At 42.4% G+C, this 288,358-nt stretch overlaps 8 protein-coding genes, 1 long non-coding RNA gene and 3 other non-coding genes across 21 annotated transcripts in view; 6 read left to right on the top strand and 6 right to left on the bottom strand.

The window, feature by feature from the left end:
* The window catches only part of PLPPR3 (phospholipid phosphatase related 3), an 18,307-nt gene extending 15,137 nt beyond the window's left edge, over positions 1-3,170 (bottom strand). The window contains exons 1-2 of one of the 2 annotated variants that reach the window (XM_087922810.1): positions 3,019-3,126; positions 2,068-2,209 (exon numbers count right to left, since the gene is read on the bottom strand). The gene's annotated coding sequence lies outside the window, so the exon portion shown is untranslated. Of the gene's footprint in view, positions 1-2,067; positions 2,210-3,018 lie in introns of both variants that reach the window. The other variant, XM_026698886.2, reaches the window with a different exon arrangement.
* An 11,284-nt stretch (positions 3,171-14,454) lies between these two features.
* On the top strand, positions 14,455-31,470 carry CFD (complement factor D). The gene is made up of 5 exons (XM_026698907.2): positions 14,455-14,585; positions 17,626-17,782; positions 20,104-20,248; positions 28,089-28,346; positions 31,003-31,470. The coding sequence occupies exons 1-5, from the start codon at positions 14,528-14,530 to the stop codon at positions 31,156-31,158; spliced, it is 774 nt and encodes a 257-aa protein (XP_026554692.1). The 5' UTR covers positions 14,455-14,527; the 3' UTR covers positions 31,159-31,470.
* Positions 31,471-38,142: 6,672 nt separating this feature from the next.
* On the bottom strand, positions 38,143-62,926 carry MED16 (mediator complex subunit 16). 4 transcript variants are annotated; one of them, XM_087922820.1, is made up of 15 exons: positions 62,654-62,926; positions 59,028-59,225; positions 57,116-57,223; positions 55,706-55,875; positions 54,935-55,366; positions 53,435-53,540; positions 51,862-52,017; positions 50,759-50,970; positions 48,994-49,200; positions 47,221-47,431; positions 45,140-45,273; positions 42,157-42,364; positions 40,313-40,529; positions 39,184-39,267; positions 38,143-38,355 (listed from the first exon to the last, which is right to left on the bottom strand). In XM_087922820.1, the coding sequence occupies exons 2-15, from the start codon at positions 59,161-59,163 to the stop codon at positions 38,229-38,231; spliced, it is 2,508 nt and encodes an 835-aa protein (XP_087778946.1). In that variant the 5' UTR covers positions 59,164-59,225; positions 62,654-62,926; the 3' UTR covers positions 38,143-38,228. The 4 variants fall into 4 exon arrangements, with proteins under 4 accessions (XP_087778946.1, XP_026554668.1, XP_087778948.1 ...); XM_026698883.2 differs by having other exon boundaries at positions 59,028-59,192; XM_087922822.1 differs by lacking the exon at positions 62,654-62,926 and adding an exon at positions 60,207-60,277.
* Positions 62,927-63,156: 230 nt separating this feature from the next.
* LOC113435356 (U6 spliceosomal RNA) lies at positions 63,157-63,263 on the top strand. The gene has a single exon (XR_003373905.1). It is a non-coding gene; the product is annotated as a U6 spliceosomal RNA (small nuclear RNA).
* A 2,692-nt stretch (positions 63,264-65,955) lies between these two features.
* On the bottom strand, positions 65,956-66,062 carry LOC113435365 (U6 spliceosomal RNA). The gene has a single exon (XR_003373914.1). It is a non-coding gene; the product is annotated as a U6 spliceosomal RNA (small nuclear RNA).
* A 1,648-nt stretch (positions 66,063-67,710) lies between these two features.
* On the top strand, positions 67,711-97,227 carry R3HDM4 (R3H domain containing 4). Of its 5 annotated transcripts, XR_015741331.1 has the most exons (9): positions 67,746-68,026; positions 71,784-71,938; positions 74,407-74,525; positions 80,423-80,546; positions 82,048-82,133; positions 82,482-82,567; positions 86,700-86,755; positions 90,527-92,575; positions 93,726-97,227. XR_015741331.1 is itself a non-coding variant. In XM_087922808.1 (8 exons), exons 2-8 carry the CDS (start codon positions 68,640-68,642, stop codon positions 88,676-88,678), a joined length of 747 nt encoding a protein of 248 aa, XP_087778934.1. In that variant the 5' UTR covers positions 67,711-68,026; positions 68,631-68,639; the 3' UTR covers positions 88,679-89,435. The 5 variants fall into 5 exon arrangements, 4 of the variants coding, with proteins under 4 accessions (XP_087778934.1, XP_087778933.1, XP_087778935.1 ...); XM_087922808.1 differs by lacking the exons at positions 74,407-74,525; positions 90,527-92,575; positions 93,726-97,227 and adding exons at positions 68,631-68,703; positions 88,503-89,435 and having other exon boundaries at positions 67,711-68,026; XM_087922807.1 differs by lacking the exons at positions 90,527-92,575; positions 93,726-97,227 and adding an exon at positions 88,503-89,435 and having other exon boundaries at positions 67,730-68,026.
* A 19,297-nt stretch (positions 97,228-116,524) lies between these two features.
* Positions 116,525-133,270, top strand: KISS1R (KISS1 receptor). Its single transcript, XM_026698444.2, has 5 exons — positions 116,525-116,829; positions 117,613-117,737; positions 125,791-125,926; positions 130,173-130,411; positions 132,122-133,270. Exons 1-5 carry the CDS (start codon positions 116,586-116,588, stop codon positions 132,476-132,478), a joined length of 1,101 nt encoding a protein of 366 aa, XP_026554229.1. The 5' UTR covers positions 116,525-116,585; the 3' UTR covers positions 132,479-133,270.
* Positions 133,271-146,215: 12,945 nt separating this feature from the next.
* Positions 146,216-213,339, top strand: ARID3A (AT-rich interaction domain 3A). Of its 2 annotated transcripts, none has more exons than XM_026698922.2 (9): positions 146,216-146,547; positions 153,861-154,847; positions 156,812-157,112; positions 192,356-192,428; positions 203,339-203,522; positions 207,165-207,412; positions 209,934-210,245; positions 210,929-211,018; positions 212,387-213,339. In XM_026698922.2, exons 2-9 carry the CDS (start codon positions 154,417-154,419, stop codon positions 212,572-212,574), a joined length of 1,827 nt encoding a protein of 608 aa, XP_026554707.2. In that variant the 5' UTR covers positions 146,216-146,547; positions 153,861-154,416; the 3' UTR covers positions 212,575-213,339. The 2 variants fall into 2 exon arrangements, with proteins under 2 accessions (XP_026554707.2, XP_026554708.2); XM_026698923.2 differs by having other exon boundaries at positions 146,280-146,547; positions 153,866-154,847.
* LOC148128408 (uncharacterized) lies at positions 211,292-227,234 on the bottom strand. The gene is made up of 3 exons (XR_015741330.1): positions 227,103-227,234; positions 213,335-213,490; positions 211,292-211,787 (listed from the first exon to the last, which is right to left on the bottom strand). It is a non-coding gene; the product is annotated as an uncharacterized LOC148128408 (long non-coding RNA).
* Positions 227,235-227,428: 194 nt separating this feature from the next.
* RNF126 (ring finger protein 126) lies at positions 227,429-253,646 on the top strand. Its single transcript, XM_026698924.2, has 9 exons — positions 227,429-227,546; positions 237,815-237,873; positions 241,605-241,668; positions 242,748-242,992; positions 243,924-243,992; positions 244,267-244,336; positions 246,044-246,137; positions 249,354-249,469; positions 252,462-253,646. Exons 1-9 carry the CDS (start codon positions 227,472-227,474, stop codon positions 252,621-252,623), a joined length of 954 nt encoding a protein of 317 aa, XP_026554709.1. The 5' UTR covers positions 227,429-227,471; the 3' UTR covers positions 252,624-253,646.
* Positions 253,647-259,280: 5,634 nt separating this feature from the next.
* Positions 259,281-259,354, bottom strand: TRNAN-GUU (transfer RNA asparagine (anticodon GUU)). Its single transcript has one exon. It is a non-coding gene; the product is annotated as a tRNA-Asn (tRNA).
* Positions 259,355-263,555: 4,201 nt separating this feature from the next.
* Positions 263,556-275,723, bottom strand: FGF22 (fibroblast growth factor 22). The gene is made up of 3 exons (XM_026698925.2): positions 274,625-275,723; positions 266,504-266,607; positions 263,556-265,382 (listed from the first exon to the last, which is right to left on the bottom strand). The coding sequence occupies exons 1-3, from the start codon at positions 274,890-274,892 to the stop codon at positions 265,188-265,190; spliced, it is 567 nt and encodes a 188-aa protein (XP_026554710.1). The 5' UTR covers positions 274,893-275,723; the 3' UTR covers positions 263,556-265,187.
* Between the last annotated feature and the right edge of the window lie 12,635 nt (positions 275,724-288,358).

Below are 288,358 nucleotides of genomic sequence, written 5' to 3'. Positions count from 1 at the left end.
ATTTACAAACATTCATTGAGCGAGCATCCAAAGTTATAACGGCCCTGGAAAAAAGTGATTTATGACCAGTTTTTACATATCACAGCATCTCCATTATCCTGTGATCAAAATTCAGCTACTTGTTCAACCAGCATTTATGCATGATATTGCAGCATCCCGGGGTTACATGATTGCCATTTGCAATTTTCCCAGCCCACCTTTGACAATCAAAGTCAATAGGGGAACCTGGATTCGCTTAACAACTGTGTGATTCGCTTAACAACCATGGCAGAAAAAGTCATAAACTCAGGTGCGTCATAAACTCACTCGACAACCCCCCTGCTTAGCAACAGAAATTCTCAACCCAAGTGTGGTCGTAATCAAGGCCTCCCTGGACATGCGGTGTCCCCTAGAAAAGCTGGACTACAGTTCTTATCACACACAGTGCCACTTGTCTGGAATGATGATGACAGTTTGACAGGTAGGAACTGGTGGGCGGAGACCACTCTATTCTATTTGGCCATAGCAATTCTAGCAATCCTCCAAGAGGGAATCTTTCTGATCCTCCAATCTGACATCTTGTTGAGCTGGAGGATCGCTTAGCATCTGGTGCATCTAAACCATGTGTTTTGAATCCCAAGCCGCGATCTCGCCAAAGCTTTAGGGAGAATTGAATTCCTCCTTTAAAAAAGTTAAGTTTGTATATGTATTCATATACATAGAATACGAATGATACAGGTGTTGGTGATGTCTGTTTCTCTACAGAAATGAATGCCCAATCAGCAGTGAAAGATTGAAGACTCTGAAAGTGACCAGAGATATATATTCTTGTTTGGGAAAAAAAAAATCAACCTCTTGCCCATCCCGAATCTCAGCTGAAACTTGGTGAGACAAGAAAGCAGCCCATCGATTCTTAATTTCCTTTTTAATTATTTATGTTAACCTGCCAGAGTTTCAACAGATGTTTAGTTATAGGGGACACAAGACGGTAGACATGATTCAACTCTCCATGCTCACCTCTGTAAAATATTACCAATTTTCCTCTAGGGTCCATGCAAAGACAAGTGAAGCAGCTCCCATGCTAAAAATAATAATAATAATCCATAACAATAGTTGCAGGAAGAGAACGATGTGGGGAGAATCTCCAATTTTAGTAATTTATCTCCAATATTGGCATCTCGTTTGCAATGGGAGCTGTTGGACAAAGAAAGGCTGAGCCATGTGCCCTCTTCCTACCACCTGTACTCACTGATATATTGCTTCTATACATGCAGGATCCATTTAACCATCACAGCTGAGGGATCACACTAGACTGCTCTGCGTTTGCTCTGTCCAGTGCCTTTTGGAAAACTTTAACCAAAAACAACAACAAAAAAAGCATGACTGCCATGTTCCGTAGAAATGAGTTCCAAGGCACAGGATTTCCAAATTTGTGTGTGTGTGTGGGTGGGTGGGTGGGTGGGTGGGTGGGCAGCTGCTTAAAAAAAAAAAAACAGCAAGTGGTCAAGAGAGAGCAAAGATGTTTTCCATATCGGTTAAATGCCCTGCCTTCTCTTCCACCCCTCCTCTGCCTTTGAGTGGCAACTGTTGAGAGGATCAATGAATGATTGATGGTCTTGACATTCCATCACGCTGAAATAAGAGGGTGGTTTTCAAATCATCCCCCCACCCCACCCTGCCCAACCCCCCGAAATTAACCCGAATGCTACATGGTGCCAGATAAACCAGGCATGGAAAAAATGGAAGCGTGCTCCGTTCTCTGGCTCCGTCTGCCTCCAGATGAATTCTCCGAGCCTCCAGAAACATGGCTGTTGCTATGGGTTAATGGAACGCCCCACAGCAGAGGCAATTGTGAAGGGGGTGGGGGGTGCGTGCCTTGTGGGTTTTTTGTTTTTTTTCCCTCTGGGGTGCTCCCAGCCACCAGAAGCCTCACCAAACCAAGTCCATCCCTTTGTCTGGAAGTGAGGCGCAGAACCCCAGGAGCACCCAGGGTGGGAAACATGCAATGGCAGTTGGATAAAGGGAAAGAGAGAGGAGGGGAAAGGGAGAATGAATGAATGAAAGAAGGCGTGAATGAATGAAACATACCTGCCCAACATCTGCGATGCACCCCAACTGGGAAACAGGAGGAGGGGGGGTGTTTCCCCAGCGTGGACCCCTTTCCCCAATCTTCTCACCTCTCTGGTTGCTGGAGGGGGCAGAGTAGCATTTTCCCCATGCCCTTCTGAGCCTGAATTATTGGGGAGGGGGCGTTTCATTAAAAGAGGAGCGGGCTGTTGTTTTTTTTTTCCCCCTTGCCTTAAAGGTTAGTTCGCCCACCACTTCTCTCTTTGGAGAAGAGCAAATCAAGCAGCTTTAACACACATACACACATACAAAAGCCAAGGGAGGGAGAAACGTGTGAAAGGGGGTAGGGTGGTGGAGATCTCTGCTTGGACTCCAAGAATGGCCACCTGCACCCCACCCACTCACCCACCCACCCTTCCCCAGAAGGAGCTTGGAAAGCTCTCGCTATCTCACCCGCCCTTTCCTCCGCCAAGCAAAATGGCTTGTGTGTGTCGGCGTGTGTGCGTATGTGCATGTCGGTCTTTCTTCCAGCTGCTGCAGGGTTCAGCACAAAGGGGCGAAGGGGAGGGGGCTCGGATTGATTTGTGGGGTGGGGTGGGGGGCGCAGAGGGGAAGGAGGTAGTAGTGATGGTGGAGAACTACGTCTCTGTTGTGTGTGCGCGTTGGTGTGTGTGCATTTTGTGCGCGCCTTACATGCCTTTTGCCCGCTTGACTTTGCTTGGTTTCCATAGAGAAGGAGCCTTGCGTAGGACGGCGAGCTACCGTAGAAAAATAACACAAATGCAGGATTACGAGCCCGTGGAGAGAGAGGGAAGAACAGAAGGGAAACCCCAGAACTAAAACAGGAAATAATAGTAATACCGACAGTAACAGCCACAAAGATGATCGATGATACAAATAATAATTTTGAGACGGGAATGGTATCGCCTATGATTGAGGGGGGGAAATGAGGAGGGTAGTATCTGAGCATACCCAAAGTGCCTCCTTCCAGACGGACCAATCCAGATGTTGTTTTGTAGTGGGCGCCATGTACCTGCTGCTCCCCTAATCCGGAGGGTGCGGGGGAGACTGAAAAGAGGGGAGGAGGAGTTGGGTTGCCGCCCCAACACCTGTACACCACAGGGAGCGGCTTGGATTTGGGGCGGGGCTCTTGTCGCGCCCCGCCCACTCCTGGCGCCAGCTGGAGAAGGTTGAGGATGCTCGTCCGGTTTCTCCAACTGAGCGCCCGCCGGAGTTGTTGGATTCCAACGCTTCCCTTCGCCAGGCGGCAATTCTTACCATCCCCAAGTAACACAACTGTAAAGGTAGTCTAGAGAGGCTCCCAAAGCGAGAAAAGCTATCCTCCTGAAACTCCATCACAGAATCCTTCGGCTGTTAGCAAAGCTAGAAGATGGGAATGGGAGGGAGCTTGCCTTTGATCTGGACTCTGAACCTGAGGCATTCAACAGGAGATACTTTCATTTCTGACATTGCAAAACAAAACAAAACCCAAAAACCATACCCATCAGTGCACGTGTATTGGCCAGCGTTTTGGTACATCTAGTTGTGGACCAGAAATACTTGGAAAACATTAGGGCAGGGGTCTCCAACCTTGGCAACTTTAAGACTTGTGGACTTCGACTTCGACTTCGACTTGCTGGCTGAGGAACTCTGGGAGTTGAAGTCCACAAGTCTTAAAGTTGCCAAGGTTGGAGACCCCTGCATTAGGGGACACCTGCAGCTCTCTGGGAAACCCGTTTGACCTAATGTTTTTCAAGTATTTTTATCAGAGGTCTCCAAACTTGGCAACTTTAAGATGTGTGGACGTCTAGAATAGAATAGAATAGAATAGAATAGAATAGAATAGAATAGAATAGAATAGAATAGAATAGAATAGAATAGAATAGGTATGGAACAACAACAAGAAAGTAATACACCATTATTGTATTTGATTCTTATGACATTTTAGTCCACGGGTGTCAAACTCATGACGTCACGTGATGTATTGTGACGTTTTTCCCCTTCGTGGAGCTGGGGTGGGTGTAGCCTGCATGTGACATATCTGTCCCGCGGGCTGACATTTTGATACCCCTGTATCTGGTCCAACCCCTTGCTCAAGAAGGAGACCCTATGTTATTCCAGACAAATGGCTGTCCAATTCCTTCTTAAAAACCTCCGTTGATGTAGCACCCACAGCTTCTGAAGGCAAGGCGTTCCACTGATTAATTGTTCTCACTATCAAGAAATTTCTCCTTAGTTCTAGGCTCTTTAATATTTTTCCATCCATTACTTCTTCTTCTGTTCTCAAGTGCTTTGGAAAATAGGTCACCCCTTTGTCTGTGACAGCCCCTCAAATATCGGAAGACAGCTATGTCACCCCTGGTCCTTCTCTTCATTAGATTAGTTCCCACAACCATTCGTCGTATGCCTTAGCCTCCACCTCCCTAATCATCTTTCTTGGTTCACGTCAAAGTATTTGGGTATGCGTGTTCATTTCTTCTCTTCAAAATGCCGTGCACATAGAGGACCATTTGTCTTGGAGATCCAAATGTCCCCCAAATGTCTTGGAGATCCTGCTGATAAGCTTGCTAATACAATTAATGAGGTGTGTGTGTGGGGGGGTTGATGCGAGGCTCCTCTGGAGCTCTTTAAGCCTTCAAACATTTCTTCTAATAACATTTTCACACCTCCCCTCTTGAAAAGGCTATTTTAATGTCATATGCAAGTGTGCAGTATATATATGTTTTTAAAAGTGTACTATTTTAACCAGCTGTTTTCTCATAATGTACCATGAATCAATATTTTTGATGATGTTTAAGCTGTCATTCAAAGGTCCTGGGGCAGCACCCAAGAGCCATAGGTTGTCACATTATCCCCTGTGATGGCAGGAAGAGGGCTCTGACCTTGGAAGGGGACATATGAGATTGTATTTCTCCTCTAACCTTCCTACCAAGCCCTGGCAGGCTTTTTCCATGTCAAAAAGCATCCAAAGAACCCATGAGTGTAACTAGGTAATTAAAGGAGGGACTCAGGATTTGAAGGATCAGTAAATTGCCATTTCTTTACTGTGCCACCCCGAATCATGTGAAAATGTAAAGCAGTTCACTAGACAATTAAATTTAAAAAGAAAAAAAAAACCCTTTAAAGATGGATGTGGTAAGATATTAGCTTTGGTGGCACATTCCACATTTTCTCTACAACCAGTATTACTATGCACATTGCCTTGCAGGAATGATATATCTGTGGACACTTAAATAATTAAATGATGCTCATTGAAGCAATTGAGAAATGTCAAAGAAAAAAAGATAAAATGCTTATCTCCGCTTCATCCTAACTCCAGTTGAATATTTGGAGTTCAAATGTGCAAAAAGGACGTGATACAGAAATGCTTGATGATAGTGTGAACATATGCTTCAGTTCTTGGGTAGATGCAATTTTCTTAAACTAATAATAATGTAAAAGCTTCTATTGTTTTTAGGCTCAGAAAATGGCAACCATTAGGATGACTCTGACCTTAGAAGTTTAAAGTAGGTTGGGTCTAGTTAGTACAGATAGTCCTCGACTTACAATAATTCATTTAGTGACTGTTTGAAGAGGATTACCTGTATCATCTGTTCCTGTGAATGCCAGGAATGTTTTCTTTGGGGAAAAGATTATATTTTGTACATGCTCAGAGATAATCTTGTTCTTCTTGCTATATTTCAACTTTTAAACAACTCTCCAAGATCAAATATCTGATGTTACATATCCCTCTCGGTTTCCCTGACAAGACAATTATTCCCTAAGACAATTATTTGCTGGGTGGGAATAGTCTGACTTGAAAAAAGAAGAAGAACGTAGGAAGGGAAGTCACCATTACATTCAAATAGCAATAGCACTTATAATCATTTGACTTATAGACTTATATACTGCTTATAGTGCTTTACAGCCCTCTCTAAGCGGTTTACAGAGTCAGCCCGTTGCTCCCAACAATTTGGGTCCCCATTTTACCCTGAGTCTCACCAATCTCACCAGGCTGAGTCAACCTTGAGCCTGATGAAATTCGATCTGCCGAATTGCAGGCAGCTGGCTGCAGCAAAAGTAGCTTGCAGTACTGCGCTCTAACCACTGCCTCACCAAGGCTCTTTTTAAATGCTGATCAATTTTCACAGAATCACAGGGTGGAAGGAAACTTGGAGGTCTAGTCCAAACCCCTGCCCATGGCAGGAGTTCTTTTTCTTTCCCTGACAAATGGTTCTCCAATCTTTTCTCGGAAACATCCAGCAATGGAGCACCCAGGGTTCCAGGAAGCAAGCGGTTCCATTGATTAATTGTTCTTACTGTCAGGAAATTCCTCTAACTATTTCCTCCCATGATTCAGTGCAAATATACAGAATCATCTTTCCCAAACAGTTGGTAGTTCAGGCAGCTTTTAATTAGGGAAAGCACACATCGCGAGCACATTTGAAAGAAATTAAAATCTGTTTTACTTTACATCACCGAGAATGAAAACAATAGAAATGAAGGCAAAATTATTCAGTCTACTATATTTGTTCTGAAAAAATATATATAAAACACACTGAGACGTAATGGAGACCTAGAAGATGAACAGACCTGTGCAACAGCTGTCCTGCCCTACATAAGAGGTACTACAGACAAAATCAGTAAGATACTACAGAAGCATCACATCAAGACTGCCTTCAAAACAGACAGAAAAATAGCAGCCATCTTTAGAAACCCCAAAGATAAAAGTGACCTGGAGAACCAAGGCATATATGAAGTCCCCTGTGCATCATGCCCTGCCACATACATTGGACAGACCAATAGAAGAATAAGTACCCGCCTGGATGAACACAAAAATGCAGTAAAAAAGCTGGAACACACTTCCTCACTAGTCCAACACATGAAAAAATCCAATGGCTCCCTCGGACACACCATCTACCAGAAGAAAACACATGCAAACCACTATCTACACACACTCTCACACCACCACCCAGCACAGATCAATTCCGTAGCCGAGATACTCATCTCCAGAGCAAAATGCTTAGCCGACGAACAACACCTAAAAACTGAACTACACACTCTCACTAATGTACTAACAGCCAATGGATTCCAAAGAAAGAAGATTACCCACCTAATCCAAAAAGAAACCCCAACCAAAATCCAAGAAAGAGAACAAGAGAACGGCAAAGCCCTCCTCCCATATATAAAAGGCACTACAGACAAAATCAGCAAGATCCTCCAAAAACACATCATTAAAACAGCATTCTGCACAAACAGAAAAATATCCACCATCCTAAGAAACCCTAAAGTCAAAATCGAGTTAGAAAACCAAGGAGTATATGAAATCCCTTGCACCGCCTGTCCCACCACATACATCGGACAAACTAACAGAAGAATAAGTGCACGCATTGAAGAACACAAGAACTCAATCAAAAAAAAAGAACTGACCTCTTCCCTGGTCCAACACCTCAAAGCCACAGGACATGAGATTGACTTTAAAAATACCAGAACTATTGCCAAAACTGAACACTTCAACAGCAGAATAATCAGAGAAGCCATGGAGATAGAAAAACGCCCACACAGCATGAATAAACGAGATGATACCTCCTGCCTACCAGCCATTTGGAAACCCGCCCTAACATGAAGAATGACACCAGACCCACACCCACGAGGGCCACACAAGATGCTACCGCCACACTTCCACGTAGAAAGCAGACTCATACCCACACAGAAGATGAGACATGACCACGGACCAGAAGCCGTACCACAGCTGCATCACTACCTGCTTCAAACCCCTCCGACCCATACATGAAGTGAACTGATGCCCACCATGAAGATGTGGCACGACCACGAATGCGAAGCCAAACAACAGGATCACAGCTCACCAGCTCAAATCCCCCAGCAACTAAGACTAACCTGAGCACAACCAAGCCTCTACCTGAACAGAACACCCACCCAGCCAATCAGAACACAGCCAACCCCCCAACCAATCAGAACACAGCCAAAACCCCAACCAATGAGAACACACCCCCACCCAATCAGAACACAGCCAAGCCCCCACCCAATCAAGTCACACCCCCACTAGCAGTTAACAGGAAGAAGCAGCTGCAAGCTCACATTACTCCGAGAAGCACAAAGCCGAAGACACAAGCCTGAAGATGATGAATGAGACTTCATCGAAACGTCACCTAGATACTTCCAATTTTATGTGGGAGAAAACCCGAATAACCAAAGATCCACATACAAATACTCGCAAAAACCTCAGAAAATATATATATATATATATAGGTCTAGGTGTGTTCGGGTCTTTTCCCGTGTAAGATTAAGAGTATCTTCGCAATGTTTCGGCGAGGTCCCACTCGCCATCCTCAGGCTGGTGCTTTTGGCTTCGTGCCAGTGCAAGCAGAATAATAAGTTATTCTGGATATATCTATCAGTGCCTGGTTTTGTGTGTCAAATCCTCTAAAGTTTATAATACTATGCAACAACTTATTTCATTTTAATTTATCTTTGTTCTATCTACAAGCATTGCCTTGGTTATTGTCAGGTTTCAACACCCAGGCAGGAATGAATCATTTGGACAAGCTCCCACAAAACCCAAGAATTTCAGATAAGTAAAATTTATGGAGAAGTCTGTTCTGTAGGCTGGAAAGGAGAAGGGTACATAAATTAAAAACCGCAGGTGTAGAAACGGACTACTCTACAAAACCTCTTACCTTCAGAATACTATACTACAGTATCCCAGTCAAATGGTTGTCATGTCTATTTTTGAAAATCTCCAGTGATGGAGTACCCACAACCTCAAGAGGCAAGCTATTCCACTTACTAATTGTCAGAAAATTTCTCCTTACTTCTAGTTTGGAAAAGACTTCCACCCATTACTTCTTGTTCTCCCCTCTGTGCTTTGGAGAATAAGTCCATCGACTCTTCTCTGGGACAGCGCCTCAAGTATTGGAAGACAGCTATAATGTCCCCTCAATCCTTCTCTTCATTAGGCCCCCTCAACCATACCTAGCTCCCTCAACCATTCATCATACGATTTAAACTTCAGGAAAAAAAACCATCTTTATTGCTCTTCTACAAATTCTTTCTAGAGTTTTAGTGTGTTTTTTGTGTTGTGTTGACCACAACAGCATGTAATATTACAAGTGTAGTGTCTTGCTTCATATAAGTTCCCCCTCCCAAGACTGGATTCCAAGGAGCCTGATTTTCAACATCCAGGGTTAATTTTGGATTCCACAAAAGACCCTCTAAGCAAATCCACGCTTTATTCTGGTGATCTTAATTCTTTCTGGATGGCCATGCAGCCTGACAGCTCAGCTACAAATCACCCTACATTTTTTGCAGCTCTAGGCTGGTTGTGTTGAGGATCAATCAATGGTACCGGCTGGCATTTTTATCGGTGATCAACCCTTTTTCTTCTCCCCAGAGGCATCTTCTCAACAATGTGCTTGATCAGTTGTCCTATGAAGCATTTGAGACCAAACTCAGGGGAAAAGGTTTATATTAAAACCAAGATCAACCCCAGTGGAAGAGAAAGGGGCGTGTCTTGTGTGGCAGGCGGGTTTCCCTGGAAGATGGCCAGCCTGGTTGCTTAGCAACAGCGGGATTGATTTAAAAGATGGAGCCAGCATTCTGGGACATTTCAAAAGAAGCCAGGGTGAATAGATGGTGGGGAGAGCCACTGTTTGCCTTGATTCATTTGTAAGGGGGAGAATGGGGTCATTTCTATGGGTGCAAATTCCAAACCCATTCCTTGCTCTATCAAAAATATCTGTGACTAAAGATCACCGGCTCTTGACATTCTTCTTTTCAAATTTAGATTTTTGGATTTGCAATCCTCTCCAAGACCCTGTTAGCTTGACCTGAGCTAGTTCAGTAAAATTATCAGTAGTCCTTATTTAGCAACTATCTAATTTAGTGACCATTCACAGTTACCACAGTGATGGGGGGGAAAAAAACTTGGCACCCAGTCCTGATGTTAACAACCTTCACAGGCTTATAAATCAAAGGAACGCAAAAGTAAGATGATAATTACAGCTGCAGTTTCACTTAGCGCCTGCTTTGCTTAATGACTGTGTTGCTGGTCCCAATTGTGGTTACTAAACAAGGACTGCTTGTAAAGGAGCCATTCACCCAAATTGATAGCAAAGGGACTGGATCGAACCCAGGACAATAAATCGATGCGTATTCAGCAAAGTTTTTCCTCTACTCTTGGTCCCTGGCACGTCTGACTCAGAGGTAGAATGCTTTTGTACATGGAAGTTCCATTTCCCTATAAAGACCAAAGGGGTCTGCCAGGCACCTAAAACTATAAATCAGTCTGAGAAATTATTCCACATATGAGATCTTCCCAGTAATTCAGTAACTCAGAAGCCAGGAGGTGATGCCACATGGAATCTTGTTTTCTTTACAATTTTCTTCAGAAATTTGTAGTCAGGTCTGGCAGACAAAGGATGAGCACCATCTAGTGACACAGAGTAGAATAAATCAGGAGGAGTCTATAGCACCTTTTTTTCAATTGACAAATGTTATTGAGAGGCAGAAACTTTTAACATAGAATAACAACCTATCAGCCTTAGTAAGGCCACACCTAGAGTACTGCATCCAGTTTTGGTCACCACATTATAAAAAAGATGTTGAGACTCTAGAAAAAGTAAGAGAAGAGCAACCAGAATGATTAGGGGACTGGAGGCTAAAACATACGAAGAACGGTTACAGGAACTGGGTATGGCTAGTCTAATAAAGAGAAGGACCAGGGGAGACAGGATAGCAGTGTTGCAATATCTGAGGGACTGCCACAGGGAGGAAGGGGTCAACCTATTTTCTAAAGCGCCTGTAGGCCAGACAAGGAATAATGGATGGAAACTGAACAAGGAGAGATTTTAACCTGAAAATAAGGAGAAACTTTCTGACAGTGAGAACAATCAACCAATGGAACAACTTGCCCTCGGAAGTTGTGGGAGCGCCATCACTTGAGACCTTCAAGAAGAGATTCGACTCCCATCTGTCAGAAATGGTGTAGGGTCTCCCACTTGGGCAAGGGGTTGGATTAGATTACCTATAAATTTTGATTATCTGTTATCTGTTAACCCCCCTGCTCAAGCTGGAGACCCTATACTATTCCAGACAAATGATTGTCCAATCTCTTCTTGAAACTCTCCAATGATGGAGCACACACAACTTCTGGAGACAAGCTGCTCCACTGATTGTTTTCACTGTCAGGAAATTTCTCCTTAATTCTAGGTTGGATGTCTCATTAATGATCTACCCCCTGATTTCATGACCCAACTCTCCGCCTATAATGTCTACTCAGTGTAGAAGTAGTAACTGATTGTATAAACTTGGGTCTCTTTTGCTTTACAAGTCAGCTATGGATTGGTAGCAAAGCTCAAAAGAGATTTTTTTATTTTGGTGAGATTTTTCTTAAATCCTTGTTTGAAGAAAATATATTTGAGTAAATTTCTGTCATGGAAAATGCAATGGAAAATGTAATCCTGATGAAGTCACAAAGGGTTTCTTCCTTTGCCAATGTCTTCCTACGTCAACTCAGAAAGCTCAGACTGCCCCAGGAACTGCTGATACTGTTCTACAGAAGAATTATCACATTTGTTATTTGTACTTCTATAACTGTCTGGTTTGGTACCGCAACCAAACAGGACTGGTACAGACTTCAACTGATAGTTAGGACTGCAGAAGAAACAATTGCAACCAGCCTGCCTTCCATTGAGGATCTATATCCTGCACGAGCCAAAAAAAGGGCTGAGAAAATATCTATAGACCCCTCACATCCTGGACATAAACTGTTTCAACTCCTCCCCTCTGGATACCACTATAGGGCATTGCAGGCCAAAACATCTAGACACAAAGACAGTTTTTGCCCAGATGCCATCACTCTGCTGAATATCTACCAGTATTCCTACAGCACTGTCTTATGCCTAAGATATTAACCCATGTAGTAGGGCTGTATTGCTATGATTCTTCTCCTCTTTCCTATTACTCATTCCTATTGGTAACATGATTATCACTTTGTTGGTTGCATCTTATGATTTATTATTGTATCTTGGGATTATGATTTACAATTTATCACTTTGTTGTTTGTATGCACACTGAGAATTTATGCACCGGAGACAAAATCCTTGTCTGTTCAATCACACTTGGCCAATAAAGACTTGGCCAATTTACTTCTTCACAACGTTTTATTTAGGATTAATATCCACCATAAGAATATAATGGAAGCATTCTGAGGAAGAAAGTTGTGAAACAACATTTCCATCTCTGTAGATCATGGTAAACGTCAAGAATCTTCTGTAAGCATCTCTGAGTCTTTTTAGCTCAGCAACTTTTGAGTCTCACAGTACTGTTCTTTAGGCAGTAATTCTAGGGTTGAGGTTTATTTCTTTAGAAATGGAAGTACAATAAATATTTGTTCTGACTTTAATCATCAATCTTGGGTGGTGTTCATCCTTGTCACAAACTTTGAATTGGAATTCTCATTCACCCATACACAAAAGGAAATGAAACTTGATCAGAAGAGCTTTTAGACATCAGAGTTGTGCAAACAAAAATATCCCCAAGAATTGGTTGCTGAATCAATTAAATTGGAGTAACTTCTCCCAACACTTTAGCTTTAGTTTTAACGCTTTAGTTTTCAGGAAGTATCATATCTCCTTTCAAACCATTCTTTATCAAGAACATTCCTAGATGCTTCCATTTGGTTTTTATTTATTTTTCATTTTATATTCTGTCTTTGTACTACTATAAAGAACTCAAGACAGCAAAATACCTAATACTTCCTTCTCTTCCTATTTCTTGACAACAACAACCCTGTGAGGTGGGAAAGAGTGCCTAGCTAGCATCACCCAGCTGGCTTTCATGCCAAAGGTGAGACTAGAACTTACAGTCTCCTGGTCTCAAGCCCTAGATCCTTAATCACTAGAGGAAATTACCTCTATGGTCTGGTTTACTTTCTAGACTCCTGATCAGGGATAACCATGGAGGATAGTAAAAAAATAATAATAATCAAGATAGCTCAGACTGTTTCTATGTCCATCAACCACATCATTTTTTATTTTATTTTTCTGACCAGATCCTGTGGACAGCTTTCTCCCAAGCGTCTTAATTGTCCTTCCCTGGTGCTATTTGTGTGTCCGAAGCCTTTTAAAATTATAATGTTCAGAACTGGACATCACCCCTGCCTTGAGGACTAATTACTGCAAAATAAAATGCAATGATTAGTTCCTGTGATGTGGAGGTTTTGGGGGGTTGAGACAGTCTAAGATTGCTTTTGTCATTATGCCAACCACATTTCACAATTGATTCACATTTAGTTGATAACCAAGAATGATTCCAAGATCGGTATCGCAAGCGATCTCTCCAAACCAGTTTCTCTTACCCAACATATTTTGTAAGTTTTGAAGAGCTGGATATCCTCCAGGCCTTGAGAATCAGCAGGTCTCTGTCTGTTCTTTAGAGGGAATTAATCTGTGTGGAGGAACCATTGTTACACTGCCATTCTTTCATTATTAATATTTAGTATTTCTCTAGTATTTAAGGCACCAGACTACAAACCAGGAGGCTAGGAGTTCTAGTCCGAACTGAGATATGAAAGGCGGTTGGGTGACTTTGGACCAGTCACTCACTCTCAGTCCAGCCCACCTCACAGGGTTGTTATTGTGGGGAAAATAGGAGGAGGAAAGATTTATATATATATTCACTGGCTTGAGTTATTTATAAAAAGAATGAAGGCAAGATATCAGTGCATACTCACATAGATTGTTTTTACATGTTAGCTGCCAGGAATTGTGTTTGCCAGACAAGCAGTCAGATAAATTGATTAAATAAATAGATAGCTTTCACATTTTTGTTTCTGTTTCCTCATGGAGGAACTTTGTACTTGATAAGGTTCATTCCATGTGCATGGATCAGTCTGATCCTAGGGCCAAGCAAGGCCTTTCTTTATAATACATTTTAGAAGAATCTGCACTGTCTCATCCGTGTCTCCATCTGAAGCAGGGGTGTCCAACCACGGCAGCTTTAAGACTTCTGGACTTCAACTCCCAGAATTCCCTAGCCAGGATTGTGGGAATTCTGGGAGAATTCTGGGAGTTGAAGTCTACAAGTCTTAAAGTTGTTGAGATTGGACACCCCTGATCTAAAAGGGATCATTGGAGGGAAAGAAAACTAATTCGAGTCCCTGTTCCCCCTCCCCTTCTGGTGATATCTCTGCAGGAATGTCTTCAAAGGGGGCGAGTTCAAATTAAAAGCAAACGATTTTCTCAAAGTTCACTTTCAAGGAGATTTCAAGTGTGGTTCCTTCCCAAAGGTTTCTGGGCCAAAACAAATAACAGGGAGTATCATTTATCTCTTTGTTTTGCTGCAAAATGCTGACGTCAAGGACATCACTGGGATTGATAAAAGAAAGGCCTTCCCGGAACTCTGATGTTTGTCCCGCTGAATTTATGGTAGGGCAAAAAAACAGCATTAGATCTGAAGAAAGGCCCAGAGCCCTGAGCTAAAGATGGCTAGATTTTCCTTTTGGCTCTTAATAATTTCCTTGAGCATCTTCTCCGTTTCTGGTGAGTTGATTAATACACTTTTATTCCTTCCTCTCTTCTCGCTGTAGCATTTTTTGCTGCAGTTCAAAAGTTGTGTTTAATCTTATTTTTTCTCCTTCCTAACATTTTTCCTGCAATACAGGGTCTACCCTTTTCGGATATTTATTTTATTTATTGATTTGATTTGATTTGTCAATCACTTACAAGATAATAGGTACGATGGTGTACTTATGCACACCCCTTACAGACCTCTTAGGAATGGGGTGAGGTCTTAGGAATGCGGTGTATCTTACTTATCTATGGTTTAACTCATGGTTAATTGAATTATGGTTTTTCCAATTCACCTACTTTTCTGAACCAACAACAAATTGTGGAGACTATTTTTGCAACCCTAAGCTAGTCTAAAATCTAGGTAGCTATTTCATGATTTAATTAGTTGAATAGCTGAAGTATTCTATTCCTTAACAATTATGAGCAAGAGTAGGCTTCTTGTTTCCCCAAATAATGGATTTTTAAGAGTGGCAGAGATTAGATTTACCAGACCATCTTTTGCATATTAGTGGATTTAAAAAAAACATAGATTTTAAGCAAGTAACGGTGCTAGGAGATGCAAAGGAAAGTTATGGCAGGTATGGGCTGATGCCACACCTTAAGATACGTGGCAGTTGTGTATATTCACTGGAGAGAAAAAATATTGAAACCACAAATGACACAGGAAGCTACAAGGAGCCTCCAGGGACATAATAATAACAGCCAGCTCAGTTTTTTAAAAAGAAATGGCAAGAGAGCTTTCCAAAATACAGGTAGTCCTTGACTTATGACCACAATTGAGACCAAAATTTATGTTGCTAAGTGAGACAGTTGTTAAGTGAATTTTGTCCCATTTTATAACCTTAATTGCCACAGTTGTTGACTTTGCTTGTCAGAAAATTGCAAAGGTGATCGCTGCAATAATCATAAGTGTGAAAAATGGTCATGTCACATTTTTTCAGTGCTGTCATAACTTTGAATGGTCACTAATTGAACTGTTACATGTCGAGGACTACCTGTAGTGTATCTTTGCTCATATGCTTCCTCCAGTTCTTTTATCCTATGGAGGTGTTGATATTGAGGCATAAAGGCTGGTCTCTAAAAACTTTAAATACCCTTCCTTACCCATCCTTTTTTTCTTTTTTTGCCTTTTGGTGCTGTCCATGGGACTCACTGGAAAAGAGCCTAATGCTGGGAAAGATTAGGGCAATAGAAGAAAGGGATGACAGAGAATGAGGTGGCTGGATGAAGTCTGTGATGACCCAGGGTGGGATACAAAACAAACACAGTCACAGAAAACAGGTGAAGCCCCTTTTATTCCTTCACTTTCTTCCAAGCTGAAAAATTCCCACACAAACAGTTACAAGAAGAAGGAAAAAAGCAACACAAACCAGGCAAGATAAGGGCTGGAGGACGTCCACCCATAACATACACTGGGAAGGACGCCAAACTCAGAGAGGAACCATAAACTAGAGATATTTCCACGCTTTGTTTCCAGCATTCGCCCGTACGCAGGTCCATACTCTCATTCAGTTGTCACAGCTGCAGCCCATGAAGAGGATCAAAGCCCTCTCCTCCCGAGTAGACCACGTCTCTCCCTTATCTTCTCCTCCCTGCGTGCCCTTGGATAGATAGGGGATGGGCCTGGGTCCTCATCTGACTTCTCAGCCGGCCTCTGCCTTTCCCCAGCCTCCTCCCCAACCTCCGGAGCCACACCTCCACTCCCTGCCGGCTGCTCCTCCTCCCCCTCAGAGTCAGTCTCCACCAGGGGCATGACAGAGTCACTGAAGCAGTAGGTGTGAGATTAAATGGACTCCAGAAGATCGTAGAGGACAGGAAGGCTTGGAGGAACGTTGTCCGTGGGGTTGTGATGGGTCAGACACAACTTCACAACTAACAACAACAACCCATCATTTGATTACACAACCTATGATATAGTTGTACAAAATTTTCCAAATTCATGGAGGAATTTCTCTAGCAATTTGTACTATCAGCCAAGAAATGGAACCTCCATGGATGGAGGTAGTCTATCTCTAAATAGAGGTGGTAGTATTTAGTGGGCAAAGAGCAGTACACACCCTTATACTTTCATCAACATATGGGGGTAGTGACTCTTTTATATATACATATTTATATCAGTGATGGGATTCAATTTTTTTTAAACTACCGGTTCTGTGGGCGTGGCTTGGTGGGCGTGGCAGGGGAGGGATACTGTAAAATCTCCAGTCAGAGGTGGTATTTGTCAGTTCTCCGAACTACTCAAAATTTCTGCCACCGGTTCTCCAGAACTGGTCAGAACCTGCTGAATACCACTTCTGATTTAGGGCAAAAAACAGCATTAGATGTGTATATGTGTATGTGTGTGTGTATGTATATGTATATGTATATATACACATTATGAAAGTGAAGGCCAGAATAAAGGGGACATACATTCTGCAAAATTGATGGGCCTTTTTCATGCAGCTAAAAACGTCATTTTTCCCTAGACGAATGGGCTTTTAAAAAACTACTTTTCAGCCCATTTTAGGGACTGCATCACTGTTTTCATGTGTTTATTTTTGTCAACAAGGCAGGAAAAAAAAACTGTTTTTCCAACACAGTGCTGGGAGAGTTCTCCAGGGCCTGCAAAAACAAGGCCATCTCCACATTAGGCAGATTGATGTGATTTTTTTAAAAAGCCAGGGTGAATTTAGTTCTAATTTGATGGCTTTTTTCTACTCCAAAAGAGAGATGATTATCTCCCCCCCCCCACTTTATTTCCAGGAAAAAAAAGCCAATTAATTGCAGGTCTAATTGGACCAGCATAAGGGGCAATAAAAAGGGGTGTTTGATCCAATCCTGCAGTATTTTCATGTCCTCCTTCACCACAGATTGGTAGCCACGGGGATTTTGAATTCCGTATTCCTTTCCCACCAGCCTGTTCAATTACATATTGAAATGCGGCCCTATGCATGTTCCTGTCTGGGTTTAGGGCAGAAGTAAAGTGGTTTTCCAGGATGCAGGTTAAAACACAGCATTTTCTCCCTCCCAGCAAATCGTCCCAGGGGCCGTATCCTGGGGGGATCAGAGAGTGCCCCACATCACAGGCCTTACATGGCATCTCTGCAGGAGGACGGGAAGCATCTCTGCGGCGGGTTCCTGATCACCGCTCAGTGGGTGCTCAGCGCAGCCCATTGCTTGGAGGAAACGTGAGTGTGAGGTTTCTCCTCTGGTGACTGAAGATGCAAAGCTCATTTTCCACTTTGGGTAACAGCAAGGAATCGGTCCACCAGTCAGGAATATTTATTTGTTGGTTTGTTTGTCAAACATGTACAAGGTAACAAGTGTATGAACAGGAACCAGAACAAAGGAGTAAATAGAGATAAATGGGGACCGTAAGACAGGGACAGTAGCCACGCTGGTGCGTTTACACACGCCCCCTTTAAGGACCTCTTAGGAATGGGGTGAGATCCACGGCAGACAGTTTGAGGTTGAAGCTGTGAGGGGTTGAGCCTGTAGGGCGTTCCAGGCATTGACCACTCTGTTGCTGAAGTCGTATTTTCTGCAAACAAGTTTGGAGCAGTTTACTTCCATATAACCGGCCCTGCCTCCTCTTGTGCTTTAGACCAGCTTGAATGTTCAGAAATTAGCAGGCAGACAGATGTAATCCACCACAGAAATTCACTCCTTTGCCTACAAAAAGGCAACCATTTGGTGGTATCTGCTGCCTTAATTATTGGCAGTTGTTCAGAGAGGAGGAAACTATAAAAAGAAAAAAAGAAGATGCATGTTGGAAGATACAAACATCTCCAAATTCATTATTAGGTAATATCTTGCTGGTTTTTAGACATGGACACAGTCCCTTTCCCTTATCCCTCCTTCCCCTTCCCCCTCCCTCCCTCCCTCCCTCCTCCTCTTCCTTCCTTCTCTTCCCTCCCTCCCTTCTGGGGTGATGTTTAAAGTTTGAACAGCTATATTCTTATAATAAGCAGGAGACCCTATACCATTCCAGACAAATGGCTGCCCAACTCTCTTCTTAAAAACCTTGTGATGGAGCACCCACAACTTCTATCTAGAGGCAAGTTGTTCCACTGATTAATTGTTCTCATTGTCAGGAAATTTCTCCTTAATTTTAGGTTGGATCTCTCTTTGATAAGTTTCCACCCATTATTTCTTGTCCAAACTTCAGGTGTTTTGGAGGTCAACACCCACTCCTCTGTGGGGCAGCCCCTCAAATATTGGAAGATACAGAGTGGCTGTGTTTGCATAACTATGTTTGCCCTCTGAATCAGTCAGTTGGAAGACTGTTATCAAGGGATGACTTGTTGTTTCAGAGGGCAAATACAGTTACACAAACACAGCCACTCTGTACGTAGTATATTCAGCAAAACTGTCTATTTAAACAAGCCCCACAGTGCAAACTTAGCCAACCTCATATGTAGTTGGTTGGTTGACTCATAAGTTTCCTTTGATTAACTTTTTATCTCATTAACAAGCTATATCCGTGATAGTGAACCTATGGCACACATGCCACAGGTGGCACACAGAGCCATTTGTGCTGGAACACAAGCTGCAGGCAGAATTACCTCACTGCGCATGCAAGCGCCTCACAGCTGATTTTTGGCTGGTTTGAGGCCATTTTTGCAGGCCAAATAGCCCATTTTGTCAATTCCTGTAATACCAGAAGTGACGAAACGGGCCTATTCGGCCTGCAGAGGCTTTTTTCAAGCCTCTGGGAGGTCAAAAAAGGCCTCAAACCAGCTGAAAATCAGCTGTGAGGGGCAGTGCAAGTAAGGGGGTGAGGGGCAAGGGGACCGTGCGCGCATGTGCAGGAGGCGTGGGGGGGCACACATTGCCTTTTGGGTGCTGGCATGTGAGCACGCACACAATTTTTGGCACAAGAGCCTAAAAAGGTTAGCCGCCACCGGGCTATAATCATACGCTGATATGAAAACCAATTCCAAGAAGTTGTCATACTTAGTTTTGACTCAGTCTTCTTAGATCTCTCGCTTTTTAAAATCCATTTATTTTTAATTTGACTTTCCTTCGTGATCAACTGTAATTCTAATAAAAGAGAATATTTATAGCTCTCTTTGTAGAGTTGAAATGAATGGTCCTTGGTTGAGTCATCACTAGCACCGAGGATGTTACCTAGTTAGTTTACGTAATGAAATGTCTGTAAGAAAACAACCAAGCTCAGAGAGTATTAAGTCCTTCAATTGAAATTTGATTACGTTTAGAATCACAAGCAAAACATGAACAGAGCTGAAAAGATTCCACTGAGGTTTTAACTCTTTATGTTTCCACATTTATTGAACAAGAAACAATGAAAATAATCAAGGAGAGAAACAACCTAGAACTAAGGAGAACTTTCCTGACAATTAGAACAATTAAAAAATTAGACCATGCATCAACCTAAAAATGATGGAAGACACCATTCTCCAAAGGGTTGTAGGAGAAGGAGGCATGCTAGAGACCTGTTGACATAGGGGGTCCTGATTATTCAGACTAACCACAATCTCTGGTGCAGGAAAAACGGGACGCTACAGATCCTCTTGGGAGCCCATTCGCTCTCAGAAACCGAACCGAACAAGCGTCTGTATGGAATCCGTCAACTCATTCCTCACCCAGGGAGCAGCGAAGACACCATTCTCCACGATCTCTTGCTGATCCAGGTGGGCATTCCATGGCTTAGATCGATTTTGCCTTTTAAGAAAATGTAATGGCATGTGGGAAGGAGCTGACGAAGAAGTTCTCCCTAGATAAAGAGGGAACGGGGTCCACAGCTTTATAGTGATCGGGCAAGCAGCTCCTGTGGGTTTCTCCCCCTAAGTTATCAAGCTGTAAAGGTGACAGCAGACCAATCATACTTTGTACCACATGTACAAGATTCTACAGATAGCCCTCCACCTGCGACCACAATGGAGCCCAAAACTTTTGTTGCTAAGCGAGAGAGTTGTTCAGTGAGTTTTGCCCTTGCTTACTACGGTCGTTAAGTGAATCGCCTGCAGTTACGTTACTAACGTGTTTGTTACGTGAATCTGGCTTCCCCGTTGACTTGGCTGGTCAAAAGATCACAGAAAGTAATCACATGACCCTACATGATACTGCATCTCTCATAAATATCAGCCAGTTGCCAAGTATCTGAATTTTGATTATGTGACCATGGGGTTGCTACAATGGTTGTGTGAAAAATGGTCATAGATCACTTTTTTTCAGTGCCGTTGTAACTTTGAACAAATGGTTGTAAGTCAAAGACTACCTGTGTTCTGTCTAATTTCCTATCTGGTTCACATGGGAAGCCTGACAGAAGATGCTCTTCTCTTGTCTCTCCCTATGTATCTTCTCTCTTGATCTGAAACGCTTACCAGCCTCTTTCTGTTATCATTGACAAAGCCTCTTGCATCCCAGATATCTCCAGGAGCGGGTTCTGTGTAGATAACAGTCTTCCGCAATTGGACAACTGACCTATGATTATCAAAGTGTACATTCAGTTGTCAAGCAAAGATTACCGTATTTTCCGGACTATAGAGCACATCGGAATGCAAGCCGCATCCACTAAATTTTAAAAGAAAAAAATATTTTTACATATATTAGCCGCACCAGACTATAAGCCGCAGATATATACGTTGTGAAATGAGATATTTACACAGAAAGAGAAGAATGCTCTTCGCATGCGGCCAGACGTCTCCAACATCTCACCATTGATTCATTAATGCCAAGCTTACGTGCAGCAGCTCTTATTTCCTTCCTGGATTGCAGATCGATTGCTTTCAACTTAAAAGCTGCATCATATGCTTTTCTTCGTGTCCTTTCCATGATGAGGGTGTGAAAAATATTTTGCGTTCGTGCATGTCGCGCTGCTTGCGTCGAGTGCGCCAAAAACTACCGGCAGCGTCTTCTTCTTTGCATTGACCTCTTACGTCTGTCACGTTTTTGCGCTCCTTGATGGCAGTTAGCGAAGAAAAATCTATAGATAAGCTGCATTGTTGTACAAGCCGCAGGGTTCAAAGCGTGGGGCAAAAGTAGCGGCTTATAGTCTGGTAAATACAGTACTTTTATCTGGTCTGACCTTAGTGTCTTCAACTTCTACTGATAATCTTGTTCTTTGGTGTCTTCCCATAACTTTCCCAACATCTGATTTTCAGCTGCAACAGAACAATCCGGCCAACCCATCGTTAGCTTCTGATCCCATGATACTGACTCTGTTTTAACTCCCAGCTATGCTTTAAATGACTATCTGTCTCTTTTACCTCCCGCAAAAACAATGTCTTTCCTTCTTAAGCCGCCACAGAGCCATCATGCGTCAATGTCATGGTGATCCCGCTTTCAGGCAAGTGACTTTATTCCTTCTCTCCCTCACCTAAGGAGAGGTTCCTGTATCTTAGGTAGGTTGTGCATCTTATTGGGAATTCACCATTAAGACCTTCAGTCAAGACACCTACCCACGAACATAGCAAACCGATTTGAGTCCCACTGGAGAAAAGCCGTCTGGTTTTTTTGTTCTTTGTCTTTTGCAGATTTAACATTAGCCCTTCTGATTCGGGAGAATCGTTTTCTTTCAGTTGTCCCAAAGGTGCTTTTTTTTTTTTTTCAAGAGGCAGCTGGGCTTTCTTGTTATTCTTTGAAGACATTTCACTTCTCGTCCAAGAAGCTTCTTCAGCTTCTTCAGAGAAGTAAAACATCTTCAAAGAATAACCAGAAAGTCCAGCTGCCTCTTAAAGAAGCACCTTTGGGACAACCATGACCTGGATGACTGGGAATCTTCATAGACCTTCTTCTTTCAGTTTCAACACAACCAGAGTTGTGAAGGAATCTTGAGATCTTCTGATTTGAGTGTACAAATAGCCTTTGACTTATGAACACGATAATTCCATTTTTGGCCCCACACTTCCATTGCTAAGCAAGACAGGAGTTCAGTGAATTTTGCCCCATTTTCTTGCCACGGTTGTTAAGTGAATCACTGCAGTTGTCAACACACGGTTCTTAAGCGAATTTGGCTTTCCCATTGACTTGGCTTGTCAGAAGGCCGCAAAAGAGGATCATCATGTGACCCTGGGACACTGCAACCATCATAAGCACAGGCCAGTTGCCAAGCAACTGAATTTTGTTCACATGACCATAATGGTCACCATAACGGTCATAAGTGTGAAAAGTGGTCATAAGGCCCTTTTTTCGGTGCTGTTGAAACTTTGGCCACTAAACGAATGGTTGTAAGTCGAGGACTACCTATATACTCTCCACAGGCCCATTAAAAAATTGCTGCTAAGTGGTGGCTTTTGATGGAATGGGAGTGAGAATGATCAATGCTCTGGGTGGCCATCCTATTAAAAATATTATTTGCAGCGCCAATTTAAGAGGAAACGAAATCCAATTTGGTTTTTCTGCTGACTCTATTACCTTTTGGGACTGTGTGCACCTTGGTCATTAAAAGGTCAAGGGAGATGTCTCCTTAACGCCAAAAGCAGGAGCTACTTGATTCTGAATTGGGACTGAGGCAGGGGTGGGATCTACTGGTTCGGACTGGTTCGAGTGAACCGGTAGTTCCAGTGAGTGTTTCCCCATTCTTTCCTGTGTTTTATTTCCTGGTTTTTTAGCACAGCTGATTTGCATGGCAGAGCGGTTTTGCCACGCCTCAGCTGTTTCAGACACCGGCACTGCAGCAGAAGGTAAGTAATTCCGTTGAAAATGGGCTTTTTTAAACGTAGATTGCGTGCACAAAACGCATGCTCACCGAACTGGTTGTTACACCAGTTGAATCGCACCACAGGACTGAGGCATTAAAATCCTCTCTTTTCTCGTTTTTGTCAAATCACATTTTGCACAGACCATTGCACACTCACATAGGGTTCTGGGGAGGATGGCATTAAAAAAGTCAAGATGGCATTCATAATTGCAGAACAGATAATTGTGAGTTGCCTAGAATCAAAATATCAGATAGGCAGCCCTGTAAATGAGCATATAACTAAACGCACTGAACCTCTTCCTTGTTTTTAGATGCATCCTGTATTTAAGTTTGTATGTCCTTTTAATTCTATATTTTCCACATACAGCATGCGTATGATTAAAAGCAATTGCAGAAAGTGCACTCATATTGATAATTCTCTTTTTTTCTGTTGTTTTCCTTTTGTTGTAATGTTGTACATCATCATGCATTGTGCTATTTCATTGCAATAAAATCTGTATAACATGATTTAAAACAATTAACATGCCATTATTTAAAAAGCTCAAAGTGTTGGAAATAAAAAGAGAAAAGTAAAAGTTCTTTTCAATATTAATTGCCATTTAGGATGTCATTGTTCCAAGCATAAGATTGTTTATTTTTTTATCCAAAACTAAGTGCAGTCTAAGGTTAAAAAAAGGATGTAATTCATATCAAAGTGTTAGTTATGTAATTATAATTTTAGTCTTAAACTAATTACTTAATACAGTATTAATATCTCTGTTGTTAGTATTTGTGCATGTTGATAAAAGGAAATAAACACTAGATGAAGCACATTCAACAAAAATTAAAATTCCCTTTTTATCTTTTTTGTATTGTTCCGTGCAAGGTTTTGCAGGAACATGTCCGAATCTTACTAAACCATCATACAAAGTGGGGTTTGGTGCAAACTTAGGTCCTGTTTTATTTTCCCACTTTCAGGATCAACTCCTTTTTTTACAACCCTTTAATCCCTGTTTGAGGCAGTGTGGATGGAGCTGAGCATTGACTGGACAGATTCCCTTCCTGACACCATGTGGAGTTCACAGCAAATATTTTTTCTCTGCCCAGCAGGAAAGAAACATTTGTCGCTACCTAGAATTGATCTCCCAACCTAATGCTTACCCGTTCTTCCTGTTTTATGGCAATAGAATATTGGCTATTGGGGATAAAACTGAAATTGATGATTTAAATCAGGGGTCTCCAACCTTGGCAACTTTTAAGACTTGTGGACTTCAACTCCCAGAATTCCTCAGCCAGCAAAGCTGGCTGAGGAATTCTGGGAGTTGAAGTCCACAAGTCTTAAAGTTGCCAAGGTTGGAGACCCCTGATTTAAATGAAAGAATTTACTGCCATCTGTCAGAAATGGTGTAGAGCAGTGGTTCCCAAAGGGGGCGGTACCACCCCCTGGGGGCCGGTGGGATGCCTTAGGGGGGCGCTAAGAGGTGGCAGGGGGCGCGTTCGAGGCCCTGCACGGTCACCCCATTGACTGTCGCACCGCTCCGGAGCCGGCGCCTCGAATGCGGCAGCTCCGATGCACCGCATTGTAATGGGCTCCAGGAGGAGGCGGCGGAGGAGGAGGGGAAGGAGTAAAGTGCACTAAATGTGAGTGTGCTGCACAGGTGCTGCAAGAGCAGCGGAACAGCCCTGGAGCCGGCTGTGGTGATGCGCCCGAGAGGAGAAGGAGAGGAGAGGAAGCCTCCGCCACGGCTTGCGCTCGTTCCTCAGCCCACCGGGATTTCCAAAAACTCGCCAAGAAGAAAGAAAAGAAGCTTTCTCACACTCTCGGAAAGTCCCGCGTGCTCCCCTTGGGGCTCTTTAGATCTTGTTTCCTTTTGGAAATCCGGGCTAGCTGAGGAACGAGCGGAAGCCGCAGTGGAGGCTTCCCTCCTCCTCCTCCTCTTGTTCTTCAGCCAGCCCAGATTTCCAAAAGGAAGAAAGAAAAGGGGACAGCGAAGAGCCCCAAGGAGAGCACGCAGGCCTTTCCGAGAGAGAGAGAGAGAGAGAGAGAGAGAGAAGAGACACAGACAGGGAGCGAGAGAGAGAGAGAGAGAGAGCGATACAAAGGGAGGGAGATTCGACTCAGTTCAGCTCTGTCTGCCCCCCCTCTCTCTGTCTTTGCCCACTTTTGCAAGGATTCAGCAGAGATCTAAGGCAGCAACCTCGTAGCGCTGTGAGGTAACAGCCCGACTGTCACTCCTTTTGAAATGCAAGGTTGATTTGTGTATCTTTCCAGAGACAGAAAGAACGTGGCCAAATTTCTTTACAGTTATTCCCTGGGTGTGGGAGTTGGGAAGGGGGGTGGGGAGTGGGGAAGAAGGAGGGAGGAAGAGGCAGAGAGAGAGAGAAAAAGAAAGAAAGATGAGAAGGAGGAAAGGAGGGAGAGAGAGCAACATGTTCCCCATAGAAAACACAGAAAACCACAAAACCTGGGGGGTGTCATGCGACTCAGTGGGAGTGACATTGAGTTGCCACGCCCACCCATGTCTTGGGGCTCCCGGTGTTTTGTTTTCTGTGGGAAACAGGTCCAAATGGCTCTGATTGTTTAAGGTTGCAGACCCCTGACCTAGGGGGAGGCAGTGGAAGGGGGGCTTTGATCACATGCCCAATCTCCAGGATCCTGCTCAGCCAAGCCCTCCCCTCTTTGTAGTTGCCGTGCCTGACAGCAAGTTCACAGGGTGCCCCTCCTGCCAGGGATCAGCCTCTCAAGCTGCACCCCCCTCTCGAGGCACTCATGTCATAGAGGGCAGTGCTGTTCCCTCCTTCCCAGAGCAGGGCAGGGTCGAGGAAGCCCAGGGCAGGCAGCTTTGCTCTACTTTTGCAATGTGCCGCCATAGTGTTCAATGCGCCGGCTCCACAGGCTCACCCCACTGAGCCCCTTGCACCTCTCCGGTGCAACAATCAATGGGGTGAGCCTGCAGTGCCGGCGCCTCGAATGCCCCCCTGCCGCCTCTTAGCGCCCCCAAGGGGGCTGGCAGAGGGGTGCTAAAAGGCGGCAGGGGGGCATTCAAGGCGCCGGCACTGCAGGCTCACCCCATTGACTGTTGCACCGCTCCGGAGCCGGCACCTTGAATGCGGTGACAGCGGCTTTGCTTTACTTTCCCAAAGTGCCATCGCTGTCGCATTCTGTCTGTCTGTCTATCCATCCATACATCCATCCAAAAGGTCTGCCTGCCTGCCTTCCTGCCTACCTGCCTGCCTGCCTGTTTTTCTGTCTACCTACCTACCCATCTATCTACCAATATCTAACTATCTACCTACCTACCTACCTATCCACCTGTCTCTCTCTGTCTCTCTATCCATCCATCCATGTTCGAAGCACCAGCCTCGCAGGCACATTGGGAAAGTACAGCAAAGCCAGTTTGGGAGGGAGGGAGGGAGGGAGGGGGAGAGAATGAGAGAGAGAGAGAGACCAGGCGCATCAGATTGAAATGAGGCCTAGTTTAGTCTGAGGCCCTTTTCCACACTGAAAAATCTTTGCCAGCACATTGAAACATCTTTGGCTTCTGTTAAAGGTTTTGTGGACGAAACATGGCCAAGACTATCAGGAAGCTCTCACATTTTGTTGAGGCTTTAAACAGGATCCATTGGACCAGATCTCCACCCTAAAAAATTACTTTTCCCCAATGTTTTAAAGTGCCAATTCTGAAGAAGGCAAAACCAAATTGTAGTGGTAAATTACAAGGAGAACACATACACACACACTCCCTTCTAACCCTGCTGGAGCAGGTGATTGGACCAGAATAGATATCTCATTATCTTTCTCCTCCCTCCCTCCTTTATTTCTTTTACTCTCTGTCCCTTCCTTCCATCCCCCCCTCTTTCTTCATCTGTCCCTTTTTCTTTCTTTCCCTTTTCTCTTTCTTTTCTTCCTTCTCTCTTTCTCTCTCTCTTTCTTTTCTCTCTCTCTCTTTCCCTCTCTCAGGCTCACCCCATTGACTTGGTGCACTGCTTCACTCAGACTTGCTTGGACAAGTCCCTCCGGTGCAGCGGGCTCAATGGGGTGGACCTGCGGGGCTGGCACCTAAAACGCGGCAGTGGTGGCACGTTTGAAAAGTCAAGCAAAGCCAGAGGTCGGTAATTTTTGCTGCAAAGAATCACAAAAGCTTCTGGGTTGTGCACAAGAAGGGACACACATGTCAATCCAATTCAGCAACATAAAATAAAGAAATAAAAATAAAATAAATCAACAAGAATCGGCAAAGCTTCTCTGATTAGATTTTATTCACTACTAGAATCTAATCAGAGATGCTTTGCCGATTCTAGTCCAATGACCTGCTCCAGCGGGATTAGAAGGGAGTGTGTGTGTGTGTGTATGTATGTGCATGGCTGTCAAAACTCCAAAAACAGGTCAAGTAGCTCTGGGGAGGCCAGTCATAAATTAGAACACTTGCTAAACAACCGGCCATTAAGTGAGGACCATTTGTATTTGGTTTACCAGTCACCTGGCCACGCCCACCCAGTTACATGACCACCAAACCACACCTATCCGGTCATGTGACCAGCAAGCCATGCCCAGCCAGCAAGCTACACCAGCCAGTCACGTGACCAGCAAGCCACACCCTCAAATTAGGCCACACCCACAGAAATATAAATCCCACCCCTGGGTGGGGGGCACCGAGGATGAGTTTGTAGCACAAAGGGGGCGGTGGACTGAAAAAGTTTGGGAACCACTGGTGTAGAGTCTCCTGCTTGGGCAGGGGGTTGGACTAAATGACCTTCAAGGTCCTTTCCAATTCTGTTAATCTGAAGGAATTGATATCCTGGACCTGGATACAGTTTGCTTCCTTCATCTCTGGTTCTCTCAAAATTAGCTTGCAGAGCCCGCGGTTCTTGGGTCACATGTGCGGATCCTGCCATATCAGACTGTAAACAATGATGTCCCTGAACATACTCGGTGTGAAGTGGCCGGCTGGGGCATTATTAGCAATACGGGAAAGAAACCAGACAAGCTGCAGTTCGTTCAGCTCAGCATCATCGATCGAAATCAATGCAATATGAGGCGATACCATGACGGCAGCGTGACAGAGAACATGATGTGCGCTGAATCCAGAAAGAAAGATTCCTGCAAGGTGATTATAGGGCTGGTGGGAGGAGTGGGGGGAAGAAGGAGGACTTCTTTGTCATGCTAGTCTGGGGTAAAGCAGAATCTAGGAAACTGTGAGAGTGAATTCTCAGCCAAAGTTTCAGTGAGTTAATTAAGGCTTCCCATTGGCCTAAACTCCGCAGCCTTTTCTCACACAAAGCTTGTTCTTCATCCCCTGCTTTCTTCCCATGGCTTCTCACACCTGGGTATTTGAATTGAAACTTGTTCAGGATAGACTGCCTTTGAACATGAATGCTCTATTGCAGGTAGTAGGCCTGCCAGATCTCACTCACCACCCACAGGCTGCACATAATATATTCAGCCATACTTTATGTTTCTGTGGCTATCCTGCTATTTTTTTCTATGTCCCTATTAATGTATATCTATCTATCATCTATCTACATCTATCATCTATCTATATCTATCATCTATCTACTGTATATCATCTATATCTATCTATCTATCTATCTATCTATCTATCTATCTATCTATCTATCTATCTATCTATCTATCTATTATCTATCTATCTATCTATCTATCTATCTATCTATCTATCTATCTATCTATCTATCTATCTATCTATCTATCCATCTATCCAGCCATCCATCTTCCATCATTTATCATATATCTATCTACAAGAAGAAATTTCCTGACACTGAGGACAATTAATCAGTGGAACAGCTTACCTCTGGAAGTTGTTGGTGCTCCAACACTGGAGATTTTCAAGAAGAGATTGGACAGCCATTTGTCCAGAATGCTATAGGGCAGTGGTGGCTAACCTTTTGGGCTCCTGTGTGAAAAATTGCACGTGCACTAGCATGCACACACTCATGTGCCAGCACCCAGAATGCAAAATGCATGTGCAATCCTCCCTCTCGCCACCCCCTTACCTGCACCGCACCTCACAGCTGGTTTTTCGGCTGGTTTGAGGCCTTTTTCGGCCTCCCAGAGGCTTGGAAAAAGCCTCTGCAAGGCTTTTCAGGACGAATTATAGGCCCATTTTGTCACTTCCGGTATTACAGGAAGTGACAAAATGGGCCTATAATTCATCCTGAAAAGCCTTGCAGAGGCTTTTTCCAAGCCTCTGGGAGGCCGAAAAAAGTCTCAAACCAACCGGAAATAAATCAGCTATGAGGCGCACGCTTGCACAGTGAGGTAAGTTTGCCTGCAGCTTGCGTGCCAGCACACGTGCCACAGGTTCACCATCACGGCTATAGGGTTTTCCTGAGCAGGGGGTTGGATTAGAAAACCTCCCAGGTCCCTTCCAGCCCTATTATTCTGTGTGATTCTATGTGTCTATCTGCATATCTCTCTCTCTCTCTCTCTCTTTCTCATCTCCTTCTCTTTTTTTCTCTGTCTCTCATCTATCTATCCACTTTATTTACTTATCCATTGTATGCTAACCCAATAACTAAAATAACTCTAAGCAGCTTCCCAGGACAGCAGAGGGTGAATAATCACGATCCCAAAATGGAGGGTGTTGTTGTAAGTAGGAGTTGCAGAATAATATGATGGAGATAAAAGTTATTTTTAATTCCTATTTACTTCCTCTCTTGCCTTTGAATACCTTCATCGTACATCTTAAGAAGATACTTGGTTGATACCTAGGATGCTGGCAGCAACTCGTATCAACCATTGGCCCCAGTCAATGATATTTGTGATACATCTTTAAAAGTTCAATTGACTGAGTTTCAAGTTTAATGAATAAAAGAGATAATAATTAATAAATAATAATAATAATAATATGTACAGAAGAAAAAAGAAAAAAAGGTTGGAAAGATGCTGATGGCCAAATCTGGCCCCAGGTTCTGCCTCGGGTTACTTTTTCCAATAAGCAACCAAGTTGGAAGGTTATTTAAAAGCAATTTATTAGAGTACTATGATTAAGTGCGGTTTCCGTATGAAAAGGGGGAATCCGGGGAAATGGATTACATTTACTTTTGTTTGCACAACCAAGAACTTCAAAGCAAAAGTTGGTTGGTTTAGAAATAGTCATCTGCCCAGTTACATCAAAAGAGTTACAGAATCCAATAATATGCATGCATAGCCATAGAAAAGAGCACTGTATTCTGAATAAAAGCAAAAGAAACATTTGCAAAGTAAAAACATCAAAATGGGTTTGGGTAAGATACATTCTCAGTCATTCCCAAGGTTGGCTTGACTATTTTCTTTGTTCATGGAAGCTTGAGAACAATTAAAAACAAAACTCTTATCTACAATCTACTGAATGCTCTCCTGCCAGTCCTGGTTTCTGAAAGAGGCTTTTTCTTGAAGGTTAAGACTTATGGAAAATTATCAGCAATACAGTGGAAAAAGCAAATTTAAAATACAAGAAGAAAAGGAAATGCTTTCTTGCTGCAAATTTTTAGCAATGTTAATAGTTAAAAAAAAGCATTCCAAAAATCAAATGGAGGGTTTTTCTTTTTTTTAAAAAAAGGACACAGCGAAACAAAATTGGACAACCAGGAATACACACTGCACATAGGTTCAAAATATTTGGCAAATATTTTCTCTACCTCATCTTTACAAAGTAGGTCAGTGATAGGAATAGATGGAAGATCTCATGGACAGTGAGATTTGAAGCAAGGTATTACTAATAATAGTAATATTAAAACTGGGACTGACTCTGATTTGCTTCTTAGGGAGATTCCGGTGGACCTATTGTTTGCAATGGCATTGCTGAAGGCATTGTGACCACTGGATCCACTGTTTGTGGCAATTGGCGGAAACCTGGGATTTACACCCGGACTGCTCCCTACGTCTCATGGATCAACAGCACCATAGAGTCCAACGTTTAAGTCCTTAGCGGGATTGCTTAGTAGCTCTCAATGCTGAGGCTTCAAGGTGCAAAAGGGAATGAGATTGGACAACCATGTGTTGTTGTAAGGTTTCCTACCTGAGCAGGTGGTTGGACTAGAAGATCTCTAAGGTCTCTTCCAACTCTGTTATTCTGTTCTCCCAAGAGGTTCAGGAAGGAACCTCTTTCTCTTATGGAGTGGGGGGGGCTTTGCTTTTTTTATTTTATTTTCATCAAGGGGCACCTGTACGCCAACCAGCAATGCTTACCAAGAATTATTGTCAGCATGCAATAAATAAATAAATAAATAAATAAATGGAACGCAGGTGGAGGCTGCTTTTGTCATTATTTAAGACTGAAAGAGACTGGAATCCCGCTCCTCATGATATATCCCTCTTCCCAATCTCTTATTTGAGTGGTTGGCTAATTTCAAAACACGGTTTTGTGTGATAGATTTACCAGCCTCTGAGTTCTGAATGTAATTCCTGACGGCTTCAAAGTGGACCAGGGCAGAAAACCCTGGAGAATTCCTGCCAATCGATGCAAATCATACGAAAGTAAATCACACTGGTTGGGCAATTCTGGGAGTTGAAGCCAGAGGTGGTATTCAGCAGGTTCTGACCAGCTCTGGAGAACCGGTAGCGGAAATTTTGAGTAGTTTGGAGAAGCGGCAAATACCACCTCTGACTGGCCCCGCCCCCATCGATTCTCTGCCTCCCGAGTCCCAGCTGATTGGCTAGGTCTTCTTTGGTTGCCCTGCACAGGAGAATGGAGCTGGAAAGCAGGTTAGTGGGGTGGGGAGGGAATGGGATTTTGCAGTATCCTTCCCCCAGGAGTAGGGAGGGAATGGGGATTTTACAGTATCCTTCTCCTTCCACACCCACCAAGCCATAGCCACAGAACCAGTAGTAAAAAAAATTGAGTCCACCACTGGTTGAAGCCCACATATCTTAAAGTTGCCATCTTAAAATCAGAATGATTCTAATTCATACCTTGTATTAGTGTTTCTCAATCTTAGCAACTTTTAAGATCTGTGGTCTTCAACTTCTACAATTCCCCAGCCAGCCATGCTGAGAAATATTGTTATAAGGGGTGGAAAAATTGGTCCAAAACTAGATGTGTTTTAGGAAACTGAATACCTGTTGCTTTAAATTTCAGGTGGTCCTTGACTTTCAACTGTTTAATGACTCTGGGACTTGAGGATGCTCCATTGCTCGAGGTTTTCAAAAATAGACAGGACAACTATTTGACTGGGATGGTATAAGGCAGGGGTACCTAAATTAGGCCTGCAGGGACGGCCTGAAAATAGCAAAGGACCAGCCCGCAGTCAAAACCGGGCACGAGGGTCACATGTGGCTCCCCCCAGTTTGTCAAGCAGGATTACCGTAAGTAGCAGTTTCCTAGAGGTAAGCAATTACTTCTATTTTCCACTAGAGGGTGCCCAAGCATTCTGGAATCCAAAACTCTTCTTCATATATACCTACTATCTCAAAAGAAAATTGCTTTATAATAAAAATGTAGAAGAGGTTTTTCTTTCCTCTAAAACCAGGACTTTTGCCAGAGTTCCAGCCCAGGTTGGTTGCTGGTCTGATTTACAACTGGAAATGGTAATGAAATTCATTTAGCTTACTTTTCAGATGTAAATTTACTTAAGGTTCCAATCAAATACCAAATTGGAAATTAGGTATTATTAAAATGCAGTGTTCTCCAAAACATTACAATAAGGAACATGAAAAAGGAATTTTTACATTTACATTTTATTTGATTTGTCAATCGCTTACAAGATACAGGTATAAGAATAAATATAGTTTTGAATACATGAGAAAGATACTTATAAGAAAAATAAAAAACAATAGGACAGGGACGGTAGGCACGACTGGTGCGCTTATGCACGCGCCCTACAGGGTTAGGAAAGAGTCTAAATGCACAATTTTAAGAAATACGTACTATGCAAAATTATCTCTTTAACCGTTCTGGTACTTCCCCGCTTTTTATGCTTGTCCTCTTGGAAGGAAGGGAGGGATGGAAGAGAAGATTGTGTTTGTCGGTGCGTATGTGTGTTAGAGATTGGTTTGTGTGAATGAAATAGAATGGTTGGTGGAATAAAATATCAGACGAGTTACTATTTTTACGAATTAGAATACTTTACAGGCCATTAATTCGATTTTTAATTAAGATGTGACCCTTTTTTAGTGTTATTTCTGGCAGGTTTTGTCTGTGTAGGTGTGAATTGATTGACTCCTAAGACCAATTCACAGGTGTGAATTGATTGACTCCTACAGATCACACTGACAGATTTTCTCCATAATGATCTGCTTCTAACCTAGTTTTTCAGGTTGTTCCTATCACCATTATAACTGAGTCTGTTCCCCTTCTTGGAGGCCATCCGCTTCTTTACTTCTACCCTTTCAGGCATTAGCGCCTTTTAAAAAGAAAAAAGAAAACCAGGTCTTTGTATGAGAGCTAGTTTGATGTAGTAATTACGATTTTAGGCTAGAAACTGACACCTTGCCAATCTGGGTGATCTTGGGCCAGTCACTCTCCCTCAGACCTAAGAAGCAGGCAATGTCAAACAACATATGAAAAACTGGTGGACCATCACTTAAATATGAGCCAGCAGTATATTGCAGCTGCCAAAAAAGCCAATACGGTCCTAGGCTCTATAAACAGAAGGACAGAATCAGTGGTGGGATTCATTTTTTTTTATACTATCGGTTCTGTGGGCGTATCTTGGTGGGTGTGGCAGGGGAAGGATACTGTAAAATCCCCAGTCAGAGGTGGTATTTGCCAGTTCTCCAAATGACTCAAAATTTCTGCTACCGGTTCTCCAGAACTGGTCAGAATCTGCTGAATACCACCTCTGGATAGAATCAAGATCACATGAAGTGTTAATACCACTTTATAATGCCTTGCTAAGGCCACACTTGGGATACAGCATCCAGTTGTGGTCGACATGATGTAAAAAATGATGTTGAGACTCTAGAAAGAGTGCAGAGAAGAGCAACAAAGATGATTAGAGGACCGGAGGATAAAAGATACGAAGAACGGTTGCTGGAATTGGGTATGTCTAATTTGATGAAAAGAAAGACTAGGAGTGACATAGAAGCAGTGTTCCAATATTTGAGGGGCTGCCACAAAGAAGAGGGAGTCAAGCTATTCTCCAAAGCACCTGAGGGCAGGACAAGAAGCAATGGGTGGAAACTAATCAAGGAGAGAAGCAACCTAGAACTAAGGAGACATTTCCTGACAGTGAGAACAATTAATCAGTGGAACAACTTGCCTCCAGAAGTTGTGAATGCTCCAACACTGGAAGTTTTTAAAAAGATGTTGGATAACCATTTGTTTGAACTGCAGGAACCAGGAATCAATGCTGAACACACACAGACACAAGCACACATACACCTTGATACAATGTGTTTGAAGCAGTGGTGGGATTCAAAATTTTTTTTACTGCCAGTTCTGTGGGTGTCGCTTGGTGGGCGTGACAGGGGAAAGGACAAAATCCCCATTCCCTCCCCACTCCTGGGGGAAGGTTACTGCAAAATCCCCATTCCCTCCCCACCCCACTAACCTGCTTTCCAGCTCCGATCTCCTGTGCAGAGCAACCAAAGAAGACCCAGTTGATCTACTGGGACTTGGGAGGCAGAGAATAGATGGGGGAAAGGCCAGTCAGAGGTGATATTTGCTGGTTCTCCAAGCTACTCAAAATTTCCACTATTGGTTCTCCAGAAATGGTCAGAACCTGCTGAATACCACCTCTGGTTTGAAGTATAGTGACTTCTCTCTCTAGTCAGACCTTTGAAGATCCATTTGTTCATTCCTTAGCTGTCTACTGTATTCCCAGGCGTCCTCTCCAACATCACAGTTCAAAAATGTCAATAATCTTCCTACCCTGCTTCTCCAAGGTCCAACTATCATGTTCATGAAGTGTCACAAGGAAAACTGTGGTTTGTACAATTTTGATCTTAAGACATAATAGAGACACATTACTGACGGTGTTAATATAAAATATATACACTTTGACTGAGGTTGAGGACTAGGAACTTGGATGAAGCGGCTGGGATTTGATTTAGATGCAAGAAAATGGGTGTCCTAGAGTTGGCATGAGTTCCAGGCATAAAAATAAAAGGTAAGAACTTTGCCTAATGCGAGATTCACATTTGAGATTTCCACTTCATGAATGTTTACAGATATTTTTACTTATGCCTATTCTGATTTTTTTGCTCAAAATAGCAATTATCAATAATTCGAAGAAGCAATGTTTCTTTCCTTGCCATGAGCACTAATCGAAGTTTGGAGTGGCTTTGACAAACACGTATTTTCTTCCTTTTAATTATTAATTTTTCCAATAAAAGCTCTTCAGTCCTTCGAAGCAGTGGTTTTGAAGAGCACTTGAGCTGACAGAGATTTTGCACATGAGTGAAAAGAGATAATGTGTTTACTGAAAACACTGACTCAAACCGTATGTAAAAAAAGAGCTTCATGGTTTGTGCAAATGCCGCCTGTGGGATTATGCGAGAGTTCAGAGTCCATCAAAAACTTTAAAAAATTGAATTACAATGAACCATTATTCTGAAACCGCAATTAAACTCAGAAATTAAAGAGAAAGAATTAGATGTATTGTAGATATGAGATGAATTGAACATTGAAAAACAATTAAGTGTCTTATTTATACACCCAGCACTCTCTGTATCCCACATTTAAATGTTTTTCTTTACAACAAACACTTTCCTTGCTAATACAAAAGGAATATGTCAAGCTAGAATTTTATCTTGCTATTTTACAGCAAATTTCTGCATTGCAGGAAGACAGTTCTCTCCATAGGTGGGAGACTCCAATGGACACAGCTAAACGACATAAAGTCAGGTTCCATAAATCCACTCTGGTTTTTCTAATTTCAGTATTACAGGTAGCCTTTGACTTATGACTACAATTGGGACCACAATTTTCATTGCTAAGCAAAACCATCGTTAAGTGAGTCATGCCTGATTTTACAACCCTTTTTTTTGCCATGGTTGTTAAGTGAATCATTAGAGTTGCTAAATGAATCACACCGTTGTTAAGTGAATCCAGCTTTCCCCACTGACTTTGCTTGTCGGAAGCCAACTGGGAAGGTCGCAAAAGGCAATCACATGACCTTGGGATGCTGCAACCATTCTAAAAACATGCTGGTTGCCAAGCGCCTGAATTTTGATCACATGACCATGGAGATACTGCCAGGGTCTTAAGTGTGAGGACTGTTGTAAGACACTTTATTCAGTGCCACTGAAACTTCAAAAGGCCTTTAAACGAATGGTTGTAGCAATAGCAATAGCACTTAGATATAAATACCGCTTTACAATGTTTTACAGCCCTCTCTAAACAGTTTACAGAGTCAGCATAATTGCCCACAACAATCTGGGTCCTCATTTTACCCACTTCAGAAGGATGGAAGGATGAGTCAATCTTGAGCCTGGTGGGATTTGAACTGCCAAACTGCAGGCAGCTGGCAATCAGCAGAACTAGCCTGCAGTACTGCACTCTAACCACTGCGTCACCACAGCTCTTGTAAGTCAAGGACTACCTGTATTAACTGGATGATCACTGCAAACACAAAAACCAAGAATTGCTGGTCCTGGATAACTTCCAACCGCTTTCACCTCTCTTCCACCATTTCCTCCCATCATTGTTTCCTGCAAATAAAATGGCAAAGCGAACTTCAATACAGAAGGAACTTTAAAACTGTTCCAAGCTATATTTGAGAGCGAGGGAGGGAGGGTGTTCCTTTTAAGTGGGAGGGGGGTTGCTTTAAAAGTTCAGAGAGAGGGGGAAGTACTTCATGAGGAAAAACGAAGAATAAAAAAAGTTCTCAATTTACAAAGCATACAAAACTCTGTAATTATAATCTGTACAAACTAGATCCTGTTACAATATGAACAAAACCATTGCTTATCCATGAATATTTTTATCTTCTTTGCTGTCACCACCTTCTGAGAAAACACAGAATTATTGGGCACAAAGAAAGGCACCCGCTTATTTGTCAGAGACTAAAAAAAAAATGCAAAAAAAATTGCAACTCCTATGCAGGAGACTCCTTTCCCTCCCTAGATTTTAACAGAAGGATCTGTGGAGTCTGAAGTCTCGTAGCCCAGGAAATTTTTAAAAAGGATAAGATCAAAGTTGTGGTTTTCAAATCCTTATATCATCACATACTTTTCAAAGAAATAGTCTTTGAATTATATAGAGCTAGAAGTTCAAAAGCAGACATATCAGCTGTATGTGAGAGAAGAACAAACTCTTCTGGAAATGGAAGAATTTTAGGCTGGATTATTTCAGACCGCAGGCAGAAGTAGAGAAGGACTGGAATAGTTTAACCTCAGTTTCCCAACATATGAGTTTCTAGACCAGGCCCCCCCCAAATTTGGCAACTTTAAGACTTGTGGACTTCAATTCCCAGAATTCTCCAGCCAGTATGACATAGCATAGCTGACTGGAGAATTCTGGGAGTTGAAGTCCACAAGTCTTAAAGTTGCCAAGTTTGGAGATCTCTGTTCTAGACACAGGGAGTTTTGAGCAAATGGAAAGAAAAATAGGGGAGAATGTTCATAGTTAGACTGTCTCCCCAAACCTTCTCCCCCCCAATTTTCTGCGTGAAGCAAATCCATATACCAAGAAAAGCTCTTCTCTTTCCTATAATTGTCTACTTTTCTGCAAATTGAACAATGCTAAAATATGCTTCATTTTTTTAATGCAGCATTTTAACCCTTCCTGAATGTTGAACTAAAAGCTGCCATTTTTAATAAGAGGAAAAACTGAGGTGCAATTTAGGGATATTAATGCAACTTTGGCACTGGCCAAATTCCATTTGCTACCAGAAGTGCCAATCAATTCAAAGTCCTCCAGTGCCTCCCATTGATTTCTCTTGGTGCTTTGGCCCAAGAAAGTCCACCTGCAACTCTTTCTGGAAGTTGTATCTTATGTTGGGGTGTTTTTTTCCTCCAGGATGTTTTTATTTTTGAATTGAGTTTCTGGAGTAAGCTGCAAAACTCCTCACAAATCCCATCTGGGTAAGGCAAAGAGTCCTGGCATCCATCATGAATAGCTGAGGGGCATTCTTCTCCAAAGACCACCACAAAGGCAATTCTTGATCCATCGCTGCTCCCACTGTTTCACAGCCGTGGTCTTATTGGGGGAACGGAGCATTGTAACACAGCCGCACCTAAACAGGGGACAAAATGGCACCCAGCTGAGAAACTTCTCCAGAAGGTGTGGAGGAAAAAAATGGTCTCCTCAAAAAAAACGTTCTAATATGTTTTTACAGGGTTTCCTGTATGAACCTGGGTAACTTTGGGTCATCTTTCTGTCTCAGCCCAACCTACCTCACAGGTTTGTGGTTGCGGGGAAAAGGGGAGGAGGAAGGACTATCAGGTCACGTGACCATCCCTGTGATCACGGGATCAAAATTCAGGCGCTTGGCAACTGGCATGTATTTACAATGGCTGCATTGTCTCGGGGTCATGCGGTCGCCATTTCTAACCTTCCCAGCTGGCTTCTGGTAAGCAAAGTTAATGGGGAAAGTCAGATTCAGTTAATAACCTTGGCAAAAAGGTCATAAAATGGAGCACAAGCCACTTGCTTGCTTAGTAATGGAAATCTTGGACTCCTTTGGTCATAGAGGGAGGACTACCTGTATTTTATACCAGGTTTATCCAGTGGTGGGATTCAACCGATTTACACTGGTTCAAGAGAACCAATTGTTAAATTACACACACACACACACAATCAAAGCTGTGCTGCAATGGAGAAATGGGCAACAGGGTAGCCGGCACAAGGGAAGGAGGCCGCTTTCCCTTTCTTCTCCCTGCTCCTCCTCCTTCCTTCGTGCTGGCCGCTCTGTTGTCCATTTTTCCATTGTAGCACAGCACCTGGAATCCACTTTGATAGTGGGGAACGGGGTTTAATTTAACAACCGTCAGTTTGGGATTAGGTTCAAAATATAATCTTTCGGGGGACTGAACTCTTCCTTCCCTCAGCCTGGGATGCTAACCTTGTACAGGACTTGCATTCTTCAGTAGGATAAGCTCCAAGATGGAGCCGCCGCAGGTGGTCAATCTTTGGGTACCCAGTAGTCCTGGGAATGAAGACAACACTTGTTATATAGCACAGTGCCAAATGCCATGGGGACAGACAATCTTTCAGGGTGATAACACAACAATGCCACATCAAGAGAGGGAGGGACTGATTCCCCTGCCCCTTTTGTTCCATATAGGATAGGAGAGGGCAACAGCTTTTTAGAAATGAACACAACTAGGTTAGTGGAGGTTGGCAAAGGGGGTTAATATACCTAATTTTGGTGCTTATTTTTTTTAAATAATCAAGGAACAGCACTGCTCTAAAACCAGTGATTTGCTGCCACCTGGGAATAGCAAAATGGAGTTGATCACATGAGCTGTAGAAAGATTACAACCAAGGCTAATTTGACCCAAATCACCAAGTCAAGGAACTTGTATTTCAGGGTCTCTTTCCATTCAACTTGTTTTTCAACTGGATCAATTAAAACAGTATTTTTCCAACTTGGTCACTTTAAGATGTGTGGACTTCAACTCCCAGAATTTGCCAACCAGCTATGCTGACTGATGAATTCTGGGAGTTGGTCCATATGTCTTAAAGCGATGAAGTTGGAAAAACTTTGAATTATTAAAGTCTAAGGAAATTCTCAATTATCCAGGTCATGGTTGTCCCAAAGGTGCTTTCTCAAGAGGCAACCGGACTGTCTGGTTTTCCTTTGAAGACATTTCACTTCTCATCCAAGAAGCTTCTTCAGCTCTGACTGGATGGTGGAAAATGGATGGATTAATGCTCCTTTCAGGCAGCTGGTTAAAAAAAAATGGAAACGACCAGCTGTCCGCAAGGAGTATAAATCTTTCCATTCCCCACCACCCAATCAGAGCTGAAGAAGCTTCTTGGATGAGAAGCGAAACGTCTTCAAAGAAAAACCAGAAAGTCCAGATGCCGCTTGAAAAAGCACCTTTGGGACTGTATTAAAGAGACCTGATCTTTCAGTGAGTACAGTGAAGGCCTTAAACAAAAGTAAAACGCATCAAGGGCCATCCGTCCAGCACGCCAAGGAGCATCCCTGTCGTGTCAAGAGAGAAGCCAGGTTGCCCTCGATGCACCTGGTAAACGCGTCGCACGGAACTGGAGCGGAGTGCCCAATGATCCCGGGAGGCTTTCCAAACTGCAGCCGGACTGGCTGCTTGTTCTGCAGCTTGCTGATGATGGCATCGTTCACCGGAAGCCAATCCATGTTTGGGATGAGGAGCTGGCTGGGTAGGAGACAACATTCGTCGATCAAGGTATCGTCCGGCTCGCTGGGATGCCCTTCGTCACGGCCTGCACAAGGGAAAAGGCTTTGGATCAGTGTTTTTTTCATCCTTGGCCACTTTAAGAGGTGTGGACTTCAACAAACATCAAACATTGGATCACAAACATCTATTTTCACCTGGGAATCATTTCTAGATAAACTATGAAGAGGATTTCTACTTTTTTTTAAAAAAAAAAATGGACCGACTGGCACAGGGGTGGGATTCAACTGGTGTTACTACTGGTTCAGTGATGACGTTTTGCTGTGCGCACGCGTGTAAAAAAACCTTGAGCTGTGCCGCCCAGACGGCTGAACAGTGCTGCGCACAGGTGCACAGCATTTGAAAAGCCTCTTCTTTCCTGCTTTTTCAACCTCAGCTGTGCTGCGCAAAGCAGCTGAGGTTGAAAAAGCAGGAAATAAAGGACAGGTAAGAGCCCGGGCGGGCGGGTGGGCCAAACAGCAGCAAGCACAGAACCGGTCCAGTGTCTGCTGCTCTTCAGCTACCAGTTCTTTAGAACCGGGCAGAACTGGTAGCATCCCACCCCTGGACTGGCAACAAAAACATGTATCATTGTTACTTCCATTGTTTTGTGGGAATGTTTTTTTTTAAAAAATTCATTTCAAAGAAAAGAAATGGCTATTTTTTTTTTCTCAAGTCTGGGCCGTAGACTGGACTGTAGGTAGTCCTCAACTTACGACCACAATTGATCCCAAAATTTCTGTTGCTAAGAGAGAATTTTGCCCCATTTTAGGACCTTCCTTGCCACAGTGAAGTGAAGTGAATCACTGCAGATGTTAAGTTAGTAACATAGTTGTTAAGTGAATCTGGCTACCCCATAGATTTTGCCTGTCACAAAAGGTGATCACATGACTCCAGGACACTGCAACTGTCAGAAATGTGAGTCAGTTGTCAAACATCCAAAGGTAAATCACTTGACCATGGGGCTGCTACAACAGTCATTAAGTGTGAAAAACGGTCCTAAGTCACTTTTTCCAGTGTCTTGTAACTTCAAATGGTCACTAAATGAACTGTTGTAAGTCAAGGCCTACCCATAGCTCACCTCCTTCTTTATCACCTTACAGTGAAAAACAAGGGTGTGTAGGCTTTTCTCACAAACCAATAAATCCTTTTTAAGTTTTGAAAGTTTGGATCGAGACTCATGATTTAAACGGGGGTAATTGCCAGAATCCTGACAGCTAGCTGAGACACATAATTCATTGTCACCCTTGACCCTGGTTTTCCCCCCACCCTCCTGGGTGTATCGTAATTCATATTCTCCAGTGGGACACATCCATAGCCAAGAGTCATCAATCATGCTCCCCAGTTAGAATTCTGCATGGCAGAAACTTCTGTCACCTAGTTACTATCTTTGAAAACATTTGTGGAATGCAGTTTCGGTTTTGCAAGCGGCTGCACTGCTCCCCCCTCCCTTTCTGTTGGCAACTCTAAAAAGACCAGAGAAATATTTTATGCGTTGACACCAATACTGAAACAACGTGGATCAAAACCCATGCTTGGAAAGGGTTTGTTTTGAGCTCAAACTGCTCAAATGGCTCCTGAGTCGCACCTGACTCATGTTCTACACACCATTTCTTTGTGCTCCAAGTCTTCAAGCCACCTCTCTCCCTCATTTGGCAGCGCATCAGATTACTCACAGCACAACCACAATTTGGTAAGAAGCCGGAAGAGGAGGGACATGCTGTCCTGCGTATCAGACGTGGCCGTATAAATGGGAAGACAGCTTGGCTTCAAGAGGCCCCAGATCCGGATCATGACCATCAGCTCACGGAGCATCCCCAGGGAGGCCCCATCCCGAAGGAAACTGTGACCTGGGCGAACAGGTCCTGATGCAGGTCCAGAACCCTAAGGCAGAAAAAGGGAACCTGGAGGTAGTCCAAGGCTTAAACGATGCACACAATTCTACAGCTGACGTTATTGGTAGACTTACAATAGAACAAAAGGAATAGTCAAATTGATTAGGAGCTTGAATTAGCCTACAGCAATGACCCTACATCAAATGTGACAATGAACCTACTGCAAAATTTGCATTATGAGTTAATAGCAATAGTAGATGTGATGACCCGGGGCGTGACAAAAATAACACAGTCATAAAAGCAGAATAAAGTCCCTTTAATGCCTCCAACTTGGGTCCCAATGTCCAATTATCCTCGACTGGATATCAAACTCTTCCAAAAACAAGTCTACAAAGAGAGTAAACGCAGTCCAAACCAAAACTAAAAATAATTAGAAAAAAAAAACCCAACACAAACCACAGTGGAGTCATTAACATGGCAGGCCAGGATGACAAATTGCAGATTTCCACAAGATACTGCAGCAACCACAATTGGGAAGATGCCAAAACCCAGATAAGCCTCGACCAAGATAAAGCACACTTCTAAGAGAAGCTTCCAGCAAAGAGCTATTTAAAATGTCCCACTTATATCCTGTTCTCCCAGCTGCAACAAATGAAAGGGATCAGGGCCTTTTCCTCTCCCGTAAGACACATTGCTCCCTTCTCCGTTCTTCCCTGCGTGCCCTAGGATGAAGAGGGGATGGCCCTGGGTCTTTCTCTGAATGTCCAGCCGGACTGTGCTCTTCCCCCGTTTCTTCCACAGCCACTGGATCCACACTCCCACTCCCTGTCAACTCCTCAATCTTCCCCTCAGAATCAGACTCCAACAAGGGCATGACAGTAGACTTATATACTGTTTCATAGTGATTTACAGCTCTCTCTAAGTGGCTTACAGATTCAGCATATTGGTCCCAACAATCTGAGTCCTCCTTTTACCCACCTCAGAAAGATGGAAGGCTGAGTCAACGTTGAGTCTGGTCAAAATCGAACTGAAAACAGCTGGCAGCCGGCAGGCAGCAGAAGTAGACTGTATTCTAACCACTGCGTCACTGCAGCTCTTAAATATCCCTAAATATCCCTATCTTCCCATCCTTGGAAATTCTGCCTCTGCTTTGATTTCCAGAGCAAACCCTTTGTTTCTAATGAGATTACTCATAATCATCAAGGCAGGATTGGGGATAAAGGGTTGAGGGCTACCAAACTGTCTATCTTAACCAGCAATGGTTCTCTGGGACGGGCCTGTCTGACTTTTCTTGGTTATAGATACTAGGGTTCAATAGTTAGGAATGCTTCAGTTTTAGAAATCTCAGCTAATGAAATAATGCAGTTTTACCTGATTCAGTAAGCAAAACAAAGTTGCATAAATAAGAAATAAAATATTCAACAGAAAGAGATGACACTTGCACTGGATACACCACTTGAAGCTAGGAATCCTGGTTTAATTAGCCAGGGTTTAAATGGATAGTATACCAGTACATGTACTCTGTTTACTTTGTAGGATAAACAAGCAAGAAAGGATATTTTTGTGTAACAGCTGAATCCATAAAAATCATTAAATACACTGCATAAACTAAGCCACTTTAATGTAACGGTTAAGAGTCTGGAAGACCAGGAATTCCTGCCCCGCTGAAGCATGAAGTCAGCTGAGTGACCATCTCACCCACTCTCAGCCCTAGGAAAGAGGCTATGGCAACCTACTACTGAAATCTTGTCAAGAAAACTGCAAGAATCTCCAGAGGCACTCGCCAGCAGTCAACATTCAATTGAAGGCAAAAAAATAATCCAAAACAACCTTCTCATTAAAAGCCGACTTATAATTCTATCCCAATGTTTTTCAAACTTGGCAACTTTTAGGTATCTAGACTTCAATTCCCATGATCCAGGCTGGCTGGGAAACTCTAGCAGCTGAAGTCTACATATCTTGAAGTTGCCAAGTTGGAAACACAGCAAGTCTTGCTCATTTTGGTTCAATAAACCATAAACGCATAATAATGGGCTTCTTATGTGATGAAGCTCTTTCTTCCTGATTTGTTTGTTTGTTGTGATTTGTGCACAGTAAAACAAAGACCATGTGTTATTATTATTATTAAAGCACCATGTATTATTATACACCATTATTAAGTCAAGATTCCTGATTCCAAAATAATGTCTGTGTCAGCTTTGGAAGCCATACTGACATCAGACGCTTCCACACTGCCACATTCTTGAGCCTGGGAAAATGGGAGGGGGAAATATCATGGAGGATATGTGGTTAGACATAATAGCATTCTTCTTCTAAGTCAAGGTCATGTTATTTCTGCACCTGGGTGAGGGGATGTCTCAAGTTGGGATGGATGGTGATTGGGGCATGTGATGCAATGATGGGTGCAGGGGGTGGATTTGTAGTTTTTATTTATTGCAAGGAAACCTGGAACTTTCAGATTCGGGATTCCCCAGATGTGCCAGTTTACTATCCAAATAAATAGAATTTTTGAGAGGATGTCTGTCTCGGAGTTATTTGTTGGAGTGGGGGTTTTCTGGAATGCTGACAGTCTGATCAAAACCATTAACTACAGTCTTCATATCATATATGTGGCAACTGGAAAGAGATGGGCCCCTGAGAAGAGGCACCACTGAGAAGAGGCATTCCTTTCTCTGCTATGTAAAGGACAAGAGAAGGCCTCACTTTAAACAAACACTCGGTAACTGTCAACATTAGAACTCAAATGGTGAATTTGACCCAAAAGTTTACCCTCCATTAAGCAAACAGCATCATGGGGCATCTCTGCTGCACTAGTGAGGCTCACCTGGTTCGGGAGACTGGCGAGCAAATAGAGCACAAAGTCCCCAACCCACTGGATCAGTTGCTGGAGAGATTGCAAGGTGGTCATCTCCAGCACAAATTCTTCTGTCTTCAAATTAATCATCACTTTGTCGATATCTGGAAGGATCAATGGGAGGAAACTTCAAGGAGATAGATAGAGATTAGACATTAGGAAGAACTGTCAATCAGTGGATTAGGTCAGTGCATGGAATGGTTTCTTCCCCTTCACTGGAGGGTTTTAAATAGAGCTGTTTGGTGTCAAACTCGCATTGTCATAGCACGTGACTTTTTTCCCCCTTTGCTAAACTGGGGGGGGGGGAGGGCATGGCCAACGCATGACGCATCCGGCCCATGGGCCACGAGTTTGACAGCCCTGAAATAGAGGCTGGATAATCATCTTTCAGGGACAGGGTAGCGCAGTGTTTCACAATCTTGGCAGTTTGAAGATGTCTGGGCCTCAACTCCAAGAATTCTGATGTAGTGAATCTCTGCAGTGCATGAGGGACTGGACCTGATGTGTCCTTCCAACTCTATGACTCTATGATCAATCACTCATGTCCATCTCATCAGCAGGATTGGCCCCTGATTTGAGGACATTTCTATTTTAGGCCCATGAAGTATTTTGGATTACAATTTCCATAATCTCTTGCTTTTATCTTTATATAAAATAAGAGAATAAGAAGCAGTAATGAGAAACTTTGGGATTATTTGGTTCTCTGTAACTTTGGGATTATTTGATTCTCTGTGATATTGATATTACCAAAATCCAAGCAGGCATGGCATATTTTAACTAAGAAAAGAGTACAGAATACTAGGAGGTCAATTTTGCAAATCAAACAATGTTGTGATTATCAGAGGAGAATGTCAAAGTACCACTTTTAATTATGAAATTGTCTTTTGCGGTGTTTCCCAATCTGGGCAACTTTAAGATACGTAGATTTCACCTCCCAGAATTCAAACCACCTATGCTGGCTGGGGAATTCTAGAACTCCACATATCTTAAAGTTGACAAGGTTGGGAAACACTGGTCCAGCTGATGGTTAAAAAAAAAAAAAAAGTCAAAATGGTGGCTATGGCAATATAATTGAAATTCCACCCTTTTTGCGTGCATTGATGCTCACAAAATAACAGACAAGGCTTCAGTCCTGGAGCTTGAACGTTTTGATTCTTCCACCATACGTGGGTAACTTTTTAGAGAACTTTTAAAATGAGCTCTTTTTTTCCCTCCTTTGGAAAATCTAGCACAGTGTTCGCCAACCAGTGGGCCAGGGACCATTGGTGCTCGGTGAGAAAATTTTGGTGGTCCGCAGAGAAATTTCACCCCCAAAGAACCTCCCAAAGCAATTAATCCAGGCTGTGCAGGAACACAAGGGTGCACCATCCACATGGCTCACAGGAACGCAAGGCTTGCATCGCTTGCATTGCGAACAACACGACGTAGTGAGGGGAGGGGGGAAAGGGTGGAGTGGGGGAGCTTGCCCCACTTGCCCGAGGCTCCTGGCCTGGCCACCAGGGCTGCTTCTTTCCACTTCTTTCTTCTTTTGCTTTTGGCTGCATGCAAGGAAAGCAGCAAATGTCTTTCTTTCTCTCCCCCAAACTCTGCCAGAAATGAGTCTTTGGAATACTGCAAGGCATCCTGCTCCAAGAGGCTGCGCCGGCACGACAAGTCTCACAAAGACTCATTTCTGGCAGAGTTTGGGGGAGAGAAAGAAAGACTTCTGCTGCTTCTGCTGCTTTCCTTGCATGAAGCCAAAAGTCTCTCTCTCTCTCTCTTTCCCCGTAAGAATGGAGCTGGACGCGGTATCTTGCAATCCCAAATAAAGAATGATCGATCGGTAGGAAAATGGGATGGAGAAATTTCCTGCAGACTTTTGGGGGATTTTCCCAGGGTCTCCGCTGCTTTCTGCAGAGACCCTGGGAAAACGTCAGCAAGCCACCATCATTCAAAATTAATATTAGTGGTCCGTGGAATTTAAAATTATGAGTTTGGTGGTCCCTGAGGTCCAAAAGGTTGGCGACCCCTGATCTAGGAGACTAAGAGAGGACCAGCCCTTTTGAACATACCTATATCGGTGATCTTGGCACAGATCTCAGTCAGTCTGTCTCCAGGTGTCTTGTCGGGCATGTTGAGGACTGGGGGGCGGAGCAGGGATTTCAGCGTGCAACTGATGGCGATCAGGAAAAGCTTGGCGTGGTAATCGCACACGCGTGCCACCGTACTGGAGGAGAGCTTGCAAAGTGAGGCTTTCATGGCAATGATGCGCGTGGACAGAACCTGCCAAAGGAAGGACGCAATCACCCCTGAGAAAGCAGCTCCTTTTAGCAAGGACCTTCACACATTAAAGTCAAGAAATAAATGACACTGGTTCACTTGTGGTTTCACTTCTGGCAGTTCAGGTTTCTCTGACCCCAAAAGGTTTCCTCCAAACACACTTGGCTAACCATGATTTAACTCTGGTGAAACCATGGTTTAAACACGCAACAGACTGAGTCCAAGCACCAGGTAACATCACTATTCTGTGAGTTGTGCTGCCCTCCCCAATTAGTTTCCAGGTACAATTCAATTATTACCTAAAAAGCCCTCCACAGATAGTCCTCAACTTATGACCACAAATGGGAATGGAATTTCAGCCATAAGTTGGTGATCATAATTGTCTGTTTTTACAGCAGCCATTAGGCCAGTGGTGGCTAACCTTTTTGGGCTCCTGTGCCAAAAATTGTGTGCACACTTGCCAGCACCAACGTGCCAGCACCCAGAAGGCAATGCACCCCCCACCCTCTGTGCATGCATGCGCAATCCCCCCCCCTGCTGCCCCCTTACCTGTACTGCGCCTCACAGCTGATTTTCGGCCTCCCAAAGGCTTGAAAAAAGCTTCTGCAGGCTTTACAAGCTGAATAATAGGCCCATTTTGTCACTTCCAGTATTACAGGAAGTGACAAAACAGGCCTATTATTTGGCCTGCAAAGCCTGCAGAGGCTTTTTTCAAGCCTCTGGCAGGCTAAAAAAGGCCTCAAACCTGCCAAAAATATCAGCTGTGAGGCGTGCGCATGCGCAGTGAGGTAAATTTGCCTGCGGCTCATGTGCCGGCACAAATGACTCTGCGTGCTACCTGTGGCCATAGGTTTGCCATCACGGCATCAGGCCAATCATGAAGCTGTAAGTCCGAATCACATAGTCATTAAGTGAATAATGTGGTCATTAAGAAAGTCCATTCTCCTGAAGAAAGAATGGCAAAAAAAACCCCAAACCCTATGGTAAATTGTGGTCCCGCGACCACAGGACACTAGTTGTAAATGCGAACCGGTTGCCCAGCATCCGAAATGTGGTCATATGACCATGGGAGGAGAGGGAAAGTCTGACTTACTTTTAAGCAGAGTCCCAGGAGGGAAACAAGATGGGAACGCATGAATGAAGGAAAACATACGTGTCCCAGGATAATGTTGCATGATCCAATCTGGGTCACTCACCAGCACCAGAGGTTTACTCTTCCGAGCTTTTGGATTCATGGTGGAGCCCATCTTCAGAGAACTTCTCTCTACTGGAATATGTGCTTTGGGCTATTGTGAGCCAAATTTATGTGGCGCCTTCCTATTGGTTGATTGGTGCGTTGACGGCCAATGATTGGCTATTGTTTCCTTGTGCTGTCAAGCCCCCGGCTCCTAAGCCCCTGATAAGCTGGTGTTAAATCAGCACTCCCCTTGACTGATGAGGGACCCATTTCATAGAATCATAGAATAATGGGCTTCAATCATTTCCCTGGCTATTTTTGTACCTGCTCAGCCAACCATCTTAGTAGCTGCGAAATTGAATGAAGGTTTCAAAAGATGGGAACTCACCTGCTGCAGGGCGGCATTCTGGCGCATGTATTCCTCGTGCAGCTTTTCCACCAGATTCTGCACCATGCTGGGCTGGACATGAAGCAGAATGTCCCACCAGTCATACCCTGTCACCATGCAGTACTCCAACAGGAAAAGCAAGTGACGGAGGGAAATATTCATATCCAGAACGTGCCCCATGGAGGGGGAGATCCTGAACATGCTAAGCTGCAAAGAGCAAGGGGACAGACAGAAAGACATGTTGAATGCAGCCAGGAAGTCAATTACCTCCATCTTCTAGGAAGGAAGGGGTGTATGTCCCTACTCAATGGTTGGTTTTTTGTTTTTGTTTTTCAAAATATACTCTGGCAAGATTAATGCTGGACACTTTCCAGGATTCTGCGCTTGTTTGAACCAGGGAGCTGCTACATTGCTTGCTCGATTGTGAAGCTTGACTCATTTGTTTGAGCTATCCGGCCTGCCAGGTTTGGCAATAATTCCTTGTTTTGCCCAGGTTGGTCTCAGAGAAAATGAGGAACTTTTCAGTTAAATGCACAACAAAGCCAAGGGGCACTTCCCTTCATTTACAAAGTGTTGGACTTGGAATTCCCTACAACAAGCTGTAGCGATAGATAGCCAATCACTGGAAGGCCTTTAAAAGGAAGTTACTTGGATTCATGGTGGAGGGAGCAAATAAGCTATTATTTGCAGGGCTTAACATGCCTTTCCAGTCAGAACAGCAGCTTATGTACCCTTATCAAGTGTCAAAGAAAGTTAAAATGTACAGATCGAATGTTATCATTTGAAAGCCAACTGTGGAGACCAATAAAACGCTTCATTCATTCAGAATACAGGGAGCATCAGCTCACAAAAGTGAGATGCCCGTGTGAGAAAAACAACGCAGGGAGATAGAGATGCCTGACGCCTTGGAGCCATTTTGGCTATCTCCAAATCTGGAAGCAGGTGAGAGGATTTTCCTTATGATCCAATCCAGCTCTTTATGTTTTTGTCTTGGAAAAAGGGGAACTACAAGTAATACTTGACTTACGACCACAACTGTGCCCAGTGGTGGGATGCAAAAATTTTTTACTACTGGTTCTTTGAGCGTGGCTTGGTGGGGGTGGTTTGGTGGGGGTGGCAGGGGAAGGTTACTGCAAAATCCCCCTTCCCTCCCCACCCCATTAACCTGCTTTCCAGCTCTGTTCTCCTGTGCAGGGCAACCAAAGAAGACCCAGCCGATCAGCTGGGACTCAGGAGGCAGAGAATAGATGGGGGCGGGGCCAGTCGGAGGAGATATTTGCCGGTTTTGTGAACTACTCAAAATTTCCGCTACTGGTTCTCCAGAACTTGTCAGAATCCACTGAATGCCACCTCTGATTGTGCCCCAAATTTCTGTTGCTAAGCAGTTTCCTTAAGTGAGTTGTGCCCCATTTTTATGAACTTTTTGCCACAGGTGTTAAGTGAATCATGCAGTTGTTAAACAAACCTGGCTTCCCCCATTGACTTTGCTTGTCAGAAGCCAGTTGGGGTGATCAAACAACGACCCCAGGACAGTGCAACTGTCATAAATACATGGCAGTTGCCAATCACTCAAATTGTGATCATGTGACCATGGGGATCCTGCAATGGTTGCGTGAAAACTGGCCTTAAGTCACTCTCTTCTCGGCTGTTGTAATTCTGAACGGTCACCAAACAAATGGTTATAACTTGAGGAATACCTGTAAAAATATTTCTTGGCCTCCCTGCTTTAAATACTGAGGGTATCTATTTTTAAAGATAAATGTACCTTTCCGTGGCTATCGACTCCAACTAAGGCCAGCGAAGTCCAAGACAACTGCATCGCTTTGAAGTAGACTAGTGGCCCCGAAGTTTTCTGCCGTTTGATGGCCTGGTCATCCACCGGTCGCTGTGAGGTGGAGCCGTAGAACACCGCCATGGTTTGCAAGGAGAGGCGGTTGATGATGTGGACGCTGCCATCATGGAAAGCAAGCGCCAGGCCTGCAACAGAGGTGGGTAAATTGCAAAGGGATTTTTAAAATGGTTTACTGAGAGAAGTAAGGCTGCATTCCTTCTGGAACATTCTATTTATTTTATCCCCTGAGCAAGCCAATCCAACATCACTGTTGGGAGACATTTCTGCTCACAACTTAACATTAGTGGCAAATTACTAATTGGTAAGTAAAGTTCTAATTATGATGCATCTATGATTCCCAAGACTTGATATCCCACTTTTAGACATCTATAATTTTCTTACGAGATACAGTTTGATGTACAGGTAGTTCTCAACCTAGGCCTGGTCTCTTAGTGACCCTTTGAAGTTCTGATGGAGCTATTTGGGGATTACTTACAACCTAGATTTGAAGTCCCACTGGTCACTCCCCTGCGGCCCAGAACAGGAAGTAGGGGGTTAAGCTTTGAAATTGGCATGGGGGAACCTTGGAACTTTCCAAGAATGGATCACGCTAGCAATAATACTTAAACTTATATACTGCTCCATAGTGCTTTAAAGCAGCTGTCTCCAACCTTTCTAGCTGGGCGGACTGGCAGAAGTAGCAGGGCGGGGGGGAGAAGGGTTGGTTTCATGCGTGCGCTCATCCATCACTTCCATGGCCCGGTTCAGAATGGGCCGTGGACCAGAGGTTTGGGACCCCTGCTTTAACACACTCTGAGCGGTTTACAGAGTCAGCCTATTGCCCCCAACAATTTGGGTCCTTATTTTACCGACCTCAGAGGGATGGAAGGCTGAGTTAACCTTCAGCCCGTCAGCATCAGCTCCTGGCTGCGAGCAGAATTAGCCTGCAATACTGCAGTATAACAACCGTGTCACCACAACACTAGGGTTTTTTGCCTATCTGATAAGACAAGACATCCAAGAAAAACTTTCCTCACCTAAACCTGGGTAGAACTTGGTGTCACTTGCTACCTTCAAATCGGTGCTGGTCAAAGAAATTGGCAGTTTGGGTAATGCCACAGCAGAAACTCGGTCCAGGTCATTAGTGGCTGAAAGGATCCGCCATTTTAAGATCATCGGTGGCTTGTCCCCAACTTAGAAATGAAGAAGAAGAGGATAATTAAAGTACTGCAGAAAAGCATTTGGAAATGGAATTTCCTTCCTTTCTGCTTAGCACAATCAGATTACTAGATGTGTTTGGGACTACAATTCCCAGAATTCTGAGCAGCAGGGATACTGAGAATTCTTTGGGTGTGCTGACTGCTCAGAATTCAGGGAACTGTAGTCCTGAAATTTCTGAAGAGGCCTGGTTTGGAAGAGACTGTATGAGTACTACACGGGTGTCAAACTCGCAGTGTCACGTTGCCGTCATGTGACATTTCGCAACATTTTCCCCCCTTCGCGGAGCTGTGGTGGGCGTGGCCTGCACATGACACATCCAGCCTGGATTTTTTTTTTCAAAATGATACTGGCACCTTCTTCAAATTTATCAAATGTAATTGTTTTTAAGCAAAAAGAGCAGAAATTCAGCTTTGAAGTTGGCAAGTCAAGGTGTTCCAATTTAATAGCTTCTCGCTGAGGGAAGAATCAAAAGAAGCTCATTTCCAGAGGGAAATGAGAATCTGTTGCCAAGATTTCATCTGTTGTGATGAGAATCTGTTGCCAAGATTTCCTGTGCAAAGGCAACAATTAAACATCACCTGTCGGTTTGATTGCTCTCCCTTAGAAAAATTGCTCCTTCTGAGCTGTGATGAGGGAGATAAATAGAAGGAAAGCTGGAAAGAAAAATGAAATTTTTTCATTGGCAACAGAACCACATCTATGAAAAACAAGGATGTTATTCATATGGGAGAAACAGAATTCTACTCAGTAAACATAAATTCAACACAGAATTCTAGTTTTGCCTTAGGCACAAAAGCCGGCTGGGTGATTTTTACAGATAATTAGAGTTGGAAGGGACCTTGTAGGTCATCTAGTCCAACCCCCCACTCAAGCGGGAGACCCTACTCCATTTCTGACAAATGGCAGTCCAATTTCTTCTTGAAAGTCTCAAGTGATGATTTTGGGCCAATCCCCAGGAGACTGTGAGTTCTAGTCCTGCCTTAGGCATGAAAGGCGGCTGGGGTGACGCTGGGCCAAGACTTTGTCCTAATCCCGCAAGGTTCTGTCTATGCTTTTTCTTCCTCATTGCTTGGGCTAGAACTGCAGTTCACGGATTTCAAACTCCCCAGTCTGACCATTCAGGAATCCAAGATGACTTCAACCAAAGGTTGCATTCAGCAGATTCTGACCAGTTCTGGAGAACCGGTAGCGGAAATTTTGAGTAGTTCGGAGAACCAGCAAATACCACCTCCGACTGGAGATTTTACAGTATCCTTCCCCTGCCACGCCCACAAGCCATGCCCACAGAATCAGTAGTAAAAAAGTTTGAATCCCACCACTGACTTCAACCTAATGAGAAGAAGAAGCCATTTTCTGCTGCTTTCTTTCTACATCTGCTACCTGACTTACCTGTGGGAGAAATCTGCTGAAAAATGTTGTTAACCGGCAGTCCTTCTTTCCGGAGTGACCAGCACTCCACAATGCTATTGTTCTGACTGGAGGCACAGAGCAGCATCTGGAGAAGGAGGGAAGGCCAGGTAGAACAATGTTAGCAACCTTAGCAACTTTAAGATGTGTGGACTTCAATTCCCAGAATTCCCTGCCAGCATTCTGAGGTTTTGTTTTGTTTTTCTCTTTGTTAACCGGGCAGGGGTGTGGCCAATGTGCGATGCAAGTTTGACAGCCCTGATCTAGAACAATGTTTCTCAAACATGAAAATTTTAAGCTATGTGAACTTCAGCTCCCAGGATGCTGACTGGCTGGGGAATTCTGGGAATTGAAGTCCACACATCTGAAAGTCCCCAAGCCCGAGAAACATTGTTCTGGAATGCCCAGTATTGGCTCTCTAACAGCTGTTTAAAATTCACAGTTAATTAGAGGAGGGCAAAGATTATGGTGAGAAGAAAGCATCTCTAAACATTGATCGATGTGTGTGAGAAATTGCATGAAGCACCTGGGGCAAAAAAGAGTTCTCTGCTCTTTTTCCACAATACAAGTAGCCCTCGACTTATAACTCTAATGGAGATTGCCTATTATGCTCATCAGTTGTGATGGTCATAAAATGGGTCACGTGACTGGCCCAATTTTACAACCTTTTTTGTAGAAGTCATTAAGCAAACACTGTAGTCATTAAATGAAACCGTTGTTTGCCAAAACCCAATTTTGCCAAAAAGGGAAGTAAATGCTGATTTTCAGCAAAAACGTGATAAAATGTAGTCATATGACCACTGGCCACTATAAATGATAAAGGCTAGCTACCAAATGCACATGTGGTCACATGGCCTTGGTGAGGACGACAGCCATCAGAACTTCAGAACCGGGTCATAAGTACTCCTGTGGAAATCCATTGCAATTTTGAACAATTGCTAAGCAAATGTCAGTCATCCAGGTCATGGTTGTCCCAAAGATGTTTTTTCAAGGGGCAACTGGACTTTCTTGGCTTTTCCTTGAAGGATGTTTCACTTCTCATCCAAGAAGCTTCTTCAAAGAGTCCAGTTGCCTCTTGAAAAATCCAGTTGCCTCTGGAAAAAGCACCTTTGGGACAATTGCTAAGTAACTGGTCATAAGTCAAGGACTACCGGGAAATTCAAAATTGCTATCATGTCCTTCCATGTGGACTAACAATATCCACTCCTTCCATGTTTCTGCATAGGTTTCCCCAGATTCTTCACTATCTGATCTGTCTTTAACTGACTAATCTAGACATGGCCGAGTAGCTAGAACAAGGGTCTTCAAACTTGGCAAGTTTAAGACTTGTGGACTTCAACTCCCAGAATTCTGAGCTAATATGACTGGAGGGGGAATTCTGGGAGTTGAAGTCCACAAGTCTTAAAGCTGTCAAGTTTGAAGACCCCTGAGCTAGAAGGAAGAGGCAGCTGGGACTGGAGAAGGAAACCCCAAGGACCTCACCTGCTCAGACATGTCCCGTGCTAGAAATTTCAAGTGGGTGATTGCAGGATATTTGTCTTTCCGAGCTGGGTCTGTGGTGCAGCGCATGAACAAGGAAGGGAGGATTTCTGTGTCAATCTTACACTTCTCGTTCACCACACTGACGCAGACTTTGTAGAACTGGACTGGAGAGGCACTGCTGCCATCTGACGTGGCCACCACAATGTTGCCTCCGCCAGTGAAAGCAATATCAGCCAAGGCCACTCGGCAGCGCAGGCGACAGAGGCTCTCCGTGGAGGTCAGCACTTGTCCGTTGGGCTTCAGCAGTGAGACGGTGACCAGCCCGCTGATGGTTACTGCGATCCAGCCCTCCATAGGTTTCCCCCCAAAGAGGGTCAACGATGGGGAGAACTTGACCCGGGAGAATTTCTCACCAAAATTGGATGCTCCAGACTAAGGACAGAAGGAAATAGACGATATTTAGGAGAGATTATTGATTATGAAGAATATTACAGATAGTCCTTGACTTACAACCATTCATTTAAGTGACTGCTCAAAGGCACAACGGCACTGAAAAAAGTGACCTATGACCGTTTTTCACACTTACGACCAAAGCAGCATTGATTTTGCTTGCTGGAAGCTGGCAGAGACGGTCGCAATTGGCAATCATGTGACTGCAGCTCAACCACAAGCCAGGCACTCAAGTTATGAGAACCAGAGCTTTGAATGGTGACTGAATGAATGTAACTGAGAACTACCTGTAGAATAGCAACCCTTAATTAGTCTACTTACCTTCTCCACGTGCAAAGCCAGTTTCACCCCATTGTGCAGCCAAGAAAGTGCCACTATTGGGTCTCCTTCCACTTCACTGCCCACCTCACTCTCCCAACTGTTGGCCAGGTGGTCCATCATACTCCAACATTTGACGTGTCCATCAGCGTCAGCAGAAAGCAGTCTGGATCCTGTAGCCATATACATACATACATACATACATACATACATACATACATACATACACACGAATGAATGAATGAATGAATTAAGTCAGAATACCAATCAAGGGAAAGACAGGCCCATCTTCTAGGTATAAAATGGAATTAACTGATCTCGCATATTTGAATGTTGTCTTAAAAATAAATTTTCTTTCATGAACTTTTTGATTTAGGGAATATCATGAAAGAGACTTCACAAGGATTAGCGAAATGATATTTTATCATCATAGGTTATAATAGCAGAATCTTCAAAGACTGCCAATTTCCTTGCACCCTCTTATATCAAACAGCAGGGTAGGGTTATTTTGAGTCTCTTTCTCATGTCCTCTTCTCCCTCCCAGGATTGAATTGTCATTTATAGTCTCTTAATGGTCCTTGTATTCCTTCATCAAGATCAATTTCATGCGCCTTTACATGGATGTAGCCATGTAATCATCTTGGCAACAACCCAGACATGGTTTGCCCATGCTTTCTTTTAGGATATTTTATGAACAGTCTACAGCCGTGAAGTTTGCTGGTGGTTTCCCTTTGAAATAGCTTCTGGAATTAGCCAAGGTCAGCTGGACAGCTAATAATATAAACCACCTGTCAACTTCAAACAGAACCTGGCTGCAGCCATCTTTCTGTTCCTCAGTTGCCACACATAGTGGGAAGGGAGGGAGGGGAAGGAGGTTGGAATGCATTGTTAGACACAACAAAGAGTTTTCTCACAAGAACCAAGGTCATCTCTACTGGCAACTGATAAGGTTTGGGAAGGAATGCTCGAAGAACCCACCAAATAACCCAACTGGCCAACCTGACCTGTGACACTTGGGGTTATTTCCTAATTTAATTATACACAGGAAAGATTTAGAATTGGATTTCCATTGAAGCTGTGCTGATATGATATACTCAATAAAGAGGAACTTTGAGAAGGAGTCAAGTCCCAGAGTTCTGATTTGCTTGGCTTTGGTAGTCGGAGCCGTAACACCACCCTTCCCCATCCTGGCACTCTCTCTAATAAATTTGGAAAGTACCAGCCTGAAGAAATGGATCTTTAATATTAATTTCATCAACTCATTCTGACAGTGCAAGGGTTTTTTTTTTGGAAAAACTAAGATCTTCCCAGGCAATCCAGTGGTGGAGACACTTTTTATTTGCAAGTGCCATGAAATGAACCTGAGGTCTTCAGGTCAAACAGGTGCACCAAGCTACAGCTGCCCTTCTTTACCTGACTGATCCCATTCCAAGCAGGTAATTATCTCAATGTGTCCAGAATTGATGGAGTGGACGTCCCACGGATGTTCTGTGTCAAGGATGTGGACCATATGGGTGAGGTCTGAGGAAGGAAATAAAAGAAAAAAAGTGACATAGATGGTGTCAACCCTGAAGCTGATTTTACTGAAGCCATTTTGAAGCTTCAATATTGCCACACTGGAGCTGAGGGATGTGGAGGGGGAAATAGAGGTAGCTGAGGTTTGTAGCCAGAATAAAATAATTTCTCCTGAGAACCAAGGACATTCTCACACCTGATCAGAGAGAGGAGTGATGTTATCAGGCAACTGGATGGCACCTTGATTGGACCATGTGACTTATTGTTTGGGGAAAGGGGAAAACTTTTCAGTGAAAACTGCGGGAACCTTCATAGTCAATTTTCACCAGAACTGTGCCAATATGATGTATCCAATAAAACTGTTCTTTGGGGAATCTACCTGCCTCGGAGTTTTGTTTGCTATGGGTGTATTACTTGGGCCCCGGACAGATGGATGAGAAAGCACTAGAGGGGAGAAAATATTATTTAGAATTAACCCTGCAGCTGCTTGGAGATCAGGTAGAGTAAATGAGATGACAAAATTGGGTTTAAGATTGAGGGAGGCTCGGTGCAATCTCCTTCTCAGATTCCCTCTGCTCTAGACTCACTTCCAGCTCAAAATGGAGAAATAATAATAATAATCGGCAGATTTTCCATTCTAGTTCCCCACATCTACAACGGACTACAGGTAGTCCTTGACTTATAACAATTCATTTAGTGACTGTTCAACGTTACAATGGCACTGAATAAAGTAACTTACAACCATTTTTCACAGCTACAACCTTTGCAGGATCCCCATGGTCATGTGATCAAAATTCAGACACTTGGCAACTGACTCATATTTATGACAGTTGCAGCATCCCAGAGTCATGTAATCACCTTTTGCAATCTTCTGACAAGCAAAGTCAATGGAGGAATCCAGGTTTATTTAACCCATCAGGTTATTAACCTAACAACTTAAGTGATTCACTTAACTACTGTGGTAAGAAATGTCATAAAATGGGATAAAACTCCATTTTAACATTAACAATTCACAAATTTCTCACTTAACAACAGAAAATTTGGGCTCAGTTGTGGTCGTAAGTCTAGGAGAACCTGTATTCAAAATAACACGAAGATCTGCCAGTAAGCTGGATCTTTGACCTCAACACCAAAACCTTTCATGATGGAGAAAGCAACAGCTATGGTCTGTTGCCCACCTAGGATTCAAGAGCAGATTGTCTCTGGAACCATCCATTAATTTAAGTAATCTGCCCAATTCTCTGGGGAAGCCAAGAAAATGCAATAAATTCACCATTATCAGATTGAGGCTATTTAATGGGCTGACCCTTATGTTTGGTACAAGATTATCCATTTCTTCATATTCTCTTATTTATCTATTTATACCCCGCCTTTATTATTTTTATAAATAAGTCAGTGAACATATCGAATAGACCTTCCTCCTGTTTGTGAGCAACTTTTATTTATTTATATCCCACCTTTATTTTTTATAAATAACTCAGGGTGGCATACAATACTTCCTCCTCCTCCTCCAACAACTCCTGTGAGGTGAGTTGAGCTGAGAGAGAGTGACTGACCCAAAGTCACCAAGCTGGTTTTCATGCCAAAAGTGGGACTACAACTCCCAACCAACTGGTGATCGGCCCAAAGTCACCCAGTTTTCACACGTAAGGCATGTCATAGTCTCCTGGTTTCTAGCTTGGTGCCTTAAATATTAGACCAAACTGGTTAACATCTTAAAACAATATTAAAATATTAAAAATTTCATCAACTATCTTCATATTCCAGAATGTATTAAGAGTAAGGTCAGTGGCAAAGAAGTAGGAAATACCTTTTTCCTCCTCATTTTTGAGGTCTGTGGTGAAAGCAATCAAATTGCGACAAGACCAGGCACAGACCAGTGGAATGGATGGGCAGTGGTTACTCTTTGGACGCTTCTCCCACTCACAGATATATGCCAGATCCATTGTGTCTTCCTCAGTTTAATAGCCAGGACCTAGAAGAAAATCGCAACTAGAAGCTGCCGTAACTATTACAAAGAAAAAAAAATACCAGCTGATAAACCAAAGAGAATCACAGCAGACATCCCCTGCTCCACTTCTTAAAATATGCTGCTTGCAATATTCTGCATGTGCAGAAATCAAACACTAAGTTTGGACAAAAGGTAGGGGAAACAGTAAACTGTTCCATGTCTGCAAGGCAGAAGAAGGAACATCAACACACAGACAAGGCAGCAGACAGTTTCCCACTCTTCACTATATTAATTCCATCTGATGCCCATCATAATCCAAAACGTATGTCGCTAGCAGAGAGTTGGACTTTTTTCCAAGTAAGATCAACTGGATACTGGAATGATAGCCTCTTTTTAATTCAGTTTCTTCCTAAGTCAAAGACAAAGGTCCTGTATGTGAAATAAATTCACACTTTCCCCTTTTTAACTTTGTCCCCATTTACCTCCACTTTTTTTTAATTATCCAGGTTTGTTTACAAAGGCAGCCACAAAGTCCTCTGCTTTTGTCAAAAGGAGAAAAGCATCACCCTGCTGTCACAATGTAAGCTCCATCTTTTCATATGAGCATGTGAAACAATGATGCACATCCAAAAGGGGCCAAACACTGGTGTCCCAACGCTTTTTTGTGATTTGCCTCCAACACCTGCCTTCCCTCTTCTCCCGAAGACACCTCTGAATTGCTGGATCACATCTGGCTGGCCATAATGGTAGATGTAGCTGAAAAAGTTGAAAACAACCCATCATCTCATCCTTTAAACCTCATGAATCGTAAGTGAGCTTTTTAAAAAAATTAAGATTTCAAATAAATTTGACGGACCAGTTGGATTAACTGAAATAATGATGTGGGGAAATAGTGCTACTGAGGCAGGCTGCAATATCTATTATTTTTTTAAATGGACCTTTCAAAATCTGTAGCCATTTGGAAATGCTATGCAATCTTATGTTCATGCAATATAAGAATATATAAGATAGCTGTAGATATTGAGAAAATAATCTTACTTCTCTTTGGAGTACTTGATGCCCACTTGAGCTTGGTTGTTTTCCGCAGTCATTTCATTATATCCAATGTCTGCAAGAAAACAACCAAGCTCAGAGAGCACCAAAGATTCGACAATTCCATCTTGACCTACGAATATTTTCTTCTATTGTTAATTTTCTTCCTTGTTGCAATTTGATTTGAATGCCATTAATGGTTTTAAATTGCATTTATCACAATCAGGTACAGTGTATGTTTTAACCATAAATGTTCATATACACAAGAATCAGAAGGAGCTAATTGGGCAATCAAAACCAGCCCTAGCAGGGGTGGGATTCTACCAGTTCGCACCTATTCGCTAGAACTGGTTGTTAACATTCTAAGCAAGTTTGGAGAACTGGTTGTTAGAAGAAATTACTGGCCTAATCCTGTAAGGAAGGCAGGAAGGAAACATTCTGGTGTTGCTTACAGAAACTGCCTCTCCATTAACCCTTATTGCATTCTTGGCAGGACTAGACTTCCTGTCTCAGGAACGTCTCTGGAGTTTTTTCCCTCTCCTTTGCTGGTACTTTGCTTGTGTGGAGTGACTCTTCAAAGTTACAATGGCACTGAAAAAAGTGACTTAAGACCATTTTTCACACTTATTGTTGCAGCATCCCCACAGTCATGAGAGGCCAGGCGAGGAGATGAGTACCTCGATGTGAGTGATGTTGAGTTGGCCACGCCCAGCCAGTAACATGACCACCAAGCCATGTCCACCCAGTCACATGACCACCAACTAAGCCACACCCACAGAACCGGTTGTTAAAAAATTTGAATCCCACCCCTGAGCCCTAGCATCAAATTAAAGCACTCCCTGCTCAGCCTTTTGCTTTGACACATCTCATGAAAAGCTCCCAGCTCTGCTTTAGTTGCCAAAATGTGCTTCATGTTAGGAAGTTCTTCCAGTATTTTGTGTCCCTAATAGCAGGGAGAATGAGAAGAGATCTTGGTCTTTGTCACTGTAACTTTCCTCCAAGTATTTAAAAAGCACTATCATTTCCTTTCCTTAACTGTCTCTTCTTCCAGCTAAATATTTCTGGTTTCCTCAATCTCTCCTCATGAAGGCCTTATTTCCAATTCCCTAATTAAACGTGCACTTTTTACAATTACTTTTTACAATCTCTCTGGGTTTTTAAAAAGGGGATGCTTAGAACCAAACACAACACTCAAGGTGGAGTCCCAGCTATGTAATATATCATAGAAACAGCATTTCCTATAATTTGGGACCTGTACTTCTATCAATTGCAGTCCAAAATTGCATTTCCCCTTTTTTTCAGCTATGTTGCACTGCTAAAGCATATTCAGTTTAATGAATATTTAATTTAATCAGTGAGAATTCCATTTTTTTTCCAGATGCATCCCACTATCTCACAGCTGGGGAATTCTGGGAATTAAAGTCCACAGATCTCAAATGTTACCAGGTTTGAGAAACACCATTCTAGATTTTGCAGCCCTGATATAATGGTCCTAAATATGAGAGGCCTTCTGTTCCCTCAAGTCATTCATGAAAATCTTAATGGGTACCAGTTCCAGGAACAAAACTATAGCTCCCCATTCAATGCCTTATTATTCCAGGCTTATCCTAATTTGATTTTTAAAACACAATGACGATTCTGTCCATTCTGTGATGGTCGGTTAGACTCAAGAGTGACTTGATGGTGTATAATCAAATCAATCACTCTTTGATTATAGTTTTGAAGGCATCTGTGTTTTTCCCTTAATAGATCACACATTGATCTACATTGTCAATACAAGTAGTCCTCGACTTACGAGTACAGTTGAACCTAAAATTTCTCTTAAGTGAGATCTTTGTTAAGTGAATTTGGCCCCATTTTATGACCTTTCTACCACAGTTGCTAAGTGAATCACTGCAGTTGATGTTAGTAACCGGGTTGTTAAGTGATTCCAGCTTCCCCATGGACTTTGCTTGTCAGAAGGTCACAAAAGGTGATCACATGACCTCAGGACACAGCAACTGTCCTAAGTATGAACCAGTTGCCAAGTATCCGAATTTGGATCACATGATCATGGGGATGCTTACAAAGGGACTTTGAAAAACAGTCATAAGTCATTTTTTTCTGTGCCATTGTTAATCTTGAACGGTCACTAAGCGAACTGTTGTAGGTCGAGGGCTACCTGTAAAAATTACACGGAGCAACTGTCAAATGCTTGCTATTTGTATTAAATCCATAGCATCCCACAAGCTACCAAAACCCCAAATCAGTAATCACTGCTTTGTATCCAGTGTAATGGCTCCAAAAGAGTAATGCCTCAACAAACGATGCAAGGGGGAAAATTACTCTGGAAGTACAAACTCTGCAGCAAAAATATTCCCCGATTTAAAAACGTTGAGATTTTTAGCATTCTTTCTTGCTTCTTCTCCACCCCCGTTCTTCACAAATGAACTCTCCCATATCCCCCTACTTACCACAACCATCCATGCGGTCCATCTCTCGTGCGCATGCGCCAAAACGTGACGTTTTTTTACCCTCTTTTAATGCTGTCTAATGAAGTGCCTGATATTCATGTCAGTAAAATAAAATCTTTTAAAAGCTTAGCCCAGAGAAAAATTTAATCTTCCGAAGCCTCTTTTGCTGCGAAAACTCAAATTCTCGTTTCCTTTTGGGGTTGTTAATAAGGATGAGCACCTCTGATACTAATTCCTATCCAAACCTTCCACGATGATACCCAAGGTGTTTGTATTTGCATAGGTTCCTTCCCATCATGCATCCCGAAGAAAGAGAAATCAGATAATTTATTGGAAAGATTTTTTAATGTATTTTAATACTACGATTAAAAAAAAACAGAGGCCACGAAGATCCTCCATGACGTAAAAATAATAGACATACTTACAAGTTATAACATTTCACCATAACTTAAAAGTTACAGTAATGTAAACCTTTATATACTGTATAAAACAGATCTAAATTCGTGCTCGCTTCGGCAGCACATATACTAAAATTGGAACGATACAGAGAAGATTAGCATGGCCCCTGCGCAAGGATGACACGCAAATTCGTGAAGCGTTCCATATTTTGCTTTGCTCCAGAACACCATTTTGCAATTTATCAGTTGTTATAGTCTACCTTCTGTAAATTCCTTTTCCATCCAGCCTCTGTATGGCTCATCCTTGAACACAGTGAAGGGAGCATCTGTTATGATTATTTAATTAATTTATATTGCTGCCTATTCACCCATGGCGACTCAAGGTGGCTTACACAATGTAAAACCATATTTAAAACAAAAAAAATAAAACAATAAAAAAATTAAAAAAACAATAAAAACTAACAAATAGAATCAAATAAATTAGTAACGTACAATAGAACAAAATTTGGAAAAAAAAAAGACTCCCGGCCCCCCACCCCAACGACAGCAGATCACACTAGCCATTTGATGGCTTCCATCCCTCTCTGGGTTCCCCAGGCCTGCTTGCAAAACCAGGTCTTCAGTGCCTTCCGGAGGAGTTCTAGAGTGGGAGCCATTCTAATCTCTGGGGGAATGACATTCCAGAGAGAGGGAGCCACCACGGAGAAGGCCCTTCTTCTGGGTCCCACCCGGTGAATCTCCCTGAGGGGTGGGACCCGCAACATTCCCTGTCTCCTCACTCTAATGGGTCGGGTAGATGTGACCGGCAAGAGATGTTCCCTCAGATAACCCGGACCCAAGCCACGAAGGGCTTTAAAGGTGACAACCAGCACCTTGAATTGCACCCGGACGCAAATCAGCAACCAATGCAGCTCCTGCAGGAGAGGTGACACATGTGCACACTGGGGGCTGCACAAAACCACGCGGGCCATTGCATTTTGCACCAACTGGAGCTTCCGGATGCTCTTCAAGGGCAGCCCCATGTAGAGCACGTTGCAATAATCAAGACGAGAAATGACCAGGGCATGAGTGACTGAGTAGGGGCCGCTGGTCCAAGACAGGGCATAACTGGTGTACAACCTGCAGTTGCACAAAGGCCCTCCTGGCCACGACCACCACCTGCTCTTCAAACAGGAGTCGTGAGTCCAGGAAAACCCCTAGATTACGCACAGGGTCTGTTTGGGGTAGTGCCACCCCATCCAAGACCAAAGGTAGCAATTCTTCCTGAGCCAATGAACCCCAAACCCAGAGCCACTCGCCTGTTGCTCCCCATCCAGCCCCTAACAGCCTCCAGGCACTGCTAGAGGGAGGACACAGCAACACTCAACTCACCACAGGCTGAGACATACAGCTGAGTGGTGATACCTCAGTCCATGGTGACGGATGATATAAATGTTGAACAGGAGTAGAGGGAGTACCAAGCCCTACGGAACCCCGTAAAGCAGTGGGCGAGGGCTGGATCTCTCCCTTCCTATTATGCTTTATTACACTTTATTAGTGCAATATGAGCCTTTTAAAAACATAGTAAAATATAATATGAAAGCTATAATTTATATCAATATAACAAGTAATTCTAATTTGTTTTTGTCCTAAACAGAGTTAAGATTACATCTTACAAGCAGCAGAACCTTACATATGTTTGTTATACGATGAAAAGGTCCAGGTACCTTTAAGAAAATATTAACCATAATGGTAGTTATAGTAAGCACAATGATGGTGTGATAACAATTATTTTATTTCAACAATTTTAAATTTTTAAAACTTCAGATGTGATGCAATATTGCTAATTTATGGAAAAATATCTACAGACCCCTCACATTCCGGACATAAACTGTTTCAGTTTCTCCCCTCAGGATGCAGCTATAGGGCACTGCATTCCAAAATAGCTGGACCCAAAGACCCAAAAGTGCTTTTTTAAAAAGGCAACTGGCTTTCATTTTTCCTTGAAGATGTTTTGCTTCTCATCCAAGAAGCTTCTTCAGTTCAGCTCCCACATTAGTGTCTTATGCCTAAGATATCTAACCATGTAATGCCCCATTTTGTGACCTTTCTTGCCATTGTTGGTAAGTGAAGCACTGCAGTTGTTAAGTTAGTAACATGGTCATTAAGTGAATCTGGCTTTCCCATTGACTGTGCTTGTCAGAAGGTTGCAAAGGGTGATCATATGACCACAGGACACTGCAACCGTCATAAATATGGTTCAGTTGCCATGGGTCCAAATTTTGATCATGTGACCATGGGGATGCTGCAATGGTTGTAGGTGTGAAAAATGATCATACATCACTTTTTTCAGTGCCATTATGTCAAAAGGTCGCTAAGCAAATTGTTGTAAGCCAAGGACTATCTATTAGGTCATTGAGAATTTAGTTACGATGAACTTTTAAATATTTCTGCCATATGCTAAATAAACTCCTAAACAGATTTTAGATGCACATTTAAAACTTACATATCAGTAATAGACACAATATACACATAATAATACGGCAACATTAAAATGGTATAGGGTTTCCTGCCTAAGCAAGGGGTTGGACTAGAAGACCTCCAAGGTCCCTTCCAACTCACCTAGTATGTAAGATGGTGTTCTGCACATAACACGAGGGAGGGGCAGTTTCATTTTTAAAAAGGATAGCTTTGGAAACCAACTTAGCCATCTAAATCCATCGTTGGGTAATACCTCCAAACAAATTTGTTCATACTTTTCAGTGCCTTTTTATTGTTCTAACTCAATAATTTCATGGTTCAAACAGAGCAAATTTTTCCAAACGCTTCTCACAACCTGTTTAGAGAAGCTAGTGATTTTTGTAAAAAAAAAAAAAAGTTTATCGTAGGCAAAGAAAGCTCCAGAGAAACCTGTTCTAGTTGCAAAAAAATATGGAACGCTTCACGAATTTGCGTGTCATCCTTGCGCAGGGGCCATGCTAATCTTCTCTGTATCGTTCCAATTTTAGTATATGTGCTGCCGAAGCGAGCACAAACTATTTTATGCCTTGAGGAATATTTAAGGGTTATTTACCTAGTTTTTCTAAAGTTAGGGTGATCAATGTCATAACTAGGATCGTTCTGTATTTCATATTCTAAACATTTCTTCCCATTCCAGTGTATTGCTTTCCAAACAACGGATCTACACCTTTTAAAATTAATTTTAAATACGACAGGCTTTATGGAGTTCCCCTAGTGCATGATGGGAGGCGCCTATGCAAATAAAGTCACGCTTTCCTCTGTGCCTCGCCCAGACCAGGATACTCTTCCCTTTTTATTTCTTTTCTTCAATTAATACTATTTTTCTCGTGCATTCTTGATTTCTCCCCCCCCACACACCAAAAAAAAAAAAAACTTTTTGGAAAAAGTGCTCGATATATTAAAAGACAAATGGACTCAATATAACAAAGACAAATTCCTTGTGTGTCCAATCACACTTGGCCATAAAGAATTATATTTTCTATTCTAAAAACAAACAAACTGCTAAATGTAACCCTTTCTGCGCGCACATACATCCAGCTGCTGCTGTCCTTTACAAACGAGGAAAGGGCTGGCAAGGAAGGGTTTGCTCCGCATGCAGATTTACACCGCCTGTGCTGTGTTTCTTCAGACGATCTGCGCATTGACCTTATTGCAATGCCCATTTTAAAAAAAACCCTGACTCTTCTATTGCATTCCACCCGAAGGCCCCTAACCCGAGGAAGCCCCCACCTGCTCCCCTCAATGTTTGGCTGAATCCCCCCTAGTTTTCCCGCTGCATCAAACTACAGCTCCTTCCCATCGCTCCCAAGTAGCATATTTGGGCTGGGAATCATGGACGGTGGAGTCCATCCTGCTCTGGGCATTATGGAACGGGTATTCCCTCCGGGATTGTGGTGCTGGGGAGAAGATCTGTCACTGTCACCTTTCCAATGCCATCTGATTAAAAACCCCCCCCCAATGAATAATAACGGTGATGTTAATTACACAGGTGCGTTTACATCAGGATCATCTCAGCAACTTTTTAAGATTTTAAGGAACCAGGAGCACTACTCCAGGCGACCTTGAGGACGCAGATAAACCTCCAAGTGCTTCGACGACCTTCTAAAAGGATGCAAATGACCAGCTATCTTCAAGGAATATAAATCCTTCCATTCCCCACCATCCAGTCACAGTGTCTATGGAGATTCTTAGTCATTCAGCTCATAGTTGTCCCAAAGGTGCTTTTTTTTTCCAGGAGGCAACTGGACTTTCTGGTTTTTCTTTGAAGACGTTTCGCTTCTCATCCAAGAAACTTCTTCAGCTCTGACTGGATGGCGGGGAATGGAAGGATTGATACTCCTTGTATAAAGAAAACATCTTGCAGAAAGCACAGCTACAATTCCTCCATGAAAGAATCAAGAAGTATAAATCTGTCCATTCCCCACCCTCCAGTCAGAGGTGAAGAAGCTTCTTGGATGAGAAGCGAAACGTCAATCAAAAAGAAAAAAATCCAAGAAAGTCCAGTTGCCTCCTGGAAAAAAAAAAAGCACCTTTGGGACAACTTTTTAAGATGCACGGATTTCAACTCGTAGGCGTGTGCAGGGGTAACTTCTGCATTGCACCGCCTGCAAACAAGGTAACCGTATTCTCACGTCACTAGTTACCCAGGCAGGCAGGCAGGCAAACAAACCGGAGAGCAGCACAACCAACAACGACACCAACCACAACAGGGACAGCAGCCCTGCAAGGCGGCAGGTTAACTCCAGGCCTGCCTCCCCTCCCCGGGCTGACGTCACTTCCTGCCGGGGAGGCTCCTAGGCTAGGTCTGTCCCGTCCTTCGGGCGTTCGGGGAGCGGAGAAAGAGAGAAGGCGGTGCAGGGGTGGGTAGGTGAGCGGGCCGGGCAGCGATGGTGGGGCTGAAAAGGGGAACGGCTGGAGGGCTGAGGGGGAGTCAGGAGGAGCAGCTGCCTGGAGTGCCCCTGGACCAGCCCTACGGGTGAGTAGGAGGAAGGCGGGAGGATTGTGGGCGCTCCACAATTGTCTTTGTGTGTGTGTCGTCCCTTTCTTGCCTTGGGTTCAGATCCAGGGAAAGGAGCCCCTTCCCTCTGATAGACTGCCTTATCATCTGGAGGCGTTTGTGCTTTTAATAGCTCTGAAGTCGAGTGGGGTAGGATCTGATGGTAAAAATCCAGCCCATCCAGGATCTTGAAGGCTGGGAATGCAACAGCTGTCACCCACTGCCTTGTTTTGGGTGATGTATTTCCTCCTAATGTGGAGGTTTTATTTAAAAAGAGTTGAGTCTTAAATGACTCTCACAAATTCCTTGGCGGGTGAGTTCCACACCTTTATTATACACAATGCTGGACCTTTTGTCACCCTGCACTTGGGACGTCTACCATCTATTAATGCTTTATCCCTTTTTGGTATGTTAGTTGTCTGAAGAGGTCTGCTGAAAAAGGAAATCATTTTATTTTATGTAAGTGATAGCGTAAAGAGTTTTAATGTAAGAAAAAGAAACACTGCATAATCCTATCCATAATCTGATGGTATTCTAACATTTTACTTTTTAAACTTTTTTCCACCCTTATTTTTATTCAAAGATTGAGGAAATGGTCAGCCGTCAGATGAAACAGTTTACACCTACCTATGATGCAAACTTCCTGAGAATGATGGGTATTGTAGACTAATACAATGTATTAACTTTGGGCATAGTCCTTATTTTCCCCCTTTATCCATTTTATGGGGAGTATTCACTATTAATTGGAAACTTTATTAATAAATAAATAAAATTTACTAGACACCTATTTTAACATAGGGTAATTGGGCAGCTTACAATTATTTATATATATGATTTATATAGCCACTCATCTCACAGTAGCAACTCTGGGCAGCTTCCAACATTTAAAAACAATGCAAAAACATAATATAAAACACAAACAGCCCAGGAATCAAACTAATCTAGGCAAATAATAACTATAGGTTCTCCTGCTTGAGTAGGGGGCTGGACTAGAAGACCTCCAAGGTCGCTTCCAGCTCATTCTATTCTATTCTGATTTTAATAAATACTCAGGCTTCCATTCCCGCAAACACAATTCACATCTTTAGAGCCTCTGTCAATCCCCCCCCCCAAAAAACCCCTGGTTAGTGGGAGCCAATGTAATTTTAAAGAAAGACTGGATTGCAAAATGTAAGGCTTCATTGCATATACCATAGAAAGCAATGAACCAATCAATGTAACTTGATGCCTGTTGACTCAGAAATAAAACCCACAATTTTCCTCAGTGCTTCCTCTCCAGAGTAGTCAGATTGCCACATTAACAAAATGTTTTCAAAAAAGTTTTTTTTTAATTTTAACAAAACAAAATGTTTCCTTGTAGTCTGATTATTGAAGAAGCAGGTGGCTTGCACTGACCCAGATGGTGGCTGTTTCCATTCTTAAAAAAGTTAATACCAATATTCCTCTTGTTAAGCAAACAGGCAGAATGACAAAACTGTACAGGGAGGTCATAACTTACAACCACAGTTGAGCCTGAAATTTCTGTTGCTAAGCAAGACACTTAAGTGAGTTTTGTCACATTTCACAACCTTTCTTGCCACAGTTATTAAGTGAAACACTACAATTATTAAGTTAACACGGTTGTGATCTGGCTTCCCCATTGATTTTACTTGCCTGAAAGTCACAGAAGGTGATAATAGGACCCTGGGAACTGCAACCATCATAAATACAAGCCAATTGCCAAGTGGCCAAATTTTGACCACTTGACCATGGGGATCCTACAGTGGTCATAACTGTAAAAAGCGGGTCATATGCCACTTTTTTCATTGCCATTCAAGTAACTTCAAGCAGTTACTAAATGAATGGTTGTAAATCGAGAACTACCTGCAATGGGAAAGGATAAAGTTATTTTTTTTAGATCTTTTCAGCAGCTCTACCAAAAAGATTCCTTCTCCTGGAACTGTATCTGCAAAATTCTTTTGAGAAAATAGGAAATGTTGAAATCGGTTACTGTGAAGGGGAAAATAATTGGACATTTTTTTAGCTTCACTCCAGTCTGCCATGAGGCTTGACTTCTGGAAGATGATAAATCATAATGGAAAATTAAGTGAGGGGAAATAGACTTGCAGGATTTTTTTTCTTTTCTGTATATTTGTTTGGAAAATTAATTCCATTAGCCAGATTTTTCTTTGATAAAAGTAGACGCAAATTCACCATATCTTGAACTCACACCTGAGGAATGGGATGAATTCCTGTGTATTTTTTAAGACTGCCAAATGGAAATACCTTGCATTGCCTTTATGTGGGATTTCCCAAGCTTTTCTACAGTTCTAAGGCTCGCTGGAGGTCCCCCAACTTTGAGGTCCCTCAAACTTACAACCATTTGTTTAGTGACTATTCAAAGTTACAACAAAATCAATGTGGAAGCCAGGATTACTTAACTGTTACTAATTTAACAATTGCAGTGATTCATTTAATGGCTATAGCAGGAAAGGGCATAAAATGGGGCAAAACTCAACAAATGTTTTACTTAGCAACAGAAATGTTGAAGTCAGTTGTGGTTGAAAGCTGAGGACTACCTGTATAATTAGGCTTCAAACAATAGTGTAGGCCCATGATGGCAAACCTATGGCATGCAGAGCCATTTTGTGCCAGCATGCAACTGCAGGCAAACTTACCTCACTGCGCATGCACGCTCCTCACAGCTGATTTACAGCCAGTTTGAGGCCTTTTTTGGCCTCCCAGGGGCTTCAGGAAGGCTTCTGCAGGCTTTTCAGGACAAAAACTAGGCCCACTTTGTCACTTCCTGTTTTTCCAGAAATACTGGAAGTGATGAAACAGACCTAGTTTTTGGCCTGAAAAGCCTGCAGAAGCCTTCCTGAAGCCTCTGGGAGGGCAAAAAACACCTCAAACCGGCCCAAAATCAGCTGTGAGGCACAGTGCAGGTAAAGGAGCAGCAGGGGTGTGTGGTTGGGTATGTGGGGATTGTGCGTGCATGCGTAGGAGATGGACGGGCATTGTATTCTGAGTGCTGGCACGCAAGTGTGCAAGTGCGCACACAATTTTTAGCACAGGAGCCCAAAAAGATTAGCCACCACTGGCCTAGGCCATCTTTTGTAGCCCTGGGATTGATTGAATTGGTAGTACGTAGGAAAGATTGAGAGCCATGGTGGCGCAGTTGTTAGAGTGCAGTACTGCAGGCTACTTTTGCTGACTGCTGGCTTCCTGCAATTTGGCACATCAAATCTCATCAAGCTCAAGGTTGACTCAGCCTTCCATCTTCCAAGGTGGGTAAAACTAGGACCCAAATTGTTGGGGGCAATATGCAGACTCTGTAAACTGCTTAGAAAGGGCTGCAAAGCACTGTAAAGTGGTGTATAAGTCTAAGTGCTATTGCTATTGCTAGTTCATTGTTATCCTTTGGAAGAATCCAGCAACCAGCAGATGCAAGATTAAAAAATAGGCATGGAAAATGTGTATAGATATAAGCATTGTTCGTAAGAGCTCAGTAGATCCTCCATGTTTAAGAGCAGCCTACTTCAAAAAACTATATGCTAGGAGAATGGCAGGAGAGTCCTACAGCTTCTCTCATTTTTCCTGGCAATAGATGAAAATTGCTTAGATCCAGCTGGGATTGTTATTTATTTGTTTGTTTGCAATTAGCTGTGCTGGCCCTTGAAGTATTTGCAAAAAGAGAAGATAAAGAGTCTATAAAGAGTTTGATTTGGGTGGGTGTGTGTAATTTTATCTCTTGCAGAAGGATCGAAGATTGCTTGCCCCCTCTGGCCACCCCTTCTGCCAAGAGGTTTTCTCCAGCCAAACGGAAGCAATATTACATTGACCAAGCCATCCGCAACTCAGATCTCATTCCCAAGGCTAAAGGGAAGAAGAGCCTTCAGCGCCTGGAGAACAGTAAGTGGTTGGTCAGCAGGCTTAGAAACCCTTTGGTAGCTAGCTGTTACCTTTTAAATTGATCAAAATCCAGAGCAGCCTTTTCCAACTCAATGCAATTCAAAGGTTTGAACTATTAACTTGTATCGACCACAATTACGCCAACTGGGAATTGTGATAGTTTTGGCCCCAGCACTTTTAGAACTATTCAGTTATAAAAGTAGCTCAGATCTTTCCAAACTTTTTCCTTCATTGCCCAAAACTGCTTTTATCAAAAAGTCTTATTGAAGTTTGAGGATAGGTAGTAGGTCTTTCCCTTCAGTACTGTCATAATGTCTAATAGTTGCTGAATGAATGGTTGTAATTTGAGGATTATCTATGTGTCAGTCTGTGCTCCATTCAAAATCCAAGAAACAAATACCCAGACTCCATAGGTTAGAGCAAAGTTTTTCCTTTTACTGGAAATCAAAGTGGAAGCTACAGGTTGAATTCTGAATCTAAAGAATTTGGCGCGCAGATCACATATACAAAGGAATGGAATTGTTCCCACCCCCCAAAGTCCAAAAGACTCTTCCAATAAAAAGTTCTGAATATGATCATGTGGGCATCTTCAGGTGGTGATGAGGCTTCTGTCCGTTGACCTTGACATATTTTGATAAAACTTCGCAGCTGCGCAAAGGATAGAGAAGGCTAGGCAGGGAAATAGAAACTTAAGAACAGGAATTTATACTCCCCCCTCCTCCTTCCCATTTACAGCATAGGAATGTAACACCTCCAGCTTTCTTCCCTTCCAATTCCCCCCTCCCCCCCACTGTTACTAATGACAGCCGAAAGATGGGGTAGTAAGAAAGATGCAAAGATGCAAAGCACAGAAGATGCAGAAGGGCTCATCTTGAAGGCTGACACTGTGTTATGAAAATTGTATCATTAAATGCTCTTTATGTCATTTCAACCAATTTCCATCTTAGAAGAAGCACTTTGGCAGACTTTCAAATATATTTTAATACTCTTGTAAGTCTCTATTGTGATGGGTAATGAGTTTGTGCGTCATTACTCAAAGAAGAAACCACTTTTACCCAATTTTGGATAATTGATCATTGGTGGATAGCTCTTCATTCAGGCCAACAAAGGTTATTATCTTACAGACTAATTGGGACTAGCTGTTCTCTTATTTTTATATTAAACATAAAGTTTGGACAGCCATTTGTCTAGAATGGTATGAGGATGAGGTATTGAAGATCTCTAAGGTTCCTTATCATCCCTATGATTCTATGCCTGAATAGTCCAACCATGTAGCTATTAGGGCCAATCTGGCTTGGTGCTGCCTGAGGCATGGAGGAATTAATTGATCATTGAGAACCTGGCTAAGGTGATGATGAAGATGCTGAACTAGGCATCAAGAGAGCTGGGTTTTAATCCTACTTCAGCCACAGAAACTGATTTGCTCACTTTGGGCCAGTCCCTCCTCCTTAGCCCAACCTATCTCAGGGCTGTTATTGGGAAAAATAGGAAAAAAGAGCACTGTGTGAGGAGTCTTAAATTTCTGTACAAAAAGGGAGATAGGAAACTATAGTATACATGAAACTACAACTATAATACAGGTAGTCTTCAGCTTACAACTATACATTTATCAGCTGTTCAAAGTGGCAAGAGAGGTAAAAAAAAAAAGTAAATTACAACTGGTGGTCCTTGCACTTGCAAGCTTCACAGCATCCCCCAAAGTGATGTGATCAAAATTTGGGCATTTGGAAACTGGCAAGTATTTACAATGGTTGCAACATCCCAGTGTCATATGATTGCCATTTGAGACCTTCCCAGCAGCTTCCAGTTGTGGAAAAACCCAGATTTGCTTAATGATTCACTTAACAACTGTTTAACAACCATAGCAAAAAAGGCCATAAAATCAGGTGTGATTCACTTAACAATTGCCTTGCTTAGCAATTGTGGTTGTAAGTGAAGGATTGTCTCTAGTTAAACAGTGCTGGCAGCATGATGTTGAATGTGTCATGCTGCCCACTGATCTCTCTGAAAGGCTCACTACAGGTGGTCCTCGACTTATGACCACAATTGAGCCCAAAATGTATGTTGTTCAGTGAGAATTTGTTAAGTGGGCTTTGCCCCATTTTACGGCATATCTAGCCACAGTTGTTAAGTGAATCATCATAGTCGATAAGTTAGTAACCTAATTATTAGGTGAATCTGGCTTCCCCAAAGACTTTGCTTGTCAGAAGGTTGCAAATAGTGACCACATGACTCCAGGACACTGCAACAGTCATAAGTATGAACTAGTTGCCAAGCATTGGAATTTTGATCACTTGGCCAATGGGGATGCTTCAAAGGTTGCAAATGTGAAAAATGGTCATAAATCCCTTTTTTCAGTGCCATTGTAACTTTGAACAGTCACTAAATAAACTGTTGTAAGTTGAGAATTGCTTTGTATTAAGGTACCTGCACGAAGCTTCATATTGCATTATTTTGTGCATTTCTAGCACGTTACCTAATGACCCTCCTTGAGCGGGATGATTGCGCCAGTGAAGATGGAGATCTTGCCCATCCTGCCTCCCCCAGCATTTTTACTGAGGCCTGCAGCAATGAGACTTATATGAAGGTAGGGCTCTGTTTTGTTTGTTTTCTCTAGCTGATTCCTCTCCCTTGGAAACAGCATCTCTCTCCAAGCCCAATTTTGCATTTTCTGTTCTTAAGTGACATCACTGGATGGCGATATGGTAGAGGTTGAAATATAGCCTTCAGGTGAGGATTGAATCAGGAAACATAAGGAACCCGCCCCTAAAGTGATGGTATGAGAATAAAATGAAAATGTGACAATATTATGCATGCCAAATCATGTCTTTATTACAAAGGATTATAGGTTTACAAAGGGATGCGGTGGCTCAGTGGCTAAGACGCTGAGCTTGTCGATCAGAAAGGTCGGTGGTTTGAATCCCTAGCGCCGTGTAATGGAGTGAGCTCCCGTTACTTGTACCAGCTTCTGCTGACCTAGCAGTTCGAAAGCATGTAAAAATGCAAGTAGAAAAATAGGGACCACCTTGGTGGGAAGGTAACAGCGTTCCAGGTGCCTTCGGCGTTTAGTCATGACCACGGAGATGTCTTCGGACTGCGCTGGCTCTCTGCTTAGAAATGGAGATGAGTACCGCTGCCTAGAGCCAGAAACGATAGCACATATGTGCGAGGGGTACCTTTACCTTATAGGTTTATGGGTGAGTCATGCTTTCACGGGGAAGCTGCTGTCCACTGTAACTGTGTTGCTAGAGGTAAGCAGTTGGGATAAAAGAGAATTGGAGTGGAGTGGACCAAGCTTTGGTCCCCCCACAAAAAACTAATGTTTTTCCCCTAACACAGGAAAAAGCTGTATACAATAAGGAAAAAGTTGTATTGACTGTGGAGCTGTACCGTTTCCTCTTTCACTGAAAGCAAGATAGAACATAGAATCATAGGGCTGGAAGGGAACTTGCTGATCTTATAGTCCAACCCGAGACCTTATATCAGGGGGTCCCCAAATTTGGCTACTAAGAATTCTGGGAGTTGAAGTCCACAAGTCTTATGGTTTCCAAGTTTGGAGACATCTGCCTTATATCATCCCATTAACCCTAACCCAGTCAAATGGATGTTCAGTCTTATTTGAAAACCTCCAGTGAGAGAGTGCTCATAACTCCGGGAGGCAAGCTATTCCACTGATTAAAATGTTCTAATTGTCAGAAAATTGCTCCTTACTTCTAGGTTGGGTCTCTTTTTAACAAGCTTCCGTCGGTTACTTCTTGTCCTGCAATTTGATGCTTTGGAGAATAAGTCAATCCTCTCTTCTCTGTGACAGCAGAGTTCTGGATTTTTCTGCTCTGGGTTCTGCTGTTTTCTGTTCTGGGTTTTGACCTACTCCAGCCAAATGTCTGACCCTAATGTCTGGCAAAAGCAGAAATTGAAACCCATCTGGAAGGCACCTGGTTGGGGGAAGCCTGGGGTAATTAGCTAGTTTTGATTTCTCTTCCTCAAAGAGGAATTGAGTGGCAGCCCTCTAGGAATGGCAGTTTTTTAAATTAATGTTTAAATTAAAAAGGCGGTGTTATCCAGGACGGCAGCTTGTGCTGGGGATGTCCTGAAGTGGTGCACCCACAACTTGGTGATGTAATGTGTAAGGAATGAGCATGACAGAAGGGCGTGTCGTATGGGGAAAGATAATGGAATAAATGTAACCGGATAAAGTGTTGCTTAGTCACACTTCAGGCATTCTTGCTGTGCAGTACTTGGGTGGTGTTTTCTTAACATGCCATGGAAACAAAAGTCTTTGTGCAAACCTGGGCATTGAACGACTGGCAATGTTTAGGGTTGTGATTTGGAAGGTGATGTAAGAAAACTGACACTCCCTGCTAAGACAATGAGGAACAAAGTTGAAGAAGCATGATTCAGTCAGAGAGGAAGAGTGGTGTAGCAGTTAGGATGTTCACCTCTCAGCAAAGTGACCTGGTTTTGCAGCTACTGTATTCTCTACCAACCCAAAGTTACCCCGTGGAATTTCTCACAGAGTTGTTGTGAAATAAAACTGGAAGGATCATAGGGTTGGAATGGAAGTTGAAGATCTTCTAGTCTGGCCCAGGAATCCTCAAACCCTCCAGGCAAAAGGCAGCCCAACCTTTGCTTGAAAACTTCCAGTAATGGCATCTCCATGAGTCCAGGAGCAGGCTTGTCCCAGTGCCCAATAGAGCTCATGAACAAGAGATTCCTCCTTAGCTTGAGTTTGGATCTCCCTGTTTTGAAATCTCCACGTCTTAATTCTTCTCTAACCTTTAGGAGTTATAGAGAATTAATCCCCACCCTCTTCCCTGGCACAGCCGTTCAAGTACAGGTAATCTACAACTTATGATCGGTCACTTAGGAACTGTTCAAAGTTATGGCGGATCGCCCTAGGGATACTTATGACTCTTCTTCCAAAGTTATGTCAGCTCCCACCTTCCCCCCATTGCAATCACAATCATTTTGGACACTCAGCAACCATCCCTCATTTACAGCCCTTCGCGTGACCACATTGTAGGTTTTTGTCAAAATCTAGCATGTACTTCTGTTTTTTGGCAAAACTGGCCAAAAGCAAACAATTGGTTCACTTAATGACTGTGGCATTCGCTTTACGACTGGCCACCCAAAAATACAAATTCAAGTTGGTCAAGCAGGCTCTATTATGGCTGTAAGTTGAAGACTACCTATATTGGAAGACTACTGCCATGTCTCCCCTTGGTCGTCTCTTCTTTTGGTTTATCGTATCTAGATCCTTTGACAGCTGTTCATAGGATTTAGCCTTCAACAGTCTCACCCTCTTTGTTACTTCTAGTTCCTCTACATCCTTCTTCCATTTTAGGTCAAGTAGAACGGGTTCCAATACTATGAGTATTGTCTTCACTGTCTTTTGTACCTAGGGAAAGCACAGAATATACAGTAAATATACAAGGACATTTCCACCCCTCATGCCATCACTCTGCTAAACAACTAATTCCCACAACACTGTCAAACTATTTAGTAAGACTGTATTAATATTCTTTTCATCTTTTTTATTACCTATATCCTTTTCTATTTATGATTATAACTTTGTTCCTTGTATCTTTATGTTTTGTATTGTTTTATTTAGTTTCCTAGTACGATTTATGTTGATTCTATCACTAAGTGTTGTATCTTATGAGTTATGAAGAGTGTATTTTTATGATAACTATGATCATGATTTATCACTTATAGCTTTTACGTACAATGAGAGCTTATGCACTGAAGACAAATTCCTTATATGTTCAATCACACTTGGCCAATAAAGAATTCTATTCTATTCTATTTTCACAAGAGGAAGCCTACAGAAAAGGTGATAGAATGTTATACAACCAGGCCAGAAACATATGAACAAGAGAGATCAGAGCAGCAAAAAGAAGCTACTCTGAAAAATTAAGGAATCAGTTCTCAACAAATGAACCAGCAAACATGTGGAAAACTCTTAAAAACATCACTGGCTTCAGCAAACCTCCTTCCCAGGCAGAAGGAAATCAACAACTAGCAGATGACTAGCAGTGTTTTACTGCAGGTTTGAAAGGAAATTACAGCCACCTGTCTCCACAACCCACATCTCAAACACACCAACAACAGCCAAGCCTCCTACAACTGGCCCCAGTCCATTGGGTTCACAACCTCTGGTGATCACAGAAAAAAAAGTGCAAGATCTATTACACAGACAAAAGCCAGAAAAAGCACCAGGGCCAGACAAAATAACTCCTTCTTGCTTAAAAGTCTGTGCTGACCAATTGGCCCCCATCTTCACCTGAATCTTCAATAGATCACTAGAGATGTGCTATGTTTCTTCCTGCTTCAAACGCTCTACTATCATCCCAGTGCGAAAGAAGCCCTCCATCAAGGAACTGAATGATTCCAGACCAGTTGCTATAACATCTGTAGTTATGAAAATCTTTGAAAGGCTTGTGCTGACCCATCTGAAAACCATCACGGATCCACTGTTAAATCCCATGCAGTTTGCATACCAAACAAATAGATCAACAGATGATGCTGTTAACATGGCTCTGCATTACATCCTACAACACTTTGAATCTCCAAATACCTACGCAAGGGTCCTCTTTGTAGACTTTAGTTCAGTATTCAATACCATCATTCCAGACACTCTTCCAAGTAAATTAAACCAACTAGCGGTACCTGAACATGCTTGTAAGTGGATCATAAGCTTCTTAACAGACTGGAAGCAGCAGGTGAAACTAGGCAGAATCACATCCAAACCTGTACAATCATCACAGGGGCCCCCCAAGGCTGTGTGCTTTCTCCACTTCTCCCTATATACCAATAACTGCATCTCAAATGATCCATCTGTTAAAATACTGAAGTTTGCTGATGACGCAACAGTGATTGGTCTCATTCGAGACAACGACAAATCCGCATACAGACAGGAGGTTATACAACTTGCCTCATGGTGTAACCGGAACAATCTGGAACTGAACACACTCAGAACCGTAGAAATGGTGGTAGACTTTAGAAGAAATCATCCCATACTACCACCTCTTAAATACTGGACAACATGGTATCAACAGTAGAGACCTTCAAATTTCTAGGTTCTACTATATCACATGACCTAAAATGGACACCTAACATCAAAAACGTCATCAAAAAAAACACAACAAAGAATTTTCTTTTTGCACCAACTCAGGAAGTTCAAACTGCCCAAGGAGCTGCTGATCCAGTTCTACAGAGGAATGATTGAGTCTGTCATCTGCACCTCTATAACTGTCTGGTTTGGTTCTGCAACCCAACAGGACAGACACAGACTTCAGAGAGTAATTAGGACTGCAGAAAAAATAATTACTACCAACCTGTCTTCAATCAAGGACCTGTATACTGCACGAGTCAAAAAGAGGGCTGTGAAAATATTTACAAACCCCTCACATCCTGGACATAAACTGTTTCAACTCCTTCCCTCAAAATGACTCTATAAAGGGCTGCACACCAGAACAACTAGACACAAGAACAGTTTTTCCCTGAAAGCCATCACTCTGCTAAACAAATAATTCCCTCAACCCTGTTCAACTGTTACAAAGTCTGTACCACTATTGTTAATCTTGTCATCACTCCTTCCCACCCATCCCCTCCCACTTGTGACTGTATGACTGTAACTTTGTCGCTTGTATCCTTACGATTTATATTGACTGTTCCCTAGTATGATTGATTGCTTATTGTACCCTATGACTATCATTAAGTGTCATACCCTTAATTCTCAACTCCTGACGAATGTATCTTTTCTTTTATGTATACTGAGAGTATTTACACCAAGACAAATTCCTTGTGTGTCCAATCACATTTGGCCAATAAATAATTCTATTCTGTTCTACTCTACTCTACTCTACTCTATTCTATTCATTAATAGTAATGAAGATCAGAAAAGAGATACAATCCTTCAGGGCTAGCCTGAATATATTTTCTAGCTTGGCAAATTTCAAATAAACTCAACAAAGAGAAGCGCAGTCTAGAATTGTGTGTCTTTTATCAAAGGAGAAGCTATAGGGTGGCAAAGGCTAAGAAACTCTCTCTCTCTCAAAATATCAGTTTAACTCTCAGTATATATAAGGCTTAAACAAGGATTTCTTCAAACTCAGTTTATTGACCAAATCAGCTAAGTTTACATCAAGACATAAATCTTAATAAATCAGAACTGAGAAAATATTTTGGGCTTAATGTGGTACAGTATGTTAGTTTGCATGTATTTATGGTGCTTAGTCAGCTGTGAGTTAGTAAACACATATCATAAATAGAGTCTGTTAAAAGCCCCCCTTTGAAAGGAAAACATTCCACCCTTTCCATTTATCTTACCCCCATTAAAAGGCATCCCTTGCTGGAGCTATCAATTAAGTGGTTGATGCATGTAGCCCTGTGTGAACCAGAGCTAAGTGTGCTTTGATTACTGCGAATGGCAAAGGAGAGGAGTTGGAAATTGATTTTTATTATCATTTATATGTCTCTTAGATTTGGAATGATTTCATGAACCGGTCCGGGGAAGAACAAGAGAGAGTCCTTTTGTATTTAGAAGAGGAGGCTTCCAAAAAAACGAAAAACAAATTGCCTGATAAAGCAGAAATCAAGTGGAAAGGTATGCAAGGATATTTTTGAACTATTTTTTTTTAACTATTATCATCTGGCAGACGGTACAGAATAATAAAAACAAGGACAAATAGGCTGAAAAAAGCTTCTATCCCAGGGCAGTAGCTCTTTTGAATTCTGCTGTATAGTGCAGTGTTGGTGTGGTGTTGGGGGTTTCCGGTTCAATGTGTGGAGGGTGAAGGATGTTGTGTTTGTGTTTATTTTCATGCTCATGGTCATGATGTGCACTGAAGATGGTGTTTGATTTTGTTGTACGAGGTGCAATGACAATAAAGTAAACTAATTATGGGCAAAAAGAAGTCTCTGTCTTCCTTCAGTATAGTTTAAATCACGGGCGTTAAACTCACGGCGGCATTACGTGAAGTATCAGGACTTTTTTCTCCCATTACTAAACCAGACGAGGGCATGGCCAGCGCATGACGCCTCCTTGGGCCATGAGTTTGATAGCCCTGGTTTAACACATCAGGCACAAATCAGGGAATTTGAACAGGAGGAAGAGAAGGCCTTTTGTCCTGCTGCTTAAGAATAGCAATAGCACTTAGACTTACCATATTTTTCAGAGTATAAGACACACTTTCTCCACCCCAAAAAGTGGGTGGAAATGTCTGTGCATCTTATACAGCTGGCCCCCACCCTTTGGCCTCTGCCTCCCAGCAATTTGCCTCCTTGCAGCAAACAGCCTGGTCAGCTTCAGCATAGCCTGATTAGCAGAAGCAGCTGATTGTCAGTTGGATAGGCCTCCCGACTGTCAGCTGTTTCAGGCTGCAGGGATTGCCATTGTCTATTGCTGCCTCCGTGCGCCCCATTTTCAGCCTCCAAGCGCCCCATTTTCCTCCCTGCCACCTGGAACAGGCGGAAAATAGGGCATGCGGAGGCCAAAAATGGGGGGCACGGAGGCAGCAATAGGCTATGGCAATCCCTGCAGCCTGAAACAGCTGATCCTGGGATCCAACTGTCAATCAAATTGAAACTGAAATTGAAACAGGCTGTTTGCTACAAGGAGGCAAATTGCTGGGAGGCAGATTTTTTTTCTTGTTTTCCTCCCCAAAAGCTAGGTGTGTTTTACATTTCGGAGTGTCTTATACTCTGAAAAATACAGTATATACCATAGTGCTTTACAATCCTCTCTTAAGCGATTTACAAAGTCAGGATATTGCCCACAACAATCTGGATCCTTGTTTTACCAACTTTCGATGGTTTGGAAGGCTGAGTCAACTTTGAACCGGCCAGGATCAAACTCCTTGGCACTGGGAACGCAGAGTTAGCCGGCAATACTACGTTCTAACCATTGCGCCACCATGGCTCTTTATAAATGGAACATCCATATCCAAGACCAGTTTACCGTGAAAATCAATCCAACACTAAGAAAACTTGTAGGCTTCCAAAATGTATTGGCTTTGCCCTGCAGGAATGAGATATTCTTCCAGGATTATTTGGTGTATTTTTGGTTACATTTTTTTTTCTCTCTCTTTTCTTCCCTACTGTTACAGAGCATCCTCCATTCACACCCAAAGACTGTTTTCAGCGCATCAGCCGACGCTTACGAACCACCCTGAAACGAAGTCGGATTCCCATGGTACGTTCTATAGGCAGCAACAGAAGCGGTTTATACTGGTAGTCCTCTTCTTATGACTGGTTGCTTAGCAATTACTCACAGTTCCAACAGGCTCCTTTTGTCCTGGATTCAGAGCTGCCACCCCACTGTCACATGAATGCATTTTGAATGCCCAGCAACTGGCCTGCATTTATGGCCATTTGCAGCATCCCAGGGCAGCTGTTGGAGGTCTGAATCCAGGACAAAAAGAGCCTATTGGAACGGTGTGGTCAAAGTCCACCCATCTTTTAAGTCGTCACAGCTAAAAAACATTGATGTGGATTTTCCCTGTTGCAGATTGAAAGATGCAGCTTGTTGTTCACTTTGCAGGAAACCCTGGAAGGCTTGGAGGAAGAGTTGCTGGCCTTTTTCTCCACTAACCCTCAAGCCGTCTACACAGCTATGATGGACAATAGGTAACTATTGCTGACTGCTATTCTCAGCAGTGACTTTATTTGGCACACAAAGCTTGACCAGACCATCAACTATTGTGTGTATTTTGAATGTTGAAAGCCTGTTGGGATGTTCTCCTCAAATGGCTGCCATGGGAGTTTACAAAATGGCAGCTGAGATGGGCTTAATCAGTCACCAAGGCCTCCTCTGATACCAAGAAGCCTCCTCTGATGCTCATTATCTCTCCAACTTCTTTTTTTTTTCATTTATCTTCTTTCTCTTTTTATTTTCTGGGCAATTCTTTAGCAGACCACTCTGTTCCTTTTAGTTACTGAACCTGCCTATGGAATTTAGATACTTTTTAATATATAAATGAAGATGTTGCTCAAGGCCTAGCTCCTCATTTTGTGAGAGGCAAGCTTCTCATTTCCTTTTTAAGTTAAAATAATTTATGATAATGATAGTAGTAGTAATTAGGTAAGGATGAGTAGGAAGCCTGCTGAGTGCCAAGGGAACTACCCAGAATCATTATAGTTTTCCCTCAAGCTAAACAGCACTTAGGAAGACACCTCAAAACAAAGTCACTCATTTCTTCTGGAGCGTTGAAAATTGAGGTTTTTCTCATTTTCCAACTGTTTTGATCCAATTTTCAAACTATGCTGCCTTGGATTTATCTGTGGCCAATTTGATACCCTCCTTTTTAAATTACAAAAAAATTTGGAGGCTTTTTCTGCAAAATCAAGGTAGGAATGGGATGAAAAGAGTCAAGTTAGTGATTCTAAGGCAGGGGTCTTCATACTCGATAGCTTTAAGACTTGTGGACTTCAACTCCCAGAATTCTTCCTCCAGTCATGTTAGCTCAGGAATTCTGGGAGTTGAAGTCCACAAGTCTTAAATTTGCCAAGTTTGAAGACCCTTGTTCTAAGGCAGGGGTCTCCAACCTTGGCAACTTTAAGCTTGGAGGACTTCAACTCCCAGAATTCACCAGCCAGCAAACATGGTTGCGGAATTCTGGGAATTGAAGTCCACCAGGCTTCAAGTTGCCAAGGTTGGAGACCCCTGTTCTAAGGCATATTAAAAAGGGGTGGGGCTTCAGTTACAGTCTGGGTTGCCATTTTTTGACCACTGTTGCCACAGCCTTTCCTGGAAACCAGTTGCCTTGAATAACTGTGCTAGCCTGAGTTTTCTAGCCACCCTAATAGAACTAAGAGAGTTTTCTGAAACAAACCCAACAGATACTTGAGACTGAACATTTAAGAAAAAAACATCATCCGTTGTGAGATGGTTTTCATGTAAGAAATCTCTTTTGACTCTAAGCAATAAAGGATAAGTGAACCGAAACCTATAGTATGCTGAACTCTCTGGCATCTTTGAAACTTGGTTTCAAAATTCATCCAGCATGGTAACAAGGCTTGGTGTCTTAAGAGGCATATTAATGTATTTTGTAGCATTTCTAGCATGTAACATGACCCCATAATCTGTATTAAAATATGGTGGTTTGCCCATGGCTATGTTTTGAGGCTGGCAGTGGTAAGAATGGGAAATGGGCTTGCCTCCACTTATTTACAAATAGTCCGTGACTTACAACCATTCACTTAAGCAACCACTCAAAGTTACAACAGTGCTGTAAAAAAAAAAAAAAAACTTGCCACCAGTCCTTGCACTTACACCTATTTCAGCATCCTCACAGTCATGTAATCCAAATTTGGCAACTGGCACGTATTTACGATGGTTGCAGTGTCCCAGGGTTGTGTGATTGCCTTTTGCCACCTTCTGAGCCAGCTTCCAAAAAGCAACGGGGGAAGGTGGAATTCACTTAACAACTCTGTAATTCACTTAACTGCTCTGATTCACTTAGCAATCATGGCAAAAGTCATAAAACTGGGCACGACACACTTAACAACCGTCTGCTTTAGCAATGGAAATTCTCACCCCGATTGTGGTTGTTGAGGATTCCTGTAGTGCCTCCAGTGAGGGACATTTGAACCTGTTTTTACACTACTGTTAGCTCCTGTCTTGAAGCGGCCAATGTTTTGTAATCAAGGTGGGTTTTTTTAACTCCCTAAGCGCTTTGAGGGATGTTGGGGGACTGACAGCAAGAGAAAAAGATTACCAGAATAGCAAGAGTTGAATGGAAGCTTGGACGTCTTCTAATCCAACCCCTGCTCAAACAGGAAACCCTATACCATTTTAAACAAGTGGCTGTCCAATCTCTTTTTAAAAACCTCCAGTGATGAAGCACCCATAACTTCTAGAGGCAAGCCATTCCATTGATTAATTATTCTGTCAGGAAATGTCTCCTTAGTGCTAGAGGAGGCCCACCCCCAAACTTGTAGTCCACTGGTTGTTTCTGCTTTTTAGGACACTTAGGGCAAGGCTCTTCAAACTTGGCAAGTTTAAGACTTGTGGACTTCAACTCCCAGAATTCCTGAGCTAACATGACTGGAGGAGGAATTCTGGGAGTTGAAGTCCAGAAGTCTTAAAGCTGTCAAGTTTGAAGACCCCTGACTTAGAGGATGTTTTGATGTATGAAATAACCAGGTGAGGCCTCACAGCTGCTTGACAACTTAACACTTTTGACTTCCAAGGGGAAAAAATGCCCTTGTTGAAAACTGATATGATCTGGGAGAGCACCTAAAGGCCATATACAACACCCCCACAATGTGGTTGGCATGTTACACAGCTATTTTTAAAAACAATGAAATAGCTTATTAAGTAGCTGAGGTACTAAAGTATAAAAAAGATAGAAAAGGTATTTCCCGGCATCATTTCTCTTGCTGTCTCTCTCTTTTTTCTTTTTTCAGTTTATACTGTTCTTCTACCACTATCTCTTTTTAGAAATCTTAGAGCAAAACGAGACTGGGATGTTAAGAGCCTATCCAACATTCATTCATTCACTCATAGCTGATCTCCTGGTTTTTTTTGCCATTCTCACCAAAAAATTCCCCTGTTCATAGAATAAGAGAAGCCAGCGGGCAAATGCTATGCTCAAGCCTTTTCTGGTGATTGCTTTCTCTAGAAAATAACAATATCCATAGTAATAGCACTATTATATACCACTTCACAATGTTTCACAACTCTCTCTAGTTTTATCAGCCTTGGAAGGATGAAAGGCTGAGTCAACCTTGAGCCCATCAGCATCGAACTCCTGGCAATAGGCAGAGTCAGCCTCTAATATTGCATTGTAACCACTGCACCAACACGACAAGCTTCCAAGTCTGTGCAGGCATTACCCGAACAGTTTCATTCTTGTGAAGGCTGAATTGTATTAGCCAAATCACAATGCATTGGCAGGCAAGAGATAGAGCAAGCTTGAGACTGAGCAGTAGTATTAATCAGCTAGCTCTGTGACAGCTAAGGTGGCCTTGTCCAGCTATTTTAGACTCTTATCCGCAATTGCTCTCTATCCTTTATATTGACTGGGAATGAGAGAGATAAAGTACAAACCATTTTGAGCATTAGATCACCTTTTCAAAGGCTACAACCGGGATGCCAGGCTGATCTGTTTCTTCCTATTCTAGTCAACAAATGCTACTTCCCTAGGCAACTGTCAGGTGCTTTAAAGCAATCTTTTTCAACCATGGCAACCTTTAACCTCTACTCAGCTGGAGAATTCTGGGAGTTGAAGTCCGTAAATGTTAAAAGTTGCCAACGTTGAAACTTTTAACGCATTCTTCTACATCTGTCCCAAAGATACTGCCTTAGAGTTAGAATTAACTCCACTATCGGTGATAATTATTATAGAACTTTTGAATGGGCATTTATCTAGGGCAGTGGTTCTCAACTTTCTCTTCACCACGGACCTGCTTTAAGTACCTTTTGTGGTCATGGATCCCCAAGATTTAACTCAAGATTTAAAGCACTATCAAATATTCGTAGATCCCCTGTGACAACATTGCAGGCCCCCAGGGCTCCACGGATCAGAGGCTGAGAATCACTGTTCTAGGTAGCCTCTTAAAGTGGGTAAAGTTTGATGTACTGTTATATTTTTTCACCTGGTCTGATCATTCTGGGGAAGAGAGTCCTTTGCCATCTCCATGGCTTCCCAGATAAATGTGCTTCATGTGCAAATAAGATGAAAGCTATCACAAGGGGTTTCCCCTCCACGGATTCCTAAGTGGACCTGTTAAGCGCCATTTTCTCTCTTTCTTGCAGCTTTGAACGGCTGCTCCTTCATGCCCTCTGCCAGTACATGGACCTCGTCTCTGCCAGTGAGTAACTACATTCCAATATTCATGTGTATTTATATATACATATATACAGTATTTTAAGCTTACTTGCTGTTGGTTTACTGCTATCTCTCCCAACCACTAAGGGCTAGGCCACAAGGAGCTGCCTCCCAGTTCACAATCTATCCTTCCAGGCAGACAGTTAATCAGGCCATTTTTGAATACCCATTTAAAGGGACAGTGCACAAGTTTAGTAAGAAGATTCTCATATTCTTGATTAAAATTGTAGCAAAAATACAATAGTTCCAATATAGCTTCCAGATAGGCTTGGCTATCCAGTGAATGTCTCCATAAATATAAAGAGCAGAATTTCAAAATTAATAAAGCAAAGCGCAACTTCATGGAAGAACTTTAAAAAACTGGTACCTGTCATAAATTGGAGATATCATCTTGGAAGCAGCATGACCTTCTTCCAATATATTTTTGTTTAGTTTTGAAAATTTACATGCTGTCCTATTGTTTTATAATTCCTGGGGCACTTTCTATCAAAGATGCTGGTCGGAAGCAGAGATAAGCATTCCCTTCCTGGAGGCACAAAAGATTTAGATGTTTAACGGGTGTGTAATCAGTGGGGGTCCACTGAGGAAGACTATGAAAAGCATATGTGTGGATGTGTGGTGTATTGCAAGCTATTGTGGATATTTTGGACCAGGTCTGCCTCAAGGGATGCTAGCAGTGAGTGGTAACGTTCAAAAGCAGGGATCTTCAAGTAATAGGACAGATCCAGGTTACATTGGCCTCCTTAAAGTTGTATCCATCTTGACAAATTTACATGGTATGCTAGACTGCTTATTGGGTTGGCTTATTGGCTGTTAGACACTAATGCTGAAAAGAGAGGATCAGTTTTACGCCCAGTTTAAGAGTTTTATGAAATTTTGCTATGTTGTCCAGCTCGACCTGCAATGTTAAAAAAGGAAGGTAACATAGAATTACGTTTTTCTGGTCACCTGCAGATTTTCTGTAGCCAGAGCATATGGATGATTAAGTTGCCAATGTGTGGCCAGTACACTGCAGATAATATTTTAAGCCTCCCCTCACTTAGGCACTGTTATTTTTTTTTCTTCCCCACCCCATGTATGGATAAGAAAGAGAACTTTTTCCCACAACCTGTCGGCAGTAGCTGCAATTTCAACTGAGCCATTGCAGATTTTATGTTTTTTCTACATAGTTTTTTTTAATAAAAATTTTATTGGTTTTTAAAAACAAACAAAACATAAAAACATAAAAACATCAAGCTATCTTCCATAGGTGTACATATAGCGTGCCGGTTGGTTTACAAATTGTTTTGTGCTTCCATTTTGTAGTCTTCAATTACAATTACATTACATATAATTCATATTATCAATCGAAAATTAAATACCTTAGTATCATTATTAATCAATCATTTGACTGTACTTTTATTCATTCATATTTTACAAGATAACCATAATTTACTTAATTTATTGTATAACAGTTCATATTATCATCCCAAATCTATCCTAAAATCATTTTGTAGTTATAATAAGAAAAAAAAGTACACCTTTATATATTTATTACTTTCTAGAAATCTACATATTTCATTACTGTACTTTGTTATCTAACCATTGATAGAAAAGATCCCAAATTTTATAAAATTGTTTATCCTCTTGTTCTCTAATTTCAAATGTCAATCTACTCATTTCAGCACATTCCAATATTTTCTTAATGATTTCCTCCTGTGATGGTATCTTCTCATTTTTCCAATTTTTAGCAAATACAATCCTAGCCGCTGTTAATACATTTACAATCAGGTATTTCAACATAGTTATTTTTTTTAAAAGAACAATTACTCAGCCTTTGGAAAGAAAGGTTGCCAGAAACCCCCAGAGGGCTGCCAGAAACTGCTACTCATTTCCTGTGCAAATGGTTATTGATTGTCTGCTGTAGCTTCACCAGCTATGTAATCAGCCTGGATAGTAACAGACTTGGTCACTGTTAGCATGTAAAAGAGCCTTTGAGAGTAGAGAAAGGACTTGGCTCTATAAGTCACATCAGGATACCCTTGGGGGTGTCACAGTTTGCAAGATGACAAGCAAAGGAACCTGGTCCTTTTATACACACACGTATAAAAGAGGTGGGGCTTCTCTTGCAAGGTCACATCCACCATCTTGCAAATTTGGATCCACCATGTACCTTCACTTCTCCATGCATTATTTTTAGGAAAGGAGCTGGTTAATTCTTGTGGCATCTTCTTCCCATGGCACATTTGCAAAACTAAACGAAGAGTTACACCAGTATTTATGTGGTAGAATGTAACCTGGATTCCAGGTGGTGGGGTGGGCTAGAGGTGGAGCTCTCGCCTCACAATCAGGAGGCTGTGAGTTCGATCCTAGGTAGAGGCAGATATTTCTCTTTCTGGCCCACTGAGAATATATCTGTTGAATAAAACTCCGCATTGGCGACTGGAAGGGCATCTGGCCAGTAAACACTCAGCTCCATTCAATTGCCCAGACTCCACCCCGTGAGGGATTACGGGGGTCATTAAAAGAGTATGATGATGAATGCAGCCTGGATTCCCAGGAGGGAGAGACCATATTCCAGAGGAGCAAGACACAGTGATCAGGGGTCGCCAACCTTTTGGACCTCAGGGACCACCAAACTCATAATTTTAAATCCTGTGGACCAGAGACCCTGGGAAAATCCCCCCAAAAGTCTGCAGGAAAATCCCCCACCCCGTTTTCCTACCGTTCAATCGTTCTTTATTTGGGATCGCAGGATATCGTCTCCAGCTCCAGGGGGAGGGAGAGAGAGACTTTTGGCTTTATGCAAGGAAAGCAGCAGAAGCAGCAGAAGTCTTTCTTCCTCTCCCCCAAACTCTTCCAGAAATGAGTCTTTGTGAGACTTGTCGCGCCGGTGCAGTCTCTTGGAGCAGGATGCTCCAAGAAAAACTTTTGCTGCTTTCCTTGCATGCAGCCAAAAGCAGAAGAAGAAAGAAGCAGAAAGAAGCAGCCCAGTGGCCAGGCCAGGCACGTGGGGCAGGTGGGGCAAGTTCCCCCCCTCCACCCTTTCCCCCCTCCCCTCCCTACCTTGTGGTGTTCACAATGCCAGCGACACAAGCCTTGTGTTCCCACGGGCCATGTGGGCGGCGCAGCCTTGTGTTCTCGCGCAGCCTGAATTAATTGCTTTGGGGCTGACATTTCTCTGTGGACCATCAAAATTTTCTTGTGGACCACCAGTGGTCCCTGGCCCACTGATTGGCGACCACTGGTTTAGATAGTTTGGTTGGAAGGAAGAGGCTGAAGTCAGCTCCTTCTTAGAAGTTCTCAGAGTGTATCTTTATCGATGTTAGTACTTTGCTTTGGTTTGGCAAAAATTCTGTCTGTAGGTGAGGAGCAATAAAGAAAACTGCTTTGGAGTAACTCCGCGTGTTATTCTTGGTTCCTGGCTACATTAAGATGCATGAATTTTAACTCTCAGAATTCTTCAGCCAGGATGCTGGCTGGGGAATTCTGGGAGTTGAAGTCCACACATGTTAACCTGGGCAAGATTGAGAAACATTGATACAGGAATTGAATCATGTGATATGGAGTATTGGCACATGTATGGAGATGCCCTGTCCGTCTAAGGGGGATGTATATATGAGGCAGTGGAGTAGATCTGCAGTCCCCAGCTTGGTGGCATCCTTCTCTGAATGAATACACTTTTTGCCCCACTAGAAAGCAGGGGGCATGGGACTCCTGTAGCCATGTGATGGCTTTTAACATGTGACTTTCTTTTGAACATCTCTGCCCTCAGGTTCCAACTACGAAGGCAAACGCCAAATGAAGGTTAGCAACAAACGCACTGTCTTTTTGCCTCCTGAGCTGCTGCTGTCCACCTACCTGGAGCAAATGAGCTGATAGACAGCAGAAAATGATGTCCTTGTTCCATTTCCCGGGCCTGCTTTGGAGATGTCTGGTTTCATTGCTTTGCAGTATTCAACACCAATCACGTTACACGGGGCTAGGTTCTCCCACCTTCAGATATGCCAGTCTTGCAGGCTGATATCCTGTTCCGGAATTGGGACCTTGATGCCCTCCACAGGTTGTGTATGGTTGCCTAGCAACTGTCCATCTTTCCTCTTTGCTGTTTCAACACTTGGAAGGCCGCAAAGGTGCTGGATGATGGGATTGGAGTGAAGGCAGTTGTCTTAAACCCAGATAGGGAGACGAAAGCTAGACCTATGGGATCTGTGACATGCAGGCATTATAAAACTACAAATCCCAGCATGCCTTGCTTTTGGTCATCTCCAGGCTGGGCCTTCTGACTGAGCAACTGAGGAAGGCCGAAGCAGGGAGAAGCAGCCACCCCATAAAAAATCATAGTTCAAACATTTTGTTTTGCTTAGGTTAAACTTTTCTACCCAGGTGCTATCCAGATATGCTGCAGGCCAATCCCATCATACCCAACCATCACCAGCAATTATCTTGTTAGTTGGGGTAATGGAGGTTGTAGTCCACCATGAGTGTTTTGTGAATAGAGAACCAGTGTGTAAATTGAAATAATGAGTAAATAGTGTGACATATTGAGCGCACCATACTGGGGTGGGTGGGTTATTGTAGTCAGTTGTAGAGTAGTCCAAATACTGCTTAAAAGCACTCACTTTTTCCATGGGAGAATAATCTATATATATATAAAAGCGAAACAATACTCATGCATCATCACAAAATCTCCAGAACCGTAAAGCCTACAAACATGAAATTTGGCATGTATGTTCCTTTGGGCTTCTAGGTGCTCACTAAGAAAGGATTTTTTGAAATAACCATCAGAGCATTAGTATTTTGTATATTATTATTAACACACTCTGATGCTAAGGAGTTCTACTACCCCTCCCCACCTGAAAGGAAATCTGTTCCAAATGCAAAACACAAGCAGAGGAGAGGAGTTTCAGTTTTAGTTTCACAGGAGCAACCAGCTTTAGTACCGAACAGTTGAGCTAAGCCACGCCCAGGCTCCTTGCTGTCCCCTTCCTGCTCACACAGCAAATATCACTTCAGTTTCCAAACAGCCCTCAACTCTGTCACACATTGACAGGATGCTAGCCAGATGAATACCAATGGATGCTGGTAGGCAGAGACACAATTTTTTCCCTGTCATTTGCCTTCCCCAAAATTAAGCCCGATGACATAGTTTCGTAGCGAAGAGGTATAGAGCTAGTATAATATAAATTCAAAAGTTTGGACTTCAGTTCCAATTCCTTTTTTATTTTCACCCTTAAAAAACTCTGCAAAAATGTTAGGTCTTCATTCTGAAAGATTCAGCAGCACGCAACTCTAAGGTTTAAAGCTTCTCCAGCATCTGAGACTGGTGAAGGAGATTTTTTTGTCTCTGTTAAGCAGAGGTGGTATTCAGCAGGTTCTGACCAATTCTGGGGAACCGGTAGGGGAAATTTTAAGTAGTTTGGAGAACCGGCAAATACTACCTCTGACTGGAGATTTTACATTATCCTTCCCCTGCCACACCCACTAAGCCACGCCCTCAGAAATGGTAGTAAAAAAAATTAGAATCCCACCACTGTCTGCAAGGTTAAAATGGTTTCTCAGCTCAGAATAGAAACAAGCAAATTGTCCTGTTGACCAGCCTTCTTCAACCTGGTACCCTTGAGGTATGTTGGGACTGTAGCTTGCCAGATTTCTCAGAGAACTGACAAGAATGTTAATTTCATTGCGTTTCGAAAAAAATACTCTTGTTAAAAAGACCTCTCTAGTCTTCATCTAGGCCTAGTGAATTGTTCCTTAGATGGTGTCCTGATATAGGCAGGAAGGAATTAAAAAGAATGAACACTTTTTTTAAAATAAAGCTGCTGTTAAAATAAATTTTGGATGCCAGTGGTCATCTGAGCAGCTTTCCTTTGCACTAATGGGAATAGTTCATATAAAACTGAACTGCCAATCCTGCATGAACTATGCTTAACCCAGCTGAACACAATAATCGGAGGGATCTGCAGGATCAGAAGATTTCATCAAAATGGAAAACTGGGCATTGCAGTACAGGTAGCCCCCGAGTTACAACCATAGTTACAACCATTATGAGCCACGGTGGCGCAGTGGTTAGAGTGCAAATCTGCAGGCTACTTCTGCTGATCACCGGCTGCCTGAAATTTGGCCGTTCAAATCTCCCCAGGCTCAAGGTTGACTCAGCCTTCCATCCTTCTGAGGTTGGTAAAATGAGGACCCAGATTGTTGGGGGCAATAGACTGACTCTGTAAACCAATTAAAGAGGGCTGTAAAGCACTATAAAACAGTATATAAATCTGAGTGCTATTGCTATTGCCATAACAGATCCTGCCCATTACAGGTAATCCTTGACTTACAACCGTTCACTGACCATTCCAAATTGCAACAGTGCCAAGAAAAGTAGTTTACCTCAATTCTTCACACTTAACAACCATTGCAGCACCCCCATGGTCATGTGTGACTTGGCAACTGGCATGTATTTATGACGGTTGCGATGTTCCCGTCAGAAGATAGTTTTTGCGACCTGACAAGCAAAGTTAATGGGGAAGTCGGATTCATTTAACTACCATGTCACGGACTTAACAGCTGCAGTGATTCACTTAATAACTGGCAAGAAAGGTTGGGAAAAAGTCACTTAACAACTGTTGTGTTTAGCAACAGGATTTTTGGACTCCAGTGTGGTCATAAGACGAGGACTACTGGTATAGTCATAATTTTATATTTTTTCACAGTGGTCATTGAACACGGGGTTGTAAAACAAATGCCATGTCATTAAGCAAACTTCACCTCTGTTAGAAACAAGAAGTAACTGCTGGTTTAAGTAAAGCCATTGTAAAAGTCCTGTGACTGCAGGACACGACAAATGGCCAATTAATGCAGCCCTCATGTTGCTAAGTGCTGAAAGTGTGGACACATCATTGTGTGTGTGTGTGTGAGAGAGGGGGGCTACCATAGGAACTTTGTATCTGTGTTGTAAGTTCCCGTTTTTTTTCACGTAGAACATAACTTCAAAAGGTCACTAAACAACCGATCATAAGTCAAGGACTATACTGAAAGACAAGCTCCACCCTTTCTGTGTGTTTGCATGTGATGTCACAGTGCCCTTATAAAAGGGGTGGGGCTTGCACTGTGATGGCGCAATGCTCCTTTTCTGTCATTTGGCCCTTGGTGGCTCAGCCACTTCCCCGCAGGTCCTTCTGATAATCCGGTAGCCATTTTGTTTTACTTGCAAAAGGCCCTAAGAATGTTGATTCTGCAAAAAGAAGAAATGGAGGCTACTAAAAGGGAGAGGGCAACTGTGTGGGAAGAAAATGCAAAGAGTTCCTCTCCCACTACTCTTTTTGTCGAACTCTGTACTGCCTACCCTTTGCAGCTGTTGCCAACCTCTTATTATGCTGTCTATAGATAGGCGGGCTTTAGAAATAAGCACAGTGTGGCAAAAAGGCTATCAATTAGCTCCATCAAGGAAGAGCAGGAGTGCAGCTTCCATCTGGGTTAATTAAGACTGGCAAAGTGTGGCTCCATTAAGCAGCATCTCCACATAGATGTTAGGTCATGTGTTTTCAAGATAGCAGCACATTTCCTCCTAGGCTTTTTTTTTTTTTTTTGGAGCAAACTGCAGCTAATTGGGGAGAGGGTTTTTTACTATTATTTCTGTAGCTATGGAAACAAGCTCATTTTTGAGAATGGTATCTGAATTCTTATGCCATGTTAAATTATAGTTAAGAGAACAAAACAACTGCTAGATTCACCCATAACATCACTCTGTCAGCCATGGTTCAAAACAACAACAACAACAACAACAACCCAGTGGCTGAGTTAATATAATCTACTAAACCTTAACCCCATAAATATGATTTAGTGTGATGTGTGAATCCTGTTGCTGTACTGTGATTGAAGGCTGCCTTTGGTCATTCTGTACAGAAAAAGTGGTGCACATTGGGTGTGTATACTTGAATGCTTGGTTTGGTTACTCCAGGAATTCAGGAAATTTTGGAATTACATCTCTTCCAGCTGTAGTAAAGCCACCCTGGAAAATCTTTTTTCATGTTGGCAGAACACAAATTAAATGAGATTATTTTCTGAAAGTCGGTTTCAAAATCCTGCTTCAATCCATCATCCCCAGTCTGGCCACTCTGTTGTGCAAAATGTAACACAGTGTATTTTTTCTATATATACATATCTATGTATATTACTGTGGATATATTAAGAATTTAATTCAGTTCTTCAAATTGCTGGGGATTAAATGACAGGGATGGAAATCAGCCTTATCGATACAAAGGATCTGAAACTAACTGTTCATACAAGGTTACTGGTGTTTTTATTGTGATTATAATTTAGGTTTGAGATTAATAATCTGATGCCATAAAATGTGATTCAGGGTGACTGGTTGTTTCATGTCCTTTAATCTTGCAAACCACCTGCAAGCTATCAGACTACAGAAAAACAAAATCCTCATAGCCATCAAGCAAGGCCTGGAAAGAAGGGCAATATTTGTAGCTCAGGATTGAAATGAGAGGTCCTTGGTGCTCTCTGTAAGGAGGTAAATATTAAAGAAGAAAAAATCTTCCAAATAACATTTCGCGGGTTTTCTGCTTTTCTCTGAGCATCCTATCTTCTAATCTCACCAAGTTCATCCCCAAAATGACTTCTTAAGCTGATTCTCCCATAGTGTTCAACATGGCGAAATTCATTCTTGGTTCTCAACATTCTGATAGTTGATACGGTTTTCACTTTGGAGTGAAGCAGTGGTGATATGCTATCGGTTCAGCCCGCTTCGGGCGAACTGATAGCAAAAATTCCTACCCGTTCGGCCAAAACGGTAGTAAAAAAAGCCCCCGAAGATCAGCTGAGAGGAGAAAGAAGAGAAAAGCGCAAGATCGGCCCTCCCACTTGCCCCTGCGCTTTTCTCTTCTTTATCCTCTCAGCTGATTGGCACTGCAGGTCTCAGCTGGTGTGGGGAAAGCTGCGCGCGTGCGATCACCAAACCAGTAGTGTAACAGGTAGGATCCCACTGCTGGAGTGAAGGATTTTGCCCCTCTCCACCTTATTCCATGTAATGCCACTTGGAGTCCCAAATAAAGGAAAATCACCCACACAATAATTTCTTGCCATGATGTTGGTCGCTTGCCTTGGCAGCAGTTAGTACAGGGGTTCAGTGATGCAGGTAGTCCTTGACTTATGACCGTTCATTTAACAAATGTTCAGCGTTACGAAGGTGTTGAAAAGAAGTGACCAAAAATGTCCTTGCACTTATAGGTCCCCACAGTTATGCAATTATGATTTGGGCACTTGGCAACTGCCATATATTTACAACAGTTGCAGCATCCCTGGGGCCTGTAATTGCCATTTGTCACCTTCCCAGCCAACTTCCCAATACACACACAGTCAATGAGGGAAGCCAGATTTTCTTAACAATTATGTGACTTGCTTAACAGCCATGGCAAAAAAAGGTAAAATTGGGCATGGCTCACTTAATGACCTCATCACTTAATAACAATACCTGTCCTAATTGGGGGTCGTAAATCAGGGATCACCTTTGCATCCATTCTAAATTGGAAAGTTCAAAAAAGCACTGCAGAATTACTTGCTAATTAAAAAAGACTGCCTTTTAAACCTCTGGTGAATTATTTAACAGGTTAATCTCCTGTCAAATATAAATCAGAATGCCTTTCTTTTGACGAAGCCTTCCGTCCTAGTTCTGAGGTACATGTCTAGTTCTTATTCTGGTTTGTGATTTTTTCTTTATACGCTCAGAAATGTAAAAAACCAAACTGTTGTGTTATTTTATTTTAATCATTGTCAAGCCATAAAAGAGTCGTATTGTGAATATTCTGCTTCTTAAGAAATGTGTACTTATTGATGATTTGCAATGTGAGGGATAATTTTGAAATGATGCCTTTGTTTTTCTTTTTGCTTAAAAATATTTTTTTCCGTCTCGGCTTTTACCATAGGATGAAAAAATGCTTGAGTGAGGAAGGGTGAGAGCACCCCATTGCTTTGTGAAAAATCGTCTGTAATTTTTAGCAAGCAGTAAAACTTTGCACGTTGGAAAATACCACTTGTTTGCATGTGTAAAAGTCCCTGTATGAGAAATGAGGTGCGCTCCATGTAGAAATTGACTCTTGTAAATATTTGACTAGAAACTACCAGCTTATTGTGTGGAATACTAGTTTTCTTAGGCTAAGATGATTTAGGCAAGGGATTTCAAACATGCTCCTTCTGTGGTACAGTCTAGGTCTGGGGTGAGTAACTATGGCAACGTTATGACCTGTGGACTTCCAATCCTAGAATTCCATACTGGCTCAGGAATTCCGGAAGTTAAAGTCCATAAGTCATAAAGTTGCCCATAGTTGTCTACCCCTGATCTAGGCAGAGCTTTACTACATGCTTCCAAAGAAATGTTGAAACTGCACCCAAAGTTTGGTTTTTTGTGACAAGAGTGTACCACGATCACTGTCCAGAGTGTTTCCGTGTAAATAAATTGTTGCTTTAAAACAATGTGTTCCGTGTTTGATTTCTAAAGCTCTTTGCAAGTTTTGCCTCTTGAAATTCCATGGATTGGCAGGGGAAAGTGTCTTCCAACAAAGATATGAACTACACAGCAGCCAGAGATCCAACAGGTTAAGCAATCTTTGATATACAGTGGAATGCCAGGTTTTTGAGATGTAAAAAAATCAGACCAAGATAAGTCACTTTAGAACTTTTTCCTCCGTTAATATACAGTATAAGCTGTACAATTCAGCTGAAAAACAAATTGAAACCTTTTAAGGGGAAAAATAATTTTAAAAAACGTACAGTAACCTGGCAAGCTATGACATTAATCTGGATTTAAGTGACGGTTCAAAATAACATTTGGTAAAGACAGAAACAATAGAGTGGACAGCTACAAGAAATAACCACATTAAATCAGATGAAAGTATGGCCAGACATGACTGGCTGATTTTTATAGCAGCAACGATACAAAATCAGGAACCCCAAAAAGAAACTCATAATATTAAAATATGCATCATGTATAAATATAAACTACAGAATATAAAATGCTGAAGTGAGCATTTGTTTAATGACTCTCTGAAGTTACAACGGCACTAAAAACAGTAACTTGTGACCATTTTTCCCACAACAGTTGCGGCATCCTCATGATCACATAATCAAAGTTCAGACACTTGGCAACTGGTTCCTATTTATGACGGTTGCAGAGTCCCAGGGTCATGCGATCAACTTTTGCAAAATCATACCTGTGTGCAGGTAATCCTCAAAACCATATGCTTAGCCATCAAAGTTACAATGGCACTGAAAAAAGTGACTTAAAATAGTTCCTCACACTTAACAACCATCTCTGCATGCCCACAGTTACATGTTCCAACTCGGGCACTTAGTAACTGACATGTTTTTACAAAAATTACAGCAGCAAGGTAGGTATGGCTGGGAGAAAGTCACCTCAAGAGCTTCTGTGGTTGAGGGGGACAAGAATCTGAGTTTCCTGGCTCCAAGTCCAGCATTTTCCCTACTACTGGCTCTTGGACTGAGAGGGAGGGGCTGGCATATATTCAGCCAATGAGCTTTCATGGCTGACCGGAGTCCAGAACCTAGAACTTTTGCGATTCCTAGTTCAGCACCTTCCCCACTGCTCCATTCCGGCCTGTACCAGTGGGAGGAGCTGGCCCAAAGTCAGCCAATGAACTGCTGTGGTTGAAGAAAGACTAGAACTCCCCATTCCTAGTCCAGCACCTTCCCCGCCACTCCTGATTGGCTCTGGAGAGGGAGGAGCTGGACCAATGTCAGCCAATGAGGTGCTGTGGTTGAAAAAGAGGTAGAATTGGGGTGGGTTTCTACCGGTTCTGTCCACCTCTGTAGAACCGGTAGCTCTGAAGAGCAGCAGACATAGAACTGGTTCTATGGCTGCTGATGTTTTTGCCCACCCACCCACCTGGGCTCTTACCTGATCTTTTTTTCCTGATATTTCAACTTCAGCTGCCGAATGAGCCACAGCTGCAGCTAAAAAAACAAGAAAAGAGCGGTGGCAGCAGTGTGCTAATGACCTGCTAATGACGATTGACAGGCAGGCGGCTCACAGCTGTCAGGGAAGGTCGTAAATCCCAAACCGGTTGTTAACCCTGTCGTATCCCACCCCCTGGGTAGAATTGTGATCTCCCCATTCCTAGTCACTAGAACCTACTCACTATTCCTGATTGGCTGTTGGGTTGAAAGGGAGGAACTGGCCCCAAAGCAGTCAATAAGCTTCTGTGGTTGAAGAAAGAATAGAACCCAGATCTCCCCATTCCTAATTCAAGACCTTCCCCACCACTCTTGATTGGTTTTTGGGCTGAGAGGGAGGAACTGGCCCAAAGTGAGCCAATGAGCTTCTGTGGCTGAAGAAAGAGTAGAACCTAGATTTCCTCACAACTAGTCAAAGATCTTCTCCATTGGACCACCCTAAGAATTGTTGATACATTTTAATTCATCCAAAGGCTTTTTAAAATAATGTGAAATTTGCCCCTCTCAAGATTGCACTGTGGCCTGCATCAACTCTCAGGATAATGGTTATCCAGATGCTCCAGAGAAGCTTGTAGGCCACGGTTAGGCTGCTGGGGGTTCGCAGGGGTTCGGGAGAGCCCCTAGCTAAGATTCTGTGCACTTCGGAGAACCCCCAAATCCCACTCCTGGCTTGCCCCACCCACCCCTCCCCTCCCAGGAGTCCCCATGTGGCCCGTTTTGGATGCAAGTAAGTGCAGGACAGTCGGGGAGGGTGAAAAATGGGCCCTCTGGAAATTCGGGAAGGCCAGAAATGAGCCCCTTTCTGGCTTCCAGAGTGCCTCCGTAGCCCGGTGAGGCCGTTTTCGCACTCCCAGACGCTCGAGGAAAGCCTCCAGAGCCCGAGGAGGGCAAAAATGCCCCCCCACCGCCATGGTGCAGGAGGCCAACTAGGCCACGCCCACCATGGCCATACCCACCCAACAACTGACAGAAAACCAGTTGCTAAAATTTTTGAAGCCCACCCCTGCTGTAGGCTAAAAAAAACCCAGTGCAACAAATCATTTATATTCTGGACTGGCATTTAGTTGGAGTAACATACGGCAATCGTTGGTAATAGCTATTAATAGTCCTATCTTCTTGGCTAGGGAGAGTAACTCTGAACTTGTGTACAATGAGATTAATTTCTACTGGGTCTTTAAAGCTGCTTTTGAACTGACCTAGGTAAAGGATGGTGGGATCCCTGCCAGGATTTTGAGTTTAGATGGGGAAAAGAGAGTATCAGTAAGGTAGGTTTTTATAACTGCTGAGATAATCATGTAATGGTTAAGCATCAGGCTAGAAACCAGCAGACTGAGTTCTCCACCTTTAGTCACAAAGCCAGCTGGGTGACCTTGGGTTAGTCACTCTCCCTCAGCTCCAGCCTGTAAAGATGAAGTGAGGAAAGCTAAGGCTCATAATGAGCAAAGGCTTGCGACAAAAGTAAAAAATAACAAAGAAAAAGCTGCTTCCAACGTGTTAAAAACAAGAAAAAAGTCAAGGAAGAAATTGGTCTTTTGCTGAGATAAAGTGGCAAGAATGTGACAAGCAACAGGGAGAAAGCAGAAGTACTTAACTCGTTTTTTTGCACCTGTCTTTACACAAAGGGCAAAACCAGACCAACCTATCAAAAATAGCACCACAAAAAACAGTAGGAACACAAGTTAAAATAGGGAAGAAAATGGTAAGTGAGCACCTGTCTACCCTAGACGAGTTCAAATCACCAGGACCGGATGGATTACACCCCAAGGTTCTGAAGGAACTGGCAGACGAGATTTCAGAACCACTGAACTATATCTTTCAAAGATCCTGGAGCACCGGCGAATTGCCAGAGGATTAAAAAAGAGCTGATGTAGTTCCCATCTTCAAAAAAAATGGGGAAAAAAATAGATCCAAGAAACTACAGACCTATCAGCCTGACCTCAATACCAGGGAAGATTCCAGAAAAGATAAGCAATGCATCAGCGAACACCTAGAAGCAAACGAAGTAATAACCCAAAGCCAACACACACACACACAGAAAGACATACAGCTTATTGACGATGCATGAGGCAACAAGAAAGCTGAAAGAAATTTTAAAAAAATCACTATGGGCCAGTGGTGGTATTCTACCGGTTCGGCCCGGTTCTGGAGAGCTGGTAGCAGCAATGAGCAGCGGAGACTGAACCAGTCCGCCTGGGCTCCCATACTCACTTTTATCTGCTGAATTTGAAGCGCAGCTGCTTTGCGTGGCACAGAAGAGTGCCACGCGGCAGCTGTTAAAGCAACCAGAATCGTGTAGGCTTGCAGGAGGCGAATTAGAACACCTCTGTGCCTGCGGAAACACCTCTGCGCCTGCGCAAAGTGCACATTTGGCGCCTGCGTGCAGGCAAAGTGTGTGCACGTGCGCAAAGCGCCCTGACCAAGCCACGCCCACCGAACCGGTGGCAACAATATTTGAATCCCACCACTATGGGCCTTTGACTGTATTGGCCATATCAAGCTGTGGAATGTGGTAAGGAAAATGGGAATCCCAAAACATCTCACAGCCCTCATGGGAAACCTATAATCAGACCAGAAAGCCAATTCCAGATGCAACATAATGAAATAACTACCTCCAGGTCAGCAAAAGAGTGAGAAAAAGCTGTAAACCAAGGGACCAAGGGTGTCAAACTTATGGCCTGCAGGCCGGATGCGTCATATGCTGGGCCCCCAACTCCCGGTTTAGCGAAGGGGAAGAAAGTCCCGATGCGTCACATGAGGCTGCCGTGACGCTGCGAGTTTGACACCCCTGCTGTAAACTGTCTTCTTATGTATTCAGACTGTATGCTGAATATATGCAGGTGGTCCTCGACTTACAACAGTTCATTTAATGAAAAAATAATGGGATAAAAATTACATTTAAAGGAGACAAAACAGCGGCAACAGGTGCTGTACAGCAATCAGCCCTAGAACTGTCAATGGTGGGGAGCTTCTGACTTTTAGAATTTCAACAGTAGAGATTAGATTAACAGAGTTGGAAGGGACCCTGCAGGTCATCTAGTCCAACTCCCTGCCCAAGCAGGAGATTCTACACCATTTCCAACAAATGGCAGTCCAATCTCTTCCTGAAAGCTTCCAATGATGAACCTCCCACAACCTCTGAAAGCAACTTCTGTTCCATTGGTTGACTGTTCTCACTTTCAGAAAATTTCTCCTTATTTCTAGGTTGAATCTCTCCTTGTTCAAGTTTCCATCCATTATTCCTTGTCTGGCCTTCAGGTGCTTTAGAAAATAGTTTGACCCCTTCCTCTCTATGGCAGCCCCTCAAATATTGGAACACTGCTATCACATGTCTCCCCTGGCCCTTCTCTTCACTACACTAGCCATGTCCAGAGGGACCGGCAATCCAGAAAAACCCCACAGGCAGGCGCTTAGAATAGCAATGAAGACCTTGGAAAAGCTGTTCAGATGTTCAAGATGTCAGACTAGGACTCTGACACTTCATAGAAGTGAAAGTTGAACCTTGAAGAAACAGGATAGAAAAAGTGTTTTTGCATTTGAAACTTTGGTATTGGAGAAAACTCTTGAGAATATCAAGCATAGCCAAGAAAGAAGCCAAATAAATCATTGAACAAATTATTTGAGGTACAATAACCAAGCTCTGGGCATTGTGTCTCGAGTGATTTGTTCAACAATCTGTTTGCTTCCTTGTCTAACCTTCTTCAAACCAGCTCTTTTGAGAAGTCTATAGCGGTGGGGAGAGGTTGAAAGATAAAGAATGCTCTCCGTTATGGAAGATGGGCTTGATTATAGCAGCAATGAATGGGAAGAGATTGAGGACAGATTGTCCTGGAGACGCTCTATCAGAGTGGTTGCTAAGAGTCCCACATTGATTTGATGGCACAGAACCTTGCTCAGTCCTCATCAAGATAATACAGCATTCAATATGTATTCAGATGCTTCTATACAGTGGTGCCAGAATGGAATCTTTTTGCAAACTGGCTCAAATTAATCCCTGGCACTAGTTAAATTTACATGGAAAACAATATATGTGCTTAGAAATAAAATATTGTACACTGTGTAAGAAGAGTTCTGATTACTTATTGCTTTAGCCATTCATATCTTTTCCTACCATTAACCTCTCACAGAAACCCTGTGGTATGTGTTGTTACGATTTTTTCCGTTGAAGAGCTCTTTGTCATATTATTTTTCATGCTGCCCATCACCACCACAAGCCTCCCAGGATGTGTTGCCTCTGCATTCTCACTATTGTTTTTCCCCCACTCACAAGCCAATATTAAAAGTAACAGAATAACAGAGTTGGAAGGGAACTTGGAGGTTTCTACTCCAACTCCCTGAACAAGCAGAAGACCCTATACCAGGAATCCCCTACTCCCAGGCCACAGCCCACTATCAAACCATGGCCTATTTGCAACCGGGCTGCATTAGCCCAGGGGTTGGGGACCGCTGACAGAGGATCTCCAGCTTGTAAATGTGCAGAGGGTTGGACTAGAAACCTCGAAGGTCCCTTCCAACCAGGGGTGAGATTCTACCAGTTCGCACCTATTCGGTAGAACCAGTTGTTAACATTCTAAGCAGCTCGGAGAACCGGTTGTTAGAAGAAATTACTGGCCTAATCCTGTAAGGAAGGCAGGAAGGAAACATTCTGGTGTTGCTTACAGAAACTGCCTCTCCGTTAAACCTTATTACATTCTTGGCAGGACTGGACTTCCTGTCTTAGGAACTTCTCTGGAGTTTTTTCCCCCTCCTTTGCTGGTAATTTGCTTGTGTGGAATGGCCATTCAAAGTTACAATGGCACTAAAAAAAATGACTTATGACCATTTTTCACACTTACGACTGTTGCAGCATCCCCACAGTCATGAGAGGCCAGGCGAGGAGATGCGTGCCTCGATGTGAGTGATATTGAGTTGGCCATGCCCAGCCAGTCACATGACCACCAAGCCGCACCAGCCACCTAAGCCACGCCCACAGAACCGCTGTTAAAAATTTTGAATCCCATCCCCGCTTCCAACTCTGTTATTCTGTTACTTTTAATATTGGCTCATCTGGCCCGGTTCCTCTCTTCTGCCCCAGCCGGGCTGCCAAGCTGCAAAGGTTGGGGACCGCTGCTGCCCTATACCATTCCAGATAATTGGCTGTCCTCGGCGCATGCGCGTGCACCTCCCACACCCCTCCCACACTCCACCCCATGCATGTATGGCAGATATCTGTCAGCTGGCTGGTGGGAGGCGTGCACGCATGTGCAGTGCACCTGATCTGGGGTGACAGCTCGCATGCCGGAAGAAATGGCTCTGCATGCCACTTCCGGCATGTGTGCCATAGGTTCGCCATCACAGAACTAGGGCAGGGATGGGTTTCTACCAGTTCAGCCCTCCTCTGTAGAACTGGTAGCTCTAAAGATCAGCAGACATAGAACCCATTCTATGTTTGTTGATGTTTTAGCCCACCCACCCACCTGGGCTCTTACCTGATCTTTATGTCCTGATTTTTTGAACTTCAGCTGCCGTGCGAGGCACAGCTGCACTTAAAAAAGCAGGAAAAAAGGGCTTTTTGAAAGGCTGCTTCTCTGCATGCCACAAGCTGATGACGATTTACAGGCGCATGCCAGCAGTAAGCAGGGAAGCACATTGTAAACCACCGAACCTCGTAAATGACCGAACTGGTAGTTAACCCTGTTGGATCCCACCCCTGAACTGGGGGCTTCATGTCAGACATCCAGATGCTAAGACAAGTGAAACGAGCCACATCAAGACTTAGCAAATGAGGAGGACCTAGAGGAATCACAAACTTATGACACATTTATTTATTTATTTGGTTTGTCAATTGCTTACAAGATAATAGGTATAAGTAAAAACATAGTTATGAATACATGGATACATATAAGAAAAATAAAAGAAACAATAGGACAGAGACAGTAGGCATGTTGGTGCGCTTATGCACGCCCCCTACAGACCTCTTAGGAAAAGGGTGAGGTCAATAGTAGGCAGTCTAAGGTTAAAGTTTTTTGGGAAGAAACAACAGTCAGGTAGAGTATTCCAGACATTTGACCACTCTGTTGCTGAAGTCGTATTTCCTGCAATCAAGTTTGGTGTGGTTTACGTTGAGTTTGTATGTATTGTGTGTTCCTGTATTGTTATGGTTGAAGCTGAAGTATTCATTGACAAGTGGGACATTGCAATGTATGATTTTATATACTATACTTAGATCGGACCGAAGGCGGCATAGTTCTAGATTTTCTAGGTCTAGAATTTCAAGTCTGGTGGCATAAGGTATTCTGCAACGAGTAGAGGAGTGGAGAACTCTTCTTGTGAAATATTTCTGGACTTTCTCTACTGTGTTAATATCAGATACGTAATGTAGGTTCCAGACTGATGAGCTGTATTCAAGTATTGGTCTAGCAAATGTTTTATATGCTCTAGTTAGTAGTGTGATATTACCAAAGAAAAAGCTACGTAGGATTAGGTTAACAACTCTTAATGCCTTTTGGGCTATGTAGTTACAGTGGGCTCTAGCACTTAGATCATTAGAGATGAGTAATCCAAGATCGCTGACAGAGTTTGGATCATCAACAAGGTCTTGACTATTCAGCCTGTATTTTATTTTCTGGGTTTTTTTTTTGCCAATATGTAAGACAGAACATTTATTTGTTGAGATTTGAAGTTGCCATGACATTTGGGGACACATGGTGGCGTTCACCAATCCCTGACTGATGGCAAATGTTCTTGAAAGCACACCTCATTCTCATGTGATTTTCAGAGGCTGCGGAAGTCACACTTGAATGGGATGTGATCTCACATGGCCTTCAATCCAGTGGTGGGATTCAAATTTTTTTACTACCAGTTCTGTGGGCGTGACTTTGTGGACGTGGCAGGGGAAGGATACTGTAAAATCTCCAGTCAGAGGTGGTATTTGCCGGTTCTCCAAACTAATCAAAATTTCTGCTATCGGTTCTCCAGAGCTGGTCAGAACCAGCTGAATACCACCTCTGCTCCAGTCCCTCCCAAAAAATCATACAAGAACAGGGCATCCTTTCGTGCAATTTTGAGAGGCTGTAGAGGCTGAGTGAAAATGGGGTGTGTTCTTGCAATGCCTCTGGAAGCCATGGGAGCCTCTGAAAGTCACGCAAAAAATGTGACCCTGCCTTTGTGCAGTTTTTGGAGGCTGTAGAAGCCATAGAAGAGCAGCCTTTGAAGCCACTTCAAGAACAAAGTTTTCATGTGACCCTGAACAGCTTCTGGTAGGCCGCAGTTGCCTGACAACAGAAAAACAACTGAAGGTAAGTGGCATGTGGCAGGTCCTGGAGGTTTTACCCACACACACAAGGTTGGACTGTATTTTTTTAAATAAATGTATATGTAAAGAATTGTTTCTCTTTGTTCAGGAGGAAGGAGTGACACACCAGTTGAGACAAGTTAGGCATTTTCTGACTTTTTGACAAGCTGAGCCAAAAAGGCTCCCCACTGACAGGTAAATCTGTCTCTAGGTTCTGCCTCAGTTTACCCTTTTCAATAAGCAACCAAGTCAGATCATTTAAAAGCAATTTATTAGAGTGCTCTGATAAAGTGGAGTCCTATGAAAAGGGGAACCTGGAAAAATGATGTACATTTACTTTTATAGTTAGCAGAACAAAGAACTTCAAAGCAAAAGTTGGTTGGTTTAGAGATAGACATCTGTCCAGTTACATCACAAGAATTAAAGCATTCAATAATATTTGGCCATTAGCCTTGATAGGCACTGACCAGGGGTCCTCAACCTCTGGGCCATGGCCCATTACCAGGCCATGGCTTATTAATGTGAGTGTTGGGTTGGCTCACGTGCAACTCAACTCACGAGAGCAATGAGCCAGGGCACACACATGTGCATAGCTCAGCTTGCAGAAGTTGAGCTGCATGCATATGTGCATGCCGGCCTGACGCTCATGTGACCTGGTTCCCATTTCCCCAGCCCCAGCCGGGTAGCTAAGCTGCAAAGGTTGGGGATCGCTGTGATAGATAATTGTTCAAGAGATTTTAGTAATGTACTTGCAGGTAAAGAAGTTACAGCTAACTGAGCCAAGCACTGATCTTTACCTGAGACAAATGAGAAATTCAAATGGGAATTCCAGAGCAATGTATTGTGCTTCTGTCTTTCTTTGGAAAAAGTAGCTGTTTAATTGATGAATTCTATTTATCTCATTTTTGAGGAGGCCACAACACTCCAAGGTTGCACCGACTAACTTCAACAGAAAATGTCTGAAAAATTGCAGTGCTACTTCCTGTTTACCATACGTTTACCAGTGTATAAAATAATACATTAACAGTGTATAAATTTAATTTTATACATTTAAATTTATAAATATTCCCCTGGTAGAAAACAAAATAAAGTTACTGATATAATGATGAACCAAGTTAAAAACTGCTGGGTAGAAATTTCTGAAAATGATTCTCTTTCAAGATTTTAATCTTCATCCCTCCTAATGCAAGATTTTTAATTAAATAACCTTTCAGAAAAATTAGTGTCATCTGAGAGGTGTTATTTTCATATCTCTGCAGTGAGTAGCTAAGAGCCTCTCCAAAATGATTGCTGTTCAAAGCGATTGAAGAGGCTACTTTGACTCAGCTTTGCTTTTGCACCGAGATGTTTAATTCCACCCCCCTGAAATTATTCCCTTTTACAATAATCCAGTACATTTATAAAATGGCATTTCAACAACAAACCATAGTGTGACCTTTAATCAAAGGAAACTTCTTATCACATGGTATTGCTTGCTTTCTGCTTTCCTAACTTCATATGGTCATTAAGCAACTGGTAAGTCAAGAATCATCCATACTTCTTTCATATAATTCTTTCATATCCATACTTTTGTATTCAATCTACATTTATTTAACTTCATTTATTTCTTTATTGATTTTATCCTACACATCTCACCTGCACAACTTATTTCTTTGGCACTCTTATCATTTCTAGTCTTTTTCATCTTGCTCCACTCCACTTCTTAAGTACCTAAGTTGAATATCATCAGAAGAGTATCTATGCAGGGTATGTGAATTATCATTGACTTTGTCGTTCCTTATTTAACCATAATTACTCATTCCTGTTCATATATTTCTCTTGATATATCCATTATTACAACAATGTTGTTCTTCCTTACAACAAAATAGTCACGTACATTTATGCATAGTTAATTTTTTTTTTAAAGAAACATCAGTTCTTCAGAACAAACATCCTGTCTAGTTGATGTCTTGATACTCCTCCATCCATTTCTCCATCATTAATAAATATCAAAATGTCACTTCTTTTACTTTTGTTCCCCATTTGATGTACGTATGTAGCCTGCTTGCCAGCATGCTATCCAAGTGATCCAAACCTAGGGCCACATGTAGAGAGGGCTCTCTATCACATACACAAAGGGAGGGATTGCAGCCTTTCCTCTGTTGATGGCTGAGAAAGGTTGGTGATTTTACAATAAAAAACAGGTGAAATTGCCACCAAAGTTTGTGAACCAAGACTGGGAAAAGCATGAGACTGCTATACCATCATTATCCCCAACATAATAATGTAGAACATGGAACAATAGGGTTGGAAGCAGAGGTGGGATTCTACCGGTTGGCACCTATTCTCTAGAACCGGTTGTTAACATTCTAAGCAGTTCGGAGAACCAGTTGTTAGAAGAAATTACTGGCCTAATCCTGTAAGGAAGGCAGAAAGGAAACATTCTGGTGTTGCTTACAGAAATTGCCTCTCTGTTAAACCTTATTACATTCTTGGCAGGACTAGACTTCCTGTCTCAGGAACTTCTCTAGAGTTTTCTCCCCCTCCTTTGCTGGTACGTTGCTTGTGTGGAGTGACCATTCAAAGTTACAATGGCACTGAAAAAAGTGACTTACGACCATTTTTCACACTTACGACTGTTGCAGCATCCCCACAGTCATGAGAGGCCAGGGGAGGAGAAGCGTGCCACGATGTGAGTGATATTGAGTTGGCCATGCCCAGCCAGTCACATGACCACCATGCCATGCCCACCAACTAAAACACGCCCATAGAACCGGTTGTTCAAAAATTTGAATCCCACCCGTTTGGAAGGGATCTTCTAGTCCAATCCCTGCTGAAGCAGGAGACCTTGTACCATTCTGAAAAAATGGCTCTCCTGTCTTTTTGAAAACCTCCAGTGATGGAGCACCCTCAACTTCTGGAGACAAACGGTTCCACTGGTTAATTCTTCTCATGGTTAGGAAATTTCTCCTTACTTCTAGGTTGCATCTCTCTTTGATTAGTTTCCATCAGGGGTGGGATTCTACCAGTTTGCATCTATTCCCTAGAACCGGTTGTTCACATTCTAAGCAGTTGGGAGAACCGGTTGTTAGAGGATATTACTGGCCTAATCCCAGGGGTGGGATTCAATTTTTTTAACAACGGTTCTGTGGGCGTGGCTTAGGCGGCTGGCACAGCTTGGTGGTCATGTTATTGGCTGGGTGTGGCCAACTCAATATCACTCACATCGAGGCATGCATCTCCTCGCCTGGCCTCTCATGACTGTGGGGATGCTGCAACAGTCGTAAGTGTGAAAAATGGTCATCAGTCACTTTTTTTAGTGCCATTATAACTTTGAATGGTCACTCCACACAAGCAAAGTACCAGCAAAGGAGGGGGAAAAAACTCCAGAGACGTTTCTGAGACAGGAAGTCTAGTCCTGCCAAGAATGTAATAAGGGTTAATGGAGAGGCAGTTTCTGTAAGCAACACCAGAATGTTTCCTTCCTGCCTTCCTTACAGGATTAGGCCAGTAATTTCTTCTAACAACCGGTTCTCCGAACTGCTTAGAATATTAACAACTGGTTCTACCGAATAGGTGCAAACTGGTAGAATCCCACCCCTGCCTAATCCTGTAAGGAAGGCAGGAAGGAAACATTCTGGTGTTGCTTTCTTATCAGCTTAACAATTGTTGATTTAAAAAAAGACCAAAATGTCTGGATTGTGGATGTTGCAGCGCCTAGAGACAGCAGAATAGACGAGAAAGAACTAGAGCAAAATCACAAAACAAAACAGCTGCAAATAAAAATAGAACAACTGTGGGAAAAGAAAGCAAAGATAGTACCAACAGTGATAGGTGTCTTGGGTGCAATCCGAAAACCTTTGGAACGTCAGCGGAAGTTGAACACCATTGGCATTGACAAAATCTCAAGTAGTCCATTGCAAAAGGTAGCTTTACTTGGATCAGTTTACTGCGCTAATACCTTTAACGCCATCGAACAATAATACTTGCCTATCCCAAATCCTTGGGAAGGACTTGGTGAGTAGACAAATGACAAATTTAGAGTTTAGAGACAAACTCTAAGTGACCAACAATAATAGTTTATTACATTTGTATGCTGCTCAACTCCCAGCAACTCTGATTAAAGTTGGGAATCTCCAATTTAAGGTAATTGAAGCAAGATAAAACTGCTTCAAGACTTGTATCTTTTTACAGAAAAATAAAACAAAGAGACACATATTTATTCTAGGCCTGATTTCAGCATTGTCTAGCTGTAATGTTATGGTAACACCTTGTGTCATGTTTTTATTTTTCAGTACAAGTTAAGAAATTGCTTTTATTGCCATTTTAAGTTATAGTCTAAAGCTACATTTTTCCTTGTAGAATCTTCTTATCTATAATGTTGATTTGGAACTTTCCCTTCTTTTTTATAGATATTTGGAACAACGTGGGCTAATCTGTAGAACATTGGAGCTCTCTTGTTATTTGCCCAGACCATCAAGATTTCTTTTTTCTTTTATATTTTTACTTAAATTGCCAGCTGGAACATTGTGGTTGCAAAAACTGGTCATTTTCATTTTTACTCCATTCACTTTGTGGAAAGATGCTTGATTAGTACTTTTCATTCATTTACAAAACAATCATTCATTTATAACACAATCTTTAGTCTCCATTAAGATTGCTCTATATTTTCTCTTTAAATCTAAATGATTGTTGATGAAAATTTTGCAACTAATTTTCTCTGTTCATATATTATATAGGCTCTTTTAACCCCTTTGTCTGCAGCAATCATTCTTGTATATGTACTTTAGTCCCCTTTTATCCATAGGAAATTGATCGTTCTGCCAATCTTTTCTTTTTCAAATTTCCCATCAGTTGAAGGAGCTTCTTAGAAGAGACAAAGAGGAAAAGAGATCAAGCTAGAACACTAGGTAAAGAAATTGAAGATCAAGATTGTCAAGAGTAAAGGGAAGGAATCTAAAATTGGTTTCTTTCATTAAATATACCGGTATATATACACAAAGAGAGGGAGGGAGAGAAGAGAGAAGGAGGGAGAGAAGAGAGAGAGATTGTTGTTTCTGAGAAGTTGTTGGATTTTTGCTAATGATTGATGATGAGGTTTTAAAGATTTGTTTATAGACTAGATATGAGTTATGGTACTACCAGAGAAGGTGATAAGTTACTGAAATTGTTTGTACTTGTCTGAAGAATTGATAAACAATTTATTTATATATCATATAAAAAGCAAAGACAGATCATGCCAAACAAATCTTATTTCATTCTTTGATAAAGTGACTTAATTAGGTACCAGATAAATGCTGTGTACATAGTATATCTGGATTTCAGTAAGGCATTTGACAAAGTAGACTACAACCTACTTCTTAGTAAGTTAAAAAAATGTGGGTTAGACAGCATCAGCACCAGATGGATCTGTAACTGGCTTACAAACCACACTCAACATGTAGCTCTTAATGGAACTACATGGAGGGAGTACCCCATGGTTCTGTGATAGGCCCAGTATTCTTTAACAATTCATAAAAAATTTAGACGAGGGAATAGAAGGGGAACTCATCAAATTTGCAGATGATTCCAAGCTGTCAGGAATAGCCAACGCCTGGCTCAACAGCAGCAACTGAAAGAGGGATCTCAAGAGCCCTAGAAGACAACCACTTACATATGAGCCAGCAGTATGCAAAAAAGCCAATGCAATCCTAGTTTGTATTAACAGAGGGATAAAATCAAGATCACGTGAACTGTTGGTACTGCTTTATAATACCTTGGTAAGATCACATTTGGAATACTGCAACCAGTTTTGGTTGCCACAATATAAAAAAGATGTTGAGACTCTGAAAAGAGTGCAACAAAGATGACGAACAACAAAGATGATTAGTGTCAACTAAAAATACTTCTTTCTGTTTGGATGGAGAGGAACTGTCTCTGACAGAATCCTACTAAGACTGAATGTCTGTGGGTGTTTGGACTGCCAAGATCTGTGGATATGTTCTCTCTGACCCATGGATGGAGTTGCATTTCCCCGTTAAAGAGTGTTGCACAATCTGTGGGGGGGTGTCTTCCTGGACTCGCACCTCCTGCTTGGTGAGCAGGGACGGCAGCTGTAACCAGAGAGGCCTTTGCACAGCTTCATCTGATGCTGCATTTGTGTTCTTTCCCAAATCAGGGAGCCCTTCAGACAGTTACTCACATCCTAACTCCCTGGCCCTCAAAAACTTCATCCCTACTTCTTTCATAATCACAATTTACAAGAGAATAACATACAATTATCACCCAGTTATGGGTTCTGCTGTTGTGTATCCATAATCACTTAGATGACACCAATCCATATATTGAAGTCCTTTCATTTTTAATTTCACCTGCGCCTCCACTTCCCTGCAGACGTTTATCTATTCCACTCCATAAAGTCAGACTCTCATCTCTCAAATCTATCACATTTTCCACCTTTCACTTGGTTTCATAATCACTCAAGATATGTTTTTCTCTTGTTCTCATTTCATTCATTAATTCCTGACGTGATGGCCTTGTTACTAAGAAACAATAATATATATATATGGTATTCAGCTTTGTTCGGGTATTTTCCCACATCATTATAGTTTGTGCTTTTAAAGTTGTAGCAACGTTTCGGCAGAATCTCATCTGCCATCATCAGACTTCTGTATTATATATATATATATGGTATTCAGCTTTGTTCGGGTATTTTCCCACGTCATTGTAGTTGTGCTTTTAAAGTTGTAGCAACGTTTCGGCAGAATCTCATCTGCCATCATCAGGCTTCTGTATTATCTCATCTGCCATCATCAGGCTTCTATAATACAGAAGCCTGATGATGGCAGATGAGATTCTGCTGAAACGTTGCTACAACTTTAAAAGCACAACTATAATGACATGGGAAAATACCCGAACAAAGCTGAATACCATACATGTAAGTACCCGTGAAAACTTATGAATATATATATACACACACACACACACACACACACACACACACACACATATATATATATATATATTATAAAACCAATTAGAGGACCAGTGATATAAGATAATTTTTATTGTCATTTATTTTTACTGTGAACACACAGGCCCACATTAAAAATGAAATTCTGTTGCCTGCTCTTCAAGAGAAAGGGTATATCTACCCAAACTCATACATAACACACATATACACATGCTATATGCATACATATTTACCTGCAACACACACACAGACACACAGACACAGACATATGTGTGTGTGTATATATATCACTGTATATTTTGAATACATAGCAAATTGTACTTTAGCGTGGCTGACTGTTCCATAAAGAAAAGAAAATGGCTTCTACCTAAGGCTTTGTTTCAAATGTCACCATTAGTCCAAGAAAAAAATAAAAATGGAGGGCAAATTTCTGTGGGGGAAAAAAAGGATAAAAGTGCTTGGAGAAGAGGCTGCTCTATTGTAAATGTTGGGTCTCATTACGGCAACTTCAGCAGGGTTGGAGGCAAGCCGCAATCTTTTAATGGCAGCTTTGCCTGTGATTTTCTACAGTTCATTTTAAAAAAGAGAAAAAAAGAATGCTGATTGGTACTCTTATAAGGCTTAAGGCTTAGGAAAACCTCCCTCTGAGTCTCTGGAGAAAAAGCTGATCAGAGCAGGACCCCCAGGTGCTACTCCAGAGCGCAGCTGCTTATGACCAATGCCTGTTTCTGAGGAAATCGGTTAGGGCGGATAAGCATGACCTGAATGCAAAGAAATGAGGAATAAATGATCAGAACCAAGAGAGAAAGGTTTGCACTTGGACAGAAATGGGCAAGCTGGTTCTAGGTGCCTCCCTCCCCATCCCATTAGACGGCAGAAATTGCAAATAGAAAATTTATAGCAGGCTATCAAAATACAGGCAGTCCTCAGCTTACAACCATCCATTCAGTGCCCATTCAAAGTTACAACTACAATGAAAAAAGTGGCATATGATCCTTTTTCACACTCATGACTTTTGCAGCATCCCCATGGTCATGTTCCTGCTTGAGCACAGGGTTGGATTAGAAGACCTCCAAGGTCCCTTCCCTTCCAACTCTGTTATTCTGTTTATATTCTGTTAACGTGATCAAAAATCAGCAACTGGCATATGACAGCTGCAGTGTCCCAGGGTCATGTCCCAGGGTCACCTTTTTGCAACCTTCTGACAAGCCAAGTCAATGGGGAAGTCGGATTCGCTTAACAACCAGGCTACTAACTTAACATCTGCAATAATCCACTTAACAACTGTGGTAAGAATGGTCATAAAACAGGATACAGGTCACATAACAACTATCTTGTTTAGCAGCAGGCAAGTTAGGGTCACCTGTGGTTGTAAGTCAAAGACTACCTATAGATTTGTTAAACTTCCACAAGGCTTAACACCCCTATTGTATTTAAACTCCCCCTAAAGGCCCCTTCTCTTCAAGCAGCCTTCTCTATGGTGCTATCCAGATGTGTTGGGTTTTAAACCTCTAGCTAGATATATGGAAGCCAATCCATTCAGAAAGCACTTAAGAGCTCTAAAGATTCCTACAATCCATTTGATTCTTGGAGACTTCCTGGTGAAGTCTTGGCAAGGTTTTCTTTACCGTTGCCTTTTTACTAGGGCTGAGAGCAAATGACTGACAGAACTAGAACTCACAGCCTCCTGGTTTCTACACCAAACTGTCTCTCTCATGCCCACCTTCAGAAGTCCCAATATAAAAATTTGGCTGGCTAGTCACTATCACAAGCAGAGGACCCAGGGTGGCTTCTTCTGTTTATAGATACAGAAGTTAACTCAAGATTGATCCATGGTAGTTTAAATCAGTGTATCTCAACCTGTGAAAATTTAAGCTCTGTGGAGTTAACTCCCAAAATTCCCCAGCCAGTATTCCACTTCAACTGCTCCTACTAATGGGTTTTCTGAAAGCATCTACTTGGTCAGGTGAGAAGCAAAGGTGTTGGGTTATTTGGGAGAATATTCTACATATATCCCCTAACCTCCATCTTGCTACATCCAGTTATGGTCACCACACTATAAAAAAAGATGCTGAGACTCTAGAGAGAGTGTAGAAAGAGCAACAAAGATGATTAGGGGACTGGAGGCTAAAACATATGAAAAATGGTTATAGGAACTGGGCATGGCTAGTCTAGTGAAGAGAAGGACCAGGGAAGACATCCTAGCAGTCTTCCAATATTTAAAGGGCTGCCACAGAGAGGAGGGGGTCAGCCTATTTTCTAAAGCACCTGAAGGCCAGACAAGGAACAGTGGATGGAAACTGAACAAAGAGAGATTCAACCTAGAAATAAGGAGAAAATTTCTGTCAGTGAGAACTATCAACCAATGGAACAGAAATTGCCTTCGGAAGTTGTGGGAGCTTCATCACGGGAGGCTTTCAGACTCCCATTTGTCAGGAATGGTGTAGGATCTCCTGCTTGGGTGAGGATTTGGACTAGATGACCTACCAGGTCCCTTCCAACTCTATAATTCTGTGCTGTTCTGTTCCATCTAAAGCAATAGCTAAGTCTCTTCCTAAGTCCTGCACCTCTTGGAAGCATTGTGAACAGCAGTCAACAAATGGACTGGGGGGGGGGGGGGGGGCGGGTGTTAAAGGAACAAAACAGGCACACAAAGAAGCACTTAAGGATCAAAGGAGGACTAAAACCAGCAAAAACATTTTAGTTGGCATGGTTCAATCAATCCTTTTTCAACTTCTCTCAGAAAGAAAAAGCTTAAAAAGAAGAAGTTCTAAACAGATACACAGAACATCACAGTTTACCATAGCAGCATACGGTAGCAGCAGCTGAACCTCAAACAAAGCTATTCCATCTTCCACTCAAAATCTCTGCTCTCTCCCACCACCTGCACTTTAGGCCCCACCTCTTTTATCTGCTGGCTAGTTTACTGCCTCCAGGACTCATCTGTGAAGATTGCTTAGAAGCAAAGTCGTTCTTAAGACATTGACGAAGAAGGTGCCACACCAGGCAGGCTATGCCGTTGCATAAAGACACGGGAGGAATCCATCAGCTTTCCACTGGGACAAGAACTGTTCTGTTTGGATTTGATCACCTCTGTCTCCTACCTGGTGCAACTAGGAGGATAGCTGGAGCCAGACAACTTTCTGACAAAGTCGATTCATTTGCCAATCATCCAGGAGTTTAGAGGAAAAGTGCATCCAGGTGGAAATCCAGAATCTCAGAATCCCTCGATACAGGTGAACATAAAATGTTTTGATTTTTGCCTTGTTTTGGACCTGCCGCAGGTATTTAGGATCTTCAGAGCATGCACTTCGGAAGAGCATGACCTAGTTGCTTGCAATTTTGAAAAACTGAGCTACTGTAATTTTTTTTGAGCTGTATCTGCATGTTGTGAAGTTTCTGAAACAGGATCAGTGTGAATTTTGGATTCTGTAAGTTGACCACAGAGGAATGATGATTGTCACAGCACTAGGACATAAGTCTCCTAAGATTTTCTTGAGCCAGAATAATCTACTTTAGGCTCCCCCACCCCATCCCCTCTCAAGCACCTACAACATCCAGATTTGAGCAGATCTTCTCCCATTTTACAAGCCGATGAACCATTCTGGGAACGAACGAAGCTGAACAGTCCACGGTTCAGCTGGGAAAATAAAGAAGAATATGGTAGAGGAAGCATCCATTTCTGATTTCAACAAATCCTACTTCTTTCTGAACAATTCTGCCTGCACTGCCGAGTTGTGCGCTAATGGCTCGGAGCCACCCACTCCCCCATATTTGGTGGACGCCTGGCTGGTCCCACTCTTCTTTGCCATTCTGATGTTAGTTGGGCTATTGGGCAACTCTCTGGTAATCTACGTCATCATCAGACACAAGCCAATGAGGACAGTGACCAACTACTACATTGGTAAGACAATTTGGAGGCATTCAGATGGGGAAGGGTTGTAATGAAAGAGATGCTTTTAAACTGGGACCAACAACTCAAATGAGATAGAGAGATTCAATGTAATAGGTAGTTGTATGGTGATCACCAGCTTATTCCAGCTTCCTTAAAAGTATGAACATGGAAGTTGTAGCACAATGTACCTGGAGGGCACAGTTTGAAGAAGACTGAGCTAAAATAATCATAAGCATACCTTTCCATCCTCCCATTAGTACATTCATTGCTCTGGGAGGGTGATGGCAGGTTTCTAAATATAATAAATAAATAATAAGTAAATAATTAACATTAAAAGGTTAAATTAATATCAGGCACTTAAAAATTAACCATTTAGTTAGTCATGTTAGAGAGAGAGAGAGAGAGAGAGATATGATGGATAGATGTTTATAAGAGTACAAAGAAGTGAAGAACTGAATTGAGAATTTCAGGGTAATAAAAACAGCCTCGGATTTTCTTTCTACATCGTAAAAAAAAACTACTGAAAAAGTGTAATAGAAAAAAGTGGATTTTCTTAAAGTGATAATTGAGGTGCTAGCTTTTCCCTCCTTTTCCCACTTTAACATTCTTATGCTTATGGAAATTGACACATCCCTAAGATAGCCACCTCCTGCAGGTTCTCATTAGTGTCTTGTTGTATTCTGATCTTCTTTTGAACGCATGCTTGGTTCTAAGCCAGCTTGATAAAGGGAGAGACATAGGCAAATTTCATCACTGTTTAAAGACCAGCAGCCTGTGCTCTTGCTTCAACAGCCAACCTGGCTACCACCGACATCATTTTCCTGGTTTGTTGCGTTCCCTTCACTGCAATGCTGTATCCACTTCCGGGCTGGATCTTTGGAGAATTCCTATGTAAATTTGTCAACTACATCCAACAGGTGAGCAGTGTCTGAATTTGGAAACTTCTCTCTTCAGGTCTTTTTTCCCCCAGGGTAATTTCCTAGCTAATTTCAAGTGCCATATCAGAATTGTGGTGTTTCGTATCTTCTCAGGTCAGAAATGTAAAACTCATTTTAGCTCATTTTGAAATCAAATCTTCAAAACAGCATCCACAATGAAGATCCTTGAGAAGTATAACGGTATTATATTTATGGGTCTGTGCATAGATATGGGAAATAGTGAATGAGAGTAGCCTGTAGGTACATGCAGGTAATCCTCAACCAATGACCACAATTGACCCTAAAATTTCTGTTGCTAAGCGAGACCATTGTTTAGGGGACATTGTCCCATTTTACGATCTTTCTGGTCATAATTGTTAAGTGAATCATTACACTTGTTAAGTTAGTAACAGTTGTTAAGTGAATCTGGCCAAAATATGAGTTGAACCACTTCTCAAGCATTCAAATGACCCTGGAGATGTTGCAACGGTCATAAGCCATTTTTTCTCCTCCATGCTGCATCGAGAGCCCAGGATGGGTTGACTCCTTCCTATGACGTCATTTAGCTGAGTCTGTACTAAGATATAAAAGCCAGCCCCCGGGAGGGAGCCCAGCTTTTGACTGAGCTCCTTTCAGTCAGTAGCTGTGTCTCTGAAAGCGTTCTGTTACCAGCGATCTTCAGTACATTTTCCTCGCTTCAAGCAGCTGCTAGGGATCTGGGCAGCTGCTCTTCCAGGAGAGCAGGGCTCTCTCTCCTGCAACGTTGGGAGCAGCGTTGCCAGAGCGCTGTGTAGGCAACTTGGGCAGCATCTGCAGACCTCCCCCACGCCTGCGGTTTAAGCGGTCATAAAAAACGATCGGCAAACCAATAACAGCGTCAGCCAGCTGATCGTGTGGCCGACAGATACCTTTTCCTTTGCTGACTTTGCTTGGGGCTCCTTATAGCCTAAGGAGTGATTCTTTGATTTCGGAGCCTGTTTCCCATAGTCAGCGGCCATCTTGGATTGAAGCCTTCCACCACTAGGTGAGCAGCCATTTTGTAAGCCCGGGGGCCAATTTATACCCTAAGGGGCTTAATACAAAAAATTTACAAAAACAGTTTCTTTCCATCGTAAGAGCCTTTATTCTTCAAATGGAGCAAGATAAGGGTCAGGCAGAGTTTCCCCCCCCCCCCAGTGGAACAGTCTCTTAAACCCAATAAGAGAAAAAGTCGTAGGCAACGCACCCAATCAGTTCAGAGGGAGGTGGCTGCTAAAATGAGAGCTAAGGCTCTAGCCCCTAAGAAGGCAACTTAGGCTGAGTTGAGGGCAGAGAAGCGCAGACATGCGGCCCTGGAGAGGCAGTTCAACAGAACTATTCAACAGAAGGGAGTGCAACTACAGCAGGTTTCAGGTGATACCTGTGGGCCCCAGCCAAGCCCTCCCAGGGGAGGAGAAATTATCTATGAGCCTTTCCATCCTCCATCCTGGTCTCCTGAGGCCTTTGCAGTACCATATGATCCTCAGGATCTAAGCAGATCTGGGCCTTACTTCCAACAGGCTTCTGGGCCCTATGCTCCTCCCCATCCCTCCAGGCCTTGAACCTCTTCTCAATCTAGGCCTGAAGTCACCTTCACTCCTTCGGCCTTCTGCCTCTACCTTTGAGCATAGACGAGGGGATATCCAAGATGTTGTCTCTTTGGCCATTAGGCAGGGATTGGCTGAAGGCTTCAAGCAAATCCTTCGACCTCTGGAAAGGGTTCAGGCCCTTCTCCCTTCTCAATCTATAAGTTCCTTGCCTCATCACCCTGATTTCCACAGGCCCCAGGACCTCAGGGTCCATTCTTCTCTACCAGAATGGGAGGAGGCTGATGAGGAGGGAAGGGCTTCACCATCTGAACACAGTTACTCCTCGTTCAGAACGTGAAGAGGGCGAGACCTTTGACCAAAATCTTTCAGAGGGGGAGGACTCTCGCCCAGAGCAGACATCCTCTGAATTGGTCTTCAAACCTTCTCTCTTCAGTCCATTATTCAGCAAGGCCTTGGTCACTGCCAAGCTGTCACCGGAGGAAGTGGCTCCCGAGCCACAAGGAATTCCCTCTAGCCAGGGAGACTCGCTCTTCTCCAAGCCTGTAGTGCATGCAGAGGTTTTGCCTTCTCCCACTTTGTTCCTGGACATGGTCAAGGAACAGTGCGCTTCCCCTTCGGCAGGTCCTCACCCATCTTCTCTGGATAAGCGTTTCTACAATGTCAGCGCAGCTCTGGACAATGCCCTGGCAGTGCCTTCTGTTGACATTCCGGTTCTGGCCTCGTTCTCATCTTCTGGCACTTCCACGGAGCCAGAAGATATCCTGAAACGGGATGATAAATGTTCTGAACAGACCCTCAAGCGCAATCACCAGGCCGCTGCATGGGCTGTTTGGGCTTCAACAGCAGCATCCTTTTTCATGAGGGCATCCATACGGTGGCTGCACCAACTCCAGAACAGATTGCCTGCTTCTGACCTTCGGTCTCACCAAGACCTTAATAAGATTATCGCAGCGCTGGAATTCACTGCGGATGCCACTCTCAATTCTGCCAAATTTACATCCAGGGCCATGGCATCTTCAGTAGCAGCAAGAAGACTGTTATGGCTCCGAAACTGGCAGGTGGAGTCACGCCGAAAATGGAAGCTGGCTTCAGTTCCATTCGCAGGAGATAAGCTTTTTGGTGATGCTCTCATTGAAACCAGACATAAACATAAAATTCTCTCTTCTTCTGGGAAGAAAGCTGACTATTGCCCTGCTCCTCATCGCCCTCCTGCCTTTTGAGTGGAGACCTCATCCCGCTTCCCCCGCTCTCAGAGGCCATACTCCCAACGCCAAGACCAACGTGCGGAAGCATTTGGCAGGCAACAACCTTCTACTGGTAAACGGCCCTTTCGGGGGGGTGGGGGTCATTCCTTCCATCGCTCTAAGTAATCCCTCGTTTGGTATGTCCCATCCTGGGCTCTCGATACGGCATGGAGGAGAATGGGCGTTGGTAGAAGTTACCGTGGATGCCCTTTCTATCTATGCTGTGAGAGAGCCCAGCCCCTCCCTTGATTCATCCGGAGAAGGTAAGACATATTTCTGTATTCATTTTGTGCTTTCAGAGACACCTTTCAGTCTGTCAAGTATCTTCGCCAAAGCTGGGGTCTCTCCCAGGGGCTGGCTTTTATATCTTAGTACAGACTCCCCAGCTAAATGACATCATAGGAAGGAGTCAACTCACCCTGAGCTCTCTTGCAGCATAGATAGAAAGGGTGTTCATGGTAACTTCCAACTTTGAACAGTCACTAAATGAACGGTGGTAAGTTGAGGACTACCTGTACTGTATCTGTTGTGAATCGGTGCTGTTTGTGTGTGAGTATGAGTTCCCATCAGTGTGTGTGTGTGTGTGTGTGTGTGTATTTGTTTTCTTAAGTTTTCGCGGGTACTTACATGTATGGCATTCAGCTTTATTCAGGTATTTTCCCACGTCATTGTAGTTGTGCTTTTAAAGTTGTAGCAACGTTTCGGCAGAATCTCAAACAAAGCTGAATGCCATACATACATACATACATACATACATACATACATACATACATATATATATTCTTAAGTTTTCACGGGTACTTACATGTATGGCATTCAGCTTTGTTCGGGTATTTTCCCACGTCATTGTAGTTGTGCTTTTAAAGTTGTAGCAATGTTTTGGCAGAATCTCATCTGCCATCATCAGGCTTCTGTATAGTGTTCATCTATATATATTTTCTTAAGTTTTCACGGGTACTTACATGTATGGCATTCAGCTTTGTTCGGGTATTTTCCCATGTCATTGTAGTTGTGCTTTTAAAGCTGTAGCAACGTTTCGGCAGAATCTCATCTGCCATCATCAGGCTTCTGATGGACACAACCAGAAGCCTGATGATGGCAGATGAGATTCTGCCGAAACATTGCTACAACTTTAAAAGCACAACTACAATGTCGTGGGAAAATACCTGAACAAAGCTGAATGCCATATATATATATATATAATCCTTTATTTATTTAATTTGTTTATTAAATCAAATAATTTAAGTAAGAATGACCTGTTCATAAGCATGCTGTCATGGCATGTCGAAGTTGACACATGCTTGTCTTTCTCCTTAAGATTTGCTTGCTGTTCTAGTTTCTATCTAGAAAAAAAGCTTATATTTTAACATTGCACTCAAAAAATAGTTAATTCACACTTGTTATAACATGGATCTGATATGACTCACACCTCTCTCTGACTATTAACCCGAGGAGACCCTATCAATCAGAGCAGAGGGATAAAAAGCCCAATCGTTTCTAGCGTAATAGAGAGCAATGTCTTTGCTAACGGTGATAAACGGTTACTCTTACAGAGTGGCAGAGGGCAGCCTCCACTTGGTAAAACTGCTATAGTTCTGCATTAGGTATGACCAAGCGCTATCATGATGCCCAGTACAAAAAAAAAAGGGGGGGCGGGATAAAAATGTTGATGGTGATTATGACTGATTACAGACACATCCACATGCCTTTTGTGTACATGTGGTGCATGTTTAAAAGAGATATAACAGCATTATCTCTTCCTGCTGCAGTTTCCTCCAGAGATGTAGTATTTCTTGGAGGTGGGATGGAAAAGAGCCTTTTCTGCTGTGGACCTTTGTTTCCTTTGGAACATTCTCAGGATCCAGATTGTTGAGGGCAATATGCAAATAATGCATATTGTAAACCACCCAGAAAGTGCTGTAAAGCACTATATAGCAGGTGGGTCAAATTCAAGGCCCACTGGTGCTTAGATCTGGCCCATGGAGCTGCTCTGGAAACATTGAATGTCGGCCCACGGTGCATCTGCCAATGAAATCGGAGCTCAGGAGGGCCGTGGGTTGCAGGACACCGTTGCAGCCAAAAATGGGGCTCAGGACCCTATTTTCGCTGGCAGAATGCTTGGGCCACCACAGGCATCCCCCACACAAGTGATGTTGATCTGGCCACATTCACCCTGGCCACGCTGACCCTGGCCCACCGAGGTCAAACACAATCCTGATGCAGCCCTCAATGAATGAGTTTGACACCCCTGCACTATAGGGTTGTTTATTTGTCTAAATCAGAGGTCCTCAAACCCCCGGTCCATGGATCGGCCCCTGTCCATGGCATGCCAGAAACTGGGTTGCGGCATGCCAGAAACCGGGATGTGCAAAAAGCGAGGCCTCATTCATGGGATGCAGGCAGCACATGAAGCCATACACACCAGAGGTGGTATTCAGTAGGTTCTGACCAGTTCTGGAGAACCGCTAGGGGAAATTTTGAGTAGTTCGGAGAACCAGTAGTAACCTTTCTCCAGGAGTGGGTGGGAATAGAGATTTTGCAGTATCCTTCCCCTGCCACGCTCACCAAGCCACGCCACACCAAGCCATGCCACGCCCACCAAGCCACGCCCAAAAAACCAGTAATAAAATTTTTTGAATCCATCACTGATGCACACCCTCCGGTCTGTGGAAAAACCTTTCTCCATAGAACTGGTCCCTGGTGCCCAAAATGTTAGGGGTCTAAATGGTCCAAATGTTATCGTTATTCTCCCATTGGATATAAGATCATCTCCTACATTCCTGGCTTCTGGAAGAGCCTTAGAACTTACTCTGCTGGCTGGCTTGGGACCCTGACAGGGACACAATGTGTTGAGGATGGCGGATAGGATTGAGAGAAAATCCCCAGTTAAAGGAGAATACTTGTAGCTCAGGGTTGGAAGGAAGGATCCTTGGTACTCTCTGGGCTTCTTGGTTGTTTTCTTCTTTCGTTAGCCAAATGTCTAGCACGGATGATGTTACCTAGTTTCGGTAATGAAACGTCTGCAAGAAAATAAGCAAGCTCAGAGAGCACCAAGGATCCCTCAGAAGTCCCTCACCCTCATGTCACTTGAAAACCCTCCTGGTGTTCAGTTTCCTATTTAATTTTCTTAATTTTAACCTTTTTGTACAAGTTGTCCTTGACTTATTATTGTTACAGAGCGACCGTTCAAAATTATAACAAAAGCTACATTTTTACAATTTTGAAGTTACAACAACCACACAACCACATACACCCACCATGGTCACGTGGTCACATTTTGGGTGCTGGGCAACTGGCTCATCTTTACGGCCATTTGCAACATCCTGTGGACTCCAATTTTTGATGTTTTTTGACCATTTCCAATCTTTACTTCTGGTTTCCAGCCAAAATTGATAAAATTGCGTAAAATTGATTCACTTAATGGCCATTCTGTTCACTTAAGGACCCTTGTGTTTGCTTAACAACTTGCTGCTAAAAAGATCATAAAATCAGGTCTGATCACATGGGGATCCACTTAATGATGACAACAACTTACAAATATAATTCTGAGTTCAATTACAACTGTGAGTCGAAAATTACCTGTATGATCTTTTTTATCTTTATATTTTTCTGTAGTCCACCCATAGTCAGTCAAATATACAGTTAACGAACAAACAAGCAAATCATGATAGCTTTCTGTGCACTATCACAGAAGGGGCAAGAGTTTTGTGGATTAGGTGCAGCAGTGTTCCAATATTTAAGGGGCTGCCACAAAGAAGAGGGATGGTGGTCAAGCTATTCTCCAAAGCACCTAAAGGCAAGACAAGAAGCAATGGATGGAAACTAATCAAGGAGAGAATCAATCTAAAACTCAGGAGGAATTTCCTGACAGTGAGAATAATTAACCCGTGGAACAACTTGACCCCAGATGTGGTAGGTGCTCCAACACTGGAAGTTTTTAAGAAGAGATTGGACAACCATTTGTTTGAAATGGTAGAGGTTTTCCTGCTTGACCAGCGGGTTGGACTAGAAGACCTCCAAGGTCCCTTCCAACTGTGTCATTCTGTTTTTCTGCCCTTTCAGACCATGCTGGGATTCACATAGGACAGAGGTGGGGATTAATTTTCCCACAGGTCCGCATAGAAAACTGGTACTGTTGTGGAGAGCTGAACTACTAGACCTGCTGCTGCAGTTATTACCACTGCCACTGCCACTGAAGCCACTGCCATGGGCTGCACAGAAACATCCAAAGGGTCAGATGTGGCTCACAGGCCATAGAATGCCCAATATAAAAAGCAAAGAAGCTGCATTTGGAGTAGAGCCTGAGAAAAATGGAATTTTCGAACTATCTCTGTGTACAGTGAACCTCTACAAGTGACCTCCTCTCTTCCCATAATTGTATCTGTTTCGAGTTAATAGGAAAGTCAGCAAAGTAAAATCCGCAAAATAATCGAAAACATTGCAAAGAATTCCAACGAGAATAAAGTAGAGTAGAATAGAGTAGAGTAGAACAGAACAGAATAGAATAAACAGAGTTGGAAGGGACCTTGGAGGTCTTCTAGTCAACCCCCCTGCTTAGGCAGGAAACCTTACACCATTTCAGAAAAATGGCTGTCCAATTTCTTCCAGTGTTGGAGAATTCACAACTTCTGGAGGCAAGTTGTTCCATTGATTAAATGTTCTAACTGTCAAGAAATTTCTCCTTAGTTCTAGGCTGCTTCTCTCCTCGATTAGTTTCCACCCATTGCCTCTTGTCCTGCCCTCAGGTGCTTTGGAGAATAGCTTGACTCCCTCTTCTTTGTTGCAACCCCTGAGATATTGGAACACTCCTCTCATGTCACCCCTAGTCCTTCTTTTCATCAGACTAGACATACCCAGTTCTTGCAACCATTCTTTATATGTTTTAGCCTTCAATCCCCTAATTATTTTTGTTGCTCTTCTCTACACTCTTTTTAGAGTCTTAACATCTTTTTTACATCATGGTGACCAAACTTGGATGCAGCATTCCAAGTGTGGCCTTACTAAGGCATTGTAAAGTGGTATTAACACTTCACGTGATCTTGATTCTATCCCTCTGTTTATGCAACCTAGAACTGTGTTGGCTTTTTTGGCAGCTGCTGCATATTTCTGGCTCATATTTAAATGGTTGTCCACTAGGACTCCAAGATCCCTCTCACAATCACCACTATTGAGTGAGGTACCACCTATACTATACCTGTGCATTTTGTTTCGTGTTTCAAATCCCTTGGTTTGGCTCCATAGGTCTCAGTGCAAGCGACCTGTGTCACCCTGACGGCCATGAGTGTGGACCGGTGGTATGTGACTGTCTTTCCACTTCAGTCCCTGCGACGGCGCACACCACGAGTTGCCGTAACTGTCATCATCAGCATTTGGCTTGGTGAGTAGGGGCAGCCTCCAGGGTCAGTTAGAATTGTTCACCAACATGATCAAATAACTGAATGTCTTTTACATGGGCAAAAACATCTGCTATGAAGTAAAAAAAATTAGAGAAAAAACTAATAAATATCTTCCATGTTTGCCATGTATCATACTAATTGCCAGTGATAGGTCTGCTACCATTCAGATAATACATAAAGTCAGTGGTGGGATTCAAAATTTTTCACTACTGGCTCTGTGGGTGTGGCTCTGTGGGTGTGGCTTGGTGGGTGTGGTTTGGTTTGGTGGGTGTAGCTTGGTGGGCATGGCAGGGGAAAGATATTGTAAAATCCCCATTCCCTCCCCACTCCTGGGGGAAGGATACTGCAAAATCCCATTCCCTCCCCACCCTACTAACCTGCTTTCCAGCTCTGTTCTCCTGTGCAGGGCAACCAAAGAAGACCCAGCCAATCAGCTGGGACTCGGGAGGCAGAGAAGAGATGGGGGCAGGGCCAGTCAGAGGTGGTATTTGCCGGTTCTCCGAACTACTCAAAATTTCCGCTACCGGTTCTCCAGAAGTGCTCAGAACCTGCTGAATACTACCCCTGCATAAAGTCCTCCCAATTGAAAACTGATAGAATTGTGGTTCTGGCTCCTAATGCTTCAATATTCAGCTTGCAATTCAAGGTTGTGTTTGCAACCGTGTGACTGAAGCCCTGCCTTCTTTGAGGGCGCATGTGAAAAGGGGGCGGAGCTTTGACTGAATCATTGTGGCCACTGTCTTGACTTTCTTATCTGCCTCCCTGCAGAAAAACCCTGATTGTAACTTTATACATAAACCTCTTCTAACACAGCAATTCAAGAAGTCTTGTTAACCCACTTCTCATTTTTGGATTATCTAAGGCAGAGGTGTCAAACTAAAGGGTGCTTAAATCTGGCGGGGGTGGCTTGGAAATAATGAAGGACCAGGCCGTGGTGCCTCTGCTCGTGAAAACGGGCTGGCAAAGTGTTGCAGGAGGCCATCCAGGCCGAAAACGGGCACAGGGGGCATACCCACCACCCCAACAGGGTGCTACCGGATGTGTCTGTCCTGTCTCCCCTACCTCTCCCCAGCCAGTCCGTGGGAGAGAACGACAATGCTGATCGAAGAAATCCAGTTTGACACCCCTGATCTAAGATTTTCCATTGTTAAGCAATTATTGTTTTAGCTGCTAAGTTTAATAAATTCCTTATTTTAAACCTAAGCATCAATGGCATATAATTATTATAGGTCAGTGTTTATCAACCTTGGCAAGAGCTGATTGGCGCAGTGGTTAGAATGAAGTATTGCAGGCTAACTCTGCATTCCCACTGCCAGGAGTTTGATCCTGACCAGCTCAAGGTTGACTCAGTCTTCCATCCTTCCAAGGTTGGTAAAATGAGGACCCAGATTGTTGGGGGAACTATGCTGACCCTGTAAACAGCTTAGAGAGGGCTGTAAAGCACTGCAAAGAGGTATATAAATCTAAGTGCTATTGCTATGAAGATCCAGTGCTGGCGGGGGTATTCTGCAAGTTGAAACCCATGCATCTTGAACTAGCCAAGATTGAGAAACAGGGCTATAGATCCACTGGGCTGCTCAATAGATAAATTCTCTTTTGAGCCAAATGTGGTCTCTGTGTCTTCATGGGCACATTTCTTCAGTTTTCTTGGTGACAGAGTTGAAATGGTTTGTTATCAGCTTCCAAGTTGCTTTTCAACTGCCCAGGCAATCCTAGGTCTGTAGGATACTAGGATACTCTGGTCAGTTGAAAAGCATCTTGGAAGCTGTGGGATCCTCTTAACGGCAGGGGCTAAATGAGGAAATCAGCAATTTGTCATTACAACGCAACCAGTAACAATATAACAGAGTTGCAAGGACTGTGGAGGTCTCCTTTCCTTTTTGTATGTGTGTTGTGATGCCCAGGGTCAGCTTTAGCTAAGGCCTAGTAAGCACTGGCTAGGGTGCCAAAGCTTAGGAGGCATCAATGCTACTCAGGCTTCCATCCTTCCGAGATCGGTAAAAGTGTAACCTAGTCTGGTAATGACACATCTGCAAGTAAACAACCAAGCTCAGATAACACCAAAGACTCCACAAAAGGAATTCTGGGCAGTGAAATGCATCTGGAATCACACTGTTCCAAAGTTTGCCCAGAGTGTCCAGGAATGCCTCTGACATTACTGTGATGCTATCAAGTATTTCTTAAAAGCAGGAGTGGGATTCAAATTTTTTAACAACCGGTTCTGTGGGCGTGGCTTAGGTGGTGGGCGTGGCTTGGGGGTCATGTGATTGGGTGGACGTGGCTTGGTGGTCATGTTGTTGGCTGGGAGTGGCCAATTCAATATCACTCACATCGAGGCACGCATCTTTCCTGGCCTCTCATGACTGTGGGGATGCTGCAACAGTCGTAAGTGTAAAAAATGGTCATAAGTCACTTTTTTCAGTGCCATTGTAACTTTGGTCACTGCATACAAGCAAAGTACCAGCAAAGGAGGGAAAAAAAACTCCAGAGAAGTTCCTGAGACAGGAAGTCCAGTCCTGCCAAGAATGTAATAAGGGTTAACGGAGAGGCAGTTTCTGTAAGCAACACCAGAATGTTTCCTTCCTGCCTTCCTTACAGGATTAGCCCAGTAATTTCTTCTAACAACAGGTTCTCCGAACTGCTTAGAATGTTAACAACCGATTCTAGTGAATAGGTGCAAACCTCTAGAATCCCACCCCTGCTTAAAAGCTGTGCAATGCTTGGAATTCAATTTCTAAGTTGCTAGTGCTCATAAATTCCTGGGGAAAAGATCAGCTGCCACAAGACATTACAAACAGATCAGAGGTGGTATTCAGCAGGTTCTGACCAGTTCTGGAGAACTGGTAGTGGAAATTTTGAGTAGTTCGGAGAACCAGCAAATACCCCCGCTGACTGGCCCAGCCCCCATCTATTCTCTGCCTCCTGAGTCCCAGCTGATCAGCTGGGTCTTCTTTGGTTGCCCTGCACAGCAGAACAGAACTAGAAAGCAGGTTAGTGGGGTGGGGAGGGAAGGGGGATTTTGCAGTAACCTTCCCCTGCCATGCCTACCAAATCACACCATGCCCACCAAGCCATGCCCACAGAACCGGTAGTAAAAAAATCTAATCCCACCACTGAGACAGATGCTAAGTTTGCACTCCTGTGTGCTTCCCAGGGACCTTTTGTTAAGTCCAACTGAGGCCCTACCTCCATGGGTTATCTCCCAGTATTGTATTAAGATTGGTAAGGGTTTGCTGTGCTACAGTGATTGACACCACCACCTCCTGTCCTGCTGATACAAAGTACCCTATGTTTAGAATCACAAAAGCAATAGCACTTAAATTTATATACCCTAATCGAGACAGTTGTTAAGGGAATGTTGCTCCATTTTATGACCTTTCTTGCCACAATTGTTAAGTGGAAACCACTGCAGTTGCTAAGTGAGTACATAGTTGTTAAATGAATCTGGCTTCCCCATTGATTTAACTGAACAAGGAGAGATTTAACCTGGAAATAAGGAGAAACTTTCTGACAGTGAGAACGATCAACCAATGGAACAAAAGTTGCCCTCGGAAGTTATGAGAGCTTCATCACTGGAGGCTTTCAAGAAGAGACTGGATGGCCATCTGTCAGAAATGGTGTGTAGCATCTCCTACTTGGGTGGAGGGTTGGAGTAGATGACCTACAAGGTCCCTTCCAACTCTGATTATCTGTTATCTGTCAGGTCACAAAAAAGTCATCGCATGACCCTGGGACACTGCAACTGTCATAAATATGAACCAACTGACGATTATCTAAATTTTGGTCAGGTGACCGCAGGGATGCTGCAGTGGTTATAAGTGTAAAAAAATGGTCATAAGACACTTTTTCCATTGCTGTTGTAAGTTTGAGCCACAGTGGCGCAGGAGTTAGAGTGCAGTACTGCAGGCTACTTCTGCTGGCTGACTGCAATTTGGCAGTTCAAATCCCACCAGGCTCAAGGTTGACTCAGCCTTCCATCCTTCTGAGGTGGGTAAAAATGAGGACCCAAATTGTTGGGGGGGGGGCAATATGTTGACTCTGTAAACTGCTTAGAGAAGGCTGTAAAGTACCATGAAGCAGTATATAAGTCTAAGTGCTATTGCTATTGAGTGGTCCCTAATGAATGGTTGTAAGTTGAGGACCTCTTCTATCAACAAATGGACAAATAAAGGCCTCCAGAACAGGAGGTGAGATAGAGTTGCCAGCCTTGATCCTTTTTCTTCACAGGTTCCTTCCTTGTCTCCATCCCGGTGTTGATTTACAATCAGCTGATAGAAGGCTATTGGTTCGGTCCGCAAACATTCTGCAGAGAGTCCTTCCCTTCCGTGTACCACGAGAGAGCCTTTATCCTCTACAACTTTTTAGCAGTTTACCTCCTCCCTTTATTGACCATCCTCCTCTGCTATAGTGCTATGCTTTACCAGATGGGACGCCCCACCGTGGCGCCAGCGGATAACCATTACCAGGTAGGTACTCTAAGCTGTATGTTGTATCTGAGATAAACTGGATGTGAGATGAAAGATCTTAATTTTTTAAAAAAAGAATGAGATGGTTAGATAGTGTCATCGATATGGTGGACATGTCAAAACTGTCATCATACCACTCAGTGGTGAGATTCAAAATTTTTTACTACTGGTTCTGTGGGCGTGGCTTGGTGGGCGTGGCAGGGGAAGGATACTGCAAAATCCCGATTCCCCACCCCATCCCACTCCTGAGAGAAGGTTACTGCAAAATCCCCATTCCCTCCCCACCCCACTAACCTGCTTTCCAGCTCCGTTCTCCTGTGCAGGGCAACCAAAGAAGACCCAGCCGATCAGCTGGGACTCGGGAGGCAGAGAAGAGATGGGGGCGGGGCCAGTCAGAGGTGGTACTTGCCGGTTCTTTGAACTACTTAACATTTCTGCTACTGGTTTTCCAGAACTGGTCAGAACCAGAGGTGGTATTCAGCAGGTTCTGACCAGTTCTGGAGAACCGGTAGCAGAAATTTTGAGTAGTTTGGAGAACTGACTACCTCTGACTGGAGATTTTACAGTATCCTTCCCCTGCCACGCCCACCAAGCCATGCCCACAGAAGTGGTAGTAAAAAAAAATTGAATCCCACCACTGGTCAGAACCTACTGAATACCACCTCTGATACCATTTCAGCTCTACTTTGCTTTGATGGCAACATGCCATAAACTGCAGGGGGTGGGGGAGAAAGGATACTCGGAAGGGGGAAATGAATGACAGCAACCAGAAGTGCCAACCCGAGACAAGAGTTGAATGATCCAAGGACACAGGTATGGGAAAGAATGCAAACACTCACCAAAGAGGTGCTGACTGCAGAACTGTTGCCAAAACAACTAATTTGAACTTCATTGGACAATAGCAAGAGGACCAAGGAAAACTATTTGGTTCATGCAGGAGGTTTCAGATCTGGCTTTCCTTACACTATAACCACTTGGCTTTAGTAAAAGTATACCTGTCGCTACGAATGGAGTCGAGGGTCTTTCTTTCCTAAACGCCCAAGCTGGGACAGGTCTGACAGTTTGGGCAGACATTGGAGGACAGGGGAACCTGGCATGCTGTGTCCATGAGGTCTCAAGGAGTTGGACACGACTTAGCAACCGTGTCAGGTTTCCAAGGGATGAAATCCATTTAAAAAGAAAAGAGCAACACCCATCTTCCAAAACAATCTCTTTTATTTAGGAAAGCATCAAATTGGCAAACATTTGTTGTAATTCCGGATCTGACACAACCCGGAAATACACTGCATAATATTGGAAATTAGAAACAGCCCTCAAAAGTCACATTCCCCAATAGAAGTAAATCAACATTGATTGGTGTCATCAATCTCCACCTCCAGGTTTCAGCAGGGTCAGCTTTTGTTCCCACGGGGAAAGAGAACCACTTAGCCTAAACAACTCTCTCTATCTCCATGCCTCCCACCTTAGGAATGTGGCAAGCTCGAAACCCTTCCCCCCATAACCAGCAAAAAGAAAGAAAGAAAAGGATTATATAATAAGGCTAAATAAAATGGCTACGCATATGTCAATTTCGGGCTTGACAGACCGAACAAGAAGAAGAATAGACTTAAACCTGGGCATTTTAGTCCAATATTTTGATGACGCCCTGGTATCTCTCTACCTTCCTTTTCATTGGGGACACCTCTTCCTCCTTTCTGTGACCCAATAAAGGTACAGCAGCTGACAGAATTCTCTGAAGCTTTGCGAGCCAAGATCTCTCGTATGGTGGCCATCATCATTGCTCTCTTCACCATCTGCTGGGGTCCGGTGCAGCTTCTGATCCTCTTTCAAGCCTTTGACTCCAGCTTTCAGCACAATTACTATACTTACAAGGTGAAGATTTTTGCTCACTGCATGTCCTATGCCAATTCTTCCCTCAACCCTATTGTCTACGCCTTCATGGGCAGTAACTTTCAGAAGGCCTTCAAGAAAGTTTTCCCACTGGCCTTCAAGAAGAGGGTGGGTCATTGCAACATCACTGGCCAGGCCCACAATATTGAGATGCACTTTGTCTCATCAGGGATGTAGGTTAAAATAAGTACTTTTCCTGCACAGGTAGTCCTCGACTTACAATAGTTCATGTAAGAACTGTTCAAAGCACTGAAAAAACACTGGCTTATGAACATTTTCCACACTTATGACCATTGCAGCATCCCCATGGTCACGTGATTTGCAAGCGGATGCTTGACAACTGACTCACATTTATGACGGTTGCAGTGTCCTGGGATCATGTGATCCCTTTTTTGCTTCTGACAAGCAAAGTTAACGGAGGAAAACCAGATTCACTTAACAACCATGTTACCCGGGGTGGGATTCTACCGGTTCTGATCGGTTCTATAGAACCCCTTTTTAACTTTCTAAGCAGTTCAGAGAACCGGTAGTTAGAAGCAATCTCCTTTTGTTTTGTTCCACCCTTATTACATTCTTGCCAGTACGCCTAGACTTCCTGTCTCCGGAGTTTCTGGGGCTTGACTTTCTTAAAGGGGAAGGGTTGTTTTAAGATTTTTACACTGCTGTTGGGAGGAAATACTTCCCTGGACAATCAGCACTTTGAAGAAATAATTGAATAATGAAGCAGAGCTATCAGAAAGAAGCTTTTAATGACAGGGAACCAAGATGAGTGACATTCAGCAAGGCTTCTTGGCTAGCTAGAAAGATCGGCATTCAAACATGAATGTCTCTATAGCCTTTCTGAGTTTGGGTCTAAAACTGGTTTTTGGTGAAGGTTAATTCTGTGCTTTGTGACATTTAATCCTGTGTTTATTGATGGGATAATTTTCCCTATTCAGCTTCAACAAGCAACAGCTACTGTTGTGATTTAGTTATTTGTATTGTGTTTGAATTTTTTCCTGCCTCATAATTTCTTTTTCTATCTGGGGAGGGGGTCTTCCTTTACTGCTTTAGTGGTATCTGGCACTGTCCTTTTGGGGTGTACTTCCAAGAGGCAGGATACAAGCTTGGCACTGATTTTTTTACTGCCTTTCTGGGGGGGCATGTGACCTTTCCTTAAATCTGGATGATTTCCTCAGGATATCTTGTGAGGTGAGTGAGACCAGCTTTAAGTGGTGCAAATGGATCTGAGGATTGCTTTTCCTGGGTGTGCTTTTTCTGGAGAGCTTAAATGACCTCTCTGCTAAAGGGTTTCACTTTATGAGCAAGAGTTGGCTGCTTGATAGTTATCACTGCATTTTAACTATTTTAATTCCTCAAGGGCCTCTGACACCCTGCCTGATTTGTAACTCCGTCTTGCAGGTATTTTTAATCTAATGTTTGGTATTTAGGGCAGCTTTTTGCAAGCAAAGAAGCCTTTTGTATTTTTGTACATGTAATCCTTGACTTACAACAGTTCATTTAGTGACCATTCAAAGTTACAGTGGCACTGAAAAAAGTGACTTATGACCATTTTTCACACTTTATGACTGTTGCAGCATCCCCACTGTCATGAGAGGCCAGGCGAGGAGAAGCACCCCTTGACATGAGTGATGTCGAGTTGGCCACACACCCCAATCACATGACCACCAAGCCACACCCACTAACTAAGCCATGCCCACAGAACCGGTTGTTTAAAAAATTGAATCCCATCCCTAATGTTACCAACTTAAGAACCACAGTGATTCACTTAATAACCATGGCACAAAAAAGCCGTAAAATGGGGCAAAGCTCACTTAACAAATGTCTCACTTAATAACAAGAACTTGGGGCTCAATGGTGGTCATAAGTTGAGGACTACCTGTAAAGTGTTTTGCCTTCCAGTGGATCCTACAATGTTGTCCTGTGTTTAAGGTGCAGTGGAGCACTTGCGATCATTCAAATGTCATTGGAATCCACTTGCCAAAGCCCCAGTAGTGTGACGGACAGTGAGAGATGCCATAAGATGGAGTCCAGCAACAGTCAAGTCGCACATATGTAACAAACTCAAGAAATGAAAACAGCCATAGATTTCAGAATGGTAGCTTTCATGAGAGTTGGAAATAAAAAACATAATATCTTCTTAAAAACTGTAAGAATAAATGTAGAATAGAATAACAGAGTTAGAAGGGACCTTAGAGGTCTTCTAGTCTGTACAGATTCCCTATCCCTGGATTAAGGAGACTTGGGTCCAATTGTTATTCTGCCTATGGCTTCTGGGTAAATCATGGGCCAATCATATAAATGTCCCTTTCTCCCACTGCCAGCCCTTCCAGGTCGATCAGGTCAAGAAAGCTCACAAAAATACTACAGCTCTAATACTTATTGGCTGGAGCAACAGGTCCTTGAAACTTGAACAGTGTTTTTCTTTCCCTCACTCTTATACCTATGACAGCCCTGACTAACCTGAAGGGACAAATCAAAAATACTTTATAAAGTTAGAAACCCCACCGCCTCAGGCATGAAAAAACATGTGCAGAAGTTTCTGCTAGGATAAAATAATTACAGCATCTTGCATTAATTCTAGGACTTTGGGATGTCATCACATTCTATTCCACTAGATGTCACTATTTCCTAATCAGAATTGATTCCCCAGTTCAACAACACAAATCAACTAGAGAAGTTTTGTATTTTCAAATGACATTAAATAATTGGAGTAACTCATTGTTTCCTAGTCAAGAGTGACTCTTTTTTAAGATATAGGTAGTCCTAACTTACAACCTCAATTGAGCCCAAAATTGCCTTTGCTAAGGAAAGCAGTTGTTAGGTGGGTTGCACGCAATTTTACAACCTTTTTGTCACAGTTGTTAAGCAAGTCATGCAGTCATTAAGCAAATCTGGCTTCCCCCACTGACTTGGCTTGTTGGAAGCCAGCTGGGAAAGTTACAAAGGGTGACCACATGTCCCCATGGGGATGCTGCAAGTGTCATAAATAAACGCCAGTTGCCAAGCACCTGGATTTTGATCACGTGACCATGGGGATAATGCAACGTTTGTGAAAAATGCTCATAAGTCGCTTTTTTAGGGCCATTGTAACTTTGAACATTCATTATGTGAATGTAATGTAAGTCACCTACTCCAGAGGGGGTATTCAGCAGGTTCTGACCAGTTCTGGAGAACCGATAGCGGAAATTTTGAGTAGTTTGGAGAACCAGCAAATCCCACCTCTGACTGGAGATTTTACAGTATTCTTCCCCTGCCATGCACACCAAGCCACGCTCACAGAACTGGTAGTAAAAACATTTGAATCCCACCACTGTGTGTATGACAAATGTCAAAAAAGTCATGATATTGGGAGTAATGGATTAGGGTGGGATAAAGGTGTATACATTTACCATACATGAATACTAGAGGGAAAGAGTTATTTCAGCTGGTTGTAAGAAATATTAGCTGGTTAACCAAATTTGTTTTATCAGCTGATAATATGCACACTATTAATGACCCGTGGTGGCACAGTGGTTAGAATCCAATATTGCAGGCTAACTCTGCCAACTGCCAGCAGTTCGATCCTGTCCAGCTCAAGATTGACCCAGTGTACCATCCTTCCGAGGTCAATAAAAAATCAGGGCCCAGATTCAAAGTTACAATGGCACTGAAAAAAGGGACTTATGACCATTTTTCATGCTTATGACCATTGCAGCATCCCCATGGTCATGCGATTTACATTCGGATGCTTGGCAACTGATTCACATTTACGACGGTTGCAGTGAAGCAGGGTCATGTGATCCCCTTTTGCGGCCTTCTGACAAGCAAAAACGATGGGGGAAACTCTATTCAATTAAAAACCATGTGACTAATTTAAGAACTGCATTGATTCACTTAAAACAAATGTGGCAAGAAAAGTCGTAAAATGGAGCAAATGGAGCACTTAGCAAATTTGTCACTCAGCAGCATAAATTTTGGGCTCAATTGTGGTTGTAAGCTGAGGACTACCTGTATAAGTTTAAGTGCTATTGCTATCGCTAACGAAAGCAGCAACTTTCTTGAACTTTGGATGGGGCATTCATGCACTATCTTGGAAGAGATGTTTATGCTTTCTAAAGACAATCCAATTAGGATTTTTTTTTTTTTACAATTGCTCAGCGATTGAGGATGCCTTCTGGGCTGCATCCCAATCCGCCCTTATCTCACAGGTCCAAACCCCATGGAACATCATCAGAATTCAAATGAATGAGGTTTCTATCTCATGATTGTTGCTACCCTTTTAACTTCTTGACATCCCCCAAGATGTCTTTTGATGAGATATACTTGAGTATAATGCCTGAGTTTTTTCTTTTTTTTCTGAAGAGAAAGGCTGCATACAAAAAACATCTAATAAAGTACCTTAAGTTAATGTAGTTTGAAAGATGAAAATGTCTCCTTTCAGGGACCGGAGAGTTCAATTTCAGCTATGTTAATATTTTTAAGCCAGCAAGGACAATGTTTTTCTGCAATTCAATGGAGTAAATTTCATTTTCAAACATGGACACTGTCAGATTGGGAAGCTCTGAGAAGTCTCATTAAATTCATCATCTGAAATCTGAACAAATATGAAGGAATCCATATTTTGGTTTAAAAGCATTGGGAGATGAAGATTTTGTAAACTGTTTCCTATGGTAGAATTTAAAGCAAATAGTCTGGTTTTTTTTTAACTTACTTTACTCTTCTCAAAAGCGAGTCCTTGCAATACAAATACTCCTCACTTATGACCAGTCACATAGTGATCATTCAAAGTTATGACGGAACCTCCCCAAAGGGACTTATGACCCAGTTTTAATGTTCTGATGTTGCCCCCCAGTCACACGACTACATTTTGAATCTTTGGCAACTAGCCCGAACATTTACACCTGGATGTAGCATCCTGTGACCACAATTTATGTTTTTGCTGGAAACCAGCGTTTACTTTTGGTTTCCCACAAAAACCAGCCCATAGCAAACAATGGATTTGCTTAACGACCATGGCATTCCCTTAATGTCACCAAAAAAGTCATAAAAATGGGTCCAGTCACATGGCGACCCACTTTACAACTGTCACAAGTTACTACTGTACCAATAAAAGAGGATATTTGTAGCTCCAGGTTGAAATGAGGGGTCCTTGGTGCTCCCTGAGCTAGGTCTTTTTCTTGCAGATGTTTCATTACCCAAACTAGGTAACATCATCAGCAGGGGAGGGATTCTACAAGTTTGCACCTATTCGCTAGAACCAGTTGTTAACATTCTAAGCAGTTCGGAGAACCGGTTGTTAGAAGAAATTACTGGCCTAATCCTGTAAGGAAGGCAGGAAGGAAACATTCTGGTGTTGCTTAGAGAAACTACCTCTCCATTAATCCTTATTACATTCTTGGTAGGACTAGACTTCCTGTCTCAGGAACATCTCTGGAGATTTTTCCCACTCCTTTGCTGGTACTTTGCTTGTGTGGAGTGACCATTCAAAGTTACAATGGCACTGAAAAAAGTGACTTATGACCATTTTTCACACTTGCAACTGTTGCAGCATCCCCACAGTCATGAGAGGCCAGGCGAGGAGAAGCGTGCCTCGAAGTTAGTGATGTTGAGTTGGCCACACCCAGCCAATTACATGACCACCAAGCCATGTCCACCCAGTCACATGACCACCAAGCCACGCCTACCACCTAAGCCATGCCCACAGAACTGGTTGTTAAAAAATTTGAATCCCACCCCTGATCATCAGTGCTAGTCAATCTAGAACTGATATTACATAGACCAGCACTGATGATGTCAGTTTGGGTAATGAAACATCTGCAAGAAAACAACAAGCTGAGAGAACACCAAGGACCAGGGGTGGGCTGCTGGGGGTTCACAGGGGTTCGGGAGAGCCCCTAGCTAAGATTCTATGCAGTTCGGAGAACCCCCAAATCCCACTGCTGGCTGGCCCCACCCACCCCTCCCCTCCCTTGAGTCCCCACGCGGCCCATTTTGGATACAGGGAAGGGAAGGACACACACGGAAGCTCAGGGAGGGCGAAAAACGGGCCTCCCAGAAGTTGGGGAAGATCAGAAATTGGCCTGTTTCTAGCTTCCAGAGAGCCTTGGGAGACCCGGGAGGCCGTTTTCGCCTTCACAGAGGCTTGAGGAAAGCCTCCGGAGCCCGGGGAGGGCAAAAACGCCCCCCCGCCATGGTGCAGGAGGCCAACTAGGCCTTGCCCACCATGGCCACGCCCACCCAGCAACCGGGCAGAGAACCCGTTGCTAACATTTTTTGAAGCTCACCCCTGCCAAGGACCCTTATTGCCAAGCTCAACTACAGACGTAACTTGAGGTTGACCTATATAAGTGGCTAAGGTGCTGGACCAAGAGCAAAGAAACACAGATTCTTGGGTCCAGAAGCCAGCTGAGAAATCCAACCAATGTTGGCATTACACAATTTTCTGTTTGAAGTCTGAATACCAGCTTGGTCTCTTCAGACCTGTTTCTGGAAGACCAAATGATGGGGTGGGGGCGAAATCACTCACCCTGGGACTCCTGGAAGTTGATAAGCTACTGACTGTTGCAATTTATGGCTCTGTAATTGTCCTGTTTTTTTAAGCACTGCTCCAATTTTAATTCTGCTCTCTTTCGCAATTCTTTCCTTCAACTGGTACCTTGTAAATAAAGAGCAAAATAAATGTGATAAGATGGATCACCTAGTTGTTGTGCAATGGTGGAAAATCCCAGCTTTCCTCTCTGAACTGCTCTTCCTCTGACGGGGGAGAGCTTTGGGGTCACCTTCAAGGGGTGAAGGAATTACACATGTGGATCGCCCTCTTCAAACAGCCCCTCCCCACCTTAATCCAACCCATTCTGCTTCCCTTTGAACTCTTGAAAGAGGGAACTTAATCCTGTGTCCAAATCACACCAGGGTGAACAGTCTACCAAATTATTGGCAACTCTCAAAGATTGACAGTTCTTACCTCATCAAGTCTTCTCCAATTTCTTCCTACTGTGAAATAGCATTTTTCCTCTTCCCCATCCTCTCTTTTCTCACTTCTCTTCCCCCCCGTTTTTTTTTGTCATAGAACGCTCCTTTTTTAGAGAGTGCCTCTTTTAGTGGCCATTCGCAGTAAGAATCATGATGAAAAACTACTCCTTCCATTTATGACCTTTTAGTTGTGTAAAGCAAAGGAACACTGAAGTAAGAGCAAAAGCACACTTGCCGTTTCACTTAGTGACCACTTTACTTAATGACATTTTCGGTCCCAACTGTGGTCCCTAAATGAGGACTGCCTGTAGTTTCTTGGATATGTTTGGTCAACTTCATTACTCTACAATATGAAAAGTGCTATTACAATTTTTTGGGTTACAGAAATTTTGCAACATTATTATGCCTCCCTGATTACTCACACTTTCCAAATCAGAAAAGTCCACTTCTAAATACACATACACAAGCACACACACACACACACATCATTTCTTGGCCAAAGTAAGTAAAAGCAAGCCTATATGGATAATTTTATTGAAATATTTTTCTATTTTACAAAAAGAAGCCAATGAAATTATATTTCCTATTAAATAAAATTGATTCATGGAAGTTTACCGTACCTATCACCTGCTAGAAATATTTTCCTCTTACATTGAGAAATTAATACCTACTAAATTACTTTCCTTTCCTTTCCTTTTTTCTTTGGAAAAGTTGAACAGAAGCTTTGGCTTCTCCAACCTTTGTTCACTTTGGAAATAAATTTATTTGGAAGAAAGAATAGGGCATTATTGAATTCATGGAATTAAAAAAAAAATAACTATTGATGGAAACCCTGCCCCTGCTGAAGATATTTTGCAAAAGAAATGGTTTCAAATTCCAATTTGGTTTAAAAAAAAAAAACCTTCACCCCATTTGAAGATCGGGGTGTTCTAGTGTCCTTTCTTGACACAGAAAGACGTCAAGAATTCATCATAAAATAGGTTACACAATATTTCCTTCTTAAATTGCACTACTGCATATATATTTGAGAGCCAGTTTATGTAGTGTTAAGGCATTAGGCTAGAAACTGGGAGACTGTGAGTTCTAGTTCCACCCTGGGCATGAAGCTAGCTGGGTTACCTTGAGCCAGTCACTTTCTTTCAATCCTACCGAGGCAATAGCACACTATTTCTGAGAAAAACCTTGCCAAAAAACCTGCAGGGGACTTGTCCAGGCAGTGTCTTGAGAATCAGACACTATTGAATGGAAGAATGTATACAGGTAGTCCTTGACTCATGAACTGTAATTGAGTCTGGCAGTTTATAATTGTTAAAGCATGATGATTGAAAAGCAGGTCATCACGTGATGGACCCAAATTTTACCACCTTTTTTGGGCTGCAATCCTTAAGCAAATGCAGCAGTCATAAAGCAAATGCCAGAGTTCTTAAGTGAACAGGTGGTCATTAAGCAAACCCTTCCTTTGCTATGGGCTGATTTTTTCTGGAAATCAGAAACAAAATACGGGCTTTTAGCAAAAACACTGTAAATTGTGGTCAGATGACCGGCCCGGGGCACTGCAAAGGGACTAAAATGTGGTCTGATTGTCAACTGTCCAAAATGCAGTTATGTGATTGCAGGGGGGTGCAATGTTGGAACTTCAAAATCAAATCCCAAGTAGCCTTTTTGGGGAGGGGGTTTATCATTCTGAACAGTTGATAAACAACTAGTCACAAGTTGAGGACGTGTGTGTGTGTACCACAGGTGGTATTCAGCAGGTTCTTACCAGTTCTGGAGAACCATAGTAGAAATTTTGAGTAGTTCAGAGAAGCGGCAAATACCACCTCTGACTGGCGCTGCCTCCATCTATTCTCTGCCTCCCGCATCCCAGCTGATTGGCTGGATCTTCTTTGGTTGCCCTGCACAGGAGAATGGAGCTGGAAAACAGGTTAGTGGGATGGGGAGGGAATGGGGACTTTGCAGTATCCTTTCTCTGGAGTGGGGTAAGAATGGAGATTTTACAGTATCCTTCCCCTGCCACGCCCACCAAGCCATGCCCACAGAACCAGTAGTAAAAACTTTTGAATCCCACCACTGGTGTGTGTATGTGTATGTGTGTATGTGTATCCTTTGAAGATTCAAAAATAAATTCATACACCTGACCATCTTTAACCAGTGATACCGAGTCTTGTCTTTTTCTTGTTCTTGCGACGTTTTTGAAGAAGTTGAGAAAAATCACCCACCAATCTTTCAAAATGAATCCCACTATTGATTTGTTCTCTTGATTTCCTTAGGCATATACAGTGATGCAATGCAAAAAAAACAACAACAAAAAACCTGTCTCTCTTCCATTTTGCTCTAATTGGAAAGAAATGTAACTGGACCCTGATTGAAACGTGAAATCAGACATAACATAGAAAAAAATAAACAGAACGCCAGGGTTCACCCGATGAACCGATCAGAAAACTATTTAAACCAAAAAAGAAAATATTTCGTCACACTCTGCAGGATTAATTTGTGGCATTAATATCACCCTAAAAGGTGCTGATGGACACTAAACTGGAGATTTGAAAGCTGATTGGATTATCGTTGTGAAAGGCAGATCCATCAAAAGTTTCTTCATTTGAAAAGGTTGGGAAAACCCATATATTTAAATTGTAGCTGTAGAGTATCTCCTTTTTGTGAGTAATCTTTATTTATATCCCACCTTTATTAGTTTTTATAAATAACTCAAAGATGGCATATAATATTTCTTATTTTCCTCACAACCACCCATGTAAGGTGGGTTGGGCTGAGGGCTTGTGACTGGCCCAAAATCACACAACTAGCTTTCATGCCTAAGGTGGGACTAGAACTCACAATCTCCCAGTTTCTGGACCAGTACCTTAAGGACCAGTACCTTAAGCACCAGACCAAACTTGGAGCATCTGGCTAGTTACTGTGAGAAACCAAATGCTGGACCCAGAGGCTCTGTGGCATATTCTTATTTTTTTAATGCCCCATTGTTTACTAACAAGTTTATTATCAAAAAACACCCCAAAAGTAAATTACAACAGCAGTAGTTAAACACATAAGAAATTGCTCTAGCTGAAATATGAAGGAAGCAATAAACAACTGTCGAAAAACTGAAACTGTTAACGTGAAGGATTTACTCAAAATTAGTTTTATTTATTAGCAAAAATAACAAAGTTTTCACATATGTAGTTACCAGTATGGTTTCCAGAATGTCCAGTTCTGAATGACAATAGATGCTTTACATAATAAAAAAAAAACCAGAACAGTAAAAGAGAAACAAATGATATGTATCCAGAAATGCCAAATAGAGCAGCAGCACAAAATCATACTGAAAAATATGTTTAAATACTCAGGTTTTCAATTCCTTAATGGAACATTGTTCTTGAATATAATATATTAACTTTTTCTATAGAAATACCACCTTGTATAGATGTTCAAAATGTTTATATTTGTCCTTAAAATGACATACATATCATCAAAAAAAATCACCATTTTATTTTAGCGGGAGATTGATCAACGATCAGAGAAACTCAACTAGCATTCACATTAGCATATTTTTGGCATTAGGCAAATATAGTTTTCCCAAGCTTTTAAGTAATACTTTAACTGTATTCAATATATTAATATGTGCAGTCTTTGCAGGCCTATAAAGCAAAGGAAAGCTGAAATAAGCATAGCCATGGTTACACATAGCACCCTCTTTGCTTAACAACCAAGTTGGTTCCAATTGTGGTCACTAAATGAGGACTACCTGTATTTTGTGTCTTTATTTGATTTTATTGGATATGTTTTAACTGAAATGGTGTTTTAGGGTAACTATAAACACATTAAACCCGGGTAGCTTAAAACCTAAATAAAATTGGGCCAAATCCCTTTGTCATCAGATGCTGAACACTTCAATTGCCATCTCCAAAGATAAAAGTCAACCACAGGCACCACAAGAACAATGTGACAAGAAGGCAAACTTCCAATTGTCAGGGCTTGGGCTGATTCTTTGCAACCATCAGGATCCCAAATAGGATGAAAATAGCCCCCTCAAAACGGGCTGAACCACCATGGATCTATTCTTTCTGTTACTATTCTCCCCCACCCCCGCTTTATTTTGCTGGCTCTGGAAGGCAGAAAACGCTGGACAGAAACTCCTAATCTTTTTACATCTGCATTTAAAAAAAAAATGAAAACAAGATTATCCCTAATCTTGTATCCTCTGCATGTCTTCTTTCCTCAAATTTGTGGATCTTGAGGAAATATCTCAGAAGGTCTTTGGGCCCAGGCTGTTACTTTTTTCTGACTATAGGGGACCATTTCTATTTTCTCCAGCCAGATTTTGCAGAGATAGGTAGCAGCCATGGGAATTCTTTAAAGAATATACTAGTTTTTAATTTTGTTCCTGTACTTTTATACACTTTCACGTATTTACTTAAGTGGCATTTAATACTATTAATGTTTTTTTTAAAAATATGGGTATACGTTTTTAAATACCCAATAACGTTCTCCGCAGAATCTACTTCGCACGTTGTTTATAACCTTTAGTGTGTTGATCCAACCTCCCCTTAATCACCTCCAGCCAGCCATGTTGGCCGAGGACGATGGTCCTGCGATCCAACACTTTTCGGAGAGCACCCGAGAAAAACTGCATGGTCATGACAAGGATCGTGAGGGGAGGGGGGAATAATCAAGGCCCTCAAAACCCGCGGCGATCACACCCGATGCAGTTGCTGCTTTAGATCAGGAGCAGCTCTTCCTTCCACGAACATGGACTTTCGGCCTCTTGACTGCTTCTGTCTCCCCACCTCCCCATCGCCAACCACAAAAATGTTGTAATTACGTTAATGGGATAGGCACGGCTCTGGCGGAGAGAAAGGGGGAAGAGGAGGAGGAGGAGGATCTTTTTAACTCAAAGAGAGCCAACTCGAGCGAGAGCAAAGAAAAGAAGCGGAACTGACTTTAGCCAGAGTTCGCTTAGGGAGCGTCTCCAAAGAGCCAAACCTACCGCCTTCAATTAACGGGCTTCTACCGACTCCGTCCGGCTTTTCCTCGCGGTGGTATTAAAGGCGCTAGAGCTGTGCGAGGAAGGAAATATATATTTGTTTTCTGAGGTTTTCACGGGTATTTGTATGTGGATCTTTGGTTATTCGGGTTTTCTCCTGAGTAAAATTGGAAGTATCTTGGCAATGTTTTGACCAAATCTCATCCCTCATCTTCAGGCTTATGTCTTCGGCTTTGTGTTTCTTGGAGTAAGCACACACTTCTCAAAATATCTATCTATCTATCTATCTATCTATCTATCTATCTATCTATCTATCTATCTATCTATCTATCTATCTATCTATCTATCTATCTATCATCTCTTTGATTATTTGGATTTTCTCCTGCATAAAATTGGAAGTATCTTGGCAAAGTTTCAACTCCCGACCAATTATATATATGTGTGTGTGTGTGTGTGTGTGCATATATATATACATACTACACACACACACACACACACACACACACACATATATAAAGAATTGGGCAGGAGTTTGTAATGTTCTCCTCTGAAGTTTAATTCATGCTCTTTCTAACAACTGGCTTGTGAACTATTACTTGGCCAGGAATGGTGGGTGAGTTCCCCACAACCCCAAAGGCTCAAGAAGAAGCACCACCAGCTGTTAATACAAGCCAACCACATGAATTGGGGTCGAAGAATAGGCCGGAAGTGACCATCGGCGGCCATCTGAGAGGAAAAGGGAGGAGGAGAAAGTCTCTTCTAATCCTCGGTTGCAAATGGGAAGAAGGGGAAAAAATGGTTCAGCTAGCAATATATCGTGAATTGGGGTGTTGGTCAACGTTGTGATAGAACTACCCTCAGCATGCTGACTTGGGGATTCTGGAAATTGAAGTCTACACTTCTGAAATTTTGAAAAACTCTGGTCTAAGTGATAAAAGTGCAAATCTAGAATTCAGGGCGGCTGGATTTAAATTCGGATGAATGTAAAAAGTTTTCAACAATGAGAGCAATCATCAACCAAATGGAACAGAAGTTGCCTTCAGAAATTGTGGGAGCTTCATCACTGGAAGCTTTCAAGAAGAGACCGGAGTGCCATCTGTCAATAATGGTGTGGGGGTCTGCTTGGGCGGGGGGGGGCGAGGGTTGGACTAGATAACCTACAAGGTCCCTTCCAACTCTGTTAATCTGTAACGGGGCTCAGCTATCCAAACAACCTGAGCTTACATACTGGGGCCATTTGTCAGAGCTGCTTGCATGAGGTCTGCAAAAATGACAGCTGACGCTAGATGGCAGCAAAAGGGCTACAATTGTCTGCATCTTTTTTTAGCTGCCACCTGGTGGGTGTCTGGAGTTTCGCAGTGCAGGTTTGGCCGCCCCACCCTTTCTACTGCTTTTTTGGGGGGTCAATTCCCTAGTGCCAACTTGTAATTTAAAGCTTAACTCCGACACTTAAGCCTCTAAATGGCAAGACTCGAGGAATTCCTAGCCGCCATAACAGCAAAAGGGCAAATAATAAGCACGTTCCCGCTGCTGCCTGAATGTGCGCGACACATTAGACCGGGTCAACTTATGGTTCAGAGTGTTGTGGGAACCTAGCCATTGTCTGACGGGTTGGGGGAAACACCGCCCCCCCCGCCATCCGGGAAAGGTTTAATATGGTTGAATTTGCTTTGTTATATGTGAATAGCACAAGTGGGGTTTTGTTAGCCTGGGATTTAGAAGGTTAGGGTTATTAAGAGCCGAGAGTACCGCGGGACTTTGAAGGGACTGAAATGTGCAGATACAGGTGGCGTGTCTCTTTGCGAGCGTCTAGCTTCTCGCACAGGTTTCCTCCGCCAAGAGGAATTGAACGACGCTCCCTTAGCAGGGCAGGACCCAACCCTCTCTTATGCCTGGGTCCTGATTCAGAGGTTAGGAATTTGCATCTGATTGCTATTTTGTCATCCTATGATTTGTCTATCCAGCTCTGTGCACGCCTTAGGCATCGTGGGAGGAGGAGGAGGAGGAGGAGAAGGCCATGCAATCGCTTGTAAAGGGAAACTTACTAATCCAAGCCAGATAAGGGAGGCGGCATTAAAAGCGACGCAATTAAAAAAAGGAAGGAAGAAAAAGAAAGGGGGAGGGAGGACGCCGCAGCGAGGAAGAAAAAGAAGAAAGAAAAAAAGGAGGAAAGAATCTGTCTGCAAGATCAAAAGGGAAGCATCGCGCGTGGAAAAGCGAGCGGCCCAGCTGGATCAGAGACTGGGTTCCGGGGAATAAAGGAGCCAGCCAGAAGGGAAAATGAGGCTCCCCTCGCCTGCCTCTCTGCAAGGTAAAATAGCCACCGCGATTAGGAATCCGATCTTCTCTAATGTGTGTTGGTTTTGCTTTTTTTTAAAAATGGACAAACGGCTCCAAGCGGGTGTGTGTGTATGGGGGTGTGTGTTTTGAAATTCGAGCGAATGGAAAACAAAATTGTTGGCGTTTTAGAAGAGATCTTCAGCTTTCCCCTCCCTTCCCAAAGAAGGGAATGGAGGGTTTTTTTGGGGGAGGGGGGAATAGAGCGATATAAATAAATGGCTAAATAAAGTTAATATGTAATGTGCGTTACTGGTTGAGCGAGACCTGGCATCGCCTCCGCGCCGCTGCTTTTCTTTTAGCCGCCCTTCGATTCCAACTTTATTTACTTTTGTTAAAAAAAGAGCCATGGTTATATTTGAAATGGAGTTGTGGGAGGAGGCGACGGGCAGAGGCGGCTCTCCTTCGAGTATTCCACCCCCCACTTTGGGTGCAAATGAATCCCTCGCTTTTCCCCTTTCCTAAGCAAGCTGGGCAGTTCCACTCCTCGATTAACTTTGCAATTTAATTTTAAGCTGAGGTGTTTTTTTTTTTCCTTTAAAAAGACAGTTGTAACTGTACGTCTTTAAAAGTAATTCATTTGGCTCGCTTTGCCTCCCCCCCCCCATCACAATTAACATTTGTATGGATCGCTTAGCGACTTTTCCCTCACTGTTTTTCTGTTGGATTGTTCTAGGGCAATGTAGGTTGATTTTACACACGCGTTACTGAGTCTCGAACGAGCACTTTAAAAAAAAAATCTGCTTTAGTGGGTTCTCGTTGAAAAGGCTGCGTTATACTTCTGTAATTTAATATACAAGCTGTTGTGACCCAGAATATTTCGTTCTGTGGAAATGCCCTTCTACCCTTTTTAACATTCCAGGTCTCTCCACCTTAACCTAGAAATAATCTTGTTAAAGATAGTATGCCATTAACAGCATGTTTATTCAGAAAAGTCTCTCACTTGTCTGCTGGGCCTAACTACCCTAGTAAGTGCGATTGTCAGTGTAGTTTAAGACAGCATTTTACTTACTTGCCAGCAACAAAAGAGAGAGGATTTTTCTGTATTCACGTTGGAGGTACCTTCTATGTTTCCCTCCTCCCCATTTGGCTCAAATGGAACACATTTAATAAAATGGAATACGTATTTAATAAAAAGGGTGTGTAGTAGTAGCATGAGTCTCCTTTGGACATTTGGCCAGTTCACCTTCAAGCCCCTTTCTATAATATGTTTAGAAGGACTCAAGGTCAAATTGGTGAATGGACTAACTGAAAGCATGCACACTAGTGTGTCGGCAACAAGAGTGAGCTGAGAGATCTGATTGTGTTGACTTTGAAGGCACCAACTGGATCAATATATCATACAAAAACGCAATGCTTATCTTTTGCCTACCTATCAAGGCTTGCCTGTATTATTTAACCTGTGCGTGAAGGGATGGTTTTGGAAATATTGCTTTTAAAGGAAGGTACCCTTTAACTTTGTTATACAGTAGTTTTTGTCTGCATCCTGTGGCTATATTTCTCCTGACTGCTGAGCTGTCTCTATTATTCGACTTGGCAGGAATTACTAGTTTGATCTCTTAAAAAAAAAAAGCTGAAAAACATGATTGAGGACTTGGATTTCCCTTTATAGTTCTGGCTTTTACAAGCTTCTCTCTAGCAGAGTGAGAGGTAATTTAGGGTGTTTCAGGGCCCTCTCTGGAATTTAGATCACCTGAGTCTTTTGCAAACTAGCAAAAATCCTGAAACATGCAAGATTGTGTCACTTCTGCTGCTTGTTATCACTGAGGCCTAGCTCCTTGGACAGACAATGGTTTTGCCCCTGCCAGGACAGCTTTATGCCCAGACATACATACTGTTTCCGTTCTCCTACCAAAAGTTACATCTAGGAGAAGTTAAAAGATGGCCCCAACTATTTAGAATCCAGCCTATGGAGTCCAGCCCCTTTGTTCTTTTTATCCTATTCACTAAAGGGCGACAAAATATTGAAACTGCTTGAAATGATGTTAATGAGTATGCAACACCTCCTTACCCCCAACATACTTTATGAGTTGAAAAAGTCTGGCTTAGTCAATGATTGCAATTTTATAAGAGAGTGACTAATAACAAGTAGTCAAGGTCATCACCATTGCAAAATTTGGCATGGTGCAAATGTGTGCAGACACATACATAATCTCATAGATACATATATGCTAAGGCTACAGAGTCCGTAGGCGGTATACAGAAAAGTTTATTGAGCTAGAGGCAATGAAAAGAGCTGAGCAGTTTTTTTAACCCCAAAATGTCCTTAAATGATCAATGCCAATTTACCTCATCATTTATCGGTCTCATTAAAATATTTAGTTGATTTATAACTCCTTAATTATAACTGGCTGATTGTATCACATTATCTTTGCTTAATTATAACTCAGGAAGTCGGTTTTAATTTTTAGCTCTATGCATCTGCTGTGGCCTGTTCCTCTTATCAAATATTAAAATTAAATCCATCGTGCAGGATACCATTCTGTGGCACACATCTGCTCCAGTCCATGAATGTGGTCCATATGTAACAGCACATCGCCACATGTAGCTCAAATTGTTCCTGCTCCTAGGCTGAATTTAGAATATGCTTCCCAGATGGGAAGGAGAAATCTGAAAATCTGATTAACCTTATGCTATTAACTTCATTTGACAGAGAATTCTGCCCAAGGAATTAAGAGTCTTCCATTTCAAGCCTCTGCATGGAAAAAATAGAGGGCATGCGAAAAACATTTGGGATCTGGACAGCTTCATATCTTGTGTTTGAGGGATTGATTGGCAGCACAGATAATAGAATTTGCTGCAATATAAATTGCAGCAAAAATACAACCGACCCTTGATAGAGAAGCTTTTCTCCTTGCTGCCTGTACTGCGCACATAACTTGCTCTTTCTGCCTATCCTTAGGATGATAATATCGGCACTAACTAGAAAAATCCCATTGCCTCTTTTTGCTTAGCTAACAGGCTTCTGTAAATTGCCCTTTGTTTCACTTTCTGCTGCTTTCCAGATTAATAAAGCATTAATGTCTCTGGCCCAGAACAAAGCTTAGATGAGCCTGCCTTCTGAGGTCCCAATTCAGCCATTTCTTGAATTCTTTTTTCTTTTTCTCAAACTTTAATAACTGTTATACCCTTGTTTACATCTGGAATTGTCTATAGTTTGAAGGGGCAGTGATGGGGAAGTAAAATATTTTTGACAAGGGGGAGGTTGGCTTTAGATAGGAGAAAATGTTATGACATTATAATTCATCTTTAATTTCTAGGCATGAATTGCATAGAGGAGCAAGAGAAGGTACTTTTCTCACGCTTTAATGCATTTGAAATTACATATTTTGAGGCAGAGATAGACAATTCATATACCTTTGTTTTATTACAACATTTTACCAATTTAAGCCAGGGCCAAGGGGCATGTATTTTCAATCTCTAGTTGGTCATTTTGAGTTTATATATATTTTAGGCAAGCAACTTAAATTACATTAGGTAATGAGGAATAGGTAGCATTAAATTCAAAAGAATTGAAATATTTGATATTTTGCAATTTACCTGTTTAATTATCTATAACTACCCACTCACATATACCAATCACTCTTCGGTAATACTCCTTCATGGTTACTGAACCCATGTTAATAATATTCAGTTCTTGAAAATTTCTGTAATATAAAATTTCTATCATGGCTTTTGGGGGAAATAAAAAGCTGCACGCAACTGACATTGAGAATGTAAAATTATTAGTGTTAGTTTCCATGTTCTGGGATTTTTTTGAAATTCGAAATATCAAGACCCATGCAAAATTATATGTAAAGTGGACAAAACGAAAGCAGGACGTGAGAATTTATTTCTTTTTTTGACTGAGATGAGGTTATTCTCAGAGAATTTTTGACTGTACAGGTAGTCCTCAGCTTACAACAGTTGATTTACAACAGCATTCAAAGTTATGACACTGAAAAAAGTGACTTATGACTGCTTTTCACACTTAAAGGCCATTGCAGTATTGCCACGGTCACGTGATCAAAATTCAGATGCTTGACAGCTGACTCATATTTATGACAGTTGCACTGTTCCGGGATCATGTGATCCTCTTTTGCGACCTTCGGACGAGCAAAGTCAATGGGGAACCCAGATTCCGTTAACAGTTGTATTATCAACTTAATAACTGCAGTGATTCACTTAACAACTGTGGTAAGCAAAGTCGTAAAATAGGGCAAAACTCTCTGAACAAATGGCTCACTTAGCAACCAAAATTTTGGGGGTCAGTTGTGGTCGTAAGTCGTGGACTACCTGTATTCCTTTTGGGGGCATCCTCTATTGTCCTTTTTTTATGTATGGAAGTGCTGATTTCACATCTTCTCCCTTGAGGACATGAAAAGCAGAATGCATAATTTTGGCTCCTTCCTTTGCGCTGTGCAGCCAAAGGAATTAGACACCATGTCCATTATGAATTTCCTGATTGGTTCCTGCTTCCTCTGATGTCATTAAGACGCTTGCCTTGGTGAAGGTTCCATGGCAGTTGGGAAGAAAAGGGTGTTTGATGGGAGAGGGCCTTGACAGGAGACTGAGAACAGGGTTGGTTGGCACGGCTGTCTGTTAAATTTAAGTTGCAGGGGGTTAGGGCGGAGTTTCTAGATCTGTTGAGTTAGTTGTAGTGGAAAATGGCTATTTAAATTAGACAGTTCGATGATACCTGAGAAACATCTTCTCAGTCGTGGCCATTGACAACCTGTTCTCCTCTTCCAACTCCATGGAAGAATTAATCTTTTTGTGAGCTAATGAAACTGGTGGTCCCCTTCAATCACACATCACTGATCCCCCTCTTCCATTGTGGTGTATACTGGCCTTCTCCAGTTTAGAATTTTTTTAGAGGCTTAGGACTACCACTTTTCAGAATTCCAGGCCAGGCTGTCTTAAGAAACTGGGAATTTATTGAGGAAGGTTCAACCTCAGTCAGCTAGGCACTAAAAGTCTTGCAGTACTGGAGAGGTTGCGAGTTGGATCCAAGCCCCTTTTTCATGCACAGTGTAGGCTCTTCTGCAGGTAGTCCTTGACCTACAACGATTCATTCATTTAGTGAACATTTGAAGTAACAAGAGCACTGAAATGCTCTTGTTACTTACGATCATTTTTCACACTTACAACCATTGTAGCATCTCCATAGTCCCGTGATCAAAATTTGGCCAATAGGTATGGTATTTATGACAGTTGCAGTGTCCCAGAGTCATGTGATTAGTTTTTCCGACGTTCTGACAAGCAAAGTCAATGGGGAAGCCAGATTGACTTTACAGCCTTGTTGCTAACTTAACAACTGCAGTGATTCACTTAATAATGTGTGGCAAGAAAGGTTAATAATGTGTGGCAAGGAAGGTCATAAAATGGGGCTATGCTCACTTAGCAACTGTCTTGCTTAGTAACGGAAATTTTGGGTTCAATTGTGGGTCGTAAGTCAAGGACTATCTGTATTTTCTCAAGGAAACTTTGATGGGTCTCAGAAAGCCAAGCAAAGTCATATCTGGTGAATAGAATAGAATAGAATACTTTATTGGTTAGTGTTTGAATAGGAGACCCAAGAATAAATTCAAGGATTATAGGTCAGACTGGAAAGTTGAAAAATATCTGGCAATGGCAATGGCAATGGCAAACCACTTGTGTTTTGTTTGCCGAGAAATCTCCATGGACATCACCTAAGGAGTCACCAGAATTCAAGTTTCAGAGAAACTCCCTGTTAGAACCAGTATAGGGAAGAGTTTATGTCACTGAACTGGGGTGCTGGGAGAAATGGATTTTGGCTCAACTTCACTCAAACATAGGTTCTTCAATTGATGCCTTTGGGATAGTTGCTATTTTAGTCTATCCTACATTGCAGGATTGTTGTTGCAGAGATAAAAATTGAATAAGGCATAACGCGTCTAGCAGTTTGTGTCTGATTATATCTGGGAGGAGCCCTCTCAGTTTTCTAGCTGTTCTCAGTGAAAATGCCATGCATATTATGACTGCATTTAATCTAAGCAAGTTGGAACGAGCTTAGGGGCTCTTAAGGAAGGCATGCATGGTCTTGTTGGCAGGTTCTGTCCACGGGAATCTTAATTTCTGATCATTTTTCCTCTGTAAAAAGAGCACTGTGCTCTGTGGCATGGAGCAGATATTGCGAGAAAGTTTCCTTTTCCTAGAGAGACGATGATCTTCCCTGTGGTATTCAGAGGCGTTGTGGGAAGTTTTGGTGGATGTTAGAAAAGACGGTAATAAGCTTTGGTTGCCAGGGGCAAGGAATCATTGTGTCTAGGTGACCCAATATAAATTAGAGAAAGTTGTTGCTGCCTCTTTTTTCCCATCTTTTAGGGCATCAGGCTATGACTAGTAATGTGGTTATGCATGGCAAATAGGCTAGTGAGAATTCTTAAGGTGTAGCAACTTAACCCCATCTACCTTTTGGAAGGGCTTAAAATCTTGGTCGTTCCCTCAGGCTTTTGGGGCAGGATCGTCATGGAATCTGGTTGGAGTTTTTGCTTTGTGTGGATTGAAGAATTATTGTTTGTAACAGCATATATTTTATTTGTTTTCTGTTTTTATATCAACATTTCCATTTTTTTATTTGTGTTAGCACCAGGCATTATTTAAGATAGACACCCAAGTAAATTTACAGAGTAAATAAATTTATTTGGCCCGATGCCTCCTGAGAGATCAGTAGAAATACAATTAAAAGTGTTGTATGTGACTGTGAACATGCTCTGTCTTGAGATACATTTTGTAAGAGGTAGAGGATTGGTTATAAGCCACAATCATTAACTATGGACATTGTCTAAAAACTGCACCACTGTTCCCTTCTGACCAAAGGTTTTGCTGGCAAAAGCTGAAAAACTCTTTCATACGTTCCTGTTTGTTAAAAAAAATGTTGTTCCCTTTTTTATAATTGCATCCATTTTTGTTTTTGTGTGCATTATAAGTACATACATATGTCTGTGGGTATGTGATGTTTATAGCATCTTATTGATAAAGTTGGCTTCAGGAATAGCATTTCTTATTTCCACTTTCCACATGATTCAGATTAAAGCTTCTGATCCTAATGGGTTCTTCTTGTTCTGTCTTCTATATTTACTCATTTTTAAATCCATTTTCCATCTGTCTTTTTATAGACAGGCATTGGAGGAGCTATTTCAATAAAACACACCTTATGAGATCAACAGCTGGATTTTTATAGTTCCTATAGTTGGATAAATTAGCCTTTGTTAAGAAGTCAAGTTTCTAGCTCTTGCCATCCTAATGTTTTCTCTGTATATGTTTGTGTTTGCTTTTTTAAAGGACAGACTTTTCACTGATGCCTAGATGAAGAAGAAGAGGTGGACAACTCACAGTTTGCAGATTTCCCCTAAGCCCTCCTTGGATGGAAAGAAACGTGACAAAAGAACAGGGTTAAGCTTCAGTTCAGGTTGGCGCAAAGCAACGTGGTTGTGTAGAACGTGGGACCTTGAACTTCAGGATCACGGCTAATTTTTAAAGCAACATGGTATTTGAATAGCCTTTTAAAAAATATCTGTGCAAATTTCTTTCTGTACAAATTGACTTGCTGTCTTACTACTGTGGAAAGAGACGCCTTTTGGAAGTGGTAAATGGTGCCACGGGCTTCTCCCTAACCCAAAAGACAGTGCAGTCTTGTAACCTTTTTAAAAGTGGTTGCCCTCCCCAGAACATCTGGGGCAGAGGGCATCTCCCAGCATTCCTCACGGCGCTGACCCCGACTGATCGCTATTCTACGGCCCCTCCCCCTCTTGGGCAAAGCCTAGGCTCCTCCCCTTTGGAGCCTTGCTCTGCCCCTCTGACTTCCTCCACCAGGACACTGCCCCCTGCAGGCAGAGCCATGAAGCTGCAGGCCGTCATGGAAAACCTGCAGCGCCAACAACGTGCCCGGCTGCAGCAAGAGATGGAGGCACGACAGCAACAGGACCAGCCGCAGGGCAATCCTCTGCCCCTCCCTGCACCAAATCCGACCGCCATGTTGTCACCCCCTGGCATCACTGCATTGCCCCGTGGCCGCAGCCAGGACCCTCCTCTCTCTGAGGAGGGGGGAGAACCTGACACCGCCCGGATCCAGAGGGCACAGATAGCGGCCCTGGCAGCTATGCGGGCAGCTGCAGCTGGCCTCAGACAGTCATCCAGCCCAGTTGGGTCAGAGGAGAGCCATTCTTCGGAGGAAGAAGAGGAGCTTGTAGGGGAAGAAGAGGAGGAGGAAGAAGAGGAAGAGGAAGATGGTGAATACCCCCGAGAAATAGGCTCAGAAGAAGAGGACATGTAAGTCTTATCTGAGTCCCAGCCACTTCTTGCTGTTATGTTAGTGTCCTCATAAGGGGTTCAAATGTTTAGATCATGAAGGCCCACATGACTTGTGCCATAGATGGAGTGTGGAGGAGGGGCTCCTTGTCAAAAAAATCAAGATGGCATCCGTGTGATCAAAGTCCTGCTCCTTTGTTATAGGCATCACTCATATGACACAGACTTTATTAAAAGGGGTAGAGTTTCAATTCATATAACAAGCAATGATCATCTTGTTTTTTTTGACACCCCCCCCCTTAGAAGTCACTACTCCGAGACCTTTCAAGTGTCTCTTTTTTCGACCAAATTGTAATTTTTTAATGTGACCAGTGCATGATTGGACAGGTATTATATGAAATATTTTTAATGCTAGGTAAACATTCAGTGAAATAAAATCAAATGTAATTTTTCTCCTGGCCCCTCAATGGTCAGATGTCAAGGGGTAGACTTTATACTTTGCAGGGACATTGGAATGAAAGGTTGGGGCATAGCTGTACGTGCTACCTTGTAACTCTTGTGCTAAAACATGTAATTTACAAACTTTCTGGGCTCAAACAGAAAGCCAAGGGTTTGCTTTCTCTTGGGTGGTATCCTCTTTGTCTTGGATGAGGGAGTAGCCATTTTATAAACTTGAGCCTCTCTCGTTTTTTAATGATTTTTTTTCAAAGGTAAAAAGGTATCATTCACCCATCCCAGGGTAGGATAAAATAAATAACGAGTTGATTTGTGGCTCACACAGAACATTGCAAAATGTCTGGAAAGAAAGATTATCTCTCATTTGACTGCTCTTGATTTGATAATTTGGTGTGTTTCTCCGGCAGGCTCCTATGCCCCTCCCTGGTGGTGTTGGGGTCAGGAGACAATAAAACCAGCAGCTCTTAAGGCAAAACCAGTCTGGCTAGTTTTTAATGCCTTAGGCTTTTTGATTAAGTTCCTGATCCTTGTTTGAAAATTTCCAACCTATTTAAAACAAAAAAAAACAAAAAACAAAAAAAGTACAAAGGTAGTGGGGGAGGGGTAGAGAATGCCATTTTTCCAGAATCTTTAGAGAGGAGTGAAGTGTGTCTAAATATGCCTTTGTTTACTCAGCAGTCAGATACTTCTGCTCTAACAACCTTGAGATCTGTTGGAGTTTGATTCCCATAACCAGCTGCCTGACTTCTAGGGGTGACTTCTGTAATTTGGGATGTGTGGTTGTGACCTGAAAGCAGGCTTTGTGAAGGGTTGTACCCCAACAGCCAGTTGAAACAGAACCCCAGTTTTTGACGTTTTTCAGTGTTCTTAAGAAATGAAGTGGTGTCTAAAATCTAACCAGGGCCACAGTACCTTCTCTCCCTTTAAGCCTTCTACTCCCCCCAACCCCAGAAATAGTAAAACAGACCAAGATTTTGGGTCTCCAGTTTACAATTCAAGTCATAAAAAGGAGTGCTGGACGGGTGCAGTTTCTTGTCCATCTCTCTTGACTACTTAAAAAAAACACAAAGGTCCTCTTTCCACCCTCCCAAAAGGCTATCTTTAGCGTAGGATTGACTGTAGGCTAGAATAAACAGCTTTTTGGGATTTACAGCATATCTGGAATATTGGCAAACCTGTGATGGCTGCAGTCACATTACATTATGTTATGGGAAATCTGCCTACTTCTGGAATGGCTGCCATGGTGGGTACAGTCCGTCCCAAAATAATTATTGGAATGCTGCCTGTCATTTTTAAGAGACTTACTGAGGCCCAAAGGTATTGCTGCAAGTGACTATGATGCAAGGTGATGGTGCTTTGCAAGGTGCCAGCTTGCTATTTAATTATTTTAACCTAAACATGCCTGTTATTGAAGTTTGATGGGCATCAGGGAGATATCTGGAGGTGTATTAGAACCCAGAGTTACCATTTTTATTTACCCTGCTTTAGGTATTCACATTTTTGTCCTTATAATTCTCTCCCTCTTTTAGGAAGGGCAAGTGGGTTGAAGATTTTGAAGAAGATCTGGGTGAGGAGGAGGAAGAAGAATATGAGGAAGAAGAAGAAGAAATGGTGGAGGGAGCGCTTGGCTCCAGTGCAGTGGCTACATCAAGCCCTGGCACCCCATTTCTGCACAAACAACAGACCCCCCAGCAATACCGAGGAGAACCTTCCAGACTGGTAGGGGGCCAAGAACGGGGCCATTCTGGGGTTCCCCAGCAAAGCCTGTCGCAGCTGCAACCCCAAGTCCTGGACCATGGAGATTGGACTTATGAAGAACAATTCAAGCAGGTAAGGTGTAAAAATACATTTTCTTCCTATCTTTAAATGACAGGAATCTTATTCAGTGATTCTGCTGGTCAAGTTGTTGATCGTTTTTTCCTTCCCAGCCAGTGAGGACTAGAACCTTGTTTCCATTTATGTGGGGAGGGGAAGACAATATGTAGGAATGTATGAATGAGATTAACCTGTGCCTTTTTAAATTTGGTGGAAAGGGTTAAGATGGGATTGAGTAGAAGCCACAAATCAATGTGGCAACTTTGCAATGTGGAATATCCTTTCCCCCCAGTTTGTTTAATGATATATGTGCTGAAAAGCTTGGTTTATATCTTTTGAAAACACTAATTAAGAGGCACGTACATCTTCCTTTGGCGAAAGTCAGCTGTATTTCCAGGTGGTATAGTTTGGGAGGTATTAATTTAATTTGCAATCAAAAGGAGACATAGCCGTGATAGAGACTCATAAAATTATGAGTAGGATAGAAAATATTCCTATTTATTAAACTTGTATACAGGCCATCTTGCCAAAGGCGACTGTAGGCGGGTTTCAGACATCAATTAAAAACACACTATAAATCATCAAAACAATAAATAAAGATCTTACATTTAAAATGAAATTAAAATAAAGCTAAGGGTGGAAAGGGAAGGAGAAAAGTGTGCACAGGGAGGAGGTGGAGTGGTATCTACTCCAATTAGCCCCCTCCAAAGTGCCACACTCCCCACTGGTGAAGTAGTTGCCTCAGCCATGTCTTCAAGGCCTTTCAAAAAAGGGTGGAGCAGCTCTGACCTTGGAGCAAGAGGGTGGAGGAGGAGATGTTCCAGGGGAAGGGAGCCAGAGCAGAAAAGGCAGAAAACATTAGTGCTTTGGTGTCCAGCAATTAATTTGTTTCATTTGCTCATCCAGAAGTCTTGCAAACTGTCATTCAGGCAGGGCATGATTGAACCGTAGTGGCAGAATATCTAAAATAATGTAGCAGCAGTTACAAGTAGGACAGAATTAACTCAGAGAACTGCCTCCAGGTATCTTCATGGCTGCCTGCTGGCATATAGTGCTTTAAAAACTGTTTGGGTAAATTAAAGGAGGGGAAAAACCTTTTCCAGTCCGACATTTGCCGAATGGATGGGTCTTGTAGTTCTGTTGAATGATGTGCAATGGCTGAAGCTCTTGGTTTGAAAGTTCTCACCATGGTGTGAATTCTAGGCACTGCGGCACTTAGCTTTACAGAAGTCGAGAAGTTAATGACTTGTGGTTACTAGAACCTCTGTGTTCAAAGGCAGTCTTCCTTTGAACGTCAGATGCTGTTAGCTGGTGAACGGTGAACTTTCCAGATACACCCAGGTGGCCATTGTAGAAAGCACTTTGTTGAATTCTATGAATCTTAAAATAGACATATGGGAGATGTTCTGTGTTCTTACATGCTCACGAGTCTTAGCAGTAATGGTTTCATTTCTGAACCTTAATTTCCTCTCTTAAACTCTTTTGACATGTCTGCGTCTTCTAAAGAATTTCAGTAAAAGTGTACAAAGTGTGCAGAAGTATTTTGTACATTTTATTTATGCAGTAATTCTATATAGCTGCCCATCTCACTCACAGATATTCCTTGACTTACAACAGTTCATTCCGTGACCATTCAAAGTTACATCGGCACTGGAAAAAGGGACTTACGACCATTTTTCACACTTATGACCTTTGCGGCATCCCCAGGATTCATGTGATCAAAATTCAGATACTTGGTATCCGGTTCATACTTACGACCCTTCATGTTGATCCCCTTTTGCGAACTTCTGACCAGCAAAGTCAATGGGGAAACCAGAGTCACTTAGCAGCCGGGTTACTAATTTCAACTGCAGCGATTCCCTTAGCAACCATGGCAGGAAAGGTTGCAAAATGGGGCAAGACTCACTTAACAAATGTCTCACTTAACAACAGAAATGTTGGGCTCAATCGTGGTCGTAACTCACAGCCATTCGTCTAGTGACTGAAGTGACATGACAGTTTTTCACACTTAGGACCATTGCAACTTCCCCACATGATCATGTGGTCAAAATTTGCCAGATTCCCTTAATCCTGTTACTGTCTGCAGTGATTCACTTAACAACTGTGGTAAGAAAGATGGTAAAGTAGGGCAAAGCCTGCTGTTTCAGCAGCAGATATTTTTGGCAAGTTTCTGACATTGTTCTTCCACAACACATTTTTTTCTTTCTCTCTCTTGACACAACATGGCTGAAAAGAAGTATTGGGGCAACTTGAGGTGGATCTTTATGTGGAGGGACTGTGAGTTCTGCCTGTTTCTGGTACTGCACACAAACGCTTGGATTCAGAGTGATTTATCACTTAAATGCAAGTCTTTGGCACCAGGCTCCAACTGGTAGATCTTGGCACTCTGCTACCCCCCTCCCCCGCTTTTCAAAAAACAAAAACAAAAAACAACAACTGGAAACCTGCCCATTCTTCTTTTATGGCGCTCAAATGACTCATTCTTGTAAACAGAATTGTTTGTCTTCCCTACTTACCTTCTCTTGGATGCTTCTCCTAAAGACAATCTCTTTTTTGGATAGAAAGAGAAAGCAGATTTTTCCACTTGAAACTCAGCAGTATGGAAGTCTGCAGAGAGAAGCTTGTTAGTCTTGAAATATTTCTCCTCAGGCAAAACTGACCTGCATCAGCTGGCCTCTTCCTGGACCTTGCAATAAAAGCCAGATGATTTGGAACAAGTTTGTTCAGGCTTCAGTTCTTTGCCCTCTGAGCTGAGGTTGAAACATAGTTTAAACTATTTTTTTAATGCAGGAACGGATTGGAAAGCCTTAAACAGATTCTGCATGTGTTTGTGGGTCTCTGGTTTTGTTTTTTTTTACTCATAAATCCTTAAAATATCATATGTAAAGAGAACTCTAGATAGGTGCTGGGTCTTTGGCTTAGCCTGCATGTGGGGAAAACACACCCTTGGAGGTGGGGGTATGACCTGGTGTACAGCTTTGTTGTGTTTTCCACAACCTTTTTAAAAAAAAATTTGAACATGTGAGAATGCTTATTCTTCATTTTTCCTTGATTTTTTTTTATCACAAGCAAGGCCTTTATGGATATGAAATTATGCTTGGAAAAAGATAAAAATGCCAAATAAGTAGTTAGAATGGGTGTATATGTCTGTGCGAAAGGATAAAAAAGATAGGGCAACTTTTAAAGGAGTTTAATTTTTATGCTTTTTTTTGAACTACCGAGGAGTATCATTTGGGGCGAAACAGGTTGAGGCTAAATGTGTTTTGCTTTTGGGGAATGCTTTAACAAACGTGGATTCGTGTGTAAGAATTGCTGGTAAAAGCTGTCTTTTTGCTTTCACTTAATTATGTCTATGTAACAGTGATCAGTCAAAAACCTACAGTAACGGATTGAGGTTTTGTCCTTAAATAAAACGCTGTTTTGCAGAATACTTGTGTGGCTGCCTGCCCTCAAATGTAAACGGTTAAATTTTAAATGTTACTTTTCAACTCCTGTCACCATGGATGAATTTTTTGAGCCTAATACGTATATGGTAATTAGATACCGGTTGTCTTATTACCATATAATAGCAATTCTCTTTTTAACACAGTGCAGATATTTCATGCTTCTATGGTTTGGATCTGCTTGCATTTATGGTGTTTGATTCCCATTGTATGGAGGCAGAATCTTTTTGAAGAAAAGGATGTTCTTAATGTCTATTTTCTTGGATACAAGGGTATATAGAACTAATGGGAAGCCCAGTCTAAGAAATATTTTTCTCTCTTTTCACATCCACCCCCCCCCCACCATTTTTAAAAAACTTCTTTCCCGCTGCCTCCCTTTCTACTTTTCTGTTTGATCAGCCTGGACTGGGTATTGAATAAAAAAAGCCTTAAAGCTAATAGAAGGAAATAGTTCTTTGCAAGCTTTCTCCCTAGAGGCAGGGTCTCCTTTGATGTACTAGTTGTAAATACATTGAGAATTTGGGGTGGAAGGGATGATCAGGAGATTTCCCCCCCCCCCTCCTTTTTGTCCAAACAGCAGCAGATGGAATCCAGATGGAGAAAGAGGGAGAAAGTAGTTGGAGGAGCTGGTAAAAAGACCCACTTTTCAGAAGGTCACAGGAATAATGTGGTGTTTTCTTCAGAGAAAACAGAACAGAACAACAGAATTGGAAGGGAGGGACCTTGGAAGGCTTCTAGTCCAACCCCTAGTCACATGAAAAGAATGCCTTAAAAAAAACCTACACAGATAATCCTCGACGTAACGGCTATAATTGACCCCAACATTTCTGTTGCTAAGCGAGACAGCTGTTAAATGAATTTTGCCCCATTTTACGACCTTTCTTGCCACAGCTGTTAAGGGAATGATTGCAGTGGTTAAGTTAGCAACATGGTTGTCAAATGAAACTGGCTTCCCCATTGACTTCGTTTTTCAGACTCTCAAAAGGTGAAGACATAACCCTGGGACACTGCAACCATCATAACTGTGAGTCAGTTGCCGAGTGTCTCTTCTGGCCACGTGACCATGGGGAATGCTGCAACTGAAAAAGGTCCTGGGTCACTTTTTTCAGGGCCGCTGTGACTTTGGATAGTCACTAAACGAACTGTTGTAAGTCGAGAATTGCTTGTAATTCAGTGGTTCATAAACTGGCCAAGCTTCTGCTAAAAGGATTGTTTTTGATGGTGTCTGCCTATAAAGAGAGTTTCCCACTGAGACTGTGAATGAGTCACAGAATAGACTCCGTGTTGGAAGAAACCTTAGTCTGGAGCACTCTTAGCAATCTTTGGTCTTCAAGGGCGTTCATCTGGCTTGATGGGAGGTGGTTTTGCCCTGTTGTGTATTAAGTGCAATCACTCAGTTGCTCCTGAATCATTCAGGTGCTCCCAGACAGGAGACCCCGACAGTCACTTGGTAAGTTGAAAGCAATTATTTTCTCCAAGGATATCATATTAAGCATGACTCCTTCACTCAAGATGCAACAGAATTCCCTGCTTTTGGAAGGCACACACCCACATATTCTAAAAAGCAAACAATTTTGCGTTGTAAAGTTGACAGTGATATCTGGTTCTATTGACGTGGAGGTGGGACCTCATTTCCAGACACTCTGTGGAGAGGAATGCTTGGAGAGAACTAGACAACAAAGGCAACCAAAGTAAAGATAAGGGACCAAAGACTGTGAAGGACCAATGTACGTTAATTGTAACGTGCATATTTACTCAATATGCACTGCAGATAATGGCCCTTTTTGAATGCAGGCAAGACACTGAACCTATGCTTGCAGAGCCTATATTTAGATATGTTTCCTTTACAAAATGCAGGGGGTGTTACAATAAAAAAAAAACTACACCACTAATACAGGAAAATTATATAACGAGAGAAAATGTTGTTGTATTCCCCTGTTGCTGTTCACAGCCCTGTTAAAGGAGGAAGGGGGGTGGGGGTGTTTGCTGTCCTCCTTTGTTGCCTCTGTTAGTGATTAAGCCTTCATTTGCCTAGTGGTCTCCAAGATGTTTATGCCGTATTTACTGAATTCTCAGCTTCACCCTCACCCTCCTCCAAGGAACAAGAACTAAACTTGTGTTTCATTGCATTCCCTTTCCCTCCCATGCAAGAAAGAATCTTTCATCAGGTTTTTTTTTTTTTTTTTTGGGTATTTGCTATAACATACTGTTCTTTTTTAGTTTCCCTCAAGCATTAGGCTGCGAGTGACATCACCCAGTTCAGCCAGTACTTAGAAAGATGCTCAAACACAGGGCTGTTTTTAACCTGTTGTTTTCTTTTGAAACCGTTTTCAGATATTTTGTAGGAAGCCATATTGTAAAGTTTAAAAAAAACCCAAATAAACGTTGCACCGAGGCTGTTTTAAATAGAAGGCCCTTAGTTGCCTTAGTCTAAGTGTTCTTTCTCTTCCCTCTGCTAGTCAACTTTCCTGCCTCTGCCACTTCCCCAAGGCATAACCCCGTTCCTAGGAGAACTTTGCTTGAAAGTCAGGGTTAAGAAGTCACTCTGTATCTTTGCCAAGGCCTTCTGGCCAGGACGGGACAGCCCCTATGGTAGCTTGGCAGGTCCTGTCTCATGTATCCTGTTAGCCCTGTCTTGTTTACATTCCTGTCTTCCTTTTTTTCCCAGGCATTTGCTTGCCAAGGCTGTAGCCTATCAGCAGGGCTTGGAGAGCATTCAGAAAAGAAGAAAGAAAGGGAAGGGAGGGGGGAGAGAGGGGAGGAAAGTTGGTTGGAAGAGTGCCGAGTGGAACTTGCTGCCAGATGCTTAACTGAGCAAATCCCTGGCAGGGATCCAAAGGTGAACACCGCATGTTCGCCTTTTCCCTCCCTCTGACATATGTTGGGAGAGGCTTTTCTTAGACAGGCCAGCCAGCAGATCTTGGTGTCTTTCTCGTTCCTGTTGCTCAGTGGCTCTGGAGAAAAGCTCCTCGCCTTCAAGAGCTGATTCATAAGAGTCCTGGAGTTGAAAGGGAGCTGCTCTTGTCCAGCGTAGGAAAGCAATACGAAGCATCCCAAACAAATGGCTGACTTGACTTTGCTTTAACGTGCCCAATGAAGAGACACCCTTCCCTCCCTCCCTCCCTCTGGATCATCCTTTCCATTGTCCTGTTGCTTTCAGTGTTAGAAAGTTTCCCCTCAATTCAACTGGAATCGGTCATCGTGTAATTTAAGGCCCGTATTCTGTGTCTTGCACTCTGGGACAGTTCAGATAGTCCTCAACTTACGACCACAATTGAGCCCAAAATTTCTGTGCCCAAGTGAAACATTTGTTAAGTGAGTTTTCCCCCATTTTACGACCTTTCTTGCCACAGTTGTTAAAAAGAATCTGGCTTCCCCATTGACTGCTTGGCAATTCCCATATTTCCCAGCCAGCAAGAACTACATTGGATAGAGGAGACTCCTATACTGAGTCAAGTTTCTTCATTTTATTGTAAATTGGCTCCCTAAAATTTACGGTACTACTTTGGCTCCTTAAGAGAGAGAGGATGTTCAAAAGTGAACCTGTTAATGGCCTGGGTCACTTCATATTGTAGAAGTGTACCAAAAATTTGGCATTATTTTTACACAAGATTAAAATTGCCTAATTTGGGATGGTGTTGGAATGCGGAGACAGGATTGGATTCCCAAGATCACCTCAAAAGCTCGTGTGCAGAAATTCTTCTAAGTACAGATAGTCCTCAACTTACAACTGGACTTACCTGGGGGGTACTTACGACCCAATTGTTTCCTTCCCACCCCCATGGTCACATCTCCACCCTTCAGGTGCTGGGCAGCCAGACAACACTTATGCCCATTTGCAATCATATTTTCTGATGATTTTGCTGAAAACATTATTTACTTCCAATTTTCAGCAAAACCATGCCCATGGGAAACCATTGGTTTGCTTAAAGGCCGCCACACAAAAGATCATAAAACAAGTCAGTCCCATGATTGACCCGTTTTACAACCATCATGAATTATGACCATGATGGCTAGGCTCAAGTACTCTACTGTACTTGGATTCCTCCCCTCGCCCCCCGCCATGATAAAGAAATACATTCAGGAGTGAGTGATAGGGGAACATATAGCCATAGGCATGCTGAACCACAACTTCCAGCATCTGGAGGGCCATGGGTTTGTCAGCTCTGGTTAGATCTTAATTGGCAGGCAGGGATCCATGTAGCTAAGTCCATCCACATTAATCTACTTTATTCCAGGTCAAATTGTTTATCCATCTGCTGCGGATGGCAGTCGCTTTTTGAGACCTGGGCAACAGGGAGTATTTTTCACCATCATCTCTTACTAGAAGATTGTGTGTTTCTTTCTTCAATTTATACCCTATATTTTCTCAAGGGGGATCAGTAGGGCACATTGACTGCATTGTCCACTAAAAGGGTAGATGGGTATCCTTTTACAGCACTCTGCACCCGAGCGTCCTTGAAATTCTTCTCATTCTCTCCCATCAAATGCATTTATTTGTTAGATTTTTATTCTGTCTCTTGTTTGGGAGCTCAAAATAGCATATGTAGAATTCCTTCTTCCCCACAACTGCAGCCCTAATTTGGAGTGAGCAAGGAGGTCTGGCTTAAAGTAACTTCATGAGTTTCCAAGGCTAAAGGTGGATAGGAACCTGGTTCTTCCTGTTCCGGTTCTTCAGCACTACATGACACTGACTGTCAAGCTGAGAAGGGAGCAACTAACCCAAAGTCCTCCAGAGAGAAGGGACCAGGACCCACATCTAGCCCTTCCTAGTCTAGCCTCTTCATCATAGGGAATTTCATCCTGGGAATTTCTGTATGGCCAAGGGGGCACTTTGAACCTAGAATTCTCTATTCTCTTTTAACTGAATAACTTGATGATTAAACTCATGATTCAACAAGTGCTTTGACTCAGAGCCGTGAACTTACTTTCCTAAATTTGTCTGTCTGTCTGGATCATCTGTCATCTAGATCTGGGCTTTCGCTCAAGAATACCAAGGATAGGCAGTTGAGCGCCTTCTAAACATCTTTGTGTTGCACTTTACATAAACCCACCCAGTGTGTGTGGTTGTATATTTCTGTGGGTATACCGGACAAAGATCGTGCAGGTTAGAGTCTGAATGAAAACTGGGTGTTTGTGTCCTGTTTGAACGCAGGTTACGAGGTTGTGTTGCATGAATATGTTGTGTTGGTAATTGCTTGACTTTGTTGTGGTGTTTCAGTCCAATTAAGTAATCAGATCTTACCATGCTTGAGGCTTGTTTTTCCTTCTTTTAAAAGGGGTGCGTGTTTGTTTCACAGAAACTGCCAGAGTTAATGGAAAACTTTTCAACGGTTGACTTCTGACAGGGCTTCCCCTTTTCTTTCTTCTTTCTCCCTTTCCCACCATCATTCAAAATAGGGGTTGCCAGATTAGCCTTTTCCCCTTCCCCCTCCTTTTCCACTGTACACCTCTACTTTCTTCTGTGTCATTTACATCATTTTGCAGAATTTAGCTGGCTCAGTGGGGTTCCTCCTTCTTTCCTGTTCTACCTTTTTTTTCAGAGAAAATGTCTGTACGGCTCTTTGACCAATATTTCTCTCTCTAGTATTGTAGAGTTTGCCTTCAACTTTGTGACCTCCCGACATATTAATTGGTTGTATTTTAGTATGTATAAAATATTAGAGATAGTATTTGGCAATTAATTTATTTGCTGGGGCTTATGCTGCTCCCATCTAGAGAGATCTTCGAGTGGCTTACACTCTGCTCTTTTGGTAAGAAGATTAAAATAAAAGAATGTCATGAAAAGACAATTAGCAATAGGAAATAAATAGAAATAAAATAGTCTTATTAGCTTTATTACCTCAGTTTGCATAAAGGAGGACAGTTATTCCTAAATTCAAAGAAACCCAGCAATCTTTAACTTAATCTTTAACCTCTACCCCACCTCCTAATATAGAACAGGTAGTCCTCGACTTACAACCACAATTGAGCCCCAAATTGCAAGACTTGTTAAGCAAGACAGTTGTTAAGTTAATTTTGCCCCAAATTCTGAACTGAGATTACCTCCCTCCCTTGGACTCCTTATTGGATCTGGGCCAATTTGGTTTTCCTTATAGTTCTTCAAAATGCACCCTGAGAAACACCTTGGTAAAATTCATTGAACCACTTGCAAGTGTTATTAAAGAAATGTCATGTTTAAGAAATGTGAAACCTGCCACATTGTAATAAACTGGGCTATGTCTTATTATATGTCGTGGTGTGAGTCTGTTCCGTTACTATTAGAATTTGAAGCTCTCTGATATCTTCATAATACAGGACAATTTTCTCCCCACTCCTCCCCAGTTATGCAAGATTTGGGGAGATACTGCAAAACCTTTCTTACTTGGTGAGTCAGTAAACCTGACAAAGCAGTTTGAGACATGGCCTGTACCCATTTCCGGTGCAATTTCCTTCCTTCTCTTCCTTCCTCCTCCTCTTTCGATGCTGCCCTCCCCCCTGCCCCCTACAGTCTTAAAGCTGCTGCAATATTTCCCAGCAATGAGATCTTTTGTTGTAATTGTATTCTGGAAAGAGTTGATTGTGGGTATCTTTGTTAGATTCACTCCAAATGGCAACAGTCTTGTAGTGTGGAAAATGTTGTTACTGTGCTATGCTCACATGTTTCTGGACCTAAAAGGAGGTGTAGATTGGGGAAAACCAACCCTAAAATTAAATAAAGGGAAGAGAGATGGTAAAAATAAATGGTTTAAAAATCACACTTCCCTTTCTGGCACTACTTGAAACCCAAATTGATTAATAAAGCAGATACAGGATTTGTCTAAAATCTTTATTCTAAAGTTTAAACAAACCTATGAGGAAATAATACCTCTATGTTTAGAATGCTAGATTCCCCTTTGTTGAACAAGATGAAATAGAGATGGGACAACTATGTGGCCAAGATTAATTTAGATTCTTGCAATGAGCAGGAAATTGGACTCTTGAGTAGTCTATCTCTAAATTTTACTTGGACTGGGATCTGTGATTTTTACTGCTAAGAACCTGGTAATGCTTTCCATTACCTTTTTCTTTCCAAGGGCCTTTCAAATATCTTTTAGATAATACAAATACCCAGCTATTGCTTTGGAGATGGGTTCACCTGTCTAGAAAAGAGGCAGAAGGTAATAAATACAGGAAACATCTTGTAAGAGAAACTGGTATAGTTGCATTCTGGTAAATCTGGTTTGGAACTGATTGTCTTCTGTAGCTGTCATTTTCTAAATAGGCAACTTGTCTCAGCAGCCATTTTATGCAAGCATCCACACAATATTTTCTCGACATTCTAGTTGTGCCCATCAGCCCTAAAAGGCTGCACATCACTACAGTACTTGATCATAAATTGAGTTAAATGGATGCGTGATCTGATCGGGTTGTGGAGGCAGAAACTAAGGATTGGGAAAGACCTTGCTTAGCCTTATCATGTTAAAGGCCCTTCAATTGGGTGTGTGTGTGTGTGTGGAACCAGGTGAAGCAGCTAACTAAATATGGGGAAACTAAACCGATGTCTTCAGCAAGCTAGTTAGAAGCATTTGACTTTGCAAATCTGACTCTAGTACCTGTTCCAATCTGTAGGAACTCCAGTGAGGTGATAAACACCATGTTCTTCTACCTGGAACCCTCCACATTGTTGGGCAACAGCGGCCATCATCCCCAACCAAGGAGACTGGGTGATCATGGGAGGTGCCATTGCTGACATTTAGGGAAGATTGCCCTCTGATTTCTTCTCCTTTCTATCCTTCCAAGTAGAAGATTCAGTCTTGGTGTAAAAACCCCTAGCAGAGAAGGAGGTGGTGGGGTTTCCAGAGAGCCTTGTCCACAAGTCAAGGGCGTGAACAAGAATTATTGAGGTTAGAAAGCCAAGCTCTGGAGGCTGTTCCCTGCTCCCAGGGGGCTGCTACTGAACGAGCGGAGGTCAGATTAGAAGGTGACCCCCCTCGGATGCTAACTATGCTTGCTAGTAGAACAAAAGCCCAGTGGACAAAGTGGTGGTGAGGAAGGCCATTATTTCAGCTTGTTGGGTGTGGACGAGTTGAAGAGAAAACATCAGTTCAAAGAAAAGGGCTTGTCTTCAAGAAGAAAAATTAGCAAGCCATATGTACTCCCAACAAACTGTTGAGAAAGCTGCCTGGTGCTTTTCTGTAAGTGCGGTAAGAATATTCCTGGGCAAGATACGTTGCGGTTTTGTTATTAAAAATAACAAAATACATAGCTGCAGGTTATTGCTCCATGATATGTGGCTGGGGGATTGAGTCCACAGGTTCCTTATTTTGCTGAATCAAGGATACCAAGCAGAAGAACTTCCAGTATTGGCCATTCTGAAAAGATCACAACTAGAACGTAAATGCAGATTCTTTCCCCTATCTGTCTTTCAAGGCAGAACTGTGCAGGGATAGACTGCATCTGCATATGGAAGCTTCAGGTAGCAACCATGACATCTCTTATCTTCACTTTTTAAATCTCTCTGCTATGCTTTTTTTTTAAAATAAACCCTAAGAATATCCTGGTTGGAGGAGGCCAGAGTGGATTTAACTAGTCTGGCAATCCTCCAGACTGGGAAGCTCTTGAGGAGTTCCTGAAGGCCATTTTTTTCTGGCCCAGTGTCTGTTATTCAGGAGTATTTAGCTTCTTCAGCTGGAAGAATCAACCTATCCTTCAATAGTTTTAATAAATTTGTTTTTGCATTGAATGTATCAAATCCTTACTTTTTCTAAGAATTCAAAACTGTTAGAACAATTAGCACAAGTAATCAGTGGAACAACTTGCCTCCAGACGTTGTGATTACTGGATGTTTTTAAGAAGAGATTGGACACCTATTTGTCTGAAATAGTATTGGGCTTCTTGCCTGAGCAGGGGGTTGGACTAGAAGACCTCCAAGGTCCCTTCCAACTCTGTTGTTCTGCTATAAACCAAAACTCTGCTTCACCCAGCATCCTGATTCCAAGAGTGGGCAACTAAGTGCTTTTGGAGAAACTTATTTAGTCGCTTAATGCCTGGGCTAATGGGAATATGTACTCGAGAAATAAATTCTTTATGAATTTTTGTTTGAGACACCTTTGCCTGTTTTGCATTCTGAAGTCTCAAGGCCACTGCTACAACTGATGGGGAAGCAAATTGCTTACACATATGAGGAATAACCCCAATAACTCTTCTCTGCCTTTTATCTCCTTGAATTGTAAAATTGTGGCCATCAGTAGCTGAGGGAAAAAAAGTGGAAAGGCAGGGGATTGAATTGAGGGGAAAATTTTCACTTCATGGGGTATTGTATCATATGCACAAGAAAACTTGAGGTGAGGGTTTGTTTGTTTTTTGCTTGGCTTGTATAATGGCAGAAACTTGATTTTGGGTATTGTCTGCAGCTCCGTGTTCCTGATTTTAGTCAGTTCTAGCAATGTGGCAATATTCTGTAGTCACCAAAGCAGTTCAGTTGATTTAAAAAAAAATTCTTTCATTATTGCCACTTGTACCGTCATGGCTGAAAGTCTGAGAAAAGGCATTCCAACAAGTTACTGCTACTTGACTAGTAGCTTTATTTTAAAGTCCCTGCAATTTCCGTTTATTATCATCGGTTTGCTTTTTGCATTGCCTTTCTAGGTTTTTTTTTTTTAATGGAAGTGTCTAGACTAAGTTTATCACTGGTTGTTATTGCCTCCCTGAGATAATAAGAAGTGTTTCATCTTGGGTGACAGTGACTCCTTTTTCTTTTGGCCTTTTTAATGATGGGCAATACACTCAGCAATTGAACTATAATGCTGGGATGTTATTCAGTTCTAAGCATTAAAAGTTTATCTTCCGGTGATTCTTCAAAAGGAAGGATACATACGGAGTTCTGTTTGACATAAATGTTTATATTGTGGGCGGGGCACTGGTCCGTTTGATAGGATGTTTTTGCCCCAAATGCCAATTTCTTCCCTTTCCTTCCCAGAAATTCTAGCTTAAGTTCTCCTGCCCTTCAATTCATGCTGCTGTAAATAGATCTTTTGCGCTTTGCTGAGTCTGGTGATTAAAAAACGGAGGGAGCACAGATATGAGGGTGGGGAGAATCTTATCTGAAATAGCAGAATGAAAAAAGCAGTAATATTGTTCTCCACACCCAATTGCCAAGATGATTCTTTCCCCATTCTTTGCATTTGCCTGCTACCATGCAGATATACAGTGAACATTAGTATAAAAAGTGAAGAGGTTGGGATCACCAACACGTTTATGACTTAGACTTGTGTGTGAACCTGGCCATTGTTACTTATTCAAATTATGCTTTAAAGAAACTATGATTTAACATGTAAATCATAACCACAATGTGTCATGTAGAAGAAGTTGTTGACTCAGATCCTGTATCTGCTATGAATTTTGCCACCTTGTCTCCATTAAACTCTGTCTTTTATATGGCAGAAGGTTGTCTTTTGTGATAACTACTATTTTAACTACTGTGTAAATGATGTAAAGATGGAGCTTCCAGTGGAATATTGGGACTAATCAGTGATTTGGTGCTGCTCTTAAATCTACTTCTGAGTTCTAAGACCACTTCTTGAGACATTTTAAGGATTATACTAAGACTTTGTGATGAATTTTTGATAAGATATTCTCTGATTGATCAGTGTCCCAGAGATGAGTTGACTATTCTATCAAATGGGTGGGTGAATTAGAATGACTCTTAATCTCACTCAACGGGACTCCTCTTTTTGTCTTTTTAAGGTGTCATCTATGTAACCTGAGCCTGTCCAAGAGAGAACCTCCATCCATCTTTTGCCTCGGATTTTCTCTCTCTATCTTACTTTACACAGTTGGGGGTTCAGAGCAGCATACATAAAGCAAGCTGGTGATCAAGCATAGTCATTTATGTGGCTCTTACAATAGACACAATTGTTTGTGGAGATTCTGCAACTTAAATCAGTTCAAAGTGCTGGTCATTACCAGTAAATCCTCATGTAATGTGATAGTGAAGTATGCCAGGATCCTTTTTCCCTAGTATGAATATTGAGTATGAATACTGAACACCCATAGAGGGTCTGTTGAGAGTCCCACTCCCACATGAGGGCTAGACATCAGGCCTTCTTAGTGCTAGCCCCACTCTTTTGAAATGGGATGGGGTATGATATGGTACGGTACTGTATGATGGCAGACATCCGTTAAGTTATTCTGTTATGGCTTGTTAAAGGTGATTATGTTTTTTATTTGTCCTGCACACTGTTGAGTGAGCATTTACCAAGATCGGAGCAATATGCAATAATTGTAAATAAATAGCATTTTCATCTGCTTCAAATTCCCATACAAGCCAGGAACCTTCTCAGACCAGTCTACATCCCAGGATTGTTGTGAGGGGCAGTATTAATGCAAGACATGCATAACTAGACCAAATGATTTGCAGGCCTGTTAATGTTGGAAGACTGAAGAAGGAGGCATGCATTCTCTTGCTCTTAAATGTAAATGAACCTAAAGGTTTATGGCATACATGAAAGCTGAATGGACAGTTTCACTACTCCCTCTCTACTGTTTAGTTCAGAAATACATTTTAAGTTTTCTGGAAGGATGTGAAGTATATGTGTGTTTAGTTTCAGTGAAAAATATCCTAGGAAGTATCCATTGATTAGCACTTACTTTTCCCCATTCCTCTCCAGCAGTTTTGCACCTGTTTATTAAACATCACAGTTACAGAACTGTGGGGAGAAACATATTATTGCTGCCTCATTGAGAGTTTTTCTGAGGCAAGCTCTGAATTTATGGCATTGTCGCCATATTTGATAAAGGCAAATAGCAACCTCCTTAAGCAGCTATCAAACAACCAGCTTTCTGTGTCTAGAAGAACTAAGATTGCTTTATAGAAAAGGAAAACCTTGGCATATCCAGAGGAGAAAGGGGAAGGGAAGGAATGATGCCTGAGCTCAGCGGATGCAAGCTGTTTATTTAGACCTTGGGAGAGATGGATTGTGCTTAATGACTGGAGGAGGGTCAATTTACTTTCTTTTAAAATATTGATCAGGGCTTTCACTGCATTAGCTGGTTGAGCAGATAATCTCTCCCTTGCAGCCTGCAGCTGTTTGAAAAGGTTTAGAGTGAGTGGTATCTCCCATTCTTCCACTTTTAAAAGATGGAATGTTGATTCTGATAGACAAAAGAACTGTTACATACAGTTGGCTTTCCTGCCTTTTGAAGAGAGCGTTGGCATTAGTTTAGGTGGCTTGTGGGGGGAAAAGTCAAAGACCAACTTCCTAAAATTGGCCCTACATTGAGAACTGTAAGTAGTGTAATAGGGGGTGGACAGATAATCCAAATGCATTGCTGATACCAAGCTGGAGAAAACTATCGTAGAAAATGTCCTGGTTGAACTTAGAATTGCTACATGGAACGTCCAGATAAAAATGCAATCTGTCTTTGATTAAGAAATTCAGGTAATATTCCTTGGAGCAGTGAGGTCTGCTAGGTTTGCTTTGGAAGGCAAGTTTATCTACTGTGATAAACTTCCAACTCATACTTGAGGATAAATAAAAGGGATACATAATTTCTAAATATCTGAAGGCCAGAGAAATGCCATATAGGGGGATTCCTCTTTTATGTGTAAAAATTCAGCATGAGGAAGAGACCTGTGTAAGTTTTAAAAGCTTGCCTTGTGCATTTGCACCCCAATTCAAAATACAATACAGTATTATCTTTAGTTTATGGATGATCTATTCTTGCCTATGTAGCTGGTGTAGGCTACTGCAACTAGCTTAAGCAAATGTGGAGATCTAATACATTGGCATTCTTAATCAGTTTCAAGGCCAGTCTTTGTGACTTTACTGAAATTTAACTGAAGCTGATTCATTCATTCTGTGTGTATACTTGTGTGTGTGTGTGTGTCCATCCCTCCCTACCCCCAATAATCTGCCAAGCTAGATACATGTGAATGATTATCATCATGGATATGTTGCTGATTCTTTATGGTACTTAGTAGTTACTGAGTTTACTTTCATGGGAAAAATGCATGCTAATTAAAAGGCTATAAGGTAAAAAGTAAAAGTGAATCAGTTGGGAATCTACCTAATGTAGTATGAGGAATGGACTTTGTGCTGCTTTTTTTTTTTAATGAAGGCACAGCATGAATAAAATTGATCAAACTAATCAATGGATATAGCTGCCCCAAGATGGGCGTATTGTTCAGAAATGGACTTTCAAGAAATTAAAATAAAAATATCGTGGTGTTTTTTTTAAATGTGTATGCACATTTTATTCCTGTTTTTCTAATAGACAGAGGTCACGGAGATAGTTCCATTTAGCAACAAGTCAAAAACACAGGCTGGTTGTATTTCCAATTCCCCTTGGAACAAGAAAAGGAAACAGGATCTATAAATTTGTTGTCCTTTGTGCCATGAAAAAACTGCTTGTGTCTCTTGAGAAATAAAAGGATTACACAAAGCAACTGTGAGCCCAAAGCATCCATCTATTGAATTGGGGTACTTGCTTGATTCTATTTATGTATTGCTCTGATCTTTCTTAAAACATATCTGTGCAGTGTAGATGGAGTCCTTTCCTGTGTGTGCCCTCAGTAAATTTACTGGACCTTAGAATGTGGTAGCCTGTTGTTTATTTCTGCAGAAGTTCTGTTCAGAAATCCACAAAATAGAGGAAATTCTCCTTTCATGCTTCAAAGATAGGGCGAAAGAGCACAACAGTACTTTAGTTTTATGCTCCTGGAGAAAATAGTTTTAGGGATAAGGGGTTCCAGCTTCATAAAAAAGCATTTCCTTGAAATTCAACAACTCCAGGTCAGAATGCCAGTTTCAGTAGGCACTGCTACCCTAAAATAGATAATCCATTCATCAATAAATAAGTAGTTAGATTCAGTGCGAGCAGCAGTTCTGATATGCTTTGAACAATTGGGAGACATGAACTGTAGGTTTGTAATGTCCAAAGTGTACTCAAGAGGCAGTTGACAACTGGCTTTAGGATCTATACTTTTTTAATTTTTAGAACTTGATATGTAAATAAGATCTTAGCAGAATTTAACTTTTTAGAACAACACCTCTTTGTCAGCAGACTGAAGGGTGAATTAGTGCACCTCAGCTGCTCCTGTCTACTTCCTGTTCCAGTAGCATTTTAGGCTTAGCAATCCATACACATCTGGAGTGTATTAGGTTGGAGAAAGTTGTGCTAGTTAAAGTGTGTGATTGAAGATGTGAGTGCGTTTCATAGATTCTTAAGAGAACAGCAACTTACTCTACTCCTTTGCATATTGGGGATACATGTTTTGCACGACTCATCTCCTTATCTTACTGGCGATCAACTAATGATCATGTGGGTCTGGAGTGGTTCCTCTTTACAATAGGTCTCCCCCAACTGGCCTACCTAATGCTGCCAGTGCCCAGGGACCTCTTGCATCTGGAGGAAGAGAGAGAGAGATCCAATATAGTGTGTCACTTCAGCACTAATGTGCGCTTGCTTCCATGGAAACTGCCATCTTCATGGCAGCTGTGTTATTCTACTGCATTGCCAGCTTTTCTGGTGTTTTGTAAACGATCTATCAATCTCCTGGGGAGAGGGCAGTAAGTGCTCTGTGAACAGTGTGTGATTTATTTTGCTGGTATTTCTGGCACCTCTTCTTATATAAACTGTATTTCTTCCTGCTTACTTTCTGGGGATGCTCGGCTGGTTGCTTCTTTTTGCTAGTTCAAATGGCTTCAGCTCTCTTTCCTATTTCTGCTTCCATGATTATTCCTTGCATGTAACATTCCAAATACATTCAGTATCTCCAAGATGAGTTTGGCTTCCCATTCTCAGAATTTAAAATTAACACAGTCAACAGCTGAGAATTTTAACTCCACATCATCCTTCAGACCATTAGACTGGGGAAGGGAGGCTATTGATTATCTCACCCTCTACTATACACTCTGGAGTGGAAACATTTTCTGCAGTGTATTTTTGAAAAAAATGATATACATTTTGACCACTAAATAAACGTAAGCCTTGTCTTCTGGATTTCTGCACAGAGCAATTTCTCCACAGTTCCAATATATGTCAATCTGTGAGTGAGTTGGGCGATTCACAAAATAGATAGGTGGGTGGATGGATGACTGGATGGATGGATATCTATTTAGAGCAGAGCCTACATTTATAAACCATGGTATTTCTTTCCAACATGCTTGTGGATCTGTGGATAAAGTGTTTTAAGTGTTTTAAGCAATTTGCAAATTATAATTTGATATATAGGCTGGGTCTACATATAGTTTATTTATGTCCAAATCACATGTGTGTTCATTTCAACATATTTCCATAAATCATAATTGCAGATAATTCCATAATTGCTTTCATATTACATGGTAAACCAAAACCAAACAAGCCACACTAGCTTCCTGAAATCTGTAGATAACTATTGGTGCAATTGCTATAATATTATTTTCATGCAGTATTCTTACTCTACCACTGAAAGCAAACCTCAAGCACAGGAGAAAGTATCTTAGGGCCAGGAATTGTTTTAACATTCCATCATTCAGGATGTTTTAACATTCCATCATTCATTCATTCATTTGTCTCTATATTCAGATATCCGGTGGGCACCTGTAAGCTTACCCAATGTTGCTAACAGAGATTATGCATATAGAGAGGGGAAGGTGCTCATGCTGGCTCAGGAATTCTGGGAGTTGAAGTCCACAGGTTGTAAAGATTCCATAGCTGCCCACCCCTGTTCTTTGTCTAACTCTTCAGTGGAGCTAGGGAAGAGACAAATGGAGGAATCCAAATTAAAACAGAGGGCTATTTGGGCTTCAGAACCCATGTTCCCTGGCCAGCATAGCTTTTGACCCTGTGAATGGTTTGATTGGAGTTGTAGTCCAGGCAGGAAAGGGATTTACGATTAGGAGGGTTGGCTTTGTTTCTTGCTTCACCAAGCTGACAACTGATTACTTGTCAAAATTCTGCAAAGTCATTTTTAAAGAACTGTTTATCATTTAATTTAAGGGGGGGAGAGGGAGAGAGAACCTCATCTAGAACCTCTTGTACTCTCTTACATTATCTTTTCAATGGCCTTCCTGCTCTAGTGACCTTTTCCTCTTCCTTAGGCTTATTTTTTAAACAGGAAATGAAGAAACAGCTTCTCTTTCCCAACTGATTACTTGGTTTTAAAAAATTTAATGTCTCCAATTATTGCTATCATGAGGGTTTCCCAGCATCAGGCCTGGTTGTGCTGAGGCCTGATAAATATATTCCCTCCCACTCAACATCCCCCCCTCCAAACTTCAGGGCCTCTTCAGCACATGCCATTTGTTTGAAAAGGAGAAAGCTTCCTGTGGCTCTCTTTTTCCCTCGAACCTGAGAACCGAGTGTTGGCATTTCCTCCCTTTTCAAAATATTTCCTGTCTCCAGGGAACGCTGACTGAAATGGAAGAGGTGAGGGCACCTGCTTCTGGCCTCCCCAAGACAAAAGGGAGTGGTGGCTAGAAGGAGTCAGGTTGCCTTGCATCTCTAGCATCCTACCAACAGCTTCTTTCCAGTGGGGTAGCCATTTTTGTGGTGTACTGTGTGCATGATTTTATCCATACTTACATAGACTCCCTGCCCTAATTTGACCAGCCTCCAGATATTTTGGATTACAGTCCCAATCCCATTCATTCACAGCATATTTTAATACTTCTGGAAAACATCCCTGAGGAGCCGCTTGTGAATTTTGAACTTCCACTTTTCTTCTTAAACAAGTACCCAATTCAGAATTGGCATCTGTATTGTGTGAAATGGTGCTGCTTGCTTGGTGGCCAGTCTTAAACCTACCCTTACATCTGGTAGTAGTAGTAATAATAGTAACAAGAATAATATATATTAAATATATATGGCACCCAACTCCCAGCAACCTCCGAGGGAGATGAATGGCTCAGAAATGTGAAAATAAACGAAAATAAATCCTGGGCAAATTGTTTATAACATCAAAAACAAAAATAAACAAGAAATAAAATGAAGAGTAAATTAGATGGCAAGGATGGCAAAACTAGATTTGAAGTTGTAGCTAAGCTCACTAGATATTACATTCTGTTTGTTTTGCAATCTCTTCCTTTTTTCTCTCTTTCCAGTTATATACTTTAAGTAAGCATTTAGCCAAGAAGAAAATATGGAGCTGGAGAGATTTCTTATTGACAAAGGAAATGATTGTATGATATGAATATATAAATGGGGAAGACAAAATGGAGGAGAAGCCAAACATAATTTTTTTCACTGAAAAGCAATATATAAAATAGTGTACAAGCATGGTGGAAACAAGGATGGTTTGTATGAATAGAAAATGCGGGTGTGAACTAAATGTAGTTAGATTTCACATTTTTCCTCTTTGGTCCTGACTTTAATTTCTTCAGTAATAATTTCTTATTACTATTACTGACTTTTTTCCTGTCCTATAAGTTTGCTTACCTCGAAGGGAATCTTTTGATTGTATATAGTTATGCACTTTGAAGCAATCAAAAATTTTCAGCTGCCATATTGATGATCCTAATCAGTGGTGGGATTCAAAAATTTTTTTACTACCGTTCTATGAGCGTGGCTAGGTGGGCGTGGCCATGTGATTGAGTGGGTGTGGCTTTTTGCAATACCATCCCCACCCTGTTTTCTGGGCCTTCCTAGCCTGGGGGGGCATTTTTGTTCCCAGAAGGCTGCCCTGGGGCTCAGGAAGAAAAAAAATGGAGCATAGGAGGGGCTCATAGTACCCCTCCACGCTCCATTTTGGGACCTTCCTGGCCTCAGGGGAGCCTCTGGGGAGGCGTTTTTGAGCCCAGGAAGCCTCCATGGGGCCCAGGAAGGCCTCCTGGGCGAAGCAGTAGGAAGCGAGGGGAATCCCGGCACAGTTGTTGTAGGAACAGATTGTCAGGAGGTTTAAAAAAAAAAAAACCTTAAGGACTGGGCGGGCGAGCATCGGGCAGACCGGGTGAGCATATGAGCAGCGACCGGCCGACCGGGTTAGGGTTAGGGGTCTTGGTCAGCCAGAAGTTACTACCGGTTTGATGACCCACACCAAATCCTTGCTACCGGTTCACCTGAACCAGTGTGAACTGGCTGAATATCACCACTGATCCTAATATAATGGTGCATGGAGTTGCAAGAGTCAGACACGACTGAAGGGTTAAAACAACAACAGACTACTGGTGCAATATGAAAGACCTGTTAAGCAGCATGCTAAGCATGGTATAGTTAAGGGCCTACTGTGATCATGTCATGGATCCTGAGTTAAATAGTGACAAAGAAAAGGAGAACTTTAACTACAATTTGTATGGATGGTTGGGCAAATGATTATATCTTAATCACAGAATGTCTTGTCCGAATCTAGACTGATGGCTAATTGATAAACACAAGCAGCCATTAGTCCTCCAAGAAAAAGACATGATGTGAAAGACCAGCATCAGAGGGAGTTGCTCTGGTAGCAAAACTCTGCTATTCCTATTTTGTTTTTCATTCCCTATGGGAGGAATACTTTTCAAAAAACAAATCTGATCAGGCCACTGTGGCTTTATTTTAGAAAAACAAAAGGAAGTGTTGCCTGATGTATTGCTGACCTATCGTTGTTGCAATATTCTGCAAAAGAGAGAGAGAGAGACAAGAAATGTGTTCAGTATGATTTGGTGCTATCTGGGGTATATATAGTGGGATGCTGAACAATAATTATGACTTTGTGTGTCACATGAATGCTGCTCAGCTAAGAAACAAACTGGGAGAATTAGGGACAATTACTTTCAACGTCACAGAAGCATGATAGTGAAATACAAAGGAAATCATTGTTTTTTGCCCTAAAATCCTTGGGAGGGGTGAGATAAAAACATAATAAATAAATGGCTAACAGCTCAGGCCATAAAAATAATTAGTGTAGCAGAGAGCCTGGCTCCCACTTAATTGGTTACGTTACCCTTCATGTGAGTCTCAAGCCAACATAGTCAATGATAATACTAGCTGATGCTGATGAGAATTGTAGTCCAGCACCCATAAAGGACCCCAGACTAGGGAAGGCTGTATAAACTTTTAACTAAAGAAAGACAAATTTGATTGTGAGCTACCCACCATTGTTACAAATTGTTATGGTTAGTTGCAACAGCCAAAATTTAACCTGGATGTGGCATTTCATTTTACTTATTGAGTCCTTCCCAAGGTCCTGGAATAGGCAGATGTTATTATTTGATGGTGTTAATGGTATTATCACAGGATGTAAGCTGTTCCAAGTAAAGCTTACTGTTTGCAATTATGTGGTGATTTTGTCATTGCTGATGGTGTTCAAGTGGGGCTCCAGATGTTTTTGGATTGCATCTAGGGTACCTATTACTATTGGTACTATTTTTACATTTTTGCTGCATCATTCTGCTTCCATTTGCAGGTTTTCGTACTTTGTAATTTTCTCAAGTTCTTTTCTTTTATTCTTACGTCTCCAGGTATTGCAACATCCACTCTCCAGACTTTTTTTTGCCTTTCTTATCAACAATTATTAAGTCTGACGTGTTATGTGGCAGATGCTTGTCTGTTTGAATTCTAAAATCTCGGAGTATTCTAGCTTCTTCATTTTCTATTTCTTTGTCTATTTTGTGATCCCACCAGTTCTTGCTTGCAAATGGTATGTCTTGCATATATTCCAATGCACCATTGTTGCTACTGTTGTTTATAGTCAGTCTGTGTGATTTTATTGAGGCAGCTAACTAGGTGGTCCACTGTTTCTTTAGCTCTTTTGCAGAGGCAGCAATTGTTGTCTGTTGCTGCTTCTCCAATCTGGCTTTGTATGCATATATGCTTAAGGTTTGGTCTTGTGCAGCCAGAATTAGCTCCTCTGTTTCTTTCACAGCTTTCCTACTCTTAGCCATTGCCAGGTCTTGTTATCAGCTTTGCTTGCTGGAGATTTTTTTTAAAATGTACTGGCCATGTAATATTTTGCCTTGACATATCTCTCTTCTATTTTTACTTGGTCTTTCTAACAGGCCAGTTTGATGGTATTTCCTCCACTGAATTTGCACTTTAAGATCTTCTCTCTCATAATTTATTCACTTCTAACCTTCTTGATTTCAGTCTGCTTGATGTTAGCTTGAAAGGTGCCCAGGTATTTGTACTGATTATCTTCATCCAGACTCTTCTGTTGATACAAGTGACATGTTTGTATATGATTATTATTATGTTTGTTTGCACAATCAGCCAGAGGTTTAGACTAGATTGACATTTTTGGCTACCTATTGAATCCTTCCCAAAGACCCAGGACAAGCAGGTATTGTTTAATAACACTAAAATATCATCATAGGAGCACCGATGGCGTAGTGGCTAGAATGCAGAAGTTCAGGCAAACTCTGCCCACAGCCTGGAATTCAAGCCTGGCAGGGCGCAAGGTTGACTCAGCCTTCCATCCTTCTGAGGTTGGTAAAATGAGGACCCAGATTGTTGGGGGCAATATGCCCACTGTCTACAAATAACTTCAGAGAGTGCTGTAAAATGCTATGGAGCAGTATGTAAGTCTAAGTGCTAGTGCTATTACTATCACAGGATTGTATGTTTTTCTAAGTAAAGTTGCCATTTGCAACTGACTAATGGTGATTTTGTCAATGCTGATGGTGTATAATAGGTTATTATTAACTGTTCACAACAATGTGAAGTCACAGCTGCCAGTCCTTTAGCTGGTGTTGGCCTTCGTGTACATGAGTTATTCTCAAGAATCTACGATGTCATATTATACCAGTGGAGCATATGCAGATCTAAGCAGTGTGGCTTTTTGCAATTGGCAGATGGAAATTTTGACAGCGAACATATTTTCTAAGTGCCTTCCAAGATTTGTTGGTATGGCAGCCATTGATAACCATTATTTAGTGAATAAATATTAACATGATAATAATTCATTTCCCAGCCATGTGGGTATTCCAGGGACTTGGAACACTAGTAACAACCATAATTTCTGATACTGAGGACAAGCTTTGGCTAACTGGTGTTTTAGAGGTTGAAACCAGCAATAAAAATTGCATTTGGGACAATAATACAGTAGCGGGGTAGGAATACAGAACTTCTCAAAAAGTTGTCATTCATTTCAGAGACAGATTATTACCCAGAGGTGGTAGTGCAAAAGAGGAAATTCTACCTAAGGGAATCATTAGAAAAGCATTAAAGGAGGAAACTGACAGAACCCAAATGTATTTTTAAAATTCAAAACTAAGGTACATTCTCATTTGATTATATCTAAAACAAGATAGAGAATTTGGAGAGGGGAGTTCAGAAAAGGACAATGAAAATTAATAGATATATTAGTGTCCAAAGACTCCATCTGGTTTTGCTGCAATAAAATAGCTCAATTGTCTCTGAAAATTGTTACAAAACGACAGGGGATTGGAATCTTGCCCTGTGAGGAAATTTATTTTACTGCTTTGAATATTTACAAGTTGCCTAGGGCCACAAATGGGAGTGGTGTATACATTATTTAAATTAAAGACTTCAGGGCTGGTTTTAAAAGTTGCTAATGACATAGAGAGATGAATGGACAAAAATCTTTTGCATAATACTGAAACTATCATCTCTCATTGAAACAAATTGGTAACAGCTGTTATAGAATCATACAAGATAAAAGTTAAAAAGGCCTTTGAGATCATTTAGTCCAGGCCTTTTTTTCCAGTGCAGAAATCCACCACTAAACAACATCCTTGACTAATGGCCATCTAGCTTCCACGTAGCCACTCCTCAACACGGTCTGTGCCATTGTTGAGCAATTCTTACAATTAGAGATTTTTTCTTTGATACTTGACTGGATTTTTTTTTAAAAAAGGCAAAGGCTTCCCTTGTCCAGTCATGTCAGACTCTAGGGGATGGTGCTCATCTCCATTTCCTAGCCAAGGGAGCCAGCATTGTCTGAAGATGTTTCTGTGATCATGTGGCCTGCGTGCTATGCTGAAGTGCACAGAAGGCTCTTACCATCCTACCAAAGTGGTACCTATTGATCTACTCGCATTTTCATGCTTTCAAACTGCTAGGCTGGCAGGAGTTGGGGCAGGAATTGGAGCTTCCCCCATAACATGATACTGGGTCACTGTGCGCCCTATAGGCCACCGTACCACTTCCTTGTAATTTAAGCTTATTGTTTCCTCTCCCAATTTCTGGAATGATTTGAAGAATTCTGGCTTTTCTCAGCTTGACAACCTTTAAGATACTTAAAGACGGCTCCCCCCACCACAGCTTTCTCTTCTCCACGCTAAACATACTAAGTGTCTCCAACGAATCCTCATACATTTTTCAGGCTCCTTGTCATATCTTGATAGCTTATCAGAGCCTTTCCTAAAACTGGGCACAAGCTTTAACTTCTTTGATGCCTTTTAGGATTGCATTTGTTTTCGTTGTAGGGATATCATACTCTTGGTTCTTGCTTGGCTTATGATCTGCCAGGACAGCCAGGTTCTTTTTATAAGAATAGCTGCCCAGTAAAGTCCCATCCATCCTACACTCATGTCTCTGATTGTTGTAGGACTCTGCATTTTATCCAATTGAAATGCTGATTTCTGGGCATACCAGGATCCTTCTGGATCTTGATGCTGCCCTTCAAGGTGTTTGTTCTAGCTTTTATTGTTGTATCATCTGCAAATGTGATCTTTTTTACAACTCCTCGCTCAAGTCATTTTTTCAGGGAAACAAAAGGCACCATGCTTCCCCAGAGTACTGAGTCAGCTTGTGAAATTCACTCACACAAGATGTGCTGATATCTTTAAAAATGGAAAAGGCAAATTCGTGAGGAAAAGTGTCAGTAGAATTCTTTTAGCTTTTTGGAAGCTTCTTGTTTAGAAGCTATCTAGCTCAGAAATGGCCTGTTTTAAGAAACCAGGTAGCAAGACTTGACGGGTTGTTGCTGTTATATTCTTAAGCTTGAGAGCACATGGAGAAGCTTGGAAGACGAGTAACTATCTCATTGTTAAGGAGCATCAATGAATTTGTAAGATTTCCCCACGATTCAGTGGAACAATTCCAAAGACTGTGTTCCTTGGAGCCCATATTGAGGCTTCCATAATGCATACTATTGAAGATTCAGCCTGTAGGATCAACCCCTTTACACATATCACCCAGTGGAGGTCATGGACAATTAACCAGTGGCATGGCTTGCCATCAGAGGTTGTGGGTGCTCCATCACTGGAGGTTTTTAAGAACAATCATTGGACAACCATTTGTCTAAAATGCTATAGCAGGAGACCCTATAGAAGACCTTCAGGATCCCTTCCAACTCTGTTATTCTGTTATGCCTCCAAGTGATCCAGTGGATTACTGCTGTAATACTGACCTTCAAGTGGCCACTTAGCTGCAACAAGATGGATTTTTTTTTCCATCAGAGGTTTCTGAAATGTGTGTGTATGGTGAAAGTAGCTTGCTGGTTGGGATGAGGGGAGTGACATTTTAAAAATTGGCCCCAGCTAAGGGGATGAGCACCCAGCACACCTGCTCACTTCAGTCCCCTGGTGTAACAGGAAGCAGCCCTTGAAACTGCAGATTAACGGGCTTCTTGGTTTCGAATGTAACCTGATACGCAAATAACATTTCAGTTCCTCAATTTTTATTATCTTTTTTCCCCAGCCATCTCTTCTGATATCTGAGCTTTTGAGCAATACTTATTTGAATATTTTGCTGTTAGTCCCCGCACAAAGAAAGACGTGATATCCGTATTATGGATATTATTCTGGTTGCCTTTTTATTCCACCTTCTTGCAGAAAATTCTCTGGGTTGTTAGATATGAAACAGAAAAGTCAAATTTTGCTTGCTGTCTTGCTTTTTTTCTCATTAGAAAAAGCTCAATGCCTTTTATTCACAGGAGGGTTTGGGTTGGTTTTTTTTTTTTCTTCAGAAAAACACGTTTGGTGCTTCTCTCAAAGAGCTGCTGTTCTATTGTCTTTCCGATTAGAATCCCTTCTTGGGTCAATATCTCATTCAGAAGTATGAGAAAAGAACTGCTAGCAAAAATGCAGGCCAGTTCTTTACGCTGAAAATATCAACAGCGAGTTTGCTGTTCGAATGTTTTGGGCAATGCTAACTTGAGTTACTCTTTTTGGAGAAGCCCAATGAATAATGACATTCTTGAAGAGTAACAGCAGGGAACCTCCTTCTCCAAGAAGATGTGGATGCAGTGGTCAGATTTAAATAATTGTATTTATTTAAAAGTTGCACTGACACCTCACCCCCCAAAATAGTGGGGCTAAAGTATAGGCATTATACTGTCTGCTCGCTCCTTCATGCAATGTGTCCTTATTGTTTCAGGGCATGGCTGTGGAAAGAAAAGACAAATTTGATGTATAGTCTCCCCCCTCCCCCCCAATCTCCTTGCATAGAGACTGTCATTATTTTGTCTTTTATCCTCAGTACTGCCGTGGCATCATCCTGCTTGCAGTGTTTCTGCAGCTAAGCATATTGTTTTTGCTCCAGTGCATCGATGCTGCTCTCTTGGAGTGTTCAGAATTTATTTCTTATTTCTCAACGGTTGTCACCAAGACCCTTATTTTCTGCTTTCTCTCCACTATATTTATTTAAGATAAATTTATGTTAATTGCTGCCCATCTCAGATTCAATGACTCTTGGAGGCTTACAACATGGGAAAAAAACATTGAAAAGCATTAAAACCATCCATTGTAAAAAGCACATCAGATAAAAAACATTAACAGATATAATCATGGATACAAGATGGCAAAGAAGGGAGCCTGACATACCCAGGAGATTGGGATGGGAAGGTGGGGTTGAACTTTAGTCAACTACATCCAGTATGAAGCAGGAGCCACAGCAGACAAGGCTCTTCTCTTGGACCCCGCCAGCTGAAATCCCTTGGCTGACAGGATCCCCAGAACGTCCTTTGCTGGTGCTGGTGGGGCAGGCCAGTCCCATTGGGGTGGGACTGGACCCGTGCCATGCAGGGTTTAAAGATGATAACCAAGACCTTGAATTGCACCTGGAAGCAGACCGACAATCGGTGTACCTCGTGAAGCAGTGGTGTAACATGGCTACTCTAGGGACCCTAAGAACTGCACACGCTGCCACACTCTGCATCAGTTGTGGCTTCCAAATGATCTTCAAGGGTAGCCCCATGTGGAGCGCGTGATCATTAAGTACTTTCCATCTGTGGGCAGTAAAGTATCGAAACACACACCAGGTGGAGATGAAGGGAGCACATTGAAGAGATATTGAATTGGGCAAGCCAGATCTAATATGTGTATTGTCTTATGTAAGTGTGTGTGTGTAAAGACATGGGTCACAATAGGATCTTTCCTGGAGGATGAGATTTAGTTGATTCTCCGCTGAATATAATTTAGTTTTATGTAATGTGAAAAGATGTCTTGAGAATGAGAAATTTCTCAGCTATTATTACTCTGTACACAATTGTAAACTAATAAAAACTTAAAGATAGAATGCACAGGCATCCACTCCACCTCCTTACAACCATCCTGAAAATAAGTAGGCCCAGACAAAATTGACAGTTGTATTGAGATTTAACCCAGACCTTCTTCCCCACCTCCCTCCTACTTTTAAACTTATGTTGCTTGGCCCTTAAATAGTCTGTGTTACCAAACAGTCTTGAACAAGCCCAGGGGTGGGATTCTACCAGTTTGCATCTATTTGGTAGAACCGGTTGTTAACATTCTAAGCTGTTCAGAGAACCGGTTGTTAGGAGAAATTACCGGCCTAATCCTGTAAGGAAGGCAGGAAGGAAACATTCTGGTGTTGCTTACAGAAACTGCCTCTCCATTAACCCTTATTACATTCTTGGCAGGACTGGACTTCCTGTCTCAGGAACTTCTCTAGAGTTTTTTCCCTCTCCTTTGCTGGTACTTTAATTGTGTGGAGTGACCATTCAAAGTTATAGTGGCACTGAAAAAGTGACTTATAACCATTTTTCACACTTACGACTATTGCAGCATCCCCACAGTCACGAGAGGCCAGGTGAGGAGATGCGTCCCTCGATGTGAGTGATGTTGAGTTGGCCACGCCCAGCCAGTCACATTTTCACCAAGCCATGCCCACCAACTAAGCCACGCCCATAGAACCAGTTGTTAAAAAAATGGAATCCCACCCGTGAACAAGCCTCTGCCAAATTCTTGCTATGGTATTTATAGTTTAGGGGACTAAACAAAAGCTTATTCGCTGATCTATTTCACATTCCTGTACCCATACCAAGGACTTAATCATATATTTCCTTTCAGTTCTGCTTCCATTTTCATATCACTATTATTTTTTATCAATTTGAATCAATCCAGTCCATTGAAAATTATGGGCTGTAATTTACTATGCTGATCTAGTGAGGGTTGGTAGATAGATTTTTTTTTTTTTTTAAATGTTCTCAGTCTTGGGTGGAGAGAGAAGGACATCACTATACCAGAGTCATTCAGTAAGTGTCGAGAGGGGCTAAAACTTGGGTCTGCCTGCTCTTAGTCCAGCACTTTGATCTACTAGACCAGGGGTCCCCAACCACCGGGCCCCGGACTGGTACCGGTCCGTGGAACATTTTCTACCGGGCCGCCGGTTTGCTGGGAGCCGCCATCTTGTTTTGATGAGAAAGTGCTTCCGGTGAGCTTTTCCGGTTGAAAGCAGTGTTTGGGTCCTGAAGGAATCCTCGCGCCTTAGTTTCATTGAAGGGGGGGGGCTTTGAACAAAACTAAGACGCGAGGATTCTTTCAGCACCCAAGGCAAGGCGAGCTGAGCAACCGTCCCGAAGCTGTCCCGAAGCCCATTGACAAAGGTACAAAGGAGGAGTTGAAGGTGGCAGGGAGAAGCGGGGGACTGCTGGCTGGCCGGTTGCTCGGCTCACCTTGCCATGCGTGCTGATGCCGGTACTGGGCCGCGGATCATTTTGTGATGCCGGTACCGGGCCGTGGCACAAAAAAGGTTGGGGGCCATTGTACTAGACTGGCTATCATCCATTTTCATTTATACATGTATCTATGTACACTTTCCATCTGTAAATATGCACACTGCCTTTATACAGAGGATTTTTCTGGTTGTCTTTAATGCCACTTCTTCCCTCTCCAGTTGTCTTCCTCCTTTCCGAGGTCAGCTTGCGAAGTAATCAAGAGCTGGCATTTGTGTACTTTTCTCCTAATGATCAGCTGTATGTTCTTCACGTGTTTGTGGTAGGGATTTTTTTTAGCAGATATTTATCAGACAAATTTCCTTTTGTTTCATGAGTCCGGTTGTTCATGAAAAGCAAAGACTCAAAAAAGTGGGAAGAGAGCGAGCAGGAAAAATATACTCAGAAATGGTTCTTATAAGTGACCAGTTGGAATGAAACCAATTCAGGAACAGGAAGAACCAACGAAGCTTTAAAAAAACAACAACAGATTGAATGGGTAAATGGCCCGTCTCTTTTCTTCTTGTCTTCTGCAGCCCGATAAAAGTTAGAAAAGAATTTATGATGTCAGTGTTAAGGCTGGAAAATAGTGTTCCTGAGCTACCTACCATTTTCCTGTGCAGTGGAGGATTGACTGGGAGCAAGGGCCTTCCGTACCCTTTCCCAGTTCTGGTTTCTGCAGTACCCATACACATTCTTTTATATCCTTTATTTCAACAAGTTAGGCATGGTGCACACTCTTTCCCAACGTGGTACCCTCAAGATGCGTTGGATTTCAACTCCCAGATCCCCTCCCTTTAATCGGAGAGCCAGTGGAAATTGACCTGAATGCTTCAAGGTTACAAAAGATAGGTAGAAAGATTTCTAGGATCCCTATGACTGGAGCTGTAGCAGTCTGGACCATTTTAAAATTCAGCTTTTTCATTGCTGGCTTCTGTCTCTCTCGCACACACAGAAACTTGGCACTTTCCAGATGACTAGGGCCATGGTTCTCAATGTGCGCGATGCAATTCCCAAGGGGGCCACACCATATTTCTAGAGGGCCACAGGCGTTTCATGGTACAGTTTACTTTACAGTATAGGTAGTCCTAAACTTATGGCCACAATTGAGCCCAAAATTCCTGTTGCTTAAGTGAGACATTTGTTAAGTGAGTTTTGCTCCATTTTATGACTTTTCTTGGCATGGTTGTTAAGTGAATCACAGCAGTTGATAAGTTAGTACCATGGTTGTTAAGTGAATCTGGCTTTCCCATTGACTTTGCTTATCAGAAAATTGCAAAAGCTGAACACATGACCCTGGGACACTGCAACCATAAATATATGCCAGTTGCCAAGCATCCAAATTTTGATCATGCAACCATGGGGATGCCGCAACAATCATAAAAAACGTTCATAAGTCCCCTTTCTCAGTGCCATTATAACTTTGAATGGTTACTAAACAAACTGTAGTCCTGTAATTTTGAGGATTACCTGTAATAATAAACAATGCAAATGGTAAATCCCTCCCCCCCAGCTTACAGAATTTATGAGGGGAGTCACAGAGGTAAATTAGGATCAGAAGAGGTGCCTGAAAAGGAAAGGTTGAGTATCCCTGGACTTGGGAATGCCAACCTCCAATTCCCAGGCTAACATGGCCAGAGGAATCTCTTGGAGAAATAATTCCAACATGATCTCAGACAAACTGATTCTGGAAATATGAGGCTTCCCTTTGGAATGTTTGAGCACCTATATTTTGTTGGAAGGCATGTGCAAATCCCAGTTGGCTTAGTTTGATAGGATTTATCATTTAGAGTATCTGCAGAAATGTATGTTAAAGGGTGCTGGGCTGCTATGCACAATTCTGATTGCTAATGGGCTTATTCTTTTAAGCCCTAAATGGACAGTATCAAGGGCCTGTCAAATGTAGACCCTGGTTTGTCTCAGGAAAGTCCGAGACTCTTCCGTTTGTCCTGTCCAGAAGAGCTGGATTGTTAGGGAAGGGAGATATTTCCATTTTAAATGTTAAATGTTTGCATTCAAATTATGAAAATCTTATTTCCATAATTAGTGTGCATTAGTACTCTGCTATTGTTGATACATTCTTACCGGTGGTGGAAACTTCCCGTTTTGCTTGGTGCATGACTTTTCTGCTATCTGTTGTTCTTTTGTTTTTGTTTTTTGCTTAATCAGTCTGTTTTATCAGTGCTGTTATTAATTTGGAAACTTATTCTATTTTGGAACTGGTTTAAGTTCATTTAATTCAGTACCTTCAACCATAATAAGTATTTTCACTGTCTTTCTCCACATCTCCCAGAATCTTTCCATTGATAGCTTCTGATAAAATTATCTAGTTAAATATTTCAGATGAGGTGGGGTCCTACAGATTGGACCTATTAAAGGCTGTGTAACCATGTGCAGTGTCAAAATTTATGTGGGGTGATGTGATGAGGACAAGCTGAGGCCATCCAAGCTCAGCAGCTGGTCCAGCAAGGAACATTCTTGCTGATTGAAGGCTATTAATAGTTGGGAACTGAGAACAGTGGGGCACACATGTTCTGCACATCAGGGGCAAAGGGAATTGTTGCACCAAAGGATCTATATGATACACCGATGACAAAGCAGTTCCTCACTCAGCTCATGCAAAGGAAAAGTGTGCTCCAATTTAGTTGGTGCATAATGGAACACATGTTTTTCTGGCTAGCAGGTGGTCCATTTTTTTTTTCTTTCTCAATTTCACATTCCGTTTGAAAACTATTAAAGATTCAAGGGATCTTTTTGTTTTGTTTGTGCTCTGTTCCTGCAGTGATGCAAAATTCCAACATTCTTATAATGTAGCAGATGGAATTAATCCATGGGGTAGAAAAACAGATTGTGTTTATTTCTTTAGCTGTATAACATTGCCTCCCATATATTCCAAGACACAGATCCTCCAGTTCATCTTAAAATACAGATTTTTCATTGCTCGCGCACCCAGAAGCAAACTAGACATGCCTTTTTATTTGTCCTTCCAATGTTGTGAGTTTTCCAGAAAATTTTAAATTGGGAAGAAAGTTTTTAAAAACTTTAAATCTGGCTTCCACGTCTTGCCTTCCTCATCATATTAACATCTCACATTTCCCCAGCCATTTAATATTTAGCATTTTAGGTAATTAGGGAGAATGCAGGAATATAAACAAGACGTTTGGAAAATATAGATCAGGAATGCAAAAAGTGGGGAGTGGAAGTCTTGTAGACCTACCAGGAGGGTCCCTTTTACAGCTCCCAACCTCCATCCAAAGTGGGAAGGCAATAATCTGGGGTTTGATTCATTTTGGTTTGCAATTTTTAAGACCTAGTGGTGGGATTAAGAGACAAGAGGATAGAGATGATCCGATTGAGCTCATTCAGATTTTACATATCTACATTTCCTTCCAATTTACCTTGGTGAATTTTTGCTGCGACTTTAAAATAAGAAATTATCTGTACATGACATGAGTTCAGAGGAAATGTGCATAAATCTGCATATGAATGAAAGCTTTTTTAAAGGTTAGTATGTATTCCAATGTAGCATTATTGCTGAAAAGGCATTTTCCCTGCTGATGTTTTAGAGAAAGTTGGTTCATTCCTCTAAAATGTCCTTCGAACTAGATTATTTTGCATTTCCTGATTTTTTAAAGGGACACGAGTATTGAGTATCATTATGCTATAACAAAAGGATTGCAAACTTTTCCTTACTGAAAGCCAAAACAAATGTTTAAATATTTTTTTATAAAATGAAACTGTTGCTATTTCAGTCATATCATCATCTATGTGATTACTGAAGTCTTGCATGAGTCTCTTGGAATAACAGTGAAATTTTGTGATGATTGGCAATCGCATAAAGCATTTCAACATATTAAAAAAAATACTTTGATTTTGGCATGCCACTGGTACCATCTAGGAATGTTGCAAGTATCTTATTGCCTACAGAAATAAGTCATTGTCGCCTTCTTCTGTAGTAAATAAAAGAGAAGAAATATTCATGGATTACAGTATTACTGTTTATTCCAAAACCTTTGCAGCTCTTTCCATTTCTTAACTAAAAAGCTTGACCTAGACTAGCATTTCCATTAATTTGCAGTAGTTTTGATCAAACAATAAAAAACTACACCCTGATTAATTGGCCAAGGGGTGGGGGAGGGTGCCTTTTATTTGTTGGAATGTCTAACATTTTAAAATATGTGGCCTCATGGGTAATCTCTGACCACAGAATTAGGTGGGCAAGAAATCCAGAATGGACCAAACACAGGACACAATAGGAGTTTATTCTGTCACTTGGCTGTCCCTTGAAATAAAGCAGATTTCTCTTTGCCAGTTGGTGGGAGGAAGGAGGAGGAGGTCCTAGAAAGCAGATGAGAAGATGGTTAGAAAATTGGCTGGGTGCCTCGTGTACGTGTTTGTCTGCTGTTATCCTGGTGACTCCATTGCTCATGCAAATTGCTGATCTTGCAATTTGTAATAGCTGCAGAATGTCTCATTAGAAAAAGGAGTTGAGTAGGAGTTGAGGCTTAGCTAAATTGCTGCAACCTCTGAACCAAGCCAAGGAGTTCAGGCTTTATCAAAACAACAACAACAGCCTCTGTCCCTCTGTACATGCACACAAGCACACAAAAACCTACAAACTTAACAGGGTTATTATCCATAAGGAATAATTTTAAGAAGAATCAGATCTGTAATTAGTTTACATTCCCCCAGCATTATAGGCATAAGCGCACCAACGTGCCTACTGTCCCTGTCCTATTGTTTCTTTTTATTTTTCTCATATGTATCCATTTCATGTATTCATAACTATGTTTATACTTATACCTATTATCTTGTAAGCTATTGACAAATCAAATAAATAAATAACAACTGCTGTTAACAACAGATTTACCCTGGGTGCCCTGTTTATGTGCTAGCTTCAGTGTGCTGTTACAATGGTCTAGTTGTCTACATTATACAAGAAATATTGGAGAAGTTGGAGAAAAGTGTCTGAAGCTATTTTATTTTTGTCCCCTGATCTTTTTTTCCCCTTTATTTTTCTCCCTCCCTCCCTCTCTCTGCAGTTATATGAACTTGATGGAGATCCGAAAAGGAAGGAATTCCTGGATGACCTCTTCAGTTTTATGCAGAAACGAGGTGAGCTTCCTTTCCTTACTATGGCGCATGCTACAGATTAACTTTTAGGGTTCTTCCCAAGTTCAGAGACAGAGAGAAGAAGAGAAAGGCAGATTCCCACCAGTCCATAATTGGATGATTCTTCAAGAATTGAGGAAGGAAAGTAGCTTTGCATGTAGAAGGCTCCCCTGAACCCCAGAGTCTCAGTTTTCAAAGATCAGATATAAGAGATGGAGATGGCCTCCCTCTTTTTAATCCTGTTGCTAGTTAAAATACTTGGATTAAGAGAACAGCAAATTGACCACAGATGGATAGATGAACAAATTTGTGCTTGATGCTTCTGCTGACCCAGTCTCCCCTGAACCATGGTGAGTAACTGACGAGTAAGCCAGCCCCAGACTATTGAGAAAGCCAAGATGGGGCCCACTTATTCCAGGAGCAGCCCTCTTGGGCAGCATCTTTAACATATATATAAAATGGCTAGTAAACGGAGAAGGATTTTGTTTTTTGTATTTTTATTTTATTCTCTTTTTTTGATGTCTGAGGTTCAGTCCTTTTGTCCCCGTTTCTCCCTTTTCCTATGCGCAAGGATGGTGGCATATAATCACAGAGAAAACAAAATCAAAATTTAAATGGTATGACTAGAACAAGCCCAGTTTTGCACTTTGCCTTGCTTGCATTTTCTCCAAGATTCTATGCGCATAAAGCAAACTGGATTTAAATGGCCTAGCTTAGCATGTAATCTAAATGGCCCCTCTCTTACATATGTGCAAACAGTGGTCTTTGACTTTATCAATAAGTGAGACTATATTAATGATCATACTCATCTGGCAAGGAATTATGGGATGTTTAGAAACAAACTGCTCAGAGATGTAGAGAATCGTTACCTCACAGATTCTGGGATTTGTGCTGTTCGTAGGAAGAAAGTCCAACTACGGAAAGACATCTGGTATTATTATACTCTGGGCCACTAATTTAAAACAATCCTTATATAAATAGTTGTGTAAATAAAGACTTGCATTCTGTGTAAATTCTACAATTACATTCTGTAATTATTCTGGTGTCCCAGTCAGTTACGTTCCACCTAAATTTCAGACCAAAATCTAGATTTTTACCATGAAACAAATTTTGTTTGTCAATTCTGTTATTTTCTGAAGTGGAAATAATGCAGCTTCATCATTCCATCTAATTACCAATTTATTGTTTTGGACCTGGTTAAATTAGTGGAAGAAATGAAGAATTGAAAGAGGTCCTCAAATTAGTGAACAGAGAGAAGGTACACTCAGTGTGAGGTTATGTTGGTGGAAACAATGAAGATATGTATTCCCTTAGTCTATATTTTTTACAGATTTAGATTTTATAGATTTTTACAGATTTTAAAGCAGCTATTCCTGTAATATGTTCTGTTTCTTCTCAATAGCATTTTTCAAACTAGGAAGCATTAAGTTATTGAATACTAGATATATAAAAATACAAAATCTGCACTGCTTCAGAAGGTTCTTCATACTGCATCCTACACATAATTACTAAATGGTGCACATGGAGAACTTTTGGGAAGGAACAACGAATTAATGTTGTGAAAGTATTTGAAAAGTAGACATTTTGATTTAAACAGCAAATAAGACTTCTTTTTTAAATTGAAGAGTCATACTGCCGGTTGGTAATCTAAGATGTTTGGAGAGCAGCAAATTGGAGAATGTTTCCTTTGAAAGGCTGCAGAAATAACGAGCAAGTTTTCATGACCAGAAATAATGAGCATTTTCGGGCTTCATGTTAAAGGAAAGAAGCGATTGGAGATGGCAGGGCCAGTGGAAAGAATCCTTGTCTGCAGCTTGTTACAGTCTTTGGGATAAGGGTTACAGGAAGCATTTTGCAGACATAATTAAATTAGGTTTGGGCCTAATCTTAAAAAGGTCTCTGGTTGCAGCAAGGCATGCTAGAAGACATAATGGTCCCTCTGCCTTTGAAAATATAAATGCCAGCAATGGCTTGCAGCTGGCTCCAGCACTAATTGGAAGATGGGGGCCCCTTGGGCATGTGAGACAGAGGGGTTACAGAAGTTGTGGAGAGAGAGAGAGAGAGAGAGAGAGAGAGAGAGAGAGAGAGAGAGAGATGAGGCTCTTTGCTCACAGATCTGGAAAACTGAATTTTAAATGTTAATGCTAAGTACAGTTCTGATTTTTTTCCAAGTTAAATAGAAATACCTAGATCAAGGATCTTCAAACTTGGCAAGTTTAAGACTTGTGGACTTCAACTCCCAGAATTCCTGAGCTAACATGACTAGAGAAGGAATTCTGGGAATTGAAGTCCACAAGTCTTAAAACTGTTGAGTTTGAAGAGCCCTGACCTAGATAGTCCGGAGGGAAAATTGGCTCCCAGTTGAGTGCCGTACTAAAGGAAGTCCCATTATTGGAATCCAAGTATATATTCTCTAGCCTGATGCCCTTCAGCTGTGCTGGATCCCAGAATTGCTAGACAGTAGAGCCCAAAGACTTTGCTCGCGGGGGATAATGGGAGTGGAAAAACACTTCATTGTAGTACACCATTGTAGGTGTGCCTGAAGCAAATCTGGGGTTTCACTGGGTCTCCCTTCCTTGTTTCATCACCATTGCTTAGTTGTCATGAGTACAGCCTACATGTGTATTCTAACTACAGAAACCTATTATTATTCTTATTAGTGTTAAGAACATGTAAAGTGATAGGACTCCTTAAACTTGTTTGCCTTTGAACTCTTTGCCATTGATGGGACTCAAGAGAATTGGGTCAAGAGCTGAGAAGGCAGGAGAAGAAGAGAGAAGCTGATTGGGCAGAGCAGCTGTTGCACCTGAGCATCTTTAAAAGCAAGGCTTCTTCCCCATCTTCTGTTAGACACTACTTTAACAGTCCGTTGGAAAAGATGGCCTTTCAGAGAGAGTCTCCGTTGAGCTGCATTCAGATATTATGCTAAATTAGGACGGTTCTTTCTGTTGCTGCCATAGGCCTCATTCTTTAAATTTTGCTCCATAGAAAATCTATGTGCTAAGAGTTGGCATTGCCTTGGTGGCATTGCCTCGATTTAGCATCACAGAGTCATAACAGGACTATAAGTGGAAAGGAAAAATTTAAGGTATTTTTCCTCTATTGGTGGGATCAAGTAAATAGCATACCTATTTCATTTAAAAAAAAAACCTTTTTATTGTGCTAATATTACTCAGTACTGTAATTTGCCCTCAGCTATTTGATAAAGTAATCCTTGGCTGTTTTAAAGACTTTGGAAAAAAAAAAAAGGCCGTGGGCCACCTGCTATTAACACACTAACCGTACTTATTGAACAAACCATAGTAGCTTCCTTTGCATAATCTAGAGCAGTGGTGGCTAACCTTTTTGGGTTCCCGTGCTGAAAATTGTGCGCATATTTGCGTGCCAGCGCCTAGAAGGCAATGTGTGGGCCCCCCCATGCCCCCTGCGCATGCACACACATCTCCCATGCCCCACACATCTGCGCCAGATACCTGACAATCAGCTGTTGGGTGGGCGGCCCGCGCATGCGCAGTAGGGCTCTTCCGGGCGACCTCTCGGACCTAGGGCCTAGTGGTGGGGTTGGAGAGGAGCAAGGTTGGAGGAGAGAGCATAGCTCACAGTGTAGCATAGCAGGGGGAGAGGGGAGCTGGAGGGGAGCAGAGCGCTCAGGCCACAGTGCATAGCAAAAAATTCACTGTAGATAGCAAAACATGGTAAGCCCCTCTCTGATGGGGATATTATCAAAACGGCCATTTTGTCTGGGAGTATTTCCCTTTTTTATGATTTCCCAAACAAGAATAAAATTATTCAACGGGTCTCTGAAGTGCCACTTAACAGAAATACTGTTAAAGATCGAGTCCAGCGCATGGCAAGTGATGTTAATCAGCAGCTCACCACTGACTTACAAAAGGCAGGCTGTTACTCCATGTGCTTGGATGAAAGCACAGATACAAATAATAACGCGAGGCTGTTATTGTGTTTTTCTTATAAGACAAAAGATCTTAATGTATGAGTTGTTGGTTTTTTCTAAAGTAAAATCTCAGTATTCAGGTAAAATTGCCGTGTTGGCACTTTGCGATAAATAAGTGGGTTTTGGGTTGCAGTTTGGGTACTCGGTCTCTAAAAGGTTCGCCATCACTGACTTAGACCATTACCCTTGGTTTATAAGCCACAATAGGTAGGTTTGCAGAGAACATCTTATGCCAAAGCACAGGGTATAACTCTAGTAAAAAAAAGAAATCCTGGATATTTTCTCTGATAGATCCTAGATGAGCTGATCAACAAAATGCAGCTGGTAATGCCCAGAAAAAGAATCTCAAGTCTGTGGATCAAGACAGGGGAGGGAAAATATTTGCCCCTAACTCAAGGAATCTGGTGGGGATGGGGAAGCAGATGGCCTTGGCCAGCAGGGCAGAGGGGGTGATTTCTTTGAGTGGAATGTAAGAAGTCACAAAAGGGGGTGGGAAAGCAGGGAAAGGAAATTGCAGGCATGTTTTTGGGAGGTTTAATATCCTTTGAGGGGCTCGCCCACCCAGCACCAGGCCATCTAAGCAAACAATGGTGAGGTAGCCTAGTATATTCCTGGGCTGTGTTTAATGGGGAAAGGGAGGGGCACACGGGGGGGGGGGGATGGAGGGGACACATAGAATGGCTGCATGAACAATTGTCAACATGTTTTTGAAGCCGGAAAGGAGCATTAAGCTAAATGGCGGGAATTCCTGAAGGATATGACTGTGAGGCAGTTTAAATCCTGCAGGAGGAGGAGGGATGGCGACGATGATGCCAGGAGCACCCAATGCTCTTATTTACCCAAGAGCAAAGGCTCCAGTGTGCCAGCTTGGAGGCCACAAGGACCTGCAACTCTGGGCATTCTGTCTCCCAATGCCTTCCACATCCCAAAGCAACAGGTGTTTTCATCCGTGCAATTTGCAACTTGTATTGTATAGTTTTGATGTATTAGTCAGTGGGACAGAATAAATACATTGCATTTATTCAGTTGATACCCCGCTTCCCTATCAAAACCATTTCTAAGTGAAGGCATCAAACGGAATTCAGCAGGGGATTGGTGATACTAGGTATAAGCTGGTTTCACGAGCCATAAGATAGTTTGGTTTTGTCATAGGTGTGAATTTGGTATGAATACAGCCATTGCATTTGGTATATTACAGTTCATGGCACAGCATGAAGTATGAGCCAGCTGCTAAGGGTTGTTCGACAAACGGGTGAAAACAACAAATAACACTTAACTAACACAGTGCTAAGCCTTAGGCCATTTTTTTTCCTCATAGCATCTTCTGGATGCACCAGACCCCTATTTCCATTTGCTTTGTGGGCGGGTGTAGTGGCTGGAGATTTTTTGAATTTATTTTTAATGTTATCTATATCCAACTTTTATTATTTTTATAAATAACTCAAAGCAGAAAACATACACAATACCCATTCTTCCTCCTATTTTCCCCATAACAACAAACCTGTGAGGTAAGTTGGGCTGAGAGAGAGTCACTGGCCCAAAGTTACCCAGCCAACTTTCATGTCTTGAAACAGGAATAGAACTCACAGTCTCCTGATTTCTGGCCTGGTGCCTTAACCACTATATTAACCAATATACCGGGAAACTACCAAACTGAGAAAATCCTGGTTCACTGAACTACTAAGCAACCTCAAAATTGCTTCCTCGAAACAACCCCAATGACAGAAAAAATTTTTTTTTTACAAATAGCAGCACAGATACCAGAAAAAAAAAAAATTCCACCAGCTATTGCTATACTTAAATGCTATGCTGGGTGAAGAATTCTGGCAATTGAAGTCCACACGTTTTAAAGTTGCCAAGTTTGGGGACCTCTGGCCTAGGCCCTAGGGTCGCAAAATACACTAAATTAGACTAAAATTGCCCAGAGTATATGCCAGGCATATGAATTTTACTAATAAATTGAATAAGGCTTAATAGTTTGGTTGACTCCATTCACTTATTGTGGGAAAGGCCACTTTATTAAGACACTTTTGGGGTTGTTGTAAAGTTTTTTTTATTTTTAAACATGAATATCATTTCATGGACAGTGTGGCGTCTGAGTGTCATTCATTTTGATACAAAAGTAATATTAATACAAATGAAAATTACTAGATTAATCAGACGTACCGTGTTTCTCACAAAATAAAGCTGGGCCTTATTTTTTTTTGAGCCCCGAAAAAACAGCTAGGACGTCTTTTCGGGGGTGAATTAATTTCTCCCCCCCTCCCGGTACCGTCTCCAACAACAGCATCTGAGTCGCTCCCGCTCTTCCCCCGTCCCCATAACAACAGATTTTTTTTTTTTTGAGGTACCTGGGAGCGCTGTGCGCTGCATTTTGGTTTAATCCCAAGCAGTGGGTGGGCGTGAGAAGAGCCAAGCGAGCGTCTCTGCTGCTGCTACCCTTGGTGCTCCAGCCTCGGGCTCTGCAAGTTTGTAAAAGTCTCGGTGCGCAGCCCATTCCTGCATTCCAAGTGCCCAGGCCGAGCTGCAGCTGTCCCTCTCTCGCCAGCGCTGTCTTCAATAACAGCGGCAGCAGCGGCGGGAACCGTGGAAGCGTTTCAGCCGCTTCTCGGGTGGGGGAGCCACCTCCGTAACTTCAACACTGTTGTGGGGGACAGTGCTGGCGAGAGAGGCGCCAGCACCGGTGGGAACTGTGGAAGCTACGGAGGCCTGAGAAGTGGCTGAAACGCTGCTGGACATCCATGCTGATGCCACCCGCCAGCTGACCCGGGTAAGGGAGGGGTAAGGGAGCCCTCTGTGCTCCACCATGATTGGCTGTTAGGAGCGGCTGATGGTGAGGCGTAGCTGCCCGCGGGGCACTCCTAATGACAAGTTCCCCCCCGCCTCCCCCCCCCCCAACTTCGCATGTTTTAAACTAGGCCTAAATTTGGGGGGAGGAGCTTAATTTCATTTTATGCCCAGAAAACATGCTGGGTCTTCCTATTGGGGGGGCCGTATTGTTGGAGAAACACGGTACATGATCTAATGTTATTATACATATCTGTATCAGCACATAATCCTTCTTTTTTCAATTATCCAATATTTGCTACATCCTTCTGATAATAATACCATTAGTTTTGAACATACCTGATAATATCCTTTTTCAAAATCTGATCTTAACCTCTAACATTCACTTTAAAGACACATTTTGGACAACAACTGGCTTAAATGTAGCATGCCCTATGGAAATAGCAAATTAAGCTTTATTAATCTGATTTTTAATATATTGTGTGAAGCCAGCCATTGTATTAAGCTCTGATTTAATCCTGCTTTAATTAATGAACTATAATTGTTTGGGTTGGTGCAATACACCAAGCCCAAACCAGGGCTTCCCGTGTTGCACAAACCCAAGCCACATAGCATAATATTGGAACTAGGTCCTGGGACTTGCACTTTGTGAGTTATCTTCATTTTTGTGCACAAAAGCAATGCATAACAGTTATCTTGCACAAGCAGCTCAGTTTAGTGAGCTCTGCAGATCCCCATTCCTTTTTCAGTGAAATCTTGCTCTCTTTTTCCCCCCTGCCTACAGCATAAGCATGTAAGGCCAGCTCAGCAATTAGCAAATATGAATCTAGGTGGTGGTAGCAGCAGGACAAGCATAAAACCAGTTGGGGGAGTTTTCTAAAAAGCTGATGTGTGTGTGGGGGGGATCGACTCTCAAAACAACTCTCTCATTTTTGGTGCGTTTTGGAAATGTGAGGATTGTCGGTTGCCTTTTTCCATGGTGAGGGAGGAGTGGCCGGATTTCTGTCTGCTGTGTATTTCCCAGCATAGGGGTTGGGAGGATGGGTGGGGGGAGCCCTGCTGCCAATCCCATTCTGAAGACTGAAATAGGAAGGTAATTCCTTCACTCAGAAGAAATACCTCCTAGGATTTGAGCCCCAGCTGCCCTGGCTCAAATAGATTTTTCTCCCGGAAAATGTGCCATGCCTTCCTGCAGTAAACTATGCTGCACAATAAGGTGCTTTTCCTCCCCCGCCTTCCCTTTCCCTTTCCCTTGCCCCTCCCCCTCCCCCTGTTCAAAATTGTTCCTTTTTGTTTTAAGGAAGCAATAAATCAATAAAAGGAGAAATCAATTAAAAGGGAAAGAGATGGGAATGAGAAGCAAACACAATTTCTGAAAAGCCATTTCTTGCTTTGCTGTCTGGATCTTTGCTGGGTCTTCTCCATTTCTCTCAAATAATCAGAAAGCTTAGGAGGTCAGATCGTTATGGCCCCAAACTGTTGTGCCTGTACTTTTGGGATAGCCTGTCAGAGCCATATAGTTCATTCCTAAAATGCTTGAAATCCTGAACGTTTCAAGATATACACTGTCAATCCTGTTGATGTGGCGTTCTTTTTAAAAATCCATTCAGCTAAGTTTCCTTTCCTGGATAAAACTACCACAAAGCTGATAACAAAGGCCGACAATCGGCCTTCAATATAATTTTTTCCTTTTGAAAAAAGGAAAAAGTATGGTAGCAATTCTTTGTTTTAAAATACAGAAACCATCCCAGTGCAGGCTGGAATAAATAAACTTTTCACATCTTACAGGCTAGGCTAGCTCATTTCGCACAGCAAAGTTTTCCAGAAATATAGAGAGATTGCACTCACAAAACATTGTCACATCCTTTCCATTTTTCACACCCTTCAATGGTTTGGAAGAGAGCATGGTTAATCCTCAAGATCCGGCCAGCTTTTATGCAGGTAGTCCACAATGTACAACCACAATTGGAACCAGAATTTCCATTGCTGAACAAGACGCTTTTTAAGTGATTTGTGCCCAATTTTATTTTATTTTATTTTATTTTTTGTCATAGCTGTTAAGCGTATCACTTCAGTTAAGTGACAAATCTGGCTTCCTCCATTGACCCTGGTTGTAGGAGGGTGGCTGGGAAGGTCGCAAATGGAGAACACAAGACCCTAAAATGCTGAAGGCTTCATAAATACATGCCAGTTGTCAAGCCCATAAAGGCTGGCTGGAGAATTCTGGGAGTTGAAGTCTAAGAGCAAGGTTGAGAAACACTGGTCTAAGTATTTCCAGGGATAACATCAAGGCCTTATGCTTCAGAGAGATTGAAAAATCTCAGCCATTAAAACTCGGTCCCTAACCAGGTCTGCCCCCATTCACTTGGTGTACTGGGCAAAAGATTGCTTGTTGCTGAGCTGGACTAAGGTTTTTGCCAGGCCACTAACTAATTGGATAGCAAATCTCCCAAAGAGACCAAAAAACCCTCATCTGGATCCATGGAAAGTGAGCTCTTCGTATTCTGCACAGATAGCCTGTAATCCAGAAGTGATTGGATAGGAATTTGTCCATAAAAATGGGGTAAACTCAACTACAAAAGGTTACCCGAGGGTTCAGCTTTTAGTTTCCCCCACAAGCATTACTCTACAACCATTTTTTTTTTTAAAAAAAAAGAATTTTCATGCATGCTTGCAAGGTGAAGGTAGAAGAAGGGGTTGTGTAATATCAAGGTTTCTTGGCAAGGCTTCAGAGCCTCCTCAGGCTAATGCCGGTCCTTAAATTTAAGGCATGAAACAAGTTTTGTAACTTGCATAATTTCACAAATCTGCAAAGTTCACCTGTCCCCGTTTGTTGCTCAATGTGGGTTCCTTGATACATGCTTTTTTTTTATTATCATGGCTTAAATAAATGCACACTAAGCAAAGAGATTCTGCTGATAATTGCAGGGAACTTCGTAGAGAACATGGAGCCTAGCCACGCTTCAAGAAAAATCCCAAACACGGAGATAAGTATAGTGGAGGTTCTTGTTTCTACTGAGCATGAATGAAACAGCCTTTTCAAAACTGTGGTAAGGCCAGCCAAGGTGTCACAGAGATCCCCATGTGCTGCAGAAAAGAAAGTGGCATTTTCTTTGGCAGTGAGAACTGGGATTATATTTTAGAAAGCAGTATTTATAACATGTGAATAGTTCCATTGCTAGAGTTTGCAAAATTGCAGGCAAGTACAGGCTTCTAGAAATACATCCCTTCTCTGTAATCATTCCTTTCTCACCCCCACCTCCATTTTTAGTATGTATTTCTTTGCATTCCAAGACAAGGCTGTATTATAAATACTTGAGTGCCTCTGAGGCTACTGGCCTGTACTGGGATTGGAGGCCAAGTGAGTGGAGCAGAGGGAAAAATTCTGAAGTGTTAGCTGCGCTGTCTGACACTGTTTCTAAGCAACATGCATTAGGAGAAGCAAATCTCATTAAAAGTATCTAGAGGACTTTCAGGACATGGTGTTCACCATCACAGGGCTTCTGAATTATCTCCAGGATATAAGACTGAAACCTGCACCATCAGTTGTGGCAATTTTGCCCTGCTGTTCAACACCAACAGTTTTAACCTCAGTGAACTGAAGAGGGCTACTTCTGAATCACCTTCCAGAGAAAAACAACTGAATTTTACCTCTGCCACAAGTTGCCTTGGTAGCCTTTCATTGTTTCCCTTTTGTCTCTTAAATTCCCTTTCGTCTCTTAAACTCATTTAACAAAAGGAGTCTGTAATTATCTATAAATAAGTCATTCCTGATTATATTTGCATCAATACTAGTTCTTTGCTATTGCAACAAGCTAGCTGATCTCAGTGTAATTCATTAATGTGTTTTTTGTTTTCCTAAGCCAGAGGTCTTCAAACTTGGCAACTTTAAGACTTGTGGACTTCAAGTCTGGCTGGAGAATTCTGGGAGTTGAAACCCACAAGTCTTAAAGTTGCCAAGTTTGGGGACCCCTGCCCTAAGCAGACCTAATAATGGTTTTCCTTTCAGAGTTTATTTTCTGTATTCTTTCAACTTAAGAACTGCATATGATGCACTTCATAGAAGCAGAAATGGTACACAAATATTGTTATCATGAGAAAACTATTTAACAAATCTGGATCGTTGCCTTGCCCAACACTTTTTTCTCCTTTTCCAATTTTTCTCCCAACACAGGGACCCCCGTGAACCGAATCCCGATCATGGCCAAGCAGGTGCTGGATCTTTATATGCTCTACGTTCTGGTGACCGAGAAGGGAGGCCTGGTGGAAGTGATCAACAAGAAGCTGTGGAGGGAGATCACCAAGGGATTGAATTTGCCCACCTCCATCACCAGCGCCGCCTTCACACTGCGTACCCAGTAAGTCACAGAAGGACATTCAGGAAGTGCCTTCACCAACCTGACCTCAGGATGGGTCAAGGCATTTAAGGGGCAATATTTGTCTAGGGAAAGAGGAAGAATTTGTTTTAGTGGAAAAACGACTGTCATGAGTGAAGACTATACAACAATAAATGGAGGAATAAATCTCTCCCAGTCCTGTAAGAAAAAGATTTCAATAAAGGAGAATATTTGTAGCTCAGGGTTGAAATGAGGGGTCCTTGGTGCTCTCTGAGCTTGGTTGTTTTCTTGGAGATGTTTCATTGCCCAGACTAGGTAACACCATCAGTACTTTGATGGGTAATGAAACATCAGCAAGAAAAAGTGGGGTTTCTTCCCCACCCCCCTCGGTGAGCCCAGTCTTATCAGGGCAACCTGGTCTACCCAAATATGAGACGGAGCATACTCCTTCCATAGCCCAGGTTTGAATCCCCGAAGGGTATAGCTAGCTGATGAGAGCTAAATAGCTTGAAATAGATCTATACTAGATAAAGGTAAAGGTTCCCCTCGCACACAAGTGCTAGTTGTTTCTGGCTTAGGGGGCGGTGCTCATCTCCATTACAAAGCAAAGAGCCAGCACTGTCCAAAGACGTCTCTGTGGTCATGTGACCGGCATGACTAAATGCTGAAGGCGCACAGAACGCTGTTATCTTCCCACCAAAATGGTCCCTATTTTTCTACTTGCATTTTTACTTGCTTTCAAACTGCTAGGTTGGCAGAAGCTGGGACAAGTAACAGGAGCTCACTCCATTATGCAGTGCTAGGGATTCGAACTGCCAACCTTTCTGATCAACAAGCTCAGCGTCTTAGCCACTGAGCCACCACGTCCCTTAGATCTATACTGTCACGTCCCTTAGACCTTTATTTCTTTGTTGGTAAATATAAATTCAACTTTTGCAAGAAAACAACCAAGAGAGCACCAAGGATCCTTGAAGAAAAAGATTACTGTATTTTTTTGTTACTCTCTGCAACTGACCTGCAGGAAATTCCCCAGACTGGGGAATGACCATGCTGATTTGAGGTAATGGGAGTTGTATCTAATATGTATGGGTAGCACCAGGCTGAAAAGGCTTGGATATCAGACTGCGGCATGTAAAGAAGACTGGCTATTCCCCACTCCTCCCTCCAGCATTTTAATCACTATAACCGGGGTCTCCAACCTTAGCAACTTGTGGACTTCAACTCCCAGAATTAAGTCTTAAAGTTGCTAGGGTTGGAGACCCCTGCTCTATGGAAAAGTGATCAGTTCCAGTATATAAAAAAGAATTTTGGAATAAACGTGTCCTGATAACCATTATCCTAGTTTGTGAGGTAGAATCAGGAAATAGGAGCCTTCCATCTTGTTCTGCCCTTCCTCTCTTTCTCTCTGACTTCTTTCAGTTCCCTTCCCCCATCTTTTCATCCATTCCTAATCAACACTAAAGTTAATTACTCTGGAATTCAGAAAACCAGGTGGCGGAAGGGGATTTGGGATTGGGGGTGGGGAGGAGTAGGAGGAGAGCTATTAACTTTTTAAAAGCTGGGAGCCTTTAAAAGAACACCAGCAGCATTTTTTCACCACTAATGCTGGTCTTGGAAACAGAAGTGTCAGAATTTCGGAGCATATTATCCTGAGCATCTGATAAACAGGGAATATTGATTTGAAATATTTATTTGAAACATCCTTCCTCTCCGCCTCAGTTTAATAGGTTCCAAGAAAAGTTTCCAGAACAATGAATCTGACACAACCATGTCCTTGATATTGGATTGTTTGTTTGTTTGTATCCCATGTGCATTTTATAAATAACTCATGGTGGTGAACGCACACAATGCTCCTCCCTCTTCCTCCTATTTTCCCTATAACAACATGCCGAGGTGAATTGGGCTGAGAGAGAGTAATCCAAAGTCACCCACTTTGCTTTTCTGCCTAAAGTGAACTAGAATTCACAGTCTCCTGGCTGTGAAAAGGGAGAAAAGCTAATATGGATGAAATGCGAATATTAAGGTTCTTTTTTTAATTAACAACTAGGTTTCTTATTAGCATAGCTCAGTGGTGGTATTCAAATTTTTTACTACCGGTTCTGTGGGCATGGCTTGGTGGCCGTGGTAGGGGAAAGATATTGCAAAATCCCCATTCCCTCCCCACTCCTGTTCCTATAAAAATGTTCAGGAATGTGGTGTTACACAAAAACAGGCAGTTCTTAGCTTCAACCATTCATTTAGCAACAGTTCAAAGTTACAGTGGCCCTGAAAAAAAGTGACTTACAACTGGTACTTGCACTTAAAAACGTCATGGCATCTCCATGGTGATGAGATCAAAATGCGGGCACTTGGCAACCAGCATGTATTTATAATGGTTGGAGTGTTCTGGTGTCATGTGATTGCCATTCGCAACCTCCCAGCTAGCTTCTGACAAGCAAAGTCAATTGAAGATTCACAGTAGATAAAACAAAAGAGCTCCTTCCTTATTTGGTACTTTGGATTACACTAAACTATTATTTTCTCTTAAAAACCAGCCCATGCCACTGTGTCCAATACAGGCTGTCCTCACTTGGGACCTACAGTAACTCTGTTGCTGAGTAAAAGTAAAGTAAAATGTCACGCGACTAGGCCAACTTACAGCATCAGTTCTGGGTACAGTTGTTAAATGAATCATCCATAGTTGTTAAATTCCATTCTCATGATCGTGACTTACAATCTCCTGCTGGCTTTCCCATTGACTTTGCTTGCAGGAAGTCAGCTGTGAAGGTTGCCAATGGTGACTTTGTGATGGCAAGACACAATGTCCCTCTAAATGCACCCTGGTTGCCACGCACCCAAATCTCAATCGCATGATCCTGGATTCCTCACCATGGCTGCAAGTTTGAGTAACAGTTGTAAAACCTCCTTTTTCAGTGCTGTTGTAACTTTGAAAGGTTGCCAAACAAGCAGTCACTAAGCAAGGACTACCTATATTGCTCTGGTAGATTGATAGATTGGTAGAAAGATAGAATTGTTTATTGGCCAAGTGTGATTGGACACACAAGAAGTTTGTCTTGGTGCAAATGCTCTCAGTATACATAAAAGAAAAGATACATTCATCAAGTGCCAAGAATCATCAGGTACAACACTTAATGATAGTCATAGGGTACAATAAGCAATCAAATCATACTAGGAAACAGTCAATATAAATTGTAAGGATACAAGCGATAAAGTTACAGTCATACAGTCACAAGTGGGAGGGGATGGTGATAAGGAGTGATGAGAAGATTAATAGTAATAGTAGTGCAGGCTTTGTAAATAGTTGGACAGTGTTGAGGGAATTATTTGTTTAGCAGAGTGATGGCTTTCGGGGTAAACTGTCCTTGTGTCTAGTTCTGGTGTGCAGTGCTCTATAGCGTCGTTTTGAGGGAAGGAGTTGAAACAGTTTATGTCCGGGATGTGAGGAGTCTGTAGATATTTTCACAGCCCTCTTTTTGACTCATGCAAACAGGTCCTCGATTGAAGGCAGATTGGTAGAATTAGACAGAATTATATACATTCAGCAGTGTAATACATTGGCAGATTTAATATATAATTTGAAAAAAAAAATTGCTGCTGTTTGTTGAGGTTCTATTAAATTCAGAAGCCATGGTTTTTTGTATCTCTCTTTTTTGTCTCCAAAAGATATATGAAGTACTTATATCCATACGAGTGCGAGAAAAGAGGGCTGAGTAACCCCAATGAACTCCAAGCAGCCATTGACAGCAACCGGCGAGAAGGCCGTCGGCAAGGATTCAGTGGTTCAATCTTTACCTATTCCCCCAGTGGCACTCACACCATGTTGTCTTCACCCAAGCTTCAAGTACCAACCTTGGGACTGACCTCGGCCACTAATGGCAGCCCCATCGCCCCTGTTCCAAAAATCAAGAAAGGTAACTATTTGCACCCTCTCTTGAGAGGATGTGTTGTACGTTTCAAGGAGTCTTCCTGTTGGCTTCCACTCCCACAATCCCTAGGGGCTGGGCTGGGCTGGGCTAAAGATTTGTGGGAGGAGAAGTTCAAAGACCGGAGGGTACCAGGTTATGGAATGTCTTTATATCTTCATTTAAGTATTGCAGATGTAATTAAACTGGTGCTGAGTTGCAGTGAATTTAGTATGCTGATCTCTTAATTAGCAGGTAGGACTTTTCACATCAAATATAATGGGAAAATTAGTGGGGGAGAGGCTTCCTAGCACCTCAAAAGTAGTCATTAAAAGTTCTATTAGTGCTCTTGTCTGCTGTTTCCTTAAAAAGATGATATACTGGTGGTCTTCACTTAACAACCACTTGTTCAGTGGCCATTTGAACTTAGGATGGTGCTGAACAAGTACTTACAACTAGTCCTTGTTCTTAAAAGATGGTCACAGCTCCCCGCAGTCAAATGAGGGCCATTTCAACCTCCTTTGCTGGCTTCCTACAATCAAAAATAGTCAATGAGAAGTCAGCAGGAGGTTGCAAATGGCAACCACATGATGTCCTTGCTTAATGATCCACAGTCATTCACTTAACAACAGCAACAGAAGCGCTAGAATTTCTGTTGCTAAGTGGCAGAGTCGTGACCTTCTTTACCTCTGTGTTGCATAGCAATGAAATTTGGGCTCCTGTTATTAAGTGAGGACTACTTGTACGGAAACTTTGGGAGAAAGGCAGTTGACTTTCTCACCTATGTAGCCCATCCAAAGAATTTGAAATGAGAACGTGACTAATGTGTTTCATTGCCTTGAGTGAAAAATAATCAGTTAAAATATAATCTAGAATCACACATTCTCATTTACTGGATCATTGACTTAATTCGGGTTAATAAGAACAATGACAAAGATATCATTAACATAAAATGCCGTGAGAAAAAAAAAAAGGATCTGTTCGTGGTGGTTCAAATGAATGTTTTGCTCCTGGGCTTCTCAGAACTTTGAGGGGAAAAAAATCCTGTTAGGCTTTGCCTTTTGCTGTTATCTTCAAAATGTTGTAGCATATTTTTTTTGCTCCTTTTATAGTTAGGTTTCCTTATTTTCCACAGCTAGAAATACTGTTCTAAAGTTCACAGTGCCCAGATCAAGAAAGTTCTAACTGGGTTGCATGCATCGATAAAAATCCTGCTTGTTTAACATAAACAGCTTCATTCAGGCAATACAATTGCTCAAGCAGTGGAGAACTTTAGTGAAGCTGAAAAGGCTGCAGCCAGGCTGTGCACCACAGTGTAATCGAGGGGAGAAGTTCCTTATTCCTTTTGGGGTGGTGACTTCTACCTGTAAGGGCACTGCCTGAATCAGCTAATGTTTACCCGCAGGTTTGGTGCCCAGTCTAAAAGTTGATATATAATGAAATTCTGCAGACTGGGTTTTTGGACTCAGGATTTCTGAATCTTGCTGATAAAGATACTGCAGAGAGAAACATTACATCAGGGGTGTAAAACTTGATTTCACTGAGGGCCGCATCAGGGTTGTGTTTGACCTCAGGGGCCAGGGGTAGGCATGGCCAGGGTGGGTCTGATCAGCTCGACGTCACTTGTGTTGGGGGTGCCTGTGGTGACCCGAACGCTCTGCCAATGAAAACGGGCTCCCGAGCTCCGTTTTCAGCTACAGTGACCTCCTGCAACCCCCTGCCAGTGAAAACGGAGCTCGGGCGGCCTGCACATGGTCCTCCCGAGCTCCATTTTCATTGGCAGAGGCACTGCAGGCTGGTCCTTTGCTGTTTCCATAGTGGTCCCACGGGCCAGATCTAAGCACCTGTGGGCTGGATCTGGCCCATGAGCCTTGAGTTTGACAACCCTGCATTAAATGAACACCAGAGTTTAGAGTCCCTTTCCCATGGAAAAAAGCTAAAATGGGCCAGATGGAAATGCTTGAGCGTGTAAAGAATTAGGACTGTGCTCTTTTCCTTTTGGAAGAAGGACTGCAGATCTTGAAGAAGTACAGCACCTTTATTATTCATTTTAAAAAGCCCAGCCTTTTTTTTTTTTTCAAGATTCCATGGGAGCCTTAAAAAAGCAGCTGCAGCTGCTTTAAGGATTGCATTAATTTAAGTTTAATTACTTCTGTTAACACTACCTTCCTGAGATTATGGGAGCAGTCTCCTAGAGAGACTATAATTTTACCGGCTGCACCTATTTTGTGTATGTGTTTTTCTTTCTTTCTTTCTTTCTTTCTTTCTTTCTTTCTTTCTTTCTTTCTTTCTTTCTTTCTTTCTTTCTTTCTTTCTTTCTTTCTTTTTCTTTCTTTCCTTGCTTCCTTGCTTCCTTCCTTGCTTCCTTCCTTGCTTCCTTCCTTGCTTCCTTCCTTCCTTCCTTCCTTCCTTCCTTCCTTCCTTCCTTCTCTCTCTCTCTCTTTCTCTCTCTCTCTTTCTTTCTTTCTTTTAAAAAGGAGCCCCAGAACCATTATAGTTACCTCTCCCCTCACTTTCCCCCCCACACCAGAGGAAGATTCTGCAATTCCTATTGCGGTACCCAACCGCCTACCTGTCTCCCTCGCAAGCCATCCTGTCGTCGCAGCGCAGGCAGCGGCTGTGCAAGCAGCAGCCGCCCAAGCTGCTGTAGCTGCTCAGGCGGCAGCGTTGGAACAGCTACGGGAGAAGCTGGAATCGGGGGAGCCGCCGGAAAAGAAGATGGCCCTTGTGACAGATGAACAGCAGCGTCTGATGCAACGGGCAATCCAGCAAAACTTGCTTGCCATGACCGCTCAGCTGCCGATGAACATCCGGATCAATAGTCAAGGGGCCCGCTCACCAGGTCGGTGCAGGTTGTTGCATGTTCCCTCCCTTTCCCCAAAGATTGACAGCCATACCAGACTTGAGGTGGTGGATGGAAGCCATGCAAGGGTTGCTCAGGATTGCCTCGTATTGGAGCCTGAAGCATTCGGGGTACAGGTCATCCTCCTTACTCAGTCATAAGATAAGGCCTACTTGTAAATGTGAAGAATAAAAATAAAAAAGAATAGATTCGTTTAAATCTATATAGATGATGTGAATCAAACAAGTTTGCATTATTCCTTTCATTTCTGCCAGCTGTATTTTTTTCTGCATCATTTTATCCTGCTTTAACTAGGCCTGGATTGATAACTGAGCATTCAAATCAGAAACTAATCACTGTCATTTTTATAAGTTTACAATCCCACCCCACAATTAAATGAAAACTGATATCTGTATCTTTTGATGATATCATTAAATATTCAAGGGGTCAGGATCTTTCTTTTAAAAACATATTCAGATGATCCAAGTGGCTGAGAGACTGCCTTGATTTTCCATTTACAATATTTACATGTCCTTATTTTCAGCCTTGCCCATTTCACTTCCGGCTTATAAGCCAAGTACGTGTAGCCCCAAAGTTAATTTATTGCTGCTTTAAGCTAATCTCTCGCCATACAAAGATCACTTTTCATATCTAAAAAAAGACCCATCTTTATTCTTTTGCAGAAAACCGCCAAGACTCTTCCATGAATCTGGCTGCCAATGGTACCAGTAGCATTAGCATGTCAGTTGAGATTAATGGCATTGTGTATGCAGGTAAGTGGGGAAATGCAGTTGGGACTTAAGAGAGAAGGGTTGGCCCTCATGGCAAGAGTTGATTGTTCTATAAACCGTGTCATGTTTGGTTAAAAAGGTGGCAAATTTGCAGGTAGATGATGAGCATCTAGTCCCTAATCAAACGGGGGGGGGGCAGCTTGGGGCATTTCTTTTTAGTCTGCAGAGCGTATGGCAGAGATGTGATATCATCAGAGAAGGAGTGGGCATGCATTTTTAATGCATGCTTTTGATGGCAAAAGGAGGGTATTAACATTTTATTTTTATTTTTTATTTATTTTATTTGGTTTGTCAATTGCTTACAAGATAATAGGTATAAGTAAAAACATAGTTATGAATACATGGATACATATAAGAAAAATAAAAGAAATAATAGGACAGGGACAGTAGGCACATTGGTATGCTTATGCACGCCCCCTACAGACCTCTTAGGAAAGGAGTGAGGTCAATAATAGAAAGTGTAAGGTTAAAGTTTTTGGGGTTTGGGGAAGAAACCATAGAATCAGGTAGAGTATTCTGGGCATTGACCACTCTGTTGCTGAAGTATTTCCTGCAATCAAGTTTGGTGAGATTAACCTTGAGTTTGTATCTATTGTGTGCTCTTGTATTGTTATGGTTGAAGCTGAAGTATTCGTTGACAGGTAGGACATTGCAATGTATGATTTTATATACTATACTTAGATCGGACCGAAGGCGGCGTAGTTCTAGGTTTTCTAGGTCTAGAATTTCAAGTCTGGTGACATAAGGTATTCTGCAACAAGTAGAAGAAAATTAAAATGAACATAAAATTATTGTGCTGATTTTAATCCTTTAAAAAGACAGAAACCCTTGAGTACTCCAGAGAGTGTTCATAAGCTGGAGGCTCCTCCCTGGCATATTAAGAGAAACTCTTAAGTTCATCTTGACTTGGGATGACTTCATGTCATTCTCCTGGCAATATTACTGAAGTACTTTGCCATTGCTTTATTGGGGGATGCGGGTGTTTAATTGACTTTCCAATCCAGACTAAAGGTGTAGGATTTTCTAGTGGGCTCCCATCCAAGTTTTAACTAGATCAGACTCTGCTTAGCTTCTCACAATCAGCCAAGATTGACTCGCCGCTGCTATCTATCTAGCGTGACATCTCTCCACTAAAATGTAGAAACTAATGTGCTTATACTCTAAAGTGCTGCCCTCTTTAGTTAACCTTGGCATATTAATCCATGTGGGTTACATTGCTTGAAAGGTGATAGTTTGGGGGGGGGGGCTTCAATTATTATAGGGAGGTACAACAAGACAGGCTGCGGGAGAAGAAGAGTTACAGCCGCTGTGAACCTGCCCTGTCCATTTTTGTTCCCTGTTCCTTTCCAGGAGTGTTGTTTGCCCAAACTCCAGGAGCCTCGTCTTCTCACAATAAAGGAAGCACCAACAGCGGGCGGAGTTCCAGCAGCACTGGCAGTGGCGGCGGCGGGGGTGCGACAGGTGGCACGGCAGCAGGTTCACAAGTCGGTGTGCCCCCTGCACCGACTTCTACCTCAACCAACTCCTTATCGCCTTAAACCCACCACCTCTTCTTCCTCCTCCATCCCGCCAAAATGAAGACACTGTTTGGACAGGACATTTGAGACCAGCCCTTCCCCTTCTCTGACCCCCCCCCCCTCAATGTGCAGTGGGGGAGTGAAATTGTGCCTTCCCCACCCTCCGATACCCCTAGGCATCAGGGCCTGCCTGATACATTTGGATGGGGTTTTCTTGGATTTCGGGGCTGGAAGGGGTTGGAATCAATGATGAACCTTACCACACGCGGCATCCAGCCATGGACATGGAAGGGTAACAAGCATAGTGCAGCGGGGTCTCTAAAGGTGCAAACTCCCCCCTCCCCACCCAGGCAGCAAGAAATTCAGGGATGGTACTGTCCTTGGACGGGACAAAGATTCAGAAAACAAAGTGCATTTTTTCCAATGTAGCTGAAAACCAAACACCAAACAAAATTCAGGGGGAGTGGAGAACTTGGAATGATGGTTTTCTCCTGTCCTCCTTCCTCTGCTGTTTCCCCCCCCTTTCCTCCCCTTTAAAGCATTTTTTTACCCACTTGGTATTCGCTGTTTAGGATTGTGCTCCATGGGGTTCTGGGCGTTGCAGTCCCCACACACCCGGAGGGCACCCATTTGGGGAAGGCTGTTTCTAGTGAATACATTGGAAAGAACAACCACACAAAAGCTAAGCGGGGTTGGAGGGGCGTTGTTAAATTCTGAGCCGGAGCAATACTGTGCAGACTAGCTTTTTGACGTGATGCATTGTAGATCCATAACTCCTTACCTCATGCAAATCCACACTTTGCACTGTGTGTCCTTTTTATTTTTGATTTTGTTTTTTTTTTTAAGTTATTCTTTGGGATACCTCCAGACAAGTAGCGGTGGCGGCAGTGGCAGCTGGTGTGCCTCCATTCTCACAGGCTTGCTTTGAAATGGAACCCTACATTAAAAGAAATATGCAGATATCAAGGATTTCACACAGATGGAGGATAATTTGGTGAAAGCATTATTCCTTGCCTTTTTTTTTTTTTTTTTTTGGAAAACTGCTGTCAAACTATTTAAGGAAAATGAAAGGGAGGGTGTCAATAGCTCTTTCTCCGCCCCCCTCCCCCCCCAAAGCAAGCTTCATGTCTTTAAGGAAAGCACCTCTAAAACAGGTTTCTTCTTCTTTTTCTTGCGATGATAACAACTCCTTGGACCTGTCTGACTTTCTTGCTCTCTTCCCCCCAGATCTGGGTAGGGCTTTGAGGGTGCTCAGGTAGTTTTTTGTGTGTGGAGTGAGTGGGGTTTGAGGGGCTATGGTAGCATTTCATAGGATAATATTTTTATACAGAGCTGCCCCCACCCCACGTATGGATTGTACTTTAGTGAGAATGAGGACTGAAAGGAGCAGCCTGCCAGCTGTTTAATTGTTGGCTCTCTTCTAATTCTTTATCTTAACCTACAGGAGATTCCAGTCTGTCATATGGTCAGAGTTGGCTGATTACTTCAGAGGTTTCTTAAAAACAATTTAAATCGTAGCATTTACCTGTGGCATAATCTCTGCAAAGCTGCTTTTGTCTAAGCTTCTTCTGAAAGCACACCTATTTAAAAAACAGAAGAGAGCGGCGTAGTCGTCATCATGACTTCTCTCAGGCAGATTGGAATTATAACGGGGGGTGCACTACAGAATCCCCAAACACAGTTCACATTCAACTTGCAGCTACTAATATTTATTTTAAAAAACCTCCCTTTTTTTCTTTGAAGATCATGATTTGTTAGAAAGAGCGCTAAACTCCTCAGACCGTGTTAAATTTGGCTTCCTTGCTAGCTGTCAGAAATGTTTGGAACATAGAAATTAAAAACTTGTTACAGGTTGCCCTGCGCCTCCAAAGATAGTTTTAGCAAAGCTTGCCTGAATATTTATACAGGGTTATGTGGTATTCTACCAGTCTCCAGTGTTGTTGGGATCTTCATGGTACTCCAGAGTCACTCCTTCCATATTTATAATTTCATTTATAAAGAATTAAAGGGTCTGCAGGACAAATATCCTCTATTATTTCTAGCAGAGATCACTCCATTTTTGCTCCTTAGCTCAGTCTTCTAGCATCCTTTCTTTGACTAGCTATAGTTGGGTTTGCTTTAGAACAGCTGTGTGAGAGGCATCTACCTAGATTCCCACCCCCCAACTGCTTTTTGCAATAACAAAGGTGGTGACAGGAACAGTTTGGTCTATAGGTCCTCTGCAAAGTATAGAAAGGTAGCTTGGAAACAACATATTCGCAATCTCGAAAACCGTTGTTTTTCAGAGACGCTGTTTTGAGTTTTTCTTTTCCTTCTGACCTCTTTCTTTAATGCATTTTAAGAAAACAAATTTCCTTTGGACTTCAGTGTTTTCATTTCATTTCCAAAAGACAGTGAATCCTAATAACATCAGCAAAAAATATTCCTCATTCGCAAAGGCCCTGTGCCTATTTTGATGGTTTTTTTCCTCCCACATTTTAATTTGCTGCTGAGGGAAGTGGACCCTGGTGAGCAATTTGGTTAATTCCCTCTTTCGATTCTCCTAGGTATAGGCACTCCAATTCGCTCCCTTCGTGCCCCCTGAAAGTATAATTTATTTCAGCCTGTGCAGTTAAATGACTGCCGCTTTCAAAGAAATGGAGCCTCTGTAAGAGAGATCCTATTTACGGATTTACCTTGATGATATGAGACAGAACCTTGAAAACTAGGTGGAGACACAGTGGGAAGTGGTGGTTTTATCACTGATGTCGTCCCAACGTTAAATACGTGCTGTAGAGTCAAGATTTCGTTTTGGCAGGTTTCAATTTTCGATGTGGTTAGCCCGAGTAAGCTCTTAAGGATTTTTAGGGAGTTTGAAGCAGGCATGTGTTCTTTCTGCCTCTTGGTTGCTGGGATTTTAATGCTATCACTTAGTTGCATCATACAAAAGACTGACATGTAGTAACCCTTTCCCTTAGGGCTGGTTTTTTAAAGTTGGATTCTGAGGTGCTGCAATTGATTCAGTGTAACAGAAAGTATTTGAGTTAAATGTCAGTGTTTTGAAGCAGGAGGCATGCACTTTTCACTGAATAACCTATTCCAGTTAATTGGCTGTGTTGGATGGACTCAGACATGAGGAAACCCGGGCAAGGGAGTGCTGGGAAATGGAGTCCCACACACTTCTGATCAGATGCCAAAGTAGCAAGTTGTGGAGAATTCAGAGTTGTGGATCAAGCAGCTTTTGGGCATGCTAAGAATAGGAAAAATTCTGCTTATCTTCAGGTTCCACAAATGCCGAAAGGAGTGTACTTCATTTTGGGAAGCAGAGTGTCCTGGCCAAGTTGAGCTGTTTCCCAGAGTTACAGATCCCAGGCACTTCAATCTATTTTGGGGGCTTTTATCGTAGTTCAGTTTTTCAGCATCTTCCCTCTAAAGCCAGATAAGGGGAAACCCTTTGGTTACAATGGCTCCAGGTCTAGAAACATGGGGCAGAACATGGTGTCTTTAAATGGTGGTGGTGGAGGATGGGTTCACTTTCTGAGAGGAATGGAGCGCTTGAACCTCAGGCTGCCACCACAGGAAATGTTTCCATTCTCAGGATAGCAGAGGGTATCTCAGAGAGGGGGGAAAAAGACCTCCGGAAAGTGAAATCCAGGAGATTGGCTTCTAAGAGGTGTAAAGGATCTGCAAAGTAGCTTAAATATGGAAGGGAGAAGAAGAAAAAGTGCTCTTAAAGTAGAATTGCTGAATCCCTTTTAGATGTCACGAAACATTCTCTTTTTCTCTCTTCTGCCTCCAGAACTCTGTTGACACAGGGAGGGGAATGCAAAAAAAGAGGGAAACATGGAAGTCATCAGGTACACTTACAAAAAAGACCTCTCCTCTTTAGTTAGATGCTGACTGGGTTGGAGGAGGAAGACACACATTTCTCTTTCCACTTGTGGTCATTGCTTGAGGGTTTATTATCTGTGATCCATAGGCAGCCAAAGGGAGGAGAGCATGGGGACAAGGCATTCCTCATCATTTCATCTGTACTCTTTTGGTCTGATAACAAGGTGGTATCATATCCCAGTCTGGAAGCATTCCTTCCCTTGGAAGGACCTGCGAAGACTTTCTGTGAAGACTAGCTATGAAATTGGAGTCTTTCCCCTCGTGCCTTCACTACAGTTCTTGGTATTCTTTTCTGTGCCGAATCAGCGTTCCCCAACATGATTCCCTCCAAATGTGATAAGGACTGCAACTCCCAGAATGCCCAGACAATGTGGTGTAAGATCACTCTAGAAATTCTGGGAACTGGAGTGCTGTCACTGCTGGAGGGTGTCCAGCTAGGAAAGACTTGGTGTCTAGGGTTTCTGTGAGATCTGGAAACTTGACTGCTCCTTAGTTTTTCTGATCCAATCTACATGTACACCTCACTAGGTGAAACTAGCTGAAAGCATCTGAGAGTTTTTCTGTAGAAGCAGACTGTTTGAGGATATGCCTCATTGGCTTTTAAAAAGCAAAAGAGTTCTCAATCTTTATGGAAATTTCATAAGCTAAAATGGCTAAAACAACAATTTTCTAGATTTTGTGTCTGAGGTGGGTTTTGTAAGTGTGGCAATGGAAAAAAATCTCTTCCTCCCAGAAAAACCTTGAGTCATAATTGCCAATAAGGACCATCAGTATCTATATTCTCTGCCACATAGCCAGCATTTTCTATTTTTGTTTCTTTCATCTCCTGTGCAAGTCTGATTGTTTCCGATGAGAGCTTTTTTTAAAAAAAACCAACAACACCTGTATTTGTACAATTCTTAAAACGATTATCCAAATTTGACTCAAGACCCATGTCCCTGCAGGCCATGCCGAAGATAGAATTTTGAGCAAAATCGTTCTGCTACATTTTTTCCTTAAGCAAGTTATCCCTGGTGTAACCCTAGCTATTGGTAGGAGATATCTAATAATATAGTTGTGTGCAGAATATATTGGCTATTGAGTAGATAAAAACATCTCTCACAGGGCAGAGAGAGGAGGAATTTCGCTGGAAAAAAAAGGTGAGCCTATTAAGAAGTTCTGTTTTATGTCCCTGCTTCCCAAATATGCCTTTACTAAATTGGTTAAAATGAATTAAAGCAGCCTTTTTGTTGTGAGGTATGAATCCTTGTCCTCCTACCTCTCTTTCATCTCCAACGGGAACTATTTTTGCCTAACTGCTGGATGGACCATCTTCTCTCAACAGCATAGAGAGTATTTAACAAAGAGGCAATTAAGGCAGCCATCTTGTCAAAGTTTAGGCCAAGCACTGTTCCCACCTGTTAGCAGTTTGTTGTAGCAGGACAAAGGCACTCTTACCTTCCTTCAGTAACATAACACATACATAAGTGACTTTCTCGTGTTTGCTGCTCCATTGTAGGAGCTGCAATTTAAGTAATGAACCATAATTTCCTGTTTCATTTGAATAGGGAAAACAATGGTTTTATTAGCTTTGGAATAAACTAGGATATTAATCCAGCTTCAAGTAATGCTTTAATGTCCGAGAGTATTCCAGTTTTTGACGATCAGTTCAAATTACAGGGAGGCTGGTTAAATGCAGTTTTTCATTTGCTTTGCTTTATGTTAAAAAAGAGATTGTGAGGTTTGGCATAAAGTATATGTACTTCAGCCATAAAATTGTTGAAACGTGGCCAATTCTTAAGCAATAGCTTTCAGGAGCTACGAAGTGCAAAGTATCATTCTTGGTTCCTCATTTTGGTAGCTCTTTCTTTGGAATTCACAGATCTCAATCAAAGTAATTTAAATATGCCAATTTTGCATGAGAGACCCTCCCAAACTGCGTGTGTCCATTGAGCATATCACTCTATTCATTATTGGTGGGTAGGTCTTGGCATTTTCCCCATAAACATGATAAAAGAGGGTTCTAGTGTGCAGGTGGGTGGAGAAGAAAGATTCTATAACTAAATTTATATAAATATATATAAATATATATATATATATAAAACGAGTGTGTATGTTTGTGTCTCTTCACTTTTTTTGAGTGTGTAATTGTGGGTGTGTGCGCGTGCGTGTCTAAGAAACGTATAAAATTTATTTTTCAGTCCAAGCTTTTTGACTAAGGATTGGATTTGTAACTCAGGGGAATTGAACCTGCTGTCTAGATCTTGATTGTATCGGGGGAGGCGGGTAGGGGGAAGGGTCTCGGAACAAGGGTGGGTTAAAAAAAACGTTCAGATTTGCTTGCTGTGGCTGTTACTTAGATGGTGGTGGGTTTAAAAAATACATTCTGCTTTTTTTTATACTTTCAAAAGAGCTGAGCCCCAGCATTGGCTTTGGTGTTTCCATTTACGTGAGTTTAATTATACCCAACTATCAAGGACTATTCCAGATTCTTTAATGATTTTGGAAAAGTTGCATTGGCGCCTTTGAGGAGTTGTAAGCAGGCAGTTGAGAAAAAAATGGATATGAAAACATTTGGGTAAAAAGAAGGAGCTGGAATTAGAAGTGGTGATGCAAGATCACTCAGTCTCTTTGGGGAATAACTCTTCCTGTTCTCTTCTTATTTAATAGCACACGTTATAACCCATCTAGCATTTTAAATCCACCACCTTTTTTTTTTCCAGACCTCAAGCAATGCTCTCCAGCTTGCTCTACCCACAATCAAGTTTTGTCTTGGGGGGAGTTTATTGGCTTATTTTTATTCTTGCGAAAGGGGTAAGGGATGGCTTTAGTTAGTAAAAGGGTGTTTTTGTTCTTGCATTTGTACAAACACTGTGTTGAGGGGAGGTCTTGATTTATTTGGGGGCTGGGAGTACATAATATTCTCCCCCCACCCACTCTCCTTTGCATATCAGCTTAAAAATAAGATGTAATTTCAGTTTTTCTTTAGGGATTTTGAATGGAAAAAAATCAAATACAGCAAGGATATGCAATCTGTACAGCGTATGTAGTTTTTTGACTCAGGTAATAAGAATTAAAAATCGTAAAAGAAACCACATTCTACCTCTGAAAACAGTAGGCCTGGGACTGCCTTTTGTCTCTTGGCCTCTGTACTTTGTTTTTGTTTGTTTTTGCTTTTGTTTGTTTTTTAAATCACTTTTTTCGCAAAACATTCAGGTATTAACCTTTGTGACTTAATAAAGAAATAAAAACACTGAAAAGTTTACATTTTATAACATTATTACAGATTGTATTTAAACTTCAGAAATATTTAAGATGATTGTAACCTTGTAAAGTTTAAGAAATATTAAAAAAGAAGAAAAAGATACTTTCAAAGGTGTATGCCATCCATGTGTGTGTATGGTTGCGGGTGTGCATATCTGTGTGAACATGTGAATATGGTGCCTAAATTGAAATGAGGATAAAGGTAATAGTTTCCTCAGTTTTTCTTCATTCTCTCCCTTTATAAAGAATGGCAGCCTCTGATGTTTTTGCATGACAAACCTTCAGTGGGGGAAGGGTGAACTAAAGAATTACTCTGCTCGCAGGATGCTAAATGGATAAATAATCTAGTCTGTCATAATGTACCTTCTTATGTTCTTAAGCCTTCCCATCTGCCATACAGGGATAATAATACTGACTTACCTTTCTGGACTGTTGAAAAGGCTGCAAGAAGGTAGAAGCAGAAGGCTGAGTTACATCGTTGAGCCCTGGAATAGCAATATTCACTGATTCACAGGCAAAAAGGCTCTTCACCTCATGTGTTGCCAAATTTATTGCAAGGTTCTGATATCCAGACTCTAAATTTGAATCACTAATACTCAAATTATTTTGAATATAGAAAATAATACAGCACCAAGGTTCAGATCTGGATGCAAAATGATGTGGGACATACACTTTGAAATGACTATGACATCCTCAATATTATCCACATTAAGCTTCATTAGCAAAGAGAACAGGTTTGACAATGGCCTCTGGTGTGCGAGAAATAGAAATACATGTTGTAGCTTTGTATAGTGATAACAGCACTTATGCTGTGTAAAAATAAAATATGGATTATCTAAAAATCAGCATGAGTGAAGGCCTGTGGCGGCAGTGTTGAAGCGGGCATATGGAGCTGCATTTGTGTGTGCTGCTCACATAAGTGAAGCTTCTGTGGCCCAGTTCCTACTTTGAATAAAATATCGCCTAACCATGGATTTTGGATTTTCTTAGTCCTACCTTTGTTTTGAATATGAAATGTAACATCAATAACAGACTTTTCTGAAAAATAACAAGTAGGGGTGGGGAGAAGGAGGGTAGTTTGGAGAAACATAGATTAAGATGCTTTTTAAAAATAAAGAGACTTTATGGAAACTGCACAATACATTTCCAATATATTTTCCATCTTAATAAAGATGTTCCTTTGCTGGTTTGACTAGGGCTCTTTAAGACAGGCCTCACCAACCTTTTGGACTTCAGGGGCCACCAAACTCATACTTTTAAATCCCGTGGATCACTAATATGAATTTTGACTGACGGTGGCTTGCTGACATTGGTGGGGAAGTCAGTCCCATATTCCAGAGCTGCAGTAGTCACAGGACTGATCCTTTGGTCATCCCAGAGCAGCTGCTCCTCCACCCTGGTGCACCGGCCTGCCGTGGACTGGATGAGCTGCTCCGGGATGACCAAAGGGCCAGTCCTGTGACTAGTGCAGCTCTGGAATATGGGACTGACTTCCCCACCAATGTCAGCAAGCCATCCCGGGGCATATTTCCCTCCCCTGACGTTGGTCTTACCTTCCAGTTCAAGCTCGCGTGGCTCTTCTCAAGGTAAGGTTTGCGCTCAGCCGAAGGATAGGCGCCAGTGGGCGGGCCACATGGGCGGTGCAGCCTTGTGTTCCCGCACAGCCTGGATTAATTGCTTTGGGGGAGGACATTTCTCTGTGGACCACCAAAATTTTCTTGCAGACCACCAGTGGTCCCCAGTCCACCGGCTGGCGACCACTGCTTTAAGAGATGACATGTTATAAAGTAATATCTATATCATGCTCTGTTTTAACCATAGTTCATTGACCAAGTCATAAGATGGGGCAACCACAATACAGCCATAGTGGTTATGTACAGTACAGGTATTCCTCAACTTACAACAATTAAGCCCAAAATGTATGCTGCTAAGTGAAAATTGATTGAGTTTTGCCCCATTTTATGACTTTTCTTGCCACATTTGTTAAGTGAGCGTTAACTGCAGTTAATTGTTGTTAACTGCAATTAGTAACAAGGTTGTTGGTTTCCTCACTGATTTTGCTTGTCAGAAGGTTGCAAAAGGGGATTACTTGAACCTATGAAATTGCAACTGTCATAAATGAGTCAGTTGTCAAGCATCTGAATGTAAATCGCGTGACCATGGGGATGCTGCAACTGTCATAAATACGAAAATTGGTCATAAGTCACTTTTTCAGTGCCATTGTAACTTCAAACAGTCTCTAAGAACTGCTGTAAGTCGAGGACTACCTGTAGTAGGTTTGGCATAACACCTCCATTCTGGTATAATGCAATGGGCGAGTCCATCCAATGAGTTTGGATAGTTTCTTCTTTTCATCTAAAATCTCAAATGCATTTTTGCTATGTCTTTGCACATCCCACCTGAACTCCTACAATCCACATTTTCATCAGTATGAGGTCTATAATCTACAGCTGCCTCTCAGCTCTGTGTTAACTCACAAAAGGCTAGCTTTGCTTGTCCTTCCGTTGACAGGTAAACATGTTTTTATTCAGGCAGGCACATAGGCTTTAAGATGATATTACTGAAATAGATTTTAATTGGTGAGTTACAGTAAAGCTGCTTCACTGATTATTTTTAATTACTATTAATGTTTTCATTCTAATCCTGTTTTTATCCACTATAGCATTAGCTGCTCTGCATGTTATTTTTACAGAACAACAAATTTAGCAACAAGAAATTATAGCTGCCATAACAGATTGCTTCCCCCCCCCCACCCCCAGGCCTTTTGTGTGAGGCTCATTATTTAGCTACCACAATTCAAAACCACTTAACATAACTTTTTTTGTTGTCAGAACTGTAAAAATGGGAGCCAGTTTGGCAAAATGATTAAAGAGGCTGAGTTGAAGCCAGAAGAATGTGAGTTCTAATGCTGCTTTGGACCCAGAAACCAGCTGGGCAACTTTGGACCCCTTCTTTTTCCTAGGAAGGAGACAACTGTAAACCACTTCTGAAAGATACCATCAAAAGTGGGGGACCCAACACCCCATATTGTTTATGTAGTTGCCAGGCGTCAGGATAGACCAAAAGGCACAAAATACACATATAGTGGAAGCAGCCTAGATTGCGAGAGAAATCCTGATCAACTATCCCAGATTAAGGAACTCTTAAATATATCCCAAAGGTGCTTTTCTAGGAGGCAACTGGATTTCCTTGTTTTTTTTCTCTTTGAATACGTTTCATTTCTCATCCAAGAAGCTTCTTCAGCTCTTGACGGGATGGTGGGGAATGGAAGGATTACAGACTTTCAGCTGTACAATTGGGAACAAACACTTTTTGAATGGTGTGGGAGTATGAACATATTTTTTTTAATAAAAATTGCAGACTACAGGAACCAAGAGCACTACTCAGGTGACCCCAGGACACAGATAAACCTCCAAGTGCTTCAAGGACCCTCTAAAAAGATCAAATGACCAGCTGTCTGCAAGGAATGTAAATCCTTCCATTCCCCACCATCCAGTCAGACTGAAAAAGCTTCTTGGATGAGAAGGAAGAGTCTTCAAAGAGAAAAAAAACAGTCCAGTTGCCTCCCGAAAAAGCACCTTTGGGACAACCATAACCTGGATCAGGGGTCTCCAATCTTGGACAACTTTAAAACTTGTGGACTTCAACTCCCAGAGTTCCTCAGCCAGCTGAGGAACTCTAGGAGTTGAAGTCCACAAGTCTTAAAGTTGCCCAAGGTTGGAGACCCCTGACCTGGATGACTGAGAATCTTTACAGACTTTGTGTTAAATACAGTATATTAAGGTAATTTAGAAACAGTGAAGTCAGCGAAATCATCAGATGCAAAGGACTTGTCAGTATTGGCTGGGTGGTAGGCACTGTGTTGGGCCATAGTTTGCTGATGAAACCACAACAGACTGAAACTGCACAACAAACCATGCCATAAAATTGAAATCATACTTGGCTAGTCATCATCTGCTCTACCTGGTGGCATCTTTAATGTCCCAAAAGAATACCATCCTTTGAAATAAAAAAAAGGTAAGTCAAGTGACATACAGCCATTTGTTTACCAACTGAAATTACAATCTATTTAAAGACAGCATGAATCACTTAACAGCTGCAGTGATTTATTTTAACTGTGGCAAAAGTCGTAAAATCAGGATCAACCCATTTAACTGCCTCCATTAGCAACGAAATTGTGATTCCAATGGTGATCACGCAGATTACTTGTATCAGCAGAAACAAACTGAGATCTATCCTTATGAGACAACAGGAAAACTCCACATCCAACCCTACCTCATCCAACCCACCATCACTCAAAACTAGGCACACATGCCCCTAACTACCTCAATTCCAACTACAACTGGCCTTAAATGCAAGCTATTCAATGCAAGAAGCCTTGTGAATAAAATACCTGAATTTCTCCTCTTACTAAATATGGATAAATTCGACATAATATTTGTCTGTGAAACATGGCTCAACGCATCTTTCCCTGACTCCATTACCACAGTAAGAGACTATCATGTTTATTGATCAGATCGTGAAATCCGTAGAGGAAATGGTGTTGTTGTCTTCTATAAAAAGTCCTTACATCTAAAAAACATCCAAGTTACCCAAGAGCTTGCTCTTCCTGAGGCTATCATCTGAACTGTCCTTAAATATCACATTTCGATTCTTACTATGTTACAGAGCCTGATTATGACATCGAACATGTAAACAAGCTAAATTCACTACTAACATGCCTGCCCACACACTTTTATCTTTCTTGGTGACTTCAATCTACCTCACATTAACTGGATCCTAAACGAATGTAAAACTGAACCTATACATGCAACCTTCTACAATGCTGTAACAAACCTGGGACTGGAACAACTAGTAACCAACAATACTAGACTTAACAACTGCCTCGATCTGATCTTCTGCAATAGTTTGAATTCAATTTACGGAATACAAATTAAACAAGCCTTTTCCAACAGTGACCACAGCATGATTGACTTTTGTCTCAACATACGTCCACACAAAAATCAACACAACGATGTGATACCCAATTATAACTTCAAAAAAGGCAACTATGATCTTATAGACAATGATATCTCATCCCTTGATTGGCAATTTCTATTCACTGGATGCAATACTGTTGAAGACCATTACAACATATTTTTACTTGAAGTCAAAAGCGTCATCAAACTATGTGTACCAATAACAACTACAAAAACCAGAAAAAAACAGATTACCCATAACAATAAGGAAGCTTCAATCCAAAAAGAGATCACTTTGGTGGAAAAACAAATCTGGTCACAACTTCAAAAGCCGATGCAAAAATTTATGCCACCAGATAAAGACTGAATGCACCAATTATCACATTAAACAAGAGGAAAACCTTCTACGTATCAATTCCACCTACGCTTTCTACAATTTTGTAAACAACAAACTAAAAAATTCAAGGTCATCCCACCCCTGAAAGGACCTAATGGTAAAGACTGCAACGACGACACTATTAAAGCCAACCTCTTTAACACATTCTTTGGCTCACTATTTGTAAACAGCAATGGATCATGCCCAGTATTTCCTAGTCGAACCACAAAAACTATCCTGCAATCTGCAACTCTTATACTGCAAAAACATATGGACTACACAACTCTATCATGGCAAAGGAATAGACGCAATCTACAGAGACTTCTGTAAAGCCTTTGATTCAGTGGTACACGACAAAAACTAAAATCTTACGGTATCTCTGGACACCTGCATAACTGGATAGAAGCATTCCTGTCAAACAGACAACAAATGGTCAAAATTGGGAGCGTCCTATCAAATTCTGTACCTGTCAACAGTGGTGTCCCCCAAGGCAGTGTTCTAGGACCAACTCTCTTCATACTCTACATAAATGACCTCTGTGATCATATTGAGAGCAACTGCGTTCTCTTCACTGATGATGTAAAGCTATTCAACACCACAGACAATACTGCTACCCTTCAAAAAGACCTCAACTATGTATCAGGATGGTCAAAAAAATGGCAACTTCAAATCTCAACAAATAAATGCTCTTACATATTAGCAAAAAAAATATCAGAAAATAAAATACAGGCTGAATAGTCAAGACCTTGTTGATGATCCAAACTCTGTCAAGGATCTTGGAGTACTCATCTGTAACGATCTAAGTGCTAGAGCCCACTGCAACTACATAGCCAAAAAGGCATTAAGAGTTGTTAACCTAATCTTACGTAGCTTTTTCTCTGGTAATATTACACTACTAACTATAGCATACAAAACATTTGCTAGACCAATACTTGAATACAGCTCATCAGTCTGGAACCCACATTACATATCTGATATTAACAGAGTTGAGAAAGTCCAGAAATATTTCACAAGAAAAGTTCTCGACTCCTCTACTCGTTGCAAAATATCTTATGCCACCAGACTTGAAATTTTAGACCTAGAAAACCTACAACTACACCGCCTTCGGTCCGATCTAAGTATAATATATAAAATCATACATTGCAATGTCCTACCTGTCAATGAATACTTCAGCTTCCACCATAACAATACAAGAGCAAACAATAAATACAAACTCAAGATTAATCGCACCAAACTTGATTGCAGGAAATACGACTTCAGCAACAGAGTGGTCAATGTCTGGAATACTCTACCTGACTCTGTGGTATCTTTCTCAAACCCCAAAAACTTTAACCTTAAGACTTTCTACTATTGACCTCACCCCTTTCCTAAGAGGTTTGTAGGGGGTGTGCATAAGCGCACCAATGTGCCTACCGTCCCTCTCCTACTGTTTCTTTTATTTTTCTTATATGTATCCATGTATTCATAACTATGTTTTTACTTTTACCTAGTATTTTGTAAGCAATTGACAAACCAAATAAAATAAAAAATAAAATGAAAGCTAGGCAGCCTGAGATGCACGGAGAAAAGTTATATGGTAATACCAACTTGCACAATGGCTACTCTGATAATATTGTTGGTATTCACTTATGCAGAATAGAAATATACATCAGTAGGAGGCAAGCGCCCCCTAGTGAATGCTTAATTGATGTCCACAAATTCACTTTCAACTAATGACAATTCTTTACCGATTTTTTTTAGAATAAAATAGAATTCTTTATTAGCCAAGTGTGATTGGACATACAAGGAATTTGTCCTGGTGCAAATGCTCTCAGTGTACATAAAAGAAAAGATACATTCGTCAAGAATCATAAGATTTTTTATACAAGTCTATTTTTTTGGCTTGCACTTCACTTGTGAGGCCGATTAAATCTGCGCCTCCAAGTCAATTGAAGATCAAGAGTGCAAAACTCTATTCGGTGGCTATAGAAAAAGAGAGAAAAGCTTAACCAAGTTTTGTATCAGCCCGCAGACTCCCTTCTCTAGCGTGCAATGCGGGTGGACTTGTAAAAAGACGAGAGAGGAAGAAAAGCTGGACTCGTATTGCACCTTAAACCATCAACCTGCCTGCTACCTAACGCGTTTCAACTCCGCAGGTCGTGAGAATACAGACGCTGAAAAAGAAGGAAGAAGTCACGTGGCTTTAAAAGCAAGAGCCCGCCCTTTGCTCTCGGTCTGTAGGTCACCACCCTCCCGAGTCCGCCTCCTCTCAGCCTTCTTCCGGCAGAAAGTGGCGATCTAGGACTGGAAAGCTCTGTGATTTCTGACTTCCCGCCCTTCCTTTGCTCAGAGATGGCCCCCGTTCTTGAACCTGCACGGCCGCCGTAGGACATTTGCTTTACCAAGCGTTTTGACGTAATTGGACGCAGCGTGTGGCGGTCTTGCCTCCCTCTAAGGGCGGGGGGGAGGAAAGAGGAAAAGGAGGAAGCAAGATGGCGGAGGCTTCCCCGCAGCCGGGACGGTATTTTTGCCACTGCTGCTCGGCCGAGATTGCGCCGCGCTTACCGGTGAGGAGGGAAAGGGGAAGGGTCGGTGGTGACGGTAAATACCGGAGCTGATTCGTCTTCAATTTGATAAGCTGAGGACTGCAATTCCCACCGTCCCCATCCAGCATGGCCGTAAGCCTGGTGGCTGAGAGTGATGGGAACTGTAGTTTTGAAATAGATGGAGAGTGTCAAGCCGCCGAAGGCTGATTTAATCCTTTTGGTTTTCATCCCGCTTTAATTCCCCCACTTGGTAGACCTCCAAGGTAGACTGGCCGTATACATGGGGGATTCACTGAAAGTGTGGGGTGGGGGTGGGCATCTGTGCCTTTCCAGATTTTTCCCTAGCCGTCTGCACTTCCTCTCACCTGTTCCTGCTGCTCGGTGGGAATCATAGGTCTTTGAATCCAGCGCGTGTGGGGAGTCATGGGTCTTTGAATCCAGCGGCCAGTCTGGGGAAGACTGGTTTCACTTTTGATTTACTGTCAGAACAGGAGCGATGAGCCTTTGTAGGCCTCCAGATTCTTGGATCGAGCTGCCCCTGCCCTGTTGAGGGGATTGTGGACAGGTTCATTTAGGATTCTCTGAGACTCATCTGTTGACATTTATTTTATAAAAATGGTATCCCTCAGAACCAAATTGCTGCGAGGACTGCTGCAGGAGAGAAATCCCCTCACGTCCTGCTTCCTGCTAAGAAAGCCATCAGTATCAAAAGGAAAAAAAATCCTAGAGCATAACCAAAGGTGGGGCAACTAAGAGAACCTATGTATATATATGTATGTATGTATGTGTATATGTATGTGTATGGATATGGATATATATATCTATATGGTATTCAGCTTTGTTTGGGTATTTTCCCACATCATTATAGTTGTGCTTTTAAAGTTGTAGCAGCGTTTGGGCAGAATCTCATCTGCCATCATCAGACAAACACAATACAGAAGCCTGATGGCAGATGAGATTCTGCCCAAACAACTTTAAAAGCACAACTATAATGATGTGGGAAAATACCCAAACAAAGCTGAATACCATACATGTAAGTACCCGTGAAAACTTAAGAAAACACACACACACACACACACACACTATATATATATATATATATATATATATATATATATATATATATATATATATATATATATATATATTATGTATGTATACACTATGCATATATATATATATATATATATATACACACACATCTTTAGTGCTGCACATTGTGTCTTTATCACAAATTGAACACAACCCAGTAATCCAATGCCCTACTAACTAAATGTAGTGTTAGGCTGGAGGAATAAAAAGTTTAATGATATTCTTACAATATTATGTGATCCATGTACATTCAGGCTTAACTTGGTTATTGTATGTATTGCCTACTTCATCATGAACATATATTTGATATTTTAAGATGCATGAGAGGCTTGGTTGGCTGCAGAAGGCTAACAATTACTTCTCTGGAATGTCACTGTACATGTCACTTTGCAAAAAGCAGGTACAGTATAGTGGCTTTTATCCCCAAAATATTACTGTTTAAAAATAGGAAAACAGATGAGAAGGACGGGAAATGAGAAGGATTGGTAAATGAAGGAGTGTGTAATTGTTTTAGCTAAGGTGAGTTTATTGGATCATAGTCAATAATTTCATTTTATTTCTGTGTTTTGTGTGGAATAATATGTTTTGTTCTGAATTCCATCTTTTAAGCGAGCCATAGTTAGAATTAAAGGTAATCAAGATAGTGAAGGGTTTGGAAATCAAATGTTATGAAAGACTTGGATTGTCATTCCAAACAGCAGGATTGAGATAAGCAGGTTGAAATCAGAAGCATATTTACCAAGAACCTGTAAATAATGAAACACTGCAGCGGTGAAACTCATGGGCTATGGAAGCAGTGCTCTGAGTTCCACCGAAGGTATTGAGAAAGGGGCTTGAATTACATGGCTACCTAAGTACCGTCTTGTTTGATGTTTCAGTGCTTTTCATATATTATTTTGCCCTTTTATCTGTGAACACAGCCATTGATATGTGTCATTTTACATTGTAGTTTTCAGAGGATAGTAATCTCTAGTTTGCTGCTGAGGGGATAAAATAGTGGAAGATAAGGATTGCCTTCTGGTCCATTTTGTGGACTTTCATTAGGGCATTTGTATGTCCGTGGTGGGAAGCAGGATGTGGAACAAGATGGGCTTATCTTGGTATGAGTCAACGGGGCTTCTTGTTCGTTTTCTCAGTTACATCAATGATCCAGGATGGGTTTTTAAAAACAATCTTCAGCATTTGAGGCTGAATCCATCTTTAGCTTTCATGGTAAGTGGTCCTCTTCCTTTTAAAAGCCTGTTGGTTAATGGCTGTGGATGGACTCGATTTCCATAAGGATGTATCTGAGAGCAAGAAGAGCCATGGTAGATCAGAGCAAGGTAAGCCCACTTTGCTCAGCCTTTGATTGTAGTGGGAAGCTGAAAAGCCAGACATGAAACAATGCAGCTCTTTCTTACGCATGCATATAACGTTTTTATTTATTGAAAAGCTGACTCAGTTTATCCCACTTACTTGTTGTCAACAAAAAGACCTGGTCCTTCCTAAGAATATGTAAAGGCCTTCTAGATCAGGTTAAAGTTCCATCTTATCTCAGGGTTTTGTCTCATCAGTGGCTGGCCAGCAGTCTCATTCAAGAAGTGAATGTATCATGCTGGTTAAAAGGCTGAGCTATGAACCACAAATCCCCAGTTTATATTCATAGAATCATATAGTTGGGGAGGGGGGCATACAAATTTAACAAATTTTTATTATACTTAGCACGTGACTGTAAGGCATCGTGCATTGTAGTGTAAGCTAGTTTACTGAACAAGCTGTAGCGGTATGATTCCGATAGCCTTACATCAAAATCTATGGTTTACAATTCACAGTGGCTGGGATCATATGTTGCTCCAAATCTGAACCAAAGAACCCATGTTATGGAGCAATATAATGTGTTCCCATTCTTCTGCTTTATGTCTCAGTATTTTATATCTGCCATGTAGAGTGACACTGACTTCCAGCATTATTCCTTCAATCAGGGAATTCTGGAAGTTGTTACCTGGAGAACATCCCGTGGAGTCAGCTGGTATAATTTGATGGTTAGAAACTCAGCATGAAACACTAGTCAGGTGTTGTGGATGAACTCTGAACCTCCATTTGTGCTGCGGCGGTTTAGAACTGTGTTTATCCACCATAGCAACTTTAAGATGCATGAACTTCAACTCCCTATGCTGACTGAGGAATTCTGGGAATTGACGTCCATGTATCTTAAAAGTTGCCAATATTGAGAAACACTGACTTAGAACAATAGTGCTAAAAGTTACTTTTGTTTCCATTTAATGTAGCTTCAGTCAGATGCTTTTGAAGAGTTTGGAGAGGATTTAAAGAGGATTTCTCTTTTCCTAAACGTGTAACATTCAGGGATAGACTTTGGTTCTGCATTCTGTCTTCACTACCAAAGGCAGCAGCTGTTCTTAAGCTTGTGGTCCAGTTGAGTCAGAGGTATTTGTGAGTGGAAATGGTGCAAGCAGAAGAGCAGCTGAAGGCAGGTTGGGAAGGATAACTGCCAAGGTGGAGCTTACTTGCAAGGGAAGACAGGTAAAGGTGTGGTTTCCTTTGAGTCAAACTCAGCATCAATGTGATGTCCTTGTCAACAGTATAGAAATGCGTTGTCGCCTCCTTTCAGGATTCTTGCAGTTTGGGGATTTCTGGCGGTCTCCCTTTCAAATACTAATCTGATATCTGATCCCACATAGTGGAGTTTTAGCTGAGTGCTGCCACCTAACTGCCTATGAGAAGTTGCGATGGAATTAAAGACAGATCCAGAACCAAGGTAGTATAATTTTCAATATTGACACTTCTTAGAAAGAAACGTTCATGAGAAAAAGAGATGGCATTCCCAATGATACACTGTGGAATAGGGCATCTCCAAAATATCCTAAGACCTCTGCACATCATTGATTTGAAAAGATTTGAAAAACTTATTATTTTCCCCAGCTGGTGATGAAAATGATTGTTACTTCTCCAGCAGGTTTTCAGTGAATCCATTCATGTGTATTTTCTGGTAAGAATGTATTTGATTGGTTAATTGCAAGTTATGAGTTGGTATTGTGTATTGGAGTATTGTAAGTCACCTTGGAAAGACAGTGGCCTTGAAAGTCAATCAAGAAACATTTTAAAGAAATATGAGAATGAAAGCAAAGTCTCTGCTGGTTGGGCTTCTAGAATCCCAGCTAAAAGTTTTAGGCTGTTAATCTCTGCTTATCTCCATGTTGATTGCTGGGGAGGGAGGGAGGGGGAGGCAGGTGTCCATATCAGCAATCAACATCCAGATGAACAGATTAACACCAACATTAACATCAGACCAATCAAGAAGTAAACAATACCCCAATCAAGGAATTGCCAAACAAGCTGACAGTGAACAGCCAAAGAACCACTGAGACCACTCCCACCCAACACTGACAGGGCAAAGGACTTGAATATAAATTGAGAGCAAACTCCACTCCCTCCCTAGTTCTGATATCTCAGGGGCTGCCCCAAAGAAGAGGAAGTCAAGCTATTCTCCAAAGCACCCAAAGGCAGGACAAGAAGCAATGGGTGGTCACTAATCAAGGAGAGAAGCAAGCTAAAACTAAGGAGAAATTTCCTGACAGGTAAAACAATTAATCAGTGGAACAACTTGCCTCCAAAAGTTGTGAATGCTGCAATTCTGGAAGTTTTTAAGAAGAGATTGGATAACTATTTGTCTGAAATGATATAGGGCAGGAGTGTCAAACTCATGTTGTCATGGTAGCATCATGTGACATTGGAACTTCCCCCCCCCCTTTGCTAAACTGGGCCTGGCTTGCATGTGACGCATCCAGCCAGTGGGCTGGGAGTTTGGCAGCCCTGGTATAGGGTTTGCTGCCTAAGCAGGGGGTTGGACTTGACGACCTCCAAGGTCCCTTCCGACTCTGTTATTCTATTATTCTATTCTATTATTCCTAACAGAACAGAGGGATGTTGTTACCTAGTTTGGGTAATGAAATGCCTACAAGAAAACAAGCTCAAAAAGCACCAAGGACACCTCATGCCAAGAAGATTTTCATATATTACTACCATTGCTTTTATTGTGATTGATTGAATTTGTCCAAATCTACTGGGCTTCTTCAACGTACTCACCTGTAAATGTTGGATGACAACCCACATTGGCTGGCTTCATGCATCGTGGCAACCTTGATGTAATTTATTTAGTTTCAATTTAGTGTGCCATGTAAACCCTGCTGTTAAAGTTTCTAACGATAGGCTATCAGTTAGCATGTACATACCCAGCCAGTTACAGCTTATGAAATAAGCAAACAATGCTCAGTGTGCCCAACAAGGCAATTTGCACATTGGGAAAAGTTAAATAAAGGCACTCAGAGCTCATCCAGATTGCCTTCGGAGAAGGACCCTGGTGGAAGTGTTCTGGATGAATTTTCATGTAGCAGAACTAGCCCTGGGATTTTTCCTAGGAAAGTGCCTTGCTCAACATGGTCTTTGGAACCAAAAGGCTTGAAGCTGCAACTAATAGTTCAGTGTTGCTTGGGATACAAAACCACGGGGTCAGTGGTTCACTCTACTTTCACTCTGGTCAGTTAGATGCCTTCAGACAGCCTACTAATATGTTTTGGGACATTTGTCTACTTCTACGGTAGTCCCTGATGCCTGCTATCTGGAAGTTAGCTGTCTCTGAAACTTGAATTTGTATATAGCTATTATAAGCTATTTTCTACTTCCCGGCATCCATCTCATCATTTTTGAAACTAATGTGATGGCTAATGGTAGCCATCACATCTTGAGGCAGCAATTGAGTGAAGGACTGGCATTTGTTTTTTTTTTAAACAACATTTTTCAATCTTGGCCACTTTTAAGATGTATGGACTTCAATTCCCAGAATTCCCTTGCCAGCATAGCTGGCTGAAGAATTCTGGGAGTTGAAGTACACACATTTTAAATTTAGCAAGGGTAAGAAATACTGGTTTAAGGACAAGCACACTGTCCTTAAATGACTCCTTCTAAATATAACTTTTTTTTTATAAAGGGGAGGGGAGAAACCTCAAGATTTAGAGAATAACTTCATTTTTCTTCCAAGGACATCAGCTTAGCCTCAGAACAGATACTGAAAATATAACTAACCTTTGATGCCCAAGAATACTAGCCAGGCTGTATGTATCTGAGTCCATGATCTGATTAACCACTAGGGTGGTTTGCAAACTGCGGTGCAAGTTTAGATAGATTCATTAGACATGCTGAACCATAGAATTCTAGAGTGGAATCGAATCACTGGACCCTTGAACCAAATCTGCAACTTAGTGCAGGAATCTAACCTGAAGCATCTTTAGACTATAATAGGTTATATTAAAGATTAAAGATGTGACCTCTTCATTCAGTGTGCAAGTGGATTTATACTTCACACTAATGCTATGATGTTTGCTTAGTTTGGATTAATGTCTTGTTACAACCCATCCAATTGCAGACAGTGGTGTAGGAATCCAGTTTGTGTCTTGCACTCTAAAGCAAAAGAATTTTACTATTTGCTAGATTTTTATTTCACATGGTTTATAAACCTTGGGTTCTTATTTGAATGGATGAATATATCACACTAACCCAGAAACAAATAACCCATATCGTCATCCTGCACAAAATGTCACACTAACTAGGCAAAGTGCAAAATGGCTTATATCTTGTTGTGAATGTTTAAAAAGCTTAGGCTAGTGATATACTTTGCTTAGGGTGGATTAACATATTGCTAAAACTAAGCCAGTTGTAGGTCATGGTGTACGAATAGTTTGCCTCTTATGTTCATCTATCCACCCATTTAGAGATTGGGTTTCTCACGTTCCTTTTCCATGAAGTGTTTATGTGGTAAACATAGTTAAATAAATCATGATTTATCATATAAACCCCACCACAAGCTGACTTCGCACATTGTGCTATATTGCAACACTGCTTGGTTTTAGTCAAGTGTCTTGTCTGAATCAGATTTGTTTTTGAACCGTGTTTTATAATTTATCTGCAAATAAAAACCTTTATGACTTGTGTGACAAACTTGGGTCAATTTAGGTCACACCTTAGAGCGAACCTTGCAAATATCGTCATGATCATCTTTTCGTTAAGGAAACGTGTTCAATCCGAGCATAACTAGTTTCCTCAAGCAGACCGGCTTTTTGCTGCCCTCACAGCCTGTTCAGAGTTTGGTTCTTAATTGTAGCCAAGCAGTTTAACCACTCTTGCACCTTGTCCCATCTCTTGGTGTAATCTTGAGTAGTCATGGACTTTGTGTCACAGAGACGGTTGTAGGCCCAAAGTCTGCTTTGCTTGAGCTGTTTGGTTACCTTCTCCCCAGTGGAGGTATTCTGCCGGTGTGGCCCGGTTCTGGCATACTGGTAGCGCTGAAGATTGGTGGAGACCAAACCGGTTCTCTCTAAGGAGCAGCGGCCGTTGGGCCCACCTACCTATCAGGGCTTATTCCGTGCTTTGCATGGCACAGCAGATTGCCGAGTGTCAGCTGCTGAAGCGACAGGGAGAGTGCAGGATTGTAGGAGGTGAGTCGGCCAACCTCTATGCCTGCACAAAGTGCGTGTTTGGAGTGAGCGCCAAGCATGCCCACCAAGCCACACCCACCGATGGTAAACTATTTTGAAACGCACCACTGCTTCTCCTCTTAAATCCTCTGCTGTCCTGAGGTTCCTGGCAACCTGCTAAGTATTCTGTCGTTCACTGAACCAAACCTTTGCTGCATCAGACTTGAAGAATGTTGACTTGAAGACTTACCACCTGGCTTTTTTTTTTTTTTTAGTCCTTTTTAGTTGTCATTGTTATTCAGCTGTGTTCTCACTGTTGTTATTATAAATATAAACCACACTCGGAATACAAGCCCTAATTTGGGTTTTGTCTACTTGGGGAGCTCTCCTGGTTCATGACTGCCTGGGAACACCCTTCCCCAAGATGGCACCCTTCAAATGCATGATGGCTGCTAAGAATCCTGGCTGCTAAGGTCCATCTGTCTGTCTGGAGAGCTCCCAGGACAAAAAAACCCGTCTGTCTTAAATGTTGTGGAAAAAAACACCATCACATGGAGTTTAGTCAGCTGGGAAGTCCAGTCCCAAGTGGGCAAGGTATACATAGCTACATGTCTTTGGAGAACAGCTTTATTTTGTACATGAAAAGTAAATCGGTGCCTTAGTTAAAAAAAAATCAAACAGCCAAGTACTTATTCCATAGGCAGGTTAAGAATGAGCCCTGGATTGCTATGAATAGTGGTCATATTGTCGCATTTGGATACAATAGGAAGTTGGGTTCTAAAGGAAACTGGCTTACCAGGAAAGAATGGAATGCTGGTTCCTTTGCAGCCCGGTTGTTTCACCCAGAAGATGATAGTAAGATAAGCTAGCTAGGAAAAGGAAGCTGATTATTTTATCTAAGCCAAGATCCCCAGCTTTTTCTTTTCAAGGGATCGTAAACTAAGGTTAATGTTTAGTTTACAAATCCTGGCTGCTTTGGACGCTGCAAATTCCAATCCCAGTTTTCCATAACATTCTGTTACAAAAAATGTTTCTGTTGAGGAATGTTATACAATAGTAAAAAAAATGTTACGAATTTAAGGGGAAAAGATGAATAAATGAAAGTGGTGAATAGGAAAAAAAGTATGAAGAAGTGGCTTCCGGTTTTTAAAATAAATTTATCATCCTCTTCCTTTACAGTTACCAAGTGATTCCCTTCTTCTTATATTTTTCCCGTTCCAATCATCAGATCCATCAATCATCAGTTTATTTTTATTATTTTCAGCAAAAGGCCCATAAAGAGTTTCCCATAGCATTCATTATGTGGTGTAATTAAACCATATCTGCTGGTGGACATAGCCAACCAGGTGCAGATTGGCTCTGGGTGATGGCTCTGCAGTATCTCCCTAGGTGCCTGCATAACATCTGACTTACATCTTTCAATAATAATTTCATTTTGTTAAAAAATAGGATATGCCATCAAGGATAATAGTAGAGAGAAATCTTTGGTGGGTCAGCTAGAGAGGGTGTGGTGAAATACTTTGACATGTCAGCCCTCCTGTCCCCAATAGCTAGCATATTTGTATGTGTGTGTGTGTGGAGATTTTCCAAGAATTTAAAATTATCATACAAAAATACAGAAGACAATACAGATAATAGAAAATGGGGAAGGGAAAGAAAAGGGGAAGGAAGGTATAAGTACATGGGGAAAGGGGAAAAAAATCCAACTTCTTTCAGCACAATGAAGTAGAGAATAAAATTACAGCCTCAACATTTTTACTTTACCAGCTTAACAAGTACTAGCTATTTCTCTATCAACTAACTATATTAATCAGCAAAACCCAACATCAAGGATTCATTTTTCTCTGTCTCGAGCACAAAGTCTAGAAGCGGTTTCCAAGTAGTAGCTGACATATTATGAATACACTGTCTCCCCGGTAGCCATTTTGCAGGAACGCCCGTAATGCATTCCGGCAAGTGCCTTATAGGAAGGTTGGGGAACACATTCTCTGGCAGGTAGCTTGTTGTGATAAATCAGGGTTCTTCAGAAAGCCAGTCTGCTTTTGCAGGTAAGCATGCAACCCCAGGAAGCTCCCAGCTTTTAACAAACCATCCTTTCACTCTGTATTCAGAAAAAAATGCTAGATCACCTTAGTGTAATACAAGCCAATCCAGTGCTTACTCCTTAATATGTAATTATTTTTAAGAGATACCAGTAGTACTCGATTTACTACTTACTTACTACTATTACAAGACTACCTGTACTTGAACGCAGCTTTGCTTCTCCTCTTTTTTCCTTGGGAATATAATTTTGCATGTGAGACAAATACCCACTCCGGGAAAATTCTGCTTGTGTGTTGTAGAAAATAGAATCACTTTCAGTTTAGAGGGTTCTCGTTTGCTTTTTTAATGTGCCAAAAAAGTTACACCACTACTACTATGCCTGAGCAAAGTGGTAGGAAATCTGCAAGTCAGTGTTTCTCTACCTTGGCGGTTTCAAGATGACTGGACTTCAACTCCCGGAATTCCCCAGCGAGCCAGTGTTGAGAAACACTGCTACAAGTGATCCTAATTCATGCAAAGTTACCTGCCAACGGAGGCAAGGGCGGGTCTGTTGAATTGAGGAACATTGAAGTCTGGACAGTGGTTGACTGATGGTCTTGCCAGAAAACATCTTGGCAATCTCCCATCTTTTGCTCCTTGCTGGATTTTTGAACGTAAAGCATTCTCACACAACATTTCCTCCTATAGGATTATATTTGCCCAAGGTGTGAATCTGGTTTTATTGAAGAGCTGCCCGAAGAACCAAGGTAACAAGCCTTTTTTTACTTTTGAAAATGACAACTGCATATGTGGGGTAGGTCGGGGTCAAGTGTAGGCAAGTTTTCTCAAGAATTATTTTCTGTCTACATGTGAGGGGTTAGATCCACGTATAAATCAGTATGATTGGTGGATAAATGCTTGGTTTCTTTGTGTTGAAAACTCCCCATATCTAGAAGATATGCAAAGTGGATGAAGGTCCTTAGCCAAAATCTTCCTTTCCTTAGAATAACTGACTGTTTCCATCACCCTTGGCCACAGAAGCCAGGAAGGAAAAAATATTCATATCCCAGCATTTCTGTCCCTTCTTCCTGGCCCACTTCCCTCAGATGTCTTCACGAATGATCTCCCTGTCTGAAGTTGGATGTGATACAATCTTATTTCCTCAGTTTGTTTTTGCCACACATACATCAAGGAAAGGAGTGGCACCAAAGCTGGTTCAACGTCATTAGCTGACTCACATCTGGTGCAAGTGGTATGCTTAAGCAATGCTAAATTTCCAAGATCAGTTTAGTTCCTAATATGGGGTAGACCTCAAATTGCAACTGGTTGCTTAGTGACCATTCAAAGTTATGACCAACTCCCAAAAGGGGAGTTCATGACCTGGATTCGAAGATCCAACAGTTGGCCCCTTCTCAGTGGCTATGTGACCAAACTTTGGGCGCTTTGCAACATGTTCACATTTACAGATGTTTGGAGTGTCCTACTGTCACATGACTGCATTTTACGACTGAAAACTGCTACTTCTGGTTTTCAGCAAAACTGTACCCATACCGAGCCATTAGTTTGCTTAACGACTGTGGTGATTTGTTCAATGAATGTGGTGATTTGCTTAATGACTACTGCAAAAATGTCATAAAATATGGTGGCTGACCCATTTTGTGGCTATCAGGACATAAGACCTTACTGGGCCAATTCCATTATGGTCATATGTCAAGGATCCTGTATCCATAAAGCAACAAATGACTGGGCCTTGGTAACCCTTTGGATGTAAAGCAGGTCAGGAAACAGGCTCCATAAGAAATGCTAAAACTCTCCTGATATAGGCTATAATTGTAGAATCTTGACAGCCTGTCAGTGTTTCCCCTTCCTTCCCTCTTGGACCAAAGGGAATCAAAGTGGAGCAACCTTGAGTTTCTTTCTCACACTTTCCCATATCTTGAGCTAAATTCATAAAGCCGTATTCATACTTTTTTTATACTGGGGCCTCCTGCTTTCCAGGTATGCCCTGTCTTTAGAAATGGTGATGATAAAACCTGCCTTAGTGACAGCTTTGCAACTGGATGTCTGTGGAACTTCTCAATTATCCAGGTCATGGTTGTCCCAAAGGTGCTTTTCAAAAAGCAACTGGACTTCTTTGTTTTTTGTTTTCCTTAAAGATGTTTTGCTTCTCGTCCAAGAAGCTTCTTCAGTTCTTTTGAAAAGTATCTTTGGGCCTTTGCAACTAGAGTTGAGGTATCCTGTGTGGTGCCTGAGGGCATAATAAGCTTTCAGATACCTCTTTTAATCTCTGTCAGGAATTGTGTCCCAATCTTACATCAAAAATAGAAAGTAAAAGTTAAAGAGAGGGAAGTAGGAGTGTTACAAAGATAAACACCATCCCCCAGTGTAATCTTTATTTCTAAGCATATCTGAGGGCCTCCTGGACTTTCTTAGAAAATCACAAATTGCTGACCCAGGGTTTTTTTTTTGCTAAAGAAAAGGACATAGGAGGATTCTGTGTGGAATTTTGTAGCTGCTTCTGTCATCAGCCCAGAAGGTGAGAACTTCTCAAAAGTGCTCACCAGTTCAGAAACTTTGGCAAATTCTTCTCTTCAAAATCCTCGTGTATATCACAAAAGTTTTGTGGTCCCCCCCTCCTTTATATCTGACAAAGATGCATTGTTCTGCCCCAGTTTTAGAGTTAATTGCATGGAAGGGTTTGTATCTATTGGAATTCTTACTGAATTTTTGGTGAATTCCTCTGCTGTTATAAATTCTAACAAACCCCACATCTGTCGTGTGGTCACTGGCACTGTTAAATTTTATATCAAGGCTCTCAATCAAGAACTATTACCATTGTTGTCTAGTACTATTTTTGCTTTATTTCCTTGTTAAAATAAAGGCAGATCCAAATTTATTCAAGTTAAAATCAACGGTTCCAGTTCTATACTACAACCATTCCTGTATTAGGCCAGCTCAAAAGTTGCCAAAAACACATTTTTAATTTGACCACAAGTTTGCAAAAACCTGATAAAAGAAGGTGAGGTAAAAATGTCTTAATGTTGGTGGCAGAAAGGATTTCAGGAGGGAATATGGGAGAATGCTGCAGACATTTAAATTATCTTCTCTCTCTCCTGGGCTGGTTTCAGGTTTTAACCTGGTTAAGCCCCTGGGATTACTGGTTTCAGATTGCAGTAAAATAAATGATACTCTTCTGCTCCTTCCTTTCATGAGTAGATAAATATACATATTTAATTAAAATGGGCCTATTGTATCCTTCACAATAGGTACGCTAGGGAAGTTTACACCTTGTAAAAGATACAATAATATAATTAAAGTCACTGAAAGTAAATCTCCCTGTTTGCAGAAAGGGGTTTCCTTTGGATTACACAGCATGCAGTATGCATAAAGCAGGGGAGATTCATCCAGCAGTGTTATTTCTTTTTTTGCCAGGAACATTTGGCATGTGTGGGGCCCTGAAAAGGAATGTAACGCACAGCCTCATTTATCTTTTATAAGTATCGTGCTAGGTGCTCTTGAGCCTCATGTCCCACTGCACAGGTTCACCATCTTATTAAAAAGCAGAAAAAAACCCCACATAGGACAAGTTGAAGTTGAAGAGAAGGAGGATTTTTTTCCCCCAATTTGAGAAAAAAATTGAAAGGTAGGTTACCGAATGAAGGAGAAATGGAAAGATTAAAAAAGAATACATGTAGAAGGAAAAACAAGAAGAATAAATATTGGCAGTTTTTCTTTCCCCCTAAAAGAAGGCCTGTTAGAGATTGTTTCTATCACTCATGTAAACCCAACACAAGTTACTCATTTTTTTTAATTACTATTAAATGTATTTGCTACCTATCTTGTCATGGGGTTTCTGTAGGCATTCACAACCATAAGTAACGAAATAAAAAGGAAGTTTGAACAAACACAAGTTAAAAATAGAACAATGAAGCAGACAACAGAAGAAAACACATAAGTATCACTATTTTAAAAAAAAGACTTCATCTATATCAGGGGTGTCCGCAGGGATTTGGCTGCAGGGTGCTTAGATCTGGGCCCTGGAAACAGCAAAGGACCAACCCACAGTGCCTCTGCCAGGGAAAATTGAGCCCAGGAGGGCTGTGTACTGTTTTTGCTGGCAGAGGGTTGCAGGAGGCCATTATGACCAAAAACTGAGCCTGTGAGGTCTGTGCGTGGCCCTCCCGAGCTCTGTTTTCACTGGCAGAAGGTTGCAGGGGGCCGTCCCAACTGAAAACGGAGCTTGGGAGTGCTCGGGCCACAGCCACCCCCGACACGACTGGTGTCACACCCACCGCGGCCATGCCCACCCCAGCCCACTGAGGTCAAACACAACCCTGATGTGGAGTCTGACATCCCTGATCTATATTGCGGGGTTTGTTTTTTTAGAGAGGCACCTAAAAATGTACAGTCGTTTGACTAGTTCTTGTCTAGCGTTCTCAGGAATCGTAATTTCCATCCTACTTGGCTTATTTCCCCCCCCCCCCCCGAACTCTTCCAGAAATGTTGAAAATGGGTCCAGTTCTTCAGCCTCAACCAGTGACCAGGCCAGACATCCGTTTGAGGTGAGTTCTTTATGAATAAAGTCTCCATTCAGTGAAACGGGTATAAATACATCGATAGACCATTAAGAAAAACCTGCCAGAGGTTTACCCAGGATCTTTATGTCTTTGTCCTTTTTTTCTTGAGAGATTCCAAGTCCAATCCTAAGAGAGCCCCTTGCATTTGGGAAAGGAATGGAGAACATCTATTATGGACAATGGATGGTATTTGGGGGAGGGGCTGCTGAGAATTCAGGGCAGGGCCTAGAATCCTCTTCAGTTAGACCATTGTCTCTCAACCTTTTTCACTTTGAGGTCTGTGGACTTTTTTCCATCATTGCTGGCTGGGGAATTCTGGGAGTTGAAGTCTACACATCTTAACTTGCTAAGATTGGCATAGGGAATCATCCATCCATTGCAGACTGGAACATTCTTTTCTCTCAACTCTGGCTCAGAACTTCCAGACAGGCTGGTGACTGTAGGCCCTACTAGCCCCACGGACACGTCACTTGGCACCCAATCAGATCCTTTTTAAAAAAAATTTCAAGAGTAATGCAGAAAGCTCCTACAGAGAAGGAGCCTCTAGCATTGTATTTATTTCTGTGAATGCCTTTGGGCCTCACTGGCACTCTGAGAAAATAGAAATGGTTAGAGGATGCATCCCAGGGTTTTGGATACTTAGCTATGCAGAAGAAACAGCAAAAGGAAGTTAGGTTGCTAAGAAGAGTTCTAGAGAAGATAGTAGAGGAAAAAAAAATTGGCAAATGAGTATTTTGTGACCGGCAGCCATTTTGTGAATGGGTCACTTTCTTGCCATGGCAGCCATTTGATAAGAGTGCCTGTGATGATGTGCTTCCAAAATTCTGGCAGAAAAGCAGAAAGGTACCTGGATCAGCCATTTCGGAGTTTCAACTTCCATAAGCTTCAGATAAGATGAATAATGGTGAAGGACTGTGGAACTTTAATTCCATAGTTGGATGATGTCAGCTTACCTGTCTCCCCTCACTGGCAGTCCTGGGTTTCTGGCCCATCTCCGTAAGTCACCTTCCTCTGTTCTAAGCAGTTTCCTTTTCTCTGTCTGGCGCATTCTCTCTCCTTTCTAGAATGTAGATCAGCCCCTCTTCACCCTCCCGCAGGGCTACGGCCAGTTTGCCTTCGGGATAATCGATGACAGTTTTGAGTTCCCAGCTTTTGGGTCCAACACACAAACAGAAGATAACCGCGATGCTGAAAACAGGCGGGAGAGGGAACATCAGTCTCGGCACCGATATGGAGCCAGGCAACCTCGGGCTCGTTTCACCGCACGACGGGCGGCTGGCAGACACGAGGGAGTCCCCACACTAGAAGGGTGAGGACAGCTTGTCCAGCTGCGATGGGCAAGTCGCTTCTTTGAATATAGGTATTTTAAAACCATGGAAATGGATTCCTGGTTCATGGTGGTTGCTGATTCAGTTTGGATGTAGGAGAACAGTAATTTGGGGAGTGGGTGTGTGTGTCTAGTAAATCAATCGGAACTGTGCTTTCCACAAATTGGAAGGGCCACACCAAGTTAGAGATGAAAGATCCTGTACAATTACAAAATTATGTTGCAGTGCTTCCAGAGTTGAAGAATTGAGCATTACTCATTTTTCCAGCCACCCTTTGGAGGTCACTAAAGCAAGGCTCTCCAACCTTGGCAACTTTAAGACTTATGGACTTAAAACTCCCAGAATTCTTCAGCCAGTGTGAGACTGAGGAATTCTGGGAGTTGGTCCAGAAGTCTTAAAGTTGCCAAGGTTGGAGACGCCTGCACTGGAGCATGGCCATTGGAGTTAAGAAGGCAGCCAGCAAAATTCCAATGACCAGCCCCTCTTCCCTCCCCTGTGTGATCACATGATTGTATTTTAGGTGCTCGACTACCAGCCTGCATTTGCAGCCATTTGCAATGTCCTGCAGATATATAATCATCCAGCATTTACTTCGTTTCCCAGCAAAAAGCACACTTGGCAAACAGTATTTTGCAGAACGATTGCCAATTCACTTAGGACCATGATGATTTGCTTAATGCAGAAAATATAAAATCGGGTCTGTCACATGATGACCCACTTAATGACCGGCACAATTTAAAAACCGTTAATTCCAGCGTCAATTCCAGTTAGAAGTTGAGGATTACCAGTATCCTCTTAAAATTCCACATATTCCAGCACCAGAAATTGGGGAACTGTGAGCTCATTCAGCAGTTGTCTTCTCCCTGCTCCAGAATGCCTCAACCTTTTTGTTTTTTTCTTTCTTTTTGGCAGAATTATCCAGCAGCTGGTCAATGGAATTATAGCACCGACCACGATACCAAACCTTGGAGTAGGACCTTGGTGAGTTGGTCAGAGCACATTCTAGATCAATGTATCTCAACCTGAGCAACTGTAAGAAGTATGGATTCCCAACTCCCAGAATTCTGGCTGACTGGGGAATTCTGGGAGTCGGTCCACACATCTTAAAAAAATGTGGGATTCTTAGGCTTATTCTAAGAATCCTCCAAAGTCAATAAACCTTGACCATTTGCCTTATGGCAGCCCAGCCAGTTCCAGTGAAGGCTTAACTTTTCCTCCTGTCCTTTCTTTGTTTTGGTGCTTTCTATTTATAAAGGGGAGTCTTGCATTCAAATCCCATGGACTACGCTTGGGGCGCCAACGGCTTGGATGCCATTATTACTCAGGTACAGCTGGCTGTGTGTAGGGCACATCTCTTTTGCGGGGCAGGGGTGGGGCAGAATGATGGCATACGGAGGTTTCAGAGCTTAGGACTCCCACGTCCTCTTCTGTGGGCTCCCACTGAGATACAGCTTAATTCCAGGAGGCTCAAGTTCCATTAGTTAAAGAGAAACTCCATGTTGAGTTTTCATCCCAAGACTTGTGCTGGAATCCAGCAGCAGAAGAAGGCTGTAGCCTACAATCCCTTCTTATGCGGTTTCTGCAGGCACTGGCCTAAAACCAGGAAGGAAATAGAGTGTGTACTAATGGGCCTAGCTTAGTCTGTGCACTAAACGTATATTAAAAACTGCATAATTGTACCACAGTTATAAACATGACCAAGATGAGACCCTTCCAAGTATCCATGCCTTGGCCAATATCACTTACAGGTAGTCTTTGACTTACAACCAGTCATTTAGTGACTGTTCAACAGCACTGAAAAAAGAATGACAATTTTTTTGTACTTATGACCATTGCAGCATCCCCCGTGATCACAAGATCAAAATTCAGGTGCTTGGCAACTGACTCATATTTATGACGGTTGCAGTGTCCCAGGGTCCTGTGTTCACCTTTTGGGACCTTCTGACAAGCAAAGTCAATAGGGAAGGCAGTTTCATTTAGCAACCTTGTTACTAACGTAACAAGTGCAGTGATTCCTTGAAAAACTGTGGCAAAGAGACATCGTAAAATGGGGCAAAACCCACTCATTTAACAATTGTCTCGCTTAGTAACAGAAATTTTGGGCTCGGTGGTGTCAATTAATAATGCTATCGTTTGGTTAATGTATAATAATTTGGAGGTAACCCCGTGCACGTCCTCCATAAAACATTTGGAGTTAGAAAGCAAATGGGAATGGAAGGTTTTAAGCACGTGGGGCTCTTGTTCTGAAAAATGGTTTAAAGCAGTGTTTCTCAACAACTTTAAGATAGGTGGACTTCACGCTGGCTGGGGAATTCTGGGAGTTGAAGTCTACCTATCTTAAAGTTGCCAAGGTTGAGAAACACTGGTTGAAAGGAAGCTGAAACTTGGGCTTTGTAGAGTGGCTCGGTAGAGTGGGAGGCGCGTTTGAGTGGCCGGCAGCAGAAGCCTAGCCTGAACATTGGAGGATCAAGCGCCCCTGGCTAGTGCATGTCCAGATTCACCTTGAGGAGCTTAGTTGGTGGTGGCGGTTTTTTTAAATCATAACTGAGCTTTTAAGTTTTGGGACCTCCAGACCGGCTCTTAGCTGCTCTGGCCCTCTTTATTGGGTAGGAGGGGAAGTAGCGGCAAATAGGCAAGGAGGGCTGCTCTCACGTTGCCATTAACAGGCTGCAAATTTTGCTGACCCTGGTGATCCTGATACCCAGGCCTAAGAAAGGGTGGGTGGGTGTGTCTTTTTTATTTTTATTTTTTAGACATGAACTGCTATACTGGGGGTTCAAGTGGGATGCTGAGACATTCCCCTGCAGATGGGAAAGCAGGAGGAAGGACAGCCTGTTAACAAGAATTAATTTTAATCCTGAATTTATTTCAGCAGGCTGGCCTTCTCTGGGCTAGGAAGTTATGGAGGATTTGGCCTGGGTAATTCTTGGATTAGAGGCTCCAGGGAGTTCCAAGCTTGATTTACAGCCACAATCTGGCAGCAACATTGGGACTGTCTCTCCTTCCTTTGTCACCCTTTTATTTTCTTTCAGCTCCTGAATCAATTTGAAAACACCGGCCCGCCTCCTGCAGACAAGGAGAAGATTCAGGCCCTTCCAACCATTCATATAACAGAGGAACATGTCGGTAAGGGCTTACTCATTATTTCTGCCTCTCTTCCCTCCTCCCCCCTCGCCAATGCATTCAGAAAGACCTGGGTCATCTAATCTAGAGATTTTCATTTGAATAGCATCATTATTTTTAAAAGATTCTAATGTCTCGTTGTAGTTTTTGTTGGCCAGCTTTCCTCCTTCTCTTTTGCCCCTTGGTTTATTCTCTGGTTCGGGGTTGGTGGCTTTCATTCCTTTCTGTGGCTGGGAACCAGAGACAGGGAAGGTTTCTTAGGCTCACCCTAGATTAACTTGGGACCGATCTCAACTTCTTCCTAAAGCTTCAGAAGATTGTAGCTTTTGTTTGTTGCTAAGGACCTACAAAACAGTATCACCTTTCATGCTCTTTAATCTTCTCCTATTCAAATGGAATGAGGTGGCTGGATAGCACTGAACAGGGACATATTTCTCAAGCTGAGCATTGCTAGTTTTGACTACAGTGCTGTATTATGCTTTGCACATGAAGCTGAAGGATCGAAGCAGATCGCTGTCTCAGCCTTCTGAAAAGAAGTAGAACCGTAAATATCTTCAGCCATCCAGTCAGTGGATTGAGAGCAATGTATGGGTAGTTCTCTACCTACAACCATTTAGTGACCGTTCAAAGTTACAACAGCACTGAAAAAAATGACTTATGATTGTTTTTTGCACTTAACAGTTGTTGCACCTTCCCTACGGTCACATGATCAAAATTTGGACACTTGGCAACTGGCTCATATTTATGACAGTTGCAGTGTCCCGGGGTCATGGGATCACCTTCTGCAACCATCTGACAAGCAAAGTCAGTGGGGGAAGCCAGATTCACTAAAGAACCGTGTTACTAACTTAACAACCGCAGTGATTCACTTAACAACTGGGGCAAGAATGTTTGTAAAATGGGCAAAGTTCACTTAACAACTGTCTTGATTATTTGGGGCTCAATTGTAGTTGTAAGTAGAGGTCTACTTGTACCATAACAAAAGGAAGCTCAGCGAACCTGATAGTAAATTCTTAACAGATCCCAATTGCTTCTGCCTTCATCATCCTCCAGAACAGGGGTCGCCAATCTTTTGGACCTCAGGGACCACCAAACTCATAATTTTAAATCCCGCAGACCAGAAACCCTGGAAAAATCCCACCAAAAATCTGAAGGAAAATTCTCCACCCTATTTTCCTACCGATCAATCATTTTTTATTTGGGATCGCAGGATACCGTCTTCACCTCCGTTCTCAGGGGGTGAGGGAGAGAGAGAGAGAGAGACTTTTGGCTTCATGAAAGGAAAGCAGCAGAAGTCTTTCTCTCCCCCAAACTCCACCAGAAATGAGTCTTTGCCAGCACAGCCTCTTGGAGCAGGAAGCCTTGCAGGGTCCCAATCTCGTTTCTTGGCAGAGTTTGAGAGAGAGAAAGAAAGACTTTTGCTGCTTTCCTTGCATGCAGCCAAAAGCAGAAGCAGAAAAAAGCAGGAAGAAGCAGCCCGGTGGGGCAAGTTTCCCTCCTCCGCCCTTTCCCCCCTCCCCTCACTATCTCATGTTGCTCGCAATGCAAGGGACGCAAGCCTTGTGTTCTCATGGGCCATGTGAGTGACACAGCCTTGTGTTCTTGCACAGCCTGGATTAATTGCTTTGGGGGGGGTGCTTTGGGGGTGACATTTCTCTGCGGACCACCAGTGGTCCCTGGCCTACTGATTGGCAACCACTGCTCCAGAACACTTGGTTTCTCATCCATTTCTGTGGTTTTTTTTCTCTTCGTTAGCTGCTTTAAATATCTAGGTAATCCTCGACTTATGACCACAAACGGGACCAGAATTTCCATTGCCAAGCAAAGGGGTCGCGCCTGCATTTTACAACTTTTTTTGCCACGGTGTTCACTGAATCACTGCAGTTGTTGAATGAATCACATGGTTGTTAAATTAATCCGGCTTCCTCCATTGCCTTTCCTTGTCAGAAACTGGATGGGAAGGGTGCAAATGGAGGTCCGGACGTACAAATCGTTCGTCTGACCTGGGTATAGGAGCGAAAGACTAATTGAACCATCCAGTAGCTCAGGAGTGTCAAACTCACGTTGTCAAGTCAGTGTCACATGAGACTTTTCCCCACTTCGCTAAACCGGGCGTGGGCGTGACCAGCGCATGACGCATCCGGCCCGCGGGCCAGGAGTTTGACAGCCCTGTAGTCGCTGGTTCCCTCCGAAATTCCCTCAGGTCAGCTGGCACCAGGGGTGGGATTCATCCGGCATTACTACCAGTTTGGCTGTGCGCATGTGTAACATAACCTCAGGCTGTGCCGCCTGGACAGCTGAAAAAGGTTTCCACGCAGGTGCGCAGCATTCGAAAAGCCTCTTTTCCCCTCCTTTTTCAACCTCAGCTGTGCCGCGCAAAGCAGCTGAAATAAAGGACAGGTAAGAGCCCGGGCAGGCAGGTGGGACACGCAGCAGCAGACATAGAACCGGTTCTGTGTCTGCTGCTCTTCAGAGCTACCAGTTCTATAGAGCCGGACAGAACTGGTAGCATCCCAGCCCTGGCTGGCGCTCATGGAAACAAGGCTGCCGCAGTTTTATCCAGTCAAGAGAATGATTAAAGGTCTTGGGGCTGAAACAATCTCGACCTATTCTCAAACTTCAAATGGGTAAGAACTCCGGGTCGCTGGCATGGAGCCAGGCGTGGAAGGCGAGACACCTAGTGGGCCCCTTTTGGTAAGCAGAACTGGGGCTGCAGGATGAACCAAACGCCAACTCCAGAAAAGGGGTTGGTTGATATAGCCATCATAAATACATGCCAGATGCCAAGGCGCCCAAATTTTGATGATGTGATAGTGAGGATGCTGCAACCGTTGTAAATGGAAGGGCCGGTCCTAACCCTTTTTAGTTCCATTGTAAGTTAACAGTCAATAAACAAATGGTTGTAAGTGGAGAAGCACCTGTACCATTCCTTGTTTAGCAACCATTCCTTGTTTAGCAACCATTCGCAACGACGGTAACAATGAAAAAGTAACTTTGCAACCCATCCTTCCATTTACAACCTTCACGGGTCTTTAAAGCAGAAAGGAAAGCTAAAATCATAAGCACTGTTGCGTTTTCACTTAGCCACTGCTTCACTTAATGAGAAAGTTGCTGGTCTCAGTTGTGGTCATTAAACAAGGACTACCTGTAGCAGGGATGAACAGCTCAGCTCTAGTTCATTTATCTCTCTCTCTCTCTCTCTCTTTTTCCCAATGGTAGTTTCGGGACTGGAATGTCCTGTCTGTAAGGAAGATTATGAAGTTGGTGAGAGCGTGCGACAATTACCCTGCAATCACCTCTTCCATGATGGCTGCATAGTCCCGTGGCTGGAACAGGTGAGCTGTCAGGGGAAGTCATGGGAGGGGCTTGAGCAGAGACCATCCCATGTCCACTGCTGCTTTGGGGAGGCTAGACACGATCCACCGGGGTCCCCCAGTGGGAGCCTTGTTTCCTTTGGCCTGCTGTGATTCGGACAATTTTTTTTTCAATAGTGGCAGAGAATAATAGATAGCTTCGGAGATTGAACAGGGCAAAGAGAGGACTTTTAAGAGAAGATTTGTTAGCCGGGGGTAGGGTGGGGGTGGGGAAATGGTCCGTGGCTTGCACTCTGTCTTCCTGCCTCATTCTTCAACGGTTGACACAAGATCAGAGGTGGGCTGCTGGGGGTTCGCAGGGGTTCGGGAGAGCCCCTAGCTAAGTTTCTGTGCAGTTCGGAGAACCTCCAAATCCCACTCCTGGCTGGCCTCACCCAACCCTCCCCTCCCCTCCCCTCCCCTCCCAAGAGTCCCCACGTGGCTTGTTTTGGATGCAGGTAAGTGCAGGGCACTCTCAGAGGCACAGGGAGGGCAAAAAACGGGTCTCCTGGAAGTTCAGGAAGGGCGGAAATGGAGCCATCTCTGGCTTCCAGAGAGCCTCCGGAGTCCGGGGAGGCCGTTATCACTCTCCCGGAGGCTCAAGGGAAGCCTTTGGAGTCCGGGAAGGGCAAATCCCTCCCCCCCATCCCCCGTGATGCAGGACGCCTGCTAGGCCATGCCCGCCAAGCAACCAGGCAAATAATCCTTTGCTAAAATTTTTGAAGCCCACCCCTGCACAAGATCATTCATTTTCAGGGCAACGATTGTTTTGCTTTAAAGCAGGGGTGTCCAACCTTAGCAACTTTAAGACTTGTGGACTTCAACTCCCAGAATTCCTCAGCCAGCTTTGGCTGGCTGAGGAATTCTGGGAGTTGAAGTCCACAAGTCTTAAAGTTGCCAAGGTTGGACACCCTGCTTTAAAGCAAAACCGAGAGAGAGGAATATGCCTCCGATGTTCAATGTTTTAAAAAAAGGCTTTTCCCAAGGTGCAACCTTTTCTCCAGTGAGGCTTCCGCTAGATTCTCTGTTTCCTTAGAAGCCTAACGCTTTTCTTTTTAAGGGCTTGTTCCTGCAATAAACCCCCTGCCCCCCCTCACTCTTTTTTTTTTTTTTTGAGTGAAAACCCCGTCTAGAAATCAATATACAACCCTTGAAAGTCATTTTTAAAGCCCAATAATTCCCAAAGCTTGTAATTGAAAAGTCAGTCTCAAGGCCAGGCATTAGCGGCTTATACAGCATGCTAGATAAATCGTCTTAGTTAAGTCCATTTAAAACAGATGAGTTTTTTTTATATAATCCTTTTGAAGATTGGGATTGAGCGGGACAGATCCCTTGACACGGAGTTACACTGGAATTGGAATTAGGGAGTTAGAGACTATTTCATCAAACTGTCAGTAGCATAGGTTTCCCACCCACTCACCCACCCACCCACAGATGGCTCTTCAGCCTCCATTAAATGCCTCCAGCAAAAAAAAACCTCACAATTTTATAGAGGCAGTTTTGTTCTCTTGTTAGTTTTGCTTTGCGGGGCTTGTGGTTCAGTAATCTTAGCCTGCAGTTGTATGATTAAACCAAACAATATTTTCCTTTGATCGCACTGCCAGTTGCACAGGACAGGACAGCCGAGCCCGAGGTTCCCACACAACTCGGGAAGAGACACCATTTTTTTTAAAGGAGTCACCCAGACAGGGACCTCATTTGCTCCTGCAGATGCCATGAAGCGCATCTGCCTTTGAAGTGTTGCATTGCCCTTTTCATCCCATTTTTATCAAACGTGCTTTTATTTTTTCCTCCCAGGAACACCACCTGCATAGTCCCTGTGTTTATTTCCAGCACCTCAGCTTTTCCCTCTCCATCACCCTGACTCTTTACAATGCCATTTTTTATTTTTTTCTCACCCAAAATTCTTAATTGTTGAAGGAGCCATTCCAAGTAGACTCGGACTCAATGACAAGCTCCCACCAATGGAAATACAATGATACCTTGGTACTTGGCATTAATTGGTTCTGAGAGGTGCAACAAGTACTAAAGAGGACGAGTCCTAAACAAACCACATGACTTACTACCTAACCCATTGTTTTGGCCAGGAAGACCTTTCCGTTTGTCCCTTTTCCTATGTCAGTGACTTTCCCAGCATGGCCAACTTCCTGTCCACCCTCGGTGGCCAACCCCTCCTTTTGCTGTGACCTTCCCAGCATGGTCAGTTCTCCACAGCTGCCCCTCTCTTCCTGTAGCTGCTCATCGAGTACTAAACAAACACCGAGTATTGGGACAACATTTTCCCATCAAAATACCAAATTTGTAGTACCAAATTTTACGAGTTTTGAAGCAATTGAGTACCGAGGTAACACTGTACTGTGATTCGGGGCCCCTGTGTGGCATGTTGGATAAAAGGGACACTATAGAACAGAGCAGTGCGATGCATTAATGGGCAGAGGCAGGAAGACAGTGCTTGTCTGCAGCTCACTATAAGAATTGCCATCCTGTGCTATGTTTGTCCTTAAGATCTCCAAGGCCTCTTTAGTTTTTGACTTGACGGCCACAATAAGATTCAGAGAATCCATCATTCAGCACGGCTGTTGTTAAGTCAGCTGACCACAGCCAATTTTACAGCGTCTTTTGCTGCGGTCATTAGGCAAATCGTTGCAGTTGTTAAGCAAGGCATCCCGTGACTGCAAATGGCAACCTTTCCTGCCAGTTTCCTCCCTTGGTTTGCTTCTTGGAAGCTGGTTGGTCAGGTTGCAAAAGGGAATCACGTGGCCACGGCAGTGCTTTAACTATTGTAAGTGCAAGGGTCGGTTGTAAGTCATCTTTTTAGCACTGTTCACTAAACGAATGGCCGTAAGTTAGGGAGTGCCTGTATTTAAGCATTGAGACGTAGGCCAAATACCTGTTTTCTAACATTTTTGCTCTCTGTATCTGTCTCTCTCTCTCTCTCTCTGTCTTTTTTTTTGGTCTCCACCCGCTTCCCCAGCATGACACCTGCCCAGTGTGTCGGAAAAGTTTAAGCGGGCAGAACACAGCCACAAACCCACCTGGACTCTCCGCAATGAATTTTGCTTCCTCCTCGTCATCTTCCTCCTCCTCCTCTTCCTCCAGTTCACCAAGTAACGAAAACTCCGCAAACAACTCATGAATCTTTAAAAAAAAAAACAAGCAAAAAAAAAAACAACCAACCAAACAAACAAACCGTCGCCACTCTCATGCTCTTTTTCTAATGTCATAGCCCTTCCTTGCTCCCCCCACCACCCCACCTCACCAGGGGGAAAATCTGTGGGGTGGGGGATGTCCAGCACAGAGCCGTGGGGAGAGGGCTGGGAACGGGAAATCTCCACACACTTCCCCCGCCCCCCCCACACCTCAACCATCATAACTCCAAGACCCTCTTGACTTCCCGCTCTCTTGCCTCCTGCCCCCGCCCTCTGCCCCCCCCACCCTCGACGTTTGGTGTTCAATCTTGCATTCTCTCAAGGGACAATGCGGGGGAGGGGGGTATGGGTGGTGGTGGGGGGAAAGAGCCTCTAAACTTGTGCTGCTGTGCAGACTCTTTAAAACCCGGCCCGACTGCGCTGTGTGACGAGCGGCAGGGAGTCGAAACGCGAAACAAGCACTGGATTTAAGGGAGACCGGAGTTCCAAAGGGGCGTTCCAAAAACGGATTGTCTATCCCTTTCTCTTTGTTCTTTTTTTTTTTTAAATATCATTTTGACAGGTGTTTGTTTTTCCCCCCCCTCCTCCCCCCCCCCCCCATCACTTCCCATCCTGGCGTCAGCACTCTTTAAGAACCGACGGACAGCACCGACCCTCCTCGGAAGTAGAAACGTAACAAGAGATCCTTCTTCCCTCTTCTCCCCTCTTTTCCTCTCTGGATTTTCTGCTGCTGGGGGAGCTCGCGAGGCTCTTTCCTTAGGCACCAGCAACACAGGCCGGTGGGGGGGGGTGGGGGGGTTGAGGAAGAGGAGGAGGAGGGGGAGCAGCGGGGAGGAATTTAACCATCGGAGCCACTTCCTGACTCTGCACAGATTCTTCCTCCCTCCCTCCCGCTCCCACCCTCCCCTGTTACTAACACCGCCCTTTTTGACAAAGTCGATACCGAGAAAGGGGTTTTTATAATTTTAAATTATTACTGCTGTTAAAAATAAATGGACATTTCAGCTCTATAGCCTGTGATGCATCTGGGTTTGTGCCTTCAGGAGAAGATGAGATGAAGCGAAAGGCGCTTCTTGTGTGATGGAATACTTTGGGGGGGGGGCAGGGGGGGTCTCAAAAAACAAAAAAAAAAATAAGAGAGTGGGGAAAACCTGGGAAGTAACTAGAGCGGTTGGCAAACTAAGATGTGGAAAGAAATCTTGGAAAGAAGTAAGCAGTGGCCGACTCACTTCCTGGTTCTTTCTAAGAAATCAGCATTTTTCGGGTCTGTGAAGTCCCGGGCTCGTCCTTCCCCCAAAGGGCTCTTTTGTTACCCTCTGCAAATGAAAAGTCCCATCTATCATTGCGTCGGAAGCCATTCAGTTGTTCCGTGCGAGGGGTCCTTGACTTACGACCGCAATTTGACTCCCAAATGTTTTGTGGCTAAGCAAGAAAGCTGTTAAGTGAGCGTCGCCCCCGTTTTGCAACCTTCCTTGCCGCTGTTGTTCATGTGAATCAGTGTGGTGGTGAAGTTAGTTAACACGTTCATTCGGTGGAGCCAGCTTCCCTGTGGACTTTGCTTGTCAGAAGGCCGCAAAAGGGGATCGCCTGACCCCGGGACACGGCAACCGTCATAAGTATGAACCAGTTGCCAAGCACCTGAATTTTGATCACATAACCACGGGGGGACATTGCAGTGGTTGTAAATGTGAAAAATGATCATAAGTCACTTTTTGATCAGGGCCGTTGTGACTTTGAACAGTAACTAAACGAATGCCTGTAAGTCAAGGACTACCTGTACAAATCTGAGGGATGCTGCTGTGGTTGTCTGTTCCACGCCTCTTTGTGTCCGTTTGGGTTGTTTCAAGCTATGCCTGCAAGAGGAGGATCTGTTACAAAAGTGGGCTTGTACCTTGTAAAGGCCTGCCTTGCCAACAAAGCACCCACCCAGCAGCGCTGGTCATCGGAGGGCACCGTTGGACCGCAGCCGCGTTAAGGGAGAAGGCGGACAAGCCAGGACAAACCGTAAGCAGAGTCTAACCTCGATTGGTTCAGGCCGCTGTTTTTCCACCCTTGGGCAGAAGGCTTTTGCGGGAAGAGTCCACAATCCCCTGTCCGCAACTTAATAGGTAGAAAATGGGAAATGGCTCCTCTATTTCTGTGGTCTTCCCTCCCAGCCTTACCCAGATCATTACCAGCAACCATTAAAGGTGTAAAGGTTTTCCCTGTCCAATCGTGTTCGACTCTAGGAGGACAGTGGTTATCTCTTGTTTCCTAGCCAAGGAGCCAACGTTGTCTGAAGAGGCTTCCATGGTCATGTGGCCGGCATTACTGTACACCGAGGCACACAGGATGCTGTTACCTTCCTGCCAAAATGGTACCTATTTATCTACTTGCATTGGCATGCCTTTTAACTGCTAGGTTGGCAGGAGCTGGGGCAAGAACGGGAGCTTAACCCGCCACGCAGTGCTTGGGTCTCAAACTGCTAACCTGGTCAGCAAGCCCAGCGCCTTAACCACTAGACCGCCGTGTCCCCTTACCAGCAACAGATTTAATTAGAAACCAGATCTTTGCACAGAGCCTCCACGGGGCTTTCTACCCCTCCCTGCAAGCCCAACCTAGAATAAAACATTTGGCCCCTTTCCACTCTGAACAGGAATGCTTTGACAGCAGTCGGGGGCTGCAAAAAAGGAAGCCTGGCCCTGACTGAAGATAAAAGGCCTGGCATGAGAAATTTAAGTTAAAGGAAAGTTTACCACTCTCAGAATAGGTTTTTCCAGTCATCCCAGAGCCCCTACTTTGGACACCGGCAGGTTCTATGGCTGCAAAAGGCCCCATCCTTGGCGGGATGCTTTTTGCATGGCAACCAGTAGGTGGCAGCAAGGATCCATATCATTCTGATTTCTCTGAAGCCATTCCCCTTTTATCTCCAGTGAGGAGAGGAAGGGAGGACTTCTAACAATTATGGAATTAATTCCATAATTAATTCAGGAGGGCCCCTGTTTTCAGGATTTAGCCATCCAATGGGGGAATACGTAGTTGGGGCTTCTGCAAGGAGAAAGGGTATGGCTGTGGTCATCTTAAGGGTAGTTTGTTCTAGAATTGGGCTGTTAAGCAGTTTGCCTTTAAAAATCTATCATAAGGGCTATTTGGAGGTATCTTGTGGCCATTTTCTAACACTTGGAGATGTGAAGCTAGTTCCAGCCTCTTTCAGAAAAGTTGTTGATGGTCTGTCATCTAAAAAGCAAGCAAATGATCTCTGGAATCTATTCAATCTATTCCACTTTTCAGGAGTTGTCCCATCCCATGTATTTAAAATGCTAAACTTCTATTACATTTATGGAGATTCTCAGTCATCCAGTCCTAGTTGTCCCAAAGGTGCTTTTTTCAAGAGGCAACTGGACTTTCTGGTTTTTCTTTAACGATGTTTTGCTTCTCATCCAAGAAGCTTCTTCAGCTCTGTCTGGATGGTGGGGAAATAGAAGGATTTATACTCTTTGCAGGCAGCTGGTCATTTGCATTATTTTAGCCAGTCATTAAGACCACCTGGAGATTTATCTACGTCCTCAGGGTCACCTGAGGGGCGCAAAGGGTTACAATATCATCTATCTCCAGTCTACAGTACAACACAGTCCTTTCAGCAGTTTCAAGAAGACTCCACACCCATTTGCACTACTCAGGTGACCCTGACGACACAGATAAACCTCCAGGTGGCCTTAACAAATTGCTAGAAGACTGCAAATGACCAACTGTCTGCAAGGAATATAAATCCTTCCATTCCCTACCATCCAGTCAGAATTCAAGAAGCTTCTTGGTTGGGAAGCAAAATGTCTTCCCAACCAAAAAACAAAAAGTCCAGTTGTCTCTTGAAAAAGCACCTTTGGGTTCTCCCATTACATGAATCAGTGCATCAGATCTGGGATAGGCACTCCAGTATCTTCCCCTTCTTTGGGGTTGCAACTCAATCTCAGCAAGACCAATAATCGGGGATTATGGCAATTGTGAATCAACATAGTAGAATAATTGAGGTGTTGGGTTGGATCAAGTCTTAAGTCTGCCATGAAACTTCATTGGACGAAGTTATCTAGTTGCTGTCTCTCCGTTAACTGTGTCTTACAGGGTGGTGTTTGTGTGGTAAACACAACTTCTTTTGAGATGTGTGGATTTCTAGGCTGGAGAATTCTGGAAATTGACGTCTACCCATTTTGAAGGTGCCAAGTTGGGAAAGGTTAACCTAGAGGGAGAAATGTTCTCATCCCAAGCTTTGAGATCCTGGAGGAAATGTTGGGAATAAATTTAAGGAGTATATAATGAAGGATGCAAAATATCCACAGGATAGTTATTTGACTGCCACTGGCCCAGGTGGTAGAAGTTCCATCAATTGATCAAACCATGTTATCACCAACATTTAGTTGAGCCTGGATTAAGGGAGGGCTCCCTTGTTGGTAATGTGACTACTGTAGTTGGGCAGTGACTACAGGGCAGGAGTGGCCAGTAAACCAGGAGACTGGTGACTTTCAGAAGTTCTGTTCAGTGGATAACAGATCTCAGACCGTGTTGGGCTCTAGAAATTAGATGGGGGAGAACTGATATAATATTAATCCGCCCTGTTGCATAGGGGCTACCCTTGATACTTTGGCAGGGTTGGTGGTGGAATGCATCAGATGTAATGAAGTTGCCTTTTGGGGGGCCATAGAATCAGTGGTGCCTCGAAAGTTCATGGCCAGTAGGGCAGCCAAAACTCACTTAACAACTGTCTTGCTTAGCAGTGGAAATTTTGGGCTCAATTGAGGTTGTAAATCAAAGACTTATCTGTATTATCTAGGAAGTGTTTGAACCTGGTGGTCCCAAAGAAGTGGAGAAGGTCTCCAAATTGTGAACTTAGCCATATGTACTGTATTTTTTGCACTATAAGATGCACTCCCCTCCCTCCCCCCACCCCAAAGTGGGTGGAAATATCTGTGTGTCTTACAGAGCGAATGTTGCTGAAGCCCCACCTATCTTTCAGCCCTCACCCTTCAGCCTCTGCCTCCCAGCAAACAGCCTGGTCAGCTTCAGCACAGCCTGAGTTAGCACTACTAGCAGCTGATTGGCGGTTGGAGGTACCTCCTGACAATCAGCTGTTTCAGGCTGCAGAGATTGCCGCCCATTGCCAGCTACTGCTGCCTCCACACGCTCCATTTTTGGCCTCCATGCATCCTGTTTACAGCCCGTTCCAGGTGGCGGGGATCGCCGGTGCCTCTATTGCTGCCGATCCCCACCGCCTGAAATGGGCTGAAAACCGCACATGCGGGGGCCAAAAACGGGTGTACGGAGGCCAAAAACTGGATGCGCAGAGGCTGAAAATAAGGTGTCTTCCACAATCTGGGCAAAAGACTAATGAATCCTCTTTTAGGAATCTGATAGGCTGGAAGGCAGGTGGGAAGGTAAGAACTGTGCAGAATGGAGGACACGGAGAAGATTTCTGGACTGTGGCCCTACCGGTTCTGTCTGTGGGGCAGAAGGAGAGGCTCTAGGCTTGGTGTCTCAAACAGTTGGGCACAACCACCTCTATTTTCTTTGCCCTTAATTGGTATGTGTGTGTCTGCATCTTTGCCATTGTAAATTGCAGATGTCAGGATAAATGGGTCACAGGTGGCTTAAACAACCTTGTAGTCTTCCTCCTTTGGATTGGTGTTACTAAAAAGCCATTTTCTGACCAGTCTCAACAACTAGCTTTTCAAACTGTCCAAAGTTATGGTGCTTTTTTTAAAAAAAAATGTTTTTATCCCTCCTTTATTATTTTTATCAATAACCCAAGGCAGCAAACATACCTAATACTCCTCCCTCCTCCTGTTTTCCCCATGACAACTATGTGAGGTACTTAAGGCAACAAGAGGGGTGGCTATGTTATGGGGCAAAACCTGACTGTCTCGCTTAGCAACAGAACTTTTGGGCCAACGGTATTCATCCAGCGAGAGCGACCTGTCTGGTTGTGGAGGGAAATGGTAGTAACCACGAGAAGCCTTAGATCTCCTCCAGCGGAGCCTTTTCCCCCTAGCCTTAGCCAAAGCAAATGCACAGTACAGTGCAGGTACTCCTCGACTTATGACCACAATTGAACCCAGAATTGATGTGGCTAAATGAGAGAGTCGTTAAGTGAGTTTTCCCCCATTTTACGACCTTTCTTGCCACAGCTATTAAGTGAACCACTGGTTAAGTTAGTAACACGGTTGTTAAGTGAACATGGCTTCCCCATTGGCTTTGCTTGTCAGAAAGTTGCCAAAGGTGTCCCCGTGACCACAGGGACTCTGCCAACCGTCATAAATAATGAATCATTTGGGAATTCTCCGGATTTTGATCGCGTTATCCTGGGGATGCTGCTGCAACAGTTGTGAGTGTGAAAAACGGTCATAAGTCACTTTTTTTCAGTGCCTTTGTAACTTTGAATGGTCACTAAACAAGGTTGTAAGTCAAGGACTAGCTGTAAAATAAAAGTATCATGTGCCTGGAAATCCTGTTTGAAAGAATTTATTTTCATTCCCAAAATACAATTGAGCCACTTTGAGAACGGAACAGCCTTAATATCCTCTCATATCCAAAGGGCTCTTTGAAATAAATAACACAATGATTGTTCTCACTGTCAGAAAAATTTCTCCTTCTTTCCAGGAAAAGGGAATTGCCTGCGTCCCTGGGTGGGCTCAAACCACCAACCTTTCGGTTAACAGCCAAATGCGCTAACCAATTGCACCACAGGGACCAAGCTAACATGTGGACTCTGGGTGTGGCTTACAGAGAAAAAGCCTCACTTCAAAACTGAATAAATGCCAGTTCCCCCTGGCAACAACAATCAAGCCAACCACTTGATGGGTTTCATATCACTCTGGTGTCCCCGAGCGCACGGGCAAAACCATTGTCTTCAGGGCCTTTAGAAAGAGTGTCAAAGTTGAGGCCTATCTTAATTGATGTTCCACAGGGAAGGAGCATCCGAGCACATTCAACTGTGCGAAAGGTGGCACAGTTTGACTGGCTTCACAAAAAATCTCGGTGTTCCAGAGAGAATTTCGTATGCCCAAACAAAGCCCTAGTACTGTTTAACTTGATTTTCTTGGTTCATACAACATCAACTGAGCAGTTCAGCAAGGAGAATTAGAAACTTTGCAATGGCCCTTGGGGAGAATCTGTGAGGTTTCTCCAAAGAGAGCCAACGCAAAAGAGCACTTGGCACGATAATGGTTCGGAAGATGGAGTCAATGAGATGCTGCATGCCAGAAGCCATGCAGGCTCAAGTGACACATCTGGACTTTGGGGAGCATGTGATGATACTCTTTCAAAATGGCTAACTTGGTGGATCATATAGCAAAAAACCTCCAAACTCTGGACTGCAGTCAACCTCCATTTTAGTTTCTGAAATGCGGGGATTCTGCCTTGGCAGTTTAAGTGATGCTTGAGGCCCGCAGCTGGCTTCAATGATTTGTTCCTTTATTTAAAGTAAAAGAATCTCAATTAAAATAGGCAAAAATCAGGAAATTGGATCATTATCAAGGAGAGTGTTGATGGCTAGATTGTCCTCCCCTCCAGATGTCACCACTGCAAGTGTATGCAAAAAAAAGGGTTTTGATTCTGCTGCTATGACCAACTTCCTGAGGTTTTTTTTTCCCCTCATGTTCTGCCAATGATACTGAATGCCACATTGGGGAAGGTCTGCTGTGCCAGAACTTGTTGTCTTTCAGATCAGGGATCTCCAACCTTGGCAAATTTAAGACTTTGTGGACTCAACTTCCAGAATTCCTCAGCCAGCTTGCTGAGGAATTCTGGAAGTTGAAGTCCACAAGTCTTAAAGTTGCCAAGGTTGGTGACCCCTGCTTCAGATAATATCCTCCTTATCTCATGGTGCTTAACTGGAATCAGTTTCCTAATCAACTGGTAGGGCAGGGAATTGTCACCACTAGATAGATGACATCTTTTCACTGATGATTGACAAGAACTGAAGCCAGGAGAGCTTTTCATGCAAAATGCCTATATTTCATACAACTGCTAGTTTCCTTCCAAGAGCCAGTTTGATCTAGTAGTGATTAAGGCACCAGGCTAAAAAAAACAGGAGACTGAGTTCAAGTCTCGCCCTTAGCCATGAAAGCCAGCTGGGTTACTCTGGGCCAGTCATTCTCTCTCAACCCAAGAGAGGGTTGTTGTGGGGAAAAGAGGAAGAAGAAAGTATATATAATCGCCACTTTGAGCTACTTGTAAAAATAATAAAGGCAGAATACAAACAAACAAGCATTCTGGATAGATCTTTTCTTGTAATCTCCCTGAATTATTTTTTAGCCCATTTGCTGGATTTCTCCAAACAAGTGTCCTACTCAGCTAGTTTAGCTACGCTGAGTTGGGATTAGGAGATTAGAAGTTGGATTCCAACACTGCCCATTGGAGATGCTTTTCCAAGCCTCTTGGTATCCTAAGAGCCAGGATGGGGACCTTTGCATAATAAACACATCTTCAACACGATCTGTCCCATTTTTATTCCTGCAAAGCTGAGTGTCCTTTGCTTTGAGGTGCCCAACATTGCAGTGTCTTCCTCATGTAAGGGGTGTTTCTGACTGGTCTGGGCTTTTGGTTTTTTTTGTTTTAATCAATGAGAAACTGTTTTAAATATTCTAGTCGGGCTGGGCAGCTCTTGGTTGCTGTAAACAGGATGTGCCTTAAGAGGGAAAACTTAAACTCCATCAAGCCCCAATAAGCATTTTAAGAAAAATTTTATGGGGAAGCGGTTTGTGTGTGTGGGCAGCAACAATTTGTACACCCACAGCTCAAAAGAGGTCAGGAGCAGATGACCCAGTGATTCATTTCCCCAGTTTAACAAGTGATGTAAATCTTTGTGACCCATTTAGGCATCTGCTGTATAAACCTCTTTTCAAACATTCCCAAAACACTTCAGAAGAGTGTTAGTCAGGGGTACAGCTTTTGTAACAAAGGGTCTTCATCTAAGGCCCCTGGAAAAGCACAGCCAGAAGCTACAGAGCCCCTTAAAAAGTCATTAATGGGGACTTGATGAAGGCGGGAGGTCGTGCTGAAAGCTGTCGCGTGGACTGAAATTTTAATGTAATTAAATGTCTTTTAAATGAAATCAGTTTTCAGATTCACCTTGTTTCCAAACCAATGTTATCAACCTCAAGAAGTCAAATGCCTATTGTGGTCTTTATTCCCCTACCCCACCCAGCCTCCTCTTCGCTTCTTCCTTCTATTTATTTATTTTAAATCTAAAGGTGTATGTCCCGCTAAACGTTGGGTTTACAACTTGGAATTCCACATTCCAGACCACTGCTGAGAATTTTGGAAATTGAAGTCCATAGGGACTTACAGCCGTTCGTTTAGTGCAGAGGTCTTCAAACTTGGCAACTTTAAGATGTGAACTTTAAGCTATGCCATGCTGGCTGAGGAATTCTGGGAATTGAAGTCCACAAGTCTTAAAGTTGCCAAATTTGAGGGCCCCTGGTTTAGTGACTGCTTGAATTTACAATGGCACTGAAAAAGTGACTTATGACTGTTTTTCACACTTACAAGTTACAACTGCTATAGCATGCCCATAGTTACATGATCAAAATTCAGACACTTGGCAACAGGTGTGTATTTTTGACAGTTGCAGCATCCCAGGATTATGTGATCCCCTTTTGCGCCCTTCTGACAAACAAAGTCAATGGCAAAGCCAGATTCACTTAAGAACCATGTTACTAACTTAACAACTGCACTGACTCATTTAACAGCTGTGATAAGAATGGTGATAAAATAGGGCAAAACTGAACTGCCTTGCTTAGCAACAGAAACAGTGGGTTCAACTGTGATCGTAAGTCAGAATGTGCCTGAATATCTCAAGGGAACCCGTGTTGGAAAAGGTCAATTTATAACCTCATCCTCCCTCAAGACAAGATGGTGGCATCTATTTTTACAAATACTGTAAGCTGGTCAGAGTTGCTTCAGTAAGAATTGCAAGGTGGTATATGCATGTCTATGTGTATATTACACCCGCAGAAGAATAGTGCCCTGTTGTGCCAAATTCCCATCCTTTACACGTTCTTAAAAACATATATTTTATGTGGATTAGTTTTTATCTTGGCCTGCCCTCTGCAGATTTCAACAATGCTGTGACAACCGTTCTTTAGGTTAAAAATACTTGAAGCGGGGGAAATGGGTCTTAATAATATGCTTCCTTCAGATCAAAGCCCATCACTGCATCTGCAATGCTGTGTAATTGTGGCCGACAGCTTGGAATTCACACACTCATGCTTCCAACCCCTCTTGGAAGCGCTGGGGAACATTCCTATTTTGGGAAGTTGAAAAAAAAAAACATTCTGAAAGGCAGTGCTAACCACTTGCATGCTGTTACCATGAAAATTGCACGATGGTATCTATTTCTGTCTGCTCAGGAAACATCCCACTGAATTTAGAATATGGCAAAATATGTGTAACTACAGCCTTAAATCTGTAGAAAATCTGTAAGGATGTGAGTGTTAGTGTGTATCTTTCTCCTTCCACTTGTGCTAGCCTTGCAAAATATCTTTCCTCTCTGTTTGTATTCTCAAGTTAGCCCCCAAAGTGCATTACATTCAACAATTTTTGAACCAAGGTATCTAAGTTCTGCTAACTTAAAGAATGTATAAAATATCCAGGAGCCATTACAGGGTTTGTTTACTTGTCTGTTCAAAGTTATGATGGCACTGAGAAAAGTGACTTATGACCATTTCTACACTTATGACCAGTGCAGCATCTCCATGGTCACGTGATCAAAATTTGGTGGCGCCAAGAAGTGACATCTCCCACAAGTGCAGCTCCTGTTGTGTTCCCTTTGTTTTCTATAGACGGTGAAATAGGAGAACTCTATCATTTCCAGTGTCTGTGTGTTGATGGTGTTTTTACTTCCCCGTCTACATTTTGGTAGTGGCCTCATTAGGACTGGTTGACAGTTTGAGGTCATGCCACAGTATTATTGCAGTCAGAACTGCACTAGTGAGTTGAGCTTTCAACTTTAAGAGATTGAGTTTCCTTCAGTGTCGATTAGGGAATTCTGGGAGTTGAAGTCCACACATCTTAATGTTGCAGATGTTGAGCTATATTAGTTTAGACTGTTCAAAAAGCATGCTGGACTTTTTCTGGCTGAGCCTAATGCAGGGTGACTGGAAGGGCCTTCTCCTTTCTAGGCAATTCAATATCTTGTGCTCTCTTATCCAAAAGGGGGGTTGGGTTACCTTCTTGCTACTCTTGAAATAATGGCTAACTTTGGAAGGCTGAAAGATTAAGCCAAAACTGACTTCTGTCCTTTCTTCCATTACTTTTTCTATTACCTGATGCTTTGGGGGCATAATTTCTACAACCATGAATGCTCAAAATGACTGCTACTGTTTCATGTTGGAGTGTTTCCCAATTTGCTAACTTCCTAGCATGCTGGTGAGGGATTCTGAGAGTTGAAAGTCTACACATCTTAAGATGGACAAATTTGGTATGGATAGATGATAGGATAGATGATAAATAGATACAGATGTGTGTGAGAGAGAGGTACTTGTAGAGAGATGATAGAGACAGACAGATAGAGATAGACATAAGAGATAGATATATTAAAGGTAGACAAATGAGAGATATAGAGATAGATAGATGTAGATAGATAGATTAGACAGATAGAGACAACTAGATGATTGAAATAGGAGATGTAGATAGATGTAAACAGACATATAGACATACTAAAGACTTAGAAGAAAAGTGATATAGATAGATAGATAGATAGATAGATAGATAGATAGATAGATAGATAGATAGATAGATAGATGATAGACAGAGACAGAGAGTTGGTTGATAGAAATAGGAGACAGACAGATGTAGATAAGCAGACCCTTCCTTCCATCTGCTTTACCCAATTCATGCAAAACCAGAAAACCTTACCTCTTCCCCTCAGATGTGATGCAACCCCACTCATTCTTCATCGCCCTTCCCAGCTGCCAAGATTGCCAACTTTTGCCTTGCTGATCAAAGCAGGCAGGGAGATTTGAACCTTTGGATTCTCTACACCTAGCGGGCAGCAGACTGGCCCTCCATCCTGTGATGAGGGGCTGGGCAGCTAGGCCCTCAAGATTTTGCTCACAGATTCAAGAGGTAAAATAAACAGTAAAAGGTAAAATACACACAGTGAAGAGAAAGCAAATGAAAGCAAACCTCTTTCATCTTTTCTAATGGTCTTTATTCTGTTGAATTCCAAGATGCTTTTCCTTCATTTTCTTTTTATTTTTTACAAAAAATAAATATACCCCCACCCCACCCCACAATTCTTAAATACATCACATAGTAGTGCACAGTTGAGAGGCATGGTGGCCTAGCGGTGAATACGTTTGCCTCCCACTCGGAAGGTTGAGAGTTCAATCCTAGGAAGTGACAGATGTTTCTCTCTCAGGGCACAAAGAGAAAATATCTGCTGCAAACTCCACATAGGCACCTGGCCAGTAAATGCTCAGCTCCATCCAGCTGCTCCGATTCTACCCCGAATTAAGAGATTACCGGGTCGTAAGAAAAACAGCGCACAGTTGATCAAGTAGTCCACAGTTGTTCCTCCTTCATGAGATGAGCATTGGCAGGAAATGGGTGGAGAGGTGTTGCCAGCGGGTCTTCGTCCCTCGTCGTGGCAGTCCTTTCCTGTTGAGGGAGAGGAACATGGGTCGCCCTTCGTGGTGCCAATGGAAAGAGGCATAGGTATTGTAGCCGTTCTCTTCAATACGTTCCTTGAACTTGCAGTTGGGGCTGTATGCTTTCTACGACAGACCAGTGGGGGGGGGCAGGGGGAGAGAGAGAAAGAGAGAGAACGAGAAATTTGATTGAATGTGAAGGAAAGGCAGAACTGAAAATCTGGCTTACTAGATTTCTCTTGCCTTTGGGCTCAAGGCAGCTTCTGTGGGGATTGCCTCCATTTTATCCTGATCAGGGGGCTGGACTAGAAGAACTCCAAGATCCCTTCCAACTCTTATTATTCTGCTATTTCAATCTCTCCCACGGTTACTTTGCAAAATAGGTCTAACAGAAAGAAAGTGATTTCCTTAGCTGTTGTCCCACTTTGTCTGTCTGTGTCTGTTTGTCCGTCCATCTCTATCCTTTGTCTGTCCGTCCATCTATCATCATCTAGCAATAGCACTTAGACTTATATGCCATTTCACAGTGCTTTACAACCCTCTCCAAGTGGTTTTACAGAGTCAGCATATTGCCCCCAACAGTCTGGGTCCTCATTTTACCGACCTCATAAGTATAGAAGGTTGAGTCAACCTTGAGCCGGTGAGACTCAAACTGCTAGCAGCCAGCAGTCAGCAGAAGTAGTACTGCATTCTAATCACTACGCCACCACGGTGCTATGTCTGTCTGCCTGTCTATCATCTATTTCTATCAATCATCTATATATCCCTCTATCCTTTAGCAATCAATCGATCGATCAATCTCATATATCTAAATCTCTAGGGCTTTCATTCCTCTAGCATGCTGGCTGGGGAATTCTGGGAATTGAAGTTCACACATGGTTGAGAAACATTGGACCCATCAGCCAGTTACTTTTTTTTTTTTTTAGCTTAAGAGGAGACTCAACCCAAGTCTTCCCATTCCTAGTTCAGAACTTTCACTGTTGGACATCTCTGGCTCTTGGGCTGAGAGGATCGCTATTTGTGACTTTTCCAGCTGGCTTCAAACAAGCAAAAACAATGGGTCAAGCTGAGTTCACTTAATGGTATGATTCATTTAACAAATGCAGTGGCTCTGTTAACAACCGTGGCAAAAAGTTGGTAAAATCAGGCTTGGCTCACTTAAAAAACCACCTGGTCCCAATTGTGGTTCTAAGTCAAGGACTACCTATAATTCCCCCTTTTCCCAAAAGGCATGCAATTCCATTTACCGTTCCATAAACTTTCCCTTTTCGGTTCATTGCCAAGTAGAAGCCACTGTGGATGGATCGAATGGCCACAGTCCCCACCTGTACAGAACGGATCTCCACGATGCCTGGGGGGGGGGGATAGGAAAGAGCCTATTAACACAAATCAAGGACTTCCCAAAGCTATTGGCAGCAAAGCCTATACCTAAAACAACCAGCGGCTGCTCCTAATACGCAAATCTCTATGCATGTTTGCTTGTGCACATCCTAAAGTGGGGATGTCAAACTCGTGATATCACGTGACGTATTGCAACTTTTCCCCCCTTCGCTAAACTGGGGGTGGGCGTGGCCAGCACGTGACGCATCTGGCCCATGGGCCGCAAGTTTGACACTTCTGTCCTAGAGTATTGAAGGAGCTGAAGTTACATCACTCACCTTCCCTAGCTTTTGTTCCATTTTAATTTTAATGAAGCAGTTTTACATCTGGAGAATATAAGTGACTAAGGGATCAAGGGATAGAATAGAAATAGAATAGAATAGAATAGAATAGAATAGAATAGAATAGAATAGAATAGAATAGAATAGAATAGAATAGAATAACAGTTGGAAGGAACCTTCTAGTCTAACCCCTTGCTTAGGCAGGAAACCTTATACCATTTCAGACAAATGGTTATCCAGTCTCCTCTTTAAAACTTCCAGTGTTGGAGCATTTACAACTTCAGGAGGCAAGTTGTTCCACTGGTTAATTGTTCTGTCAGGAAATTTCTCCTTAGTTCTAAGTTGCTTCTCTCCTTGATTCGTTTCCACCCATTGCTTCTTGTCCTGCCCTCAGGTGCTTTGGAGAATAACTTGACTCCCTCTTCTTTGTGAGATATTGGAACACTGCTATCATATCACAGTTCTTGGTGCTCTCTGAGCTTGGTTGTTTGCTTGCAGACATTTCATTACCCAATTATGTAACATCATCAGTGTCAGGGAGTGTGGAGTTTGCCCTGATGATCTAAGTGGGTAATGAAATGTCTGCAAGCAAACAACCAAACTCAGAGCACCAAGAACTCCAAAGTCATGACATGCTTGTAGGATACACTTAAAATCAGTGAACAAGACCTCTGAGGCAAAATTCAGTGTGTCAATAACAGAAGCTCAAAAACATGTACACTTCTTCCTACTTATGTAAACCTCTTTTTCCGCTCTTGCTTATGGTTAACTAAAAGATGTATCCCTAAAACATGCTGTCCCCCCCCTCTTTTCCCTCTTGGTCCATTCCCTGTCTGGAGAAGCTTGCTTAATAAGGACCAACTGATTGCAGGACCAGTGCAATCCCCAACCTCAATCGGCGCAAACTTTCGTTCCCTAGATCTGAAAGCTCAAAAACATGGACACTTCTTCCTAGTTGTACAGACTCACATCCAGTCTAGTTTCAGTAGATTGCCTGAAAAGCCCGTTGTGCTTAGTTCATTATGTAAACTCAAGTCAATGGTAGTTTATTCAATCATGGTCAAGCAAATCACAGTGCACAAACTAGGTGATGCGTTTAGCCAGGAAGTTTCTGATAGAAACCTTTCCTTTAGGCAGTAGATCCTAAAGGTGCTTTTTCAAGAAGCAACTGGACTTCCTTGTTTTTCTTTGAAGACATTTTGCTTCTCATCCAAAAAGCTACTTCAGAGCTTCTTGGATGAGAAGCAAAACGTCTTCAAAGAAAAACCAGAAAGTCCAGTTGCCTCTTGAAAATGCACCTTTGGGACAACCATGATCTGGATGACTAAGAATCTCCATAAACATAAGGCAATAGGCTTCCCAGTTGTCACCAGCATTGGCGACACAGATAATATTGGGGACTTTCAGATCATGTGAATTTGTGCCAAGGGCCACTTGGTGATGTCATGTCTTTGACCTGAGGTTCCCAATGTGGACTGATCATGGTGTGGAATGGAATTTCAGGGGGTGTGACAAAGAGTGTCTTATTAAGGAGAGATCCAACCAAGAACCAAAGAGAAATTTCCTGACAGAACAATTAATCAGTGGAACTTGGGTAGAACTTACCTCCAGAAATTGTGGATGCTCTAACACTGGAGGGTTTAAGAAGAGTATAGACAACCATCTATCTGAAATGGTAGGGGCTCTTGCTTGAGCAGAGGGTTGGACTAGAAGCCCTCCAAAGTCCCTTTCCAACTCTGTGATTCTGTTATTCTATTCTGTTATACTATGTCCCTTAATGACAAATCACAATTACTTTCGTTAGGAATGCAAACACTAATCAAACATTTCCTAGGGATGTGTGGAAAAGAAAGGATTGGGAACCATCTAATCATTGCCAACACAAGAGAAAGATGGAAAGAGGAACGCTGGATCAAAACAGTGAGGGCAAACAGCTTATTCACCTAGGGCAGGAAAAAGAAATATAAGAAGATTTAAAACAGGGATGGCCTTTTAAAGATCTGTGAACTTCAACTCCTAGAATTCCCCAGCCAGCATGGATTGAAGTTGAAGCCCAGAGGTCTTTAAAGTTGCCAAGGATGGACATTCCGTTTTAAAGACTGATGCTGATCTTAGAAATTTTTCAGAGGTCTTCCTAAGTTTCCTTAATAAAGTTTATTTATCAGATGTTCTTGTGAACTTGCCTACTGATTCCAGTCTTGCTTCTTGGGTAAAGTCTGACAGATGTTAAACTGCTGGACTTCTCTACAACAGAAGAACATTGGAACATATTGTGGGAACCTTCAGGTGGAGTAAACCAGGCCATCACATTGTGCCGAAATATCTCTTTGTGCTTAGAATGGTATGTTAAGCTTTAGATAAACAGCTTTGTGCGTACAACACCCTTAACTAGGCCAAGTAAAAACATTCGCACAATCTATTCTATGCATTCTACAAGCCCCAAAAAGAATGAATTTAACAAACCTGGTTAAGCAGAATAAACTAAAATTAGGATGAAACTAAATTATGTTTTCTTAGCCTAAATTTATAGTTTTGTGTATTGTGAAAAGTCAGCCATAGGCTGACAAGACCAAAAGCTCCATCCTTTTTAAAAAAATAATTACATTTATCAAGATGTAAAATACAAAAGAAAATGAAAATGAGGGAAGAAAAAGGGTAAAGAGGGAAAAAGAAATAAAAGCATTTCTGACTCAGGTGGAATAAGATAGTTGCAGTCTCAACTTTTTACCTTTGCATGCTAATACATACTAGCCATTTCTATAACCACAAACTTATCTAATCAGCAAAAACCCAAGTCAAAGTTTCACACACACACCCCCATCTCAAGTGCAAAATCCAAAAGTGGCTTCCAAGTAGAAACCAGGTTGGAAAAAGTTCCATACTTCTGTGCCACTTTTGCCTGGTCTTTCATGCCTGTCAACTATAGATTTAGTTTAAACATGACTTCCTTCTGCTTCTGTAGAAGCAGCAATTTTGGTATTTGTGTCCTCTTCAAACGTCCTATTTTGAATACCTGGAATGGCTTTAAAAGTCAGAGGCTTTGTTGAAGTGACTTTCAAATATTCAGAACCTTCCAGGAATGCCCGAAACACTCCTGGAAGGGCCTGGATTAAATCCTGTCAGCAAGTAGACATTTTGCCCAATGACTCACTTAAAGCTTGAGTATGATTACAGGCCAGGTAGTCCTCATCGTACGAACACAATTGAGCCCAAAATTTATGTTGCTAAGTGAAACATTTGTTAAGTGAGTTTTGCCCCATTTTACCACCTTTCCTGCTGTTATTAGTAACATTGCCGTTATAAAGTGAATCTGGCTTCCCCGTTGATTTTGCTTGTCAGAAGGTCACAAAAAGTGATCACGTAGCTCCAGGACACTGCAATCGTCATAAATATGAGTCAGTTGCCAAGCACGTGACTTTTGGGAATGCTGCAATGGTCATAAGTGTGAAAAACAGTCATAACTCACTTTTTCAATGCCATTGTAAGTTTGAACAGTCACTAAACGTAGTGTTGTAAGTCGAGGACTACCTGTAGACACACAAGTGTACAAGCTGGGCTGCCTGCCACTTCCCTCCTTGCCTTCCTTCTATTCACTCTTGAAGCCCAAGCTTTTAATTTGACTTTTATTAGCTTCATCACTTTAAAAAAAAAATTCAATATTCACCTTTGGCATTTCTCCTCAGGAACCTCAAAAGGAGTGTTTCCTAAAATTTCCTTAATTTAAATTTAATTCAAAATTTGTTTTCCTAAAACCTCGGGAGGACTCTTCCTATAGAGTTGCTTTGCAGAGTGAGGTGGGAGGCATAGAAATTTAATAAATGAATTCCTAAATGTAGCTCAATTGTATTAAATGTGTATCCTCATTTCCAAATCAATGATGGCTGATCCTCAAAGTGAATTGGAAGAAATAAATTTCAGTAACTAGCGCTTTTAACTAATAAGGAAATACTGTAGGAGAAAATATATTTTGCTAAGAAGTGATTCATACTTTTTTTTGGTCTGAGAGGATAACTGACTTCTTTTTTTCCCTGGAGCCTTCCTCCAGAGTAAAGCAAGAACAAAAAATAAATTAAATTTCAATTAAAATTAGATACATATTTTTCTTTTTCTATGTAATACTATCACTGAAAAAAATTACTAAGAAACCAGTGAAGGACTATCTATTCTATACCTTACAAGATCTCTGCTGCTGATTTTAAGCAGTTTTAGGTTTCACAGCAAAGAAAACTTCAGAAGAATGATTTTAATCTGAGGAAACAATTTTGAAAAGAAGTTTCAGTTAAATTAGACTGACACTGAAAAATTATCAATCCATTTGGATCTGAACAGAGACCACGATTTCTTGCCTGCCTTGGGAATTAATTGTCTGTATTACACTTGAAACTTGAGAATCAGAGTTGAAATGGAGGCGCTCACATTGTTTTTAAAATGTCATTGCCGCCTCACACTTATCTATTTTTAATTTGAAAGGTTTGCTTAGCTGTCCAGCTTTAAACAACTCTGGGCAGTTTATAGCAATAAAATTATAAAAACCTTTAAAAAAAACCCTAAAAATCCAGCACCTCAATCCATCTCCTAGAGTGCCCCCAACAACTCTGTGCAGTCTCTACCATTCTCCTCAAAACCTGAGTAAAGTCAGGTTTTTATGGCCTCCCCAGAAGGTTAAGAAGATTGGGACCTACTGAACCACTGGGAGAAGTTTATTCCATAAGGTAGGGCAGTGGTGGCTAATCTTTTTGGGTTCCTGTGCCAAAAATTGTGCATGCGCTTGCACGCTCGCACTTGCGTGCCAGCACCCAGAAGGCAATGCGTGGCCCCCCCAAGCCCCGTCCGCATGCGCACCCACAATCCTCATCCACCCATCCCCCACTGCCCCCTTACCTGCACTGCGCCTCACAGCTGATTTTTGGCAGGTTTGAGGCCTTTTTCAGCCTCCCAGAGGCTTGAGGAAGACTTCTGCAGGCTTTGCGGGCCAAAAACTAGGCTCGTTTCATCACTTCTGGTATTTTCGGAAGAAGAGGAAGTGACGAAATGGGGCTAGTTTTCAACCTACAAAGCCTGTGGAAGCTTTCCTCAAGCCTTTGGGAGGCCGAAAAAGGCCTCAAACCCACCGAAAATCAGCTGTGAGGCTGTAAGTTTGCCTGCAGCTTGCATGCCAGCACAAATGCCATAGGTTCGCCATCACGGAGGTAGGGCCAGCCACGGAAAAGTCATGTTCCCTAGGTCCCATTAGATGGCGACGTTTCTGGGAAGGAACTTATGAGCTTGCCCATCTCATCTGATCTAGTGGGATGGGATGGTACCCTTAGGGAGAGGGGTTCCTGCGAATAACCTGGCCCTGTGTCACATAGGGCTTTAAAGATGATGACCAGCACCTTGAATTGCACCTAGAAAGCAACTAGGAGACAGTACAGCTTGCACAACATGGGTGGACATAGAGGTGCGCACACCACTGCGTTCTGGATCAATTGTAACTTCTAGTTGGTCTTCAAGGGCACTCCCATGTAGAGCACATGGCAGTAATCCAGATGGGAGGGAAAACCCAAGGCATGGGTGACCATGAGCAAGGCCTCTCAGTCTTCGATAGTTTCCTTGTCCTCCGCTTGCGCAAATATAATAAAAAGCATCCAAGATGCCACAGAATACATAACTGTGACGTGCCCAGAGATGTTGACAGCTGGGGGGGGGTTGGATAGCAATGGATCCTTGTGGATCCATCAAGACACGGAGATGATACAGTACTCCTACAAGGCTATTTGCGAGATAGGTGTAATTATGTCAACTTCTTCCTGTTTTGCCCCACAGTTTACACCTAAAACAGGAGGATATTGGGTTCTGGTGCAATTGTAGTTGTATGGAGAGGATGGGGAAGGAGATCTTGCTTGACTGATGGTGTTACACTCCAGTCTGCAAGAACCCAAACTCCAAAGCAGTGTTGAAAAGATACCTGGTTAGATTCTTGCTGCAAGAGGTTTACAATCCACAGATGGATAATTTCATGCTGGAATGTATGCCACCCTTTTACAACTATTTACGACTGGTAGGACAGCTGATTGAAAAGCATCACTAGGAGAGAAAGAGGGAAGCACAGTCCAAGATTCTCACCGTCCGCAGGATGCCAAGAACAATGTAGACTGGCTGGGATGTCATTTGAGCATAGAGAGGATGGACCCTGAACTGTGCAGCTAAAGGAAAAGATGCGTTTAGGCGTGGGATTAGGAGCTAGACTGAACTAGGAATTTATTCAGTCTAGAAATAGGCCCTGTTATGAACACAGATAGTCTTCAATTTATAACCAGTCACTTAGAAACCGTTCAACATTATGAAAGACCTCACTAGTTCTGATGGTCATCCCTCCACAGTCACATAATCACATTTTGGGCATTCAGCAACTGGCCAAAATTTACATATGTTTGCAGTGTCCTGAGGTCATGTGACCACAATGTGGGTTTTTTTTTTGGGGGGGGGGAAGCATTTACTTCTGTTTCTAGCAGAAACGGCCATTGCAGAAAAATGGATTCACTTAATGACTACAGCATTCACTTAATGACCGCAGCATTCCCTTTATGATTATGACATTCACTTCATCACTACCACCACAAAAAGGGTTGTAAAATTGGGCGCTGTCACACGGTGACTCGCTTAACAACCAACACAACTTACAACCATAATTTCAGGCTCAATTATGGTTGTAAGCGGAGGACTGCCTATAGAATCACAAAAGACATAGAACTGGGGCGCTGTAAGGCTCATCTAGTCCAACCCTCTGCAGTGTACAAGAAAACCAGTTAGAATAATAGAACTGTAGTTTCTGTTTTAATTTTACAATGTGAAAAACTCTGACAGTGACAAGAGGACAATTGAGGTCATGAAGACAGATTTATTCGCTGATGAGTAATCTCTCACAATTAAGTCTCTAAAAATCTGACAGACTTTCCAAGTTTCGTTTCTTTCACAACTTCCCGAACTACTGAAAAGGTGTCCAAGCTTGTTAGCAAACATTTCTTTGATGGAATCAGCCAATGATATCATCTTAAGAAGTTTACTCCAAATACCTGTCTAACACTGAAGGAGGACTAGAAGATTTTCTATCTGAGTAACAAAAGATTGGGGTTCTTGATAAGTACCCGGCCACTTCCCAGCATCAAATATCTTTGGCTGGGGGTGTGAGTGATAGAGGCTGTAGTCCAACATACCTGATGGAAGTCTGTAGAGATTCTCAGTCATCCAGGTCATGGTGTCCCACAGGTACTTTTTTCAGGAGGCAACTAGACTTTGTCTTTCTGCTGAAGACATTTTGCTTCTCATCCAAGAAGCTTCTTCAGCTCTGACAGGATAATAGGGAATGAAGGTTTTATATTCCTTGTAGACAACTGGTCATTTGCATCCTTTTAGAGGGTCCTTGAAGCACTTGGTTCCATTCCAGGGAAAAAATTGCAGACTGCAGGAACCAGGAGCCCCACTCAGGTGACTCTGAGGACACAGATAAACCACCAAGTGCTTCAGCGACCCTCTAAAAGGATGCAAATGACCTGCTGCCTGCAAAGAGTATACATCCTTCCATTCCCCACCAGCTAGTCAGAGCTAAAGAAGCTCCTTGGATGAGAAGCAAAACACCTTCAAAGAAAAAACAAGAAAGCCCAGTTGCCTCCTGAAAAAAGCACCTTTGGTACAACACCAGTTTGGGGAAAGCTGACGACAACTTACTGTTCAGGTTCTCTTTCCAGCGTGTCCCTTCAACTTTGCCATCACCGCCAATGCATAGGAAGAAATGATTGGAGGAATAGAGACGCCGCCAGCGCACATCACCTTCCAGATGGTGGTAGCTCCGTGCATGCCGGTGACCATCGGGCCAGGGACACGTGATATCTACCTGCCGAATGGAGTCTCTGGGTTTCCTGGCTGATGTGACCCACAGCAGGGTCATCAAGGAGAATCCAAACGTCCAGTTGGTTAGTGGGTTCCACCAACCCATGGCCCTCTAGGCCGAGTGCCAGGAGAATCGGTTCAGCTTCCAGAGGGGCAAAGACAACCATGGGGCTTCACGGTGTCAGCTGGTGAGGAGCTTAGAATAAATCCACAGGTCTAAAGGCCGTCACCGCAAGGAGCCTCTTCCAGGTGGGGCCACAGTGGAAAAGTCTTTAACAAAATAGGCAGGAGACTGGTTGGGATGGCTCGTCAGTCATCTGGTTAAAGTTCTCAGCAGGTGCAAACAGGAAGAGCATCAAACATCCAGGGAGTTGTGGAGCCGTCTCCGATGCTCAGGTTGTGGTTTTAGCCCAGCTTTTCAGCCGAGATCAGTCTACAGGGGCTCCAGGGAAGGGCTAAGAGGATCCTGACAGCTGAACCAGCTGTGCCGCAGAGAGAGGCGTGAAGGTGCTACCTAATGTTAGCCGGTTTGAATACTAACGCAAGAAGAAAAATGCACACCTATGTTCCCCAGAAAGGCGGGGATAGCTAAATCCCAAAGGTGGAGCCAAGCATGTCTCTTTCAGAATCCTAGCAAGAAAGAAGGGGAATGAAACAGAGGCAATTACTGTAGGACAGAGTATCTCAATCTTGGCAATGCTATCACAGATGGACTTCAATTCTCAGAATTCCCCGGCCAGCATGTGTTGAGAAACAACTGCTGTAGAATTTCAGCAAACTGAAATTGTGAAATTCTAATTGCATCAAAGTTTGCCCCTCTGTTTTCTAATGGAGGGATTCTCTTAAAAAACGGGCTAAGGAATTCTTGCAAGAGAATTGGTTTAAAAAAACGTACCACGAGCAGAATAGGGACGATCTGGATGTCAGAAGAGCCCCCTGGAACTGACCATAATGTTTTTCTTTGGACCAACATTTTCTTTTCAAATAAGAGTTAGTGACCATCATTTAAAAAAAGGTTAGTGACACGAGTGAGGACTGTCACAACTTACAACCACAATGGGTAGGCTCCATTATGGTTGTAAGTTGAGGACTACCTGTAATTACGAACTATGGCTTAATGTGTTGTGTCAGCATAGGCTATTGTGGTTTATTCCATAATAATAACCAAAGCCTGACTTAATGCGATGAGTGAATTAGGTTTCACATGCAAATGAGCTCCATCAATATTTTTTTTCCTAGTCGCTATCACTCAGCCTAACCTTCCTTACAGGATTGTTGTTGGGATATTTATACCGCTTTAAGTGCCTGGGGAGTGGAGGGGGGGGAGAACATCAAGGCATCTATTAATAAATAGCTTAATTATTTTGTCATCTGCATAGGTGGGGCAGCTTGACAAATTCTGCATTTAGAGCCAGGTGCTGCCATTCTTTTATTTCAGGCTGTGACTAAAACAAAATAAGAGAAACTAACAAGACTTAGGCAGTTTTGCTAGTATCTCTCTAGCTTTTAAGTTGGAGTTGGGATGGAGTCATTTATGACAACTTTACAACATGGCCATGGATGGCAGCGCACAGTTTCATACCTGACCCAAATCCCCAATTTCTCTCTCCTGAGTCACTTTAAAAGGAGAGGGAAAAGAAGAAGAAGAAAAGCAGAGGAACCCCGATCTTTATGGAATGTGACCAATCCAGTCTGCTGCATTGTTTTAAGGTCACACTTACCCCATTTGCTCCTAGAAGAGTTGAGAGCACCACCCGGGAAAAATATCTCCCATGCTGTGCTTGCAATCATTTCTGCGGGGAGGAGAAACAGGCTATGGGGCTTTGACGCAACCTGGATTGGTTTTGAAGCTGGAGTTAGCCTCCAGCATCAGCCTGGCAGGGGAATTTTTAAAGAGAAGCCTAAATGGAATTTACACTGTCCTGAGAAACAACATCCAAATGTTGAAAATGGCAATTTTGTACTTTTGGTATGGATGGATCATCCACGTACAGTATGGAAATCAATGTCTCTCGGCAACTTTAAGATGTGCGGACTTCAACTCCCAGAATTCCCTGGCCAGCCTGGCTGGTCAGGGAATTCTGGGAGTCGGAACCCGCACTTCTTCAACTTCAACTTACCTCTTAAACAGACATAATACATAAAATCCTAGATCTTCTAAGGTGGGAATAAAAATTGGATATGAATGACCAGCTTCTGAAGATGGTAAATAAAGGTGACAGCTTGTTTTCAGTCCATCAACCAAACTGGTTCTGCAAATAAACTAAATCTGACCCACTTTCAGAATTTCGAAAGGGAAAAATATACTTGTTTTTTTTCTTCTTTGATGTTTCGGTGCTCGCAAACAACCCAAGAGGAAGAGGAAACTCGGCATGAATTTTAGGAGAAGCAGAAACTTTTTAACTTCCTGCAACTTTAATCCAAGACAACATCTCTTGGATTTACTGATATAAACACTTTGAACACTTGACTCTATATATTTGTCATTCTATTGGGCATATGTGAACCACCCCCCTGCAAAAGAAATACATTTAACTTTTTACCCTCAGAATTTAGAATCAAAGCAAAAATTATTGACGTAGTTTTGGGAATCGACTCCTAGATTGCAGGATGATCGAGCTTAGTTCAGAATTATCCACATTCCAGCAGGTCTACAACATTACTTTAAAATTACAAAAAATTTGGCAACAATTCTGAGTGATGATTTCATATTCTATTTTGGGCTTCCTTGTTGCATTTCACCTGTCTAGAACTGTGTCACCACAACCTCACTCCTGCTTGACTCGTTGGCATCCCACAAATGTTGCAAGACTAGGGTTGTTTTTCACCAGATATATTTTTCTGGAGTTTTTATTTTATATCTAGTTCCACCCCACCAACCCCCAGCTTCAAAACAAAACTTATTCTAAGCTTAAGGAGGCAGGTAGGAGTTCCTGCCATGGTACCTAAAGACCAGATTAGTGTTTCCCAAGCTCTGCATCTTTTTAAGATGTGTGGACTTCAACTCCTAGAACACATGGGATACTGACTAGGGGATTCTGGGAATTTTTATGCTGGCTGGGGAATTCTGGGACTTGAAGTTCATACAGCTTAAAATTGTAGAGGCTGAGATATAATGCTATAGACATTAAATATCAGGGGCATTTTCTTGGAGGTCCCCCAGCCTCATTACCTGGTTTTTTGAATAAACCTAAAGGTAGGCCAATTGTGTCCAACATTTCCAATGCTAAGCAAGACAGTTAAGTGAGTTTTGCTCCATTTTACAACTTTTCTTGCCACAGTAATTACTGTTTTCCCGAAAATAAGGCTTATCCTGAAAATAAGACCTAGCAAGTCTTTTATGTGTGCACCTAATATAAGCCCTATACCCAAAATAAGCCCTACTTAAGAGCATATGCAGCCAGCTGATCATCCATTCCATCTGGTTGCTTGTGCCACGGCCACGAGGCGGGAGGGTGGAGTTGCCCCACACTGGCTTATCTCAGGATCCCCACAGTCAGGCCATCTACACCCTGACACCCGTCTCACAGCAGCAGTAGCAGCCATATGCAACAGGAGTCTGTGTGGCCACTGCCTGTTCACGGCCACAATGGAGCAGGAGGCTGAGTGGTGTGCTGGTGCCGCAATGAGGTGAGGCAGGTGTCGAGGCATGGATGGCCTGGCTGTGGGAGCCCTGAGGTAAACCGATACAGGGCGTGTGGGGCAGCTCCACCCCCTGCCCTATGATGGCAGCACTGGCTTGGGGTGTGGCCTCCTGCCCCGCCATGAGCAAGCAGGAGAAGGGGGCCTGCCATACATGGGGGGGAGGGGAATAAGACACCCTTCAAAAATAAGCCCTTATGCTTATTTTGGGGCCCAAAAGAAAATAAGACCTGGTCTTATTTTGGGGAAACACGGATAGGTGAATCCCTGCAGTTGTTAAGTTAGTAACATGATTGTTAACTAAATCTGGCTTCCCCATTGACTTTGCTTGTCATAAGGTCACAAAAGGTGAGTACATGACCCTAGGACACTGCAGCCATCATAAATATGAACCAGTTGCCAAGCATCCAAATTTTGATGACATGACCATGGCAGTGCTGTAATGGTGATAAATGTGAAAAATAGTCATAAGCCACTTTTTTCAGTGCCATTGTAACTTTAAACATCCACTAAACGAATAGTTGTATATTGAGGACTACCTGTATTTACTGAGTATACAAATGGGCTCAGTTAGTATAATAACAGAGTTGGAAAGGACCTTATAATTCATCTAGTCCAACCCCCCGCCAAGCAGGAGACCCTACACCATTTCTGACAAATGAGAGTTCAATCTCTTCTTGAAAGTCTCAAGTGATGGCGCTCCCACAACTTCTGAGGGCAACTTTTGTTCCATTGGTTGATTGTTCTCACTGTCAGAAAGTTTCTCCTTATTTCCAGGTTGAATCTCTCCTTGTTCAGTTTCCATCCATTATTCCTTGTCTGGCCTATTTTCTAGCTTGACCCCTTCCTCTCTGTGGCAGCCCCTCAAATATTGGAAGGCTGCTATCCTGTCTCCCCTGGTCCTTCTCTTTACTAGACTAGCCAAGCCCAGTTCCTGTAACCGTTCTTCATATGTTTAGTCTCCTTGCCTAATCATCATGGTTGCTCTTCTCTGTACTTTTTCTAAGTACATATGTTAAGTTCCCCCCACACACAAAAAAAACCCCTCCCACCTCTAATGAAGCTTGAACATGAATGCAACTACCAGGTCTTTTAGCACCTTGTTTAAATCAGATTCACATTTTAGACCTTTGAAAAAGACTATTTTAATTTTTTTTTAATGGGGAGAAGGAGGAGGGAGGAGGAAGAGGGGGAAAGTGGCATGTAAAGACAAAGATTTTTCTTTCTAGTTATGCTTTGGGATTATTACAGATTATGTGGAATCCAGACATATTCGTAACTACTGTCTAGGCTAGGGCTTTGTTAGGAGATCTGCCAGTCTGTATGTGTGTGTGAGCACGCATGCACACAGGCCAAGCTAAGCTAAAAGGTCCAACACAGGCTTCCTCCTATTAAAGAGAAGTTTAACTGTCATGGCAGCCATCACTACAGGCCTTTTATTAAACACCAAGCTGCTCCCAGCTGCCCAGCCTGCAGTTCGAATAAACCTACCAATCACTGAGGAGTGGGTCCTTGGCTTCAACGTTTGAGTCCGAAGGAAAGAGGTTCTGTTCAGAGGTGGTATTCAGCCGGTTCTGACCAATTCTGGAGAACCGGTAGTGGAAATTTTGAGCAGTTTGGAGAACCGGCAAATACCACCTCTTACTGGCCCTGCCCCCATCTCTTCTCTGCCTCCCATTAAGTCCCAGCTGATCAGCTGGGTCTTCTTTGGTTGCCCTGCACAGGAGAACGGAGCTGCAAAGCAGGTTAGTGGGGTGGGGAGGGAATGAAGATTTTGCAATATCCTTCCCCCTGTCATGCCCACCAAGCCACACCCACAGAACTGGTAGTAAAAAAAATGTTGAATCCCACCAGTGGTTCTGATGATTCATCCGCCGATTTCCACAGTTCCACAGTGTATTTCTTCAGGTGGCTGTGCGCCACGAGGATTTATGCATGCCTGCTTTTAAAAATTTCAATTTGTTTCCTGAATCATTCCTAACAGTTCCTGGGAGGGAGAGGAACCAATTTAAGAGACAAACAGGACTTTGCATATTTTTGCCAGCTCATCCTCAGCTGGCTCAGCAAAAGTTGAGTTTTAAACAGGAAGGACTCCTTCTTTCCGTCCTTCAATTACTCCTTTCGAAACGATGTGGTGGCCCTAAAGAACCAGATTTCTCTTTCCCTGGGAGGTTTCTCGCATCTCACTGAAGCTCCTTCGAGGGGGTGGACGGGGGGGTGGTTATCAAAAAAGGCAAGGATATCCCATCCTCCAAGAATCCCCCAGATGGTTTCCACCTGAAATGCTTTTCCCATGTGGATGTGGAGATTTGCAAAAATATTTACTCACTACAGGCAGTCCTTGACTTACAACAGTTCATTTAGTGACTGTTCAACGTTACAACAGCACCGAAAAAGTGACTTATGACTGTTTTAAGACCTTGGCAGCATCCCCATGGTCAGGTGATCAAAATCCAGACACTTGGCAACTGATTCATATTTATGACCGTTGCAGTGTCCCAGGGGGTCATGGGATCCTTTTTTGTGACCTTCTGACAAGCAAAGTTAATGGGGAAGCCAGATTCACTTAACAACTGTGTTACTAGCTTAACAACGGCAGCGATTACTTAACAACTGTGGCAAGAAAGGTTATAAAATGGGGCAAAATTCACTTAAGAAATTGTTTCACTTAGCAACAGAAATTTTGGGCTCAATTGTGGTCATATGTCAAGGACTACCTATATCATCAAGGTTGGCATTTATAACTTCCTTAAGCTCACTGGTTCCCCAAGTGTGGTTTGGAGACCCACTCAACAGTGGTGGGATTCAATTTTTTTTTAACCACCAGTTCTGTGGGCGTGGCTTGGTGGGCGTGGCAGGGGAAAGTTACTGCAAAATCCCCATTCCCTTCCTGCCCACTAACCTGCTTTCCAGCTCTGTTCTCCTGTGCAGGGCAACCAAAAAAGACCCAGCCGATCAGCTGGGACTTGGGAAGCAGAGAATAGATGGGGGCATGGCCAGGCTGCAATGGTATTTGCCAATTCTCCAGACTACTCAAAATGTTCGCTACTGGTTCTCCAGAACTGATCAGAACCTGCTGAATACCACCTCTGCCACTGAAGGTTTCCAAGGCTCTTTTGGGGAGTCTGAGAAGTCAAATAAATAAATATTTTAAAATTTCTTATCTTTAATTTTGAATACAGGTAAGTATTGATAGAAATGACTCACAAACCCAAGCTCTTTGGGTTCCTCAATCATTTTAAGAATGTCAAAAGGTGCTGAGACCAAAATGTTTGAGAATCTAGCATCATCCAGTCATTCCTGAGGAAATAAACTACTGTACTAAGAAACACAGGCCTTGTGTATTATCCCAACAATGGCAGGAAGGTGCTTAAGATGCCGTAAATGATTCCCGTGGAAATCCCTCTCATACAGATTCAGTATGGTCACTGTTATCCAGCAAGCTTACATGGTGTTCTATGAGAAGCCTGTATTTAGGTATGACTTCTGCTTAAAGTAGAATATTGGCCACAATAGTTTCTACACGGTTCTTTTCTGCTTCAATAGTACAAGGAATCCTTGACTTATCACCACAATCAGGACCAGAATTTCCATTGCTAACCAGGCAATTGTTAAGTGAGTGGTGCCCTATTTTAAAACCTTTTTTCGGCACAGTTGTTAAGTGAATCACATGGCCATTGAGTGAATCTGGTTTCCCCCATTGGTTTTGCTTGCTGGAAGCTGGTTGGGAAGGTTGCCTGTGGCAATCCCGTGACCCCAGCATGCTGCAACCATCATAAATACGTGCCAATTGTCTATCGCTCGGATTTTGATCCCATGACGGTGGAGATGCTACAATGATTGTAACTGTGAGGAGCGGTTGTTAGTCACTTTTTTCAGTTCTGTTGTAACTTTGTACGGCTGCTAAATGAATGGTTGTAAGTCAAAGACTCCTCGTTAATGCAGTTGAATACATTGCAAATGTTCTTCGTAGCAATAGCACTTAGGCTTATATACCACTTTACAGTGCTTTATAGCCGTCTCTAAGCAGTTTTATAGAGTCAGCCTATTGCCCCCAACAATCTCGCTCCTCATTTTACCCACCTCAGAAGGATGGAAGGCTGAGTCAACCTTCAGCCTGGTGAGATTTGAACTGCCAAATTGCAGGCAGCCAGCAGAAGTAGCATGCACTCTAACCATTGCACCACCGTGGCTCATCGTAGCTCAGCTTTTTCATTTGTGCATTTGGCACACTGGTCTATCACTCTGGAGGGCTCTCTACAGCCAAGCAATTGCATAGAGTCCTGTTTAATAAAAAATATGTTATAGGTAATCCTCAAGTTATGATCAATTTTCATTCTGAAGAAAAGCGATTTTTAAGCGAGTCACGCTTGACTTTATGATCTCTTTTACCGCGGTTGTTAAGCAAACGGGCGGGGGAGAGTTGGGGGACGTTTTTGTTACATTGTACTTTATTAATTTATTTGATTCTTTTTGTTAGTTTTTATTATTGTAAATGCGGTTTTATATTCAGTAAGACACCTTGATTTGCCACGGGCGAATAGGCGGCAATATAAATTCAATCAATCAATCATTAGACAGGTGAATCACAGGGTTGCTAATCAAATCCAGCCTCCCCCACCGGCTTTGCTTGTTGGACGCTGGTTGGGGAGGTTGCAAACGGTGATCATATGACCCCAGGGTGCTGTAACCATCATAAATACATGCCAGTTGCTAAGTACCTGAATTCCGATCACGCGACCAAAAGGATGCTGTGATAGTTGTAAGTGTTCCAGTTGTAGGTCACTTTTATCAATACTGTTGTAGTTTCGGTGACTAAACAAATGGTATTCAATTGAGGACTCTCTGAATGCCCTTGCTGGCTGGGTCTTTGGAGTGGATAGCCGAACTTTCAAAAGTCTTTGGGATTGTTATTGTTATCATCATTATCTTTCTCCTACTTAGAACTTAGAATAAGTTTATTGTCACTGTGAATGTACACTAATTGGCATATGTTAAAATGAAATTTCATTGCATACAGTTTTCAAAGGGTCTCTACCTCCAATGTACACTACATAAACATGACAACATAAATAAATACAAAATGCAAATACTTACATATATTATATGACACAGAGAAACAACACAATCTAGTTCAAATGTATACATGTACATGCTACAAGCTGAGACTGAGAATGAATAACAACCCTGCAGTGTAAGCCACATTGGTTAGTAGCTACATCTGGCCACCCATGTTGTCCCTCAGCCTAACCTACCTTGCAGGGTTGTTTTGTGGGAGAAATGAGATAAGGAAACACTATAGCTGCTTTGAACTCCTGAAGAAAAGATGGCCTATAAATCTTCAAACAATAAATAAGTTAACGGAGGGAGGGATTGGCTGGAGAAGGCTGATTTAAACACAAGCATAATAATGACACAAACTCTTCAAAACAAGAGTCATTGGTGATGATACAAACATCCTGGTAAGCCAAGAAATGAATGCCTGATGTGGTGTAAATAGCACAGGGAAGTCAAGGAACTAATTGTGTTGTAGAATAAACAACAAACAGTAGAGAAAGAGAGAAAGAGGGAGAGGTTTTATGATCCCATTCTAGTTTGCCTAAATCAGTGCCCACTTAAAATTCTACCCAATTTTGCGCACCACAAATCAGAGAAACTTGATATGTTTAGAGAATAACAGAGATATCACCAAGTTAGAAACTCAAATGTATCAAGAAAGATTGAAGGGAATAGTTATATTTCCAAGTTCTTATTAATTCTTCTGAAGGCTAAACTTATTTATTCATGGCAAAATTACATAGCCACCCATCTTGCCAAAGGCAACTCTGGGTACCGCAAAACAATAGATAAAACAGCCACTGTAAAACTAAATATCTAAAAAGCCATGGTAATAAATATCATAAAAGCAAAAATATTAACCACAGGCAAAGGGTGGATAAAAATGACCTCCAGTGGCCATCAAGACAAATCTTGAGTTTCCTGAGAACCCTAGGCCAGGTAGCATAACTAGGTCGCATAACCCAGGCACATCTCCTGGGACCCATCAAATCTAGGTCCCCAGTTTATGGTACCCATAAGCATGCTCTCTTTATCAGATCTAAAGGGGCAGTCTGAAATAACAGGGGAGAGATTAAATTTTATTTGTCTGCCTGCCTGCCTGCCTGTCTATCTGTCTGGTTAGTTAGTTAATTATATGCCACCCATCTCCCCTATAAAACAACTCTGGGCCACTATATAATATAGATAAAATATTCTGCTAAATAGTAGAAGATTAGAAGGATCAATGTTTGAAGATTCGATCACCCTAGAAAAAGTTCTCCCTATAAGTTAACACAATGTTGATGGCACACCGCTGTCATCATCAAAAATATGGAAGTTCTCTCTCTCAGAAGTTCAAAGAAAGCCACAACTTTGGAAACAGAATAGATTTAAATCATGATTTAAACGCTCATCAACATTTCAGAGCAGTCTCATAATGATACTGAGTATCAAAAAGAGCATGTGCTGGATGTGTTCAAGAAGACCGGACAGTTGCCTTGTGGCTTTAAATTAAAGGCAGTCCTTGACTTAGGACGATTCATATAACAAGGGTTCAAGTTAAGATGGTGTTGGAAAAAGTGATTTGCGACCTGTATTCACGCTGATGACTGTCACCCTGCCCCTGTGGTCACAATTGCAATTTGGGCATTTGGCAACTGGCTCAGTTATGACTGGTTGAAGCATCCTATGATCATGTGACTCGGATTTGTAACCATTTTTGCTAATTTCCAGCAAAAAAAACAACAACACATTGAGGAAGCTGGTTTCAATTAACAAACATGTGATTCACTTTGTAACCACTGTAAAAATTGTCATAAAATCTGGTCTCGCTCAATTTACAGTCACAATGATTTATGATGGACATTCCAGTCCCAAATAGAGTTGAAAATTGTGGACTACTTATAGATTCTTAATATGAGCAAGGGGTTGGTTTCAAAAGCCCACCCAACTTTAGGATTTGTTAACTGAGGCCTGGATTGAGAAAACAGTAAGTGGGGAGTTGATCCTGGATGAGTAAAGACTAATAATCTCAGAGAAGTCAGGATTTATTCATTTTTTTACCTTACTTTCCTTCCAACACACAACCAAAGCAAGTTAAATAAAAGGTTGAAAGATACAATGTAAAAGGCAATCGTAATTAAAATGACACCTATCAATCAAATTATTTTAGACACCAATGAGCAGTGAATGCCTGTGTATGTTTATGCATATATATGTGTGTGTATATTTCCTACCAGCAGAAAGTTAACCACAAGAGAATAGTGATTTTTATCTGGGCTGGTTAATCTGACCTAACCAAGCAGGGAGTTCCAAAGGCACAAGTTTAGTAGGGATGATCCCCAATTACTCTTGTTGTGTCAGATCACTGCATCTATTCTACATACATTTAACTTTAATTATAATTGGCAGTGGTTTGTGCATTCCATTTTTGCCTGACTTCATCGCTTATATTTGAGCTGTGTACTGTATAGATAAACTTGCCAACACAGCATAATGTATCGGGTGTAAGAACTCTGGCTCACAAAAATACGTGCCATAATCAACCTGCTGAAAGCCTTTAAGGACTCAGGTGTTCCTACTTAATGGGATGCATTTGAGTTGGGTTGGTCAACTGCACAATCCCAGCCAGTTGTGTTTTCCTTTGAAATTTGTGATCAAAACATCCCATAGCTTAGTGCTGGCTGGGAATTTTGGGAGCTGAAGGCCCCACACATCTTAAAGTTGCCACGGTTGAGAAACTTAGTGCAGGATATAGATAGTCCTTGACTTACAATAGTTCATATAGTGACCATTCATAGTTACAACAGCACTTGACTGCGTGACTTATGACCATTTTTCACACAACCGTGGCAGCATCCCCATGGTCACATGATCAAAATTCAGACACTTGGCAATTGACTCATATTTATGACGGCGTCCCAGGGTCATGTGTGACCTTCTGACAAGCAAAGTCAATGGGGAAGCCAGATCCACTTAACAACTATGTTACCAATTTAACAACTGCCATGATTCACTTAACAAGTATGGTTGGAAAGGCTGTAAAATGGAGCTAAACTCACTTAACTCTCTCATTTGGCAACAGAAATGTTGGGCTCAGTTGTGGTTGTACATTGAGGACTACCTGTATGAATCCACTCAAAAACAGCCTATTTTTTTTACGTAGGTCTAGTCCTCAACTTAACCACAACAGAGACCAACATTTCTGTTGTTAAATGAAACATTTCTTAAGTGAGTCTACCCCACAGAAAACAGTGTCACCTTCTCTTACCTTTTGCAGGTAGCGGTCATTTGTCCCCTTCTGTTGCCAGCTAAATATATCCAGCCATTTTTAATGGCTTCATTTTTATCCTAGCAGCCATTTTGGAAACCTGCTCCAGCTTCGCCATATCCCTTTTTAAAGTGGGGTGCCCAGAACTGAAGATGTTGTTGAGTCACTAAATTATGACTTTTTGCAACCCCATGGATCCCAGCACACCAGGCCCGCTTGTCCTCCCTGTGTCTCCTGGAGTTTGTCCAAATTCATGTTTATTGCGTCGATGACACTATCTAGCCATCTTATCCTCCGCCATCCCCTTCTTCTTTTGCCTTCCATCTTTCCCAACATCCGGGGCTTTTCCAAATGAGTCCTCTCTTCTCATTTGGTGGCCAAAGTACTCAAGCTTCAGCTTCAGTAGCTGTCCTTCCAAAGAAGTCAGGATTCCTTTAGGATTGATTGACTGACTTGATCTCCTTACAATTCAAGAGACTCTCAAGTGTGTTCTCCAGCACAATTCGAAAGATCAATTTTTTGGTGCTCACCCTTTCTTATGGTCCAACTCTCATAGCCCTACATTACTATTGGGGAAACCATAGCTTTGACTATAATAACCATATCCTGTAGATCAGGGGTCTTCAAATGTGACCGTTTTAAGACTTGTGGACTTCAACTCCCAGACTCCCTCCTCCAGTCATGTTAGCTCAGGAATTCTGGGAGTTGAAGTCCACAAGTCTTAAACTTGCCATGGTTGAAGAACCTTGCTGTAGAGTCTCACCCATGCTTAGGTCTATTATTACCTCCTGTGATCTATGGCACATATGTTTCTTAACACAGCTGACTAACCCTAACACTGGCCTGTTTGGTTGCTGCATCACATTACTTGTGGTGTTCAGTTGATGGTCTCTGTTCTCCTAAATCAGTGGTGTCCGTAGGAGCTGATTGCTTTAGTCCGAATGCAAAGGAAAGTAGCATTGTGCTGTCATCTTGCAAGGTTCACTCTTCTGGGCATAGAGCAATATTGCCAGGTATGTTGAAAAAAAGCCATGGCTGACATAGCAATATTATGAGGTTGGTGATGTCATACCTTAACCTCCACACGTGTCCTAAATCCTTCTCACATGCATGGCTGCCAACCCAAATCTGGGCCAATTTCCACAATACCCAGGCAGAACCTCTGCTGTCTGGGACATCAGTACAGAACGACATTTGGCCAGCTCCCCTTCCTCCCACATTTATGTATTTCTCCACCCCATTACTTATACCAGGGGTCTCCAACATTGACGACTTTAAGCCTGGAGGACTTCAACTCCCAGAATTCCCCAGTCATCAGCTAGCTGGGGAATTCTGGGAGTTGAAGTCCTCCAGGCTTAAAGTCGCCAAGGTTGGAGACCCCTGACCTATACAATTAGGCAAACTTTTCCAATGGTGGACAAGAAAAAATTAACACGTTTAACATTCTGGCAATCTTTTCATCGCGATTAAGCAAAGCTAGCCCTAAACATTATGCAAATGAGGTCGATTCTGATAAGAGTTTCGTCTCTCCGGAGAGTTTTGTTCTTTTTTGATAAATCTATGTTCCTTTCATCAAATCTGGCATGATAACAAAGTCAGCTGCGGAGAAGGGATGGAGAAAG

Source organism: Pseudonaja textilis, chromosome 1 (genome assembly GCF_049901715.1).
Source record: "Pseudonaja textilis isolate UNSWEBS1 chromosome 1, rPseTex1.2, whole genome shotgun sequence".
Lineage (NCBI taxonomy): Eukaryota > Metazoa > Chordata > Lepidosauria > Squamata > Elapidae > Pseudonaja > Pseudonaja textilis.
The sequence above is the reverse complement of the archived record's forward strand: the minus strand, read 5'-3'. Positions and strand labels throughout refer to the sequence as shown.

Coding starts and splice junctions, on each gene's coding strand:
- R3HDM4 (XM_087922807.1), top strand. CDS start 67,938: ATGGTGGGGCTGAAAAGGGGAACGGCTGGAGGGCTGAGGGGGAGTCAG. Junction 71,939..74,406: donor CCTTCAGCGCCTGGAGAACA/GTAAGTGGTTGG, acceptor GTGCATTTCTAG/CACGTTACCTAATGACCCTC. Junction 82,568..86,699: donor ACAGCTATGATGGACAATAG/GTAACTATTGCT, acceptor TCTTTCTTGCAG/CTTTGAACGGCTGCTCCTTC.
- MED16 (XM_087922820.1), bottom strand. CDS start 59,163: ATGGATCTGGCATATATCTGTGAGTGGGAGAAGCGTCCAAAGAGTAAC. Junction 50,971..51,861: donor CAAGTTCTACCCAGGTTTAG/GTGAGGAAAGTT, acceptor CCTCTGTTGCAG/GCCTGGCGCTTGCTTTCCAT. Junction 42,365..45,139: donor TCGCCAGTCTCCCGAACCAG/GTGAGCCTCACT, acceptor TTTCTGCCTTAG/GGTTCTGGACCTGCATCAGG.
- KISS1R (XM_026698444.2), top strand. CDS start 116,586: ATGGTAGAGGAAGCATCCATTTCTGATTTCAACAAATCCTACTTCTTT. Junction 116,830..117,612: donor AGTGACCAACTACTACATTG/GTAAGACAATTT, acceptor TTGCTTCAACAG/CCAACCTGGCTACCACCGAC. Junction 117,738..125,790: donor TTGTCAACTACATCCAACAG/GTGAGCAGTGTC, acceptor TTGGCTCCATAG/GTCTCAGTGCAAGCGACCTG.
- FGF22 (XM_026698925.2), bottom strand. CDS start 274,892: ATGGGTTGGTGGAACCCACTAACCAACTGGACGTTTGGATTCTCCTTG. Junction 266,608..274,624: donor CTGGAAAGAGAACCTGAACA/GTAAGTTGTCGT, acceptor CCCCCCCCCCAG/GCATCGTGGAGATCCGTTCT. Junction 265,383..266,503: donor AAGGGAAAGTTTATGGAACG/GTAAATGGAATT, acceptor GGTCTGTCGTAG/AAAGCATACAGCCCCAACTG.
- CFD (XM_026698907.2), top strand. CDS start 14,528: ATGGCTAGATTTTCCTTTTGGCTCTTAATAATTTCCTTGAGCATCTTC. Junction 14,586..17,625: donor GAGCATCTTCTCCGTTTCTG/GTGAGTTGATTA, acceptor TCTCCCTCCCAG/CAAATCGTCCCAGGGGCCGT. Junction 28,347..31,002: donor GAAAGAAAGATTCCTGCAAG/GTGATTATAGGG, acceptor TTTGCTTCTTAG/GGAGATTCCGGTGGACCTAT.
- RNF126 (XM_026698924.2), top strand. CDS start 227,472: ATGGCGGAGGCTTCCCCGCAGCCGGGACGGTATTTTTGCCACTGCTGC. Junction 227,547..237,814: donor AGATTGCGCCGCGCTTACCG/GTGAGGAGGGAA, acceptor TTCCTCCTATAG/GATTATATTTGCCCAAGGTG. Junction 244,337..246,043: donor TGGATGCCATTATTACTCAG/GTACAGCTGGCT, acceptor ATTTTCTTTCAG/CTCCTGAATCAATTTGAAAA.
- ARID3A (XM_026698922.2), top strand. CDS start 154,417: ATGAAGCTGCAGGCCGTCATGGAAAACCTGCAGCGCCAACAACGTGCC. Junction 157,113..192,355: donor ATGAAGAACAATTCAAGCAG/GTAAGGTGTAAA, acceptor CTCTCTCTGCAG/TTATATGAACTTGATGGAGA. Junction 192,429..203,338: donor CAGTTTTATGCAGAAACGAG/GTGAGCTTCCTT, acceptor CTCCCAACACAG/GGACCCCCGTGAACCGAATC.